This window comes from Molothrus aeneus, chromosome 2 (assembly GCF_037042795.1).
Source record: "Molothrus aeneus isolate 106 chromosome 2, BPBGC_Maene_1.0, whole genome shotgun sequence".
NCBI lineage: Eukaryota > Metazoa > Chordata > Aves > Passeriformes > Icteridae > Molothrus > Molothrus aeneus.
Genome location: NC_089647.1, coordinates 15,542,481 through 15,819,326, shown reverse-complemented (window position 1 = coordinate 15,819,326; position 276,846 = coordinate 15,542,481). Strand labels below are relative to the sequence as shown.

General features: G+C 51.7%; 7 protein-coding genes across 13 annotated transcripts; 5 read left to right on the top strand and 2 right to left on the bottom strand.

The window, feature by feature from the left end:
• Positions 1-2,963: 2,963 nt before the first annotated feature.
• On the bottom strand, positions 2,964-76,206 carry CLPB (ClpB family mitochondrial disaggregase). 2 transcript variants are annotated; one of them, XM_066568561.1, is made up of 16 exons: positions 75,492-76,206; positions 74,613-74,664; positions 60,892-60,978; positions 48,743-48,846; positions 44,520-44,648; positions 30,551-30,648; positions 24,452-24,566; positions 17,625-17,702; positions 15,469-15,524; positions 12,278-12,322; positions 10,209-10,370; positions 8,443-8,599; positions 5,500-5,573; positions 4,919-5,038; positions 4,409-4,513; positions 2,964-3,636 (listed from the first exon to the last, which is right to left on the bottom strand). In XM_066568561.1, exons 1-16 carry the CDS (start codon positions 76,204-76,206, stop codon positions 3,385-3,387), a joined length of 2,349 nt encoding a protein of 782 aa, XP_066424658.1. In that variant the 3' UTR covers positions 2,964-3,384. The 2 variants fall into 2 exon arrangements, with proteins under 2 accessions (XP_066424658.1, XP_066424660.1); XM_066568563.1 differs by lacking the exon at positions 10,209-10,370 and having other exon boundaries at positions 75,492-75,938.
• Positions 76,207-79,645: 3,439 nt separating this feature from the next.
• On the top strand, positions 79,646-86,810 carry STARD10 (StAR related lipid transfer domain containing 10). Its single transcript, XM_066571973.1, has 6 exons — positions 79,646-79,915; positions 83,829-83,976; positions 84,198-84,301; positions 84,483-84,600; positions 85,319-85,371; positions 85,445-86,810. Exons 1-6 carry the CDS (start codon positions 79,733-79,735, stop codon positions 85,670-85,672), a joined length of 834 nt encoding a protein of 277 aa, XP_066428070.1. The 5' UTR covers positions 79,646-79,732; the 3' UTR covers positions 85,673-86,810.
• A 9,001-nt stretch (positions 86,811-95,811) lies between these two features.
• On the top strand, positions 95,812-124,006 carry ARAP1 (ArfGAP with RhoGAP domain, ankyrin repeat and PH domain 1). 4 transcript variants are annotated; one of them, XM_066571971.1, is made up of 33 exons: positions 95,813-96,546; positions 102,556-102,704; positions 104,230-104,297; positions 105,537-105,640; positions 106,196-106,366; positions 107,936-108,005; positions 108,268-108,388; positions 108,506-108,711; positions 109,067-109,173; positions 109,256-109,455; positions 109,552-109,637; positions 110,766-110,948; positions 111,903-112,077; positions 113,105-113,239; positions 113,461-113,596; positions 114,086-114,188; positions 114,276-114,471; positions 114,775-114,820; positions 115,026-115,189; positions 115,480-115,692; positions 116,661-116,766; positions 116,990-117,137; positions 117,341-117,424; positions 117,578-117,646; positions 117,816-117,933; positions 118,769-118,882; positions 119,319-119,461; positions 120,868-120,950; positions 121,406-121,456; positions 121,834-121,897; positions 122,068-122,135; positions 123,144-123,181; positions 123,362-124,006. In XM_066571971.1, exons 1-32 carry the CDS (start codon positions 95,873-95,875, stop codon positions 123,172-123,174), a joined length of 4,386 nt encoding a protein of 1,461 aa, XP_066428068.1. In that variant the 5' UTR covers positions 95,813-95,872; the 3' UTR covers positions 123,175-123,181; positions 123,362-124,006. The 4 variants fall into 4 exon arrangements, with proteins under 4 accessions (XP_066428067.1, XP_066428068.1, XP_066428066.1 ...); XM_066571969.1 differs by having other exon boundaries at positions 122,068-122,223; XM_066571970.1 differs by lacking the exon at positions 121,406-121,456 and having other exon boundaries at positions 95,812-96,546; positions 122,068-122,223.
• A 13,038-nt stretch (positions 124,007-137,044) lies between these two features.
• On the top strand, positions 137,045-178,643 carry PDE2A (phosphodiesterase 2A). The gene is made up of 31 exons (XM_066571968.1): positions 137,045-137,213; positions 155,488-155,539; positions 166,330-166,419; positions 166,957-167,045; positions 167,653-167,762; positions 168,239-168,294; positions 168,370-168,429; positions 168,528-168,687; positions 168,775-168,827; positions 169,318-169,392; positions 169,503-169,544; positions 169,630-169,698; positions 169,813-169,943; positions 170,066-170,177; positions 170,264-170,303; positions 170,743-170,806; positions 170,898-170,976; positions 171,060-171,237; positions 172,202-172,314; positions 172,569-172,646; positions 172,844-172,966; positions 173,178-173,248; positions 173,591-173,713; positions 173,817-173,904; positions 174,013-174,060; positions 174,170-174,244; positions 174,400-174,499; positions 174,729-174,841; positions 175,100-175,138; positions 175,284-175,390; positions 175,599-178,643. The coding sequence occupies exons 1-31, from the start codon at positions 137,146-137,148 to the stop codon at positions 175,822-175,824; spliced, it is 2,832 nt and encodes a 943-aa protein (XP_066428065.1). The 5' UTR covers positions 137,045-137,145; the 3' UTR covers positions 175,825-178,643.
• Positions 178,644-180,371: 1,728 nt separating this feature from the next.
• ARRB1 (arrestin beta 1) lies at positions 180,372-193,875 on the top strand. 2 transcript variants are annotated; one of them, XM_066571965.1, is made up of 16 exons: positions 180,374-180,710; positions 186,108-186,138; positions 186,732-186,792; positions 187,193-187,237; positions 187,598-187,794; positions 188,358-188,417; positions 188,537-188,604; positions 189,047-189,182; positions 189,262-189,346; positions 189,437-189,509; positions 189,831-189,968; positions 190,163-190,246; positions 190,443-190,466; positions 191,322-191,392; positions 191,766-191,817; positions 192,452-193,875. In XM_066571965.1, the coding sequence occupies exons 1-16, from the start codon at positions 180,691-180,693 to the stop codon at positions 192,561-192,563; spliced, it is 1,257 nt and encodes a 418-aa protein (XP_066428062.1). In that variant the 5' UTR covers positions 180,374-180,690; the 3' UTR covers positions 192,564-193,875. The 2 variants fall into 2 exon arrangements, with proteins under 2 accessions (XP_066428063.1, XP_066428062.1); XM_066571966.1 differs by lacking the exon at positions 190,443-190,466 and having other exon boundaries at positions 180,372-180,710.
• Positions 193,876-197,437: 3,562 nt separating this feature from the next.
• Positions 197,438-203,251, bottom strand: WDR73 (WD repeat domain 73). Its single transcript, XM_066568555.1, has 8 exons — positions 203,187-203,251; positions 203,044-203,111; positions 202,588-202,676; positions 201,880-201,968; positions 200,730-200,797; positions 199,891-200,064; positions 198,425-198,799; positions 197,438-197,838 (listed from the first exon to the last, which is right to left on the bottom strand). Exons 1-8 carry the CDS (start codon positions 203,225-203,227, stop codon positions 197,600-197,602), a joined length of 1,143 nt encoding a protein of 380 aa, XP_066424652.1. The 5' UTR covers positions 203,228-203,251; the 3' UTR covers positions 197,438-197,599.
• A 53,667-nt stretch (positions 203,252-256,918) lies between these two features.
• LOC136568523 (transforming growth factor beta activator LRRC32-like) lies at positions 256,919-275,214 on the top strand. 2 transcript variants are annotated; one of them, XM_066568543.1, is made up of 3 exons: positions 256,919-256,969; positions 268,020-268,110; positions 273,274-275,214. In XM_066568543.1, exons 2-3 carry the CDS (start codon positions 268,024-268,026, stop codon positions 275,212-275,214), a joined length of 2,028 nt encoding a protein of 675 aa, XP_066424640.1. In that variant the 5' UTR covers positions 256,919-256,969; positions 268,020-268,023. The 2 variants fall into 2 exon arrangements, with proteins under 2 accessions (XP_066424640.1, XP_066424632.1); XM_066568535.1 differs by lacking the exon at positions 256,919-256,969 and adding an exon at positions 264,181-264,203.
• The last annotated feature ends 1,632 nt before the right edge of the window (positions 275,215-276,846 follow it).

Genomic DNA, 276,846 nt, shown 5'->3' with positions numbered 1-276,846 from the left:
TCTCTCCTCGGGGGGCTCTGGCCTTTGCAATCCCCCTCCCCAGTTTTCAGCCCGGATGAATTTCAAAGCACCCCATCCCCCCAGCCCCCTGCCGGGACCGAGGCAAAGGCTTTCGCCCCTTTCAGCGGCACCGGAGGGGCGTGTGGGGAGGGGGGATGCGGGAGGATTTGGCGGGATTTGGGACATTTTCAAGACAAACACTTTCACTAAAGAGGATTTAAAAGTCTAATTGTGCCCAATGAAGGGCTTTGGGTCCCCCAGGGGAGCGGGGGGGTGGGGGAAGAACGGACTCTGGCCGGGTCCTGTGGGATCGCTTCGAATCTGTCCTGCCCTGTATTCAGCCCCGCATCCTGTCCCACCTTCTCCCCTATATTCTTGTCCCATCTCCTGTCCTAACCCGTGTCCTTCCCCATTTCCTGCCGTGCATCCTGCTCTGTCTCTTGCCCTGTGTTTTGCCCCATATCCGATCTTGTGTCGTGCCCCACGTTTTGCCCCATCTCCCGCCCTGTCTCCTGGCCCGTGCCCTGCCGTCTGTCCTGGCCCATGCCCGTCCTGCGTTCTGCCCCACATCCCAAGCCACAAAGGGTCCCGCTCCCTCCTGGATTCCGTTCCCTGGGAACAGCCCCCACTTCCCCCGCGGTCCATCTCCGTCTCCGCTCCCCCGGCCGAGCCCCCGGCCCCGCTGGGTGCCGGCGGTGCCCCCCCGCGCCCTCCCCAGCTGCGCGGCCGGAGCGGGCAGGTTGCTAAACAAGTTAATTCGATCAGGGCGTGGGGCTGGCGCGGAGCGAGGCCCCACTGTCGGGCTGCTGGAGCTGTGAAAAGTTAATTCAATTAAGTTTTCCCTCTAAACTAATTAGGCAGCAATCTGCCACGCAAGGAGCTGCTGGTGCTACCCAGAGACGGGCAGAGCCGGGAGGGCGAGGAGGAGGAGGAGGGAGATGTAGGGGGAGAGCAGAGGCAGTGGAACATGGAGGGGAGTGGGATGGGGCGCAGCCGGGGGTAGAGCCCGCGGCTCCCATGGGATGGGGGGAATCCCTGCGGACTGTGGGGGATGAAGGGACATGGGTGCTGGCAGTGGCCTGGCTGTCCCCGGTGCTGCCCAATGGGGGCTGGGTAAAGGCTGACGCCCCCTGCTCCCGGAAGGGGCAGCACTGGCAGCGGGGAGGGCCGAGCACAGTGGTGGAGATGGGGACAGGCACCCCCATCCCTCCATCCCATTGTGTACTGGGAGCTGCCTGTGGGCCTGGAGATGTGTCCGTGTGCCTGGGTGGGTCAGGGTCCCTCCAGAGCTGGTTGGGGGGGCTGATGAGACCCTCTCCAATGGGATCCCTTATGATAGAACAGCTCCAAAGGGACTGTCCTGATGGGGCCCCTGTCTGGTGGGGGACTCCTTGAATGGGACTCCTTGAATGGGACCCCTCTGATGGGTGGACCCCCTCTGGTAGAACCCCTCCAATGGATCCCATGCCGATGGCACCCTCTCTGAAGGGACCCCTCTACAAGATCCCCTCTGATCACACCCCAAACTCCCCCAGCTCTAGCCCCAGCTCGGTTGCTCTAGCACCTACCTCATCATTGCCACCCACACTCTCCAGCCTTCATTGCCCCATGGAGTCCCCCAGATGTGTCGGGAGGTCCTGGTGGGTGCCCCAGCCCCACAGCTGCTCCCAGCGGTGCTGGAGGCCTCTGTTCACTGCCACTCTGTTCCTGGGGACAAGGCTGGGGTGCTCCAGTGTGTCCTGAGCCCCTCCACTAGTGGCACCCTGTGCCCTGACTGGACTGGGTGCATGAGGTTCAGATGCAGGGAACTGAATGTGTCTGGCACTGCCAAAGAAGATTCTTCTTCCAGATCCCGTGTTCCCAGGCACTCTTCCTGGCAGTGGAAGCCCATTTACTCTATTGGCACCAAGAAAACCACCTCAAAGGGCTGTGGAGGGCCCGTGTGGCTCCTGCCTGTGGGGCTACGATCCATGGGGCTGGCACAGCTTGGCATGTGGGATGTGGCATGATGGAGGGTGGCACAGTGTGTACTGGGACAGCATGGAATAGGGTGATGTGACTTGGCATGACAGAGTGTGACCTGGCACAGCATGACATGGCACAATGTGGCATGGCACAGTGTGATAGCACAGCACGGTGTGACAGGATGTGACACAGCACAGCAGGGCAGGGCACACCTGGGGGCACAGCCAGAGAACAGCCGTGCCCAGAGGTGCACACCCACGCACACGTACATGCTACACCTTTGTGCTTCCATGCACACACATGCAGAGCTCATTGCACACCTGTGTGCACCTCTGGAACTGAATCTGACTTTAGGAGGCTCCAGCAGAGCCTGGTGACACTCCCAAACCCTCCAGGGATGGGATCCTGCTCCAGCCCCTGGCATTAAGCCAGGAAAAAAGCTACTGGGATAGGAAGGGGGTTCAAGGAATCCCCCACCAACCCTCCTTGTATCCCTGGAAGACAGGAACCAGCACCAGAACCAAACCCTCCTGGGGACACCAGGGTAGGGGGTAACAGTGGGATGGGGATCCTATCTGCATCCCAAGGACAGTGGCTTGGGGCTCATTAATCCTGGGAGGGTTCGATTTCCATATATATTTCATGTTCTACTCTTCAAAACCCTGGGGTGGCCCCAGTAGTGACCATGTCTCCTGTTCCACCATGAGCAGCTCCCTGAAGAAGCCCCCATGGGACATGGGGACAACCTGGACAGCTCAGTTCCACTTGAGATAATAAATATTTCCTGGAAGAAGGTCATGAGAAAAAGATTCAGCCAGGGGTTTGCACCAGGATGTCACCTGGCTGGGCTGGGGGGATGTGACAGTGGGTCCCAGCTCCCAGTGGTATTCCCCACTCTTGGTGACATTCCTGGCTCCTGGTGATGAGCAGGAGACCCAGGAGTGCCCTGGGATGAGGGTGGTGATGTCAACAGCTGCTCCTTCTGGGGACACAAAGGGTTGGATGCACATAGCATGTTTATTGCCATAAAGAAACGGAAGTACAGAGCAAGTGCCTGGTGGCTTTTATCCTCACTCAGTTCCCATTCCTCACCTTGCCAGCCCAGCTGACCCAGCAAGCCCCCTCCCACGGGAATGCCAAGTTCCCACATGGTCCGCAGTTTGCCTCCCCCTTCCTTAAAAACCTCCACCATCCTGTGAAACCCCAGGACCATCCACTGCCCCATCCCCGAATGGCACCAGGGCCCCTTGTCACACACAGCTGCACCCCTGGAGCCCTTCGTGCCCATCCCAGGGCAGCTCCTGCCCCTATCCATGTCCATGTCCATGCCCAGCGGTGGCAGGGCTGTGGCTCTGCCCTCTCTGACACTGCTCACTCCAGCTCCTGGGGTGTTTTATTGTCACTGGGAGTGCCCAGCACTCACAAGAAGTAAGTGATGTTTTTGGGGTTCAGCGGCGCCTGGATCTCCAGTTTCCGGGCCTTGCGGTCCTTCTCCACAATCTCCAGCCGCAGGGTCGGCACCTTGGATTTCTCTGTGCTGGGGGAAGATCCCTCTGTGGTTTTCAGCAGCTGCTTGTCCGAGTCCTCCACGATGATCCTGAGGGTGCAGCCCTGTGGCAGCAGGTCCTGCTCGTAGGCAGCTGCCAGCTGGTTCACCACGCGCCGCTCCACCTGAGGGACAGACAGATTCTGTCAGGGAATCCCTGTGCAAAGTCTCCCATGGAGATGGCCAGCTCCTCCCCACACTCGGGCAGTGCAAAATCATGCAACCTTTTCTTCATCCCACTTACTCCCCGTCTCTGGAGTGTGGGTGTGCCACTTTCTCCACAAGACCACAGACTTCTCCCCAGAGATGAGGACAGTCAGACCCCCACAGCCATGAAATCACGGAAGGTTTGGGTTGAAAAGGCCTTTTTAAAGTTTGTTAACATCTCATACCCCCCTGCCATGGGCAGCAGCACCTTCCACTAGACCAGGTTGCTCCAAGCCATGTCCAACCTGGCCTTGAACACTTCAGGGATAAGGCTCCCCCAACTTCACTGGGCAATTTGTATCAGAGCCCCACCATCCTCACAGGGAAGAATTTCTTCCCAATATCCCATCTAACCCTGCCCTCTTGCAGTTCAAAGCCATTCTCCCTTAATTTATTACTCCAGGCCCTTGTCCAAAGTCCCTCTCCAGCTGTCTTGGAGCCCTTTTAGGCACTGGCAGGGTCTCTAAAGTCTCCACAGAGCCTTCTCTTGTTCAGTATGAACACCCCCAGCTCTCCCAGGCTGTCTCCAGAGCAGAGGGGCTCCAGCCCTCAGAGCATCTCCATGACATCCTCTTGATTTGCTCCATGGCTCCATCTCTCTTTTGATGCCTTTCCAATTCTGGTTTTCCCTGGGCAGTGGGGCTGGAGGTGACTTCATGAACTTCACCCCAACCTCCGTCTTGCCTTCACCTCGTGTTTGATGGAGCGGGCACCGTAGTGAAGGTTGTAGCCATCAGCCAGCACGTCCATGACCTCCCTGTCCCACTGCAGGGTGATGTTGTGCCTTGCCTTGGCCTGCCAGGGGGGAGGGAGGAAAAGGAAGAAGAATTATGGATGTTTCTCAGCAAGCCTGGCACCCTTCTCCTTGAGCAGCAAGGATGCTGCACAGGGGGGCTGAGAAGGGCTGAGCTCCACCAGGCCAGTTCTTCCACAACAAAGGAACCCCAAAATCCCTTTTAGCCCTCAGAGAGCTCAGATGTGCAAAGACCAATTAGACAAATGACATCTATGAAGGCAGCCTGGAGCTCATCCCTGCTGCGGTCCAAGAGGAACCATCTCTGCTGCTTCCAGAGGTCCCAGCTCTCCCCAGCACCCCAAGTTCAACAGCGTGTATGATGACCCCAGGGCAGGTGCTCCAGAAGTGATTTCTTCTGGAGTTATTCTGAGAAGTTTCCTCTAAAGCCACTGATGTTTTTATACCTTTTTGGCCCAAAAATTGAGCTCCTTGTTGACCAGCTGGATGAGCTCTGAGTGGCAAAAAGGAAGAAAATAGACAATTTCATTGATCCTCCCCAAGAACTCGTCCCGTCTGAAGTGAGCCTGCAAGAACAAGGGAGGAGGTCAGCAGGGAGAGGGATGGTGACCCTGATGGGAACAGCAGGGAGAGTGGCATTGCAGAGGGAGCTCCCCAGGGATCCTCCCACCTCCCACAGCTCCCAACAGCCATCCATCCCCCACGCCATGGAGCTGGACAGCATCAGAAACATCTTAAACTGGAAATCATGGGGATGTCACTGCAGTCAGGTTTCCCTGACCTTGGGAGAACAGAGAACCCCCAAATCACTGCAGCACTTCCTGTCCTGAGTCCCCTTTGCACCATGCACCGTGGCTCCACTCCAAGAGTAAAGAAGCTGTGATTTATTTCTGCTGGGCTCTGACCTCTCCAACATTTTAGTGGGGTTACATCCCTTCTCTCAAAGCTGGTAGAGAAATACAGGGAAGGAGTCTGGGACCAAAGCTCAGGACACCTGAAACTTGAGCCATGAACACACTGTCCATACCTTCAAGATGGGGCGAATAACCTTTTCCTTGAACTGCTTGGAAATGGTGATCTTGTCAGTCATTTGGACATCCTCTGCAAGAGAGGTGGAGAGGGGGTGTCAGTAGGGACAGTGGGACAGTGGCTTCATCTCTGTCTGGGTGAGCTGGAGCTGAGGGCAAGGAAGGGTCTGGGGGGTACTGCAGGACAGACCCGGGACCTCCACATGTGCCAGCAGTTTGCTTTGGCACTGTGGTGTCCCTGCACTTGGACAGCAGTTCTGGGTGCTGTGGTGCTCCAGGGGAACATCCTGTGCTGATGTGGCTCCCTTGAATGGCCAAAGAGTCCTGGCTCTGCCTCTGCTCCCTGCTCTGTACCCACACGAGTTGCTTCCAGGGGTTTTGGGAAGCTGAAGTGTCCAGTTGGGCTCCAGAGCAGCCAATGACCTGACACACAGAGCAGACTGGCCCTCTGGGGCTGTGAGAACTGGAAGAGCCTGTGGTCTCTCCAGCAAGCACCAAACTCCTGCTCAGGGTGCCTGCAGCACTGCTCAGGCTGCAGTCTACTTCCCTCTGCTGACTGCAGATGGAGCCAGGGTCTGGCTGCTCTCAAATCCTGCCTCCTAGACACTCTGGATGCTTGGCTGCGGTGTCACCCTTCTTCCTCCCAGTGTTGTCTTTCTCTTTGTCTTCATCATCCCAGTTCTTCCCACAGCTTCCCCCATTCCACCCCCATTTTCCTCCACGTGCTGTTTGACACCAGGGTGCTCACAGGGAGGAGATTCCTGTGCTCTGGATTGGATCCTGGCAGGCAGGGCAGGGCAGGGCAGGGCAGGGGACACAGGCCATGCTGGGTGCTGGGACCCTGTCTCAGCTTTGCAGCCTTGATGAAGATTGCTGCCCCTCACCAGCAGTGGCAGAAAGGGTTCTCAGGCTCCACTCAAGAGGTAGTTTAGGCTGGAAAAGCCCTCTGAGACCATTAAATCCAAGCGTTCCCGCAGCACTGCCAAGCCCACAACTAAATGTGTTCCCAAGTTCCACATCCACACATCTTTTAAATCCCTCCAGGGATGAACTCCACCACTGCTCAGGGCAGCCTGTGCCATGGCTGGACAACACTTCTGGGGAATAAATTTTCCCAATATCCAACCTAAACTTCTCCTGGCATAAATTGAGACTGTTTCCTCTTGTCCTGTCACTTGTTACCTGGAAGGATACACTGATGCCGTGGCTGCATCCTCTGTTCAGGCAGCCCTAGGGAGTGAGGAGGTTCCCCCTAATGCCCAAAGTGGTGCTCTGGAATCACCTGATCCAGTTCCAACCCCTGTCTCTTGGGCAATGATGCCAATAAGTGCCAGTGTTTTGGCAGAGGAGAGCTGGAAAGGCAGAGGAGCCAGCACTGCTACCAGCATTCCACTTCCCACATGTAATATCTGCTCCTGCCACTGGTAGATGCAGAGCCCACTGGGGAATCTGCTCCTTCCCTTTATCTTCCCATTTATCTCCCTGCCAGGCACTTTAGTGACTTCCTGCCATGGCATCTCCACACTGAGAGCTCAGAAAATGGGCAGGAGCTCCTTGAAACCCAATTGAGGGCAGCTGCTGTGCCCAAATGCCCTCCCCAGCTCCTCTCCTGCTGCAGCTGTACTGTCCCAGAAATTAAAATTCAATGCTCTCCTCATTGAGCAAGGAAGCTGTGGCATTTTCAAATGTTATTCTGGAAGGTTCAGTTGATGATGTGTTTTGTCCTTTACCTAGCCTGATTGAAGTTTAAAGATTCTGAATTAAGCCAGTGTCAACAGCCACTTCTCCAAAGTAAAAGGAAGAGACTGGGAGAAAGAAGCTGGAAAATAGATTTGATGACAAAATCCTATGTTTTTTCCTGCTCCTGTGGAGCTGATGCAGGAATGTGGTGTATCTGAGATGGTACAGGCTGCTGGATACCTTGAGAAAAATGTGGCATCCAGACAATTAAGACCATAAAAGGATCTTAAAAACCCCAAAGTAAGTTTTTTAAAAACTGATGAGAAAAGAAGGGATACAGTCACTGTCCCTGGTTTCCTGGTTATCCAGAGGCACAACAGCACCTGATGGAAACAGGCTTTTCCTCTGCTCCATGTGACAAACACTGCCTAAAAGGGACAGTCCTTGGTGTTAGCATCACCATTCATCTGTATATCCCCAGAGTTACCAGCAAAGGCACTGGATGTTGCACATCAAGTTGTTCATTTTCAATCTCAGAGGCTGCCCTTGCTCTCCTCATTCCCCTTTTATCACCTAATTCACATTTTGGGAAGTTTTTCTCCAGGAGCCTGATATGTGAGGTGAGGGCTCCCATTCCACAGGGAAGTAAAATTCACTAAGCTCAGTTCTTTTGGGAAGGACTGAGAAGAAACAAAATTTTCCTCTTTCATATGAGCACCTGGACCAGCCACAGTCTTTTGCAGGAGGCATTTGGAAGGGTCCCAAAAGAAAGTGAAGGGTGAGTTGATAAAGAGAATCATGGAATCACATAAGAGTTTGGATTGAGAGGGACCTTAAAAACCATCCAGTTTCAATCCACCTGCTCTGAAATCCTCATTATTTGACATTGTATCTTCAGAGGAAGACTGCATCTTTAAGGCTCTGTCCAACCTCTCAGCCTTTCTCATTCTGTGCTCACGTCCCTGGAAGTGTTTCAGGCTGGATGGGGCTTGGAGCAACCTGGTCTAGTGGAAGGTGTCCTGGCCAATGGCATGGAGTTGGAATGGGATGGTCTTTAAAGTCCCCTCCAACCCAAACCCTTCTGTGATTTCTTGACTTTTTGGCAGAGGAGCATTCCCAAGTCATGTGGACCAGTTGGGACCAGTGGAGAGGGGACTGAAGGGTCTGGGTGTGCCCCTGCCAAGGGATGGCTGAGCTGGTGCCAAAGTTGTATTAGGAAGCAGGGAGGTTCATTAGGGTTTTGAATATTGAAGCTCCAGTACCTAAGTTTTCTGCAATCCTTTTCTTGCTCATCTCCATGGCCTCCTGCCGGAGCTGCAGTGCGTGCTGGGCAATCTCCTCGCTGGCCACGTTGGAGGTCATGATGAAGATGGCATCCTTGCAGTCAATGGTCTTCCCCTTTCCATCTGTCAGCCTGCCCTGCAACAACAGCAAGTCGACACCAGCTGTGTCAGCAGGTGCTGGAGGACATAGCCAAAACACCAGGAAAAACAACGTGGGTCCCGTTTTCCCCCACAGTGAATTTAATTTTGAAGGGATACCCAAGGATTGAGGTGGAAGGAAGCAAGGATGAGGTTGGAGAAGTCCTTGTCTCTCCGTGAATGGCAGGAAATTCTCCTGCACATGGTCCCAGTCTGCCCCATCCAGGACAGAATGGAATTGCTGGGAGATGCCTTGCCAGGAGGAGGATTGGGCAGTCCATGTCCTTGCTCAGCCTGGAGAGAAGGAGGCACTTCCTGCTCTCTACAGCTCCCTGACAGGGATCTGCAATGGGGGTCTTGGTCTCCTTCCAGGTAACAAGGGACAGGACAAGAACAAAGGGCCTCGAGTTGCACCAGGGATGGTACAGGTTGGGTATTGGGAAATATTTCTTCCCTGAAAGTGTTGTCCAGCCTTGACACAGACTACCCAGGGCAGTGTTGGAGTCCCCATCCCTGGAGGGATGTAAAAGCTGTGTGGATGTGGCAGTGCTGAGGGAAGGGTTAGACTTGATGGTCTCAGAGGGCTTTTCCACCCTCAATGATTCCATGACTGTGTGGCTCCCCAGCCTTTGACCCTCTGCCTACCTCCCTGTGATGGTTTTAGGTCTGACACAAGCCCCAGGCTCAGCTCAGCACTAATGCTAATGCTATTCCTAACACTGCCTGTGGCTGTGGTTTGGGCTGGGCAGAGCTCACAAATAACCATGTTATGGCTGTAACAGAGTGACCTGAGTAGCAGAGCTCCTCATCCCTGTGGGACTGCCCAGCACCACACTGCTCAAGTGACATCAACCCTCAGCCCCCCAAACAAATTCAGGAACCTCCAAAACACCAGTGCTCTTGATTAATAATATAAAAAAGATAGGGAAATAAGGAAAAAAGCAGCATCTCCCCAGGCTGTTTCTTTCCTCAATCCATCTCAAACAGCAGAGATCCAGCACAATGACACAAATCCTTGTTGGGTGCTTGAGATTAACATTTGGGTTATTGCCCTGTCAAGTTCCTGGTACAGGAATTGATTTCACATTGAACTGCTACTGTGATGATCTATGCAAGAAAAATGGTGTTATTAATCCTTAAAACAAAAACAAAAAAACCCTTCAAAATCTTCCAGCATGTTGCTCTGGAGTTTGGTGGCCTCTGAGGACAGACTGGGACCTTCAAAATCAACCAGAGAGCTGGTGAGTGACTTTGGACAAGGGCCTGGAGTGACAGGACAAGGGGGAATGGCTCCATACTGCCAGAGGGCAGGGTTAGGTGGGATACTGGAAAGAAATTCTTCCCTGTGAGCGTGGCAAGGCCCTGGTACAGGTTGTCCAGAGAAGCTGGGACTGCCCCATCCCTGGAAATGTTCAAGACCAAGTTGGACATGGCTTAGAACAACCTAGTCTAGTGGAAGGTGTCTCTGCCCATGGCAGGAGGGGTGGACTAGATGTGCTTTTAAGGTACCTTCCAACCCAAACTCCTCCATCTGACATCCCTCTCACCCCTCACTGTCCCCTTCTGCATGTCCCTTGTGTTGACTCTAACCTCTGATGTGGATTTACCTCATCAAACAGCTGCAGCATGATGGTGAGCACATCAGGGTGGGCTTTGTCCACCTCATCAAAGAGTACCACAGCATTTGGGCACTGCCTCAGCTTTTTGGTGAGCTGTCCTCCCTCTTCATGGCCCACGTAGCCGGGTGGTGAGCCGATGAATTTAGCCACCTGGGAGGAAGGAACAGGAAAGGTGAAGGCTGATCCATGGACAGTGGGAATGAAGCCCTTCTGGTAGCTCATCAGGTTGCCACCACTCTTTGCTGCTGACAAAACAAATTCTATGTTCTTTGTGACACCTATCACACCCCAGGTATCCCAAAAGCAGCTCAATAAGCAACAATTAAGCAAAATAAGGATTAAGCAGTTCCCTGCCCAGAGCTCAAACCAGCAGAATCCAAGGAGCAGGCATGGCCAGGTGGGAAGGCACCAGCCCTGCTTTGCTATGCAGGGTCTGAGCAACCTGTCTGAGATGTCCAAGACCTATTTTCATCCCTTTTAGCCTTTTAAAAGCAAGAATTCAAAGGATTATAAGTGGCAGGTGGTACTGGTGCAGAATCAAAGCCACAAGTAGGCTTTGTGGGAAGAGACCACAAGTAAAATACTTCTCCTATGTCATCACTCCTTGACAGGGTGTTTTTTAAAAACATTTAGAAATTTAGAAGTTTATATAGAATAGTATTTCTGACAACAGGAAAGTTTTGGCAAAATGACAGTTTTTGACACATAGCTTGGTGCACCTTACATCTACCCAGGTCTGAGTGTTATCCAAAGTCACAGCCAAACCATGGAATGGTTTGGGTTGGAAGGGACCATGTAGTGCCAGCCCTGCTGCCATACATAGGGACACATTCCACTCCACCAGGTTGCTTCAAGCCCCATTCAATCTGACCTTGAACACTTCCAAGGATGGGGCAGCCAAAGCTTCACTAGGTAACCTGTCCCAGTGTTTTACCACTCTCATTGCTAGGACCTTGCTACTTTTTGGGGAGACAGAGCCCCCCAAAGGGAGGGCTCAGGTCCAGGGGTGACCTTGGCAAGGATCACAGAAAACTTGGCACCTTGGACCTCCTGTGGCACCAGAACTGGGCAGAAGTTGTGATGGGAGGGGTGCACTTGACACCATTGCCCTGTATTCTGCTGGATTCTCCTCCTTTCCTACATGGAAGGTAGGCTGAGGCAAAGATCCCACTCTGGACTTAGCCATGTTTTGGGGATAAGGGGTTTGGGGTAAGCTGTGCCTGCCTGGGCAATGTTAGGTGATGCACAGCATGTGGCTGAGGGTTTCAAGATGATCCTCTGGATTCCAACATCTCTTCTCAGCTGCTCTCTCCCCAAGGGCTGACCCCACCCCAAGGGAATTCACAGCACTGGACACACATGAAATTTTCCTTGCTCCTTTGTCTCTGCTCCTAATTTGCCTCAATGTCTTTGTTCCAGCCAGGACAGGGTTAATTTTTGCAGTAACCAGGAGGGGCAAGTCTTGGACCTGGAGGATATTCTATCTTACCTCATGTCATGGAGCAGAGGGAAAGGAGTCTTCTGGGGAGAATGGGTTCCTTCTGGTCAAAGAAGAGCAACAGAAGGATGTGGAATATGTGAAGTAGCTGGTTCTGAGCTGGAGGGCGTGACTGCGGCTGGGTTGGATCAGTGAGCATTTTGCATGTGAATCTCTCTCCCTCTCTCTTTTACATACTTTTGTTTTTAATATTGTTGCTTGTTTGTTTTCTTATGTCATTTCTGTTTCCAGTAAATGGTTGTTATTTCAACCCATGGTCTTTACCTTTTGAGCCTCCAGTTCTCCTCTCCAGTCCACTGCTGTGGGGAGGGACAGGGGAGGCAGGGAGTGAGTGAGAGGCTCCTGGTTTGGAGTGTCTCAGTGGGAGCACTAAATTGGGGAGTACCATGCCTAAATCACAATACTCAATTAAGGTTGCTTTCTGGCAATTTACTTGCAATTTAATGCACAACTTGTAGCAGCTCCTGTTGTTCTGCTGTGCTCCCACCCTGACATACCAAAATGCCCATTTTTTCTGGATTAAGTTTGAAGCTTCTCCCTTCAGAGCCCATTTACTGACCTCATGCCTCTCCTGGAACTCCGACATGTCCAGTCTGATGAAACCCTGCAAGAAATTTAGGATGAGATTTGATCAATCTGCTCGCTGCCAGAGCTGGAGCAGTACTGACAGGGCTGAAATTCTCCAAATAAAATAGATATTTTTGTGGTTCAGCTTTTTAGAAATCAATCACAAGAAGAATGCAACACCCCTCCACAAAAAATCCAGCAAAAATCATAAAGGTGAGGTGAACTGGGCTTGTGGGTGATCACCTAAAACAGAGAATAGTGTTAGAGAATTTATAGCATCCACCCAAGTATCCATTTTGCATCTGAAAAGCTGATGATTCACTGCAGGTACCGAATGTTGTGATCATGGAGCTGTAATCCACATCCTAGATGGGAAAGGAAAAGAAGGGAGGGAGAGGAAAGGGGAGGAAATAGGAATATTTCAGTTGAAAAGGACCTCTCATCCAGCTGACCAAGGAGAAGCCAAGCCTCAGCTTCCCAGCATCATCCTGGAATAGTCAACCAGCCATGACCCCTGTCCACGAGGGAGAACGAGACATGAGACATGTCTGGGAACACATCTCATCTGGACATGGCACACTCACAGACACCATCACACAGGGATTCCAGAATTAGAGAACAGAATCACTGAACCCTTTGGGTTGGAAAAGCCCTCTGAGACAACAGAGCCAAACTGTTCCCTCAGCACTGCCAAGCCCAGCACCAACCCATGTCCCCAAGTGCCACATCCACACATCCACATGTGGATCTCTTCAGGAATGGGGACTCCACCACTGCCCTGGTCAGCCTTTTCCAGAGCTGAGCAGAAAAAAAATTCCTTAATATCTAACCTAAACCTCCCTTGTTGCAACTTGAGGCAGTTTCCTCTAGTCCTGTCATTTGTTACCTGGGAAAATAATGGAATCAGAGAATGGTTTGGGTTGGAATGGATCTTTAGGACAATCCCATTCCAACCCCCCTGCCATGGGCTGGGACACCTTCCACTAGACCAAATGGCTCCAAGCCTCATTCAACCTGGTTTTGAACACTTTTGGGGATAGGACAGCCACAGGTGCTCTGGGCAAAATACTCCCATGCAAAAATTTCCCTGAAAATTATTAAAATATCTACAAACTGCCCAGGGCAGAGCAAGATGGAAAAAAATTACTCTGTCTTTCAAATGAAAGGGGGACAGTTTCAGGTTTTCCTTTCTTAATCCATCAGTTCCTGTGAATTGCAGCCCCTCATCAGAGCCTCATCCCTCATTAGGGGACCAATGGCTGAGTTGGTTCATTCCTAATAAATCCCAGATTCCTGCTGCTATCAAATTAACACTCAGGGTTTAACTGATTTTCCCATTGGGTGTCTGGCCATGGAGCAGTTCCACGTGTGGGATTAGGGATGAAGGTGCTCTAGATCCAGGATTTATGGCTTCTGGAAGGCATTTATAGAAGCATGAGGAAAAGAACCAGAACAGCTGTTTTTATAGCATTGGTTCCAGCTTGGTCTTTCTACATGTGTTGCTGCATTGTGTGTCCATTCACTGCTGGAGGATGTGGGGAAGAGGGATTCATCTATGCACAGCTCTGCTTGTCTTTCCTTCTTTTCCCTGGCTCCATGTGGGAGAGAGCTAAGTACCTCTTACAGGTAGGCAGAGGCTTAAATGTGAAACATGGAAGAGAATGTAACATAACAGAATGGAACGGAAGAAAATTCCATTGGAATGGAATGGAATGGAATAGAATGGAATGGAAGATTGGGATTGAATAGAATGGTATAGAATGGAACAGAATAGATTAGAATGGAAGACATTATGGAATGGAATGGATTTGACTGGAATAGAATAGAATAAAATAGAATAGAACAGAACAAAGTAGAATACATTGCAATTGAATGGATTGAAATAACTAGAATGGAATAGAATTGACAGAATGGAATAGAATAGATTGGAATAGATTGGAAAGAAACAATAGAGAACGGAACAGGTTAGAAATCAATGGAATGGAATAGAACAGGACAGGATGGAACAGAACAGGATAGAATAGAATAGAATAGAGATAATTAGAATAGAATAGAATAGAATAGAATAGAATAGAATAGAATAGAATAGAACAGAATGGAATGGAAACCCCAGACACCACTGAAGTGTTCTCCTGCAAAGCCACCACCTCCATGAAATAATTCCAACCCATCTTCTCTAAAATCTAACCACTGGGTAACAAACTAAATAATTCAAACTGCTTCTGGATACCAAACACTTCAGCGCTTAAAATTTTGAGCAGGAAATCAATGTTGCATCGCTACAGTCCACACTGGCAGGATATGACAAATGGTGGAGGTGGGGACATGGAAAACAGATTTCTGGAATTTTATCCTCCGAACAATTTACAGTGATATTAGTAGCAGAGGCAAAAAAATATGTTCACAACACAGGATGTCAAAATTCAACAGGAAGCACAAATGTTACATCAATTTAAATTTTTCCAATTCAAATATTCTGGTACAGACAGGAGCATAGACAGTGTTCTGGGCTGATCCCAGTGTGGGCAGCAGAGTGAAGTGGGGATTTTGCCCCTCTGCTCTGCTCAGGTGAGACCCCACCTGCAGAGCTGCCTCCAGCTCTGGGGTCCAACATCACAGGGATGTGGAGTTGTTGGAGACAGTCCAGAGGAGGCCACGGAGATGCTCTGAGGGCTGGAGCCCCTCTGCTCTGGAGATTGGCTGGGAGAGCTGGGGGTGTCCAGCCTGGAGAAGAGCTGGCTCCCAGAAGACCTTAGAGATCCTTCCAGGGCCTAAAAGGGCTGCAAGAGAAGGGCATGGAATGACAGGACAAGGGGGAACAGCTTGCTACTGACAGAGGGCAGGGTAAGATTGAAGAAATTCTTCCTTGTGAGGGCAGTGAGGCCCTGGCACAGGCTGCCCAGAGAAGCTGTGGCTGCCCCATCCCTGGAAGTGTTCAAGGCCCATTTGGATGTGGCTTGGAGCAACCTGGTCTAATGGAAGGTGTCCCTGCATTTGACAGGAGGGGTGGAACTGGATGAGCTTAAAACGCCCTTCCAGTCCAGACCTGTGACTCCATGACCTTGACAGGTCCCTCTCAGTGCAGAAGCCCTTTCTCAGGGCAGCACAGCCACACAATGAACCCCCTGACGACCCTCCCAGCATCCCTTTTAGTGCCAGCACAAAGCTGGGATGAGCCATTACCTTTTTGATGTCCTTATGGATGTACTTGGCTGTTTGCTTGGCCAGCTCTGTTTTACCTGTTTTGGAGAGAGAAAAATAAACTTGCATTATACCAGCTCTGTCCATCTTCTGTCTGTTCATCAGCTCTGCTAACACCAGGGCTGGAACTTCCTGCAACCAATACATGGATTTTCCTTGGGAAGTGGTACTGCTGTTTTATCTCCAGGATCACATTCAGTGGTGTCCCAGCCTGGGCAGGGTGAACAGATGCATTAGAATAGTGACATCTCTGCATTGGCTCCTTCAGCTTTAATTGACTCTCACATGATGGGAACAAAGCTCTCAATTTTTTCCACAAAAAGATGTTGATGATCAGATCAGATTTTTGCTATATTTACCCTCAATATTCCAAGTTCCTTGTGCAATGTCTTGTAATTTCCAAATAAAGAATTTCATGGAAATGGGGTGTTTTTTCTATGCTTTATATAAGATGACAGTAAAAAAAAAAATCTCAGATTAAGAACAGTCAGTAATGGAGCAAATCCACCTTGGAAGGCATTTATAGAGGCATGAGGCATTTATTGAGGGTGAACACATGTACCAGCTCATTCCAGGCCATGTCCTGTTCTCCCAGCTCATCCATCTGGGGAAAAACTTCATTGAAGAGGCAGTTTTATTCAAGTGTGGATGCCAGAAAACTTCTCTTCCCTGTTGCTAGCCCCCATCATGACACTGCTGGCTTTGTCAGGTTGATCAGGGCAAGGACTGGGCCAATTTTGGCTCCTGGGGTGACCAGCAAAGCTGAGGTGAAGCCAGTCCCCCCTCTGGAGGATGGATGCTCTGGGGGTTCACACTGGTCCCTTGCACACCTGTCAGCAGTGCACTGCACATGGATCCCTGTAGGATTTACTTGCACACTGAAAAATAAATGAGCAGGGACAGAAATAACTACTCTGAAGAAAAAACCCACGTGTTTTTAAAAAGAAATTAGGTGGAAAAGTACATTCTTACTGGAGTATTGTACATCTAACCACAGCTGCATTGCAGGGACAATAGATCTGGTGGTCAGATCAGTAAATCATCAAAAAAAGGGCTACAAATACAGGAATTCATGGGGTGTGCTCTGCTCCACCTGATAAATCTCTGCCAAAATTTTACATCTGATTTCAGTTTGAGCTTTGCTGACTTTGGATGATGCTGGATCAGAGCTCCTGATGTGTAAGGATGCAAGAAACTATGCTTCCCATAAAAAAAAAAAAACAGAGAAGAGGAAAAGAAAAGAAAAGAAAAGAAAAGAAAAGAAAAGAAAAGAAAAGAAAAGAAAAGAAAAGAAAAGAAAAGAAAAGAAAAGAAAAGAAAAGAAAAGAAAAGGCCCCATGGAAGTCCATGGAAGTGGAAGAGCCAACAATTTACATCCCTGAGTCTTTAGATATGCTCTAGCAGGACAATGAAGTATCAAAAATATTTTATCCTGATTTTATACAGCTTTATAGCAACTTATTTGGAGTTAATGCTTGGCCTGGTACTGTTCTGCAGCAGGAGCAAAATCTCACCTGTGCCCCTTTAACCCCCCCAGCAGTGGAGCATCAGCACCTTCTGGAGCCCTTTGGGAGGCAGTGGAGGCAGGAGAAGCCCTGAGGTTGTTCCAAATGTCACAGATCAGTTACTTTGAAGCTGTTTTGTTGGGGTTTTTTCCACAACTAAAAGTCATTTGGACCATTTCATGAACTGATCAGCTGTCATGTGGCATTTGATTGGGCTGGAGGACAAATCTTATCGGTGTCAATAAAACCCTGTCATTCCAAAGCAATCTGTACTCACAGGAGCAAATGAGCAGAGATTCAGTTTGCAGGCAGCAAATTTCTACTATTATCCCACCATTCCCATTGGAATAAAGGGTTTTTGACCAGAAAGTTGTTAAAGTAATACTTTTACTTTGCAAACTGCCCCTTTTTGAGACTTGGAGGGGGGCTGTCCTCTGGGATAACTCAGCATGAGGCTGGATGTGACTGTGTGTGCTGGTGTCCAGCTGGGGTCACCCTGCTGGATGATGGCTGACCCGCTGAAAGATGACAGTGTGTTTAACTGGTATTTCATTCAGACCCTGCAGCCCTGCAACAGCTTCCACCCCCTCTCCTCAGGGCTCTCCATCCCCCTCCCCACAACCCAAATGTTACCTATTCCAGATGATCCCAAGAAAAGAAACACCAGCGGGTGCTCCTCATCATACCAGCCATTTTCCTTCCTCCGAATCGCTGCATTTGAAGACAATGAAAACAAAAAAAGAGGGGGGGGGGGAAGCATATAAATCAATGCCACAAAGCAAGTGTAATTATCACTAAGTATACACTATGTTTTACTGCTCTCTACCCACTCCCAGTCCTCCCTGCCATTAGCGCTCTCTAATTTGATTAGCTAGCCAAGGCCCCAGAGACACCTAATAAGGTTAGCATGGATTTGGAAAGCTGCCCAGAGCAGATTTCGGATAAAGTTTTCCAGGATGTGCACTCAGCGTTGCCAGGGAGATGGTGGAGGGGGGGACAAGGATGGATGGATGGACAGAGGGATGGAGAGGCACTCTGCCTCGCCAGCTCCCAAGTGCAACCTTTCTGTGAGGAAAAACCATCAGATTTGAAGAGGTTTATAGGTTATTTCTGGCATGGAATGGGAAGAAAGAGGTGGCTGAAGATCACAAACACTGAATTGGTGCAAAGATTGGGAAAAGTGTGGTGATTATCTCAGTGCTTCCCTGGATAGCGGCATCCAAGTGCATCCTGGGTGTAATACCAGTGGAAAATTTTACAAAAGGCAAGAGCCCTGATTCCTTCCCAGTCTGACCAGCACAGCCCTTTCTCAGGACAGACACGATCTGCTGTGCAGAGTGGGTGGTAGCTCCTATCCCCATGGGTGCCCATGGCTCCCCAAGGTACTCTTCAGCCCCCCAGAGCAGCCTCAGGCTCTGTGAGCGTGCTCACCAAACCAGTAACATCATTGCACTGGGCTTATTTAAAGGAGGAGGAAGTGCTTTTGAGGCCAAAAGATCAAATCTCATCCTCTGCTGGCTGGATCTGGTCTCTGGAACACGGAAGTGGTTTCTCTGGATCAAACCAGCTTCCAGTTCAATGTGAGAGATTAACTGACATCCCAGCCTTTCTGCTTTATCTGCAGTATTTCAATCCAGCCTGTAAATCTTGTAAGGTGTTTTGTAAAAGAGAACATGCACTGTACAGTCTCAGGACCCCTCAGACCCAGCAAGGTCTCATGATGGGCACATGGCACCCCCAGATCCAGCTGAACCCAAAATGTGGCACATTAGGAAGCAGGGCAAGAAAATGGCAAGATGCCCAAAAATTGTAACTGACAAGGAATTTGAAAGTAGTGGGGGAAAACAGCAGCAGAGGAGGTGGGATGAGCAGAAGGAAAACACTGGGAGAGCTGTGCCTTAAAGCTCTTGGAATGCTGCTGCACACAGGCATGGCAAAGCTCGGCCTCTGCTGCCTTTCAGTGGTGTCCACAGCAAAAACAGGAATAAAGCCAAGAAAGAATAAACCCACTTCTCCTTATGACTGTCACCCTCAAAACACAGCTCCCTCATCTTCTGGCCACTACCCTGGGTCTCAGCCTCTGTCCTTGTGCCTCAGTCCTGTGTCTCCCTTGAATAAGGCACTGGCTGTCTCTGTGGGGAGCTGTGGGTTTATTTTCTTCCCTGAGCTGGCAGAAGGGCACAAGAGTGGCTTTTAAAACTGCAGAATTCTTAAATTCAATCTCAAAGTCAGTCCATAAAACCCTTTTCTTGATGGGGTGTGGTAAATAGAAGGCACCTAAAAAAAAGGGATCCTAGGCATGGCATGCCACTAGTTCTTCCTGCGCAGGAGAACAAACTGACATGGGAAATAGGTAGTGCCATTTTGCACAAAAAATATTTGCATATAAAAATATTTACAATATTTCCATTTTGCAAATAATAAGAAATGGAATGTCACAGCCTACAGCCTGACATGGAAATGCTGCCTGTGCCAGCAGGGACACACTGGGAAGATGTTAAACAGCAGCAGCTCAAGTCAGATATTCCAGCAGCTGAAGTTTATAGATGCATGGAAGGGTCTCATGGGAATTTGGAGCTGCAAGACCTGCATGAAACCGAGCTCCTCAGAGTCCATGCTTGTATTCCAGGAGACCCAGGTAGCAGGGGAGCCAGCAGATCCAGTGAGGATTAGGAAAACAAGAGCAAAGCCTCACTACAAGAACAAATCAATGAGCTGAGGTTAATGATGAGGGGTGTGAGGAGTGACCTGACCACAGTCATTAAGTATCTCCCCAAGAAGGCACTGAACTTGCTCAGCTACAGAGAAAATTAAGGTGCTCCAGGGGCTGGAGCGAGAGGATCAAACTACAAATAAAGCAGAACAGTTTTAATAACGAAGGTGATTAACCACTGCAGCCACTTAGGAGGAGAGTGGGACTGAATTCCTAATCCCTGTAAAGTCTGCAGGGAAAGTCAGAAGGGCTTCCCAAAAGCAGTGGTAGCTCAGGATGAAGATGAAGGTTTGCATCACTGTCCAAACATAAAAAAATCCCCAATTTAACTTTAAATCCAAGGCATGTAGAATCATGTAACTGTAGAAGGGTGTGGGTTGGAAGGGACCTTAAAGACCACAGTTCCAACCCCTTCAGAAATGGGACTGAGTACTGGGATTGTGCATTTAGTGGGAGCAGAACCCCAGTGCTTCAAGGACTTGCCATTCCATGCCTGGGCACAGGCAGATGCATTACCTGTCCCCCTGGCCGTGCTAATGATCCCTGACTCCTGCCAAGGCTTCATTAGCTCGGGCCAAGGCCAGATGCAGCACTGGCTGGTGCCTGGCTCCATCTCACCCTGCCTGGGCATATCAGCATGACAGACCAGCTTGGCTGCAGCCAGCAATCTGGTTCTGTTCAAAATACTGGGCAAAGACTGGTGGGAATCCCATCCTGTCCTTCAGCTGCTCCCTTGCCATGTCATCCCTGGAAACAGCCATCAAAGGAGATGAGGAGGAGAAAATGCTCTGCCACTGACAGGGTGGTGCAGGGAAGGGTCTGTGCTGCATCCCTCTGTGTGCCCTTCCCAGCACTGCACAAGTTCCTTCTCAACCCTTTACAGCAATGAACGAGAGGTCAAACACCTGGGGTGGGAAATTTCATAAAAACTGATGGGGAGTAACACAACCGCCAATAATTCCTGCAGCTATCTCAGCTAAGATAATAATGGTAATAAAAGTAATAAACTTCTGCTTTGGGGCATGGAGTGACCACTCACAGGGTCAAGCACGTTCAGGGTCCAAAGACACTGGGGTTAAGTGCTGCCTTCTTCCCCTCCCCTCTGCAGCAGGATGCCAGAGTTTATGGATAAATACTCAAAGCAACTCCAGGGATATAAAGCATCCCTTAAAAAACTACCATAAAGTCAGAGCTTAGATTCAGCATGTGATCTCTGTCAGTAGATGTGAGCATCATATTTAGGAAGAAATTCTTTCTTATGAGGCTAGTGAGGCACTGGCACAGGTTGCCAAGAGAAGTTGTGCCTGGAAGGCCAGGCTGGTACTAGGCTTAGAGCGACCTGGTTTAGTGGAAGGTGTCCCTGTCCACGTCAGGGGGTTGGAATGAGATGGGCTTTAAGGTCTTGTCTAAGCCAAACTGTTCCATGGTCACTAGTCAGCAGCATAATCAGATCAACAGAGTGTAAATGCTTTTCTACAAGCAGCCCGAAAATGATGAGCTCCTCCAGCACTCTTGAAGTTTGGAAAAACGTAAAAAATCTGGGTATCCTTAGGGATGGGACACCACTCCCTAGGTTCTACCACTGGGGCTGGAGGAGGCTCTCTCAGGCTGTCCAGTGCAGTGTTCATCTTCAGCAGTAGGAACAGAAGCCCCATCCTGGACCAAAGCAGAACATCAGTACCAGTTCCAAGGATAAAAATCCCAGCTAGGAAAGCCAAAGAAGCACTCTTCTCCTTGGAGTCTGCACTGCCAAAGCAGCTGCTGGCCATGCTGACCGCTCTTCACTGTCACCCAAGCATGAAATCTATGCTCTGCCTCTGGGAAAGCTGCCCCCTTCCTTCCTCCTGGCATAAATAAATAAATAAATAAATACCAGGAGGGAGGTCACACTGCTGTGCTGAAATCTCATTATGACATTCAGCCCCAATGTCCAAAACAAGAGCCTGATGATGATGACGCTGGGGCCTTCTTCTGCAGAGCTGTTCCTGGCATTGCTGCCGTGCTCTCGCTTTATTTCGTCCATCTGTAACAGTGTGACTGCAGCCCTGCGTCTCCAAGAGGCCCTTCAGCCCACTATTGAACTGATAAATTCACTGTATTACTTTACACAAATCAATACCCCAGCAGTTATCAGCACTTGATGTGACTGAAATTGGTTTCAGCCAATTTGTGAGTGTAATAAATGTCCATTTATCAAATCAATTCATTCTGCAGGGCTCCTCGGCCTGTCCGGGTTTGGGGTACCGCAGGGCGAAGGCTCTGGGGCCAAGCCCATCCTGGGATCACTGCTTCTATCCAGGTACTGCAGTGATGCTCCAGGGTCTGCAGCATTCCCAAAGAAGCTCTCTTTCAGCCCTGCTGCTAGTGGCTCAGGCTTATGGAACCCCAAATTAGATCAAAGCTGTGTCCTTGCAAAGTTTCACCTGACCTGCAGGCAGCAACACACATCAAAAAACAGCCCTATATTGTCCAAAATAACCCCAGTTTCCTTTGGACCAGAGCAGGATGATAGTCCTCCTCATCCATTTCCCTACACTTTTGAAACACTGACTGATTTTCAATATCATAGCTTCTAAAATTGGGAATATTATCATTAAAACATAGATTTTTCTGCACTACCCTTTCTTCAAAATCCTGAAAATTACCTGCATTACCTGAAAAATAAACAACACTTTTCCTTCCTCTCTCCTTATTCAACTTCAGGAAGAGCTGGAACAGATTGCTTCAACCCTCAAGGTTTATTCCCCCTGAAAAGGGGAAGTGGTAGGATTGAACCACGCTACTTCTAAGTGAGTATTGACCAGCAAACATGGTATATCCATATAAAAAATATATTCTTTACTTGGCATAATATTTAGGATATTAGACCAAAAAAAAATTACACACATATATACACATATATATATATATATATATATATTTCGGAAAAATGCCTCCTTTAGCTTATAACTTCAGAGAAGAGATGTTGCTGATCCCCTCTGCCTCCTCATATTCCAGTGAAAAGGCAAAGCAGCCCTAATCAGATCCAGAGCTCAACCATTTATGGAAGTGGCTGGAAACACAAGCCTAAGCCTTTTAGCTGCTCATTTGTATGTACCAGTTAGAGAATCCCAGCAGTTCCTGAGATGGCAGCAATGACCTGCCTGTTTCTGATGGCAGGAGATGGAATATTTAATGGGGATTTTGTTAAGATGAACTGAACATCTACACCCATTGAAGGGGGTGGCCAAGCTGCCTCCCACTATCAACCAGTCAGGCACCGGTAGAAACCTTTTACACTGGGAGATGCCCAGTCACCATCAGTTAACCATCATCCACCTTCTCCCAGTCCTGTCCTGCTCCACATATCAGAAAAGAGTGCTGCAGGGCTTGGGTATATCCTATGGAGGCATTGGGGGAGGATTTTCCCTCTGGCAGTGATGTCATGCTGTTGGGGCTGTGGCTGCAGTGAGCTCCCCACCAGCGTTCCCAGTGCATCCCCTTGCAGGGGGTTGCTGGGATAACAGCTGGACTTGGTGATCTTAGAGGGTTTTTCTAAATTATTCCATAATTCTGTGACTCCATTCTATCCCCATTGCTCCAGACCTTGTGTTAGTAACCCCAGATCACACGTTCCCTTTGTATTCTGGCTAAGCCCCTCTGGAGACTGTTTGGATCATGCACCGAGTGACAGATTAAATCCAATTATTCAATTAAGGCACCAGTTATAAATTAAACATATCAGGCAGGCTTGGTGGATCTGAAGATGTGGTGTGTGGCAGGTCTGCTCACCAGCAAATGGCAGTGGTGAGGGCAGAGTGGAGGGATGTAGGGTCTACAAAGCAGCAGGAAAACCAGCTGGGCACAAAATAAATAGCAAAGATAGAGAGGAAGTGCTTGAGAGAGAAAGTCCTGTCTTAAAATTCATCCTTCTGGACAGAAAACAAAAAGAAAAGAAAATGAAAAGAAAAACTGGACAGAAGGGAAAGGGGAGGGAGGAGGGGACAGAGAGTCTCCCACTACCTTTTGGTCCAATATCCTGAGGCTGTAGGGGTATCAAGCACATTCCCTATAATTCAATAAGAAAAACCTCCATAAAGGCAAGGACGTTAATGCGCAGAAACGCCACCTGTGTCAGGAACAGGCACTGCCCATTAATCACAGCTCCCCAATTAGCTGGGCTGCTGCCCCCAGGCACAGCCGTTCTCTGAACACACAGGGTGGCTGTTGTTTTTGCAGGAGCGTAGACTCCTTCCCAGCTCCTTCCCGGTTCCTCCTCAGCTCCCAGCCCACACTGGGCTCCTCTTTGTTAACTAAAAGCAAAGGGTTTGTGTTTCTGACAGCACGTTCCTTGTGATTCTGCCCTGGCCTCAACAGCTCTTATTTTACTATCCCATTTTCAGGCATTAACTGGGATGCATGGATGGGTCAGGAATTATTGACAGGATCCAGAGGCTTTGGACTGGCAAATCAAACCCAGCCCAGACTGCCAGAGCCTTGATTACATAGAAGCGCAGAATGGTTTGTGTTGGGAGGTAGCTCATCTCGTTCCAACTCTCTGCCATGGGCAGGGACACCTTCCATATTGCTCGAAGTCCCACCCAGCCTGGCTTTAAACACTTCCACGGATGGGGCATCCACTGTGAATTCCCCAGCAACCTTGCAAGGCTGCCCGGAGGCAGCCTCAGATCAAGGCTTGAGGCAACAGCTTGTCTCCCCTGTGGAGCAGGTGTGGAGGGCAAAGTTGGCAGCATGTGAAGGGTCCTACCTGCCCCCACTGTGGCTATGGCATTCTCCTGACCAATGATGTGCTCCTTTAGCCGCTGTTCCAGTGGGAATCTCCGCCGTTCCTCCACCTCTCTCCTGCGCTGCTCCTCCTGGAACTGTGGAGGGAAGAAAACATAGGGATCAGAGACTTTACACAGCAGTGGGCCACTACACAGATGTCAGAGCCCTGTATGGGGATCTCTCTGACATGGAGCCAGAGCACCCCCAGGGCAGATGTAGTTTGGTCTGGATGCACCAGCCCAAGAAAGAAGTAATTTCTGAATCTGTCATGGATGGCAGCTGGGGTGAGTGGGAATAGGGATCCTGCTCTGCTGATGGGAAACCAGACCCTGTGCTACCTCTGTACTGGTGACAGAGGGAACAATGGCACTACTCAACAGCTCTTAATCATTAGGTGCTGTTTATTTTGGGAAATAAAGTCATGACTGTTCTACCTAGTTTGTCTTCCTACCCTCCAACCATTTTCTGTTCAAAGACTCCAACCAGATCCTGAAGGGATGGCAGAGGATCACTGTGCCTTACATCTAAGAGAGCTGGAGAGGGACTTTGGGCAAGGGCATGGAGTGACAGGACAAGGGGGAATGGCTTCCTGTTGAGGGTTAGATGGGATATTGGGAAGAAATTCTTCCCTGTGAGGGTGGTAAGGCCCTGGCACAGGATGCCCAGAGCAGCTGTGGCTGCCCCATCCCAGGCAGTGTCCAAGGCAAGGCTGGATGGGGCTTGGATCAACTTGGTCTAGTGGAAGGTGTCCCTGCCCACAGCAGGGGGGTGAAATTAGGTGAGCTGTAAAGTCCCTTCCAACCCAAAGCCTGTGATTCTAAGATCTTTAGAAAGGCTGCTGAGCACTCTTCCTTCCACAAGCTGAGCTCAGACATTCCCGATTGAGACCATTGCCTTGGGAAGATTCATCCCCCAAAGCCAGACTGAAGACAGAACACAAAGAGCCCATGGGGTTTGCCAAGTGAGTAACTGCACCCACAGAACTGCACCCTGTCATTGAATCCATCTCACTAAGGGGAAACACCCTCCAGCAAAGCCAGAAGGCAGGTGCCAAAGCTGCAGCAGGATCCAGCTGCTGGAGCTGGAGTGGATAACCCCAGCCAGGCTGCTGACATCCCCTGGGCTAGCAGTGATTCTGACAGAAGTTAAAAAATAATAAATAGTGAACAATCCAATTTTGGCCAGTGCTATCAGTCTCACGTGTAACAGAGATGCCATGAGCCCTGATCCTCACACAGAGCAATAACTTCCCTGCAGATCCTAGTGGAGCAGCTCGGGGACAGACATCCTGCCTGTGCTGATCCCCCCGGCACTGGGTACGACCTCACCATATGTCTGTGTCCGTAGGATCCTGACAAATCTTTTCTCTCCCTCTCCTCTCTGGCCTTTTGGAAGATGCAGGAATGTGATCAGTGATGTTAAGACACCCAATGATTCCCATGGGTTTATGGAGAGTGGGTAAGATATGCAGGAAGAGAAGGAAGGGATACCCATCCTTTGCAATGCCCTCTCCCTCCCTCCTTGGAAAACTGACACAGTACAAGTCCTGTGCACAAGTACCATTTTCTGCTCAGGATCTGTTCTGGAGAGCCCTGCACTCAGGCCAGCTACTCAGTGGGCCAGAAGTGCTAACACAGCTCCTGCCTTAGCTTACACTGTACAGGGGACACTGGGACAAGAAATCCCTCCAAGAAAAACGTATTTTAGATCCATTGGTGACAGAACCTCCAAGAAAAAGCCCCACTAATCCTGGATTTTACATAAGACACAAACTTCCACTCCTCTCTCATCTGCTCCCCTCTCCATACACATCCAGCTGTTCCCACCTTCTCACTTTGTGGTGTGCAATGGTGTTGGTGGGGATTGTGTCCCCACCCTCTGGCAGCTGATCTTCCATTGTCCTGATGATCCTTGCCTGGCTCAGGAGCAGCACTTAAGTGGAGCACAATGGTGCTACCTGCTTGGAGAGCAATGCAGGGAGCACTGCTCTGCTCTTATGTTGGAGGCAACCAGACTTCTGCACTCAACTGGGTTAAGTAGTTCTCCTGATGCAAGGCCAAAGGCATCAGAAATATTAATTTTTAAAAAGAGAAGGACTCAGTGTGTGCTTTGGCAGGTGGTAACAGCTGTCTGCCTGTCACTGGGGTAGGCATGGCAGTCATGGAGTCACAGAAGGGTGATCTTAAGAAACCTTATAGACCATCGCATTCCAACCCCTTTGCCACAGGTAGGGACACCTTCCACTAGATCTGGTTGCTCCAAGCCCCATCCAAACTGGCCTTGAACACTTCCAGGCATGGGACAGTCACAGCTTCTCTACACAATCTGTATCAAGAGCCTCACCACCCTCACAGGGAAGAATTTCTTCCCAATATCCCATCTAACCCTGCCCTCTGGCAGTGTGAAACCATTCCCTCTTGTCCTGTTCCCCCAGGCTCCTGTCCAGAGTCCCTCTCCAGCTCTCTTGCAGCCTCTTTAGGCACTGGCAGGGGCTCTAAGCTGTCCCTGGAACCTTCCCTTCTCCAGGGTGGACACCCACAGTTCTCCCAACCTGTCTCCAGAGCAGAGGGGCTCCAGCTCTCAGAGCATCTCAGTGGCCTCCTTTGGATTTGCTCCAGCAGCTCCACATCCTTCTGATGTTGGGAGCCCCAGGGTCGGAGGCAGCTCTATAGGTGGGGTCTCACCTGAGTGGAGCAGAGGGGCAAAATCCCCACCTCACCTGCTGCCCATGCTGTGGGATCAGCCCAGGACACAGGGGGCTTCTGGACTGCCAGCACATGTTGTTTTAAGGAAGAAAAGTGGAGAATAAAATAACTGAACTCTTTAAGAGCAGGAGGGGTAGAATTATCTGCTGGGGTAAATGCTCTCTTGAGCCCAGCACCAATAAGGAAACCTGCCCTGAACAGTTTGAAACTTGCCTTGGTTTTTATGCTTAAGTAATAGTTGGAGGAGAGAAAGGAAATATATCTCTGGAGCTGTTCCTGAGGAAGATGATTGTACTTGTATATAAACCAGCAGACTGCCAAGCCAGCCTGTGATGAATATTCAGCTGGGGGGAAACTGGTGCTCCCGGGGTTTCATCCTCCCCAGCAGCCACATTCCACTGAGAGTCTTTGAGAATTTATTGCTCATTTTAATCACTGCTAGAGAATGAATAGGCAGAACTATTACGGGATGGACATATCCCATAGATTTTATTTACATATCCTTGTGACAGAATAACAAGGAGTTTTCATATGTATTTTTAATTTATTTTGATTTCCTTTATTCTTAAAAAAAAAACCAAACCAGAACTCTGTGTGTGCTTTTCCTGATCTTAGACCTGGTGTTGAGGACTCTTGAGTTGGTTTCCAGTGCTAAACAGTCTGAAGAAATTAAAATAAGCACTTCTGTATCTATGACTAAAAGGGAGGGAAAGCACTTGAAACTGCTGTCTTTCCTCTGTCACTGGAGGGATAGTGTGTCTGGACTGAGCTTGGCTCTTGCAAGTCTGTCTGCCATTCAGCTCCTCTTTGCACCCTAACAGACCTATCTGGTGACCTTCCCTGTCTTCATCAGTGTCTGATGAAGGATTTTTAAGGAATATTTCAGCTAGGAAGAGCATACAGTTGCCCTTGCCCTTCTGGAAGTAGCAGTGTGAGACCTCCTGACCAGAAGCTGGTGTCCACTTCATCCCAGTCATCCCCTTTGATAGGCCTTTCCAAGAAAACAAACCTCCAGCTGTGACTCACATGCTTCTTTTTCCATCCTGAACACCCTCAGGTTGCTGGTTTAAGCACATTTCATGAGAAAAATGTCTCTTTTGGTTATTTGAAAGCTGGCTGTTGGCTAATCTGGTCACAACCTTTTATGTGGAGTTTGGAGGAGTGAAAGCTCATTTTAACCTTTCTTTAAACCCACAAGAATTACCTCATGATTTGTTTGGCCCTTCCTATGGAAGAACCCCTCTCCAGACCTCCACAAGCTATCACAGCTTAGCTCATGTCACTGACATTGTCCGGGCTGATCAGTTTATATCCTGTTTTCCTTTAGTATTTCAAATTCTTTTTTTCTGTAAGGTGAAAGACACTGTCACTCTTTGCAGGTTTTATGACAAGGTTTGGTTCTGCTGGTGCTGTGCTCATGGACCTCTTCCCTTGGAGTGTTTTCTCATAAGTGCAGCCATGCTTGGGAGGGATGCTGGAGAGATAATGGATAATGAAGCTGATGAACATGGAGATACTCCAAGGCCTGGATCGCCTCTGCTCTGGAGACAGGCTGAGCTAGAGGTGTATACCCAGAGAAGGGCAGGCTCCAGGGAGACTTTACAGCCCCTGCCAGTGCCTAAAGGGCCCCAAGAGAGTTGGAGAGTGACTGAATAAGCATGTGGAGGGATAGGACAAGGTGGAATGGCTTCCCCCTGGAAGACAGAGAGCAGGATTAGATGGGATATTGGGAAGAAATTCTTCTCTGTGAGGATGGTGAGGCCCTGACACAGGTTGCCTATGGAAGCTGTGGCTGTTCCATGCCTGGAAGTGTTCAAGGCCAGGTTGGATGGGGCTTGGAGCAACCAGGTCTTGTGGAAGGTGTCCGTACCCATGGCAGTGGATTGGAATGAGATGAGCTTTAAGGTTTCTTCCTTCATGATTTTATGAAAACCTCTCAGAGCTGCCATAGTGACCACATACTGGCTACAAAAGCAGCCATCAGGACCACAGAGGACAGCCATGGCAGCATTTCCTTTGCCAGGAAGGAGTATGGAGAGCCCCAGAGGAAAGAACCCTCTGTCCCTACTAAGGACAGAGGTTTATTTAGCACTGGGGAATGTGGTTTTGAACTCCTGCCTGAGTGCTGACTTTTAAGAGGAGAGCACAGACAGTGCAGCAGTTGACACCTGGCAGGTTTGTTTCATGGTAATACCTCCTCAGTGCAGTAATTGACACAGTTTTAATTACCTTTATCCTCGACTTGTGGTAAGTTGTTAGCCTCAGGTCTATAGCATGCAAGTTTAAATTCCAAACCCATAGAACAAACACTGAGGTACACAATGTCAGAGGAACTTTGCAGCCAGGAACAAACCTGGTCCCCTTGTGCCTCAGCTCCTGCTCGTGTGGTCTGGTGACAAGGGAATGCCCCTTCTCTGGGAGTGCCCTGCCCTAGGTGATCTGTGCTGCTTGGAGAGATGATGCTCACAAGGCATCACAGAAGGGTTTGGGTTGGAAGTGATCTTAAAGCTCACCCAGTTTCAACCCCTGCCATGGGCAGAGACATCTTCCTCTAGACCAGGTTGCTCCAAACCCCATCCAGTCTGGCCTTGAACACTTCCAGGGATGAGGCATCACTTGCCACTGCTGTGATGGCCTCTCCTACCCATTGATAATTAACTGAACAAGGCCTCTGCCCAGGAATTTTAAATCCCTGAGATCTAACTGCAGATCCCTCATTATCTAGTAGCCCACTGTTCCACAAATGTACTGATTCCTGGCATTTTTATTGGAACCATGATGGCAAATGTGTTTCTTTTCCTTCTTTAAAGCAAATGGGACATGGAGGCTGAAGGGATGAGATCCCACCATGGAAATGGGTGCCTTTTACCTTAGGTTGGTGCACATGAACACCTGGATCCCAGGCCATAGCTGGACTGATTCTCAGCCCTGCTTGATTGACAGTTTCAGAAAATACAGTAAAAACAGGCTCTGGATTTTACTGCATCCAGGGGTTACAGAGCAGCATTACCGGTCCTGGGCAGGTCACTCCTGAGTGAGAAATGGTAACTTGGAAGAGGTGGGCACAGCCACAGTTAAAATACTACAGAAGTGGATGTTTTTCCTTATGCATTGTGTTCTTAATTTTTACAGACTTCTTTTGGAAAAGGATGGAACTGGAGGGGTGCTAAGGTGGCCTTCTATCGTTTGCACCCTAAAATCATAGAATGATTTAGGTTGGAAAAGAGCTTTCAGATCATCGACTTCAGCTGCTCACCCAGCACTGCCAAGGCCACTACTAACCCATGTCCCCACGTGCCACATCCATGTGACATCTTTAAAGTTGCTCCTGTAGTGAGAGAGGAAACCCAAACTGGCCAGAATCTCAGGCTCACCTTTGCCTCTGATGCTCTCAGAAGGTTCATGACCTCCCCTTCACGGGCGTAATCCAGGGGTGTGTGTCCCATTTCATTCTTCTGCAGGGGGTTGGCACCTGACAGCACAAGAAATAAGTAAGATCAGGAGCTCAGAGTTCAGTCTTGGGGCAGAAGGAGCAGGAAGCACATCCTTGCTGTGTCCCCTCCTAGCCTTTGCTCTGGAGGGTGTCTGGATCAGAAAGAGAGAATGTACAAGCACGGATCTCCAGGGAGGAAGAAAAGGGATTGTCATTGCTAACAGCTGGCTTGTCAGTGAAGAGCTGCTGTGCAGGGATGAGAGCACATGATCACCAGAAGGAAATAAAGTCTCACAAAAGCACCCACTCTCAGTCCTGTGGGTGCCACATGGGACCATTACAGCTTCAATTGGATACGCTGCCTGTGCCAGCTAGAGCTGAAGCTGGAACTGAAGCTGGAGCTGGCTGTTGCCTGTGGACCAGCTGCTCCACTGAGCCCCTGGAGCACTTCTGGGGGAAAATCCCACCCTTCCTTGCAGTATAATTAAAAAAAACCCCAAAACCAACAAACCCCAAAGACTGAGCTAGACTGAATTGGATGGGCACCCCACAGAAACACACACACATGGAGAGAGCTCTCCCTCCTAGATACACTGGATTGCAGAAGAGAATTCCATGTCAAACTGGTCCAGTTGCAGTGATGGGAAGTATACAGAGGGAAACTCAGTTATATCAGGAGACAGGGGTAATGGCAATAGCCAGAGGGGCAAACAAGGTCTTGGGATTCATCTCTGACTCTCAGTATCTCAGGAGCTGTCTCTAAGGCAGAGACTTGTCACTAACACTGGTGCACTCCATGACCCCACAGCAGCTCCTAACTACAAGAGTTTATGAGAATGAACCTTCAAATTGGTCCCAAACTCCCCAAACTGGTGCTGAAACTGACTCTCCCACTAGTTATCAAGCCTTGGAAAGCAATCTGGTGGAGGAAGACACCCATAACTGTGCTCAGCATGTCCGGGATGTCTTCTATTCCAATCCTTCCACTGCAATTCTGTGCAATGTGCTCCTGCCTGAGCAGGGGAGTTGGTCCAGGTGACTCCACTGGTGTCCCTTCCAGCCTGAATCATTCTGTGACCCTGCTGAAAACATGGGAGTGAGACAAGTACCTTGTCAGAGGCAGACCCAGCTGCTTCTGTGCCATGAGACAGCGTAAAGCACCAGGAGTGCTCGGTAAGGGCAAGCAGCAATCAGAACAGATGAATGAAGTAAGAGGAGTCTGTGGGAGCGGAGCCGCAGAGATTAGCCATTCCTAGGCACTGGCATCAAGGAACTATATTTGCTTACAGAATGAAAAATGTGCTCCATAAACATTTGACATGGACTAATTTCTATAGCAAGCCTTGTCTTCACAAATAAAGACCATGAACAAGACAGGTGAGATTACACACTGCTGGGGCTGGCTGCTCCATATCCATTAAAGAGACAGTGCTCCCATGATCCCACCCCCCCTGCCAAAACCCACCTGGGTCTGTGCAGTGACCAGTGGGGCATGTTCCTGACTTCTCCAAATGATGACATACTCGAGGCTAGGCATGCTTTCATTTCTGATGGAGGGTTTGTTTGGCTTTGCCCTGGATCTATCAATAATGGCTCTCCAATATTGGCCTAATCCCCCTGTTAATGGCTTTGACGACTTGACTAATTGCTGCAATAATTGATAGAACCCGACTCCTATAACTGGTCGATTCCAACCTCGAGTACCGGCAGCAATAAAATATTATGCTGCCATAAATAACAGTATCACTTGGCTTGCTAATAGAAGGTAAAAGTGGCCACTGGTCTGTCGGTGCCCTGGCTGACCCCACTCCACATCCCCACCTCCTCTCCTGCCCTCTCCCACCCTGTGCCACAGGCTGCAGCAGTATCCAAGGGGACGTCAACCTTCCACGACTTAATAGAAGGCAATTTGTCACCTCCCACTCGCTGTCTGTAGCTGGAGATGGACACCTGGGCAGCACCTCAGGCTGTATGAGCCCGTGGCCTCCTCCCACCCTCCATGCTCATATTAGAAGGCCCTGGCTGATAATATTTGATAAATAGCGTGGGGGTTCTCTCGCTGCACCCGCCCCGCATTGTGGCGCTGCAGCAGCTGCAGAAGGTCACTCATTGGGGAAATATGTTTCTGTCAGTGGGATCGAAAAAAGTTTAGTGGAGTGACAGGCCTCAATTTTTCAAATTTTATTAACTCCATCCTCTTAACAATTTGTCTTGAATTCCTTCAGATTCTGGATAACTGTCAATAGAGCTGGCGACGCAGTGGATACTGGTACTTAGGTCCCCCACTGCTGTCAGGATAGGGATGGGGATGGCAGGAGGAGGGAGAGATAGCAGGGGGAAAAGGAGAATGCCAAAGGGCACAGACAAAACCTGGAGAAACATCCCAGTGATGCTCCCCGTGTCCTCGGCAGCCCCAAGACCCTGCTCTTGTCACTCCATCCTGTCAGAGCAGAAGACTAGCAGGTCTGAGCCTGCTGCAGCCAGAACAAGGTTCACACTTCTAACAGACAGGACAGGGCACACAGTGGCATTGGAACCTCATATGGACAACCAGAGAATGACACTGCTCCGAAGAGTGGACAGATCACAGCTTGAGAAAGCCCTGAGTACTGAGACAAGGAAAGGACTCTTGAGGACCTTGTTTCACAGCCCAGCCAGATGGTGTGAAACCTCCTGCTCCTGGGCATACCCACAGGCAGCCTCTGGCTGAGTGTTTGGGTCCTGAGCTGTTCCCAGCAGTGGGTGTGGGGACAGAGAACTGGCATGACACAGCCCCTGTCTGATGCCACTCCAGAGGTCCTGCCTGCAAATGAGCTGGGCAGCAGCAGTGGCCCGTGGTGACCTGTGTTACGGAAAGACAAGATGCCAAAATGTTCAATGTCTCCCATCTTCCTTCTCTGGTGTCCAGAAGGTACAATATGGTGGAGGTGGAAACTGAGTGCTTGCACAAGTCTCTGGCACAGCTTCAGTCACCAAAGTCAGGGAAAGCCATTCTCCCACTATAAAGCCATTCAACAAGGACAGAATCACAGAACATTTTAGGTATGAAAAGCCTTCTGAAAGCATTGGGTCCAACCATTCCCCCAGCACAGCCAGGGCCACCACTAACCCACGTCCCCAAGTGCCACAACTACATGGCCATCCCTTTCAGGGATGGAGACTCCACCACAGCTTTGGGCAGCCTGTGCCAGGGCTGGACAACCCTTCAAGGGAAGGAATTTTCCCCATAACCAACGTAAAACTCCCCTGGCACAACTTGAAGCCATTTCCTCTTGTCTTATCTATCGCTCGTTATCTCGGAGAAGATACAAATCCCCACCTACATAATACAGCCACTGCATAAAGCCACTCTCCCCAGTATAAAACTGGGGAGAAGTTTGAAGTACTTTTCCCCACTATAAAACCATTCATAGAATCACAGAATTGCTGACTGGTTTGAGTCCAAAGGGACCATAAAGACCATTTATTTCCAATCCTCCTGCCATGAATAGGGATGCCATTCTCCCCAGTATAAAGCCATTGAATCAGTACAAAGCCATTCTCTCCAGTATAAAGGTACTCTCTCCAATATAGAACCCCAGCACCGAGTTTGTCCTGAGTGGAGGGTCTGAGCACACTTGTCCCCTGGGCAGGATAGGTACAGGCAAGGTCTGGGTAGAGGCAACAAGGATGAACCTTGAGGGCACTTCTCTCTGCTCCTCATGGCACTGCACCCAGGAGTACCTCAAGATCTTTTACCAGGCCCTGTGAGCACCCATTCTGCCTAGGTCACTGCCTTGGACCCATCCTGTGCTCCAGCACACCGAGGGGACTTGGGGAGTATCCCTTTCCCTGCAGCAGACTCTGCTGGATCAAATATCCCAGAAGTGAGTGGGAAATAAACTCTTTTTTTTCTGTTGAAGGGAACTAAATCCCAGAAAGAGGAGCCTGGAGCCTGGAAGTACCAAAGCCATGGTGGTTGGTGCTGAGGGTGCTGGAAGTGGACACACTGAATGGCCATCACCCTAGACCAGGATGTCCCCATGTGCCACATCTACACATCTGTTAAGCCCCTCTAGGGATGGGGACTCCACCACTGCCCTGGGCAGCCTATGCCAGGGCTGGACAACACTTTCAGGGAAGAAATTTCTTCTAATACTTAACCTAAACTCCCCCTGGTGCAACTTGAGGCCATTTCTTCTTGTCCTGTCACTTATTGCCTGTGAGAATCTGGCTACAACTTCCTTTTGAGTAGTAGAAGACAGTGAGAAGGTTCCACCTGAACCTCCATTTTTTCCCATGAGGGGCACAAAACCGACCCCAAGATCTGAGGTGTGACCTCACCAGTGGTACAGGGATCAGTCACTGTTCTTGTCCTGCTGGCCATGCTATTGGTGACACGAGCTAAGATCCCCTTGGTCTTATTGTCCACCTGGGCACACACATTGCACCTGCACCAGCTCCAGTTCCACCACATCAAATGCTGCCTAATGCACAGCCCTGGGCTGGCAGCAGCCCTCACAGAGCTCCAGGGAACAAGATCTGTGCTCCCTTGGTCCAGTGGCCTCACTCTCAAAGCACAAGAAGCCTTTCCAACCTAAATTTGTCCAGCCAGATTGGATGGGTCTTAGAGCAACCTGTTCTAGTGGAAGGTGTTCCTGCCCATGGCAGGGGGTTGGAACTGGATGAGCTTAACATCCCTTTCAAATCATTATGTGATTTTGTGAAGGAAGGATTTAGACTTAACTTAAGAATTAGATGTTTCTGGGGTAGAGTTTACATGGAAAAGCAGATACCCAGAGCTCTGAGATGAAGGTCAGATGCTGACAAGGGCAGGTAGCAACCAGCAAGGAGAGGTCCTCTTGGAGGTGCAGCTTAACCAGTGCTCCCAAACCTTGTGAACCAGACTGAACACAAATCTTTATGTACTTGGTCAGACACAACAGTCTCAGGACTGGGATGCATAAGCTGGAACAGAGGCAAAGGAGGAGACTGGTCGAAGCAGCATGTAAACTGGACTGCAGGAAAGGACTGAGCCCCACTGGTGGAGTGGTGAGGTCAGCTGTTAAAGACTGGAAACAAAATGAAGGTAAGAAAGGCAACTGTATGAACCAGTGACACAGGATTAGTACAGAATGAAATGCCCTGACCAAACAGGGAAAATACAGCATGAAGGTCACCCCTCTGAGACACTGAAGGGCACTGCAACACACAGAAAACTAGCTCAGGGACTGCGAGGATAAAGAGCATAACACCAATAAATTGTTAAACTGGTGGAAACCAGAGACTAAGAGCTCTGGCAGTCGGAAAGCTTCCAAGACAAGGTGCAAGTCTTAATTCAGCCTTGGACAAAGAAAAAGGCTTTCTCCAAACCTCAGCTCCTAAGTACCACACTGCAATGGGACACATGTTCATGCCAAACTTCCTCACCAGAAAATCCAGCAAAGAATCCATGGCCAAGGAGCTTTGTATCACAAGGGGAAAACATGCATCCTGCTTGAAATAAGGCAGCAGCCCACCAGCAGGTAACTGTCAGAAACGTGAATATAAAGACTGAAGATACCCATGATATTTATTAAAGTTCTTATCATAAGAAGAGTTAGGACCTCCTCCTAAAGGAAGAAACCACACCATCATCCTTCCAAACCCAGGGTGGATGAAGAAAATCCAATGAAGTGTTTGCTCTGGCAAATTAAATGTAAAAACCCACAGGTAAAAAAGGATTTAAAAGAAGCCACTTGTTTAGGAATGAAAGCTAGGAGCCTTATTAGAAGCTGGAAGTCAGCCTGAGACGGCGAGTTTCCATAAGTGATAAAGATCGAGGCCAAGTTGGAAAGGACTTGGAGCAACCTGATCTATAGAGAGGGGTCCCGTCCATGGCGAGGGTTTGTAACAAGATGAGCCTGAAGGTCGCTTCCAATCCAAAACTGTTCTCTGATTCTCCGGCAAATGGGAAAGTTCCAATAAAGAAATAGGAAAAGAATTAATAAATGTCTCAAATGCATGCACCTTTCACTCTTGCTTTATTGGAGCCTGAGTGTAATTTGGTCTATGCCTACTTGCAACTGCATGTGAAAACAATCCACCTGACTCCTGATGCTTGTTTTGTAAGGTAAGAGAGAGGAAACTACCAAATCATACTCTTCCTATATGTCCATCACCCTTTCTCCATATACCCATGTGTGCAGAGCTCTTAAGATCATTCCAAACACGTTGTCACTGTCAAGTTTGTCCCAGAAACACTTCAAGAGGGATCTGTTTACTCCCCTGTCCTAAGGGAAAACTATTCCTAAGTGCTTCAACACAGACAGAAATGCGCTGGCACTTTGGACTCTTATTGCTCTCACCACCGTGGGATGCTGGATGCCTCGATGCTGGGATATGATTGGTTTCTAAATCCCAGTTTCATAGGATTTTAATTACTGGTCTGGCATGGTAGGGAGTGGAACTGGCTGCGGTCAGACGAAGGATCGATACGCCGGCCCAGAACATATTGAGCCTCGGCACTCGCAGATGCTATTGCACTATTTAATCATCTTTTGCAAAATTTACAGTGCAACAGAAGGAATCAATACGGAATTTATCCGATTCCCTTGTAAATATGAGCATGGAGAGGGAGAGGGATGTCAGGCACTCTGGCATGACAGCTGGTCAGGGCAGCAAACCTCCACAACAGACCACCCAGGACAGCTACCATGCCTGTGACTCACCAAAAAGGGCCCAGCCAGCCACTGGGACTTGCATTCCTGGGGACAGCTGCACCCACAGTGGCTGCATTTGTATGCTCTGACCTGCTTGTAAGCTAAACCTTGTTCCAGCCACTCTAAAGGAAAAATGGGAGGAAATCACACAGGTTGTGCAGAGCCTTACCCTGCACAGCGTGGTTTACAGAGTCTGTTATAGAGTCATAGAATAGTTTCATGGAATTTTCTGGGTTAGAAAAGCCTTGCCAGACCATCAAGTTCAACTATTCCCTCAGCACTAACCCATGTCCCCAAGTGCCACACCCACAAGGCTTTTAAATCCCCCAGTGGGGACTCCACCACTGCCCTGGGCAGCCTGTGCCAAGCCTGAACAACCCGTCTGGGGAAGAAATTTTCCCCATATCCAAACTAAACCTCCCCTGGCACACCTCAAGGCAGTTTCCTCTAATCCTGTTGCTTGTTACCTGGGAGAAGAGCCTGACCCCCACCTGACTCCACCTTCCTTTCAGGGAGTTGTAGAGAGGGAGGAGTCCTGCCCTGAGCTCTTTCTTATTGTGGTAACTGCCGACTGCAGCAAAACCTCAATATTACTTTCTCCGGATGCGTTAAAACCAAAGCTCTCTCCTCTCTGGAAGTGGCTGCTGGGGACCTGAGAGCCTACTCTCTAGGGATATCCTTTACTCTCCCTCTGGAAGAATGGACCCTTTTAATCTGGGATGCAACAGAAAACACTCCAAGATATATTAAGTAGTAGTTAATAAGAAATTAATTGGGTTAGAAAAACCCAATTAATTAGAACCTGATTTTTCCAGAGAATACCATAAGCACTTTTGCTTTCTGATGTCCAAAGCCCATCCCTTGCAATGCTGGCTCCATAATCTGTTTACCCATCACTCACCCTACTCACAAGATCTGCAATTACATTGGACTGAGGAGATGAGTGCACAACATTATGGACAAATGCACTGGGCTAAATTTACTAGCAAATCGAGTTCAGCAGACCAGGTTATTGTAGCTTCAGCTAAAATGTTTTCACAAATGTGTGTTCATTTCTTCCTCTCTCTCTTTCACATCTAATTAGAGATGAGAGACTCCAAGATTGCTGAAGAGGACTTTTGGACAAGGGCAAGGAGTGACAGGACAAGGGGGAATGGCTTCCCAGTGACAGAGGACAGGGTTAGATTGGGTATTAGGAAGAAATTCTTCCATGTGAGGGTGGTGAGGCCCTGGCACAGGTTGCCCAGGGAAGCTGTGGCTGCTCCATCCCTGGAAATGTTGAAGGCCAGGTTGGATGGGGTTGGAGCAATCTAAATTAATGGAAGGTGTCCCTGCCCATGGCAGTGGGGTGGAATGAAAAGACCTTTAAGGTCCCTTACAACCCAAACCATTTTGTGCTCATGTGATCCCCCTGCAGATGTATTGCAGTAGGCATTTCCAATGCAGTAACAGCCTAGTCAGCCTGTGTGCTGGCTCTAGGAGGAGCTGAGAGCAGAGGGGATGATTCCTGAAGATGGGAAATAGAAAGCAGGGCAGTCAGGATTGAGGAGAGCACTGGGGAGAATGGGGGACAAATGGAGCCTGCTCAGGTTTGACAGGAGGGCAGGTGTTGGTTTCTGCAGTGGGGATAGAGAGAGGGGAAGTCCCAGGAACTGGCATGGGACAATCTCTGAAGGAAGGAACTGCTCTGTTTTTAGGCAAGGGTAGGAAATACAAGCCCCTACCCACATACATGCAGCAGCAGAGTGGTGCACTGCCACACAACCGTGTAGAAACAACATTTCCACATGTCAGCAGATGACAGTTCAGACAACCCCTTGCTACATGGACACACAGACACACACAGACCAAACACAACTTGGAAAAGCTCTTGGAAATTAATTTTGAGATCCTAGAAAAATGGCAGCTGAGCTGCTACACACCAGGGGAACCTTGCTTCTATGCTTCTTCCTGTGCCTAGTTTCTCAGGTGTATACATAAGCAAGTGCTAACGATATTCTGATTTTGCATTTTTTTTAAGCTCCAACCAAAGACAGCTCCTGCAGCATCTTCTTCTGTGCTCTGTCTAGTGTAACTTTAATTTACTGAAAGGTTACCACAGCTATGACAACTCTTCCCAGTACAAGGCTGTGAAAAGGGAACGGTTTCTCATGCTGGGAGAAGGGCCATTTACCTGCAGGGCAAATCCCTGAGCAGCAGCAGTGCTGTCCCTAGCTCTGAATCACAGAATCCAAGATTGTTTGAGCTGAACAGACCTTAAAGCCCACATCATCCCACTCCCCTGCCATGGGCAGAGACACCGTTCCACAAGACCTGGTTGCTCCCGGACCTATCCAACCTGGCCTGGAACACTACCAGGGATGGGGCAGTCACAGCTGCTCTGGGCAACCTGTGCCAGGGCCTAACCACCCTCACAGGGAAGAATTTCTTCCCAATTTCCCGTCTAATCCTGCCCTCTGTCAGTGGGGAGCCCTGACTTGTCCTGTGACTCCATGCACTTATCCAGAGTCCCTCTCCAGCTATCTTGGAGCCTCTTTAGGCACTGGCAGGTGCTCTCATGTCTCCCTGGAGCCTTCTGTTCTCCAAGGTGAACAACCCCAGCTCTCCCAGACTGTCTCCAGAGCAGAAGGGCTCCGGCCCTTGAACAAACTCCATGACTCTGGCACATGCAGTGCCTCCCTGCATTTCAGCAACAGATTCTGGAGCAGAACCGTTTGTGGAAGGGAGGTTGATGTTGGCTATGCTCCATGGCAGGGTTACACCATTGCCAGAAAGCTGCACCTTTTAATACTGGCTATTTCACTTAAATACTGACATAATAGTAAAAGCTCCCTCTAAAACAAGGGGATTTCTGTTACCAGCAAGCAGGTGACCCTGCCTGCCTTCCTCTGAGCCAAACACAAAGTCCCTGGAATCAATTGTGCCTGCAGTAGCAACTGGTGCACTGTGCGGATGCGAGCGCTCACCCACCCCTTCCCCAAACACCGACATTTATGGTGTTGCCTCAGGTCAGGGGACTGTGAAATGTCACCAACAACTGCCCGAAAGGACAACAGAGCTGCCACTTCATCTCGCGGTCTGCTGGGCACACACATGCTGACCAAAGGGCTATAAGGTCCTGGAGGGGTCAAGCGAGTCACTGAATGGGCCACAAAAGGCCAGGGATGTGGGGTGAGGGGCAAGTGCAGGGAGCTTCCCTTAAAAACAACAGGGGGGTCAGGAAGTGGCTGGAGCAGAGAGGGGCTGGGCAGTTAATGGCTTTGGCCCGAGGGCAGAGCACCAGCCAGAGAAGTTAGAGGGAGAGTAAATGGAGAGTTAGTAAAAGGCAGGTGTAGGGAGAGATCAAGGGGAGCCTGTTCCATGTCAGCAACCGGGAGCCACCCTGTGTGCGATGTCAATGGCAGCACAGGGGCATTACCCTCACAAAGGGCTGAACGGGGTTCGATCTCCACACCAAGACCCTTGGCCATGTATTCATCCCAGATTACACTGACCAGGAGGCAGGGATCCCCTGCTTTGGGAGGAGGGGAACGCCTCCAGTGAATGCCCTGAAATCCTCCTATCATGTGCCCATCAGGAAATCCAATTCCAGCACCCAAAATTGGCTGAAAGGGCAGGGGAGGGTCTGCTGTCACCCCAACAGTGCAGAGTCCACCTGACAGAAAGGTGAAGTTTATTACATTTAGCAAATAATCCTCATAAATCTGCATCCTAAACCATGACTGCAAAAGGTAAGTGGGTACTGTGGACGGTGATCTGAGGAACACTGTGAACTCAACCTTGGGAGGGGCTCCAATGGCAATTTCACACCATTGCCAAATGGAGATTCCCACCAGTGGGTTGCTGTCTCCAGGATCTGAGCACTGGGACATGCTCTACAAGACAAGGATTTCCGCTTGGAAATGAACTCTGAGGCTCTTGAGCAGGATCCAGAAGGATTTCTGTGGGGCTGGACTAAGAATGGAACAGTGATGAGTGAGCATCACATCCTCTGGCTAACTTCTGAATTTTTACTTTGATTTCACACAATCCTTCCATTTGTACCCAAACAAACACAGTCCCACAGATTGTTAAATGCTTTTTTTTCCTGAGATCCAAGGGAGTTCTTTCAAGCTGAGACACTTTGCTACTAACAAAGAACTCTCTGTGGGCACCAGGCAGAGAAAGGGCCATTCACAGGGATGGCAGTGGCTCCAGGACAGACACAGAAATATCTCTGGAACAAAAAGAACAGTTGCCTCTGTGAAGTGAGGCCTAGATTGGAAGAGTACTTGGAGAGCTAAGTAGGGCACAACTGGAGAAATAAGGTGGACTTACTCCTTACAATGATTTATTCAGGACAGAAAAATTCTTTAGTACCAACTTCAGTTATTTGCACCCATCTTTTACCTGTACTTAGGGTAACCAAGGAGCTGCCCTGGTACTTTCAATCAACTGATAATATGTGTCATGCAAGGAGGGCTTCCAAGGCAGAAATGAGAAGCAGGTATCTTTGTAGAAAATGCTATTCCAGGTGATTCTGCGCCACTCCAGTGAGACCCCACCTGCAGTGCTGCCTCCAGCTCTGGGGTCCAACAACAGAAGGTTCTAGAAATGCTGGAGTGAGTCCAGAGGAGGCCAGAGAGGTGCTTTGAGGGCTGAGCCCCTCTGCTCTGGAGACAGACTGGGAGAGCTGGGAGTGGTCAGTCCAAACCATTCTGTGATTCTATGATTCACACCATGACATATGTCAAACACTCTCCAGCCTCCAGTACAGACTCCCTGCACAGATCTGTTCCCAATACTGCTATGACAAGGACCTTTCCAGCCCTTCTACCCCACTGCCACTCTCTGTAACACTCCAGAGCCCCTTGCACTCTTCCACAAAGCCCTTCCAGGTCTGTGCATTCACAACCCGTTGCTCAAGCAGGTAAAGCCTGCTCCACTCTACTCCTCCTGTGGGCATCCCTGCCACGACTGTGGGATCCCAGAGGTCTTGTTGGAGACCTTGTGACTGTCAGTGCCCATGGCCAAGTGACTGCTGAGCAGGTGCTGTTGGCCCATGCAACAGCCATGCAGTAAGTCATATGCTCTGGGACTGTGCCAGGTTCTGTGTTCCTGCAATGCCCATTCATGCTGCAAACATGGAGGGGGGCTTCTATGTCAGAAAAATGCAGTGGACCCCACTTGGGGGGGGGCAGTATTTTTGTCTGAAGACTTCCCAGTCACAATGTCCACACAGTCCCTTGGCTTCCTGAGCAGCTGCCTGCTTTTTCAGCTCTCTTCCCTGCAAGGAGCCCTGCCTTTGCAACAGAATTTCTTTCATTGGTTCCTTTGGTTTTGGGTTAATTTATGGCCAGGAGCTGGGGCTCTGGTATCTGTAAGGCTCCCAGAGAAACCCTGACCTGGAGTTCAGTGCTACAGAATCTCACCCCTACACTCTTATATTTCTATTTGTGAAAGATAATAAGCACATAATACAGATGAGTATCAAGGTTCAATGTTGCCACAATTAATTTTCCTCATCCCATCTGGGGACATTTAGCCATCACAGATGCTACATTCTATTTTCTTTTTATCTGCTTTCTTAAAGAATGAGCCTTATGAGACCACATCATACCATTACATACTTGTGTGCTTCCCTAGAATTAACTTCTGAGATGCCCACACCACAAAGACTACAACACTCCTCAAATCTTTGCAAAATTCAGCATCTGGTCAACCAGACCCTAGTGAGCCTGTCTCTGGTAGGGCCAGGCTGTGACCACTTTATGTTCCACCTGGCTGCTGACAGCATACACCTGAGGCAGGGACAGGATTGCTGGCTCATCTCCAGGTGACCTTGGGGACATTGTAGGAGGAGAGCTGCTGAAATTGCTGGAGGAGAAGGAATGCTGGGGACAAAGGACATCACATCTGGAGGAAAGCAGAATTATAGACCAGTTTGGTGGTCTGGCACACTGTGCATGTGCAGGTACACACTAAGCAGATGCCAGCTCTGGAGAACAGCACAAGAGTCACAAATATAATCCCAGAAGGAACAGCAGGAGGGTACATATAAAAACCATTGCCAGGGCAGCACATTCCTGTTCTGTTTGCTAAATGCATCTTCTCATTCTACTCCACTAGTGCTTATAAGCTTTTTCCCCACGAAGACAGCTAAACACTGAACAGGTTGCCCAGGTGAGTATACAAAAGAAGACTGTGAGGAAAAGGGCCCTGTGATTTAACCAGGAGGGCCAGTAACTGCATAAGCTAATTCTGACCAATTCTCACAAGAGCTGCATAGTCCCAGTGCCAACAGTGCTTGAGTGTCCCCCATTTCATCTGGGTACCAGCACCTATCCTGTGCCCTGCCTACAGAGCAGATCCATTCCTGCTATAGCAGGGACCCTTCCATTCCACAAAGGGACATGAGGGATATGACAGATGGCCTGAGTAAGTACTGCAGGTGGGAAATGAAAAAATACTAAGCAGAGACCAGTGAGGGCATGTGGGGCACCCAGTCCAGCTCTGGGGCTCCCAAGATTAGAAGGGTGTGGAGCTGCTGGAGTGAGGACAAAGGAGGTCACAGAAGATCTCCAAGGGCTCCCTGGAGACAGGCTGAGAGAGTGGGGGGTGTTTAGCCTGGAGAAGGGAAGGCTCCAGGGAGACCTTAGAGCACCTGCCAGTGCCTAAAAAGGATCCAAAGGAGCTGGAGAGTGCTCCAAGAGCCTGGAGTGACAAGACAAGGGGGAGTGGCTTCCCATTGACAGAGGGCAGGGTTAGATGGGATATTGGGAAGAAATTCTGCCCTGTGAGGGTGCCAAGGCCCTGGCACAGGTTGCCCAGAGAGGTTTTGACTGCCCATCCCTGGAAGTGACCCAGGCCAGGCTGGATGCAGCTTGGCACAACCAGGTCTAGTGGAAGGTGTCTCTGCCCATGGCAGAGGGTTAGAATTGGATATTTTTGAGGTTCCTTCCAACCCAAACTATTCCAAGATTCTATGATTCCCTGGATGTTTAACTGCAGGAGGAAAGGGGAAACTCAATGACTAAGGTGAGAAGAGCCACCAAAAGCACATGGAGAAAAACCACTGGAAATGAACAGGAACACAGAAACTAAAAAGTAAAGAGATGAAAGCAAACAGCAAATCACACCAAACTGTGACAGTGACAGAGTGTGGCCTGTGTCTGAACCTGACAGTTTTGTAGGATGGGCTGACTCAGAAGTGCTCCTGGCCCAGGAGCTGGGTGGAAGTACAGAACTCACCTGCATCCAGCAGCAGTTTGACTGTCAGGTAGTCATCAGCCAGGACTGCGTAGTGCAGAGCTGTGCAGCCCTTGAAGTTGGCTCGGACGTTGAGACGGTTGTTGAAGTCATCCTCCCGGGTGACAAGGACTGCAGGGGACAAAGAGTGAAAGCTCAGCTCACTGAGATAACTGCAGAACTGCTCATCTGGATGTGCAGCAGCAGCATGGACCCACCACCCTTCACCAGGCAGGAAGCTTCTTAAGGGCTTTGTGACCTTTTCTGGGACCACCAGGACCCCAGTGGGTATTTCTGGTGGCCATTGCCCCCACTCCACTGAGCAGCAGTACACATAAGGACAACATGGTTTCCATGTATCCCAGTGACTGCCTACACAGTGCCCAGGCAGGGGAGGAGGTCGGTGGAGAAGACCTCAGCATTTTCCCAGCCATTTATTGTAGGGTAACAGGATGGCTTGACTTGGAATAAACCTTAAACCTCATCTGGTTCTACCCCCATGCCATAGGCAGGGAAACCTTCCACAAGACCAGGCTGCTCCAAGCTCTGTCCAACCTGGTCTTGAACACTTGCAGGGATGGGGCAGTCACAGGTTCTCTGGGCAACCTGTGCCAGGGCATTGCCACCCTCACAGGGCAGAATTTCTTACCAATATCTAATCTAAATAACGTTTTTAGCAAACAGAAGGGAAGCTGTGACAGGAATGAATGCTGCCACACTATGGCTTGACCTTTAAGCAAATTCTTGATTTTGGGAGTTTCCAGCACATAAGTCCATGTGTCTCAGCAGGGCATGGCTCTGAAGGAAGGGTCTGCAGCACCCCTGCTCTCCTGTAGCTGGTTTAAGGATCAGGCTTTAGAAAACCTGGATTTTAAACTCTTTGCTTTAGTCATCAGCAAAAAAAATAAGAGAGAGTGACTTTTTACAGGGGCAGATAGTGACAGGACCAGTAGGAATGTCTTCAAACTGACAGTGGGCAGTGTAAGATTGAATATTGGGAAGAAATTCTTCCCTGTGAGAGTGGTGAGACAATGACAGAGATTGTCCAGAGGAAGCCCCTTAAATACCTGTCCCATCATGGAGCATGAGTGACGGTGGAATTGGCGTATGCTGTCTCCATTCAAATAAACACCACCCACCTGGTGGGCCAAATTCTGCTCCTGGAGGTGTGTCCAGCTCCTTGGTGAAAGGGTCTGTACCCAAAACTCATTAGACCCAGATCCAGGGGCAGGGAGAGCTCCCAAGTGCTCTGAGCACCTTATACTGTGCTATGGCAAAGCAAGCAGAGCTGGAAAACGGATGGGCTGCAGGGACTTCTTCATAGTCCCTCCTAAGAGCCATCAAAAGATTTCTAGGAGATTCGAAAAGTTCCAAAGAGAGAAACACTGTGATGAATACCTGACGCTGTCCGAGCCCAGCATCTCCACTAATGAACCACAGTCCCTCCAGGAAGATCAATTAATGCCCTGGCTCCTTTCCTTCCCTGGGTCCTTTCTCCAAGCACACAGGGTGAGTATGTATATTTATTTGTCGTCATTTCCTACCCAGGGAGGAGCAGGATAATGAACTGCGTGCGTCAGGGAAGATGAATCTGAGATACTAGGGAGCAGCGCAGTAAAGAGATTAAAGTGTTATTATTGTTGGTTTTTTTCCCCCATGGTCCGTTGTGACAGCTCGGCCGTCATCTGTAAAAAATGTCTCTGAGAAAGATAATCATCGGAAACTCAATAAAGCGTCAGGGGAAGCCTCGTCCACCATCCATCACTGGGTGCCTGGAAATTTTCAGCCCTCTGTCTCCCTTCCTGCCATCCATATAAATGTCTGTAATATATTTTGTGCAGTGGTTGTGGAGCACACCCTCTCGATTTGGATGTTTTTATGAAAAAATATTTATACACGAAATATGTAAATGTCTAAAAAAAAAAGAAAAAACAAAGGCAGTTTCTCTCTCTCTTTTTAAAAACGCAACTGAATTTATTCTTTTTAATAAAACATGTCAACCAAAGAATTAATGCAACTTCTCATGGAGTGGCCTTATCTTTTCTTCACCCCAAAATATATAACATTAGAGAGGGATGAATGCAGACAAAAACAATTAACTTTCTTGGTTGATACACTTTATCTTAAATAAAGTCTATGTACATGCATTATGTATTGGCATTCTATTGCTCATTTTTTAATGCAGTTTCATACATTTTACATTCCCTGCTATAGGGATATGATCTATGTATACTCTCTCTCCTATCAAGAAGTAGGTCTGCTGCACGGGTGGGTCACAGTGAGGGATGAGAGCACGGAGCTTTTAAAAATACAGAATAATGCCCTGTCAAAGCTGTCGCCTCACTGCTCCATCTTCTTAACTCAACCTGTGCTTTATGAGAGGCTCAAATATTACACCTTCATTAGGCTTTCACAGAGCTTAGCACCGAGCCAAAAGCACAGACAGGCCCGTGGATAATGTCCCTGTGCTTCAGCAGCACCCATGGTGTGGCTGCCTGACCAGGGAAGTGCTGTGTGCTGGGTGCTCTGAGGCCACACCTGGGCTCAGCTCTGGACCCCTCACTCCAAGAAGGACCTGGTGCATGTCCAGAGAAGGGCAATAGAGCTGTGGAATGGTGTGGAGCACAAGTCTGGTGAGGAGTGGCTGAGGGAGCTGAGGAGGATCAGCCTGGAGAAAAGGAAGCTCAGGAGGGACTTTCTCACTCTCTACAGCTCCCTGACAGGAGAGTTGAGCCAGGTGGGGGTCAGGCTCTGCTCCTAAGGAACAAGGGACAGGACAAGAGGAAATGTCCTCAAGCTATGCCAGGGGAGATTCAGGATGGTAATTGGGAAAAATTTCTTCATGGAAAGAGTTGTTAAGCTCTGGCACTGTCTGCCCATCCATGGAGGGCTTTAAAAGTCATGTGGATGTGGCACTTGCAGACATGGTTTAGTGGTGGCCTCAGCAGTGCTGGGAGAATGGCTGGACTCTATGGTCTGGAAGGGCTTTTCCAACCGAAATAATTCCATGATTCTATTCTATGACTCTATGACTCAGTCTCTGCAAACCATGCTGTACAGACTGAGGCTCTGGACAAACTGTGTGACTTCCTCCCATTTTCCACCCAGAGCAGCTGGAACGAGGTTTAACTTCCAAACAAGTCAGAGCACACAAAAGTAGCCACTGTGGATGCAGGGGTACCTGGGAATGCAAGTGCCAGTGGCTGGCTGGGCTCTGGCAGGGCAAGGGAAACATCCCATGGTCTGCCAGCTCAGAGGTGAGGTTGGCAGGCCAGCACAGTGCCTGGATAGAGAAAAGGCTTCTGGGATGGGGAAGGAAAGACAGGGACATTTTAGGGAGGTTGAGTTCTACTATATCATTCCTGCCAGCATGAGGAAAAGCAGAATCTCTGAACATGCAGCTGGCTGCTCCAAAGCACAGCTGGGCACCTAGAATCCAGGCATATCCTGATAATCATAAAACCAAGAAAATTTTACCACTATTTATTGTCATGAAAAGTGGAAACCGTCTGGGAAATTTAAATAGGTCTGAATAAACAAAGCAGGTGTCTGAGAAACCTGGTGGGAGGTATCCATGCCATGGCAGGGCTGGATGGGCTTTAAAGGTCCTTTCCCACCCAAACCATCCCATGATTCTATGATTCTGAGTCTGCATCAACTAGTGATGAGGATAATGAAGGGATGAGCATGGAAACTGAGATCTGCCAAGAATATCCATAATGAGATGACATGACTCTGCAGAAAATGACCTTGTTTTCATGGAAAGTCATCTAGGGCTGAGAGCTGATATTGATGCCTGCCCAAACCCAACAGTAGTCACTTGCATCATTCAGCTTTATTTCAATTGGCCAAGTCTGTCTGCATTTCACAGCTCCTGATAAAAGGCGGGATTAAGGCTGCTGGTGGAATACACTGCCCTGAACCCTTCCCCAAGACGTGGCTGCATGTGAGTCAATGGAATGACATTCCTATCTATGACTTTGTATTTTGCTCTGGCTATATAAAACCAGTTTATCTCTGGTAAATTGAAGGATTGCTCCTATATAATATCTATGTAATGTTTCTTTCCTCTTCAGACACACATTCACCCAAGTACCATCAATTACTTTGCATTTAAAAAGGAAGAAGATGAAACAAGCTCTAAAAAACCCCATGAGGTCAGATCAGGAAACAAAATTTTGGGACCTGAAAAGCAAATGTCAGTAGCTACACACAAGGCATCTTACCTTCCAAGGAATGGAGGCCTTTTTCTTTGGCAATCTCATACACATTGCTGAAATCATCCCCAAGGTTTGGATCTGCATTAGCTGTGAGCAGAGCCTTTACCACACTGTCACAAAACAGAAGGAAAGTAAGGTAGAAGTAGTAGATGAGGAATTGAAGCCCTTCAGAGACTGAGAAGTGCTCAGAAAGCCCTCTTCAAATATTCCTGGGAATGTTAACATTCCAGGGAAGTTAACCCACAACCATAACTGAACATTTCATCAAACAGAGCTCCACCAGCATAGGTTAAAATGAATTATATGGGGGAGGGACTGGAGGAAGGGGTGACACTGTAGAGATACGCAATCCTTCTGAGGTGACATGTGCAGAACCTGCTTCTAGCACAAGGCATATTCCTAGACACAGACCTTGGCTCCAAGGCCACCCCTGTCCCTGCAGAAAGGAAGATTACTGTAACACTCTGCAGATTAAGGGAAGCAAAACTACACTGCTTTTGGGAGGCAATTGTACAGCAACTGCACCTCTGATACTAAAGGTGCCATCCTGACACAGCAAGTGCAAACAACTCCCACAGCAAGCAGTTCAGAGGAGGCTCTGAAAATAATCAGAGGGCTGGAGCACCTCTGCTCTAGAAGACAGGCTGAGAGAATTGGGGGTGTTCAGCCTGGAGAAGAGAAGGTTCTAGGGAGACCTTAGAGCCCCTTAGGGCCTAAAGCAGCTCCAAAAGTCCTGGAAAGGGACTTTGGACAAGGGAGTGACTTTGGACTTTGGAGTGACAGGACAATGGGAATGGCTTCCCACTGACAGAGGATAGACTGGATAGCAGGAAGAAATTCTTGTCTGTGAGGGTGGTGATGCTCTGGCACAGGTTGCCCAGAGAAGCCATGGCTGTCCCACCCCTGAGAGTGTTCCAGGCCAGACTGAGGCTTGGAGCAAGCTGATCTAGTGGCAGGTGTCCCTGCCCATGGCAGGGGGTGGAATGACATGGGCTTTAAGACCCATTCAGCCCAAACAATCCTGTGATTCTATGACTTGAACGTTACAGCCCTTTTAGACACTGGAGGGGGCCCCAAGGTGTCCCTGAAACCTTCCCTTCTCCAGGTTGAACAACCCCAGCTCTCCCAGCCTGTCTCCAGAGCAGAGGTGGTCCAGAGCTTGGAGCACCTCCTTGGCATATCCAAGCAGCTTCACTCACTTCACCTTGTCACTCCAGCAGCTTCCCATACTTCTGAGGCTGGACCCCAGAGCCAGATGCAGCTCTGCAGGTGGGGTCTCATCAGAGTGGAGCAGAAGGTCAGAAGCTTCTCCCTTGCCCTGCTGCCCCATAGAGCTGGGGATCAGTCCAGGACATGCTGGATTTTGAGCTGCCAGCAAATGTTGCACATTATGAACATGCTGCAGTGGGACATGGGACACACTGCCCAGGCCATTTTGGTGTGGAAGTCCTCACTCTCTGCTTCTGAATCCAAACAATCATCAGGTCAGAATTAAATTTCTCACTCCTTCTGAAAGCAGCTTAAAGCCAGTTAATTCTTAATTTCTTTTTCAGCATGCAAGCTTCCCATGACAACTAGACAGTAACTGATTTGTTAGCATTCATCACCAGTGACATGGCTCACAGGCTGACAACGATGTGTGCCACAGCTTGACATGTACCTGCAGGCTGTGGCTTGTCAAGTCACATCTGGAATTTAACTTAAGCTCCTCTTCCATTTACCCTATAAATGCATTAGCAGAATCAAGGGTGGTTATCTTATTATTTCAGCATGGTATAGCAGAGGCCAGCTCTTTACTAGCAGTGGTGTGCTCCTCACCATGTATAAAATCACCTCAAGTGAGCACAGCACCAAGACTGGGGGCAGGAGATAGAATCATGGAATTGTTTAGGTTGGAAAAGCCCTCTAAGACCATTGAGTCCAACTGTTCCCCCAGCACTGTCACTCACTGATACCTGGAAAATGTAATAGATCTTTCCAACAATGTTAAAGTGAATATAAAAGCAAATCTTTACTTGAAAGCTTTCAGGTACACAATGTGGTGAAAACTGCATGTGGTATATTAATTCTACGATTTTTATAAAGTTAGTTGATTAGTGTGCTTATCATATACTGTCCAATTAAAAGATGAATTGGTTAAGCAATAAGTGCTGGGGTCTTGCTCCACTGGAAGCAGTCCAGGGGGTTCTTTTGCCCCACTTCTGTTATATCTGGTCCAGATTCTGATTGGAAAAGAGAATGTCCTTGTAGCTGGTTCTCTTCTTGGAATAGGACTAAACAGTACTTAGGAATGTGTTTATAAGGTTAGCTTATCATTCCTAAATGTATGGAGGAAAGATAGGAAAAACACTAGAAGCTATAGCTATGCTTTAGCAATCTACAAAGCTACAAATATATAAAATATATAAAAAGCTAAAAATCTTAGGCATCATTCCCCCCTATACCACATCCCTATCTCAAACATCCAAATGTTTTTAAACCCTTCAAGAATGGGAACTCCACCACTCCCCAGGGCAGACTGTACCAGAGCTGGACAACCTTTTTGGGGAAGATATTTTCCCAATATCCAACCTAAACTTCCCTTGGTGCAACTTGAGGCTGTTTCCCTTGTCCTGTCACTTGTTACCTGGGAGAAGAGACTGACCCCCACCTGGCTCCACTCTCCTTTCAGGCAATCCTTGTGAGCATACAGAGCTCATTTACATCTGCACTCCATTAATATCCATATTTCATTTATATCCATATTTAGATAATATAGTTTGTTCTATAATATTTAGGTTGAGAGGTTCTGGTTCTCATTCTGCAAACAGCAATTTCCAATTATGACCCTTCCCCTTTTCAGCCATCAGAAGCTGAATGCACAGGTTCTTGAGTGGATTGAGTTGTACAGCCATGATCATACCTGATGGCTTAGAAGAGGCACTAAGGATGGGCATCATGAAAACCTGGAATGCCTTGGGTTAGACAGGGACCTTAAAGCTCATCTAATTTCAGCCCCCTGCCATGGGAAGGGACACCTTTCACTAGACCAGGTTGTGACCAATTAAGCCACACTTCTAGGCATGGGGCAGTCACAGCTTCTCTGGGCAACCTGTGCCAGGGCCTTAGCATACTCACAAGGATTAATTTCTTCCCAATATCCCATCTAACCCTGCCCTCTATCAATGGGAAGCCACTCCCCCTTGTCCTGTCACTCCAGGCCCTTGTCCAAAGTCCCTTTACAGGTCTCTTGGAGCCTCTTTAGACACTGGCAGGGGCTCTAAGGTCTCCCTGGAGCCTTCTCTTCTGAACAGCCCCACCTCTCTCAGCCTCTCTCCAGTCCCTGGAGCATCTCCATGGCCTCCTGTGTACTTGTTCCAACAGGTTGACATCTTGATGGTGGATCACCTCACCTACTTTCAGACATCAGCAGTGGAAGCCACAGAGCCCAGAGCAGCGTTTCATCACAGATGTGCTCACTCTCTACCACACAAATATCTTCAATGAGCCTGAGTTTTCTCTAAGTTCACTAAGTAGTTTTGATTTTTGTTTGAAGGGTCAGCATGGAAGATAACCCACAATCTTCAGTACAGTTCCAGTGAGACAACCTCACTGTGTCATCCTCAGGCCTCCATGGTAGTGCACCCCCTGCCCTGCCCCCAGGCCACACTATGATCTGAGAACAGACAATGTGATGCCAGGGAAAAGACACTGATCCAAATATCTGCTCCATGTACAGAAGAGACATGTCTACACTGTCTTGCTACACTGCTCCTTAAGGCCCCATCAGTGAGGACATCCCATGTAGAAGTGCTGCAACAAGCTTATAGATCTTTCTGGACTACCTTAGGAGCATTGATAAGGAACAGGGCACAAAATGTATCTTGAAATTCCTTCAGCAGCTCTAGGAAGGGCTGCTCAGCATGCCTAGCTCCACTCTCACCTCTGCTTCAGAACCTGGACCTTTACCACTGCCCTCTCTGGCTGCAGCAAAATGCAAAGCAAGGAAATGGTCTGGCTGCAAGAAAAGCCCTGTGAGGCCAAGTGCATGGCCTGGGACACCCAGAATAGATGTGGCCACAGGCCACCCACCCAGGCTCTCCCACCTCTGGTCATTAGGTAGGACAGACCCACCCCTAGTATCTGTCTGGCACTGTGCCATCTGTCAAAGACTGTGGAACAGAGGGAGATGCACCACATCCAGTCCTTCTGTTGGGAAAGCTCTAGCACAGGTCACTATCTGTGCAAAGTTCTTCTGGAAGATCCAGCGCTGGATTCCTCTGAAAACATCCTGCATCTCCAGTACTTGGTGCTACTGTGGTCAATCCTGTCATCAAGAGAACTGCACCAAAGACCTTGAAGAGGAGGTCCCCATGAAAGCAGGAGGTGCAGGATGGAAGATGGTGGGGCAGGTTATGTCCTGCTGTTTTATGGGACCTTTTATTGACAACCTCCGTGCTGCTAGAGATGGATATCTACCTACTGAACAGAAAACATCATAGAATCATGGAATCATGGCTTTTAAATCCCTCCAGGGATGGGGACTTCACCACTGCCCTTGGCAACCACTGCCTTGGCAGTAACAGGACTGGACAACTCCTTCAGGCAATAAATTATATGCTTCAATGAAGCCTTTGATGATCTTGCCCTAGCAGCTGGCTTACTGTGATTCTTGCAATCAGGGTTTCCAGCATCCCACCAGGCAGCTAAGCCTCACGGATCACTCAAGTCTTTGGAAGCACAGGTTCTGATATGGCCAAACCACCCTTCTTGGACCCCATTCTCATGGCTATTACCACCAAAGAGATCCTTCTACTTCAATTTTAGCTCACAGGCTGTGATACACCTTCAGGTCCCTGAGGTCTGCCTCATTTTAAGGGAAATGATCCCAAGTCCCAGTGTAGGACTTTAATCCACAACATTGTGGCCCATGAGCTACAGGTACTGAATGAATCATATGGTAAAACAGGATTTTTCATTTTGTTCATAACTCCATCCATTTACCTTTCGTGCCCTCAGTGACTACACTGAAATGAGAGTTCTTCTTCCCAGGCACTCCATCAGATACTACCTCCATGTGCTCTCAGATACTCAGGAACCCTGTCCTTTTCATCCACTGCCTACATGTTCAGCATTCTTCTCTGGGAAGTGACCTTCTGTGAGAAGTTGAACAGAGGACAACTGCTAGATGCAAGGTGGTCTGAGAGTGGTGTAGCAGGTGATGGTGGCAGAACTGCTCTGCTCTCCCTGTGAATTACCCTCTGCACCATATTCCCTGTGGTAACAAACATTTCCATAGCTCTTACAGTGGCTGGGAGGCTCAAGTTTAATAATAAGCACTGATATCATCACTTCCTGGCAAAATCTTCTGTGCCAAAATACTGGCACTAGTCTAATAACAACACATCACACATCCAGCCTTCCTTTCCAATCATCTTTCAATTGCATCTCCTGCTTTTGGGATGTGCTGACCCCTCCAAGCACTTGTCCATCAGCTAGACTCCTGGAATCACAGCTATTAATTGCACCTATCCAATTTGCAGCTAATGGGACATTCAAGCAAATTACCCTGTAGGAAAGGGTACAGCCCCATGAAAATGCAAAGGAACTGTACTCAGCAATGCAAAGCATGTGAATGTTCCTGGAAAAAAGGAAGGGACTTGCAAAATCAGGCGATTAAAGAGGCTCCAAGGGAGCTGGAGAGAGACTTTGGAAAGGGCCTGGAGTGACAGGACAAGGGGGAATGACTTCAAAGTGACATAGGACAGGGTTAGATGGGATATCAGGAAGAAATTCTTCCCTGTGAGGGTAGCAAGGCCCTGGCACAGGTTGCCTACAGAGGCTGTGACTGCCCCATCCCTGGGAGTGTTTGAGGCCTGGTTGGATGGATCTTGGAGCAACCAGGTCTAGTGGAAGGTGTCCCTGCCCATGGCAGTGGGATTGGAATGAGATGAGCTTTAAGGCCCTTCCAAACCCAAACCATCCCATGATGAGTGAGTTTCAAATGAGGGATTCTCTGGCCCAGACACTTTTTGTGTTTTGCCTCTTGCTGTGAGGCACTGGGGCAGAACAACACCCTACACCAGATCCTAGAAGGAGTGGGACGACACTGTCCAGCTGGGCTGTTCCCGCTCCCTCCATAACTCACCTGGGTTCAACAGCCTCAACAAGCTGAGTTTTAATTTGCTGATCAAGTTTTGATTGGATTAGAGGCAGAGCCTATTCATCAGCATGAATATAAATCTAAATTGACCCTGGTGATGACTCAGAGGGCAATGCTGAGCTAGAGCTGGCTGGGCAGTTCGATCGATTGGGGAAAGTGCTTTCTGCTTGTAATGGCTGGACTAACATATTGTTCAATAAATAAATACATAAATACAATACAGGGGGTGGGGAAATCAATGCTGAGATGGTGGGAGGTGACTGGGGCTGCGTCAAGAGAGATGTTATGCCTGGACCACCGCCGGCAGCTGGGGTTGGTGAACCAAGAAGCCTGGTGATCCCCATGACCGAGTGTTATCAGCACAATGCAAACGCCCGGCTGGGTTTTGATAGGCGGCTGCCCTGAGCTCTGGCAGGAGCCACATGTCCTGCCTGGACACAAAGATCCTTGCCTGGTTATATCTTAACTGTGTAAAACTCAGCACAGCAGGAGGGCTGGGAGGAACTGTTTCTCAGATGAAGCTAAATGTGGGTGTGTGCCTTCCCAGGAGCATGTTTACATCTACCCATGGCACAGAAAGCCAGGCAGCCGCAGCAACCCCTTGTGCTGTGATGTGTTATTATTAACTCAGATGAAAATGATTGACTCCTTAAAAAGGAATTAAAAGGGACTATGGAATCCAAAAAAAGGGGAAAAATCTTGAAGGTTGCTAATTGTTATATTCTTCAGTTTTCTTTAAGAGTGTGACATGGGTGAATCATGTTTCAGAGGCATGGGGAAGGCACACAAGGGAGTTGAGGAGTGTTAGCAGCCCTGCTCCCTGCCTGGAGCAGGAAGAAAATGTGAAGAGAAGCCATTTCTGTGGCTTGGAGAGGTGCAGGAATCTGCTAAACTGACAGTATCACATTGTGCCTGAGTTGCAAGACATCACAGGGTGTTCATCCCTGAAAACAGGGATGCTCATGCCCCAGGGTCTGAGATGGGAGCACTGCCAAGGCAGAGGTGTGAGTAACAGCTGCAGGAACAGCCAAGTGGTCACTGTTCATCAAAAACACCCAGAAAGGCAGTGGCTGAAAGTCAATGTCCCAATTTGTAGGATCAGACCCTCCAAACGTTCTGTCACCACAGCTGAAACCCACACCCAACTCCTCAGCTCTCTGACAGGTGACACATTGGGCCCTATCTTCTTTCAAAGGTACTCAGATATTTCTCCAGCTCCACTGCAGACAGCTCTGAATGACTTGCCTAAAGTGAAAGGAGTGAAGAAACCCCCATGGAACAGATGTATGTACCTAATATAGACAACAAGACTGCACCAGTTCATCATGTCACTGCCTGTAGACAGGGAACAGCTCCAGATCAGTCACCCTTCACCAATCTCAGAACAAACCCACTAGAATATCACAGTGCATGAGGAATTGTCATTACCAATATAAAACAGCCACACAGCATCTTCAATGCACATGTAGATGAGGCACAGCTCCCAGCAATGTACATGGAGGCAAGGAACAAACTCCTTCCTGACTCCTCTCCCTAAGGAGGGCTGGAGGAAGGTGAGGGATGGGACAAGGCCATGCTGGCCCAAGCCCTGCTGGTTCTGGTTCCATGGAAGAACCTTTGACCCACATCTCCTTTGATCTTCACAGAAAGGCAGAGAAGGAAAAGGAGAGCCAATACTCAGGGAGGAGTCACTTGGCATTGGTCATTCCCAGAAAAAAGATGTTGAGAAGCAAAGGTGAAGAAATGCAAAGAGATGCAGACGTGAAGAGGAAGGCAGAAGAAGAAAGGGTGTGCAGGAAGTAAAAACTGCAAAAAAAAAGTAGAAGATGAGTAGATGATGTGGGAAAGAGTCAAGGGGAATTTGGAGGCTAAAGCCCCCAGTGAAACAGGAAGGCAGAGCTCAGCATGTCCTGACAGTGCACTGTCAGAAACCCATGCCCTGGGCTGATCCCACAGCATGGACAGCAGAGGAGGGGGTAATTCTGACCCTCTGCTCCTCTCAGGTGAGACCCCACATGCAGTGCTGCCTCCATCTCTGGACCACCCAAAATCAGAAGGATGTGAAGCTGCTGGAGTGAGTCTAGAGGGGAACAAAATGATGTTCTGAGGGCTGGAGCACTTCTGTCCAATTAAAACATGGGCATTGCTGCTGCTGCTACTGTAAAAGCCTTTATGGAGCCTTGCACAAGCTTCAACTGCACTTGAACTGCATTCTGAGAAAGGAATGCCTGTGAGTGCACCCAGGTGCTCCTCCCCACCACCAGAAAACTTTGGAAGCCATGCAGAAAACTTTGGAAGCCCTAAAATCATAGAATTACAGTATCATTTAGGTTGGAAAACCCCTTTGAGATTATTGAGTGCAACTGTTCCTCCAGCACTACCAAGGCCACCACTAAACTTTGTCCCCAGGTGCCACTTCCATAGGATTTTTAATTCCCTCCAGGGATGGTGACCCCACCACTGCCCTGGGCAGTCTCTTCCAGGGCTTGACAACATTTTCAGGCTTGGAATTTTCCTTAATAGCCAACCTCAAGCTCCCATGACACAATTTGAGGCTGTTTTCTTTTTTCCCCTGTCCCTTGTTACCTGGAAGAAGAGAGTGACCCCCACCTGGCTCCACCCACCTCTCAGGGAGTTTTACAGAGTGAGAAGGTCGCTCCTGAGCCTCCTTTTCTCCAGGCTGAGACCCCCAGCTCCCTCAGCCACTTCTCATCAGACTTGTGCTCATGCTCCAGCCTTCAGAACTGCTGCCCAGGGGCTGTGCCAATGTGGTTGAATGGGAGCAGAAGCAGGTTCCAGTGTTTTTTAGAGCTACTCAAACTTATTCCACTGGGACTCAGACTTTCCATGCTGCTCTGTGCCCTAGTCTCCCCTACCACACAAGTAGTTCTCTGCCTCAGAGGAGGCAGAGGAGGCTGAGAAGATGACTTGATATTTCACTGTCACTTTATTTCTGTGGAAATGATAAAAACGGGAGGAGTAGCTGATAACGAGATATAGAAAAGGTCACTATTCTACAGACATACAGCTAAAGTCCTACCTGCTTTGGGGTTTCATTTATGATAGCTTTATTGCTTATTTTAACAAATGCACAAACCCCACAAAGCTCTGAGTATGCATTTAATTAAAGCTTAAATACTAAAAATATGACAATGCTATGGCAATTCCCACAGCAATGGGAATTACAGCATAAAACCTTCCTTTGCTGCTGTAAACATCACAGCTGATGTGTCTTTAGCCCACGACCCAGTTACAACATGTATCATCATGGAGCCAAATAATTTGGACACTGACTCTGTCTCATGTAAAAAAGAAACCCTAAAAATCTGTCTCCACTAGATCCATTACTATATCTCCGCTCCCAGGCAGACACCAGTCTCCTCCTGGAGACCTATCCATGGCAATATTGCAGAATGCTTCTTAATGCCTCCCCACATTTTGGACACAAGACATTTCCAAGAGGAAGAAGATGATCATTGTTCTGCTGTAAAAAGAAAAGATGGACCCCAAACTTGCCTTCCAGCAGGCTGGATTTCATCTTGTAGCTGATGGCAACTGACAGAAATCATTAAAGCAGTGCCTCTGGAATTAAATTAAACAGATGGACTGGGGCTGTCTAATTGGAAGAGTGAGGGCTGTGGAAATTGGGAAACATGACAAAGCTAAAGGACAGGTCACAGAAATCTCCAGCACACAGTGGAGACTGAAAACATCGTTCCTCTCTGAAAAACAACTTTAGAAAGGCGTTGAGGATGAAGGCTTCCTTTTTATTAGCTGAAAACACTCATCTCAGTCCCCAGCATCCCAGCCCTTCAAAACTATGCTGAGGAACCTGTGGAGGTATCGTTAGCCATAAAATAGGAAGTGGTGAGAGAGTCACTAAGTTAAACATTGGAATGACCTTTATCTTTTTGCAGACAAGCAGTACCTGTAGGTCCTGTTCAGCTAGCTGCACCTCAGCCATCTCTGAGCCAGGGACAGCCCAGCTCACCTCTCCAGAGGCACTGGCCCGAAGGGTGAAGGACCAAAAGTCATAAAAACTTCAAATCCATCACATCAGGTGGATTACACAGGCAATTGGACATGGGAGGATGGCTTCACACTGCCAGAGGATAGGGCTAGATTGAATATAGGGAAGCAATTCTACCTTGAGAGAGTGGTGAGACTCAGGCACAGGTTGCCCAGAGAAGCTGTGGCAGCCCCATCCCTGAAAGCATTCAAGACCAGGTTGGACTGGGCTTGGAGCAACCTGGTCTAGTGGAAGGTGCTCCTGCTCACAGGAGAAGGGTGGATGATCTTCAAGGTCCCTTCCAACCCGTGATTCTGATTCTGAGATCAGTTGCTGTGGCTGAAGAAAGCAGATTTAGAGCATAACCTTTTACAGAGGGACCACACTCTATAAACAAAACCATCCTGCATCCTTGTGCCTCTGACTCCTCCCTTCCCCATTACACCCTGGCCACAACATCCAGCTTCAGTTACACAGTTCACCTGTGGACTAGGTCCATTAGCAAACCATTTGTAAGGAATTTCAAACTCTCTGTGGGTCATGCTCAAGCTCAATGCATTTCCCACCCTGCACTGTGGACATTACAAGTCTAGAAACAGGACTGAGGGCCAAAACCTTGTCTGGCACAATGCCAGAGCTGTTACATATGGAATAAGCTTGCATTTATGTTTGCCTCCAGAAAGGATAGAATCAGAATCACAAAGGTGGGAAAAGACCTTTAAGATCAGCAAGTCCAATAGTATTTAATTACTCTTCTGCTATCTGGAGAAAAGTTATACTGAGTTTCAGGTATTTTCACTTTAAGTCAGTATTCATCTAAAATGTGGGAAAAATAAACAGAATTTGCCCAACACAGCCAAACCCTTTTTCTTTTGGCCAGGTACACAACAAAGACAGACATGGCGATGACTCTGCCCTCTCAGAAGGGACCAGCCTGGACTCCACACATTTTTTACTGTCAAGATGTTTTCATTAGCATTTCCACTTGATTTTAGGCCTGATTTTAGGTAATTATTGTCCCATGAACAGCCTTTCTCCCTGTCTCCCCTTAGCCTTTGCAATTCGGGAAGTCCTGTTCTGCTTCACCAGTCACTTGGAATGGTCAACAGTCGTCACACTCTGCTGCTGACCATTGTCCACTGGGAAAGGTGGGAGGCTCCCAAGCCCATCCCTTCATGGACAGGCAAATAACAGAGCCCGTTGCTGCTCGGACATCAAAGTTAAACAAACATTCACAAGCCCCCACCTCTGGGCCTGTTTTAAGGAGCTCCCTGAGGAGGTCACGACTTTCAGCTTGTCATAGCACACATCAAAGTTTGCACCACACACGAACTCAGCACATGGATTGGGATAGTGTCACCCGAGAGCGGATATTCAGCCTTTGTGCACTGCTTTAATCCTGTGTTTTCCCAAGTAATTAAGCTTTTTTGCTTATGAACTTGTGACTAAGTAAAGCATCCCTGAGAGGTTGTAACATCAAAGCTCATTCTCCCGTCTGTCCCACATTTTCCAAAATTGGATTTCTTTTTCTCTTTTTTTCCTTAAATAAAAAAACCTAATTGAATTTAGTTGTAGACTGAATATATTTAGGAGTGTCTTTAAAAGGTTACAAGAAGCCAGAGTGATCATCATGGGAACTGTGGAGCAAGGGCACAGCATTCAGCCCCAGTGACACCATCACCAGTGAGAAGATATGGGACAGGAGTGATTTTGGCTGGTGGAGTGGGTACTCACTGCAACAACATCCCACAGGTATGGGCTCATCCATGGCCAAAACCTGAGAGCTGGTGTAGAATGGCACCATCAGTTCAGCTGTCACATCTGTGGGATGGGGGAGCAGCCTGCCCTGATCTGTCACACCACATACTGGGCATAAAGAGAGTGACAAGCTCCCTTGGGTTAAGCTTCACAACACATCCCAAACTTTATGAGGACCCTCTACAGAGCTCAGTGTGAGTTTAGGAAAAGGTTGAAGTGAGTAATCATGATGTGAGATGCACATACCTGGAGTGCCTGCTGATGGCTGCCACCATGAGAGCCGTCCAGCCAAGCTTGTGCCTTGCATTCACATCTGTGCCTTCTTCCAACAACCTGGAAACGGGAGAGATATGGTCAGGAAACAGATATGAAGAAAGCACCTCAGGCATTCTGGAGCTAATGAGGGAAAGCAGAATATTTTACTGTGCAGGCACCTGCTCCAGCACAGCCCAGAAGACCCAACATGAAGTTGATTCAATACAGTTCTCAAAGGTGACCCAAGTTAAACAAACATTCAGGTGATGGCAATCCCACTCCTTTCAAAGAGTGCAATGCCAACATCTTGCTTTCTGTATTGTTTGTACATTTGTTTATTTATTCTGTTCAGTCTAATTTCCGAAGAACCAATCAGTAGCAAAACTGATAAAGCCACATTCCAATGACATTTGAATCCTTTGGCTGCAAAGCACCCATTAGGCTTCAGAAGCAGCTCAGTGGAACTCTAAAGCCCATGCCACCTGCAGACACTTCACAGTTTTCTTGTACACCATAAGAACAAATAAGACAACCCCCAAACATATTAGGAACCAAACTATCCTCATGTCTCCAAAATTTTCTCAGCTTTTGCAAGATAATGGCAAGGGACAGGTTTTGCAGCAGGTACTTTAGCTCAACCTAAAACACGTGCTGAACCCAGACAGTATGAAATGACAGTTCTCTCTGCACACCACAAGGAAGAAAGGAAGTTCAGAATTGAGACACAAATTTTACAGTGCTCAAGTTAAATGAGACAAACTCTAAACCTTGCATGTTCAAGTCATAGAATCATAGAATGATTTACAGAAGGGTTTGTGCTAGAAGGCACCTTGAAGGCCATCTTGTTCCATCACTTCTGCCATAGGCATGGACACCTTCCATTAGACCAGGTTGCTCAAAGACCTGTCCAGCCTGGCCTTGGACACTTCCAGGGATGGGGCAGCCGCAGCTCCTCTGGGCAATCTGTGCCAGGGCCTCACCACCCTCTCAAGGAAGAACTTCTTTGCCATTCCTAATCTACATCTCCCCTCTGTCAGTTTGAAGCCATTTCCCCTTGTCCTGCCACTTTCTGCCTGTGTAAAAGGTTCCTCTACACAACCAAATCCATGATTACAAACCCATTTTCCTTGCAGGAGCAAAGAACCAGTACCAAGACAGGGAAGTCATGGGTCAGGCTTTAGAAAGCAGGGTGGACCATGCAAAAGTCAGCAGTTCTCTGCCCCTTGGTTTATCCCTCTCACTTTTCGCATATTAAGGCTTTTCCATCTTTGTTTCTGGGTGAGGCTGTCCCTGCAGAGTGCATCCTCCACACAGGTATAACAGGGAAGAGCTGTCATTAAACTCCCCGCTGGGAGAGACACAAGTGAACACAGCAGCCATGTTCCACCTGTGCAAGCACCACACTTGAAGTCTTAAAATTCTGCCCAGAATCCCAGGCAAGGAAGTCAAGGTCAGGTGTGAGTGCCTGCATGCACTGAACAAGTCAGATCACCTCTTTAAGGACCTAGAGAGGTACACATCAGAACTCAGACAGCCTTTCCAAATTCCTCATCCTTGGGCTGCTCTCGTGGCAGTGCTCTCACTGGTTAAGAGTGCTGGGATGGAATGAGTGAAAAGGAGGTAAATGAACCATATTCCTCTTCCTGCAGTTGGAAAAAAAAAAGGAAAGCAGGAATGCTGATCCAGGGAACACTCACAGATATAGCCAGGGTGTCTTGCCAACCTTCCTCCACCTCACTGGAAACCTCCACAGTAGTTTCACCAGAAACTTATCCCAAGGAACAAATACATTCATATACAGAGACACCTGCTGAGTTTAACCTGAATAAGAGAAGGCTCCAGGGAGAACTTAGAGCCTCTGCCAGTGCCTAAAGGGGCTCCAAAAGACCTGGAGAGGACTTTGGACAAGGGCCTGGAGTGACAGATCAAGAGGGAGTGGCTTCCCATTGACAGAGGGCAGGGTTAGATGGGATATCAGGAAAAAATTCTTGGATGTGACGGTGGTGAGACCCTGGCACAGGCTGCCCCAAAGAAGTTGCGGCTGTCTTATCCCTGGGAGTGTCCAATACCAGGCTGGACAGGGCTTCTGGCACCCTGGCCTAGTGGAAGGCCCATGGCAGAAGGGTTGGAACTAGATAGTCTTGAAGCTCTCTCCCAGTCAAACCCTCCAGTGCTATGATATATTGGTATGATAATCCTAAAGTTATTTCCAAGTAGCAATGCCTGAACTTTGGCTGGTATCTGGAACACAGCTGAACACAGTTCACCCCACTGACTGGACAAACCAGGCAGATAAACATCATGTGAATAAAAAGCCTGTATTCCTCTCCAGTTGAACTACTTGCCTTATTTGACAGAGACTGGGCCTTGAGAGCCAACAGGCAGATGGCTTCAGCCAAGCCCTACACAGAAGCACATAGGTGAACTCTTCTGACTGGAGTGGTGGTATGATACACAGGGAATGGGTCTGGGTGGACAATTTGACCACCCTTTTTTTGACAGAAGGAGTAGCCAGTGCTAGTGCTGTGGTTCTGGATGCTCTGAACTGTTCATCTCACACTTGGACAGAAACCTAATAGCTGAAATACTAGAATTATAATTGGCAGCCTCCATTTGTAGCTCCCAACTGTGATTCAGGAGGCTGTGACCAGTGTAAATTATCATAGCACCAACAGAAGCTTTATGCTGTCTTTACCAGGGTTACAATTTAAAGTTCAATAGTAATGAACTATCTGGCAGTCAACAACAGGACCTTGGTCCAAAGAAGTCTGATACTTGAAGAACAAATTTTCACACAGAATCCACTCCAGATCAAATTTTTATTTCCTTTTCCTATGTGGTTTAATACCTGAAGAACCACCCAGCAGCGTGATGGAGGGCAGGGATAATTCACCTACAGCCTTATGGGGGTTTGGATCTACAGAGCCCTGCATATGGCTAACAATGGTCAAGCTGCAGCTCCAGCATTATCCAGGGACCCAGTAAACTCATCTGGAGAGTTGCACAAGAGCAGCCTTGGCTCCCCAGAGGGTATGGCATAGAATTATGGAATCACCTGCATTGGAAAAGCCCCTCTGAGACCATTGAATCCAACCATTCTCCCAGCATGGCCAAACTCACCACTAACCTATGTCCCCAAGTGCTGCATCCACACATCTATTACATCCCTCCAGGGATGGGGATTCCACCACTGCCCCAGGCAGCCTGTGAAGAATTTGTGAAATATCCTTATGCTTTCTCCTTCTGCCAGCACCACATCCCTGCAAGTGAATGCCAAGAGTGTGCTGCCAGTTCTGCTGCCTGAAGAGCACTCTCAGACAACAGAATGCTGAGAGAAGAAATATCCCTGTGCAGCCACAAAGCTTTCTGTCCTGGTGAGGCAGGATGTGCTCAGACACACAGGGGATAGCAGATTGCTATCTGCACAGATCAGCTCCCTTTGCAACTCTGCTTACAGAGGTGTTTGCACTCACAACAGAGATAAAGTAGCCTGACTCAGACCCACGGCCACTGCTGGTCACACCATCACCTGCTCCAGCTGGAAGGACACTGCCTGCAGCAGAAATCCACACCACAGCTCCATCTGTGCCGCCATGTGTGCCGTGTCCTCTGCGCAGGCACAGGGAGCTGCTCCCTCAGCTGGAAAACTGCTCGCTCGCTGTCACTGCAGGAACAAACTCCACATCCAGCTCCCCCAGGCCCCAAGGAGCCATTCCCACCAGCACCAGAGCTCAGGATGCTGCAATGGCAGACATCTTACTGTCTCCCCTGACTCACCCTAACTGCTTCCAGAAATCCTTTCCCAGACATTGTGATGCCCAATCCCCTTCCACTTGTCTCAGAGAGGTATGGACCAACATGTTTAAGTTATTTCTGAATTTCATTGTATTTACTTGTCCATTTGGAAATCATTTGAAAGCAGTAAAATTCACATCACCCCCTTCCTACAATGTGTCACGGTGACAGCCTAATAGCCACTGAAAATCCAGGAAATAAAGGCATCTTGATGACAAGGGAGAGGGAGCCTGAAGAAAGAACCCAGAAGGGGCATGGTAACCCCAACACCAAACTGCAGGTAAGAAGGCATCAGCTATGCCAGGATGGAGGCACACAAACCCCTTCAGGCTGGGAACTTTTGCCTGGCAATAAAAGCCTTAAAGCCCAACACCAACCACTGATTAACATCCTCAGTAGAGTTTAATTGATGTAATTTTGCAAAGTATCAGGCCCATTTGCACTTGACCATGGTGTTTATATGATTTTACATTAAAGGGGCAGAGAGACCATCCTGGTCACCTTCTGCCAGCCACTGGGTTGCTCTGCTGCAAAGAGTCAGTCTTAATTTTGCCTCTCATGAGTTTTAACATTTCATGGGAGGGTTTGGGCTGGAAATGACCTTGAAGATCATCCAATTCCAATACCACTGTCACAGCCAGGGACACCTTCCCCTAGACCAGTTTGCTCCAAGCCCCATTCAATCTATCCTTGAGCATTTCCGGGGATGGGGTAGTCATGTGAATGGATATTTCTTCCCAATATACAATCTAAGCCTGCATTATGTCAGTGTGAAGTCAACCCCCTTCTCCTGTTACATTTGTTTTCTCATATATGGGACCTGCAGTGTAACTCTTCAGTATCTCCCTTTGAGACAAAGGACAGGACATCAGCCCTTATTTAAAATAAAAAGATGATGTTTTAAACTAAAAGATGAGAGATTTACATTAGATATTGGGAAGAAGTTCTTCCCTGTGAAATTGGTGAGGGTCTGGCACAGGTTGCCCAGAGAAGCTGTGGCTGCCCCATCCCTGGAAGTGTCCAAGGCCAGGTTGGACAGGGCTTTGAGCAACCTGGTTTAGTGGGAGGTGTCCTTGTCCATGGCAAAGGGGTTGGGACTAGATCATCTTCAAGTCCCTTCCAACCAAAGCCATTCTATCATCCTGTGATTTTAGAATTCTCAAGGCAATTTGGAGCCACTGAAAAATACCTGTGAGTACTGAAAGGCTTTTTTCTCTACAGACACACCAGAAGGACATACTGAATAATGAATTATCTTCACTCTTTAAAAAAAAAATAATGAAAAAGATCCTAGTCTGGCAGTCAAACCTGTTTAATCATCGTGCATTCAACAGGAAGGATGCTGGACCCTCTCCTATGGGATTAGGTTACAGGCTTGGAGCAAAGGTATGAGGATCAGTCAAGTAGTTTTCTGTTCAGGAATCTAGATCATCACAAGCATCTGGAATGCCCCATCACTGAGCCCAGTGAGGGAATTACTTGTATCATACCATCTACCATAATATGCATTGACATTTCATTTAGGAGCTGGATTGCTTTTTTTTTTTTTTTTTTTGGTTAAATCATTGCAAGATGCTCAGCAACTTAACAGATTTTCAGACAACTGAACTTTATGTTCAGGGTCTTCAGGCCCACCATTTATTTTTTTCTCCGCCTGATTTAATGATATGACAATCGATAAAGCCAAGACCACTGCTCAGATCCCAGACAGCCAAATGTATTTACCAGCAGGAGTATTTTATTTTAATTAAATAAAATCCTCTGATCAATGTTTAGGATGTTTATCCACATTTTAACCAAGTAAGATCCAGGACACTCCCCTCCTAAGGAGTTTCTCACATGGATACAGCTCTATTAGCGCCATTTCCAGTGTTTCTCAAATGACAAACTGTTCTTTGACTGCAGTGGTGCCACCAAGATGTCCCTTCCCCTGGCAGGAGTTGGACTGGATGACCTTTAAATGTCTCTTCCAACATAAACTCTTCTGAGATTCTGCAATTCAAGACCCGGTCAGGGGAAGAGCCCCGAACCAGAGCTGGCGCTGTTTCTGATTGGGGAAGTACTCATATTTAAGGGATTTCAATAAAACTTTTCTTTCCTTTTTTTGGTAATGGTTTTAGGGCAGAAAGCTGACAGATGGCAGGGTTAGATTGAATATTAGAGAGAATTTTTTCCCTATGAGAGTGGTAAGGCCCTGGCACAGGCTGCCCAGGGAAGCCATGTCTGCCTCATCCCTTTAAGTGTTCAAGGACAAGCTGGATGGGGCTTGAAGCAACCTGGTCTAGTGGAAAGTGTCCCTGCCCATGGCAGAGGGTTGGAACTGGGTGAGCTTTAAGGTTGTTTCCAACCCAAACCACTCTGTGATTCTATGAACATCACTGTCTGCTCTGGAATTTGCTGAAGGAATCTGGGCAGAGCAGCACCTACTGCTTTGTGCATATGCCCTATTTTACCCCAAGCCAGCAGCTCCCAAAGCTTTAGCACTTTGATCCCCGCAGAAGAGATAAAGAGCCCACATGGGCAGCGATGAGCCTTCTCCCCCCACTGCCCCCGGACAGATGTGCCTTCTATTCACCCGTCACTGGGGTTCTGGGTGACTGACTCGGTGACACTGCTGAGCCCAGAGGGCATGTTTGAGTTTGTGCTCAGTGCTGGGAGCATGCCCAGCACTCCATCCTGACAGGTGGAGGAAGAGGAAGCTGGAAACTTGAACTTTTGCAACAACAATAGCTTCTGTTTCTGTCAGCCTCTTAGACATTTCCCCCAGCCCTGTTCCAATATGTCACTGTTTAACTGCAGAGTGTGGGACACCCTCAGATGTGCTCACCCTCTTGGGAACTGCTCTCTGCTTTGCAGAAGAAGGGGGGAAGAAAAACATCCCAACCGAACAATATCTTGGAACATGAAAGCACAACCCCTGCTAGATTTTCCTGCCAGGGAAAGGATCTGCTTGGACAGGAGGACACAGAGAGCTGCTTGAAACCCTTTGATGAGGCTGCTGTATTCTTGGAGAGAGCTCACTGCTGTCTCTCACCCCTCACCACCTTTGCAGGGCCAGTAACACACCATGGTGCTCTGTGAAAACATATGGAGCAGCACGTTGTGGGAAAGGGAAGGGAGGGGGAAGGGGAAGGGGAAGGGAGAGAGGAACAGCATTTCCCTGCAGCTCTCAAGGCAGGAAAGCTGCTCCCAGGACACGGGGGATCCTGGAGGAATCCTGGTAAGCCTAGCCCTGACAGCACAAACAGGCCAGTGGCCAAGGAGAAACTCCTGGAAAGAAATTTTCAAAATCAAAGGGAACCTCTTATAATCCAAGTTTGAGGAGGTGAAGCCAACTCAAAGAGGAGAGCAGGTCTGGAGGCACAGAGGGTGGGCAAAACCACCATGGGTGAAGCACATGGAGTGGGAAAAGTCAAAGAGGTACAACCCAAGCGTGAAAAGGTTAATACAGACATGCGAGTAGCTGGAGCTGCCCTGTGCCTCTAAATGTTCAAGACCAAGATGGACAGGGCTTGGAGCAACTTGGATTAGTGGAAGATGTCTCCGTCCATGGCAGGGGGCTGGAACTGGACGAATTTCAAAGTCCCCTCCAACCCAAATCCTGTGATTCGACAGTTGGCATCACCAGATTTGGAAGAGAATGTGAAACCTTAAATGGAGTAGCCCCAACTCAGTCACTCCAATGCAACAGAGCTGTGTGCCAGAAAAATACCCTACCAGCCTGCAGCCTGCTCTGGCAGAGGCAGCAGTGTGAGTGGGAAATGAGCCATCACTGTTTGCAGAGGAATTTGAGCATAATACACTAACTTCTGACAATCCATTCCTACTGAGGTGGCATGTGTTACCTGCTTGACTTACTCTGTGCAGGTCTGAACTCAAGTGTCAGACTCCCTCACACACACCAACATTCACATTTATGTGCTGTGTAAGAAAGCACACAACATGCTTTTAACCTGCTACCTCACATCTTCCAAGGTGTCCCTTAACTCCTGAGCTGTGAGGGAAGTGGAATAATTGCTCCCCTGGTTGTACAGGCCACATCCATGCTGGTGGACTGCTGCTCCTCCAAACCCAGAGCTGCTCAGGAGGCTTTCCTGCACTCAGCCCTGCTGATAAACATCTCCACTAACTGGAATTAACCCTGTGACGGTTCCCAGGCGTATTCCAGGTGTGTTGGTGTCTGCTTCCAGAGAGAGGGATCTGGGATTTATGGGCTTTAAAGCAGCTGTTTTGGAAAGAAGAATGAGATCTCCTGTGGTGTGGCACCGACTGCAGAGACACTGCTCTGTGACTCAGTGTACAAACTCAAACAATCCTGGGAGGCCAAAATACACCAAGAAGCAGATCAAAAGGGGCAGTTTTCCAGCTATCTAGAACAGGAAAGCACAGCACACATTTGTCTCCCCCAATACTTCATCACCAACATGATAAATTTGGGCTATTGTATGTGCTCTGAATTCCTGCAGCCACAGGCCAATTCAAACTCAATAATCAGTAATAAAACTTTCACTGAAACATAGTCCTGGAAAACGTGGTCATTTAGGAGAAAAGATTAAAGGGGACATTTACATGATAAACATATTTTTATCCTAAAAAACCTAGGTGTCTGTAACTCAGATACACACAGACATATGCAGGCTCAACATCATATATAAGCATGGAGCAACAGAAATAAATATAATTATAAATCATATCCCAATCCTGCCACCAACCTGCTCCCACTACCACTGCTGAAGAGGTGTCACAGCTGTTCAGGACTGAGATAAGGTACATGATGGCTAGTGGCCAGGAGCCAATGACATGACTCTTCTGCTCACCCTACAAAGCATTCAGGCATCCCTCGAGCCTCAGTCATGACACTCACAACTACTCTGTGAGAGAAGATGCTTCAACAGGTACAACGTGGCTCCCATAAAGGCTCACCTCCTCCACACAGTGCCTTTCAATTATCTGATGTCCCAGGGAAGCAAAGCCTGACACACTGCAGAGGGATTTTTTACCCAGTCTCTGAATTCTTGTAACGAACACTTGAGCCAGGAAGCAAACAAAAGACTGGGGGACTGTACCCCCAGTCCACCCCCTAAACTGGAGAGAACTGAAAGGATTACAGCTGGGAGAGACCTTAAAACTCATCTTGTTCCTACTCCCTCCCATGGGCAGGAACACCTTCCACTGCCCTGTCCACCCTGGCCTTGAACACTTCCAGGGACAGTGATGGGGGAAATTTTGCTCAATGAGCTGTGCTGCTTACAAACAAGGGAGAAGAGACAAACACAGTCTGGAGGAGGCAGAACTGCCATGAGTCAGAGCCAAGATGAGTGGTACTGCTTGAAAATTAAGAGATCACTGTTTGGGGCAATCAAGCCTGACTTAGCTGTTTCTGCATCTCCTCTAACTAAAAAATCAGCTTGGAGAGAGCAGACTCAGCTAAAGCAACTGACATGGAGCTTCCTGCCCCACTGCCACATCCGTCTGGATCCCTGTGAGATCAGGAGAGCACCTGGTCAGCTCCAGATCTCATTACCAGACAGATTTGAGTGGCTGCCTGCTGTTAGGAATGAGGCTGATAACAGCCATCTGACACATGCTCTGTGTCTCCATGATTCACAGCTGCACAGGGCTGAGGAAAACACTGCTCCATCATGCTTATCTGGTGAGAAAACTGCTGAAAGCCTGTGCTCTTGGGGTGGCTTACTAAGAAACAAAGCTGGAACACAAAGAATCAATATTAATACTGAATATCAACACAAGTAGGAGTGAGGTGGGCATTTTTTATGCCTTTGCTTCTCGCTTTCCCTCCAAATGCACAGAACAACCGAGGCTGAGGGAAATTAAACTATCTACATCAATTAGGTATTATATTTTGTGCTGGCTAACAGCATGAAGGGCTTGGAGGGAAGAGCTGGTTTGCCACATGTTCCAAAGGGAATGCTCTCAGAAGTTAGCACGTTCTCTCAGCTCAGTGAAGAATTCAGCCTGGTTCCCTGCATTCAACAAGTAGTTAGAGATGAGAAAACTTGTCTGGAAGCTCAGAGGAGCCAGAGATGGAAGAGGCAAGCTTACAGCAGAGGGGCTGGATTCAGCCTGTGGATATGCATTCTTCCTGGAGCAATACAAACGTGTATTCCAGTGAGGTCTGTCTGTTATGCCTCAAAGGCCTGTTCATTTTCAGAGTTAAAAATCACTGCTTGAAATAATCACAGAATTATGGAATGGTTTGGGTTGGGAGAAACCTTAAAATTCAGCTAGTTCTAACCCCCTCTGCCATGGGAAGGGATGCCTTCCACTTGACCTGGTTGCTCCAAGACCCATCCAACCTGGCCTTGATCACTTCCAGGGATGGGGCAGCCACAGTTTCTCTGGCCAGCCTGTGCCAGGGACTCACAACCCTCACAGGGGAGAATTTCTTCCCTATATCTCATCTAACTCTGCCCTCCATCAGTTTGAAGCCATCCTCCCTTGCCCTGTCACTCCATGCCCTTGGAGTCCCTCTTCAGCTGCCATGAAGCCCCTTTAGGCACTGGCAGGGGCTTCCAGCTCTCTCAGGAGCCTTAAACACCCCAGCACTCCCAGCCTGTCTCCAGAACAGAGGGGCTCCAACCCTTGGAGCATCTCCATGGCCTCTTCTGGGCTCATTCCAGCAGCTCCACACCCTTTTCGTGATGAGGGCCCCAGAGCTAGAATCAGTAGTTTAGGTGGGATCTCATGATCTTCTTGGTACCTCCCACCTCTCTCACATAGCCATTTTCCACACTTTAGACTAAGACTGTATTTCCTAGTAACTGTATTCTGATGTTTTTAATGTGCAGAGGGCCATGACAGCTGTCAGCTGAAGGCACTTGGAAAAGATCAGCATCCCACTTCAAACAAGCTTGAAGCTGGATAAGAAACACCACCCCAGGGGACAGTGCAGGCAGGGGACAGCAGTGTGGCAGGAGGACAAGTAATGTTCCATGGATGGCTGCCCAGATGGATTGTCACACTCCCACCCTGTCAAAGCTCAGTTTGGACTTTACCCCTTGCAGGTGGAGAGAGCATTGAAGGCAAGACTGTTTGTGTCTCCTCTGTCAGCTCTGCAGCAGGTCTGGCAATCTTGGGCTGTGGAAGCTTGTTGTAAAGAGATTTATGGAATCAGACAGTGGTTGGGGTGGGAAGCAACTTCTGGAGATCACTGTGTCCAACCTTCTCCTTGAGCAGGTTCACCCAGAGCAGGCTGCAAAGGATTGTGTCCAAGTGGGGTTTGAATATCCCCGAGGAAAAAGATTCCACAGGCTCTCTGGGCAGGCTGTTCCAGTGCTCTCTCACACTCACAGTACAAAGTTCTTTCTCATATTGAGATGGAACTTCCTGTGCACCAGTTTCTCCTGATGCCTCTTGTCCCATTGCTGGGCCCTATGGAGCAGAACTGGTCAATCCTCTAACAACCTCCCTGTAGACATTGACAAACAAAGATGAGTTCCCCTCTCAAGTTGTGTCTTCTTGAGGCTGAACAGTCCCATCTCCCTCAGCCTATCCTTGTAAGAGGGATGCTCCAGTCTCTTCATCATGTTTGAGGCTGAAACTGCCTGCAGCAGGGCAAGCCAGTAGTTTTCACCATTCATGCTTCTCACACAAGCAAAAAGGAGAGTTAGGCACAGCTTCAAACAGTGGGAGGGCTGCCAGCCCCACAGGGAACAGGATGGGAAGGAAGGCCCTGGAGAGCCTTTGCAGAGGGATTTGGACAGGCTGCCTCGATGGGTTGAGGCCACTGTATGAGGTTCAATAAGGTCAAGTGCTGGGTCCTGCACCTGGGTCACCACAACCCTGTGCAGATATACAAGCTGAGAACAGAGTGGCTGAAAAGTGCACAGCAGGAAAGGCCCTGGGGGTGCTGGTTGACAGTGGATGAACATAAACCAGATGTGGCAAGAATGCAAATGGTACCCTAAATGGTATCAGCTACAGTGTGGCCAGCAAGCCCAAGGCAGATCCTTGTTCCTTTGCACTGGGCAAGGTACCTCAAATCCCGTGTGCAGTGTGAGGCTCCTCATGACCAGAAAGACTTTGAGGTGCTGGAGTGGGTCCAGAGAAGGACAGTGAAGCTGCTCAAGGGTCTGGACCAAAGGGGCTGATGAGGAGTGGCTGAGGGAGTTGGGGGGACAGCCTGGAGAAAAGGAGGCTCAGAGGGACCTTCTCACTCTGTACAGCTCTCTGGAAGGAGGGTGTAGCCAGGTGGGGCCAGGCTATTCTCACAGGTAACAAATGACTGCATGAGAGGAAACAGCCTCAAGTTGTGCTGTGGGAGGTTTAGGTTGTATGCTTGGGAAAATTTCTTCATGGAAAAGGTCATCAAGCCCTGGCACAGGCTGCTCAGGGCAGTGGTGGAGTCCCCATCCCTGGAGGGGTTTAACAGACATGTGGATGTGGCACTTGGGGACACAGTTGAGTGGTGAGCTTGGCAGTGCTGGGGGAATGGTTGGACTCAATGATCTCAGAGGGCTTTTCCAACCCAAATGATTCTGTGATTCTGTGACAGAGCACAGAAGCAAAGGGAGAAGCTGTAGACGTGCAGCCCAGCAGGATGGTGTACAGACACCAGCCCTGCCCTGACCAGCTGGAGCACAGAGCATCCCTCTTGCTGATCTGCCTGACCAGGCTCACAAATCACCCAGACATCCCTAAACAGCAGCTTCCTGCAATTACAAGCAGCAGAACACATGTGCCAATTAGCTGCACACCAATATCCTCTTTGGCCCTTGATCTAGGCCAGATCTCAGCCCTGGGGTGCAGCAGAGCCAGGTGCTTCATCCAAGATCCTGGAAACTGGATGGAACATCCCCTGGATGCAGGCCAAGAGGGCTCTCCTCTCCCTGTCCTCTTCTGCACCCATCCTCTGCTTCTACACAGGGATGGCAGTTCCTACCTCCCCAGGTGCCTGTGTTGGGTGGGAGATCTCAGCCAGAGACAGGAACACACGTGTGGGGTACACAGGAGAGCAGCAATGTCTCTTCCCATCCTACACAAGCTGCCAGGCTGCCAAAAAGTCTGAATTCTATACTGGCTGAGGGCAGCACTTGAGAAACCTCTGGCATTATGAGACAGACCAGGTAGGAGTACCAGGATCTGTTCAAGAAGCAGCTCCAAGGTTCTCACACTTCTCTTCCCACTTTAGGGGAGACTTGCTTTCCTCCCACAGTCCCAGAGCTTGTCCCCAGCACTGGGTGGAGCTGTCACTGGAGCATGTCAGTGACATGGCACTGCTGCTCACAAACCATCCTGAGAACCTTTGAGTCCCTCCCTGGAGGTTTGGCTGCAGAAAGAACATGCCTCCTGGGGACTAGTCACATGCTGAGCCTGAGACAAACTGGCCCTTTGCTACCATCTCAGGGAATGTAAGGCTGCCAGATGCACCTGAAAGGTGCCATGGCACCACCCCAATGAGGCAGGCACACCCAACTGGGACAAAAAGCCTGCTGCCATGGGACAGGAGCTCTGGAGATGCTCCACTCCCTAACAGCTATGTCTTTGGTCACCCAACCACTCACTTCCCTGACTTCTGTGGCTGGGTGGAGCTCTCTCCTCTGCTCCTTGTGGGACAAAAGGGCCCTGGAGAACTGCTGGCTCAGGATGAGGAACCCACAAGAGCTGTTTGTTCAGAGACAGACCCCAAGAGATGAGCTTCTGCAGTGTGTACGCCCACATCTCCACAGTACGGCCTCACACTGTCCTCTCTCAGCACAGGGATCTGCAATCCACCTCCTACCCAACAAGTAAGGGTGTTCCCCATCTCTCCCCACCTACTCTGGATCTGAGAGGGTGAGGGGAGCACCCTATGGGGGCTGGGAGCAGCCAGCCCCTTCCTTCCCCATGTGCTGACAGGGTTTTCCTGCCTTCCCAGCCCTTGGGACACTGCTCTCATGTCTCAGAACCCCACTCACCTCTTGACTTCTGAAACGTTGTTAATCCTTGCAGCTTCCAGAAGAGCATCCTCTGAAATGCAGAAAGAAGGGAGGAGGGAGTTAGCATGGAGAACACACATGGACACCCTAACCTGGAATGTGCAGGGGCTGCTGCTGCTCAGAGCTCTCACTGACCACCCCAGTGAGCAAGAGCCCATTCCTGTGAGCGGGTTATCTAAAAACTCCTCACTGTCTTGGTGACTGACTCCAGCCCCCATCACACACCCTGAGAACAGCAGCAGGCATCCCAGGGCAGTGGACACTGTCAGCCCACAGTGTCAGCCTCAGCTAGAGGCTTCCAGACACCACAGAAGTGTTCCTACCACAGAGTCAGAATGACACCCCCTGGTTAGAGAAGGGAAGAGCAGCACCCAGCTCTGGGAGATGGGATAAGCGATAGGCTGGGTTGGGAGGGACCTAAAAGCTTATCTCATTCCACCTCTCTACCATGAGAAGGAACTCTTTCTATCGGACCACACTGCTCCCAGCCTTGTCCAAGGGATAGGACAGCCACAGCTTCTCTGGGAAACCTGTGCCAGGGCCTCACCAAACCTCACAGGCAAGAATTTCTTCCCAATATTCCATCTAAGCCTGCCCTCAGGGTTAGAAGAAGCCAGTCAGTGGGAAACCATTCCTCCTTATCCTGTCTCTCCAGATCCATGGCCAAAGTCTCTCTCTAGCTCTCTTGGAGCCCCTTTATGCACTAAAGCGTTAAGGATAACCCTTCCCAGGTTACAGCCAGCAGGCAAGGTTCCATCCCCAAGGAGGGACCCCACATCCCCTCCCAAAGGGCACAGGATTCTCTGTGCTGCATCCCACGCCTCCCGCCCTGGGGCCGGCCCCAGCAGCGATAGTCACCCTTGGACAGGCGGTCCCGCAGGTAGCAGTAAGCCAGCGCAGCGACGAGGGCAGGCAGCCCTGCTCCCGGGGAGTAGCTCCCAGCTCCACTCTGATGCCCGCCGGGGTCTCCCGCATGACAGCAGCGCTGCTCTGCACCCGAGGGCCACGGCGTCGGCTCTCTGAGGGATGCCATACGGCTGGACGATGTTGCAGGCACAAGGCAGCCACTGCTGGCCGGGCCGGTGGCAGGTGGCCGGGGTGTCTGCAGTGCGGCCAGGCCTGGAACAGGCAGCCCTGGCCTCTCCGCTGCGGTGGTGCCCTTTAGGCCTGGCCCATTACCCAAGGGAGAGCGCCCTGGGCCTGGCCCCATTGGCAAAGTGGGGCCTGGCGGGACAGCCAGCGGAGAGCCCCCGGGCACCGGCCCCATTGGCAAAGCGGGGCGAGAGCCCCCGGGCACCGGCCCCGCTACCGGGGGTTCGCCCCCGGGGCCCCCCTGTCGCCCCCTGCAGGCAGCGGTCCGCCATGACAGCCTCGCACCTGGCGTCGGCGCGAGCCCACGGCGCCCCCTGGCGGCCAATACCGGGAGCAGCCGCAGCCGGGCGGCCCCGGCCCCCTCAGCCACAGCCGCCGCCGCAGTCCCGTAGGTCGCACGTGACGGCGACCACCATGGCCGCGCTCGGAGGAGCCGCGCCAGCCCCTGCGGCAGCGGCCGGAACGCCAGAGACGCCAGCATAGCTCCTTCGCTCCTCCCGCTGCCCCGCTCGCACCTTACCCCCCCCCGTCGCTGAGGCCGGTGGACAAGATGGCGGCTTGCCGGCCGGCGGAGCTTGATGAAGAGACCGCGCAAGGCGTGCCGGGAGATGTAGTCCCCACCACGCCCTGCTGTGCGCTTCTTCGCCGTGGTGCACTACGACCCCCAGGAGGCGCCGCGGCGCGGCGTTCCCGCGGCATGCCGGGAAACCGGCGCCGGCTGCGGGACATGCAGGGGCGTAGTGGCGGGCGGGCTCCGGCAGGGGGCGCAGCGCGGGCGGGGGGCAGGGGCAGAGCTCCAGGGCGCGCGCGTGTGTGACGCAGAGGGGTCGCGCGCGCAGGCGGGCACGCACGGACAGACAGACACCAAACACACATATGGGCGCACACATAGACACTCGTGCACACGCGTTTATTCACACACGGGGCGCACACAAACACGTGTGTACTGGCGCACACGCACAGGGGCGTTTCTGCATTCACGCGTGCAGTGCCACACCTGTGCACACCTGCAGGCACGCGTGCTCTCCTGTGTACGCATCCCCCGGGCAGCTGTGCACACACGTGTGCAGTGCTTGCACCCAGGCAGGACTTCATGTGGTGCTATGAATCCTGAGCATCTGCTGCAGGCTGGGCTCAGAGTTCATGCCTTTGAGCACATGTGTGAGCATGCATGTGTGCGTGAGTGCCTTCCCGCCCAGGATTTCCCAGCATCAATTCCCATTCTACCCACTTCCTCCTGTTTCACCCCAATTCTCTCCATTTCCCAGTATCTCAGCAGCTGTTTGCGCAGTTCGCTGTCCCACCATCACTTCAGTGTTTTCACAGGGTCCGACAAACTCCTGGATTAAACAGAGCTGCTAAGAAGATGCATTTCAGGGATTTGATTAATTTTTCTTTTTTTTTGAGACTTGGTTTTATTGCCTGAATTACTGATTCCTGCATTTTGCTCTGCACACTGCTGGCTGTTACTTGGGAAGCTCTTCAGAGAAGGGTTAATTGTAATACTTTAGTGCATAAAGGGGCTCCAAGAGAGCTAGGGAGAGACTTTGGACATGGGTCTGGAGAGACAGGATAAGGGGGAATGGTTTCCCATTGATGGCTTCTTCTAACCCTGAGGGCAGGCTTAGATGGAATATTGGGAAGAAATTCTTGCCTGTGAGGTTTGGTGAGGCCCTGGCACAGGTTTCCCAGAGAAGCTGTGGCTGTCCTATCCCTTGGAAGTGTTCATGGACAAGGCTGGGAGCAGCATGGTCCGATAGAAAGAGTTCCTTCTCGTGGTAGAGAGGTGGAATGAGATAAGCTTTTAGGTCCCTTCCAACCCAGCCTATCGCTTATCCCATCTCCCAGAGCTGGGTGCTGCTCTTCCCTTCTCTAGATGTGGGATGGTGGAGCAGGAATAAGGATTGGGACCCAGGGAGCTGGGAAAGAACCAGGAGTGTGGGAAAGGAAGGTGTCAGAAATGTGCATTTCTGCACCTAGACCGGCGCCAGCAGGACTGGGAGTTGTTACAGAAAGCCCAGTGCTCCCAGTTCCCCAGTCCACTTCTCCTAGCTCCATCAGCTCAGGGCTCCCACTTCCCCAGCCCAGCTCACCCAGCTCCATCAGCTCAGGGCTCCCAGTTTCCCAGCCCAGTTTCCCCATTCCCTTAGCCCAGTGCTTGTAGTTCCCCAGCCTAGTTCTTCCAGCCAGATCAGCCACTGCTCCCCGTTCTGCAGCCCAGTTTCCCCAGACTGAGTGTTTGCTGCCCTTGCTCAGTTGCTCAGTCCAGTTCTTCCAGCTCTGATAGCCCAGTTCCCCTGGGTACCCAGCCCAGTCTCTCCAGCTCCCCAGCTCCTCCCACCATGCTCTCCAGCTCAGCTCAACAGCTTCTCCAGCCCAGCTCCCCCACTTCTCCCTGCTGTAACAGCCCAGTTCCCCAGCATAGTTTCCCCTGCTCCCAACCCAGCTCCCTGGCTCCTCCAGCCCAGACAGCCCATTCCCCCAGCTTGTCTTCCCTATGCCATGACTCCCATGCCATCTGTGTTCCAGATTAGGAATGGCATGCAGTGCCACATGGCTGGACTTGCTGGGAATGTGGGTGCTCCTGCTTCCCAGGACTGCTGGGGGCTGGGAAGGGCTGTAGTGTGATGGCTTTCACCTTTCTGCTTCCCTGGACACAGGGTGGGAACACCCAGGATTTCACAGCAGAGCTGGCAGAAAGGGCAAGGAGAGAAGGATGAGGGGAGAGGGTCCCCCTGCACCAACCACAGCACCCTGTCCCCAGCCATCCACTGCAGATGTCCACTTCCAGTGGGACAGGATGCCAGAGATTCCCTTGGCTCCTTTTCCCAGGTGAGCACTGGGAGCAGTGGTGTGGCATGGTGAGCCCTGTGGTGCCAGGTACCTGTCTCCTCACAGGTGCTGAGCATGGTGACATCCATCCTTGTGCTCTCCTATCCCTCCGGCTATGGCATCCCTGGGAAGGGCCTCATCCTGGATAAGGAACTTGGTCCCACATTCCTGGCTTTGCTTTGCCAGTCTAGGTACATGCCACTGCTCTGTCATCATGTACACAGTTATTCACGGGAGCTGGAAGAGGGTTCCTCGGTGCTCCCAAGTGGAAAGAAATAAATCCTGAGTCGGCAGCATTTTCAGAGCTGGATGGGAGCCAGAGCCTGAGCTTTTCCGAAAATAACACATCCCAGTCAGCACTGCCAATGGCAGCATGCCCACCTGCTCCTGGCCACGGCACCGTGGGGATGCCACGGCAAGGCCCAGCACTGGCACAAAGGATGGATAATGCATGGGCACAGGGCACGGGCTCACAGCTGAGTGTCACATCAGGGTGACACACAGCCTGGAGAGAGGCTCTGGGTCTCTGTCCTGCACTCGTGTCCCCTCCTACCCCGACTGCAATCATGGAATCGTTTGGGTTGGAAAAGCTCGCTGAGACCATTGAGTCCAACCACTCCCCCTGTACTGGCAAGGGCACTACTAACGTATGTCCTCACATGTGTCACATCTGTCTTTTTAAACCCCTCCGGAGATGGGGACTCCACCAGTGCCAGGGCTGGACAATCAGTGAAGGAATTTTCCCAAAATCCAACCTAAACCTTCCCTGGCACACAGTGCAGGTGTCTCTGCAAGTGCCACAACTCCCTGCACGCGTGTCCTCCAGCAGCTCTCGGTATCCCGCCAGTCCGGGCTGCTCCCCTCTCCCACAGCCTGCCCTTCCTCCCAGCGCTCCCCTTCCCGCCTGCTCTTCCCGGTTTCAGCTCCGACCTTCCCGTTTTTCCCCGGCTCCTCCCCGCTGCTTCTCCCGGTAACCCCGCCCCACACCGAGATCCCTCCCGGTACTCCCGTTCCCCCCGTTTTCCCTCAGGTCTCCCCCCGCGCCCGCCCCCGGCGCTTCCCGGCCCGGCCCCGCCCCGGGCCCGCCCCTGCCGGTCCCATCGCGCCCCGCGCCCCGCAATGCCGCCCTAGGGGCTGGCGGCACCGGCACCGGCGGGCTGCGGCGCTCCGGGGCCATGTCGGGTCACGACGGCGGCATGTCGAGTCGCGACAGCGTGCAGATCCCCGACGACCGGGACTTCGGGGCGTTCCGGGCGCAGTGCGAGTCGGAGCGCGGCTGGAACCTCACCTACAGCAAGGGCGGGGTGGGCGTCTGGGTGCAGCTGCTGGAGCCCGAGCGCGCCCTCCACAAGATCAAGGTGAGATCTCCCGCCCGGCACATCCTGGTGCACGGTGAGACATCCCCATCCACCCTAGGCACCCCCAATCCACGGTGAGACCCCCCCACCGGCCGGGCATCCCCCCGGGACCGGGGTACCCAGCAGCGAGGGGCGGGCGCGGGGACCCTGCGGGGACCTGAGGGCAGGAGGGACCCTGGGGCGATGCTGCACCCTGGGCTTGGGGGGAGGGAATGGGCACCCCACAGTGAACGGGGACTGAGTAGGAACTCGGGGGTTTAACCACCACGCAGGGGTGAGGGGGAATCCTAGGGAATAGTGGCGTCCCTCAGGTGATGCAGCGCCTTGGGGCGAGGGGGGACTAGGCCGAGCTGGGCCCCGATGGCAGCAGGGACGCCGGGACAGGTGGGGTTAACTGGCACAGCAGGACAAACGGGCAGTCTGGGGACGCCAGGACAAACACAACTCCAGCAGGGCCGAGCCAGGGACAAGTAGGCACCAGTGAGGGCTGTGCAGGGACACTGGGGGCTCAGCCAGGGAGAGACGGGAATCCCCAGGGTGTGTGGGGCCGTGGGGCCTGGGTGCTGCTTTCTCCCCACTTCACCCATTCGGAATGTCCCTGCCATGCTTGCTGCACACCGGGACTAGGCTTGGGGACTCCTTGGAGCCTGCAGCCTGCTATCACTGGGGTTGTCCCCCTCGGCCAGAGCTCCCTATGTCCCCACTGCATTTCCCCGTGGGTCCCTTCCTTCTTGGTGCCAGTGTGCTGGCACAGGCATGTGCACTTTTATCCTGGCCCTTCCCTCTGGCAAAGTAGGGACACCGGGAATCAAGAGACAACTTGAGACAGGAGCAGCGTACAGATGGGGTTACACTGGAGTCTCTGGCAGGTGTCCCTGTCCCTGGTGGCACCTCCATTAAGCTGTCCTGGTATAGCGGGTGGCATCATCCTTGCCGTGGTGTCGAGCCCGAGTGGTGGTGGTGATGGCGGTGGCAGCAGTGACGACACGGCCTGCTCACACTGCTCTGCAGCAGCTGGCAGTGGCCCTGCTGGGGAAACCTGTCCCTGGGCCACTGGCAGTGGCTGTGCCCGGCTCCTGCCATGGAACCACTGGGTTGCTTCCACTGTAGCACTCCCCATGGAGGCGTTTGGGCTGCTGTGACCCAGGAACGGGTCCCTGTTGTGCCCTGGTGGCACCAGTGAACCCTGGGAGGGGGGATGGTGGCCTCTGGGGTGTAGGGGGTAACTGGTGCCACCTGCACCCTGCCCCATCCCCACAGAGGTGGGGACCCGTGGTGGGTGGGATGCAGAGTGTCCATCACTGTGCCATCCAGGCATGATGGCACGGGCATGGCTCTGTGTGACAGTGCATCCTGACCCCCCCCCCCGCCCCCCCAAGCTCCTCGTGTCCCCCAGCCCTGCTGCTTGCTCTTGGGGGGCTGCATCCCAAAACATGCCCTGGATTGAGGTGGCGCCTGGGTGCGTCCCCTGCCTGTCCCACAATCCCAGTGTGCCACGTTGGCGTGGCAGGGACCCAGCCCACTCCAGGATGTCCTGGAACAGCTGCTCCCGCCACCGCCACCGCACCTGGAGCTGTCTTTTGCCTGCGGGGGTCCCTGAGCCAGGTCCTGCCTCTTTCCACACCCTCCTCGACAAATCCTGCTTGGAAAGGTCCTGCTGGGTGTTCATGTGTTGATTCCATGCGTGTGCCACTGGGTATTGGAGACCCTGTGGGGTAACAGTCCTTGTCCCCACCTCGTGGCCCCCAGCAGCACCCAGGCCCACCATCCCACCCAGGATGAAACGCTCCTGCTGGATTTTGAAGGGAGGGACACATGTGGCATTCACGGCAAGGTGCAGCCCAGGGGTTTGCCCTCCTGCTGGGGGTCTCTGCGTGGGTGCTGGGCATTCTCTGCAGCTTCCCAAGAGCTGTTTTCCCCCTGAATTCATCCTGGATTCCTCCTGGATTCCTTTCCTAATTAAGTGGAACCTGAAGGTCTCGCCCTGCTTTGAGGCTGCCGCCCCCTCCTCCCCGCCCCCCTCCATTAGGGATGCAGCTCCCGTCTAACCTGTTTTCTGGAGTCTGGGAACAAGCTGGTGCCATGGCTGATTTCTCAGTGGGACATTTGGTGGCCTTGGGACTGGCTACGGGTTGGGGGAACCCAGCCAGGACACCCCATCCTACCCGGTGGGGCAGTGAGTTGGTACCTGGGCATCTGAGATCTCCCAGGGATGATGGGTTTCCCTCTAAATGGGCTGTTCCCAAAGGATGGCCAGGAGCCATCCTGTAGGATGCAGCAGAGGGATCTGGGGTGTTGGTAAAGCTGCCAGTGAGGATGAGCTTGGGGACTCCCTTGGTGGCTGCAGGCAGGGGTGGTGGGTTTCCCTTTGGATCTGCTCCTGTCCCACAGTCTGGCACCCATTCTGTGTTCCCTCAGGCACAGCATAACCCCAGCCCTGGGGACTTCATCTCTTTCTCCTCCACCTCCTCTTCCTCCTCCTCCTCACCCAATTAGTCAATATTGACTCAGGGTTGGGGCATGTGTTTCCAGGCACTTCCCAGGTGGCACCATCCCCTCTCCTGCTGCGACCCCCCTGGCACCCCCCCAGGATGTGAGTCACCTGCAGGGCACGTCCTGCACTACTGGCCTGACTAGCCTTGCTGCTCTGGGAATAATGCACCTGAGCACCTGAGCATGGTGCTGGGCTGGCCTGGCTGCAGCGGGGAGCGGGGCTTCTTCAAGGAAGTTATCCAGGCAGGCTCTCCCCAAACCTGCCCTGCAGCAGTGGGTGTTCCCAGACAAGTTTTTGGGTGAATGGAGGAGCTGGAGATGTGCTCTGTGGAACAGGGATGGGTCTCTGAGATTGAGGATGAGCAGGGTGGGGTTGAGGGCAGACTCCATGGGGCAGGGATGGATCTGTGGGGTTGAGGATGAGCACTGTGGGGGTGAGACTGGTCTCTATGGGACAAGGATAGGATTGAGGATGGGTGCTGTGGGGGAACGGGCCCCATGGCTGTGTCCCACTAAGGGGCTATGTGAGGCTGTGCCCCATTGTGGGCGCTTCTGTGCCCCTTCCCAGGGCTGGGGGGGTCTCTAGTACCGTGTGCTGGGGTGACAGGGCCAGGCCTAAATCCTGAAGCACAGGGTCTGGGGGCCAGAGGAGCTGATGCCATCCCTGGGGATAAACAGGAGCCATCAGGGCATTCCCAGGGACAGGATGGTCTCCCTGCCCCACGCTTGGCTCCAGCACCCTTGACCTCAGCAGATGGCATCCCCTCCCTTCACCTTCTCCGTTGTCCTTGTCTCCTCGCCTTCCCTGGATCTGGCTGCCGTAGTTATGGAGCAGCTGCCCACTCTGCAGCCCCCAACCCCTTCTCTGTGATCCATGCTGCCCCAAGGCATCAGGCACAGGCTACTCTTGGCTCCCCTGTGCAGGGATGCCACTTTGGGGGGAGCACATCCACACTGATGGGGTGGCAGGTGGGAAGCAGGGTCTCATAGCACCCAGGATTCAGCTCCACACTGCCTTGAGGCCCTGTGTGCCTGTGCTACAGGGATGGCTGGGATCCAGGCTGGGATCCAGGTCTTCTTGGAGGAGGTTGCATTGATTTTTTTTAAAAAACAAATAAGAGGAGACACCTCCCCCCCCCCCCGCCACTTGCTAGGGCTTCCCACAGCTGCCTTCCCACTTCGGGGTCCCCATGGCCTCCTTCTCTCCCAGGGGTCCCCACAGCAACTCTCACACTTTGGGATCCCCACTGCCTCCCCACTGCTGTCCTCTTACACGTTCCCCACAGTCACCTTCCCACCTGGGGGTCCCAATGGCCATCCTCCCACCACGAGGTCCCTGCTGCCATCCTGTTGGGGGTCCCCACAGCCCCCTTCCCACCTGGGGGCCCCTGGTAGGTGTCTGATGCCCCCTGCCTTGCAGTGCAGGATGGAGTGCAGGGACGTGCCGGCGGAGACGCTCTACGACGTGCTCCATGACATCGAGTACCGCAAGAAGTGGGACACCAACGTCATCGAGACCTTTGACATCGGGAGGCTGACGGCCAACTCCGATGTGGGATACTACGCCTGTGAGGAGGGGCCTGGGGGATCTGGGTGCTCCTGGGGGAGGGCTGAATCCCTGGGCTGCTACCACTCCACCCTGGGCTTGGCATCTGGGGGATCCATGGTGTGTGGCGTTGAAGGGAGGAGCCTGTACACCAGTTGCAAGGGGATTTGGAGGGCAGAAGAGGACCCCATTCTTGAAGGTGGGTGTCTCACTCTGGAACATCCCACCCGGTGCTGTCCCTAGGGAGGTGTCCCAAGCCCCTGAAGAACCGGGACGTGGTCACGCTCCGCTCCTGGCTGCCCATGGGCTCTGACTACATCATCATGAACTACTCTGTCAAGCATCCTGTGAGTTTAGTGGGGCACTGGGGCTGCTGTGGTGCTGGGCTGGGGCTGGGGCTCACTCAGAGCTTGGGGAGATAGGTTGGAGAGTTGAGGGGGTTGTGACAACCCTGCTTGTGGCTGGTGCCTGCTGTACCCCACCTGCCCTGCCAGTGACTCGTGTTCCCTCCCTGTTGGCCCCCCACAGAAGTATCCCCCCCGCAAGGACATGGTGCGGGCTGTCTCCATTCAGACAGGCTACCTGATCGAGGGCACGGGAGCCAAGAGCTGCACCATCACCTACCTGGCACAGGTGGACCCCAAAGGTGAGAGAGGGACCCCCAGCTCTGTGCCCTGGGGCTCAGCACCCTCAAGTCCTCCCTCGTGTCAGTGTGTGCTTGGGGGGGGGGCAGTGGGGTCCTAGTGGAACTCAGGGGGGGCTTAGTGGGGGGCTCATTGGGAGTTCAGGGACTTAATCGGGGCTTTGGGCTCAGTGGGGTCTCAAGAGTAGCTTGGGGGGCTCAGGGTGGGCTGGGGGAAGGTGAATGGGCACTCACTTGGACTTAATGGGGGCTCAGTGGGAGCTCAGGTTGGGCTGGGGGCAGCTCAGTGTGGATTCCTTTGGGGCTCTGGCACTTCAGGGCAGGGTCAGTAGGGCTTCAGGAAGTCTCGGGTTGAGCTCAGTGGGACTCGGGGTGGGTTCAGGAGGACCTGTGGATATGCTCAAGGTGGGCTTGGAAGGGCTCATCAGCAGGAGCATCTTGGGATGGAGCATGGAGCAATGTCAGGAGAAAACATCTTGGGCCTGTTCTCTTGAAATCTTTCATTTTTGGGGGTTGAAGAGGGACCCAAAATGCTGAAATCACTGTTTTTGACCTCTGCAAGAGCAAAGAGCAGTGTGGATTGAACCCTTTTCCTTCCCTCTCTCTAGCCACATGTGCCCACTGAGAGTGCTCTGGGGGTCACACGTGTGGGGGTCCTGGTTGTTAGGCACCTGGGGGATGCTGGGGGTCCCACTCCCAGCTGCCCCTCCCTTCTCTCCAGGTTCCTTACCGAAGTGGGTGGTGAACAAATCCTCCCAGTTCCTGGCCCCCAAGGTGAGTCTGTGGCACAGGGGTGGGGCTGGTGTGGGGTGAGGGGTCTCTGTGCCCATCTCACTCTTCCTCCCAGGCGATGAAGAAGATGTACAAGGCATGCCTCAAGTACCCTGAGTGGAAGCAGAAGCATGACCCTCACTTCAAGCCCTGGCTGTTCCCGGAGCAGAGCCGGCTCCCAGCCCTGGCCCTCTCCGAGCTCTCCCTCCAGCATGCGGATTCCCTGGAAAACATTGACGAGAGCTCCCTGGCCGAGAGCAAGGAGGACCGTGGCGAGGGCAGCGACGAGGACAGCCTGACCTGATTCCCCTGGGAGCTCCTCTCCTCGTTCCCCTGGCTAGGACAGCCTGACATAACCCCCCGCCCCGGGGGCTCCTCTCCCTATCCCCCCACTTCCAACATGGTTTGTGTCTCTATCTCACACACCTGTACACATGCACCCCCACTTTGGGTTTCAGGGGGACCCCCCTCATTGTTGTACCCCTGTCTGGGGACAGCAGGGACATAGTGGGTCCCCCAGGGTGAGAAGTTGGGGGTTGTCTGGTTGCTGAGCCCTTGTGGGACACTAGAGTTGTCCCTATAGGTGGCAAACCCAAAGTGACCTTCAGCTTTTGGGGGGGGCAGAGGAAAAGGGGGGGCCCCGTGCCCGCTCCTCAGTCTTGGAGACCCTTACACTGCACTCCCCCTCTGCCCCCCATTCCTGCTCCCCATCTCTCTGTTATGGTCCAACAGAATTGCCTTCATCCCATGGGATCCCCACCCCCAGCAGACCAGCACCAGGGGGTGCTTGGGCATCTGCCTGCACCTCTGGGTGTGCAGAGGGGTTTGGGGAGCTTCTGGCACCTCCTGGCATGCTGGGTAGGAGGGCCTTTGGGGTTTTTTGGCATCTCCAAGCATGTAGAGGGGAAGCTTCTAGGCTCCTGGCACCTCCAGCATGTTGGAGGGGATGTTGGGGTCTTACCTTCAGGCATGTAGGAGGAGTTGAGGGGCTCATGGCACCTCCAGATGTGTTGTGGGCATTTTGGGGGCTCCTGGGATCTCCATTCATGTTGGGGGGTATTCTTATGGAGTCTCAGCATCTTCAGGTTTGTTTGGGGGAAGTTTTGGGGTAAGTTCACACCTCCAGGTGTGCCCAGTGTCTCTGGGGGCTCCCAGCATCTTCAGGCGCATTGAGAGGACTTGGTGGGACTCCTGGCACCTCCCGGTGTTCTGTGGGTCTCTGAAGGCTCCTGTCCTGTCCCCTGCCTTTCTAGGATGGGGACCCTTTCCAAGCTGGGTGCCTGGACCCTTCCTCCACTGGAATTTGAGGCCTTGACTGGGGGTTTGGAGCTGGTCTTTGGCCATGCTCCTGCCCCCTCCTTTTCTGGGGGTGCACAGGGACATGGGAGATTTTGTACCTTGTACCAGAGTTGATTATTTAGGAATAAAATAATTGAATCTGGCATGGGAGGGACTCGGCCTCTGTCCCACCTTGGTCCTTTGGTAGCCATCCCTGTTCCCATAGTGCACTCAGGCAGGGGGTCCCTGCTCATGGTGGTTGCTGAGGGGACCCTCACCTCCACGGGGGCTCTGGGTGATGGTGATGCCACCAGAGGGTGGCAGAGAAACCCCTAAAATGAATTTGCACTGGACACTGATTAGGCATGAGGCTACACACCCCTTGTAGTTTGTTTGCCCACAGCCCCAGCCAAGCCAGTACCACCAGTACATTTACCCCCAAAACCTCCTCTGGGAGAGGAGACGTGGGGGGCTGAACTTTGGGGGCACTCTGGGGGGATACACCCTGGCTTCTCCAGGAGGAGAATACTGGGGAACAGAGCTGGAACTCCCTTGCTTGTGGGCCCTTTGTGGAACCCTGGGACTCTTGTCTCCTCCTGGGGTGCACCCAAGGGCAAAGCTGCTTGTGCACCCCACTTCTGCCCTCCTAGTGCTGTGGCACCCCAACACCTCAGCAGGCCCCAGCCCTTCTGTGTGCCCCAGCAGGGTGGTCTTGGTGGGTGGCATTGTCCAGCATGTGCCATCCTCTGTGCCTGTGTCTGTCACCTGTGGGGCTGGGGTGGGCACTAGGGACTCGCTTCCCATTTCTCCTGTTAATTTCCACCCCCTCCCACCCTCCTGCACTGCTCCCAATTAAAAATAGAACCCAATTAAAAAGCAACCCGCCTGGCAGGTTGGAAATGGAGCTGAACTGGATACAGGACATGCTGCAGCAGCTCTGGAGCCAGGGGGACACTGAGCAGGGCAGGTGACGGGGTAAAGCCCCTTGTGGGGAGGGTTTAGCTCTGTCAGCTCTGGGAAGTACAGCTGGAGACCCAGAGCTGCAGGACCAGAGAGAAGATGGCTCCAAAGGGAAATGGAATATGCTCTGGAACATGTCTGGTGCCAGGGGGGCTGAGAAGAGCTGGGGCACAGGTAGGATATGTGGAGGGAGGCAGTGATCTAAGGGCTGTCCTGGGGACATCCTCAGGTGCTGACATGGGTCATCCCTGAAATGCTCCTGGGAAGGGGTACAAGGTTTCAGCCCTCAAGGGATCAGGCATTGCCGCTGGCACCTGGGGTCTCAGACAGGACTTTGTTGTGTGACACCCCCCAAACTGGGTAAGGCCATGGCACTCTTATCCTCTGCCAAAGGCTCTGGGAGGGTATCCCCCCAGATGGATCCAAAGGCCCGGGATAGGAGAGCAGGGACATGTGATTGGGTCTGGGGAGCAGGAGGGGATAACGTGGGGGATGTGATGGCTCTGGGGACTGGGGCAGGGAGGGGGGGGGGGTGTGGTGGGCTGGTGTAGGGGGGATGCAGGCAGTAAAGGAGCTTTTTGGGGTATTTCACGCTGGCCCCCTGGCCGAGCCCCCCTGAGCAGCAGCAGCAGCAGCATGGCCGGGCTGTGAGGCTGAGCCTGCCCCTCCTGCCCTGAGCAGCAGCAGCAGCATGGCCGGGCTGTGGGGCTGAGCCTGCCCCTCCTGCCCTGAGCAGCAGCAGCAGCATGGCCGGGCTGTGGGGCTGAGCCTGCCCCTCCTGCCCTGGCCTCGCGTGGGCGAGGGGCCGAGCAGGGGGGGCTTCCACCCCCGGAGCCGGCAGCCAGCGTGTCCCGGTCCCTGAGCGCCGGATGAAAGGACCATTGTCCCAGGCTGGGCAGCCGTGAAGGCTGGCCATGGACACCCCACATCCCCTCGGTGTCCCCCAGCCCTCCCACTCTCCTTCTTACCCCCCACTAAGACCTTGGGAATTGTTTGGGGAGGCAAGAACCCCACGCGCAACCCGTTCATTATTTTTTTGGGGAAAGTCCTGGCAGCTTTCCCCTTGAATCCTGTTTCCATGAGGCAGCCAAAGCTCCGTGCGGGAACAAGCCCGGGCCTGGCAAGGGGGGCCCGGAGTGCCCCCGCCCCGGGAAGCGCCCCGGCATCCTCTGGGAGCCGCCGCTGCCACCGGACAGAGGTACCGGGTGCTCCGGGGGGCTGCAGGGGCACCCCCAGCTCGGGTGGGGACAGGGGAGGGGGGACACTGTGCCTTTTCTGCGCGGTTTTTCTCCTGGGGGAGGTCGTGTTTCTTTCCACGTGTTTCTGTGGGCACACGGGGGGGCACTGGGGATACTGGGAGCTGCTGGGGCGGTGGGGAGAGTATGGATTGTTCCCCGGCTCAGTGCAGCAGTGGTGTGCCCTCCCCAACCCCCCCGACTGGGGTACTCATGCCGCAGATTGCCCCAGCTCAGCCCCGATACTCCCCAGCCACATTCCAGTACGCCCCAGCTCACTCTCAGCACACCTTAGCTCAGCCACAATATGCTCCAGTTCACCCCCAGAACCCCCACCACAATCCCAGCACATCCCAGCTCAACCCTGGTTCAATTCCAGTATGCTCCAGGTGCCCCCCAGGAGACCCCAGCTCACCCTGAGCACACCCGAGCTCAATCCCAGCTCAACCCCAGCACGCTCCAGCTGAACCCTGCTACTCCCCAGGTGCCCCCCAGCTGCCCCAAGCAGACCCCAACTCATTCCCAGTGCACCCCCACTAAATCTCAGTACACCCCAGTTCAACTCAGCACATCCCAGCTCAAAGCCAGTTCATCCCAGTTTAATCCCAGTATTCCCCAGCACGTCCCAGCTTCTCCTCAGTATATTCCAATTCATCCCAACACTTCCCAGCTCAATACCAGCACATCTCAGCTTAACCCCAGGTCAACCCCAGCCTTCCCAGTTCACTTCGAGCATATCCCAACTCCCCTGAGCAGACCCCAGCTCAGCCCCAGTCTCCAGGGAGCCCTGGCATTGCTGATAGCCCCCATTCCTGTGCCACTGCAGGGGTCCTATTGCCTGGTTGGGCTGAGTGACATGTTGGGGGACACTGGATGGTTGTGCTGCCCATGCCAGGGGTGAAGCTGGGAGCAGGGGACCCCGAGGGCCCAGCTGGCAGATTTGTTTTCTGCTGGGGATCTGGCATGTCCCTGTTCATAGCCAAAAACCAGCGTCAGCTGCTGGCCCCCTGCCAGCAATGCCTGTGCCACACTAACACCACCAACAGCACCCAGGTGCCAGGGTTGCTGGTAGTGGGCTTCCCTTGCTTTCCTCCTCCTCTTCCTCACTGCTTTCCAATCTGCCTGGTGAAGCCTGGAGCTTTGGCAGTGCTGTGCAGCTGGAACTGGGATGGTGGTTGCTTTGTCCTGCAGAAATGGCAAGCTGGTTCCACAGGACACCTTCACACTGATGGGGCCATCAGCTTGGTGTTTATGGTGCCCACAAGATCCACCTGCACGGGCGGTTCCTAGGTCCTGCCCCACTGCAATTTTAATTTGTGGGTTCAGCCTCAAAAGCCAATTTTTGGAGGCACTGAGCTGAGTGCTAGGGGTGGGTGGCTACTCTGGGGTGCTGGGAGAAAGGTAGCAAGGAAAGCTCCTCCAAGAGCTTATGGTGGCTTTCTGGGGGTGCTCCAGCAGCCACTGGGGATGTGTTTTTATGGGCCACAGCCAGGACATCAGGGATAGGGATATTTAGAGCAATATTGAGGATGTGTTTGCTGCTAGAACTTAGCTTCAGAACAAGGTGGGCCTTGAGATTTTGGGGGTGTCTTGTGGGAGGCAGGGAGTGATGCAGCTCCGGTGGCAGGACTCTGTGGGGGGTTTGATTCTTGGGGACACTTTGCAGATGGGTCCCCCAAATCTACAGGTGAGGGAGAGCCTGGCTGTGTAGAAAGTCCTTTACAAAGTGGGGGTGGGTGCATGGGGCTGGCGATCCCTGTGCTTCTGTCTCTGCTGCAGCATCTCCTGGCTTGGCTTATCTGCAGTGCTGTAGTGGCCAGGGGGATCCAGGGGATGGCTCTGGCATGGTGTGACCCTGCTGTGGGGGACAGGCCTGTGCACCCCAATGAGCATGAAGAGGAGGCTGGAGGGCATCAGGGCTGGAAAAGGGTGCACCCCATCCACAGCTGGAGGGGTCACCCCGTCCCACGATACTTTCAGTTCCCACTTACGGGAAAGTGAAAGCGGGACCTGCATGGTTTTAGTGCTGGGAATGGGGCTGATTTCTCATGGAGGAAGGAGGTGCCCTGCTTCCCAGGGGGACCCATCAGCGACAGGGACCCATCCTCTGCAGCCAGGCTGTTGGCACAGCCCCCCCTCAGCATCACCAGACCCTGGGACACTGGGGCTCCTCTGGGGTGGCTGTGCACGTGGGGTTTGGCTTCCTGACCTAGTTTGCTGGCGGCTTCCATAAAGTGTGTCAGGAGCTGAGAGCATTCCAGTGGAACTCAGTGGGTAGCGACAGCATTGCCAGATGTATTTACCCCTTTTCTGGCTGGATTTCCTCATTTCTGGTTGGATTTACCACTTTTTTGACTGGATTTGCTCATTTCTGGCTGTATTTGCCTGTTTTCTGGCTAGATTTGTGAGGCAGGCAGCAACACCTTGGAAGGGAATGCTGTTTGCTGATGCAAACTCATCTGTTTGTTGGTGCCACAGCCTGGGACATGTTTACCTTCCTAGGTTTTGCTTCCATGGGGGAAGGGGAATGTAGGTGGGACCTTGGGGAAATGAGGAACCCTCAGTTTTCCTGCCTCCTTGTTCCTAACTTCTCACCCACCTCATCACTGCCCACCTCCCACCTCTATGCACACCCTCCACCTGCACACAGAGCTGCCTTGGGGCAGCTCCCCTGTCAGGGCACACCCTGGTGTGTGTGTGAGCCCTCTGGCTTCTTCTCATGAACCACCTGGAAATGGCAACTCATGACAGAGGGAGGAGGCTCCAGAGAAGCAATTCTACCACCTCTGGATGGTGATTCCACAAGCCTGAACTTGATCCCTGAACAGTGCCCGGGGGGTTTGAATATCATTTGCAATTTCTTTGGCTGAGAAGATCTTGAAAATGAAAAAGCCTCACCTTCCCAGGAAATACCTTGGGTGCTGCTGAGCAGGTGGGCACCCACTGAGGTGGAGTTTGGAGGGTTTGGGTGGGAAGGGGTCTGTGGAGTTTGGGGTAATCACTGCTTGCTGAGGATTCTGCTTGGGCAGTTTCAGAGTGAGGATGTGGTGCTTTTGATTCCCAGCTGGGTGGGGAATCTGCAGTGGCCCTGGGAGGTCTGTTGGGGTCATCACATTCACCCCCTGGATCCAGCAGGGACACTGGTGACATTGGCCTCATTCTGGCTGGCCGTGGCCCCTTGTCTGAGGATCTCTCCTTAATTTAGGCAGGAAAGGGTAAAAATTACTGTGGTGTGAGTCTGGTTGCCCAGTGCTACTGGAGCTTGGTGGCTGAAGAAGCCCCTTCCCCCTGTTCCCACAGGTCCTTCTGCCACTCAGCTTTACCCTGGTGGGTTACAGCTTACTGCCCTCTCTGGGAATCCACAGGGGTCCTGGTGTGTTGGGACATGGCAGCCACCTGCCTGCTTGTCCCTTTCTGCCCAGTGGCCAGAGCTTGGCTTGTCCTGCTGCCCCACAACTCCCTGTCCTTGGTACCTGGTTCCTGCTGCAGCAGTGCTGAGCTCTCACTTCCCAGAGATCACCCTGCCTGGCTCTTCCTTCCTCTCCTGCTGAAAGCCCTGCCCCGTCCTTCTGTCACCCAGGGCTCATACCACCTCAGATCCAGCCTTCTCATGGCAGCTGTGGTCAGTGCCTCACCACACTGAGGCCTCACAGCTCTGCTTGGGGCTCTTGCACCACATCCTAGCTCAGAGCTCTGCTCGGCTTTCCGGAAAGTTCCCATCGCTGAGGTGGCGTTTGAGGAAGTACCAGAGCGGGCAGAGACCCCTTGGCAAACCTCCACTGCTCCAGCTGGACCACGGGCAGGCTGGCCACCTCCTGCTGCTGCTGAGCCCAGGGACCTGTGCTGGTAACGAGCTTTCCTTGATTAATGAGCCCACAGAGCTGGGCAAGGGGAACATGGGGCGCAGGCAGGGTTTGCCTACATTGGAGGAGGAATTGCAGTGGGAACCAGATCAATCAAGCGGGTACCAGACACCCAGCAGGGCTCCTGTGCTGGATTTTCCTGGCTCATGGCCACTATTCTGTGGCAGGGAAGAGCTGTGGGGTGGCCACCACTTTATTACCTGGTGCCTGGGTGCTGAGTGCAGCTCTGTCAGTGACATCCTGATGGCCCTGGTCACACTAGTGAATTCCTGGCACGTCATTAGAGGTAACAGGGATTACCCAGGGGAAGCTGGAGCCACTGAAGGGAGCATGCTCGCCTGTCACTTCAGTCAGAGCCCATAGCTTCCATGGCATGCACAGCTCCTTAATTGAACAATTGTGCAGCTGGAACTGGGATGGTGGTTGCTTTGTCCTGCAATAATAGCAAGCTGGTTCCACGGGACACCTTCACGCTGCTGGGGCCATCAGGTTGGTGTTTGGGGTGCCCACAGGCTGCACCTGCACAGGGGGTTCCTAGATCCAGCCCTCATTAGTGCCCTACCTGAGGGTTGGGAAGCCCATGGCCCTGAGAGAGTGGTGGGGTGCAGTGGGAGAAGGGTGGGCACACCCCTGCATCACAGGGGGCTACTCCCTGGGTCAGGATGCTCAGCTCTGCTGGGGGAAGAGATGCATCCCAAATGTTCTCTTGAGTTGGGGGCATCTGGTGGGCTGGGGTAGCTGCAGAAGCCCCTAGAAAAGCAGCCAACACCCAAGTTTGGGGAGAGAGGGGCTTGCTGAGCCCCTTGGTCCAGAAAAAGGGAACCAGCACCAGGCACCCCCAGATCCTTCATCCCCAGCACTGGGAGAGTGAGGGCTCTGTGGGTTTGGGATGGGGCTGAGGGGTATTTTGGCATCCTGACTTATCCCCCCAGAGCACCAGCCACAGTGCCAGGGTGCTGGCAGTCTTTGCCATTCCCTCCTCACACCATTTGTCCGGCCTTTAAGTCTCTTACAAAACAGCCCCTGTGGTGTTGCCTAATCCCAGAGAGGAATGCAGTGGGTCAGCACTGGGAGGATTTGTGCTTGGCAGGGGCCACAGCCAGGGTGACCCCCCAAACCCCAGCAGCCAGCTGGGTTACAGCATCTCCCTATCTTGGTTTTGCTTCTGGAATATCCTCATCTTGTTTAGCACAGAGGTTAAATGATTAATGATTGGAGGAGGGAACCTAGCAAAGGCCTGATGAATTATTTACTTGGTGAGGGCAAAGGGCCCGACAGCAATGGGAGCTGTCAGCCTGGCACACCGGGGACTTCCCTTGCTGGAGTTGTGTCCCCATCCCTGTCCCTGGTGAGCAGCAAGGAGGGCCCTCAGCCACCCCAGATAGTGCTGGGACAGCGCCAGTGGTGAGTGCTGGTGCAGCTGTCCCTTCCTGCCAGGTCTGTCCGACCACTGCATCGATGTCCTGGCACAGCAGGGGATGTTGGCACTGGTGTCAGTGGGTGACACTGGTGGCAATTCCTTGGCTCTGGCCAGGATGGGGGACATTTGTGGGAGCCCCATCGTGGTGTCACTGTGTTTCCCTCTGCTCCTCCACAGCCGGTGCCCAGCTGGGGTGGAGCCTGCCTGTGCTGGTGTCACTGGGATGTGGTGACAGCCATGTCACCCAGCACCATCACTTATCCATTTTCAGTAATAGATGAGGGCTTTCTAGGTGTGGAGGTGGAAGAGAGAATTTTATTCTGATTCAGGGATTTTTGTGGTGCTGGGACCAGTGGAAAGGTCCTGGGTGCTGCTGATTTCTCTGGTGCTGCCAGCAAGGAGCCACAGGGGTCAGCCAGCCCCGTGTCCCGGTTGCTCCTTCCTTGGACACTTGATCCTGGGAGCCTGAAGCAAAGCCAAACTGTACCAGGAAGTGCCAGGGAAGTGGCACTGTGGCCACATCCTAGCAGCACCACTGAGATGCTGGTGTCTCCAGGTGTAGGAGTCACTGGCTGTGGGGACCCCATGGTGCCTCAGGCTCGGCAGTGTCCAGTTCGTGCCGGGTTGAGAGCGAGCTTTGCTCAGCTGTGCACTTTGCACCGAAACCGCAAGTGCTGCTGAGGGGCCTGCCTGAGTCACAGAAAATGTGACTCTGACAGCAGATCAGACTGGCCTATTTACAGCTCCAGGAAATCCTCTGGCTCCTTCTTAGCAGGTCTAGAGAAACCTCCAGCAAACACAAAATAAGATGGTGCTGGGGTCACAAGCAATGCTGTGTGTGCTGGCGTGACGGGATCTGCCTCCTGCCTGGAACCTGCTGAGGCTGTGATGCTGGTGGGTGGGAAGGGCAGGCATCCCATCTGCTGCTTGTGGGATAACAGGGATTTGCCCTGCCAACAGCTACGGTGTGGGACGGGTGTTCTGCTGCAGGAGCTGGGACATCAATGAGCCCCATGTCCCATGCTCTGGATGCCACAAGGGCACTCTGCTAGGTGTGTGCACCAAGGGTGCTGTACAGGTGCTCCAGGGTGTGGTGCCATGCCAGAGCAGTGCCAGGGACAGACAGGGCTCTGGAGCTGGGAGCAATGCCATAGTGGGCATATGGTCTGTGAGGAGGGGTTTGGTGTGGTTTGGGTCGGGGGCTCCAGTGACAGCACCTTGCCACTGGCTGTGATAGGGACAGTCTGGGAGAGGGGACAGCCTTCTGGATCCACCTGTCCATGTCACCCTATCCTGGCTTGCTGCTGTAAACCAGGAGCTGCATCCTGGAGGGTGACAGCCCTGAGGTGCAGCCAACAGCTCCCCTGCCCTTGAATCATGCATATTCAGGTATATTCCCTGATTATCCACAATGTGCCACAGCCCAAATGCCACCCCCTGGGACCAAGCTGGGGTCCCATGGTGCCTTCATCCCTAAAGGGATGGCCTCTATGTTTCAATGCCTAAACTGGGACCCTCCAGCATTTCCACACCCCTGCATCCCCCCAGTTCAGGACTGGGTGATCCTGGGGACACAGCATGGTTGGAGGCTGGGAATATTGGTTTTGGGACTCCAACTTCACCTGGTGTGTGTTTTGAGACCGATCCTGATGCTGTTGTCTCCATTCCCAGGTCCTGATGTCATCCTGAGCATTGCTGGCAACAGAAGATGCACTGAGTGGTGCAGGTTTCTGTGGCCAGCCCCTGCCATGGAGGAGGAGGGATCTCTGCCGGTGGCCGCCTGGCTGTCTGCCGTCCACCTCGACCAGTATGTGGAGAGCTTCCAGCAAAGCGGGCTGTGGTCGGTGTGGGACTGCCGGGCTCTGACGGACGAGGGGCTCACCCGCCTTGGGGTGCTGCTGCCCGGCCACCGCCGCCGCATCCTCCTGGGCTTGCAGAAAGCCTTCGCCGAGGCGCCGCCGCCCGCCGGGACTCAGCAGCCCCCTGGCAGCAAACCTGTCCCCATGAAGCGCCACATCTTCCGTCCGAGCGCTGCAGCAGCGCCGGAGCAGCCGGAGCCCCGGTGCCCGCCGGTGCCCGCTGGGACACCCCCGCTGGAGCCAGAGAGGGGGGCAGGCTTCACCCAGCTGCCCCCACCCATCCCACCGAGGGTGGGCTGCCGCCCTCCCCTCAAATTCTCGCCATCGCTATCGGGGGACAGCCCCGAGCCCCCCCCTGTGTCCTGCAGCCATCTCCCAGCCCTGGAGGACCCCTCTCCAGCAGCCCTCGGGGAGAAGCCCTCCGCCGACAGCAGGGCCAGACTCCCGCTGCCACCACTGCCGGCCAAGCGACACCAGGTGGAAACCAAGTGCCAGAGCCTGAAGGGCCCCCCAGTGCCTGACCGCCCCCCCGTGCTGCCCCCCAGGGCTGTGTCCCACAGGAGGTAAGGGGGGGTGGCAGGGGCATGCCCTGGGGACGCCCCAAGATGGCTGGGTCTGTGTAGGGGCTACTGGGATGGGGGTGGGACCCTCATGGGTTACCCTGGAGTACCTGTGCTCTCCTCAGACCTTAGCACATCTCCTGGGGGTACCCCCAGCCCCAGCCCATCCCATGGGGGTACTAACCCTTCCCCCAACCCCAGCACAACCCCTGGGGGTACCCCTGCCCCAGGCCACAGCACATTTCCCTGGGCTACCAGCACCGGGGCGAGGGGTGCTGAAATACTTATTTTGGCTCTAGCTGCATGTATCCACCCTGCTCATGCTAGTCACCCAGGTAATCCCAGCCTGGCATGGACTGGGTGCCATCCCCACAGCAATGTAGAGCCCTGCCCTCCCCCTACCTGCAGTGTAGGCAGTGCTGAAGCCTGAGGATCTCTTGACACCAGTGGGTGCAAGACAGTGAACTACCATGCACAGGGAGCACAGGGCAAAGCTGCTGCCAGCTCCTGTGGCCAGGTGACAGGGGAGCAGGCTGGAATTTCGGGACAGCAGCACCTGCAGCCCCTCCTTTGATGTCCCAACCACCCAGTGCACTCCCGAATCCTGCAGAGCACAAGCAGATGTGGGGGTGAGGACTGGGAGTGCAGTTTGGAGGGGGCAGACAAGCTCCTGGGTGCCAGCACCCTCCCAGGGTGAGGTGGGGGAATGTCACCAAGCTTGTGTGGCCCCCCTGCCCCAGGAGTCCTTTCCTGCAACCTCCCCAGGACCCACAGACTCTAAGGGATATGCTCCTGGAGCTGGGGTGTTGGGTGCCAGCTGTGCCGTGGGTTTAGTGCAGTCTGTGCTGGGTGTTGGATGCCAGCTGTGCCATGCTGGTTTGGTGCTGGATGTGCCATGGGTTTAGTGCTATCCATGCTGGTATGGTGCCAGCTGTGCCATGGGTTTAGTGCTGTCCATGCTGGGTGTTGGATGCCAGCTGTGCCATGGGTTTATTTAGTGCCATCCATGCTGGGTGTTGGATGCCACCTGTGCCAGTGTTCTGGTTCTTGGCATGCTGGTTTGGTGCTGGATGTGCCATTGGTTTAGTGCCATCCATGCTGGGTGTTGGATGCCAGCTGTGCCAGCGTTCTGGTACTTGCCATGCTGGTTTGGTGCCAGCTATGCTGTGGGTTTAGTGCTGTCCATGCTGGGTGTTGGATGCCAGCCGTGCCAGCATTCTGGTGCTGGCTGTGCCGTGGGTTCTTTCTGGCCACTCTGAGGATTTGGTGCTAGCCATGCCTCTGCCTCGGCCAGCTCAGGAAGTTTTGCTGTTTTTAGCCTGCAGGAAGTGCCGGGGTGAGAAGCTGCGCTCCCCGCCGGCCTCCCCCGGCCCTCCCCGCTTACCGATCGCTCTCACCGCGGTTCCTGTCACCTGCCCAGGTAGGGGGGCATGGCTGGCACGGTGCCGGGCGTGCCGCGCAGGAGCGGCCGCCGCGGCCCGGGGCGGAGGGATTTTTGGGATAGGATCGAGCGCTGCCGGCGCTACCGGGTGCGCCTCTCGCCGTGCCGGCTGTTTCCTGCCCCGGCCTGTGAGCCACAGGCACTGCTGGTTCCTGCTGCCCCGGGACTCCAGGGCGTCCTGCTGCGGAACAGACGCTGCCCATCCTGGCACGGCACCCCCAAGGCTGCGCACTCCGGGGCCGGGATTCCCCCCTGGGGCCGCCCCGCGGGATCTGGGGGTGCATAAGGGTCCCTTGGGAGATGCATCAGGACCGTGAGACTCAGGACGGGATGGGCCAGGCGGCGGTGGCTGAACGGCACCCCCGGACACAAGGGTGCTCCCGTGGCTCGGGGGACTCTGGGGACACAGTGGCAGAGCCCCGGGGGCTGTGCCGCTGTGGGACAGCTGGGTGGCCACAGGGCCCTGGCACCTGGTGTGCCGTCATGCACTCATAACATAGATTACACCTCGAGGTATGTGTTGATGCTTGGTAGCAACAAAAGAAAATATATATGGGGTGTGTGTGTGTGTATAGTTGTGTGTATGTATATATTTCTGACATAGATCTTGATGCTGTAGTCAATATATCCAGGAGCCTATCTGTGCACCCTTATGTATGTTACATGTGTATTATGTGGATATATTGGGGAGTTCAAAACTAACCAGCCGAACCCCAAAACTCTGATTTCCAAAATCACTTTAATTGTATGACCAGGAATATATTTGCTATAGGTGGGTTCTTGTTTTGAGAACATTTTAAAAATAAAGAGCTATCATTTCCTAAGAAATTCTTCTCTCTGAGGGTGGTGAGGCCCTGGCACAGGCTGCCTGAGAAGTTGGAGCTGCCCAATCCCTGGAAGTGTTCAAAGCTGGGTTGGGTGGGGCTTGGAGTAACCCGGGGTTGTAGGTGTCCCTGCCCATGGCATGAGATAAGCTTTAAAGTCTTTTCCCAACCAGACCATTCCATAGTTCTGTGGCTCATTGGCCAGTGCTGGTGCCTGGCCATGCCCTGGCTGGAGGAGGTGCTGTGGTGCAGGACAGCTGGCACGGACAAGGGGGGGCATTCAGGAGGGTGAAGGTATGAGTCACCCTATGGTGGGTGTTGGGTCCCAGCTCTGTGTGTGGGGCAGCATCTGCTGGGAGCTTGGGAAGCTATCCACACTGGGGCTCCCTGCAGTGATGGGTGACTGGTCACAGTGCTTGGTCTGAGGGAGCTCCACAGCCCTGGGGTGCTGCTGTTGGCCCCAAACCCATCTCCTGCCCCCTGGGGGCACCTGACTCTGGTGCCTGCAGCCAGTGAACATGAAAGGCCTGGGGTTGGGGGGATACTGCTGGGCTGTCCAAGGACCAACTACAGTGGAGGATGCTTGCCCATGTTGGGGCTGATGGTTGCTCATGTCTGGATGTTCCTTGCCCATGCTGAGCTGATGCCTACATCAGGGTGATGCTTGCCCAGGTCTGGATGGTACCTGCCCACATCAGGGTGATGCTTGCCCAGGTCTGCATGGTACCTGCCCACATCAGGGTGATGCTTGCCCAGGTTTGCATGGTACCTGCCCACATCAGGGTGATGCTCACTGCATCCAGGCTGGGACTGGGGCTCTTGGCCAGCAGCTGTGAGGCAGCTGCATTGGTCTGGCCCTGTCTCTGGGCAGGAATGAGACCCCACCATAACCCCTTGTGGATGCGGAGGTGCTCACAGGGGAGGGATCTCTGAGAATGAGGGCTGAGGAAGAGCTGAAGCACCCCTGTGTATGCAAACATCCTGGGAGCAGAGCAAGTGACCTGGGCATTTCTGGGGTGACACCATCCACCCATCTCCCCTCACTTCCGGCTTGCTGCCGTGGTCCCTGGCGCTTCCTCCTAGCTGCTTGCAGAGCCATATTGTGGTTTCCTCCAGGCCATGCTCAACTCTGAGTTCTTACCATCCCCCCAAACCCTGGGCCACCCCAAGCATTTCTGTGCTAGGAGGTGACAGGATCATCCCAACCCTGCTGGGTGTGAGATGTCTGAGATACCACCTGCCACGGGTTGATGGCAGCAACTGTGTCCAACACTGGGAGCTCTCTCTCACCACTTCTGCACTTCATGCCACCCTCCCAGTGCCAGCAGCGGGGCTGTGAGCCCCCCAGTTTTGGCCACTGGTGGCTCAGACCTAGACACCCCACAGAGGATCCCATGAGCATGTCTGCATCCTGATTGTGGGATGAGGCTGTCAGTGAGGGGGGGCACACCCTCTCCATGCCCAGGAGATGGTCTAGGGATTAGAGAAGCCCCCTGAGCAGCTGGTGGTGGGAGAGTGTTGTACAAAGTGATGTCCAAGGAAGTGATGACAGAAGACTCCTTTTTGGAGGGCTGGGTGAGCTGGGCAGAGGTGGTGGCCTGGGCAGAGGTTTGGCTTTGGGGTGGTGGCTGTGGGAGAGCCGCCCTCTCTGCCCCCCCTTAGAAGAGAGGCCTAGATAAAGGGTATGAAAGGGTAGATAAAGGGTAAATAGATAAAGGGTAGCATTCAAGGTGCTGCTTAGATAAGGGACAGCACATAATGCACTGGTTTGCCACTTCTCTAATGGCAGAGGTGGCACCAGTCAGACCCTGCCTGGAGCAGGACTGGCATCCTTTGGGCATGGCTGCAGAGGGGTCCAGGAAGTGCAGGGGGTGATAGGGCACCCAATATACCCCAGGGAGCCATGGGGAGACATGAAACCCAGGGATGCCACAGCAGCAGATGGTGACAGGTGGAGCAGGCAGAGCAGTGGGGAGGGTGTTTTGGGAAACTGGGGTGTTATTTGTGCCTGAGCTCTGTGGGTGCCCATCCTGCTGGTCCCTGAGATGGTGGGGCTAGGGGCTGGACAGGACTGGGTGGGGCTGAGCCAGAAACCCTCCTGAGCAGTCCCCTTCCAGGAGATGGGGGTTGTCCTGGCCTGAGGCTTGTCATCTCACTGCTGGCCATGGGGCTTGTGTTGCAGCCCCCCAGCCACACCCCTGATGGGGGCAAACACCATCCTGGGTGGCTGCACAGATGCAGAGCCCAGCCAGGCTCTTGCTGGAGGCTCTGTGGCTTGTGCACTGTCACCTCTATGTCTCTGGGTCTCTGCACACCTGGGTGCTCCGGCACCTCCTGCCTGGTGGTGTTGGGAGCAGTGCTGCTCCACTGCCCATGCTCCCCTCCTTCCCTGCCAGCATTCCCTAATGTATGGATGGTTGTGGCTGGTTCCCATGGAAATGGCTGCTGAGAAATGAGGTCAGGCTGACCCAGGGAGAGCCAGCACTCCCGTCCTCCCCTGCTTCCTGCTCCAGCCAGGGAGGAGTTTCTTCTCCAGCTCACCCCAAGCTAAGGGAAAGCTCTTGGTGCTGGGAGGCACATCCCCAGAAGCCATGGCATAATGATGGCATCCTTGGCCATGGAATCATGGGATCGCAGAGTGGTTTGGATTGGATGGGACCTTAAAGCTCCTTTAGTTCCACCCCACTTGCCAAGGGCAGGGACACCTCCCACTAGACCAGGTTGCTCCAAGCCCCATCCAGCCTGGACTTGAACATTTGCAGGCATGGGGCAGTCACAGCATCTCTAGGCAACCTGTGCCTAGAGGGCCTCACCACCCTCAGAGGGGAGAACTTCTTCCCAATATCCAGTCTAACCAGCTGTTCCTTTTTGTGGTGCAGTGGGAGGTAGCTGGGGCAAGGATGGGGATAGTGCCAGCATGCAGCTCCCCTGGGGCTCACTTGCCTGGGGCTTGGGGTGGAAATTCTGCCCACTGCTTCTGTCCTCTCCTGGATTCAGGGATGCTTCAAAGGTACCTTGTATTTTTATACCCTGGAGAAACTTAATTTCCTGCCCTTGAAAACACCATTACCCCAGAGGTTTCTGTTGATTGCCTGTCACCTTTCAGTCTCAGGAAGGCAGGAAGCAAGGAACAGGAGGTAGGAGTGGCTGAGCCCAGCTGCTGTGGAGAGGAGGACAGTTCCAATGGTTCCTTTCTCCACTGGTCAAGGTTTTGGGGCTGGGGGCATTCCTCACTGAGCCAGGAGAAGCTCCATTTCCAGGATTTCTTGCTGCCATAGCAGCCACCCTGGATCTCCAGTGTCCACTCCACCATAAGGAAGCTTGTGGCACAGAGCATCCCTAGGACCCCCATCCTGCTCAGGGAACTTTGTGGCCACTTGCAAACCAGCTAAGGAAGCAACTCTGCCATTGTTTAGACTGGAGGAAAGAAAACAACCTGCTCTGGGATGTGGCTTCAAGGCTGTGGGCGGCTTTAGGTGTCCCAGAGTCAGATAAGGATCCTGGGCCGTGAAGCACACACAGGGGAGTGAGGCTGGATGCCAGGAAAACGTTTCCAGGCTACAAAAGTAGTCATATAACCCAAGCACAGCTTTACCTTGGGGTCTTAGGAATTGCTTTGTGGGTCTGGGTCTGCTGGGGTTTGGTCTCTTTTGGGGGTTCTCTGTGACCCCCCTGCAGGTGTATCAGGGTTGGGAAGCAAGGCAGGAGGGGCTGGCATAAGGCAGTGCTTGCTCCTCTCCCCCACAGCATCCCTGTGAAGGAGGAGGTGCCCATCACTGAGAGAGCAGCTGGTGTCACCCTGTCCTCCCCGCTGCCCCCGCCCCGCTCCAAGGCGCCAGCACCGACGCCACCTGCGCTGCCCTCCAAGGCCAGCCTTCCCTTCGTGCCAGAGTTTGGTGAGTACCAGGGGAGCCTCTCCACTCTTCCCCCGTCACAAATCTTGCCTTGGGATATTTGGCTGCCAATCCATCAGCATCCATCCCATGGGTGCTGTGCCTGCCTTCTTGGCAGTTTGTTCCTCTGTCCTTGCTGTGGTCTTTTTCTTCTCTATCCCCTTTCTTGCCTTCTGGGCTGGGGGAGTCAGGGGTGCAAGGCCTGGGCTGGGGGATTTAGGGTGTGTGAGGTCTGAGCTGGGCACTTCAGGGAAGGGGTGTAAGACCTGGGTTGGTAGTTTCAAGGGATGCAAGATGTGGACTGGGGGTTTGGGTGCAGCCTCTCCTATGGCAGAGCAAAGGTTTCTGTGGGTGCTGGAAGCACACACACTCACAGAGGAAAAGTGAACCTATTAGGGGGGTGAAATGCAGATGTCTCTGATTCTGGGATCCCAGGATGCCTTTGCATCCCCCAGCCCCATCCTCAGGGTGTCCCTGGGGCTCAGCCAACTGCAGGGAGCAGTGCTGAGCTGGGGACCCCATGGAGAGGTGAAGGTTTGGCCTCAGGGTGCAGCCCTGGTTGGACTGCACTTCAGCTGGAACAGCTCTGCTGGAAGGAAGAGGAAGGGCTGAGTTGTGTGGGGTGCTGGGTGCCTCTCAAGGGCAGCAGCCCTTCAGGAAGCAGCACTGGCTTAACTGGGATCTGGGGTGTGTTTCAGAAGCTGGGAGAAGCTGTGGACAGGTTATCAGGACAGAGCTTATCTGTTTGTTGGGGGTGCATGGAGGAAAGCTGCTCCCACCCTGATGGGCTTGGGATGCAGAGTTTGCAGGGGGTTTCTGTGGTGCCAAGGTGAGCACCTACCTGCACCCCTCAACCCACTGCAGCCTGAGAGCATCCTTGCCTGCTGCCAGGGCCCAAACACCATCATCTGGGTTGTGGTTTTGGGAGGAATCTGATCCAGATTCTCAGTGGGATTTGGGAGTGGGTGTCTGCCAGGGCCAGGTGCTCTGGGGCCACTTGTTCCCTGTGGGGTTACAATCCTGACCAGGATTCCTGCTGATGTGGGTGCTGGGTGAGGAGGAACCATCTCTCACTCCCATCATCATCTGGGATCTCATTTCCACGGTGCACAAGCTCGGGAGCTGATAAGGAATGGGAGAGGAGGAAGGGGAATTCACCCTGGCAAACCAGCTGTGGAAAAATCCCCTGGGAACCCCCAGCAGCAGGAGCTCCCAGGCAGAGACACGAGAGCCTGGATGGAGCCATGGTGCTGGGGCTAGTGTCACCAAGTCCCCTTCTGGCGAGGCCAGGAGTGTCAGGACAGTGCTGGGAGGTGCCACTAGTGGGACTTTGCCCTTTCCCAGCTCTTCCCCAAACTCCTTGATAAAACCTTTGTTGACACAAGAATGGGTTGTTATTTGCCAAGGGCAAAGCAAAGGGAAGCCAGCCATGCCTGCATCCTCTTCACAGGCTCCAGGATAGCAGGGGGAACTGGGACCCCTTGCTCCACCCCAGCTGATTCCCAGTATCTTCCCTCTCCTTTGTCAGATGACTCAGACTACGAGGACTCGGCGTGGGAGGAGGAATTAGCCAGACCGGCGGGGGAGATGGCCAAGGTTGGTCCCACTGTGGGGCTGGAGGTGGGCAGGAGCTAGCAGGGTGACTGGCCCTAAGGACAGGTACCAGCCTTGGGATGATCCAGAGATACTGGTTAGGGCTGGAGGAGCATGTTGGCAGTGGCTAGAGAGGGGTTCTGTCTCCCTGAGCACCCACTGGGTCTCCCATGGGGGATGGAACCCCAGAGATGGAACTCGGCTCTTCAATGTCCTTGGGAAGTATCTATCAGGTCTCTCAGTGGTGCTGGGACTCGAGGGTCCCTGGGGAGCACGCACCAGGTCTCACCCACGTGTCCCCAGGAAGCACTCACTGTTCCTCTGGGGTCTCTGGGGAGCACCCCCAGCTGTGCAGCACACCACACTGGCATGCCCAGAGTGTGTGCTAGTAGACATCTCCAGCACTGCATCTTGAATGTAATCCCTGGACTGTGAATTTCTGCCTGCCTCCCTCGCTCTCTGGGGTGGGAACAGATGGATTTGAGGAGTCCCAGAAGCTGGAGAGGTCCCTGAACACCTGAAGCCCCATCTACCTTGGCTTGGGAACACCAGGGCCAAGGAGGCAATGCCAGATTTCTCATGAAGCTCCAACATGTTAAGCTGCTATAAAGAACCATCCTGGTGTTCAGCTCCTCCCTTGGCTACACTTTTCTCTCTCTGTGAGCCTCAGCATGCCTCTTCCTGGGCACCCTGGCACTGTGGGCACCCACTGAGCTGGGGATGGGCTGGTGACATGGCATCGTGTCCCCTCTCCTTCCATCCAGCCTGCACCCTTCACGGTGTGGTAGTGGCACCAAGGAGACCCCAGGTGTCATGGACATATTTTATGAAAAATCCTTTTGCTAGGATTTTTTCTTCTGAGAAGCTGAGAGGCCTCAGAAATGAAATGTAAACAATAATTATCTGCTGCTGTGGAATGCAACAGGTGCATCTTTGATTGGTCTCATGTGGTTGTTTTTAATTAATGGCCAATCACAGTCCAGCTGACTTGGACCCTCTGGTCAGTCACAAGATTTTATTATCATTCCATTCCTTTCTATTCCTTTCAAGCCTTCTGATGAAATCCTTTCTTCTATTCTTTTAGTATAGTTTTAATATATAATTTTCTTTTAATATAATATATATCATAAAATACTAAATCACCCTTCTGAAACATGGAGTCAAGATTCTCATCTCTTCCCTCATCCTGGGACCCCTGTGAACACCCCCACACCCAGGTGTCACCTGTGTGTGTCTCTGCAGGAGGATGCTGAGCCTAGGATGGGGCGACCACGCTCTGTGCGTTTCAACAGCCTCTTCAGTGAAGATGAGTTTGGTGAGGACCAGCCCAGTGCATCCCCTGCCAGGTACGAGCTTGGCTGCCGTGTTCTGTGCAGGGCACATGTGTGTGATGCTGCTGACGTGCTGTGTGTGTGTATAGGCAAAAAATATCTGTACCAGGGGCTGGTTTATTTTTTTTGTGTGTGTGGGGTGTGAGCACAGGCAGAGAGCTCCTGTGTATGGCAGGGCAGGTGAGTGTGCCAGGTCAGGGCTTCTTGTGCATGCACAGCTCCACAGCGTGCACACAGAGGGGCACACACAGGACCTGTGAATGGGAGTACGTGTGGGTGTGTGCGAGCAGAGAGCAGCTCTGCACATCACTGGGTTGGGGCTGCAGTCTTGGGGGTGCCCCTGTCGCCCCTCCCAGAGCTGGGACTCAGGCCTGGGCTGTCCCTGGGACTGGGGGGCACACCAGGACTCCACCGAGGGGACTGTCCCCAGTGTCCCCGCTTGCATACAGCTGGCCTGCATTGCCTGTGCCTCAGGGAAGGTCACAGGGAGGCTGAAGCATGCCGGGGAAACCTCAGCCCCTCCCGGGACCTGCCAGCTCTTAACCCCCTCCCTCGGCTCCTCATCCCCAGTGGTGGCAGCAGCTGGAGTGACAGGGAGCCCAGCCTGCACCTGCCTGCCCCCAACGCCTTCCCTAGCAGCAGCCCCGGCACACTCAGTGACAGCATGGAGGGCACCAGTGCCACCAGCCTGCTGTCACCCACCATCAGAGAAGGGTGGCTGGACAAGAACCCGCCACAGGGGTGAGTGATGTACTGGGGGTCCCTGTGTGACATAGAAGCGTAATTGTCCCCTCCTTTTCTCACCTGTCATTCCTGCTCATGGGGGTGTGCTTTTGCTTTGGTGAAAATCCATTGCTAGGGGTTCCTTCCACTCCCTTCTAACCTGTGATTTAGGCTAGAAACACTCATTTTTTGTGAGAGAGCCTTCTCTCACCAGTTGTTGTACAGACTTTGCTGAGAAGGGGAGGCTGCAGCTCGACCTTCCTCTCAGACCCTGCATCACTAGGAAAAGAGCTGCTTTTCCTCTGGGGGAGCCCTGGAATAGTAGTGACCACAAGAGAAGCTGTCAGGGATGAGGTGGGGTGTCTGGACTGAGCTGTGCATTTGGGATTGCTGGGTTTGCTGCAGGAGGAGGTGGTGATAGCCCCTATCCCATGGGGTAGCAGCCCCAAATCCTGGGCTCATGGGGGATAGTCAGAGCAGTGCAACAGTAAAACAGGGGAAGTGCTGGGCTTGTGTCTGTGTGCTCCAGGGTGAGTGAGCCAGGGAGTCATGGGGAACCAGTGATCCCCAGGGAGTCTAGTGGACCCAGTGAGCACAGCCAGCACAGTGTGCACAGGGAGCCCACTCAAAGAGCCCCTGCACTAGCTGGGAAGCAACAATCAAGCAGGAGATGAGACAGGAGCTTCTTAATCTGGGCTCCGAGTAAGCCCCGAGGCAGCAGTTCCACCGTGGAGGAGGAAGCTCAGCTGTTTGCAATAGAGTAGCCCTGCTGCTGGGGAAGTGAGAGCAGCTGGAAGGTCCCTGGGAAACCCCTGCTCCAGCAAACCTTTCCTGAGTAAACAAGCCCTTCAGCAACCGTGTTCCTGCTGCCACAGCCCCACCAGCATGGGGGGACCTGGATGTTCAGTGCTGGTAGGGGGCTGCATGGCAGGGCTTGCTGTAGCTGTGTTGGAAAGGGCTTGGCTCCTCCTGCAGCCCTAATCCTAAAGCTATGGGCTGAAGAGTGTTCTGCCTTTTCCTGTGGTGCGTGGTTGGTGTGCATTCTCAGCTGGGGAGGGCAAAGGGGTCTCTGGTGGGCTGTCTTCCAGACATCTGTCACCTGTATCCTCATCCTGACAGAGATGCATGGCTTCTCCCTCTGCTCTGGTGCCACTGACCCCTCCTGGATTGAATCCTGCCAAGCTGTTAGGGGCAGCCCTTGTTCTCAGCTCCATGTTTTAATTGGTGCCTGGAGGAAAGCGTAAAGTCCCCATTGCTATCCCCAACAGCAACATGAGGGCACAGGGAGAGGGCACAGGATCAAGGGCTGGGGACTTCAAGGGCTGGCTGAGACAGGCCTCTTATCCCTGTGCAGGATAGAGGACTGGGGATATAGCATCAGACCAATGGTTGGGGACACAAGGCAGAATGGAGGGGTGGGGACATGGCATATGATGGGGGGTTGGGGACATCGAGGGCTGGGGACACAGGGCAGGATCAATGCTGAGGTGGCCCCAGGCTTTTGGCAATTGGGGCGTGAACACGCAAGCAGAATCATCCTGAGTTCAAGGGCATCCCCTCCAATGGGTCCCTCCCATCCCCTCCCAGGTCCTACATCTACCAGAGGCGCTGGGTGAAGCTTGACACTGACTACCTCCGCTATTTTGACAGTGAAAAGGTGGGTGAAGAAGATGGATCTGGGGGTTTGGGATGAGAAGGTGGCAGAGGAGCTGCCCCAGCAGGGCCACCTCCCTCTGGCCATCCCAGCTCAGAGACATGGCTGTACCAAGGGTCAGTATCCCAGGGAGCAGCCATGGCTGGGTGCTAGGGATGAGGCTCAGAGTCTCCTGGACACTGGAGCTGGAGCATTGGGAGCCTGGGGCACTAACAGCCCCGTTTGACACAGACATGAGCAGCGTGTCTCCCACTCCCTGACTCAGGATACCTACTCCAAGCGGCTCATCCCCGTCTCCTCCATCTCCCGCGTCTCCAGTGTTGGGGACCAGAAATTTGAGGTTGTCACCAACAACCGCAACTTTGTGTTCCGGGCTGAGAATGATGGTGAGTGACAGTGACAGTGACAGGGGTTCCTGTTCCCCAGCTCCTCTCCCTTCACAGCCCAAGGGATGGCTCCTGGGCTCAGGCTGATCCTGACCCGTCTCGCCTTTGGCCCCACAGCAGACCGCAATGAGTGGATACGGACCCTGCAGCAGATTGCGGAGGAGCGGAAGGGCAAAGCTGCAGTGAGGACATCGATGTCCTTAGCCACTGACAGTGCCACTGAGCTAGCTGATAAGAGTGGCTTCCTGGAGCTGCGGGGCTTTAAGCACAAGCTCTTTGTGGTGGTGGCTGGGGACAAAGTGTTCCTTTACAAGAATGCGGAGGTGGGTTGCTGGGGGGACTGTGGCACTATGGGGAACCCTGATGCCCCTTCCCTTTGCACCCCCAGCCTGAGCAGAGCAGCTGTGAGCCAGGGCACCCAGGCCTGCCACCATCCCTCAAATAGGGACAGCACAGAAGCCACAGGGTGCTTCCCTCTGAGACCCCCTCTCTGCTGGCTCTGAGACTTGGGATCTCCCAGAAGCATGATACCCACTGTAGCTGCTTCCAGAGTCTCTGGTGGCCTAGGTACACCCAGGATGAGAGCGGGGCAGTGAAGGGACAGAGTTATCCCAGCTCACAGGCATTGGATCCCATCATCCATCCCCCCCTCATCCCTTGCCCACGCTCCCCCACCAGGACTATCGGCTGGGGATTGGCATCACCTACATTGAGATGAATGTGGGGAACGTCAAGGAGGTGGATCGCCGGGGCTTTGACCTCACCACACCATACAGGATCTTTAGGTGAGCCCAGGGTGGGGAGGGGGTGCTGAGGCTGCTGCCCACCCTGAGCCATGGTATAGCTCACCCCCATCCCTCCTGGCAGCTTCTCTGCTGACTCGGAGCAGGAGAAGGAGGAATGGGTGGAGGCCATGCAGCAATCCATCACTGAGGCACTCTCCAACTCGGAGGTGGCTGAGAGGATCTGGGCAGTGGAGTCCAACCGCTTCTGTGCCGACTGCGGCTCCCCCAAACCCGACTGGGCCTCCATCAACCTCTGTGTCGTCATCTGCAAGAGATGTGCAGGTACCCATATCCAGAGGGGCACAAATGGGGATCCCTGGGGACCCCCAGACCTTTCCCACCCCAAAATGGGTCCCTAATGGCTCATCTCACTGGCAGGGGAACACCGGGGATTGGGCCCTGGCATCACCAAAGTCCGGAGCTTGAAGATGGACAGGAAGGTGTGGACTGAGGAGCTGATCGAGGTAGTGGCACAGACGAGTCCCAAAAAGCCCTTTTGGGAGGCAATCCCTCTGCATTATGGCGCTGTGGGCTGGGGGGTGCTGGAGCACGGCAGGGTTCTTCCAGGCTGATTCCAGGCCCTTGAGGGGACACCTTGGTGTGCCTTGGCTAGGGAGAGGAACCCCAGCAGCCTTTCATTCTGTCCCTGTGGACTCCTGGCAGCCAGTTCAGCATGCCGGTAGGGACAAGCGGCACTTGTGTGCCAGAGACAGACAGACAGACAGACGGTGTCTCTTTGTCCGTGGGGCCGTGGCTGTGGGACGGGAGTAGGCCCAGGGGCAGAGCATTCCCCCGAAGCGCTATGGCCGCCGGCGCGGAGGAATGTGCCGGCGCGGCCAGGGCCGGGAATGGGTGGGCGGGCGCAGCTGGGATTCGTTTCAAGACCTAACCCAGCAGCCATTTCCCGCCGGCAGAGCCTGCCTGGCTCCGTTCTTCCCATCCATCCTGCTCAGATCCTGCATTCCTGCTCGGCGTCCCACCCGCGCAGCCCCCGCCTCCAGCACTGCCTGCTCCCCGAGCTCCCAAACGCTTCCAGCTGCTCCTGCGGCTGCTCCCTTTGCCCTCCCCTCTCTGGGAAGCCTGCCCGAAACCACCCCAGCATCCCCAGGGCTCTGGCTCGCACCGCCCCTTCTCCGCTCTCGCATGCACCCGTTCCAGCCCTGAGAGCTGCTGGCGGTGCCCGTGGGTGTTGAGGAGAGGTGTATCTCCCTGATGACTCTCCGAACGGCATTGCTCAGCTGCGGGTAGCGGGATGGCAAGGGGCCACCAAAAGCGCTTTGAATCTGCCCCCGTGGGTACCGAGCACCACCCCACCTCCCACAGCTGGGCGCTGCTTTCCAGATGTGCTTTTCCGGGGCAGGAAGGGGAGCTGGCGGCTGTGGGGGCTGTCGGATGCTGCGTGCCTGCAGTGGGTGGGTTGGGTGGGTGGCTGCACCTGCACCCTGCCCACCCCCGCTGCCCACTCCCCTACACCACCCATGCTCTTCCTGCACCCCACTGTTCCTCCGGGCAGCACCCTGCCCCGCAGCAAAGCTCCCCACATGCCCCAGCAGTGTGGTCGCATTGGCGTCTCCTTGTCATTGTTTCCACAGCTCTTCCAGCGGTTTGGCAACATAATGGCCAACCAGTTTTGGGCTGCAAATGTGCCTCCCAGTGAGGCCATCAGCCCTACCAGCGGCAGCCAGGAGAGGAAGCGCTTCCTCATCGCCAAATACCGGGAGGGCAAGTACCGTCACTACCACCCGCTCTTCGGCAACCAGGAAGAGCTTGACAGGGTCAGTTCCCCCAGGGATGGGCACCCACGTCGGGGTTCTGCCTGAGCTGGGGTCCTGAGGCTCTTTGGGGAGTGAAGTCGGTGTCCAAGCAGACTGCCCACCACACCTCCCTGCCTGTATCCCCCCAGCCCCCATTGCTCACCCTTTGTCCTCACTGTGCACGCCAAGCCAAAGTCTGGAGTCTCAGGAAGGATGAGCCAGCTGTGGGGACAGGGTAACATCTCTGCCGTGGGGTGTAGCCAGCTTCATGTCCAGGCTGGAGAGCCTTGTCCGAGATGGGATCTCCCTACCACAGCCAGGCAGCCCCAAGGTTTACCTCTCCCTGGCTTGGGCATTGTTTTGGGTTCAAGCTCTGGGCTGGATGGGGCTTAGGGGAGCTGGTGCTGGGGGCACACCCCAGCTGAGGCAGCTTGACATCCCTCCCCAGGAGTACCTGGCCAGCACTCCTAATCACCGCCCGCGGCACTCATTCCCAGTGCTGGCTGTTGGCAGGGTGCCAGACTACAGCGGTCACACAAGGAATATGACACATGGAATGCCATCCTGGCACTCTGGCTGCTGACCTTCGCCTCCTGCTCTGCCATGGCTTTGCCCCTGCCGTGGCTTCTGCAGTGTTTTTACAAGCGGTGGGGGTACATGGGGGGCCCAGTCAGCGGAGGGAATTCGCATGTGGGCTTGTTTGTTTTCCTACTCTGCCTTGGCCGGCCCGCCCCGCTGCCGTATGACTTCACCCCGGCTCCTTAAGGGAGGGATTCGCTGCCGGCTCCAAACTTTTTCTCCCAGTTTGAGCCTCCTTTGTTCTGACCAGGCGGCGGGGAGGCGGCCGGGAGGCGGCCGGGGGTCCGGCAGCTCACTGAACTCTCCCGGCTCCTTTTGCCGGGGGTCTCGTCCTCCTCCTCCTCCTCCTCGGTGGGAGCCATCAGCTTCACCACGGGCCTCCTGGCTCTGCTGCAGGCTCTGTGTGCGGCCGTCACCACCAGTGACCTGGCAGAGACGCAGGCTCTGCTCTTCTGTGGGGCATCGGTGACCTGTGACACCGGGGACCCCCAGTGCCCAACGCCCCTGGCCCTGGCTGAGCGGAGTGGGCAGCGGCTGCAGATGGAGTTCCTGCTGCACAACAAAACCTCAGGTAAGGGCTGACCCCCTTGAAGCTCCACCATGAGCTCACACCCACTGACAACATTCCTGGAGTTGCTGCTGGGCTGTTCTTGGGGACACAGCTGTGCTTTGAGCTGGTCCCAGCTCTGTGTCCTGCCCAGCAGCTTCCTGGCGGGAGGCTCTCCATCTGCTGGCACTGTCGAGGGTCTGTGTACCCTGTGAGAGGGAAGAGAGGCTTTGGGGAACCCCTGCACCCCTGGGGACTCAATCCCAGCTGGGAACACGGGTCTGGAGCCCAGCTGGTGATGGCAGGCTGGCGTTCCAGGTACCAGAAGGGCTAGGAGAGAGTATTCCCACACCATCCTGGCATGCTGTGGGCATTCCAGGCAAGGGACATTCCTCTGTCAGATGGGCAGCCCCCCCTCCAACATGTCCCTAGGGCAGGAGGGCTGACCCCCTAATGACCAGTCCCATTCTGCTGGCTGTGCACCCCGGCCCCTGAACTTGACTCCAGGAGGGCTGACAGCTCCCATGGATCTGCACCCTAATACAGTTGTTGGGCAAGTGGGCAGGAACACTTGGGTAGGTGGAGCAGAGGTGTGGGGGGCTGACCAGCACCTGCCAGAGCTGTCACCTCCCTCCTCGCGTCGGCAGCCAAGTCTGTCCTGCGTTCCTGCGGAAGTTGGAATTTGCCCAGGTCTGGGGCTGGCCCCGCTCTTCCTGATGCGTCAGCACTAAAGGTGTCTGGGAGAGCTGTGAGGCCTCCCAGGCCACCCCAGAGCCAGAGAAATCCAGAGCTTGGGCTCACATTGTTCCCATCCAGTCCCAGCTCAATGCTTAGGGAGCGGCTTTGGGGAGGACTCAGGATGTGGAATGACTCCAGGCAGCCCTGGATTTGGATACCAGCGCTGTTCCTTGCACCCCAGCTGTGCTGTGGTGGGAGCTCGGGGTGCAGCCTGTGAGATGCTCCTTGTGCTGAGATGGGGCAAACCCAGCTGTCTTGTGGGGCTGGGGGAGGAGGGCAGCTCCCCATGACAGACTGATCTCGCTGCTTGCAGAGCCGCCACGCCTGGAGATGGTGTGCAGTGAGGAGAAGCCCTACTCTGTACACCTGCCCTCCATCACCCACAATGGCTTCCTCTACAAGACCCCCTCCATGGTCAAGCCCATCAGTGAGCGCAAAGGCCTAGAAGGTACATGTGTGAGGCAGGGAAAAGGGAGCCGGGAGGTTGCACCCTCCCCTGTTCTCTCAGGCATTGAAAAGGTGGTGGGGAGGTGCAGCACTACTTGGTAGCCTGGTTTGATGGATGGTCACATCAGATGGGCCCCCAGCGGTGCTCAGGCTGATTTGGTGGGTGCCATGGGGTGGGCCAGAGCTCAGGGAGGCTGCTCAGAGCTCTCCTGTGTTGTGCAGAGTTCAGCAGGCGGTGGTGCACGCTGCAGGATGGCGTGCTCAGCTACTACGAGAACGACCGTAACACTGTGCCCAATGGCGAGATCAGGGTGGAGGAAATTGTCTGCCTGGTGAACAACCCACTCCATGCCCATGGGTAAGGCTGCACTCCCTGGAGCACCCCAACAGCCCCTCTGTTCCTGCATGGCCTGGCACAGCTGCAGTGGCCCCCATGACAGGTGTCACCAGGGGGCTGCAGTCCCCAACCCCACCAGTGGCCCCTGAACCGATGGCTTTGCAAGGATTCTGTGTAAATAGTTTGCAGCCCCTTTGGAGCATCTTTCCAATACTTTTGTAACCCTTTTGCAGCTGCTTTGTAATCCCTTTGGAACCCCAGTCCAACTCCTTTGTAACCATTTTGTGGCCCCTGTGCAGTCCCTATGTCTTCTGTTGGAATGTGTCTGGCAGCACAGGGATGCTGGACTGCCCAGGCCATAGTGGGGGGATCCCACGTTAGATCAGCCATTGTCAGAGCCATCAGCAGCCATGCAGCAGGATGCTCCCACCCCTGGAACACCCCTATCGCCCACCCAGCTCTATCCCACCCCTGTGGGTACCCAGGCTCTGCTTTTCCTCTCTCCTGAAGGATCGAGAGCACGTTTGAGGTGTACACTGAGGCAGATCGACTCTACCTCTTTGGGCTGGAGAACCCTGCCTCTGCTCGAGAATGGCTCAAGTCTATTGCCAAGGTGGGATGCAGGGGCCTGGGGTGGCCCTGGGTGCTGGTGGCAACTGGACACAGTGGTGCTGATGGATTCCTCTCCTCTCTGGCTCAGTCCTTTGTCCACCCCTGTGCCGAGGAGCTGCTGGCACTAGACTTTGAGCGGCTTGGCCGTCTGCATTACAAAGGGGGTCTCACCCTGGAGCGTGCCCAGGAGGGCTGGTTTGCCCTGGTTGGCTCCACTCTCCACGTCTGCTCTGAGGATGGCCGTCGGCAGGAGCCTCTCCAGCTGCGCAAGCTGCAGGAGCTCTGTGAGTACCCCAGCCCTGCTGGCAGGACCCCCCTGGCTGGGGGCAGGGCATGTCCCCCAAATCCTGCTCTAGGGTACTCCTAGCTTTTGGTGGGAGGCTGGTGGATATTGCTCCTGTGGAGCTCAGAGTCCCTTGAAAGAGAGGGAATGCAGCTGCTCTTTTTCCTCTCCGTCCTCTCCCCCCTCTCCATCCTCTTCCCCATCTCTGCTTGTCCCATTTGGACTGGAGCCAAACCTGTGGGTCTAGGGGAGCTGTGGCACCCCATGTTCCTGTAGGTGATGGGCTCCCTGCCTTCCTTTCCAGCCATCCAGGGGGACCATGAGGTTCTGGTGCTGGTGGAGAGGCGGAGGTAAGAAGGTGGGGGAAAAGCCCCCCTCCCCCCAGCCAAATACCCCTCCTTGTTCTGGAGTGTCTTTACCCTTCCTGCCATGACTATGGACCCCCAAAACTGAGTTGTGCTCACCTGCAGGCCCTCAGGGCCAGCCTTCCTGGGGGTTGCAGATGTGCAGTGGGGTGTGGGGGGAGCCCCCTGCTGAGCCTAGGCATGCTGGCAGGACACTGTACATCCAAGGGGAGCGGAAGCTAGATTTCCTGGGCTGGGTCCATGCCATCCAGAAGGCTGCGAGCAGCTCGGGAGACACCTTGTCGGAGCAGCAGCTGACGGAGTCGGATGTCCCACTGCTGGTGGACCGCTGCATCGACTACATCACTCAGTGTGGTATGGATCAAGGCCTGGCATGCGGGCAGGGACCAGAGCATGGCATTCAGGTCACCCCACTGGTGTGGTGTGGCAGGCTGAGAACCCTACATGCTTGTGATGCATGGTTCCCTCCCTCCCTGAACATCCAGCTCTGTGGGAGGGCTCCATCTCTAGCAGGGCTTTGTCTCCAGTCACTGGAGCACCTGCAGGATGGGATACTCTGTGGCACCCGGCAGTGTTTGATGGTGGGCCGGGAGTGGGGTCTGTCTCCTGCAGAGGGGGTCTCATTCCCACTGGCTCCATCACAGGGCTGACATCTGAGGGAATCTACCGCAAGAGCGGGCAGAACTCCAAGACCACCAGCCTCCTAGAGGTGCTGCAGCGGGATGCGCGCTGTGTCCGCCTGAAGGAGGGAGAGCACCACGTGGATGATGTTGCCAACACCCTCAAACGCTTCTTCCGTGACCTTGGGGATGGGCTCTTCACTCGGCGGTGGGCCCCAAACTGGCTGTGGGCAACAGGTGAGCCCTGGGGGCTGCTTGGGGGTGGCAGAGGAGGGGTGTGGGCCACCCAGTTCTGTGCAGCCAATTTGTCCCCTTCATGGGTTGGAGAAGCATGTCTGGGCTCCACGTGTTCACCTGTGCTGGGGTCTCAAGTGGTGGGTGGGGAGTGGAGTGTGTTCATGTTGCCCCTGTACAGACTCATGCTCTGGCAAAGGCAGGGCTGAGCCAGGGGAGACAGCCAGATCCCTCTTCCCTTCTGGATCTGCTCACTGGACACTTGGGATAGATGCACCCAGCAGAAAAACGGACACAAGCTGTGGTGCCATGGAGCTGGGATGCTCTGGCTTCAGAGAGCCGGGATGCTCCAGCCTTGTGATGCTCCAGCTCTGTGGAGCTGGGATGCTCTGGCCCCATGGTGCTGGGATGCTCCAGTCCCATTATGCTGGGATGCTCTGTTCCCCTGAATCTGGGGTCATCTAGCCCTGCAGAGCTGGGATGCTGTAGTCGCATGGAGCTGGGGTGCCCTGGCCTCACAGGTCTGGGACGATTCAGCCCCATAAAGCAGGTGTGCTATCACCCCATGGACCTGGGATTCTCCAGGCCTAAGATGCTCTGGCACCTTGGAACTGGCAGGTTCCAGCCCCATGGAGCTGAGATGCTCCTTCCCCATTCAGCTAGGGTGCTCCAGCCCCATGGAGTTGGGACAGTCTGGCCACATGGAACTGGAGTGCAGTGGCTCCATGATGCTGGGGTGCTCCAGCCCCATGATGCTGAGTTATTCTGGTCCCATAATTCTGGGATGCTTCAGCTCTGGCATGCTCTGGCTCTGCAGACCTGGGATGTTCTCTGGCCTCATGGATTTGGGATGCTTCATCCCCACGTTGGGACAGGAGAAGGGAAGTGAAGTGCGTAGAGGGGGGATGGTGTGGCCCTGAGCCCTAATCTGCACTTTTTGCTCCTCCATGTTCATTCTCTCCCTCTGGCAGCTCTGGAGGATGAGGAGGCAAAGGTTGGCGAGTACCGGCAGCTCTTGGCTGCCCTCCCTCCAGTGAACCGGGCCACGCTGAAGGCGCTCATCAATCACCTCTTCCGGTATGGCATCGACCCCCTGGGCATCAGCCTCTCCACTGTGGGGTCCTTGGTGGCTCTGGGGTGTGGGAGAGCCCTTGTTCTTTCGCTCATGTCCCCAGCAAGGAAAGGAGAGGAGTTTGGGGCCAAGCTGTGCCTGATGCCAAGCATTGTGTCCTGCAGGGGGGTTGAAGAGAGGGGTCCGGGGAGGGCTCTGGGGCAGGAATCCTGACAGAGTTTCTCACAGGGTCCAGTGCTTCTCTGGGGAGAACCAGATGAACACACACAACCTGGCCATTGTCTTTGGGCCCACACTCTTCCAGACGGATGGGAAGGACTACAAGGCAGGACGAGTGGTGGAGGACCTCATCAGTCACTACGTGGAGATCTTTAACGTAGGTTCACCCCTGGGTCCCAGTGTGTGGGCATTCACAGGGAATGGAGAGGTGGAAGGAAAAGGAAGTCAGGTCTGCTCTGTCTGTAGACATCTTGCTTTGGAGACAAGGGGAGAGAGGAACATGTCTTTTCAAACCTTGGAAAACAGAAGCCTGGAGCCAGAATGGTCTGGTCAGCCCTGATGGCTTCTCTTCCCTGCCAGGTCAATGACCAAGAGATGAAGAAGCAGCAGGATGAAATCACAGCCATCATGAAGATGCGGGAGGCATCATCCAGCGGAACACAGGTGGGTCCTGGACATGGGGACGTCTTCTCCTGAGGCCCTCAGTGTCTACTGTAGCATGGACATGCCCTGGGCAACGGATGCCCACACTGGTGGGGGGGATTTCACTCACACATGGGAAGCTGCAGGTTGAAACTCTTTACTGTTGTCCTCCAGCAAGCTGGGGACTTCATCTGTACTGTCTACCTGGAGGAGAAGAAGACAGAGACAGAGCAGCATGTCAAGGTGAGTGGTGGGGCAGAGGGTGCAGAGGGTGAAGAGGGGACAGGGGTCCCCTTGTTGTATGCCCAAGCCTCTGTGGTGGCACGGGGACTCACACTGAGCTGGATGTCTGTGGTGTGGGGATGGAAGGGCCCTGGGCACTGACTGATGGAGACTTGCCCCTCCCTCTCAGATCCCAGCCACGATGACGGCTGAGGAGCTCACCTTTGAGATCCTGGACCGGCGGAAAATTGTCATGAAGGAGAAGGACTACTGGAGCTGCTTCGAAGTGAATGAGAGGGAAGAGGCAGGTTGGTGCAGGGGCATGAGGGTGGTGATGAGGAGTAGAGAGATGGAGATGGAGGTGGGGATGATGTTAGAGGTGGAGATGGGGATGCAGATGGGGATCAAGTGGGGATGAGGATGGAAAAGATGATGGACATGGTGGTGCAGATGGAGTAAGGATGGGTATGGAGATAGAGATGCAGATGGAGATGGGAATGGATATAGGGATGGGTATGAAAAATCTCCCCTTGTGATTGCACCATGGAGCAATCTGGGATGGGCTCCAGGTGCTCAGGGGAGGACAGTTGCTTACCTCATACAGCTTGCACATGGCTGAGAACTGCAGATGGGCTGAAGTTTAGGCCAGGGTATCTGTCAGGATCCTTAGGAGTTCAAGTGCCTTTGAAGCTTTGATGGGGGTAGGTGTCCAGCTTCTCTGGCCACCAAAGTGAGCAGCCTTATGCTGGCCATAGACAGCAGCAAGGGAGAGATCAACAGAAACAGGATGAGAGCCTGGTCCTGTCTGCTGGTGCCTTGAGCTCCTTCTGCCAGTGGGTGGGGGTCAGTCTTTTCTAGGTAACAAGTGACAAGAGGAAATGGCCTCAAGTTATGCCAGGGGAGTTGAGGCTGGATATTTGAGAAAATTCCTTCAACTAAAGAGTTGTCCAGCCCTGGCACAGGCTGCCCAGGGCAGTGGTGGAATGTCCTTGGAGAAATTGACAAGACCTGTGAGTGTGGCACTTGGGGACATAGTTTAGTGGCAAGGCCATGTCAGATCCTCAGGATACAAGTGTGACACTCTCTGGATGGGAGCTGGCCCTGGGTGCACTTCCTGAGACCTGACTGTCCCCTGACTTACAGAGCGGCCCTTGCATTACTCGGAGAAAGTCCTGCCCATCTTGCACTGCCTGGGCACAGAGAGTTACCTGGTGGTGAAGAAGCAGATGTCCATGGAGAACATGCTCATCTACCTTGGTGAGAGGAGCCATGGTCTGGGCAGGGAGAGAAGGAAGCGGATGGGATGGGATGGGATGGGATGGGATGGGATGGGATGGGATGGGATGGGATGGGATGGGATGAGGATTGAACACTGATGGGGATGCAGAGTGGAGGGGAGAGGATGGAGAAGGGGTTGGGAATGGGGAAGAGGATGGTATGAGATCCAAGTAGGCACCAGCTCAGTTAGCATGTGACTTGGAGTGCCCTGATATGGTGTCATGGCCAAATGCTGTGCCAGAGGAGTAGGGAAGCTGGTCCTGCCTCCCCTGCCTGGCCCAGGAGTTGAGGGGCAATGCCAGGACTCTACAGCAGCTGGAGGGCTGCTGTTACAGGGGGCGAGGGTCTGGCTGTGCCCTCCTTGGGGGACCTGTCACCCCTGGGAGACTGGAGCCGCTCAGGCATGTGCCTCCAGCCAGCAGAGTGGGTGACTGCAAGCATGGCATGATGAAATTCCGGGAGGAGAGGAACCTGCTGGGGCTTGGGCTGAGCACTGGCTTCCATGATCGCTACTTCATCCTCAACCACTCCTGGCTGCGCCTCTACAAAGAAGTGCGGGTGAGCCCTGCCTCCTCCTCCTCCTCCTCCTCCTCCTTCCCCTTCCCCTTCCCCTTCTTCCTCTTCTCTTTCCCCTTCTCCTTCCCTTGCCTTTCCCTTCCCTGGCCCTTCCCCACCCTGCCCTGCCCTGTCCTGCTGCACTGTGACTTTGTGGGGATTCCCTGAGGACAGGGGACTCATGTGGGCTGACATTGCTCAGGCAGTGCAGGCTGCAATGGGGTTGCCATGGCACAGGCAGCTCAAGCAGCCAAGGGCAGTGTGGGCAGTACCAGAGCTGGCCCCTGAAGTGCTGTCACCCAGACCTGGAGCAGATCCTGGAGCTCCTGGTCAGTGCCAGGGCTGAGGGGGGACATGCTGGCATACTGGCTGTGCAGTGACAGCCCCTCTGTGCCCCCAGTTCCTGGTTGCCCTGATGTGACACTCCATTACCACTCCATTACCACTTCATTCCTATGCCCTCCCGTGGGCACAGGGGGGCTGCAGGGAGGGGTCCCCCACCTCTGTTAACCCTTCTCCTCTGTTGAACAGAGCCTGAGGCAGCGGAGCCCCCCCTTGGAGAGCGTGAGTAGGGAGGGGAGCAGGGGGCTCAGCTGGGTGCAGGGGCTCCCATGCCCTCTGCCCTTACAAGTCTGCCCAGGGTTGACCTCAGATCCAGTCCAGGGTCAGTCCCAAATCCAATCCTGCAGCACACATGTGCCAATCACTGGAACTGTCCCTGGTGCTACCAGCTCTCCCCATTGAGCCCTTCTGGCTTGTGGGTCCCGCTGTCCTTCACTCCAGGCAGCCAGAGCTGGGTCTGGGGAAGGGACCAGAGAGGATAGGGATGGGCTGAGCTGCTTCCCCATCCCGCAGGCATTGGATCGGGCTCTTGTAAGTCAACACTGCTTGCATGTGAACATGGATGGAGGGTCCCCAGTGTGGTACCTGCTTCTGGGTCATGGCAAGGCACAGCCAGCACTGGAAGGGTCTTCATGCTGTGCCATGATGGCAGTGGGACACTTAGGAATGTGCTCTGGGCAGAGTGGGTCCAGATCCACCACTGCCATGGCTGTGGCCATGATGCTGAGGAGGGGTATGAGGTGGGATCCCATGGGAAGTGTCTATTGCCAGACTCTCATTGACACCCTGTCACAATATGCAAGTGCTGGTTCCAGCTCAGAAGGCAACTGGCACTGGCTGGAGGGGACAGGCCACCTGTGTCCCTTTCCTGCTACCTGTGGCCCTTGCCATGGGTGGCAGACACATGCTCTGCTCCATGCTGGGCTTCACCCTCCTCCCTGTCACCGCATCACTGTAGCTTTTCCTCCCTGCTGGGGGTGGACCCCATCCCAGCACCGGTGGGGACTGTGGTGGGTGGGGATAGGTCTGGCAGCCACCAACACTGTGCTGGTGCCCTGTTCCCCCAGAGTCACAAGCCAGAGAAGGAGTGGCCTGTCCGAAACCTGAAGGTCTACCTGGGCGTTAAAAAGAAGCTTCGACCCCCAACGTGGTGAGCAGCAAAGGGCTGGCCTGTGGTGCCGAAGGATGAGGATAGCAGTGGAGATGGGGACAGGGAAAAGGACAGGGACAGTTTTGACTGCTGGACCCGTCCCCTGCTGGCCAGGCCTCCTGCCACCAGGTGTCAGAGCAGCCCTGTAGCTCGCTTCTGCAGCCCGGTCCAACCAGCGGGGACTGTGCTGTCCCCGGCACTGTCCCCAACCCTGTCCCTGCCCTGTCTTTCTCCCGAGCCCTGTTCCTGGCACTGTCCCGGGGTGTGTTTGTGCGGCTGAGGGGATTTGCAGAACTGGGGGAGGGTTTGTGGGGCTGGAGTGGGCAGTTGCAGGGACAGTGGGGGGTTTGCAGGGATGGGGATGGAAGGGATGAGAGGGGTTTGCTGGGGTACTTGGCCAGCAGAGGACAGCTGCGTGGGCTGTTGGGATTCATGTTATCACTCCTCTCTTCCAGCTGGGGTTTTACAGTATTCTATGAAAACGAGAAGCACGAGAAGCAGCAATGGTGAGGGAAGGTGACATGGGATACTAAAGTTCTCCCTGGGACAGACAGACACATGGCAGCTCTCTAGAGGCTTTGCCATGGCAGGGGGAGATGGGGAATCACAGAAATCATGAAACAATTTGGGTGGGAAATGATCTTGAAGATCATGCAGTGGCACCCTCCTGACCTTGTCAGGGACATTAGATGTGTGGAGACAGCCTGGCTGAGCACTCCTGGCCCCATACAGGTTCCCCCTGAGGAACCCCTGCAGCTGTCCCCTTCAATCCCCTGGGGTCTCATGCAGAGCAGCAGCTGAGGTCTCTGGAGCAGGCAGGTGACCCTGGCGTGGGCAGAGGGGACATCCTACTTGCCTCTGGCTGCTGACACTGTTTCCACAGGTACCTGTGCTGTGACACCCAGGCTGACCTGCGGGAGTGGTTTGCCACCTTCCTTCAGGTGCAGGTAGGGAGTGGGCTGGATGATCCCTCCCTGTAAAAGCGGGGCACCCCATGGGGGACAGCAGAAACCCTTTGGGGTATCCAAGCATCCCTAAACACCAGCACCCCAGGGCAGAAGAGAGCTCCTGGGGTGGGTGAGTGTCTGTTGTCGCTGACTGTCCCCTCTGCCTGCAGAACGGGGGTGCCCTGTGGCCCTCGGAGCGTCCCAGGGCGCGGGTGGCGCGGCCGCAGCAGGATGCCAGGTTGGGTAACATCTCCCTCATCCCGCTGCGGGGCAATGAGAGCGAGATGAGGAACAGTGTGGCTGCTTTTGCTACTGACCCCCTAACTGTGAGTGATCTGGGGGCACTGGATGCTCCTCTGTGCAGGGCTGCATCCACCCTGCATCACATGATGGGCGGGTCCTGGTCTCCAAACCTGGGTGGGGGATGTCCTGGCTCCCACTCCTGCTCCCATTCCTTATGTACTGCATCATCTCCAGTGATGGAGCTGGGGGGCAAGCTGATCTTTTGGGGACTGGTGGAGTCCAGGGGGTCCCAAACCATGTGATGCAAAAAGAAAGGATGTGGCCATGCTCCTGATTTTTCCTCTAACAGGGTTGGGTTTTCTGTCCTGGTCACAGATCACCTCCCCATCCTGCTGTCTTGTCTGTCTGCAACAGCTGTCCTGCCTGGGGGCTGTCACCCATCGAGTGTCCCTCAACCATGTGGGTGCTGGTGCTGGACTCTTGCCCAGCCACGAGGCTGGTGGTGGGACAGAAATGATCCCACTGCCTCCAAGCTGATGGCTTGGGCCCTCATTGCTGTTATAAACCAGGGGACAGGGCTGTGCCAGGGAAATCCCCCACCAGCATCAGTTGGGCATCACCCAATGAGTGCTCAGGGATGCCCCAAGGGCAGAGGGCAGCATCTTTGCTGCCCTGGAACTCCTGCACAGGCTCAGGTTTATAACAGAGGGCAGTGGGGAAGGCTCCAGGGGCTTTGCTGTGGGCTGTGCTTCACAGTGTGCTTGTGGTGGGGTGGTCTGGTACAGGGGACCAGCACACCAGGGTTCCCAGGGGACAGTGGGTGAGTGTCCCCCACCACGAGGCCAGCATGGGAAGAGGTTCTGGGACTGCAGTGGGGCGACCATGGTTTCTCTTGCTGGGCATTTTCCCTGTGTCCCCTGGGTGCCATGCTGCCAGTGATGTGCAGACACGGAGGAGGAGGAGGCTGAGGATGAAAGGTGATCTGTCTGCCCTTTGTCCCCAGCTTCTGCGGAACGTCTGAGCTGGAAAACTGACATGCCAGTGAGTTTCCCTCTGCCTGCCTGCCCTGTCCTGATCTGATGACAGTGGGAGCCAATGGCTCTGTCTGTCCTATTGCCATCCTGGCTTGGGGACATGGCATGTGTCCCCAAAGGTGAAAAGGGGTTGGAAGTGCCTGCTCTGTCCCCTTTGCTAACACTTTGCTCTCCACTTGTGCCACAGGTTCATCTCCAAGTGGGGCCACCCTCGGGGTCTCGTGCCAGCCCCGTACTCCGGCACCTGCCAGGGTCCTGTTGCCTCCAGAGCCTCCACTGGGCCTTCTCACCTTCCACTGTGGGGACCACAGGCTGCCAGGAGGGCAGATGGCAGCAAGGCCACCCCCACCCCAGCAGAGCTGGGCTTGGGAGCCATTGCCAGACAGCCCACAGGATGTCAGCCCCTGACTCTGTGCCCCAGCTGCCTTTGGCCACCGCTTCTTTTCCCAGCTCCGGGAGGAGAAGCAGAGCCTGGCTGGGAGCTGCAGTCGAGGGCATTTACGTTTCCTCTTCCATCCCCTGTTTTTAAGTCTTTCTTCTCTGAAGTGATAAGGCAGGTGGGAGCTGCCCTTCCTGTGGGATGCTGCACTAGCTTTTCTCATGGGATGCATGCCTGGCCCCAGGCGTTGCCATCATCCTACTCCCATCGCTCCTGGGGAAGGGTCCCCTCTGTGCTGGGTAGGGCAGGATGACAAGAGCCTCAGTATTCACCCAGCACTTGGAAGGGGATGCCCCTGGTCTCTGTCCTCCATCCATCACGATGGAGGTGGCAGGAGCAGCCCCTGTGTCCCACTGCCACCTCTTGATGATATTAAAGGTCTTAAGAAACGAAGTGGGAGTGTTCAGGTCTCTGCCAGCCAAACAGGGCAGGGGGGGGACACTAAGAGCTGGAAGTGCAGAGGGACAGTCCTGGATGCACCTGCTGGGTGGTTGCCAGAGAATGGGTGCCATGGGGAAGGCAGGCAGTGAGCTGCCTTTTTGGGGACAGAGCAGTGGCACCCCAGTCCAACAATCCTCTGCTGTGACTGCTGAGCCTTGCCAGTGCCAGAGTTGGTGTCTGTGCTGGACTGCCACTGTAGATCACCAGGAGTGGGTGGGAGCTGCCAAGAAACACGTGTGCAGGTGTGTTTCAGGGCCTGAGCCCTTGCAGCGTGACACACAATGGGCATTTCAAAGCCAGAGGCTGGGAGCTGTCTCTTGCGGTCATGGCAGCCATAGGAACTCCTCCCCATAGCCCATGGCTGATCCTGTGTGCTGCTGCTGCCTGCCAGTGCTTGTGACCTTGGAATTTGCCATGGAAACCTTTTGAGCTTCATCTCACAGCCATCGTGGTGGGGAACATCACTGGAGCTCGGCCTGAGTGGCAGAAGGTAGCTGGGACTCTGCTTTCCCTGGTTTCCAGGGATGTGGGGATGCAGGGCTGATGGGAGGCAGGGGTGCTGGTCCCCAGGGATGGAGGGATGCAGGGGGCTGGGTGCAATGCAGGGCTGGGAGCATCACTCCCTGCTGAGTTGTCTGTGGCAGCCCTGGGTGGGGGTGTCCCGCCGCCCCCTCCTCACGCTGAGCCACCACAGGGGCTGTGGGTGAGTCATGCGTGGGAGCAGGAGGGCTGTCAATCACCTGCAGGCGCTGCCAGGCTGCAGGGTGGTGGCAGCGGGGCTGGCAGTGTCACCTGCACTGCTGCAGGAGCCACTAAGAGGGAGACAGGGAGGGCACCTGTGTCCCCCACGCCCCCCTGAAAACAGCACCACACAACTCAGTTACAGCAGTGTGTGGCTCAGGCCCCTCGTTGTTGTGGCAGGGTGAAGACCCAGGTGTTGGGGAGGGCAGGAGAGCCTTCACCACCCCTGGTTTCAGGACCTCTCTCCCATTCTGCTGTGCCAGGTTGCTCCATGGGGCTTCTAGTGCTCGGGACTCTGTGGGCTGGGAGCAGATGCCTGGCACCAAACCCCAGGGATGTGCCAAGAAATACCATTAGTGCTCAACATTGTTAGATATCCACTCACTCACTCACTCACTCACTCACTCACCCATCCATCCATCCATCCATCCATCCATCCATCCATCCATCCATCCATCCATCCATCCATCCATCCATCCATCCATCCATCCATCCCTCCCTCCCTCCTTCCCCACCTCTATCTCTCCCCTGACCCACCACCATTCCCTCAATCCACTCCCTCCTTCAGCAGCCTACCTGTCTCTCTGGCCATCCAACTGTCCCTCTTACCCTCCTTCCCAGTCTTTCACCACTAGGATGTCCAACCTCTTCATCTTGCCCTGCTCCAGGAGCTGAACAGACTCTGCAGCTCCCAACCAGCCAAGCTTCCAGCCAAGGCTGGGTCTGTCCTCCCTGCACCCCTCAACAGACCAGGGGCAGAGTGTGGGGGCAGCAGGGGGATGCTGGGGGCACTTCTGGATCCCATGAGCATGAGATTTGGGGTTCCCTTCATCTCTAACCACATTTTTTTGGGGAAGGGATCAATAGGGAGCTGCTGGTGGCCCACTTGAGGGAAACTGGGAGCGGGCAGGAGGGATGCAATTGTGGTGCTAGGAACCCCTGGGTGCCATAAGCATGAGGTTTGGGGTTCCCCTCACCTTCATACTGTTTTCTGGGGGAAGAGATGGGCAGTGAGCTCCTGAGAGCCCATCTGAGGGCAGCCAGGCTGCAGTGATGATCACTGGGGACCTCCTGCCCTAATGTCCTTGAGCCCAGCCAAGACAGGAGGGGCCAGGACACTGTGCCCTGAGCTGGTGCAGCATTGCCTTGTGGAGAGGTGGATCCATCCAGGAGCAGCATGGATCAGGCCTCTCTCCAGCTCTCACTATTCATAGTACTGCGGAGGCAGTGCCATGTGACACCGCACATCGGCAAGTGATTAATTGCAGAGACATTTACAAACAACTTAATAAACTGACACTGGGGGGGTTGGGCGTGTGAGGGTGTCTGCTGGCTTCTCCACGAGCACAGGCTGGGACCTGGCTGAGACCCACAGCCTGTTCCTGGAGTGCCGGAGCCCTTGGCACTGTCCCTGTCCTTGCCCGTGGTCTGCTGGTGCGGTGGCATCAGTGACCTTGTGTGCCAGACATGTAGATTAGATGAATGCCAGACTTGAGTCACGGTCACGGTGCCACCAAGGACAATGCTGCCATTCCTGAGGTGCTGCCTGCCCTGAGTGCTGCCATTCCTGGCTATTGTGTCTTGTGCTGGAGACACCCCACATTCACTGTCCTCATCTCCTGAGGAGGAGCCAGGAGGTGGCTGGACAGCCTGGCATAAGGCCACAATCACCCCATGGCAGCAGTACAGATTGTCCCCAGGGGTTCTGCTCTGCATCCCACACCCACAGCAGCTCTGTGTCCCACTGAATGGCTCCTACCCCTGCACTCCCCCTCCCCCCTCAGTAATGAACTCAGCAGATTATCAGGTCCTGGGTTATTGCAGAGCAGCCACACTCCAGCAGACTCTAAACTAGTCATTATTTCATCAACAGCCCCATTAAACTGTCACTGGCTTTTTCCAGCCTTTTCCCCATAATTTTCCCCTTTTCCTTGCCTCCTGCCTTTTCTCCATCTATGCTTTTTTTGTCAGAGCGTGTGGCTGCCAACACACTCAGGATGCTCCCAGGGGGTTCACCTCACCCCTCAGCTATCAGTTTACCCACCCAGAAAATGGGATCAGGCTGGGGAAGGATTTGAGGAAATCTACCACTGTCCAGACTGACACAGGAACTCCCCTCCCCCTGCTCCATTCCACTTTCAGCCTGGGCCAGTGATGGAAAAGCTCTCTGGATGTTGGGGAAGGGAGAGAAGAGCCCATGGGAGGGTTTTAAAAGCAGAAAGTGAAGGGGCAGAGAAAAGGCCCAGCTTGCTTGAAGCTTTTTATCCTTCACAGTGCTCTCTCCCCTCCCCGTGCTCTGTCCACTCCCAGCTTCCCCCCTGGCAGTTGCCCTCTCACTTTAATAAGAAAAATGAAGGAAATTTAAATAGCCAGGTAAATGTTGGGCTGGTATGGGGGGGAGGAAAGGCTGCAGAGGTGGGTTGTGCCTAGGAGGGTCCCATGGGATGGGGGATCTGCCTCTCCCAACTCCAATGGGGTGCTGGCAGTGCCAGGCACTCAATGCCACATTGCAGGTGATAGGTGTTGGGAGCTCGGTGTCTTGGGAGAATGGGGAAGGTGTTTAGGAAAGGATGTTTGCCCTTGGCTTTGGATGGCCAGGGCGGGTCAAGGAGACATGACTAAAGCAAGATGGTGATGGGTGGCAGAGATCAGAGCCAGACTGGGCTTTTCCCTGCCAGGGGGACCCTCCCAGTGGGACCAGTGAGCACAGCCAGCTGCCAGCCTTCTTCCCAGCAGAGGCCAGTGGTGCCATTGCATCCCAGAGCATGTGGGTCTGGCATGTGAACAAGGATGCTCTGGCTGATGGCTGTTTATCCATCACTGTCACAGACTGGCTCAGATGAGGATCTGGGTTTGTCTTTCTCCATTAAGTAGATGTTAATTTGCATTTATTTAAAAATAACAGAGCTTTCAATCTCTTTATTAACATCGCAGCAGCAATGCTTCTGGGTTGTCAGCCCAGAGATATTCCTGATGCATCCCTGCCCAGGGCTGGGCACAGAGCCCAGCTAGGATCCCCTGGAGCCAGGATCCCCAGGGAGATGTGTGCAATGTGGGACAAGCAGATACATATAATTGCTGAGTTATCAGCATCCTGGCTGCTGCGTGTCCCCTGGGTGACAGCCCTACTCCCCTCGGTGCTCCAACACTTCTAGGGGTGGGGAGAAACAGGGATGAGCTTTTCAGGGATGGTGGGGGGACTCAGTGTCCCTGGGGGCTGTAGGAGGGTCACAGAAGGGATCTGAAGCATCTCTGGAGCCTCCCTGGGGCATCCTTCCCCAGGCAAAGGCTCAGAGCTGCTCTCTGAGCTACAGACAAGACCCCAGCAGGTTCTGCAGGTGAAGGCAGTGAAATCCCTATGGAATCAATCTTTAGGAGCCCTGTGGCTGATGACCACAGTGCTCCAGGCAGTTTCATGGATGTGCCACATGTCCTGCAGGCTGGGCATCCATCCCCTACCCAGCCCTGCACCCGGGTGCATCAGACATGGGTGCAGCTGCAGAGGAGCAGGCACAGCTCTGCCCATCCACGAGTAGATGGCACCTGTCTGGTTCACCAGGACTCCAAAATCTCAGTTTGCCCAAGTTCCACCTGCTGGGAGATTCCCAAGGAGCCCATTTTGGGCTGTGACTCCAGATGTGTGTATGAGCATGCTGTATGCTCTCAGTGACATGGCGTGCCTGGATCTGCAATTCCATGCGTGACCATGCCTCCAAGCACACTCATACATGCTCAGCTGCACACACGTGTATTTATCCCACCTAAATACCTACCCAGGTGAGCAGCAGCTCCATGCACATGGCCTGAATGATGTCATCCCACTTCCATGTGGGCTGCCACTGAAATAGCAATGAGCTTTGGCTTATTGAAGGCAAGGGAGATGGCAAACCTCATTGTCTTGAGTGTTCATGGAGGCCAGGCATTGAATCAAAGGAAAAAGATATTAAAGAAAAAATAACAGCAGCAACAACAACAAAAAACAAAAAAACCCAAAACAAAACAAAAATCAACAAAAAATAAAACAAAAAAAAACAACAAAAAAATCCCCCAAAACCCCAAACCAAACCAAAACAAATGACAAAATAAAGAAAAATAATAAAATAAAGGAAAACAATAAAATAAGCAAGAGTAAATCTAAAAAAATCCCTGAGACTTTATATATAAAAAATAAATACAGGGGAAAAAAAGCTCTTTGAGGAGAATCACTTCAAATTGGCTATTTATCGGCGCAGCATCCCGCCGGGAGGTTTCCATGGCTACCTGGCAGCCAGAGCCGGGCCAGCAGCGTGCCAGCCCCATGTGCCTCCCTCCCAGCGTGTCCCCGCCGTGCCCCCGGGCACCAGCCTTGGCGCTGCCCGATGCTGCTGCTGCCGAGCCAACACCATCGGCCTCAGCCCCGCCCTGAGGTGCTGCCCTGGAGGCCAGACCCCGAGGATTGGTTCCCACCTGGTGGGATGCTCAGGGGACTGGAGGCTGACATTGGAGGCACGGTGGGAATGGGGTGTCCCTGCAGAACCCCCTGTGCAGGTCGGGAGCAGGGCTGAGCCCCCATCTGGGCGGGGATGGATGCCTCAAGGCACTTCTGCTCCCCAGAGGAGCACTGAGTTCCCCCTTTACCTCTGGAAGCCTCATCACTGCTTCTGCCCACCCCAAGAAGCCCTGGAGCATGATGGGGAGTGCAGAGGACATGCTGTCAGCACCTGCAGGAGCTGAGCCCTTCCCTCTCACCAGCCATGGTTTGAGACATGGGGTAGGGAAACCTTTGGGAAGAGGCTTTTGCTATCCCTTGGGGGGGATGCTGCTAGATTTGAAGGGATAATGTGCTAGAGAGCTCCCATGACGGCCATTGCTCGCATGGATCCCTTCCATGACCCTGAAGGACCATCCCAAAGGCAGCCTCTCTCCATGGGGCCCCTTCTGGGTGCACCCATGGGCCATGACGAGGGGACACTGATTGACCCTGACCCCTGCTGAAGGTGCAGGGAAACTTCTCATCTGCCCCAGCGCTGTTGGAAGGCAGAACACTGGGCCACCTCTTCCCCAGAACAAGGAGCTCCTTCCTGCTCTTCCTGTGTCACCAAGGCTGCCTGGTTCCTGCCCTGTCCCCTGTCTCCCACTTCATCTGCCACCCACCCTGGGGGCATGGGAGTGTTGGGTGCAAAGGAAAATCCCCTCCACTCCTCCTATCAGGGGTAGGCCCCTGCCTCTGGGTGATGGCAAGGGGGAGGAGGGATTTGGGACTTCTGGGACTTCTGGGACTTCTGGGCCACCCTGGGGCTGGGTGCCTTGGTGCCCCCATGCCTGCTTCCACAGGCAGCAATGGGAGGGCTGGGAAGGGCTCAGGGGTGGCAATAAGGATCTCCAAAACCTTGAGCATTTTTGGAGTGAGGAATCAGTGGAGGGGGTCAGGTCTGGGTCCTTGGTATGGGGGAGGACTTACAGGGATGGTACCTGGGCTGTGGTACCCTGGAAGCATCCTTATGACTCCTGACAGTTCCCAGGGTCTGATCCTGCAGCCCTGCTTCAATCCCTGTTTCCCACTGCCTGTGTGCCGAATGTCCCCCCTGGCATAGCCCAGGTAAGGAAGCTGCCACCTGGAGAATGGCACTGCAGGGATATTTTCCCATAGTTTGGGCTCTGCAGGGACACATCATACTATGGGAAGATGGAAAAAATTGAGGTGCAATGAAGAGTGAGGTTGGAAAGTGGGGGCAGAGTGTCCCCCTGTGCCCCTTGGTGTCCATGAGGACCTCATTCTCCTGGCTCAGCACTGGGGAAGGTCACCTGCATGGTGTCCTGAGTGGGACAGAGCCAGCGGGTGCCTGTCCCCTCCCGCAGCCAGCTGACAGCTGTGACAGGCAGGGGACACTGGCAGAGGCTGGAGGGCATGTTCACTGGCAGGTGCTGGATGGGGCTGCAGGGGCTGGCCCCAGCCGCCCTCCCACTGTCCTGCCAATCCCAGGGGCTGGGGGGCTGCTGAGACCAGCTTATGACGGTGTGAAACAGCCCTGGAGAAGGTGGCTGACTCAGATCTCTTCCTTCTCCCTTTTCCCTTCCCCTTCCCTTTTCCCTTCTTTTTCCTCTTTCCTCTTTCTCTTTCCTTTTCCCTTCCCCCTGTCCCCTTTACCTTCTTTCCCCTTTGTTGCCTTTTTTCCCCCCTTCTCCCTCCCTTGTTTCCCTTTTTCCTTCCCCCTCCCCTTCTTTTCCCTTCACCATCCTTCCTTTTCCTCTTCTTTCCCTTTCCTTCTCCAAATCCCATTTCCAAAGCCAAGGAAAGCCCTTGCCTCCCCAAGGAGGCTACTCAAGGAGCTCCTCAAGGAGTTACCCAAGCTCCTTCCTGTGGTGTTCAGAAGCTCCATCCCAGCTCCATCCAGCACCTTCCTAGCCAGTAGCACCAAACCTGGATGGCTCCAGCATGGGATGGGCTGGCATTGGTGACAGCATTGCCCCAGTGTGGGATGTAGTGGCCCCAAACAGCTCCTGGGACACCCATCCCCACCCCAAAATACACATAGGGTGTATCTCTCTGTTCTGCCTCAATCACAGGTGAGCTGTTGGACCTCTGGACACAGGGAATGATTTTCTGGTTCACTGTGAATTTATTTCCTTTTGGTTTTTTTTATTGAGAACATCTTGTACCGACGTTGCAATAAAAACAAGGCTCCAGGTTCCTCTGTGTGGTTTTTTTCTGTTCTTTATCTGTTCCCAGGATAAATGTCAATGGAAATGGAAAAGCTTTTCTCTGTTTTGCTGTTTTCTTCTCTCCCTGAAAGACTACTCAGGTTTATGAGGGAAAATGGTGGAAAAATCAGAAAGGGGAAAAAAAATCCCCAAAAGTTGCTGAAATTGAACTTTCTCAGGGATATGCCTCTGTACATGGCAGGACCTGGAGGGATTAAACAGATATGTAGACGTGGCACTTGTGGATGTATTTTAGTGGTGGGTTTGGCAGTGATGGGGAGCTGTTGGACTTGGTGGTCTTTGAGGGCTTTTCCAACCTTAATTATTCTGTGATTCCATGATTCAAAGTAGGAAAGTCTACCATGGCTCAGACCATTCCAGGAAGCCGGACTGGGTGTCTTCAGAGGAAGAGAAGTATCTCCCTGCATGCACAGCAAGAGAGCTCACAGCTCTGGTGTGATGTAGAGCCCATTTCTAGGGAAGGTATTCAAGGTGCAAATTGCTTTGTATCAGCAAATACATCTCCATTAGCACTGGAATTGGTATCCTGCACAATACGTGCTCGAGGACAAAGCCTGCCTATTCAGAGCCCACAGAATTCAATCATCTTGCTGAGGAGTATCAGCAGAAAGCAAAGCAAGGCTCGTTTCGCATTCACGCCACAAATATCGGCATGAGCCCACGGAGATGGAACGCTGCCTACGGAACCCTGGCACTGCTTCGCTTTCCCAGCAGTAAATAAAGACATGCAGCCCATGCTGGTGCCCAGTGCAGGATCCCCAGCAGCTCCATCAAGGAGAAACAAGAGAGATTTGTAGGAGATAAGGTGATATTTGTAGGAGACATTGTGTCAGGACTTCTGACTGTTGTCACGTCTCCCAGGACCCTCTCCTTGCAGCAGGAGGTCAGGCTAAGCTGCCCCTCTCAGGTGCACCTGGAGAAGGTTTCTGGGAGGATCTCCCTGGCCATCACTGGGGCCTCACTCCTGTGAGATGGATCAATGAAGCCCTGGTTTGAGCAGCTTTGTGCAGGAGATTGTACCAGGAATGTCCATGCTCTGTAGCAGCCTCTCGGGTTCTCTAGCTGGTCACAGTGACCCCGAGATGCATTACAAAGTCTCTTTTCCCAGCCCAGCGCTCAAAGAAGCAGTCAGAACTCTTCATTTCTTGGTCTCAAGGTTGTTTATTGTTTCTTATCTATAAAATTCTTTCTCCTGGCCTGCTGAGGTCAACCCAGCAAGACAGACAGAGGCATTCTGCCTGCCCCTGGGGTGGTGTTATCTTTTTATACTAAGAACTACGTGTACAATATTTACAATTACTTTCCAATACCTATCACCTATGTTAGACAGTGAGCTTCTACTCTAAACCAACCTAAAAGTGCCAACATTACAGCAGAAGATGGAGGCCAAGAAGAAGAAGAAGAAAGGCTGGACTCACCCATATTCCTCCATCTTGCCCCCTGAACCCCCATTTTAAAAACCCCAAATAATCTACTTTTCACCCCATGATAAATTCACTATCATTCTACTTATACTGTAGTCACTTGTAATTCTTCATATAAGGTTGGTAATTGTTTTTTCCAAGGGCTAATTCAAAGGCACAGGGTCTTGGGCTCTGTGCCAAGGTCTCTGAGCCCCCTGGGCTGGGGCTCGAGCCCTCCAGGGCAGCCAGAGGAATTTCCTGGGTTCCAACACATCCAGTGATGTCCACCCAGCAATATCCTGGCAGCAATCCCCACCCAGAAATGCCTTGTGTGCTTCCAAGGAAGAATTAGCAGGATTTATTAAAAAAAAACCCAAAAAAACAACAAAACAAAAACCAGCCTCAAACTGAGCATTTTTAATCAAACACACCAAAACATTCCAGGAGGGTTTTTCTGATTCTTAGCCTCCATGACACCCCTGGGACTTCACACACTGTGCTGCCATTTGCAGGAGGACTCAAAGAAGCTTCTTGGATATGGGGCAGAGTTTTCTCTTGAGGAGAAAATAGTACAGACAGATGTGGAGCTGAGAAAACCACGTCTCTTAAATACCAGGAATGACATTTGGAGAGGGGAATGAGAAGGGAGAGAGCTAGGCATCACACTGGAGGGAGTCGTGGAGGGAGTTGTGGAGGGAGTCCCAGGGCTTTGGAGCATGTGGGACAGTGGGGATCCATGTGGATGTGGCACTTGGGTCCATAGTGTACTGGAGGGCTTGTCAGTGGTGGGGAATGGCTGGACTTGATGGTCCCAAATGGCTTTTCCCACACAAATTCCATGATTCCATGGTAATATGCAGATGTGATGGTTCTTGCCCAGCATCTGGACATGGATGGTTCCTTCTGGTGGTCTTTGCACCCAAATCTGCTCTGATCTTCTCAGCTGCTTCTGCCTGGGGACCACTGCAAGACAAAAACATCTCTTGGGGAATAAGAGAGGCTGGGATGAACAAGCATGGGAACCAGCTTTTCTGGAAAGGAGGGGACTCCTTGTAGATTACAAGGTGGTGGGGGTTAGCAGGGTGTGGGATGGCCCATACATGGCAGGCACCCTACTCCCAGCATCCACTACTGCCTCTGCAGAGTGTTGGGAACAACTTGGCCACCTAGGTGGGAGGAGATGGATGAGTGCTGGAATGGCTCCCAGTCCTCAGGGCACCCCATGGTGCCCCACAGCAGGTTCTCCCCCTAAAGGAGTGCAGGATATGATGAAAACCTAAGTCATTAAATCTGAGGCTCAGGGTGGAAACAGGGATTAGATTAAAGTGATGGTCCTTAAAATAATCTCCAATTAGTCCCAGCTCTGCTCTCAGCTCTTAGGGGAAAAATTGGGAAAGTAATTGCAGGTCTGGGCCTCAGTTTCCCCTTGCAGATAACAAAGTCAGAGGATCTTGTGTAACTGATACACTGCCTATATCTGTAGGCCATGGGGATATTAATTCTGGTGAATTTGACAGGAACTGATGTGATTTGAGTGCTAATCCCTTAATATCTATTGCTGCTCTGACGTCCCAGCTGGTGGATCCACAACGACTTTAAAGCACATTCCTCCCTTCTCCCCACAGGCAAATGATGCTGGAGAGGTGAAGGTCTGCAAGGATAGTGAAGAGCAACCTAAATAGCTTTTTTTGGTGCAAAATCTTGATGCACTAAGCCAAGTTCCCAGTTTGGGAGTGTGGTTTGGGCCTGTGGTGCAGCACACAGCATGGGGAGCGAGTGCAGAGGATGCAGAGGGGTGCAGTGGAGCCTGCAGACCCCAGATATGCTCCTAGATTAACCTGTGTGGCTGTGCTGGCTGAGAACAAAGGTCCATGGCTCCGTGCTGCCAGTGGCCCAGAGATGCTGAGAGTGAGGGAAAGGGCAGAGCAAAGAGCAGGGCAAAGACATGGATCTTTGTTAGTGGCACAGGCAGTGGGATCCAGGGTACCCCTGGCATGTTTACACCAAGCTCTGCGGTGTGGTCACCATGCTGGAGGGAAGGGATGGAATTGAGGGGGACCTGGACAGGCTGGAGAGGGGAGACTGTGCCAGCCTCATGAAATTCAACAAGGTTAAGTCAAGGTCTTGCACCTGGGCTGGAGTATTCCCAAGAACAAACACAGAATGGCTGGAGAACGGATCAAGAGCAGCCCTGGGGAGAAAGACTTGAGAGTTGAAAAGCTCAGGATGCCCTGGCCATGTGCACTGACAGCCCAGATACCCCTTGTGTCCTGGGCTGGCCCCAGGAGCATGGGCAGCAGGTAAGGAAGGGATTCTTCTGCTCTGCTCTGGTGGGACCTGTCCTGCAGTGCTGCTTCCAGCTCTGGGGCCCCAGCATCAGAAGGACATGAAGCTGATGGAGGGAGTCCAGAGGATGCTGTGGAGATGCTCTGAGGACTGGAACACATCTGCTGTGGGCATCCCTCCTACGGCTGAGAGAGTTGGGAGTGTTAAGCCTGAAGAAGAGAAGGTTCTGGGGAAACATTGGAGCCCCTTCCATTGTGCCAGGGGAGCTGAAGAGGGATGTTGGACAATGGCCTGAAGTGACAGGACAATGGGGATGGCTTTAGTCTGTAGACAGACAGTAGGGTTAGATAGGATATTTGGGAAGAAATTCTTGGCTGTGAGGGTGGTGAGACCCTGGCACAGGCTGCCCAGAAAAGCAGTGGCTGCCCCATCCCTGGAAGCATTCAAGGCCAGACTCGATGGGGCTTGCAGAAACTTGGTCTAGTGGAAAATGTCCCTGCCCATGGCAGCAGAGTGGAACTGGAGGAGCTTCAGATGTCCATTCCAACCCAAACCATTCAGTGGTTCTATGATCCTGAGTCAAGACCTTCATCAGCTGGATGATCTCTTCACAGTCTTTGTCCAGGACCTGGTCCCTAGGAGCTTCCCTTTTTGTCTCTAGTGCTTGCACTGGAGGAAGCTGAAATGCTTAAATATCTTGGAAAGCTCAGGTTACTGTTGGTCCTTTTTGATTCCCTCCCCTTGTGACAGGAGGTGTGAGGTTTCACAGAAAACTCTGACCTGAATTCAGTGTAGGATGGGTGTCCTTTCCCAGGGTCCCTCTTGGGAGTGTAGCTCCCATGCATGGGGTCATTGCCTGGAGAGCACAGGCAGTGCTGGCACTGTAGTGACTTTTACCCTTCTCCAGGCACCCTCTGACTCTGTCCCACCCTGCTGACCCCTCTGACACTGCCCCACCCTGCTGACCCCTCACACTGCCAGACCTCAGCCCATGGGGCCCAGGACAGGAGAGCAGCAGGTTCAAGCTGGGGACCACCCATGTGGCTGGGACTGTTTGCAGGGTGTCCACTCTCTGGCAGGGACCTGTTTGTGGTCCAGTGCTGCCCTATATGATAGAATCACAGAATCATTATTTGGAAAAGCCCTCTGAGACCTCTGAATCCAACTATTTCCCAGCACTGCCAAGCCCACCACTAAACCATGTCCTCAAGGATCACATTTACATGGCTTTTAAATCCCCACAGGCATGGTGCCTGCAGTGTTTGACAACAGCATTGGGGAAGAAATTGTCCTGTATACCAAATCCAAACCTCTCCTGAAAAGCTTGAGGCCATATCCCCTACAAAAGAGGAAATATATTGCTCAGTGCTGCTTAGTGCCCTCGGGAAAGCAATCCACCTGTGGTCCAAGTGTTGCCTAGTGCAGCTCATTGCCCCTGGGACAGGAACCTGTGGGACAAGTGCTGCTCAGTACCTCTGGGACAGGGTTAGGTGGGAACAGATCTGCCCAGTGGTGCTTTTTGCTGCCGATGCCACCGGGGCAGTAACAGCGCACGGCAAACCGGCCTTGCGGTCCCAGCAGGCCCAGAGGGGAGAGCGGGGAGGGCAGGTCCCGCGGGCACTCCGAGACAAAGGCGGGCGCTCCCCGGCGCGGCGCGGCGCACGGGCGAGGCCGGGCGCGGCGCGGGGTGGGCGGCGGCGGGCGGCAGGTGCGGCCCCTCCGGCCCCTCCGGGCCCTCCGCCGAGCGGCGCGGCCCCCGCCCAGCCCCGCGGAGCCGCAGCAGCGCCGTCAATCAGCGTCGCCCCCGCTCCGTCCTCCCCTCCCGCACGCCTCGGCGCGCTGCATCGGGCTCGGTGACAGCAGCGAGCTGAGCGCGGCGGGAGGCTCCGCTCCCAGCCGGCACCGAGGAGCGGGCGCGGCGGCGGCGGGGCTGGGAGGGCTGCCGAAGCATGCGGAGCCATGGGCCAGGGCTGCGGACACTCCATTCTCTGCCGGAGCCAGCCGTACCAGGCGGCCGCATCTGACATGTGAGTTCCCTCCCGCAGGCATCGGGAATGGGGGACCACGCCAAGAGGGAGGGATGCTCTGGGAGTAATGCCGGGCAGAGGAGCGAAGGAGACGTCAGGGACGCAGGAAAAAGTTCCTCTTGCCTGACAGCTGTCAGGGAGGGGGTGGCAAGGAAATGACAAGAGGCTGCGACCCCTCCCTGTTCCCCAGTCTCCACCTATGTTAGCCCCGGGGCAGGTCATCGCTGGTGTTTCTGTGCCAGAGGGCTGGTGTGAACTGAATCTCCCTGTCTCCCCATCACCCCCATCCCATAATGATCTCCTGCAAGGGTAGAAGGCTCCTGGCCCAGTGGTGGGCCGCAGGGGGGCCCGGGTGACTTTGTGAAATTCAGGTCAGGCTTCTGAATTATGGTTTTGGCAGCTTCACACAGGGCAAGAGAAGCCAGCCCCTGCACAGCCACCCGCTCACCAAGCAGATTTGGGGGTCCCTGTGTCACAGTGCCTGTCTGTGTATGGCCAGGTGGGGATCGGGCTCCAGGGGTCATGGTGGTCTCCTGCTGCAGCAGGCACAACGGGCTTTGTGTGACAGCCTGGGTGACCTTGCTGAGGGATGACAGTGCTCCCTGGAAGCAGGGAAGGGTCATGCTCTGGAGAGCCCACGTGGCAAGAGGGGAAGCTTGCAGTGTGTGGATTCCCAGTGCCCAGAGGCTTGGCTGGGCTGGCAGAGCCCCCCGTGTCTGTGCACACGCGTGTGCAGCGCTGGCGAGGCGCCGCAGCTGCTGGGAAGCAGGATGTGCACGGATGGTTCACAGCGCGTGCTCTGGGCACCAAGGATCTGGGGTGCTCCCAATCCCTCCTCCCCCTACTCCAGGGGGAGCATATCCCACATTTTGAAAAGCCCTCTGGGAGGGTGAGGTGAACCACAGGAAAAAAATGCAGGTCTAGGGCAAAAGGGAGGAAGGCTTCTCAGTGCTTGGATTCCTTTGTCTGACAGTGCCAGCTCCACATGCTCGGGCTCTGGCCGAACTGCCTGGCTCAGCTGCTCACACCAGGACCACCAGAACCAGGAGGCACATTGCTGCACTGGAATGTGCCCAGGAGCAGCCTGGGGTCTCCTGGAGCAGGTGCTTTAGGTGATGACAGGATTGTTGGGGTGCAGGGAAGCTTCCATCCACTCCTGCCCCAGCTCTACACATTTCCCTCACCGAATTTTCACACCTTCATGAGTTGACCTTTGGGTGAGAACCTTCTCCCTCTCCATAGAAAACATCCTCCAGCATCTCTCTTGCCTACATGCAATGTGTGCCTTGGATCTGTTTTCTCAAGGCCCCAATAGGTGCTGATCCTCCTACGCTTCTGTGGGTGCTGGGTCTGTCTCTGCAGGCAGCATCCTTCCCTGAGCTCTCCTGGCTCACTCCCTGGTGCTGTGTGTGCTTTGTTCCCTGCAGAGATCCTTCTCTGGTGCTGCCTGAACACGTGCACGTGTCCTTTTCTTTCAGCAAAACACACAAAGGTCTTGAAATGCCATGCGAGCCCCATGTTCCCTCCTGCCTCTGCTGCTGCTGTTTAAAGGCTTTTTAAAAAAAGTAAATGACAGAAAAGCTTGGTGTAGCTGGGCTGGCTGTGCCCAGGTAGGAATTGGCAGGCGAGGTAGGAATGGTGAGTCCAGCTGCTTTACCCTTTTACCCGGGATATGTCCTTCATAGACATCTGTCCCTGCTCCTGTAAACCCCACGGGGTATAGAGAGGTGGAAAAGCTTCCCAGGAGTTGCCAGAGGATGATGCCCTTGGCCCTGCAGTGCTCCCTGGAGGGGCTGCAGTGGTGAGGCTGGCACTGTGGGGAGGGGTGCTGCCTGCTCCCTGCCTCCCCTCCAGCCCTGCCCTGTTCCTTGCTGGCTGGCAGTGCTGCTGGGGCTGGCATCCAGAGGTGGCCCAGCTCTCCCATGTGCATGGTGCATTTTTTTGCAAGGGGATGCAGGTGCAGCATTATCCAGGTCACGTTTTAACCCATTTCCTCCCTTTCTCCTGCTGGGAAGTGTGCTCCCAGGTGGGTGGACACTGACCTGGTTAGAGGTGGGTGGGGTGTCAGGGTGCCTGGAGCTGCTGCTTTCACAGCATCTGACAGCAGCCGGGGCTGGGGAAGCAGCTACTGAGCTCTGCAGATGGAAAACACAGAGGAGGAGATGCAGCTCTGAGCATCCCTGCGGGAAGGATCCAGCTCAGCAGAGGCTGGGAGGGGTCAGGGCTTCCTTCAGGGCACGGCACTGTCTGGGACACAGGGAGCATGGGCTGGGCTCAGCCACACTTTGGGAGCCTTGGGGCACCTGCAAACCCCCTGGAGAACCCCCCAGACCCTTCATGGTTATTGCTGTTCCCTGGACTGCATGTGCAAAATGCCATGGAAAATACTCACTCCATCACTCCATTGTCCTGGCAGTCTGGCCCGGATGGCTCTGCTCCCCCTCCAGCAGGGAAAGGGGTTCAGTGGAAGGAGGTTAACCTGGTCTCCCATTGTTGGGGTTCTTAGGTGGTGCTCTCCAGGTTTTTGAAAGCCTCAGGCTCTTCCTGCACTTGTAACTGGGGCTCTTCAGGATCACCCACCTGCCTGTGCACCCAGCCCTGGAGCCTGGCAGGGAAAATAGAGGGAAAACTCCTGGTTGCAAGCTCCCTGCATTCTGCATATGCCAGGAGCTTCCCAGCACCCTGCACCTGTCCATGGAAAGTCTCCAGGGTGAGCGAGGAATTTCCCCTCCATCACCCCAGGCCATCTCCCTGAGAAGCATCTCCAGCTTCAGAATGGCCAGTGGTTTGGAAGAGTTGGGAATTGGGCCAGATTCTGGCTCTGTTAGTGAGGACCCACACCAAGTGTGCCCTGGCCAGCATCTACAGCAGAGCCCTGCTCATCCCCTGTGAGCTGTGCTGCTCTGGGAGGCTGAGCATCCATCTAGGGCTGAATATAGGATTCCCTGGGGGCAACGGTGGATGTGGCAGCAGTTTCTGGGAATCCGTATTTGCTTCTGCTGCCCTCTGACCCTGGTCCTTGCTTTTGCTTTTGTCTCATTCCCAGCTCCCACGTGGCTCAGCAGGAGCTGTCCTGGGCTCAGAAATGCCAGCAGGGCCCAGAGCTTCCTGGGACTTTCTGCCTGTCCAGCTTGTCCTCCTGAATGGATGGGCCTGTCTGGAGGGGGGAGTGAGCTGGATAGTGAGTGTTGGGAGAGGCTTTGTTTGCTGCCATGGCTCCATCTGCACAGCAGCAGCAGCAGCAGCAGCAGCAGCAGGGGGGTCAGGCAGTGCAGAGGCTGCTGAGTGGGCAGCAGGCAGCCTGGAGCTTGGCTTCCCCCAGCCCAGGTGTCAGGGCTGGGTGGGGGGTCTCACCTGCCTTAGCAATGGGAGATGACAGCAAGGTTTGATGTGGCAGGAGTTGGAACCTGAATTGTGGGATGATTGGTTTGGGTTGGAAAGAACCTTAAAGCTCATCCAGTTCCTATGTCCCTGCCGTGGGTAGGGACACCTTTCAGTACACCAGGTCCTTCCTCATCCAATCTGGCCTTGTAGAAATGTGTAGGAAGGTGTTTGGAAGCACCTTGTAGGAAGCTGTCCCCAAACCTTGTCATCCACAGAGGATCCCCTGTGGGGAATGGACCGGTATGGCAGCCTCAGGGACTTGCTGGGTGCCAGCTCAGGAATGTCCCTCAGGCTGGTTATTTGGCAGCAGGAGCTCTTGCTCCACTCCTGTCCCCAAATCCTTCTCCCAGCAGCAAATCCTGCTCCTGGACCCATGTTCTGAGCCCTGCCTGCATCACTGGCGTGTGGAGTCAGAGGAGAGGAAGGACATAGGAGAATCTTGGGTGGGTTCAAGCCTTTTGGGCCTTTATCAGTTTGCATATTCAAATAGAACAAAGAGAGGGATTTGGAAGTGGGACGAGGTGCATTTCCCACTGAAAATATGAAACCCTGACTTTTTTTGGCTGGGGCTGGGGCTGGGTTGGGGCTTAGCCTGAGCATTGCATCCATCGAGGACAGCCTCACTGTGTGTTGCAGCATCCCCAGAGCCCTCTGCTCTCCACCCAAAGAGGGAGAAGCAGACAGCAGTGCTGCCAGTGCAGCTCTGGGACAAAGTGCTGACTTAGCCAGAAGCCTCCTCTGCCTTCCAGTTGCTTCCCAGCCCCTTCCCAGGCTGTTAATAACTTGCACGTTTCAGCTGGGTGACTCAGAAGACGGTGAGCAGATATTTATAAGGAGCATTTGAAAGGCAGAGACTGGTGCAGGGTTTTCTTCCCCCTTCTCTTCTCTTGAGCTGGTGCCAGCTGAACGTGCCTGTGCTTTGCTTGGCTATGGGGTGAGGTCTGGAGGGTGACCTGCCCATGTCCCCTGAAGTTCAGGGTCTGTTTCCTATGGCATGAGGATGCTGATGCTCCAGTGAAAACCTCCATGCACACTTAATCTCACCCCATGGCAGCAGAGCCCTAATGCTACTGTCTGTGAGGGCAAAAGCTGGCAGGGCAGCCAGAATTTGGGAATGCAGGGATTTGCAGCCCCTGCTTGGTCTGATGGTCCCCAGCCTGGCTCTGAGGCTTGGAGCCCTGCCAAGCAGTGGCATGGATCAGCCTGGTGAGGATGTTGCTGCTTGGTGCTGATGCTGTGGGATGTCTGTGCAGCTTCTTGGTGGTTTGGGGTTTATCCTCACACCAGAGCTGCCCTGTGTACTTACGTCTGCAGCGAGGATGTCTCCACAGCCCTGTCCTCAAGCCAGCACTTGGCTTGAGCCTGGCTGGAAGGACACAAGCTGTGGGTGTTGCTGTGTTTTCCCTTGCTCTCCCCAAAATGGGGTCTTTCCTCATGCGTTTTACTAGTGTGATCACAGACAGGTGGATGGCAGCATCCTTCCTGCATGGAAAAAGCAGGTAGAAGCCATGAAGGCTTTAAGTAAGAAATTGGGGTCAAGGAAGATGGTGCTAGTGATGGGGAACAGTGCCAGAATCCCCAGCCTCTTGATGACAATTTTCAAGAATTTGGTTGTCAACTGCTCAAGCCAGGAACTCCTGCAATGGGATGGGACTCCTGCAATGGGATGGGACTCCTGCAATGGGATGGAACTCCTGCTCCCCTCCTGAGAGGAGGGTGTTGGATCCTGAGCATGAACATCCTCAGGAGCTGCAGGATGCAGGGACCCCCTCGGTCCTTCTGCAGCACCTCAGGGGCAGAGATTGGCCTCCCTTTGGCTGCTGAGGGGCTGAAGCTGGGCCTGAGGTTAGGATTAGGGTCAGGGTCAGAGCTAAGGGTAGGGATAGATCTAAGATTAGAGTTAGAGTTAGGGTCAGAGCTACTGCTAAAGTTGGACTAAATTTACGTCTGGATTTAGGACTATGGTCAAGTTTAGGGCTCGTTCAGATTAGGGTTTAAGGTTAAGGCTAAAGCTAAGTTTAGCTTTAAGGTTAGGTCTAGAGCTAAGATAAAAGATTTAGGATCTGGTTAGATCTAAGAGTAGTGTTAGAGTTTGAGTTAAGTCTAGGGCTGGTGTTTGGCCCATGGCTACATTTAAGGTTCAGATTAGTGTTAGGAGTAGTACTAATTTTAGGTTTATGCTTAGGTTTAGATTTAAGCTTAGGTTTGGGGTTATTGTTAGCCTTGGATTAGATTTAGGGCTAGGGTTAGAATTATGTTTCAAGTTAGTTTAGTGTCTGTGTTAGAGCTAGATTTAAGGCTTAGTTTAGTGTTAGGGTCATAGTTAGGTTTAGATTTAGAGCTAGGCTGGGTCTAAGTTTATGGTTACAGCTATGCCAAGGTGTAGGTTTATGGTTAGGTCTATGAGCAGTGTTGTGGTTAGTGCTTGACTAGAGTTAGTGTCAGGTCTGCCAGGACAAAGGCTGCAGTGCTCCATTCTCCCTCAGCAGAATATGCTCCACTTTCCCCACCAGCACAGCCTTGGGGCCTTCCCATCCATGTTTTTCCCCCTTTGGCTGAGCCAAAGGCTCTCTGGGACCTGTCGTGGTTTTGTCTTGCACCTGTCCTGGCCTCACTGGGGAGTGGGACAGATGCTGAGTCAGCAACGCTGCTGGATGAAACCCCCAAAACTGGGGTGTTTTGCTAAAGCTCAAATGAGGAAAAGCAGTGCTGGCTGTGGACAAAGCAGGTCTTGAGGCATGAGGAGCGTCCCTGTGGAAATGGCAGCAAACCTTCCGAGGGATTCCCCAGAATCAGCCCAAGGGAGGGCTCTAAGGCACCAAGGTGCCCTTTGGGTGCTGCTTTCCTTTGTTCAGACCCAGGTGCAGGTGGATGCAGCAGCAGAGCCAGGTGAGCTCTTGCTGCAGAGGGTGCCACAGGAAACAAGCTGCTCACGGTGGGAGCTGGCTATGATGAACCCTGTGAGGAAGAGGCTGAGGGGGCCTGCTGTTGGGTGTGGCTGTCTCCAGGGAAATGATGATCCTGAGAATGGCTGTGGGTCCCAGTCAGGCATCTGTGGCGGGTCCTGTGCCTACCAGATCAACAGGACACAGCTGGAGCTGCCTGGGGCAGGATTTGTGCTGTGGCGTGCCATGCTGCTGGCTGGGCAGAGGGGCCACCAGTGCCAGTAGCTCCCATGGTTTGGGAACCCTGAGGTCTGTCCTTGGGGCCCCCCATGTCCAGTTGGGACCATCTCCCTTACTTCAAGGAGATGAAGCAACCTGTCCCACTGTGCAGGGATGGAAAGAAGGTCTCCTTCCCCCAGGAGCAACGTGGGAGCTGGCTCCTGGCTGTGTGGGTGTGCTGTGTTGGTGAAGATGGAGGCTCTGCGAAGGTGGGGAGCTGCTGGAGAAGCCCCTCTCCCCCGCGGCGCGGGCAGGGACAGGGACAGCAGGGACAGGGACAGCAGGTCCGTGGGCTGGTGAGAATGCAGCGTCAGGCACGGTGTGTGTTGCTGTGCACAGAGCCTGCAGCGAGCTCCACGTGCCAGCTGACAGTGCAGAGAGCTGCAGCATGGCCGGGGGGACCCCAGCTATATCACCTCCCTCCTGCAGCCCCCAGTCTGCAGGCACAGCAGAGAACCCCTGTGCTCCCAGGAGGGACCAGGGGGTACTCTGGGAACCCTGTAGCTCAGTTGGATCCCAGCTCCTGAAGCAGCCCTGTCATGGGCACTGTGACACAGGGAAGGGGACGAGGCTGGGGACCGTTTCCAGGTGGCACCTGGCTGCCAGTCATCCTGCCAGGGCTCTGTCCAGGCACAGTGTGGCAGGGGAGCTGGAGCCAGCAGTTCAACCACAGAAAAGCCATTAATTAATGGAAAGCATGGTCGAGGAATAAAAGCCTGACTGCTCCGGCACTGGTCCCAGTACCAGTGGGATCTTGGCTGTGCCAGGGACCAGCCCAGAAGGGTGCACCAGAGGAGATTTAATTTGGATATTAGGGAAAATTCCTTCCCTGCAGGGGTGCAGCACAGGCTGCCCAGAACAGTGATGGGGTCCCCATCCCTGGAGGGATTTAAAAGTTCTGTGGATGTGGCATTTGGGGATATGGGTTAGTGGCAGGCTTGGCACTGCTGGGGGAATGGTTGCACTTGATGGTCTCAGAGGGCTTTTACAACCTCAGTAATTCTGTTTCCATATTCCATATGGCATCTCCATGCCTGTCCCAGGGCTGAGCTGAATCTCTCTGCCCGTTCCATCTCTCCCCCAGTATCCACACCAGCCCCACCACTGGCAGTCCATACAGCCAATCCCCACCCCCAGTTTCCCCCTTCCCTCCTCTCAGGGAAAGCTGAGGCTTTGGAAGCGAAAAGCTCAACTCAGCTCTGGCAAATGGGTTGAAAGTATCAGACAGAGCCACTCTTGCCCTGATAAGCTTCCAAGGCATGAGTCGCTTTGAGCTGTGCCATGTCTTGTCCCTCCACAGATGGTCCCCACTCCCTAACTCTGGCTCATGGGAATATTTGGATCATTTGAGAAGAAGTCTTGGCCCAGTGAGTGGCTCCCACTTGTGCCATGTTCACAGATGGAGGATCCAGTTAGAAATCTGTGGTGTTCCTTGGGAGACGATCCCTGCTCCTAGGGTGCTGTTGTTCATGGAAAGCATGGGGCATGGAAAGCACAGGCAAGATCCTGGCTCCTGCTCTATTCCCACTATTTTTAAAGGAAAACAATGCTGGAAGGAAAAAAAAAGCGAAGGCTAGATGATGAACACATGCTGAACCACGATCAACTGCAGCTTTCTTTCCCCCTCTAGTTATCAACCAAATGGACTAATTGAAAGACGAGTTGGCAGCATCTGTAGGGTTGCATTTATCCAAGGACAATTCCCCAGGGATTCAGGGTAACTGTGTGTTTTCTCTCTCACCTGGCTATGCTCCTGCCTAGTTTGGCTCCCTTGGGGTGCTGGTGGCTTTGCTTGGAGGTCCCCATGATGGTGGGATTTGCAAGGATGCCATGCAACAGGGATGAAGATTTGCAGGGCTGCCATGCAGTAGGGACAGGGATTTGCAGCCTTGCAGGGCTGCCAGGCTTTCCAGCCCTGTCACTGAGACCAGCTGCATTCCTGTGGCTCCTGGCACTCCTAGGGGTTTGCAGGGATGCCGTGGAGTGGGGATAGGGATTCGCAGGGATGCTGTACAACAGGAATGGATTTACAGGAACGCCATACAACGGGGATTTGCAGGGTTGCCGTGCAATGTGGACAGGGATTTGCAGCCTTGCAGGGCTGCCAAGCTTTCTAGCCCCACCACGAGGGCCAGCTGCATTCCTGTGGCTCCAGGCAGCCCTGGGAGCTGCTCTCCCAGCCTGGCAGTGGGGGCAGCTGCTTGCATAGGACCTGATGCTCCAGGGCGGAGCACCCGGAGCAGTGTGTTTGCCGAGCAAACAGGGCTCAGCCTTCTGCAGCCGGATCAGCAGCCTCCCCTCGTTTGCTCAGCAAACAAATCCCACCCGGCAAAGCTTCGGTGCCAGCGCTGCCCTTCCCGCAGCTCCTGCCAGCTGCTCTGGCACTGCCATGCAGCACCTGTCCATTATTGTGCAGGTCTGGAATTGTGCAGGGCTCCTGAAGGCTTCAAATGGAACATGGCAGCTCAGCAGCCCTCCCTGACTTTCCTGCCTGCAGATGCCAGGGTGTTGCTGAACCGTGTGTGCCCGTGCAGGGATCTGTCCTGGGGATGTGCAGGGTGAAATCCTTCGGCTCCAGTGAAATGGTTTTGCTCTGGACTGAGCAATTGCAGGAATTTCTGTCACTGCTGGAGGCTGGGGGAGATGGAAACTGCATTGGCAGGTGCTGGCCTGGGAGGCTGGCTGCTCTGGTGATGGAGGAAAGGTGTCTGGGTGTGTGGGGATCCTGGAGCACCACGCCATGCCATTGCTGCTTCTCTTGCTCCAGGCTCTCCATAGCCCCAGACCAGGTTCCCTCTGGGGTCCTTATCCCCCCATAACACACTGCCCACAACCAGGGTTCTACTGACATGGGGACAGATGCCACCTCCCCCCCTCCCTTTGCCTGGAGACTGTGGGATGTATCCCAGCCATTTCATGGGCTGGTTGCTTGCTGCTCCAGCTGACATCTTTTCTCTGCTTCCCCTTTATTTCCCCCTCACAGACACACTCTTTAGCCCCTGCTGCCTGCAGAGACAGAAAAACTCCCTTTGCCCAGGCACTGTTGGCTACCTCAGGGACCCATTTTCTTCTTGTTCCCTCTTCCCTGAGGTGCTGGAGGCATATTCTTCTTTTTATCTTCTCTCCCAGAGCAGCAGGACTGTGGCTTGGTCAGGATGTGACTGTGGGTACTGAGCCTCCCATCTCGCTGCACCATCCCTGGCAGAGTGGCCAGGCACTGGGGTCACCACTGTCACCCCATGGGGACACTGCTGCTTTCCCTCCCACAGAGCTCTCTGGAGCTGGGACCAAGCCACCCTCCAGCCTTCCAGCTTCTCTAAAGTCACCAGAGTCACTTGTGCACTTATAGGCCACTAAGTGCTGTAATTACAGATATGCTTTAATTAACATAATTGTGTTTCTACGCAAATAAAACATTTGGCACAGTTAATTCCAAGGCTGCAGCTCCAAACACAAGGCTTCCTGGCCCCCCTGTGGAGGTGGCAGGGGGGCTGGCAGAGAGTGGGGCTCTCACCTCCCTGCCAGAAGATCATCCCAGTCCCAGCCAGGGCCTGAGCCAGAGCCCCCCCTTCCCCACTGGAGTGTCCTGCCCTGCTTTGGTGGAGACAGCTGTGCTGGCAGACACTTGGATTGCTGGGAGATGGCACTGGGCTTGCTGGAACACTCTGTTGGGCTCAGTGGAACAGAGCGCTGGGATTTCTGGGATGCAGCAAACCCAGTGGTTTGCTGGGACACAGAACTGGACTTGCTGGGATGCAGCCCCAGGATTGCTGAGACACAGCCCTGGGTTTGCTGGGACACGGCTGGAGCCCAGCAGTGCCCTTGCAGCAGTGCCAGGGGTGTTCACCCTGGCTGGGCAATGGGCACAAAGGGTGGATCCAGCCCCTCCATCCATCCCAGAGCCTCCCACTGAGCTGCCTCCAGGGTGTTTTGCCCTCCCTGCACCCAGAGAGCTCTCACTCCCCATTCCCTCTTTAGCAGACCCCAGAGCTCCCCATGCTCTTAGGAGTCTTTGGATGAAGGCTGGAGCTGGGGGCAGCATGCCAGCCCTCTGCCAGGAAGATGCCAGGAAGAACTGGGAAAATGGCTGATGCTTATGTGCTAAAATGCCCTTTCCATTTGAAAAAACAGAAGAAAAGGGGAAAAAACATATTCCATTTTTCTCCAGCTGAAAATGAAAGTGATTATGTAACGAGCAATAAATTACAGAAAGGAATGAGTCATTGGAGCAAATCCCAAGAAAGGCACAGTATTTTTAGCTCCAACACCCTGTGCTGTACTGTGCATTAACCCTTGCAGGACTTGGGCCCCCACTGCAACCTGCCCCTAGGGTGACCCCCCCCAGAGGCATCATATTGATTTCTGTGAGGATTTTGTCCCTGTGACATTCCCAAGGGAAGATGGAAATGATGTAAGCTGTGGGCCCCTCATCCCATGGTCCTCCTTTGTATGGGATGCTTATGGGTGGTCCAGGGAACACTGCTCACCCCAGATCCATGTCCCCATCATGGGCTAAGCCCCCGCTTCTCTTCCCCTCTGCTCATTCCCACTGGGATAATTAATCCTGATCCCTTCCTGAGACCCTGGGCACCACTGTTGTTTCCTTGCCAAAGAGCCTGAAGAATTAATTAGGAAATAAAAGCGAGGAACAAATTAATTGGAAGAGAACTAGCGAGGGAGCAAGTGAGCAATGCTGCTTTAATCCAGGTTAAATTGGGGAGTGATTGCTTTGCTAGCAGAAGAGATGATGAGGGAGCATTGGAGCAGGCAGGTGCCAGGTGAGACAATGGCAACAAGCATCCAGGTGCCAAGGGATGCCCATGGAGAGCTGTGCTGAGGGGGGAGGAAAATCCTGAAGATGCCAGTAGGAAGCTGGAAGAGGAATCTGGAAGAGAGGCTCAGAGCATCTTGGGCTCAGGGCTCAGAGTGTCCCAGGATCACCACTCAGACCATCCTGGGGAGCCCAGAGCTTGGAGCACCCCTAGGAAGAGGGCTCAGAACATTCTTAGGATTGAGGCATGGAGGACCCCTGGGATCAGGGCTCAGAGCACACCTGGGATTTGGGCTTGGAGCACCCATTGGAACAGGGCTTAGAGCATCCCTGGAGTCAGGGCTTGGAACATCCCTTTCTTAGTGACACTGTCATCCTGTGGAATCAGGTACCAGCACAGGGACAGGGACCCTATTCCTTGTGTGCCACATTTCTTTGGGGTCTCCAGGCTGGTTGGAACCAGGCCTGCTTCTCTGTCTCTGAACAGATCCCTGGGTGCTCATGGTAGCACCACACTCCATTGTCACCTGGCAGCAACCCCACCCCTAAATAAGGGGCCAAGGAGAGTGGCAGGGACCAGTGAGAGCTGGTGGCCAAATCCTCGTGGCCTGCAGCTGGAGTGGGGTCAGCTCAGAGTGACACAGCCAGTGCCAGTGGATGTCATCTCCTCATCTTTTATTTAATCTGGCAGTAAATTCCTGTCTTCCATATGCTTGGGCTGGGCTGGGATCTTCCTTATTGCTGCTGGGCCCCCTGGAAGAGGGGCGTGGCACTGCATGTCCAGGGGCTGCTGTACCCCCAGTACACGCTGTCCCTTCTCCTGCTGCACACTCTCATTCTGGCACATAATTCCCCAAAATCCATGTGACCCACCAGACACATCCTATTCCTCCAGGCAAGCCCTGTCCTTATGGACATGTGCTGTCCCTTGTCAAACATGCTGTCCCTCTGCAAACGTGCTGTCCTCTCAGGCACCTGCTCTCCCTCGAGACACGTGCTGTCCCCAGGTGTGCCGTGTCCTTCCAGACACAGGGTGTCCCCCAGGATGTCACCTGTGCCTCTGGACGTGTGCTGGTCCCATGAATGCATGCTGTCACCCTGGAAGCAGGTTGTCCCTCTGGACACACGCTGTGCTTCTGGGTCCAGGCTGTCACCCACGGACACGTGCTGTCCTCCGGGATTCAGGCTGTTTCCATGGACACACTTGTCCCTGTGGATGCATGCTGTCCCCATGGATACACAGTGTCCTGATGGATACACGCTGTCCCTTTGGATACACGCTGTCCCTTTGGACACATGCTGTCCCTCTGGGTGCACGCTCTCACCATGGCATGTGCTAATCCCTATCCATAGGCTGTCCCTATGGATACCCCCTCTCCCTCACCCCTCTGAGGGCACAGTGGGGCTGTGTTCTGTCCCTGTCCACACAGGACAATCTCATGGGACAGGCTGTGTGCAGCTCAGGAGAGGAAATCCCACCAGCCGGGCTGAAGATGCTGGTGGCCACCCTGCCCAGAGCTTGGTGGCCCATGAGGACTGTCTGAGCCAGCTGGGAAAGCAGCCAAAGAATGGGGAGAGAGGTGTGGGAGCAGAGCCAAGAGCTGTCTCAGCCCCACAGGGACCTGACCACCATCATGGGGCCAGCAGGGCTCTGCCATCCCATTGTCCCCCTCATTAGCCCTGTCATGTCTGGGGGCTTCTGGTGGCCCCCAGCCCCAGCCCTGCTCTGAAATGTCTCCACAGAGACCCTCCAAGGGCTCCATCACTTACTCATCAGTGGTATCACTTAATCAGCCTGGCCCTTCCTCGTCCCTTTGTCACCCCTCCACAGAATCCGCTCAGTTGGAAGGAACTCATAAGGAGCATCAAATGCAGCTCCTGGCCCTGCACAGCACCATTCCCAAGAGTCACATCACATGCCCAAAAGTACTGTCCAAATGCTGCTTGAACTCTCTCAGGCTTGGTACTGCTCTGGGGAGGCTGTTCCAGTGTCCAGTCACCCTCTGGGTGAAGAATCTTTTCCTAATATCCAACCTAAACCTCCGCTGACACAACTTCAGACCATTCCCTTGGGAGTGTCACTGGTCACCAGACAGCAGAGGTCAGTGCCTGCCCCTCTTGTTCCCCTGACAAGGAATTTGTAACTGCGGTGGGGTCTCCCCTCAGTCTCCTCCTGTCCAGGCTGAACAGCCCAAGTGACCTCAGCTGTTCCTCATACAGCTTCACCTCAAGGCCCTTCACCACCCTCACGGTGTTTCTTTAGACTCTCTCTAGTGGCTTTAATGTCTTTGTTACTTTGTGATGCCCAAAACTGCCCCCAGCACTCGAGGTGAGTGAGAGCTCCCAGTGCAGAGCAGAGCAGGACAATTCCCTCCCTTGCTCCACTGGTGATGCTGGGCCTGGTGCTGCCCAGGACACGGGTGTGACAAGGTGACTCATGTCCAACTTGCTGTTGTCATGGAAAGGTCCCTTTCCACGACACTGCTTTCCAGCAAATCATTTCCCAGTCTGTGTGTACACCAGGGTTGCCCCATCCCAGATCCAGAATCCTTGTTGAACTTCACACACTCGGCAATTGTCCAATCTCCAATTTGTCAGCAGCCCCTCCCAGTTTTTTATTGTCTGTGAACTTGCTTAGTCTGAACTTCCAGTCCTGCGTCCAAGTAATTTATAAAGACGTTGAAAGGCTCAGGACTTCCTCATCCCTTCCTCATCCCTTTCTTATCCTGCTTTGAATCCAATGACAGCCCAAGCCCCAGAGCTGATGCAACCAGGTCTCTGCAGCTGGCACCTCTGGGGGCCATCCCCACTGGGGAGCTGATGCCAGGACACCCCCTCCCTGCCCAGCCTGAGGTCATTCAGCTCTTCCTTGTGTCCACACATTCCCAACTCTCCTGCTGCTCCCAGCAGGTCCATGCAGTGAACTCACCTGATGCCATGGAACCTTCTAGCACCCCCAGCCTGTGCCCATTGCTCGGGTGAGGGATGCCACAGCATTCCCTGTCCCACAGCATTCCCTGCCTTGCCATATTCCCTGCCCCACTCGGGCACTGCAGCTGCATCCTGGGCTCTGAGTGGGATGTATCCATGGGGAAACCACAGAGCAGTAAATAGGATATCGATTGGGTGCCATTGTGGGGATTAGTGCAGAGAGGAAGAGCAGATGGATTGATTTCTGGTGGGGTTTAGAGCTGCCAGTGTACCTTGTGCCAGCAGCTCCAGACAATAACACCCCAATTCATTCACAGATCCAGCAGCTCTGTTCGTGGCCGTGTCCCCCAGGCTCAGCTGAGTCTCAGTCATCTCTGTTCAAAGGGCAGGACCCCAGCCCTATGTGCCACCTGCACTCCCCATGGCCACTGTGTCCCCTCCTTCCCCAGAGGACAGGGATGCTCCAGAGGGCAGCACAGTGCTGTGCCTCCCCAGATCCAGCATCCAGCCCTGGGTCTGTACTGGTGCCACAGTTTAGTGGAGCACTGCTGATCCTACATGGCTCACAGCAGTCCTGGCCCAGCTGGGAACAGCCAGCCATGCTGCCCTCCTGCCCTGCTCTCCCATCCCAGTGCTCCCAGGATATCCCACACTCTCAGTGTGCCCACAGATGATTCACAGATGGGGAGAAATGGGATCTCAGGGTTACACAGGGTGTGAAGGCTCATCTTGGTGCCTTAACCCCCCAAAATCTTCAACTTTGGGAGTTTGGTACCATTTGCTGCCAGCACCTCCCAGAGAAAAGCTAGAGTGGGGTTTATGTGAGTGTCTTTGGTGTGGAATATTCCATTACCATGGAATAAAAAAGGTTAATATTTACTTGCCTGCATGAACTTTATTCCCACTGATGCCATCAGACGCCCTCCAGATGGGATGCGGCGTGGCTACTCCCCAGTTCCTAGGAAGAGACAGGAGGCACAGTACTTGATGGATCCACTTCAGGCCAGGAACAAGGGAAAACTGCAGGATGGATGGAAATGTGGGAAGCCCAGCTGGGAAGCCCACACTGCTGCCTCTCCTCAGCACCTACAGATATTCCCCAGCAGCTCCAGGGCTGGGTTCTGAGGTGTGTGTGTCCATCTGACTGCTGTGATGTTCCCATCCAAGGAATGCCATTCCTGGGGCACACAGAAAAGCCAGGGATCAGCTCATAATTACCCTGGGACTGACTGGGAGATGAGCAATGATGTATGAATGAAACGGTGGTGCTGGAGCACAAGTCCCTGCACCCTTGCATCCCTGCACCCATGTCCTATTCCCCTGTTCCCAGATGCCCCTGTGTCCCTCCACTGCCATGTCCCTGTGTCCCATTTCCCTGTGTCCCTGTACCTGTGTGTCCCTCTCTGTCCCCAGGCCTTTGTGCCCTGTGTCCCACCACTTGTCCCCCAGCCCCTCCCCCGATGTCCCTGCTCCCCTTTGTCCCTGCACCCCTGTGTCCCACCCCCTGTGTCCCTGCAGCTCCTGTGTCCCAGGCACCTGTGGGCGAGCCCGAGGGACAGCTCCGTGCTGTGTCCTTGTGCCCAGCAATGCCTCTGTGTTCCCTGGGCAGCTGTGCTGGCTGCGAGCTGCTGTGGGTGGCTCTGGTGACAGGGTTGTGCCAGGTGGCAGGACATGGATCCTGCCAGCACCCAGCTCCTTGGGGTGTTCCCACTGTTGGCCCCACAGGGAACCTGCTATTCCCACCTCCTTTATTCATGGATTCCTGGACCCACATCCGTGCCAGCAGGACCTGTCCAGGCTGGGGTGACACTTGGTCACACCTGCAGCAGGGTCACCCCAGAACAGGGGGATTCCACACCCTGATCTTGGGGACCTGGCGGCTCTGGTGGTGTCCTAGCCGGAAAGATGGGCGCTGTGAGACGCTGCTCTGAGGGGTATCCATGATCCTGTGCCACTCCCGGCGAGGGACGCCCTGGCCCTGTGTCACCCGCAGGGCAGGACCAGCGGGCGGCCGGGGCTGCTGCGGCAGGGTCGGGGATCGGCCGGGAGCTCCTGGTGGCTCTGGCCGCTAGATGGCCCCGCGGCTCCACGGGCCACCCTGAGCCTCCCCCGGGCTCCCCAGCCCACCCTGAGCCTCCCCCGGGCTCCACGGCCCATCCTGAGCCCCCCCAGGCTCGGCTCCCCGGCCCACCCTGAGCCTCCTCCGGGCTCCCCGGCCCACCCTGAGCCTCCTCCGGGCTCCCCGGCCCACCCTGAGCCTCCCCCGGGCTCCACGGCCCACCCTGAGCCCCCCCAGGCTCGGCTCCCCGGCCCACCCTGAGCCTCCTCCGGGCTCCACGGCCCACCCTGAGCCTCCCCCGGGCTCCACGGCCCATCCTGAGCCCCCCCCAGGCTCGGCTCCCCGGCCCATCCTGAGCCTCCTCCGGGCTCCACGGCCCACCCTGAGCCTCCACCCGGCTCCCCGGCCCGGCGTCCCGGGGGTCTGGGAACAGGGAGCGAGATGGAGGGTGCAGCATGCAGGGTGTCCCTAACCCTACCCTGCTTGGCCCCTGCCTCGAGGTGGCATTTCCTTATCACGACTTGTCCTAGCGAGGGTTGAGAGACCATGCGAGGAGTCCTTTGCAAACCCCCAGGCAAGCTTCAGAGCACCCTGTCCCTGAAGAGCACCCTGGGGACAGCGACACAGAGGTGCAGGAACACAGGAGTGCCTGGGTAGGGAGGGGGACACAGGACTGCAGGGACACAGGAACATGGAGGGGCAAGGATACAGGGATGCAGGGACATGGGAGTGCCTGGGGGGACGGGAGTCCCAGGATCTGGGAAGAGGCCCATCCTCCCCCAGACCAGAACCTTCTCTTCTGCCCAGAGGAGAAGGAGGAGGAGGAGGAGGAGGAGGAGGAGGAGGGGGAGGGATGGAGGTTGTCGCACTGCCGATATCCCTCTCACCGTGTGGCATGTGGCCGTCGTGTGACGGCTTGAGCACGTCCACCCTCCGTGCAGATTCCCTGGGTCCATTGGGGTAGGGGCAGCATCCCGAAATCCTTGTACTATCTCGGGCCGGGGGGCCGTGGGGCCGGGAGGAGGTGTCACTCCTCACTGAAGGCAGTGGGGGGATTAATATAGGAGGGTGGGGGCGAACAGACCCTATAAGGGGTCCCCAAGATGAGGGTCCCTCCCTATCCAAGAGAGGGGCGCTGGATATACACCCCTGCAGTATCCTATAGGATGGGGGGCAGGGAAGACTTTCTCTACTGAGCCCTGCATCAGAGTTACCCCAGGGCGAGGGATGGGATGAGATTTCAGCCCCTCCGTCAGGGAGGATGAGGGGAAGACCATCCCAACCCAAACGTGAGGCGTAGCCTTTAAGGGGGTAGGAGTCTCTTTATTGGGAGGTGAAACGTGCCCCAGAAGGGAGAAGGGGCAAGGGGGAAACTTCTGGCCCGACCCCCAGGAGGGGAGGGTTTAACGGAGGGAGGTTGTTGCCCTCCCAGATACCAGACCCGTGACGGCACCCCCGGCACCTGCCCCGCAAAGAAAGCACTGCCAGCCCCGTGCTCCAGAGCGGAGCTACCCGAACTGGGGAGCGATGCCCTCATCCTCTCCCCACACGGGCTCCCCTGCCCCACTCCTGACCCCCTTCACCTCACCACCCCACACCGGGACTCCCACTCCTGACCCCCTCCCAATACCGGGGAGTGACATCCCGACCGAATTCCCACATCGGGACCACCCTCCCGACCCCCGCCCCATCCCGGGAACCCCCACCCCCGGTTGGAGAGCGATGTCCGATCCCCTGGCCACCCCACAGTCCCCACCCATCCTCGCTTCCCGGAGCCCCGCGGAGCCGCTGCCCCGCAGAGCAGGTGCGGGGCGTGTCGCGATCGGACGTATCGTGACGGGGCGTGTCGCGGCGGGGGCGTGCCCGCAGCCCGCGGGCGGTGCGGGGGTGCGCGGGACCGGGATGGTGCCGGGATGGTGCCGGGATGGTGCCGCGGCTCCTCATCGCGCTCCTTCGCTTTTTCAGCCGCGGGTTCCTGCGGGCGGGGGACGCCGCTCCCGGCCCCGAGGCGCTACAGGTAGGGACGTCGGGACCTCCACCCCGAGGGGTCCCCGCACCTCCTTCCCTCTCGGGACCCTCCTCTTCTCAACCTGGATTTCCATCCCCAGCCGCACCCCCTCCCATTCGGGACCCCAATCCCAGCTATCACCCGTTCCACCTGGGACCCTCAACCCCCCCCCCCCCCCCCCCCACTCCCCCGCCCCGTCCCATCCGGGCACTCAGACTCCCCTCCGCTCCTACCCGGGACCCCCACCCACGTCCCCCGACACCTGGGACACCCGATTCACCTGCCCCGTTACTGGGACCCCCACCCCAAGCCCTCTCCTCCCACCGGGGACCCCCATTCCCACGGTCTCCCTTCCCGCTGGGTCCCGGAGGCGGGGGGGATCCCCGTGTTCATGCTGTGGGGCGGGGTTGGGAGTCGGGGCTCCCGATTCGCCGTGCTCGGACTCCCCATCCCTTCCCAAGGGCGCAGGGGGCTTTCCCGAGCGCCTCTGCACCCGCTTGTCTCCCCCTTTTCGGTGGGGGGCTCTGAACCCCACGGGGAGAGCTTGACAGGGAAACTGAGGCACACATGGGGCTCCCGAGGCGGGGGTGACGGTGCCGTTTTGTGTCGTCGTCCCTTCCCCCCCAGCCCCGACCGCATCCGAGGTTCGAGGACACGCAGGGAGGAGGCAGCGGGCTGGGGGGTGCGGATCCCGGCGGGATCCCGGGAGGAAATGGGCTGGACTGGCAGGGAAGGGGGGACGGCTCGGTCCCGGGGGGACCCTCACGCCCTCCGGCAGCCGCGCCAGGAGCCGGGCCGCGCCATGGGGACTCTCCAGGACACTGTGAGCGACCCTGGGGAAAGGGATACCCTGGGGGTCCCGGGGGAGCTGTGGCCTCGGGCTGGGGGTCCGTCCTGTCCTGGGGCGTTTGGGGTGCGATGTGCTTGGGAGTGCCTGGGGGTCTCGGTTTCCTGGGGGGTTGGAGTCCCCCCTTCCCTGTGTCCCCTTGTCCCCCTGGCAGTGGGAGCCTCAAGAGCTCGGCTGCGAATTCCATCCTGCCGCCAGACCTCGGGGTGGGTGTGCTGGGAAGGACGGAGCCCCTTCAGCACCCCCAGCAGGACCCAGCCCTGAGCTCCCCACCCTCCTTACACCAGCGGCACATTTTGTAGAGATGGAGGCTGCATCCCAATATGTGGGTGGGAAAACACTTGGTCCCTCCTGCCTGCTCCTGTGCCTTCGAGCACGCCAAAATTTGGGGAGGGGGTGACTTGAGGGGGGGTTCTTCCCCTCTGTTCACCTGGATGGATCCCTGCCCTGTGTGCTGATGGTTTTGGGTTTGGGAACCGTGGCCTTGGTCCTCCTGGGGGTAGAGCTGCTTGGGGGGCTCCAGGGGGCTGCAGGTCCAAGACAGGAGCGAGGACCTGGAGATTCAAGCTGGGAAACGAAGGGAAGGAAACGCTCTCTGGGAAATTGCCGAAAGCTGCTGACGGAGAGAAAGAAGCTGATCAGGGCCAGTGTGCCCCGGGCCGGGGGGAAATGAGCCCCCCCTCCCCCTCCGGATGGGAAGGTGGCGGCTTGAGGACATCTGAAGTGTCGCTCAGCACGACGGTGGGGTGTGACACTGCTCACCGCCCAGCGCAGTGACACGGGGGTCCCTGTGATCCCTGTCGGTCCCGGCCCTCCAGAACCCAACCGGGCCGGACCCAGGAGGGTGCTGGCAGCTGGGCAGGCTCTGAACCCCGGACACAATCCCCCAGGGGGATCTGGGGATGGGGGAGTCAGGGAGCCACAACTCCCAGCCTGGGGGGGACAAAATGCACCCATATGGGGGGGGGGGGGGCAGGCTGGTTTTAACCCAGTGCTAGTGTGGCAACGAGGAGGAGGAGGAGGAGGAGTGGATCACATGGTGAGGCAGAGATGCAGCCCCAGTGTGTGAGGCCACAGTGGCAATGGGGTGTGACCCAGGATGTATGAGGAGTGAGTGGTGGGGATGGATCCTGCCCCTTCTCCATCACATCCCAGCCCAGGGTGGATGAGGAACAGCTCATCCCCCACAAAATACCACAGGACCCCTGTCCCCATTGGTGTCCTGGGTACTGACTGCATCTGGAACTCCCATTCCTGAGCTTGGGGGGGCATATAGGGGGGTATATAGGGCTTGGGGCATTATTCCCCTCCAACACCCTGCAGTGGGGTGAGGCTGAGAATGTCTGTTCCTCCTCTCCCTCCCTGCCACGAGCTGCAATGCAATTACTTGCAGACTGGATCATGAATCAAACGGTAATTGATACATGTTCACAGCCTGGAGAAACAGGAGGGGCTGAGGGGGACAGTCAGGCACCTTTACTGACCTGCCAGGGGCTGGGGGGCTCAGCCAGCACCACGGGGCTGCCCCTGCCTCAGTTTCCCCCCGTGTGGGGCCAGCCACATTCAGTGGGCCCAGGGCCTGCTGAGGCCAGTGAGGGGACATGCATACGCGGGCGTTTGTCCTTGCGTTTCCTCTGGCAGACACAAACACATCAGCAGGGCAATAAAGGGGAGGAAAGGGCCGTGGCGGCTTCTTTCCATGACATGCAGCAGGGCTGGCTTCCTCCCACGCTCAGCAGGGTCAGGGGTAGAGCTGGATCCCCAAACTGGCATGGCTGGGTGCAACTTGGCGTTTCCCAGCCAGGCCTGGGATCCCCACAGATCAGAGATCAAGGAGTGATCAAGGCTTGCAGTGTGGAGTCAGCCTGTGCTGGCACTGCAGTGCCCTGCTGCTGGTTTTTGAGGGGCAGTGGGGTTTGAGATATGGGTTGCAGTGCTCTCATGCCTCGTGACATCACCTGGGAAGGGAGGTCTGGAGTGGGAGTGCCCTGCTGGATCCCGGGCAGGGGAGCTGGGATGGGGATGTTCCTGCTGCACCCCAAGCAGAAGGAGTTGGAGGGGATTAGTCCTGCTGCATCCTGGGCAGTGAGAGCTGGGACAGAATGCTCCTGTTGCAGGATGACATGGTGGCATCTTCCCCCTGAATGGGATAGGCCCTGTGGGCTGACCTTGGCTTTTTGGAGTCAAGCTGTGACATTTGGCAGGGAGGTGGTAGGCTGGGATCCCCTGCAAGCCTGGCTCTGGAGGGTGCTCCTCTGGGAGCTGAGTCCATGGATTTGGGGACTGGCCTGGCACCTTTGCAGCTGAATCCTGCTGCATACTCACCCTGGCCACTCCATGGACGTGGGGGAGAGGATGGTGGAGACCTGCCTGAGAGAGCCATGGGGTGGAAAATGCCTGGGAATCTCCCTCCTCTTGGTGCAGGAGAGAGCACTGCTCCTGGCCTGGCTCTGGCAGATGCAGTGTGTCTGGCACCTTTGGATGCTCTGGCCACAGCTTTGGAACCCCCCACACATAAGGGTGGCTGGAGGCCAGACCCCTGGCTGGGTGCTGACCCATTAAACACCAGCCCTGTGATCCTTTCTGCTATGTAATGGGCTTTGGTCTTCTCCTGGCCGTGCCTCAATTTCCCCATCTGAGCGGTGAGACCACCCCAATTCCTAGACCCCCTTCACAGCAATTAAGAGCTGCATCCCACCATCAAACCCTCTCAGGCATAGAAAATAAGAGCAGTCCCTGTACAGACAGAGTGGAATCCCCTGGGGGGGCAGCTCTGGCAGCCCCCAGCCCCCCACACCCTGCTCCGGAGCACTGCCCAAATCGAATTCCTCCCCAGCTGCAGATGGCCAGGAATTCAATTTTCCCAGATCCCATCAGAGTCTGATAAATGAGGTCCCTAATCACTGTGCAGATCCCATTAGCACCAGCCATGCCAGGAGGGGCTGCACGGATGGATGTGGGAATGCTGCATCCCCCTTCCCACCCCACTGATTCCTATCCCCCCAAGGGACTTACAGGTCCCCTGAGCCCTTTCTGGCTGCATCCCCAGAGCTTTGCCATGATGGCCCCAAGCAGAGCCAGGCACAGAGACCCCTGCATGGCTAATCCATCAGAAAACATCTAGGAAAGTCCTGGAAACCCAGCCAGCATGGATGGGAAGGGGACTGTGTGCCAGGGAAGTTTTTCCAGCCATGCCATGTCCCAGGAATGCCCATCATGCCACCTCTCTCCCAGCACTGCCAGCACCCCAAGCTTGGTGCCAGGATGTCTCTGTCCTTTGGGGTGAAGGCACCTGCATAGCAGGGATTCTCCTAACCATGGAGCAGCTTCCCTGCAGCTGCTGCAGGAGGGTCCATGTGCCCCTCCCTGACATGAGTTAGGGACAAGTGACATGGGGCTGGGGGGGCTCCCTTTCCCCCTCTCTGACGTGGCTTAGAGACAAGTGACAGTGAGACCCCCAGCCCTCACCACCTTCTTTCTTAGAATAGTGAACTAATTAGTGACAAACTAGTGACAGATCATTAGGCTGGTGGCCGAGCCTGCTGTTCCAAGAAGGCCACGATGTTCTGGGGACGGAAATCCTTGAGGAGTGTGGCTGCTGTCCCGATTTGTCCCGCCCGACAAAGGGACATCAACAGGAAGCAACCTTGACTCCAGCCCAGTTGTCTTGGCCCCGGGAGGCCAGGCCAGGATGTGGGGGGACAGACTAGCAGCACCCCAAGGGCTTGTGAGCTGCCAGAGGTTAGGAAATTTGCTTGGTTCAGCAAACATCCCACTCAGAATGTATGGGGTCCTCAGGGAATGGCATCTGTCTGGTTCCAGGCTGTAGAAACTCCATGTGCAAATGGTCTGTGCAAATGTCCTGTGCAGTGTGAGCATGCCAGGCTCCAGTCAGGCTGATGTATGGGTGAGGAGGAGGAGGATGGGGTAAGGGATGCACTGAGCTCCAGGGAGACACTGGGCTCAGCACAGCTCATTCTACCTGAACCAAACTCTAGTGCCAATCTAAGCAGGTCTTGCATGGCCATCACCCTTTGCAGGTGGGGAAACTGAGGTAGGAAACCTCCACAGAAAGGGAAATAGAGGTAGGCACAGGCATGCAGGGCTATTGTGTGGTTTTTTGGGATGGCTGATTGCACAGATTTATGTCCTCCAGCCCTTGGAAGCCTCAGCCTGGATCACTGGGTGCCAGGGTAGCTCCATGACAGGGTCCTGCACCTCAGCCCTTGCTTCCCATCCATACATTGCAACAGGCAAATGACCATGAGGAGACAAGAGATATCCCAGAAGTGTTTCCTTCCTGTTTGCCCTCATTATCCCCCTGGAAAAGATGAGGTAATTAAGGAGCTACCGTGTTGCAGGTTGTTGCTGCCTGATTAGATTAAAGCAATGTAATTTGGGACTAAGAGCAGTGCTGGGAGGAAATGGATGGATGGCTTCCCAACTGGAGTTGGGCAGAGCTGCCAGCTCTACCTTTCATCCATCCCTCCATCCTCTGCTGCCCTGGACCTTGCTCCAGGGACACTGCTGGAGGGTTATCAAGGGTGCTGCTTTGGTGCACTAGGGATACCACTGTTTTCTCACCCCTACAGAGAGGATTTCCTGGGGAATTGGGACTGTGGGGCAGAGGAAAGGAGCCTGGAGCAGTGTGGGGGGTGACAAAGACAGGGTGACAGGGTGTTAGCAATGTAACAGCCTGTTGCAGAGCTGAAGGGTATCAGGGCTGCTGCCTCTGTTTCCCCAGCTCTGTGGGGAGGATTCCCTGGGAAATCGTGGCTTTGGGCCTGGGGGAAGGAGCAGTGCGGGGAACAGGGACAGGGTGACAGGGTTTGAGCAATGTCGCTCTGCCCACAGCACAGCTGGTGACCTGCTGCCTTCAGGAGCTGCTTCCCTGCTCCTTAGCTCAGTTTCCCCACCCATGCCCAGTGTCAGAGCTGTGCTCTCCTGCTTGGCCCTGCCCCCTGGTTGTTAGCCCGGCGTTGCCACAGAGCTGGGCTATATTTAACCACCATGGCCAGAGCAGCCAGGGGAGAGCAGCCCCCCAGGGCTGGAGGGAGCTGGGGCGGCTCAGCGTTGCTGGAGGTGGGAGAGGAGAATGAATCATGGCTCAGGGATATTTTGGGATATTTTTAATGCCGCCAGATTGCTCGGCAAATGCTTGGGCAGGGCGGCGCGGGCGCGGGCTGGGTGTTTGCTGGCAGCTGTGGCTCAGCTTGGAGGCCCAGGGGGATCAGCTGCTCCCCGTGGTGCTGTCACTCTGCAGCCGTGCATTGGAGAGGTGACAAAGGCAGGGACATCTGTCCCCATGCACTTGGAAACAACTCGGGGTGTGATGGGTGGGGACAAAAGGGGATCCTGGAGCAGCATCTTCCTCCTTGAAGGGGAGGCAGGAGGGGAAAATGTTTCCCCATAACTTTCCCTGGAAAGGGGAAAGGGCTGGGAAAAGGCAGAGAGAGGGTGGGTGTCTCTGCCTGCAGGGCTGTGGTGGATAGGGAGCCCTTGGACAGGGACAGGTATCCAGGCTCCCTGTGGGTGGGACACAGGGAGTGGTGAGGGGCTCTGCAGGCGGAGGTAGGCTGCCTCCCAGGAATCCAAACGGGATTTTGCTTTTTACCTGCCAAATGTAACAAGATCCAGAGGCTGGTGGCTAAAAATGCATCCTATCTGAAGAGACCACAGTGGGAAGGAGCCCTAAGCCCCCAACACTGGCTCTCAGCCTTGCAAGAGGTGACCACATGGCCACCCTCCTCATCCAGGGCTCTCCTGGGAAGGGAATTCCCTGGGGAGCAGCTCCTCTGTCCTTGAAATCTGCAAACCCTCTGTGAGAGACACTGGGGCTGGTGAGACAGGCAGCAGGGGGGTCCTTTGCTGTGCCCCAGACCCCTCCTTGCTGTGTTCTGCACTCCCAAGCATCCCAATCCCTTTGCAACCTGAACCTGTAAAATCCATTGAGAAGCATCTGGATGGGATGTGGGTACTGGGATGTGCTGCCCACTCAGCATCTTGGAAGCTCTAATTTGATTTGGGGCCCACAATTGGGGGTGAAGTTGTCCAGACAGAGCGATGTCCAGCTCCATCCCAAAGGTCATTGCTCAGGCAGGGGCTAATAGACTAATCCACTGCCAAAATTAACTGGGCTCATTTTCCTTGTGCTCACAGATGGATAAGGTCCCATTGGAGGGCAGGAGCTGAGTGAGCTCTGAGGGCTCACTGAGCCATGGATGCCTCAAGCTCAAGCAGTCACCTCTGGCAGATCATTTACTTGGAATTCTTACAGCAAAGCTGGGCTGGAAGCTCGGCAGGGAGATGATTCATTTCCTCGAGGTTCTTTGGGGAGGGTTGTGGCAGGAGTCTGCCACTGAAGCCTGGGCTGCTGCCAGCATCCCCCTGTAGAATAAGCACCCATGGGTGCTCTGGCAGCGATGGCAGGATCCATCTGGGGCCTCCCCAGCCCAGCACCCCCTGGCAAGGCAGGGTGGGGGTGCTGCAGCCCTGCTCAGCACTCCTCTGGGAGCAGGATGCTCACAGGCACCTGGAATTGCTGCCTGGCTCTCCGGGTCTGTTTTCCCATGGTGAAAGAGGAATCCAGTGGGTGGCAGGTCCCAGTTCTGAGCTCTGCTTCATGCAAACTCTACTCACCGAGTGCTCAGGTGTGTCCCTCCTCAGAGAGAGACCCCAAGGTGCAGGTACCCTCAGGGGGGCTGAACATCCCAGTGGGTGCCTCACTGCACTGGATCCAGCCTCTGCCTGCTGCCGGGGGCTTCCTCCTCACCCTTGGGGGGCCTCCATTCATCTCCCAGGAGCAAGGCCAGGAGAAGGGGTGCAAGCTCAGGGACCTGAGACCCTGTGACATCAGTGTCCTCCTCCTGCAGGCCCCCACCCTCCTCATGGCAGGTGTGAAATGAACCTTTCTAGAGAGAAAGCTGGCCAGGATGGGATTTCTCTATGTCATAAACATCCAGAGAAGCTGGGGGTGCCAGGGAGGACAAACCAAGCTTCCACAGCTGGTGGGGTTGGGGGTGGGGTTGTCAGGGGACAGACGTTGCTGATCCTCTTGCAAAAAGTCATGTTTTCACTCCTGGTGAATTCCCTCTGATAAAAAAAGCTGGTTTTAAATCCCAGCAGGATCTATGGAAGCCTGGGATGGGGGCTCGGGAGCCTGTTTTCGAGGAGGACAGGATGCATGGGGACAAGATGCTTCTGCAGCTATCCAAAGGGAAAAAGAGGGGCAAAAACAGCAGGGGAGAAAAAGGGCCATTTTCCATGAGGGAGAGAGCAGGAGTTTGGCCTGTGGCGGGATTTGGCTTTTCTAGAGTGGGGGGTTCCATGCTGGAGCAGAGACAAATCCTTACTCCAAGGAGATGAATGGTGTCATTAATCTTCCACTGGCTCCAGTGGGAATACTGAGGCAGACATGGCTCTGGTGCTGCACCCACCACGGGATGCTGGCCAAGGAGAGCTGGCAAAATTCCTGCCAGCACTGAGGTCCCGTGGGTCACCCTGTGAGCTCAAGGGGTCTGGCAAGGTGACATCAATATCCTTGTCCTCTCAGGCCAGAGGAAAGGTGACAACAGTCCCTGGGTGGGGGCTTCACAGGGCCATGTGTGCGCACCATGGGGACAGGACAGGGACAGGGTGCTGTTCACCTGCTCTGCAGGAGCAGCATCCTCAGCTCCTGGGGCTGTCAGTGATGCCATGCTGTGTCCCCTTCCCATACCCTGTCCTTGGATCTGTTCCCAAAGCCCTCTCTCCATGCCCATTTCCAGACAGCATTTCCCTCCAGAGTAGCTGGGTGTGCAGCAGTTGGGATGAGGGTGTTGGACTCCGCTCCAGCAGCTAGGAATTGCAATCCCTCCATGCTTTCTCCTGTTTTAGTGATGTTAATTAACCCCCTGTGCCCACTTGGGAAGTGTTACCATCGCTCTGCCCTCTGTGCAGATGGGATGCAGAGCAGGTGCTGGGAGATCTCCCTGGGAGTGCTCTGGTCCCCACTGGGTGCAGGTACAGGGCTCTGTGGGTCCTAGTGACATTCCTGGTGACAGGCATGGGCTGGCTGATGGTTTCATCTCTCCCCTGGGGCTGGGGATGTGTGTGCCAATGCAGCCTCATCCAAAGACCCTGACCGTTGTGGGGTAGTGCTGGATCTGAAGGAGCCCCCACCCAAACTGGAGTAGTGCCTGGAGGGTGGGGATTGCTGGGAGTAGGACACAGGGGGCTCCTCAGGAAAGGGAAAGGCTGTTTATGGCAATAACTGGGATGTGGCTCTGGTAGTGGCTCTGGCTGTACTGGCTCTGGGCCCAGGCTCTGTCCTGGCAGAGCCCCCAGAGTGGGTCTGCAGCACCTTCTGGGCTGCAGAGGGGGAGGATGTTGGGGTAAACCTCTGCTCTGGGCTGGAGGATGTGGACTGGGAGTGGGATGAGTGGGACAAATGAAATTAATGGGATGAACAAGTGGGATATGCAGGATGAGTGGGGCAAGTGGAAGGAGTGGGATGAGCCATTGAATGGGATGAGCCATTGAGTGGGATGAGTGGGTTGAGCTGGATGAAAGGAACAAGCCATTGAGTGGGATGAGTGGGATGGGCAGGACAAGTGGGACAAGCAGTTGAGTGGGATGAGCCATCAAATGCGATGAGTTGGATGAACTGGATCAATATAGTGAATAGGCTGGGTGAAATGAGCAGGATGAGTGGGAGAAGCACTTTAGCAGGATGAGTGGGATAAGTGGAATGAGTGTGATGTCCTTCCTAGCCCACCCTCACTCTCTCTACCTTTTTGCTAGGCTGCAAACCCTCCTGCCAGCATCTGCTGCTGTCTCTTTGTCTTGGGAATATCTTCTTTTAGCTCCTGCAGCTTTCCCCTCACTGTTTCAGGGATGGACCTGTATTCCCAGCCCTAATAAAGCCACCACCCATGTCCAGCTGCCACCTGTCTATCCCCACACCAAGAATGCCACTGGCATTTGATGCCCCAAGCAGACCCAAGGGACCCACTCAGGCTCTGCCTCATCTTCTCCCACCCCAGGGGGCCACTGTGGAGGATCTGGGACAGAGGGACAGAGGGACAGTGGGACAGCAGGGGACAGAGGGACAGTGGGACAGAGGGACAGCAGGACAGCTACCTGGCTGAGGCCTGGCTGTATTCTACAGTGCATGTGTCTCCAGTGTGAGTAAGTGACTGGAGATGCGGCCCTGTTGGAATAACATCCAGTGCCCATGTCTTCAGCTGGAAGCACCTTCACCACCAGCCACACTCCCAGTGCCACGTGGATCTGGCCCCGTGGCCAAGGATGCTCCCAGGGTGGGTGTGTGGCATGGCCCTGCAAGGGGCTGCTGTCCTGGATGGGGTCACTGGGGGCATGACAGTCCCCAGGTCTGGTTATCGGGAATGGAGCTTGGAGCCACCTGGCAAAGCTGGGACCAGAGGAAGAGCAAATCCCAAACGCCATTATCCAGAGTCTAATTCCAAGCACCTACTGTTTCCATCATAACATCATCCTTATCCCAGTCTCCCAGACAAGGCTGGAGGCAGGAGCAGAGCTGGGAGGGTCGCACCACAGAGCCCCCTGTGCCCCCCAGCTTTTCCATGTGTCCATCCTAACACCTCTGCCCTCCATGGGGTTGTAATCCCCAGATGAGCTTTAATCCATCTCCTTGCCCCATTTCTCTTCTCACTGGTGCTTTATGGCATGGCTAGCACTGAGGGCAGTGTGGCTCAGTGCCAAAGCCTCCTCTCCCTTTTTGGGGACCTCCCACCTCCCTACATGATGGACATTGACTAACACAGGAGGGTTTGGCTCCAAAAAAGGCACCAGGCAGACTGGAGACCACTGCAAGGGGTCTGGGAGCAGAAGGACCTGTGCCATGGCAGGGGTCAGAGAGGGTGGGTGCTGCAGTGCCCATCTCCATGGAATCAACCCCCAGTGAGCCCCTGCTCTGCTCTTGTCTCTGCAGGATGCTCTGCTGAGCCTGGGGGCTGCGCTTGATGCCACCTCCCTGCGCGATGCCCTCCGCCATGCCCTTGTCACCCTGCTGCCTGCCGTGGTAGGTGGGGGATGCATCTGCATCCCCTGGGGGCTGGGAGGAATGTGGAGCAGAGCATCCTCCTCGGGTGGGTGGGGATTATGGGGGTGCTGAGACTCCCTGGGTTGGGGGAAGCCCTGGAGGGAGCAGAGAGTGGATTATCTGCTGGTTGATGCTGGGGTTCAGCCTGGGGTGGTGTCTCTAGTGCAGAGTTCTCCCCCTATATGGGCTACGTGTCACCACTAGGGTGCTGCTGGTGGCCTTGGTGCTCATGGTGGGTTCAGGGTGCTGGTGACCCTGGGGGTGCTGTTGGCCCTGATCCTGGTGACCCCGATGCTGGTGGGCATTGTTCCACTGACATTCCATGGGGCCCCCCAGCAATGGGTGGTGTGAATGGTGCACAGGTACCTGTGCGCACCTGAGCAGGGCTCTGTGCGTGGGCAGGGCTGGGTTTGTGAATGTGTGCATGTGCCACTGCAGCTGTGCACACGTGTTTGTGCACACATGTGGCTGTGCTCATGTGTATGCACACACGTGTGTGCTGCCCCTGTCCCCCAGGAGCATGTCTACATCTACTTGCTGGATGGGGACTCACGGCTGCTCTGCGACGACCCCCCCCACGAGCTGCCGCCCAACGGGAAGCTCAGGTGAGCTCAGCCACCTGCCCAGCCTGGGGCATGGATGGGCACACAGGGGTGGCCCAGCTGGACTGCATGAATAGGTGTCTGTATGGAAGGCAGGAGGGTTTCCATCCCTGTCCCCATCTCCATCCTCTTTCCATCTCCATACTTGTGGCTATCCGCTGTCCCTTCCCATCCTCTTCTTCATCCTGGACGTGCACACATGCACAGGGGCTATGTGTATGTGCAGGGACACACGTGTTGGCACAGGGGCTGTGTGTGTGCAGGAGCACACATATTTGTGTCCAGGGGCTGTGCATGCCTGCAGGGACAGGTCAGGGACCCCAGCCAGGCAGCACTGCCCCCTCATCCCCACTCATGCAGTGAAAGCAGGGGGAGGGTTTAGCTCAGAGTCCCAGCTGGAAGTCTGGGGGACACAGAGGGACAGGGGCAGTGTGGGGAATATGCATGTATGAGCCGTGCACATATGTGCAGCAGTGCAGCTGCACATATGCACATGTGTTGCACAATCCTTGAGCCTGTCCCTATCCCATGCATGTCTCTGCCCAGGGAGTTGCCCCTTCCTGGGGGTTGACCTTCCCAAGGGGTGCTCAAAGTATCCCTGCCCCCACAGAGATGCTGTGCAGAAGCAGAAGCGGCTGGAATGTGGGGGGCTGCTCCCTGCCGAGCTCCCTGGCCGGCACCTGGGACCCCTGGCAGCACCCCTGGCCCCTGGCACACAAGGTGGGAGCTGTGGGAAGGGTGCTCTTGGTGGACCACCCATGTATGGGGGTGTGGGTGTAGGGCTGGGTGGTGGGACAGGGAGGGGGATTGAGGTGTGAGTGGATGGATGGATGGATGGATGCATGGATGCATGGATGGATGGATGGATGGTCCATGGGTGGTCAGAGGCAGTGGCTGAGACAGCAGTGTGTGGGTGAGTGATGGATGCATAGACAGGTGGGTAGAAACAGGATGGAGGCATGTGGGACAGGTGGGCACTGGGACTGAGGGGTGTTCTCAGGGACAAGGAAGCAGAGAGGAGGGCAGATGGATCATGGATGGGTGGGAAGATGGAGAGATGGCTGGCTGGCTGACTGGCTAGCTGGGTGGGTCACGACACATCAGGATGTAATGGGGTCATGCACCCCAAGAGCTGAGTTCCACAGCTCCGGGCTGTCCCTGGGGCCCACCTGGGACCAACCCTCTCTTGCTTGCAGTGCTCATCATCCCGCTGGTGGACAAGAACAGTGGGGCTGTGGTTTGTGTCATCCTGGTGAGTGCAGGGACATGGGCAGGGCTCTGGGGACAGGGCCTGGCCATCAGGGTCCTGACACCACTCCTGCTCCAGGTACACTGTGGCCAGCTGAGTGACTCAGACGAGCAGAACCTGCGTGCGCTAGAGAGACACGTGAGTGACTCCTTCTCAACTGTGGACCTGCCACCTGGGGACCTGCCAGCCTTTTCCCCAGCCCTGCTGCTCCTTGTCCCCTCTGCCCAACCTTGCAGGCCCTGGTGGCAGTCCGGCGCCTGCAAGCCCTGCAGAAGCTGCAGCCCTGGCCCCAGGTCAGCCTCTCCACCAGCTCCTCCCAGACCTCTCTGGCCAAGCCTGAGAAGGCACCTGACAGCAGCTATAGTGACCTGGACTGCAAGATCCTACAGCTCTGTGGTACGAGGGGGGACACTGGGAAGGGTGGGGTGTGTGGGCAGAGTGAAGCCATGCTCAGCCCCTCACAGCACTGTGATCCTCACACAGGTGAGCTGTATGACCTGGATGCCGCCTCGCTGCAGCTCAAGGTCATCAACTACGTGAGTAGCTGCTCCACCAGCCCCCTGTCCCCATCCGCCCCCAGCCCCAGGACACACCAGGGAGCCCTGTTTTATTTCAAAACAAGAAAATTCCCCAAAGCCAAGAAAAGCCTCAAGCATCAGCTGTGGAGTCATCAGTAGTGACCAGAGTGAGCAGCCTTGTAACAACCATCAATAGTCTCCAGAGTAAACAGTGCCACTCTCACGCCAAAAACTCCTTGAGAGAACATACAGGTTCCTCTCCTGCTCTCTATCATTCTGTACCTCAGTATGACCCTCAGTAGTGTCCAGAGTGAACAGCCTTCCCCTTGCCATCAGTAGCCTCCAGAGGGAACCTGCTGTGTCATGGGGAGGAGGTTCTGGGGAGGGGCACGTAGTTCTCTGTGGCATGTGTGGGAGCCTTGGGCACAGGGAGGCACAGGAGGGGCTGGATTCTGTCTGGGGAGAGCTCGGGGCAGGCTGGGGTGCTGACCCTCCCCTTACTCCCCAGCTGAAGCAGGAGACCCAGTCTCTGTGCTGCTGCCTCCTGCTCGTCTCTGAGGACAACCACCAGCTCTTCTGCCAGGTAGGTGCCACTGGGCCAGCCCCCAAGCCTGACCCCCACAGAGGACTACAGGACATCCCCTGGGAATGGTGTCTTCCTCATGGGCAACCCCTCCTTCCCATCTTTTCCAGGTGGTGGGGGACCGTGTCCTGGATGAGGAGATCAGCTTTTCAGTGAGCAAGGGGAGGTGGTGAGGGGTTGGGAGGTCAGGGGGTGGGCAATGGGTACTGTGTGCTAAGGTGTTCCCTTTCCCCACAGCTCACCTTTGGGCGCCTGGGGCAGGTGGTGGAGGACAAGAAGCCCATCACCCTGAAGGACATCAGTGAGGTGGGTACCAGCTCTGTGCCTTCCACACCTGGGGACGTGGGTGTCACCCCAGTGTCCCATGGGGCTTCCTGGAGTGGGCCAGGCGTTCCAGCCCCATCTTGCCTCTCCCTGCAGGAGGAGCACAAGCAGCTGAGCAGCATGCTGGGCTGCGAGGTCACCTCCATGCTTTGTGTCCCTGTCATTAGCCGGGCCACCTCCCAGGTGGTGGCACTGGCCTGCGCCTTCAACAAACTGAGTGGGGAGAGGTGAGCAGCGTTTTGGCTCTCTGTGGGGCTGCACCCCCTCCCTTTTGGGGTGCTGGAGCATTGTCCCCGTGGAGAAGGGGAGGGGCCAATGGGGACAGACAACTGAGGTGTGCCCCCGCCAGCTTCACAGACACGGACGAGCACAAGATCCAGCACTGCTTCTGCTACACCTCCACAGTGCTCACGAGCACCCTGGCCTTCCAGAAGGAGCAGAAGCTCAAGTGTGAGTGCCAGGTGAGCATGTGCAGGGCTGTGCCACGTGCGTGTGTGTGTGCCCCATCTTGCACTGGTCACTAATGGCATTCTCTCTGTCCCCTCAGGCCCTGCTGCAGGTGGCCAAGAACCTCTTCACCCACCTGGGTAGGTGCACTGGAGAGCACCCATGGTGAGGGAGTGGAATGGGGAATGGATGATCACTCCCCAGTCCTGGAGGGTGGTAGCAATGGGGTCTCTGTCCACAGCCAGGGAAAACCTTGTCCCCTTGTTGGGGAATGGTAACAGAAGGGTGATATGAGCTGGCACAGAACCTGACACGCACTGATGCTGCATGGCTGCATGCATGCATGTAGCATGACCACAGAGCTCTTAGAAACACGTGTGCACATGTACAGCTGCACTGCTGCACACGTGCACGGCTCATACATGCACATTCCCCACACTGCCCCTGTCCCTCTGTGTCCCCCAGACTTCCAGCTGGGACTCTGAGCTAAACCCTCCCCCTGTTTTCACTGCATGAGTGGGGATGAGGGGGCAGTGCTGCCTGGCTGGGGTCCCTGACCCTTCACTGCTACCCCTGCAGATGATGTCTCCGTCCTGCTGCAGGAGATCATTACGGAGGCCCGGAACCTCAGCAATGCTGAGATGTGAGTGGTGGTGGTGGGGCACGTGGGTGAGGGGACACAGGGGGGACACCGAGCTCCCCTGTGGTGAGAATGGCAGCGGGGTGTCTTGCAGATGCTCTGTATTCCTGCTGGACCGGCTCAGTCACGAGCTGGTGGCCAAGGTGTTTGATGGTGGAGTGGTGGATGACGAGGTGAGCACAGCATGGAGCTGGGGGGCCTGGGGTTGTGTCCCTCCCCACAGGCCTTGCTGGTGATCCCCTTCCCCTGCCCACAGAGCTACGAGATCCGCATCCCAGCAGACCAGGGCATCGCTGGGCACGTGGCCACCACTGGCAAGATCCTGAACATCAAGGATGCCTACTCACACCCGCTCTTCTACCGCGGGGTAGATGACAGCACCGGCTTCCGCACCCGCAACATCCTCTGCTTCCCCATCAAGAATGAGAGCCAGGGTGAGCGAGGGATGGGGGCACACTAGGAAGAGGGGGGCACAGGTCGGGCCCAGCAGGTGTCTTAGTCAGCACATGGTGGTTTGGTCACCCGTCATGTGGACATGACACTGTCCCCAGCATGCAGGCACGGGTGCAGCATTATCCCTGGCCTGTGGGCATGAATCCTGTTCAAGCACAGGGGCACAATCCTGGCTCAGTACTGTCCCCAGCATGTGAACACCCTTCTGTCCCCAGCCCATGGGCACTATTCTGCCCCCGGCCTGTACGTAGAGCACTGCCCCAGCACATGGGCATGACCCTGTCCCAGTCGCATGGTCACAGTCCTGTCCCCAGCATCAGGGCAGCATTCTGTCCCATGAATGTGGGCATGGTCCTGTCCTGACCCTTGGGCTCAGTGCTGTCTCCTGGCACAAGGGCACAGTTCCTGGGTGTGATCCTGTCCCCCCACAGATAAACACAGCACTGACCCCAGCACACGGACATCATCTTGTCCTACTCCATGAGCTCAGTGTGGTCCCTGGACATGATCCTGTCCCCCTACAGACACCCAGCACTGTTCCCCAGCCCATGATTCTGTCCCAGCCCATGGGCACAGCACTGTCGTTGAGCACATGGGCATGATCATGTACCCTGCATATGGGCACGATCCTGTCCAACACATGAGCACAGTACAGTCCCTGGGCATGAGCCTGTCCCAGCCCCTGGGCACAGCACTGTCCCCAGCCCACCGGCACAGCACTGTTCCCAGAATGTGAGTGCTATGCTGTCCCCAGCCCACAGGCACAGCACTGTCCCCAGAATGTGGGTGCTATGCTGTCCCCAGCCCACAGGCTCAGCACTGTCCCTGCTACTTGGGCACAACCCTGCCCTAAGCCCACAGACACGGTGCTGTCCCCAGCATACAGGCATGACCCTGTTCCCAGCACAAGGGTCTGATACCCCTGCTGTCCCCCCTCTGCTCCAGAGGTCATTGGGGTGGCAGAGCTGGTCAACAAGATCAATGGCCCTTGGTTCAGCAAGTTCGACGAGGACCTGGCCACTGCCTTCTCCATCTACTGCGGCATCAGCATCGCCCATGTATGTGCTGGGGGTCCTCCACTTGGAGGGGGTCATACACAACGTGGGCTCCCAGCTCTGCCACAGCACGGGGATGGGGATGGGGGGATGTGTGTGTGTGTGTGGTCCCCATTCCTTGGAGACAAGTGGTGGTGGCCACGGGATGGGAGGGAATTAATGGGCACAAAGATGTGCTGTGGTGCCAGGGTGGGCTGGCGGGTGCTGGAGGTGTCTGCCCACCCCCAGCACTCCCATCCCCTGATCCTGCCCCACAGTCCCTGCTGTACAAGAAGGTGAATGAGGCACAGTACCGAAGCCACCTGGCCAATGAGATGATGATGTACCACATGAAGGTGAGGTAGCATGAGGACAGGGACGGGGATGGGGATCCCCGCTGCCAGCATGGTGCCCCCACACTTTATCCCAAGGTGGTCACACAGCTGGGTGGTGGTGATACCCCAGGGCTCTCTGCTCTCCCTGTGGTTCATGTGGCCTTTGGGACACCTGGTGACCTGGCCACAGTGTGGGTCACTGGCTGTGGCTCCTGCAGGTGTCTGATGATGAGTACACCAAACTGCTGAGCGAGGGCATCCAGCCTGTGTCCACCATTGACCCCAACTTTGCCAGCTTCACCTACACACCACGCTCACTGCCTGAGGACGACACCTCCATGGTGAGGACCATGGGGACAACTCTCAGGGGCCACCATCCCCTGCCTGGCCTCGGTCAGGTCAAATACCCAACCCTGGGGTGCTGGGGTTCTGGGGTGAAGGGATGTGGTTGCACCCCTGAGCATCTTCCTGCTGAGCAGGGGCAGGGGTGGCTCACGGGGGACCTTGCTGGGCATTGTCATTCCTTGCCACCCACCCTGCCCCCTCTGCCAGGCCATCCTGAGCATGCTGCAAGACATGAATTTCATCAACAACTACAAGATGGACCGTCAGACGCTCACCAGGTGAGTCCTTATCCCTGTCCACCTTCCCTGTCTCCATCCTCATTTCCATCCCCATCCACCTATCTCATCCCCTCCGTCTCCTTCCCTGTCCCTGTCCCCATCCATATTCCCCTCCCTGTCCACCTTCTCTGTCCCCTGTCCATATCCTCATCCCTATCCCTATGCCCATCCCCATGCAGATAACTGTCTACCTTCCCTGTGCCTATCCCCCTCCCATCACCCCTCCCCAACCCTTCCCCATCCCATCCTCATCCCCATGCCCGTGCCTGCCTGGTGGGCACCTGGCAAGGTGGAGATCCCTGTGGGGTGAGACCCACCCCGCATGGCTCTGCCCCTCTCCAGGTTCTGCCTGATGGTAAAGAAGGGGTACCGTGACCCCCCCTACCACAACTGGATGCACGCCTTCTCCGTCTCCCACTTCTGCTACCTGCTCTACAAGAACCTGGAGCTCGTTAACTACCTGGAGTAAGGCCAGGTGCTATCCCTGCCCCTGTTCTCCAGCCCCTGGCCTGGCTGGGGTGCTCCCTGCTCTCCTGCCTGCCTCAGTTTCCCTCCTCCCCCTCCCCAGAGACATCGAGATCTTTGCCCTCTTCATCTCCTGCATGTGCCACGACCTGGACCACAGAGGAACAAATAACTCCTTCCAGGTGGCCTCGGTGAGCCGAGCCCAGAGCTGGGATGGGCGAGGGGGAAGGAGAGGTATGGGGAGAGCTGTGGGGGTCTTCACCCCCATAGTTCTTCATTCTGGCTGCTCTACCTTGCAGAAATCAGTCCTGGCCGCGCTCTACAGTTCAGAGGGCTCTGTCATGGAGGTGAGATCCCCCACAAATCTCTCATTGCCCATCTCTCCTGGGTTCTGGCTGCATGGCAGCATCCTTGCCTGCTCCCTACCTGCTTTCACGGTCCTGCCTTCTCCCACAGAGGCATCACTTTGCGCAAGCCATTGCTATCCTCAACAGCCAAGGCTGCAACATCTTTGACCACTTCTCCAGAAAGGTGAGCCCCCCACCCAAACACCTCTCTCCTGCCACCCCTGCCCATGCTGAGCCCCTGCATCCTCTCCAGATCTCCTGCTCCCCATCCCTGGATCCCAGGAGGTGTGGGAGCTGGGAGGGGCAGAGAGCTGGTCACGGCAGCTGCCTTGCCCACAGGACTACCAGCGCATGCTGGACTTGATGCGGGACATCATCCTGGCCACTGACCTGGCCCACCACCTCCGCATCTTCAAGGATCTCCAGAAAATGGCAGAAGGTGAAGATCCTTGATGGAGATTGGGATTGGGATTTGAGGGGTGGTAGGAACTCATCCCACCAAGGCTGGGAGATGGCACAGGAGGTTCTTATGTCAGGGGTCATAAAGGCTGGGACACGACACAGAAGGTTCTGGCTGTCCCTAAAGTGCTCACATATGGTATGATGGGGGCTTTGGAGCTCTGTCCTGAGCCCCCCATCCCAAACCCTGCCCCACACTCTGCCCACAGTGGGATATGACCCCAAGAACAAGCAGCACCGCAGCCTGCTGCTCTGCCTGCTCATGACCTCCTGTGACCTATCTGACCAGACCAAGGGCTGGAAGACTACCAGGAAGATCGCAGTGAGTGCCACACCACGGAGCTAAACCCCTGAATGCCACCTCAGAACCCACCTAGGCCACCTGCATGTCCCCAGGCACACAACTGCCCCTTGTGGAGTGGGCTCCTCCCTGCAGGACTCTGGGCCATGCAGAACCCAGTCCCTCCAAGCAAGACTGTATCCCTGCTTGATTCAGAGCTGTGGGGAGGCGTCTGGAGGGCAATGGGGATGGGGGATCATTTCAGGCTGCACCCCCTGTGCTGACACCTGTCTCTTGCAGGAGCTGATCTACAAGGAGTTCTTCTCCCAGGGTGACCTGGTAGGTACCAGCTGGCAGGGTTGGGCTTGGCCAATGCTCCTAGACAGCACCAATGGGATGGGGGATGTGGGCAGTGGGCAGAGAGGTCTTGCCTGGGAATGGGGGAAAGCACCACTGGCACTGACCCTCCTCACCACCCATGCAGGAGAAAGCCATGGGGAACAGCCCGCTGGAGATGATGGACCGGGAAAAAGCCTACATCCCTGAGCTGCAGATCAGCTTCATGGAGCACATTGCCATGCCCATCTACAAGTGAGCCCCAGTGCTGGAGCTGGGATGGGGAGGACCCCCTGACACCCCCACCTCCCTCAGGGGGGGATCGGGTGCTGTGTGTGCCAAGTCTTGCAGATGTTGGGGGGTGTTCCAGGCTGTGGGATGGGGGTTGCACTCAGCCAAGGAGGTTGCATTGAAGTAAGGGGGTGCAGCCCTGTGCTGATGGAATGCATCCCCCACTCCCCAGATTGCTGCAGGATCTCTTCCCCAAGGCAGCGGAGCTCTACGAGCGGGTGGCCAGCAACCGGGAGCAGTGGACCAAGGTCTCCCACAAATTCACCATCCGGGGGTTGCCCAGTAACAACTCCCTGGACTTTCTGGATGAGGAATATGACCCACAGGTCCCTGACCCCCAGCTCAATGGCTGCCTGGAACCTGAGGTGGGGCAGCCCACCGAGGCTGGGGCTGAGTGAAGAAGGCGGCGGGGGGGCCACAGCCATGGCTGGGCTGGGAGCATCCCCAAGCCTCATCCCCCAGCTTATGGGGAGGAGGTTTGGGGGAATATCAGTGAATCTGGACTACCACAGCAAGGGCTGTGTGCTGCCAGCAGCCGCCACTGGTCCTTCCCCACCACTGAGTGACTATCTCCTCCCTCTGGGGCGGGTGTTCAGGTGTCCTGTCCACCCGGTAGTCCATGGGACACTGCCTTGGTGGCTGGGAGCACCGAGGGACACGGTGGGGCTAGGGGATGGATGTGCTTTAAGCTGCCTTAAGACTGCAGGTCCTGTCCCCATGGGGTGACAATAAGAATGATGTCCTTGGTGGAAGCACTCATAGAGGGCTCGGTCACCATGACATGGGTGTGCATGGGTCAGGCAGGACAGAGGGGGATGATGTGGGGCAGGGTGGTGAGGGGCAGTGGGAGAGCTGTGGGGTGGCTGTACAGCATATGGGGGATGTTATGGGGATCTATGGGGACCATAGATCAGGTCCACGGAAGAAGGTTGGCTCCAGCTGGAGGAGGGAAGAGACACCAGAGTGGGATGGCCATGGCCATGGGGATGTGCCTGCATCCCCTGCTGGGATCCACACTAGAGAACTAGCTGCAGCCTCTCCCTAGCAGCTGCTGAGCATCCTTTGGCTGAAAGCCCCACCCCTCCAGGACCCCTGAACCCACTCACCCATGGAAGGGCTCATATCTCTCACAAAGCCCAGTCCCACACAACCACACAACCACATCCCCTACAAGGGCTACACACTTGCCAAGGCTGGGGGTCCTGCTGCTGGTTTGCATGCACAGGGGAGGGAGGCTGTGCTCCACAGGGGGTCCATCTGGTCCCACACATCACCTTCACCTTCTGGTCCCATACGTGTCCCTGCCATAGGTAGAGGAACATGGGTGTTCCTCTGAGGTGTCCACCCGGGAGCCTCCTCACTGCAAGCAGCTTCTCTGCTTGGTGACCATGTTGTGAGCATCCCTAGCTCACAGTGGCTTCACAACTCCTGCCATACCAACCTCTGTGCACGGATCCTGCCAGCATTTTGGGATCCTTCTGGTCTTGCAGACCACTGGACATGACCCTCAGTGGTCTCCTGTGGTCCCTCTGGTCCTGCAGACCACCATGCATCGACCCTGCTATTTTCCTGTGGTCCTTCCAGTCCTGTGTGGCACCATGCATGGATGCTGTTGGTCTACCATGGTTGATCTGGTCATGCATGGACCCTGGTGTTTTCCTACGACTCCCTCCTTGTCCTGACTGCCATGCATGCACCCCACCAATCTCCTGTGGTTTTTCTGGTCCTGCGGACCACCGTGCATGGACCCCAGTGCTCTCTGTGTCTTACAGACCACTGTGCGTGGACCCTGCTGCCCTCCTGTGGTCTCCCCAGTCCCACGACCCAACTCATATGGACCCTCTCAGTCCCAGGGGCTCCGCCAGCCCCCAGGGTCCGAGCAGCTGTATGTGATCCTGGGCTCCATCACCCCAGCCAAGGCCATCTGAAACACCCATGAGCAGGGGAACTGCTGGGGCAGAGCTGAAGAGGGGGCTGGGGCTGAGTGGGTGTGCTCAGCACTGGGGGATTAGGGTGCACTGAGCCCTCAGGCTGCATCATCCAGCTTGTGGGGGCTGGATGAGTCCACCACCAAAGCAGGGAAAGGCGATGGGAGCAGCAGGGTAAAATTCCGGCACTGCTGGCATTGGTGTTGGTTCTTTTGGGATCAAGAGTGCACGTGGGGCCCTTTGCCACCCCATCCCCACTGCTCTGCAGTAACCCATGGCACCATCCCCAGTGGTGCCACAGCGGGTCCCTCCTGGATTTGGGCTGCACAGTGGCTGCTTCTCTCCTTGGCTTGTCTGTGAGCGATGACTTGCCTGTGTTCTCGGGATACCTGGAGCGTGTGTCTGCAGGAGCAATGGGAGACCTCAACGCTGAGCTGCTCCACGTGGCTGAAGTGGCCTGAATTCCTTTTGCCTTACCTACTCGGAGATGCCTTTAGTGAGATGCTTTGCCCGAACCCTGGTGGGGCCCACCTGGTGACTGAGTCTGTCTGCTGGCCCATGACCCCCTTAAGCCCTTCCCCCCCTCCCCACACTGCCATAGGGGGTGGGGAAGGTCCCAGAAGGCAGCAAACCCCCAAGCTGCAAGAGGAGGACAGCAGCTCCATCCCTGTCGTGACGTTGGCACAGCCTTGGTACCAAGGTGCCAGTAGGTACAACTGTTCAAAGACAGTCCCTGCATCCCAGTGCCGCCCAGGGATGCCTGACAATGCACAGATCTCTCCATCCAACAGATGTAGGTGTGTCCTGTACTTGGGTTCTGCATCCCGGGTACCACACCGTGGTGGGGGCATGCAGGGATGCCCTTTTCCCAGCCGTATCCCACTTTTCCAGCCCCTGCTGCTGGTGTGTGTAGGTAGTCAATGCTTTCCCAGCTCCTGCCCCTGTATATACCCCTCTGGATACTGAGGAGTGCAGCTCACAGCCAGCCCAGCTCACCCAGGAGTGTGCACAGGCGTGTGTGGGTGTGCAAAACTCCTCCAGCTTTTCTGTCCTTCTGTCTTGCGGCACTGGTTGTTCTGGACTCCAATGGAGCCTAAGGAGGAGATGACTTCTCTTTCTTCCTCTCCTCCTTCTTTTCTTATTCTCCTTCTTTTCTTCCTCCTCCTTCTCCTCTTCCTCCTCCTCCCACTACTGTTTCTCCTCCTCCTGCTCCTTCTTTATTATTATTTCTCTTTTTTTGGTGGGTTTTGGTTTTCCTAAATAAATTTCATATGTCAACCTTCCCGTGACAGGTTGGTGGGTGGCCTTGTTGGGGTCTGGGGAGCTCCAATTGAAACTCATGAGCACCAAGATCACCTTCAGGGGGAGAATCCAGCTTGGGCCGTGTAGCTCTGACTCCCCAGGAAGCTCCAGCCTGTCCTTGGATGTTCCACTCTCATGGAATGATCCAATGCTGGGCCCCATCCAGCCCGGCAGCAGGGGGAGCTGGGCCTGGGGCAGGATCCAGCCTGGGCTGGGATGCAGCATGAGGCCTGTGTAGGGACTCCTCTGAGCCTGGGGAGGGACTGGGGCAGAATCCAGCTGTTCCTCTGGCTCCTGCAGCCATCCTTGCACAGCCCCAGAGGAGACCCCCTAGTCTGCCCATCATCCATCAGGGCTGTAGCTTTCATTCCTGCCATACAGCTAAGGAGCGATTTATTATCCAAAATCAATGCACCACTTTCATCCCAGCCCAGTCTGACAGCTTTTGGGCATTTTATACCCAGAGGAAAAGTCCCTGGAGGCTTTGGTTCTGGCATGCTCTGGCACTCCATGAGCTGCCAAAATGGGGGTGAAAACCGTGAAAAACTGCCCAAACTACCAAATGCCTCCATCCTGCTCCAAGCGCCGATTCAAATCGTGGGATTAAATCCTTTAATCCTCCGAAGTAGTCCCAGAGCAGGGTTTATGGTTCCTAGCCAGGAGCTGCCCCACTTCTGACTGCAACCGACGGCTCTATGCCCTTAGGTGACATTCCTGCCTGGATCCGTCAGGTACCACGGCCTTCCTTCCAGACCCTCACCGCAGCCTCGGCCCGTCATTGCTTCCTGTCCTTTTGTCCTGGCTGATCCCTACGGTGGGGAGCAGGTTTCCCCAGGGATGGGGTAAAGCTGCCCCGTGGGTGGGATGCAGGTGTCCCCACAGTGGGCACAGGAGACACCGCATGTCCTTCCTCGGTCCCCTCCATCCACGACGGCCGCGGGGGCAGGATAGGAAGGGGATGCTCCAGCTGGGGATGCACGTAGCACTGGAATCACCTGAAGCCCGTTCCCCGCGGGCTGCTCCGCGACAGGAGGCGGGCGGGGACGGACGTGTTCCTTCCTGCAGGGAAGGCGGATTCCATTGGAGAGGGGAAGGATACCTAGGGGGCGGGGAGTTCGCAAGTGCGTGTGTGTGCGTGCGCCCGTGTGCACGCTCTGTTTTGTGTACACGTGTGTGTGCGCGCACATGTGCATGCATGTATGTGCACATGTGCGTGCGTGAGTTCACGCGTGTGTGTGTGCATGGCGCCTGTATGCAGATGTGTGCGCGTGTACGTGCAAGTTACGTCCCTCTGCCCACAGACACTTTGTACTGACACTCCCGCGTCTGTGCTCACGTACGTGTCTCTGTGTGCTTTCAGACGTGTCTCGGCTGACACGCAGGTCCCCGTTCCCCCACGCGTGTCCCCAGATCACACGCGGGATTCCCCCCGCTGTGCCCACGCGGAGCCGCTGGGGGGCGCCCCGAGCCGCGCGAGTACTCCCGCCGCTCCGTGTGTGTGTGCGCGCGCACTGCCCCACACTCTCCTACCCCCTCACCGCCTTCCCGCCCACCCCGTGTCAGCCCGGTGCCCTCCCCCCCGCCTCCCCGTATCCTCTCCCCGTATCCTCTCCCCGCCCGTGCGGCCCTTGCGCGCCGCCGCCCCCGGCCCCGGGGCCGCGCCGCTCAGGGGCGGGCGGAGGCGGCGGCGGCGGCAGCGTCCGCACCGGAACCGGGACGGGCCGAGCCCTGCCGAGCGGCTCCGAGCGTGTCCGAGCGGCTCCGAGCGGTTCCGAGCGGCTCCGAGCAGTTCCGAACCTGCCCGAGCGGTTCCGGGCGGCCCCGAACCGGCCGGCGTGGCGTCCGTCCGGGCCGAGCCGAGCGGTTCCGAGTGTTTCCGAGCGTGCTCGAGCGTTTCGAGCGGTTCCGAGCGGGCCCGAGCAGGGCCGCACCGGGCCCCGCGCCCGCCCCGCCGCCGCTCCCTCCACCATCCAGCCAGTAATTTTCCAAGCCCAGCCGGCGCTTCTCGGCTGAGCCCGCAGGATCGGCGGGGCCATGGGAGACAAAGGCACCCGGTGAGTGAGGACCGGGACAGAGCGGAGCATCCCGGGGGGACATGACCGGCAGTGGCGGGGGAGGGGTGGGACAGGCGCTGCCTGTGCCCTGCGCTGGAGCTGGTGGTCCCCTGAGGTGGCCCCGCTGCTGGGATATGGCGCTCCCCGAGCAGTAGTGAGAGCACCTGGAGACCGGGGGCGTCACTGCTCCCTCCCCATCAGATTTGGAGCCTGGATGGATTTGGGATGGGGGAGGCTGTTGTCATCGCGGTGACGCCGGGGGACCCAGGCCCTGATGTCACTCCCGGCATGCGGCACAGCTGGGGGTGTCAGGGAGCACGTGCCGGCCCTGGAACACAGGGACACGAGGGCCTGCGACGCCTTCATCCCATGGGAATGCTGCCATGGGGATGCTGTCTTTTAGGGGTCCCTGTGCAGAGATGGATGGGGACACCCCTCTGTGCTCCCCAGGGCTCCAGGTGCAGACGGTGGCAGGACCTGCTGCACATCCTGCAGGGGGCTGTTGGGATTTGAGGGAGAGCTGCAGGGCCCGCGGGGCTGCACATCCTGCAGGGAACTGTTGGGATTTGAGGGAGAGCTGCAGGGCCCGCGGGGCTGCACATCCTGCAGGGAACTGTTGGGATTTGAGGGAGAGCTGCAGGGCCCGCGGGGCTGCACATCCTGCAGGGAACTGTTGGGATGTGAGGGGAGCTGCAGGACCTGCAGGACTGCATATCCTGCAGGGAACTGTTGGGATTTGAGGGGAGCTGCAGGACCTGCGGGGCTGCATATCCTGCAGGGAACTGTTGGGATTTGAGGGGAGCTGCAGGACCTGCGGGGCTGCATATCCTGCAGGGAACTGTTGGGATGTGAGGGGACAGCCTGATGACCCCTGCCAGCCCTTGCAGGGAGGCCTGGGGGTGTGACATCCGCTCACAGGTGTGACATCCTGTGACATCCGCTCACCAGCTGGCCCTGGCAGAGTGGTCAAGGAGTTGACACTCCCATTCCTTGCCCCAGTCCCTTTCTGCCCCCTTAGCCATTAATCATGGGGGAGCAGGGATTTCAGGGTGCTCCTGCTCACCCCTCAACACCATGGCCCTGACTTTGCTCATTCCCATGTCCCCTTGGCAGCAGGATCAGGGGCTTCGGTGCAGCCTCTGCTCCCCCCCATCATGGCCACGGCATGAGAGAAGGATGAGGGGGTCTGGACTGCCTGGGCAGAACCTTCCAGAAACATTGCAGTGTTTTGGAGTGGCAGGATGGGAGCTGTGGGTGCCTGTTGAACTCATCCAGCATTCTGGGAAGTGGCTGTTGCTGCTGCTGGCCTGCTGCTGGGTGTTGGTGCCCCAGCCATGGCTGACAGCATCCGCTTCCTCCTTGCTCAGTATCCTGAATTCTTGAGAATTTGTATTGCGCTCCTGGAGCTGGCGAGCAGCCCCACAGATCAGGGGGCTGGAGCAGCCACTGGGTTCCCCCCAGTGTCTGGGTGCAAACCCCAGGATGCAGCCAGATTGGCCTGCAGGGTTTTTCAGGTGCCAGGGGGAGCTTGGTGAGCAGCATTCCCATCAGCAGGCGTGCCGGCAGGAGAGGCATGAGCTGATCTTCTCCCTGCCTACGCAGCGTGTACAGTGGGAGCTGGGGGAGGGTGAGGGGGGAAGAATTAGGCTGACAAATCCCTCTTCTTTTCCAGTTTGGATCTTCAAACCCAAATCCACTGGGTTTGATCAGGAGGTTCAGCTGTGGGAGCTGATTTACTATCTGATTTCCCCAAAAGCCCATTTTTGCTGATTCCTGCTGTGGCACCCCACTTTTCTTGGGAGTCACCAGTGGGAAGAGCTGGAGGAAACAGCTGAATTGGTGGCTGTTGGCATCATTGATCACCTTTCCCTGCTTTTCCCACTCAGCACCCAGCCGGGGCAGCTGCAACCCCACACAGGATGTGCAGCTACTGGAATTCCTGGCTACTGGGATTCCAAGCTTGAGGGTGTGGCTTGAGGGTGGCTTCCTGGTGGCTGGGAAGTGCTGCAGTGGTTCTGGTACACCAGAGCCCACCTTGGCTGGTATTAAGCACCCCTTGCACCTTTCCTCTGGCCCAGCAGTACCATCCAGCCCCTCTGCAGCATTCCACCACAGCACTTTGCTGCTAGGGGGGTGACCCTCACCCACCACCAGACCTGCTGCTCAGTCCCTCCACCACCCCATTTATCCCCCTAGATGAAGCCATAGGGTGTGGGAGCCAGACAGGGATCTCCACTGGGAAGAGAAAGAGCCCTAGAGGGTGGCCCAGGACTCCTGCTTCCTGGATGTTGTTTGGAGAGCAAACTCTGGTAATAACAGCAGGATCCAGACACATCCCGGATCCCACAGCTGAGGCGTTTCCTTGCCAGGGAAGTTGGTGGAGCTCTGACCCAGCTGGGAGATGCTGCTGCTGACCCTGGGAGGGGATAGATAGATAGATAGATAGATAGATAGATAGATAGATAGATAGATAGATAGATAGATAGATAGATAGATAGATAGATGCAGCAGAGATGCAAAATGTAGCATTGGGCCTGTGGCATGCTCTTGCTTTGGGATTGGCTGGCATGGTTCTCCAGGCTTATCCAGGCACAGCTGGCATTGAGCTTCTGGCCGCCACCATGGGGTTGTGCCGGTGTGTATGATGTGGTTGCTGGTGGTTCCATTATCCCTGGAGGTCCCTTCTAACGTGGCTCTAGCTAATTAGATCTGCCAGCCAACCTTGTTAGCATGAGGGCTGGCAAAACCCCTGAATTCTCTGCCCTGGGTTCAAAGGCAATCAATGGTGTTGCCATCAGATCCTGTTCCGATGCCTAGGGGAATTAAATCCTCATAAATCTTCCAATCAAGATCCAACAGACCCCACTAATAATAGCCCTGGCTGGGTGCCTAACAAGCTCATTAAGGGATGGGATCCATGGCAGGGAGAGGGCAGGCGGGATGGGATGTGGCTGTGTGGCAGCGTGACAGGCTCAGGGGGCACTGGGACTGCCAGCCCATGGCATGAGGCCCCGAGCCTCTGATGGGCAGCAGGGAGGCCACTTCCTGCCTCATGTCTCCAGGATTTCGACACCAGGAAGGGCTGGAGGGGGAGGGAAGGCTTCACACTTCCTCCTTTCCTCCCTCTAGATCCGGAGGCGGGTGAGGGTCACCCCGTTGGCAGCAACAGGCCAGCATGTCCCCATGTGCCCCTTCCCTTCTGTCGCTGGTGCTGCAGGGGAGGTGTGAGCTCCTGCAGCCGTGCTGTGGGGCCAGGCAGGGCTGCTGCACCCACAGGATGAGGGCACAGCACGCTGGTGTACCCACAGTGGGGAGCCAGCCTGGCTCCTGCATGCACAATGTGCAGCTGTGCAGCTCTTGCCTTCTGTGGAGCTTCTGCACCCATACCTGGGGCTTCTGCACCTGCAGTGTGTGGCTCAGCAAGTCTCTGGCTCCAGTGTGGTGCCAGCACGAGTATGTGCCAGGCAGGGTGGTGAGGAATGGCTTCCTGCAGCACCTGCTGTCAATCTCACTCGCACTGGGTTCATTAGCAGCTCCGTTAGTGCCTCCAGGGCTGGCTGGGAGCATCACCCATGTCTCAGGGGCTGGCAGTGGCACCCACTGAGCCTCCAGCCCTGGCTGCCTTTTCTGGGGCTTCTCAGCACACCTCAGGTTGTGATCCAGCATGCTGGACCCTCTTTGGGGTTTCCCCTGGGAGCTGGTCTGTGGGGTGTGGGGTGACAGGCTGTCAGGGGATGCTCCTTATCCTGCTCTGAAGTAATGCCTCATTAATTACCCATGAAAATTCTGCTGTTAGCTGCTCTGGGCTCTCAGGAGGATGCATTCATTGCCCCTCCATCCCTGACTCTGGAGGCTGATCCCCCCATGGCTTTCAAATCCCAGAAACTGTGGGGTGCTGATGCCCTTCCATGGCAAGTTGAGGCCTTTATCTCCCCAAGTTACTTAATTGGAGCAGCATTCCCATTAATTCCATCTTTCTTTACACCAGCACAGAATCACACCTTCATCAGCAAACCCTCATGACAAACATCCTACTGTGGAAATGCTTTCCCATTTCGGCTGGGAAAAGTCAATCTCCCAACCCCCACAGGGAAAAGACATCCAGGAAGAGCCAGCAGGATGTTCCTGATGCTCCCAGTGGCTTGGGACAGCCAGAAGGATGTCCCCAGTATTTTATGTGTGTGGCAGAGGGTTCCTGTGGCTTATCTGGGGACAAGGGAATGAGGGCCCCCAGCCCCCACACTCCCTTATCCAGACCAGATCCTGCTTCCTGGGCAGAGCCTGGCAGGCTGTGCTGGTCCCCATGGCTCTCAAGAGAGAGGGATGTGGAGACTTGGGCGTGCAGGAGTGCACAGACACACATATATGCAGGGACACAGGGAGGTGGGGACAGAGCATTTCAGGGATATGGGAGTGAGGGGTGTGCCCACACATCTCCTGATGCATCCTACCCCATCGCTGGGGTGGTGGTCACCCCCAGGCTGGAACCCAGCAGCTGCTACCTTCCCTGCCTGCGCCTTGGCTTGGTGTGGGCAGCTGCAGGCACTGGGGTGGCTGAGGGTTCATCATCCACTAGCAGCCTTTGACATTTTGGCAGAGCCAAGCAGCTGCCCTGGGAAATTGGTTTTTTTCCAGCCTAAAACCACTACTAATCTTCCCGGATGGTTTTAATGGAATTTAAAGGCGAGGAAGGATTATCTGAGGAGAACCCATTATGGGTGGCTTTGTGCCAGGGCAGGCTCCAAAAAATCTGGCAGCACCAGGCACCCTACCTGCCTCTGCCCACTTCCTGCCTGCAGCAGGCAGGCTGGGAATGCTCTGGCATTCCCCAGCAGTGGCATATTGGATCCTTTCTCCCATATCTCTGTGGGGTGTTCCAGAAGGATTTTGGGAGTTGAGAGGGGTGTCTGGGGGCTAGTTCCATGGTTTGGAATGGGAATAAAAAGCCTTGGGGACAGGAGCACCCAGACTTTTCTTGCTTCTCCAGTGGCTTTGGGATGCATCCATGTGAGGTAATGGTGAGATGGGTTCATCCCATGGGATGCTCCCATCCTATGCATGCCTTGACCCCATGGTCCCACACGCTGTGCCCAGGGCCAGGTGGATGCTGGGGTGCTGCTGCCTTTCACAGTGGTCTCTGGGCACCATCCTCAGGTGAAGGGGTGGTCTGGGGTCCTGATGCCTCCATTATCCAAAGCTGAGTCCTGGCAGTAGGTGCTGAGGGTTGGATGCACCTGGCACCATGGGACTGTGCCAGTGGATGCTTCTTCCCCCAGGGACCCTTCCTGAAGGGGAGAGCTGGACAGCTCCATGGGCAGGGAGCCAGGCGCAGAGGGGGGGTTCAGGGGTGGAGGATAGCCCTTGCTCCAGCACTCACCCCCCTTTGCTGTTTTGCAGGGTGTTTAAGAAAGCCAGTCCTAACGGGAAGGTAAGGGGGACGTGGTGGGGGAAACCATGGAGTCACAAACATGGCTGGGAGTGGGGGTGGGCATGTCACTGAACCCTGTCTGCCTCAGCAGAAGGCAGGGAACTTCCCTGCCCTTCAGGAAAGGAAACTGAGGCACAGTGGGGCTGGTGGGTGGCTTTCCCAAGGTCAGGGGTCAAGCAGACAGGTTTTGGAGTGCTGGGGTGCAGATGACTCTGCCTGTGGGGGTTTTGGGTCGGACAGCAGGAGCTGATGCAGAAAACCTTCAGCCTGGCAGCTGCCTGCCCTGAGCCTCAGTGTCCCATCAGGAGAAAGGTGAGAGGGTGACAATGGGGGGCTCATCCCTGCCTGACAGTGGAGTACAAACCCCTGGGGTGCAACCCAAGAGTCCCCAGATGCAAAGTGCCTCCAGCTCTGGGGACATCTGGAAAGGTTTCAGGCTTTCACTGGAATGGGGTGGGATTGGCTTTTGGCTACTACAGGGACAGGGTGACACTGGGGATAATGAACAATATGGACCCCAGTGGGTGGTGACAACATGGGGGGCTCTGGGGGGTCTGCTCTGTGCACCCCTGACACCCTGTTCTCCCCTGCAGCTCACTGTCTACCTTGGGAAGAGGGATTTCGTGGACCACATCGACGTGGTGGACCCCGTGGGTATGTGGTGGCAGGAAGGGGACCTCAGTTGTAGGGAAATGCATGCCAGGGTGGGCTGGGCTGTCTGTGAAGGATTTTGGGGAGCAGAAAACAGTTGATTTGGGATAATATTCATGTCCTGCTGTGGCTTTGCATATGCCCTGGGTGTGGTAGGTGCAGACTGTCCCTGCTAGCAATGTGTTCCCCCAGGCCCCAGCTGGCAGCTTGGAGGTGATGACTCTCTGTGTAAAGGGGGTGTCATGTTCCCCCTTAACTGTGCTGGTGTCCCCTCAAGCCTGCCTGTACATTCCTCTCTAACCCTACCAGCATGTCCTCTGACCCTGCCATTGCATTCCCTGACCCTGCCAGTGTGTCCCCCCCGTCCTTGTGGTGCATTTCTGATCTGGCTGTTCCATTGCAGATGGAGTAGTGCTGGTGGATCCTGAATACCTGAAGGAGAGAAAAGGTAATGTCTACCACTGGGGCCACAGAAGTGGCACTGCCCCAGAGTGATGCTAGCATCCCCATGCAATCCTACCCAGGCACTGGCATCTCTGGGCTCTTTGGTGACAATTTCTAGCCCCTGTCCCCACGACAGATTCCCTGTCCTGTGGAGAATGGGGGTGCTGTGGTGGGCATCCGAAGGCACAGCTGGCTGCTGAATCCTCATCTTCTCAACATGGCATGTCCTCAAGCCACCACTACTTCCCAGTGCTGGTGGCACTGGCATGAGCCATGATGCCACCTTGCCTTGGTGCCCCCATGCCATGATGGTTCCTCCATGACGCACACCCTGCTACCAACCTCCCCTTGTCACCCTCTCCAGTCTTTGTGACGTTGACTTGCGCCTTCCGCTATGGCCGAGAGGACCTGGATGTGCTGGGGCTGACCTTCCGCAAGGACCTGTTCGTGGCCAACTCCCAGGCCTTCCCCCCGGTCCCCGAGGACAAGAAGCCCCTGACACGGCTGCAGGAGCGGCTCATCAAGAAGCTGGGCGAGCACGCCTACCCCTTCACCTTCGAGGTACCGTGCTCTGGGGTGCTTGAAGGGACGGTGAACCCTTTGGTGGGGACATCAGGGTCTCATCTGGCCCTGTGGGGTTGTGCTTGGGGTTTATCTGTGATCAAGACACAGCTTTTGGTGGTGGATCTTCAAACTTGTGAGCAGAAAGTAGCCAGCAGTAGGGAAACTGCCAGTCTGCGTCAGCACCAGGGGGTCCATGGTAACACTGGGAATCCATGCCAGCACTGGACAGCTCTGGCAGGGAATGGGGTGGGGGTATACCCCCTGCTCCTCTGATTTCCCCAGCACAGCTTTGGCAATGCTGGCCAGCCCCTCTGGAGCTCTGTGACATTTTATGGTGCTCAATCCTATGGCCTCAAAAATGTCCCTGATGCCCTGATTTCTCAAAATCCCCAATTAATTAAAACCCTCTAAAATAATGTATTTTTATAACACTTTGGGATTTGGGAAATGCAATAGTAAAATGAGGAAATCCTTCCTGAATTTCCCTCTTTCCAATATGGATAGGATAGGGAAGTACTGGTAGCCCCCCAAAAAGCTTCTCACCCTCCTTTCCCTTCCAGATCCCCCCCAACCTGCCTTGCTCCGTCACACTGCAGCCAGGCCCAGAGGACACGGGGAAGGTAAGGTCCCCCATGTTCCCATGCCACTAGGCTGTGGTGAGTGGCCACTGCTGGGGTCACCTCTTTGGGGAGTCCAAAGGGGTTTCTCTGCCTCCTTCTCCCCCCTTCCTGGTTTTCAGGCCTGTGGAGTGGACTACGAGGTTAAAGCTTTCTGTGCCGAGAACCTGGAGGAGAAGATCCACAAGAGGTAAGCAGAGAGGATCCATCCCGCCTGGATGGAAGCAGCATCCTCCTGGTACTGGCAGCGGGAAAGGGGCACCGCAATTTGTTACCCACCTTGGGTGAAATGTTTTCCAGAATGGGATAGAGTTGTCTTCCAGGAGGGGGCTTGGATTGAGATGTTTTCCACGATGGGGCTGGGATGGAGGTGTTCTCCAGGATAGGGATGGATCAGAGAATATCTTGGGGCTGGGATATCCATCACTGTGCAAGGAGCCCAACACTTGCTGTGGGCAACCTGGCCTGGCCGTAGGGCTTTCCCCTTGTAGCTCTGGTGGGCATCCAGACAAGAGCTTCCATGGCATCCTTCTGTGCCAGCAGGCCAGAAGAAAAGAGGGATTTGACCCAGAATGGGCCAAGAGAGAAGGTAGCCTGCGGGCAGCCTGAGTTCTCCTCTTGTCTTCCCCCAGGAACTCGGTGCGCCTGGTGATCCGTAAGGTCCAGTATGCACCTGAGAGACCCGGCCCCCAGCCCATGGCAGAGACCACCCGGCAGTTCCTCATGTCAGACAAGCCGCTGCACCTTGAGGCATCCCTGGACAAGGAGGTGGGCAGGGACTGGGGAGTATACACTGGTGGGGTGACCCTGGGGACCTCACCATCCTCTCTGTTCTGCTCTCCTACAGATATACTACCACGGGGAGCCCATCAGTGTCAACGTGCATGTCACCAACAACACCAACAAGACCGTGAAGAAAATCAAGATCTCAGGTGAAGAGTAGGGCCCTGCCCCACTGGTGTCCTTGTTCCCATCCCTGTGGGGGCCTACCCTGATCCCCATCTCGCTGTGTCTCTCCCCAGTGCGTCAGTATGCTGACATCTGCCTCTTCAACACTGCCCAGTACAAGTGCCCAGTGGCTGTGGAGGATGCTGAGTGAGTACTGGCTCCTTGGAGCCCTGCAGACCTCAGGGGGGTCTTGGAGGAGCATTGGAGGTCTCCTGCCCCAGTGCAGCCCCACTGGGATGTTGCACTTGGAAAGCAGGAACCAGTGGGAGGAACGGGGAGATGGAGACCTTTTTTCTGATAGCATCTTGGGGACATCACCCTCTGTGTCCTCCAGGAAGGAGATGTTCATCAGGCTGTGGCAGGGATGGGAATATGTGGAGTTCACCAGGCTAAGATGGAGATGTCTGGGGTGGCCTGTGGGAGCTCTGGGTGTCTGGGGCCCTGGCTGACCTTGGAAATCATCTCCAGTGATATGGTGGCCCCGAGCTCGACGTTCTGCAAAGTCTACACCCTGACCCCCTTCCTTGCCAACAACCGGGAGAAGCGGGGCCTGGCACTGGATGGGAAGCTCAAGCATGAGGACACCAACCTGGCCTCCAGCACACTGTGAGCTCCTCTACCCCCCAGGGCTCCTGTCTCCCCTGCAGTGTGGGGGCAGGACCTGGCCCTGGTGGGCATCCAGCCCCTGCTCCAGGGGTGATGCTTGGGGTGGAGGAGATCCCACGGAGGGACCTCCAGGAGGACAGGGGGCTGGTCCCATGGATGTTCCCTCACTGATGCCCCCCTGCCTCTTCCTCCAGATTAAGAGATGGAGCCAACAAGGAGATCCTGGGCATCATTGTCTCCTACAAGGTGAAGGTGAAGCTGGTGGTGTCACGAGGAGGGTGAGTGTTGGGCACCCCCCCACCGTGCTGCATCTCCTCTCTAACCTTGGGACTGGTTTGTGCTGCAGGTGGGGCCCCATCATCCTTAAAGCTCCCCTGGGACTAAGCAGCATGGGTGGGACAAAAGGTGTGTGGGGGTTGTGTGTCCTTGGGAGGGCACAGTGACTAATGTGTTGTATCCTTTGACTCATGCCAGCCTGCTGGGAGACCTCGCCTCCAGGTAACACCGCACTCCCCCCAGTGCCCCCCAATCCTCACTGCACCCCCTCAGCCCCTCAGGGTGCTACCTGATCCCTTGCCTGTCCTGGGAATTCCACTGTGTTGGGGATGCTGTCTCACCTAAAGCAAAAAGCCTGGCAGAGGTGGGGCTGGGGTGATGTGGCTGGGAATGCTGGCAGGGTTTGAATTCTGCATCCTCGTACTTGTACTGGAGTGAGAGGCCTGTGGGTGCTGCTGGGGAGAGGGAGCAGGGCACAGAGGTGGCTCCGTAGGGCTGAGCATCTCTGGATGTGGGGAGGCAAATCTCTGGGGCTTCCTAGGTCTTCATCCTCACATCACTTCCCTCCCACAGGGAGGTCCCTACATGGACCGTGTGACTACTCGTCCTCTTTTGGGACACTTCTGTCTGAGCCTTGTCCTACCTGCCCCTGGGGCAGCTTGTGGCTGTGCTTAGGCTGTCATGCCCTGATGCCACCATGCCCACTGAGCACTGGGAAAACTTGGTGCACCTCCTGCCATTCACATGGCACTGCTGGCTGCAGCCTAAGCTCAAGGGATTTTGGATACCCCCCCCCCCAGCTGCTAAAGACAGATTTTTGTCATCCTGCTGTCCCTCCTGATGCCCCTCTGCTTCCCAGGGGGCCTGTGCTGATCCCCCACCCTGGAGTCCAAGCTCAGCCAAGAGGCATGAGAGCTGCTGAGCAGCTCCATGGAGATTGACACAGGGGTTTGCCCAGCTTTGTGGTCTCTACAGCAGCTGTAATGGGGGTGCTGTTCTGCTCCCCCTCTGCAAACTTGCCTCGCTCTACATGTAAAGTGCAGGCAGGCCTGTGCTTTACCCTGGTGTCTCTTCCAGCGACGTTGCAGTGGAGCTGCCCTTCACGCTGATGCATCCCAAACCCAGGGAGGAACCAGTACACCGGGACAGTGAGTGTCTGTCCCTGAGTGACAGGGGCAGTGTCCCTGGGGGTGGGTGGGGGCAAAGGGAGCCAGGGAGGCTGCATGGAGGGAGATCTTGGCTCCTGGTGACCCTATTCACAGGGCCTCATTGTTAAAATCATGGGGGTGCTGCCATCACTCCAGTGTAGCCAAACTCCAGGGCGGGTTGTATCCACACACTGGAAGTGGTGATGACCCTAGGCGAATCTCAGCCACCCCAGTGGGATGGCAATGATGGCAGCAGGGGGGGTCTCGCCCACCCTGGTAGGAGGGCAGAGATAATCCTGGGGAAGGTGTCACCCACCTCGGTGGGATGGCGGTCACCACCCTGTGACTAATCCTGTGTCATCCCTTTGTTCAGTTCCAGAGAATGAAGCGCCCATAGATACAAATCTGATAGAGCTTGATACAAAGTAAGAGACTAAAATACACCCCTCCCCCAATTCCCACATGTCCTGTGGGAATGTGACACATGGCGGTTGCATGGCACCCCCCCAGTCCTCTAACACCTGCTGTGCCATGGGATTGGCACCTGTGATTAACCCCACGCATGTCACCTGTAATGCATGACGCGTGCTGTTCCCCTCTCTCTTCTCTCCTCCTTCGCCCTTCCCTGCATGGCTTTCCAAAAAACAGGAGAAATTGCAGTAAGAGGCCGCCGGGATCGTGTTGGGGGTGCGGGAGGTTGTTGCCACAGCGTTCCCTGGGCTGGTGATATGTTTGGGAGGTTTTAGGGTACTTAACCCACCCAGCTACTTTCTGCTGGTCTGCAGTTCCCCCAGAGTGGGACAAATGCCCATGGCCCTGGTAAAGCTGCACCTGCTGGAGAGCTTGGGGGCTCTTTTTGGGGTGCATTGGGCAAGTATTAATAAGGCTTTGAAAACCAAGGCTGTTTGCTAGGGATGGGGAGATTTGGGGCCCCCTGAGCTGCTGTAACATGGTGGCGGTGAAGGTTGAGCTCACTGGGCAAGATGGGACAGGTTTGCGGGACAGGAGGTGTTTCACCTTGCACCCCACCTAAACCCGCTTCCCTTGTGTCCCCACTAGCGATGATGACATTGTGTTTGAAGACTTCGCCCGCCAGCGACTGAAAGGCATGAAGGATGACAAGGAGGATGAGGAGGAGCGGACAAATTCCCCACAGCTCAACGACAGATAAGCGAGCTCCCTCCAGCTCGCCACCCTGCCCCAGGGACACCCCTACATTAGGCTGCTTCTCTTTTCTATAATTAATTAATTTTGTTTTCTACCTGTACTGGGAGCCTACCAATTGCCCGATGGCCACAGGACCTATACCCGTCCAGCTGTGCCGTGTTGTCTCTTCATCCAGCTGCCAGAGCTGCTGTTTCCCGTGCAGGGCACGGCCAGGGAGGTGCTGGAGGCAGTGGGGCTCACTATAACTCCGTCCCTGTCCGGCCTCCTGCCACTTACTAGAGCCCTTTACTATGAGATGCCCCTTTTATGAGTTTTATATAAGCCCAGTCTCAACACCAGTTTGCTACAGGGAGGGGGGTTGCAGCAGAATTGTGGGGCGGTGTTTTTTTTAGGCAGCCTTCTTATGGGAAAAGGCACCTGTGCACTTTGGTGTCCCTTCCTTTCACCCATGACCAATGCCCCTCTGTCCGGCCCTGCTGCATGTGTTCCCTCCCTGGGATGCACGAGCCTGGCTTCGACTTTGGCCCCTGCCCCAGCTGCTCCAAACAAAGGGGGTGGGTAGCACCTGCCCTTTTCTTCCCCCAAGTCTCCCCAAAGTGGCCAAGCCCAGGGGTCCTCTCAGCTGCATCTGTTTTCACACCAGTATAATCTCCCTGGAGGAAACCAGCTCAGAGCTGGGAGCTGCTGGTGCCAGGTTAAGGCAGCAGAGGGGACCCTGTGGGTCTGTGCCATCCGCCACACGCTGCTTGCTCTGGGAGAGGCATCAAATGCCTCTTCACAGCCATGGCAGTGTTGTGGCAGGACAGCCTTGTCCCCCAGCAGGATGTTGCCAGGGATACTTTTGTCCTGCCAAGCTGCAAAGCCCCCCTGGTTGATGTTTCGCTCTGCCTGCATGGGATCCAGCACCTATTTGGGGGTAGGGGAGAATCAGGGCTTTTGCCACCCTAATCAGTGTTTTAACAGATGCTTGTACCTCCTGGATTGGTGGTGCCTCGACCTCCCCCCTCCAAGGGTCCCTGGTCTCCCACCACTCACTGAGAGGCCATTCCCACTATTTATTGTGCTGTTGCAGTCAGCGTTGTCATCTGAGAGCATTTTGTAGGGATAGCTCCATCCCCCCCACCCTGTTTGTGGGGTGCTGAGCTGAGCCCACCCCCCTCCCCCCGTAATTTTTGGGTAAAGCTGATGGGCAGCGTGGTACTTCTTTTTGTAAAGTGGTTCCTTTGTACTGATCATTGATACCTGCTGCTTTGGTTTCTCCACCCTGTCTGTGATGTTTCTGTGTTCTGTCAAATAAATTATTCTAGTTTATTAAACTCAGAAAAAAAAAAAAAAAAGAAAAAAAGAAAAAACAGTAAAATACAGTCCCAATACCTGGACACTTTTGTTGGCTAAGGATGGGGGGAACTGGCACAGGCAGCAAGTCACAGAACCATAGAATGGTTTAAGTTGGGAGGGAAGCTTATCCAGTTCTATCCTCCCTGCCACGGGCAGGGACACCTTCCACTGGACCAGGTTGCTGAAAGATCCATCAAACCTGGCCTTGAATACTTCTAGGGATGGGGCAGCTTCTCTGGGCAACCTGTGCCAGGGCCTCACCACCTTCACAGGGCAATTTTTTCCCTCCTGCGCAAGGACCAGGGAGCAGCAGCTACCTGCCCTGCTCATGCCACCCCACCCCTCCACTGATGACAGCCTCCCTGGTGTGCAGAGACATGCAGAGGAGCCAAGGAGGAGATGAAGGATTCTGTATCCCACAGCAGGGACTGGGCATTATTTTGGATATGAAATGCATGGTCATGCAGTACTTGATGAGCACAGGGCACTAACCACCTGCTTGTTAAACAAGCCATGTCCAGTCTCTGTCCTGCTGAGGAACTGCTCAGAGCTGATTGTTTTAATGATCACAGAATCATGGAGGTTGGAAAAGCCATCTAAGATCATAGAGTCCAGTGGTTCCCAGCCCTGCCAAGGCTGGGATCATATCTCCATAGACCACATTAAAACCACTGACCACATAAACCATATCTCCAAGAGACACATCCAAACATCTGTTAATGGTGCAAGGAGCTTCTTGAGCTTCTCATCCCCTCTGAGAGCAGCAGGAGCCAGTACTGGGGAAATGAGCTAAGTGACACCTCCATTTATGGACCTGAATTTGGAGACAGTCCCTCATGGAAGGGCTGTGGTTTGTCCCCTCACAGTCAAGGAAGAAGAAGCCCTGCTTCAAGTTGTGCCAGAGGAGGTTTAGATTGGATATTAGGGAAAATTCCTTCCCTGAAAGGATTGTTCAGCCTTGGCAAAGGCTGCCCAGGGCAGTGGTGGAGTCCCCATCCCTGAAGGGATTTAACAGATGTGTAGATGTGGCAATTGAAGACTTACATAGTTTAGTGATAGACTTGGCTGTGTGAGGGTAAAGATTGGACTCCATGAACTTAAAGAGCTTTTCCAACATGAATGATTCCATGATTCTGTGTTACCTTACCCAGGGGTTAAAACTCTGTGGCCTCAGTGAAGACAGGCCTTCTGGAGGACCTTTCCATGGTCCCAGGGAGAGCAGGGGTTGGACACATTCATGTCCCAAGTAGCTTGATCTGCCCTTGCCATGCTGATGCTATGGGGAGGGAGAGACTGTCCCTAAGTTGGTTCACTTCATGGGTGTTGGCATTTGTGCCAGAGGCTGTCCCAACCTTCCCTGCCAAAGACAAATCTGGCTCCAGCAAAGCCAAAGTCTCCACAGTCACACAACCAGACTCTTATTGCACATGGACATTGCCAGAGACTCCATGTGGTGCATTCCTGAGAGCAATGTCCCTACTGCCCAGCACAACTCTCCACATCCCTCCTATGTGCATAATCCCTTCCCACAGCATCTGTGAGTACTTAATATTTTTTATATCTCCAGTCCTCTGTCAAATCTGGTTCAAGCTGGACAAGAAGGCTTAAGTTATTTTAGGAAAAAAAGGGAAGTTTAGATGGGTACAAACTGAGCTATTGCTTAAGCCCCATTTTGAAAGCCAAGCAAATTCAGTTCCCTGTCCTCACTGCACTATCTGCATCACTGTGATGAGAGAGGGGTCAGCCCCTCCACATGTCCCAGCAAAGGAGGCAGTCAGCAAGAGGTAGCTGGGGTACTGGGAAGGCTCCAATGGTCTTCTCTCTGCCTCAGAGCTCACCTCTCCAAGGTGAGACCCTCCCTCTGTGTTTCCCCCAGGAAGGAGGAACTGCACTATCTGAGTGCGCCTCTGCCAAATTGCCTGCTCCCAGGGGTGCCTGAGGAAAACCCATTGAGCTCCAAGATCCCTCTCTGGGAGCCCTTCATGTCTGTGTACTACACACTGCCCTCCCTGGGGCTGCTACAGGTCCCAGTCATGGGGCAGAAAGGCCACCTGCTAAACACAGGACCCTGCAGGGGAAGGGCATGCTCGGCTCTACCAGAGCTGGAAGGAACTGACTCAAGAAAGAGCAGATGGAGAGACTAGAGAGCCAGGAGAGCCTCCCTGCTGCCCACACTGGGGCAGAAATGCTCCCAGGCTCTTGTTCAGAACCCATTTCCCCCAGTTCAGCTCTAGCTCAGCTGGATTGGTTTTGTTGTGGACCCCTGGAAGCACAAAGGATGCTCAGGCACTCCTGCAGGACAGCTCAGCTCCTCTAGGACTCAAACGGGCTTTTCCTTTTGTTGATTGCGGGTGACACAGATCCATGCCTTTAGTAACTGACAAAACATTACCATCTCCAGCCTTGGGCAGGACACGTTGCCCCTGCTTCACATGTGGCCAGGTGGAGTTTTGGGACGAGCAGAAATGCTCACATGGCTTGTTCTGGGAGAAGAATGAGGCCGGTTCTAGGCTCAGCTACCAGGCAGACAACTGTTGTCATGGCACAGAATGAGTCAGTACAGCACATTCCCAGTGTAAGGTTTCCCCGGGTGCTCTTGAAGTAGAGATTTCAACCCCATCTCACCTGTCTTCAACCCCTCCTCACCTCAGCCAACACCCAAGCAGAAGGGAGCCTTTATGCAGGCAGGTTGTTCCTCCCAATTAACACCTTGGTAGAAGTGTGAGTGTTGCACGAGCTGCAACACAGCTCAGGAAATCACATCAGTTTGATCAAATCTAAACATGCAGCTGGTGGGAAAAGAGCCAAAGGACACCAATGCCTCATCTCAGACCAGGTGCTTTCAGGATCTAGAGGGGGAGGGGCAGAGTTAGGAGTAGGCTGTGGCTGGAAAGGTAGTTCCTGTTCCTTTTGCAGGCTGCAAGCAGGAACACAAGTGGTCACACTGAAACTTCCTGAGCGGAGGTCACTGCTCGTGAAATACGAGCACGTGATAAATGTCAACACCCCTCGGGGGTGCAGCTTCCACTTGGTGCTCTGGGCCTGGAATACAGTGGGTAAATATCCCACAGAAGAGCCTGTTTCCTCAAATTCCTGGGTTTTTTTTTCATGAAATTGGAGAATAGTTTGGTTTGGAAGGGCCCTCAAAGCTCATCCAGTTCCAACTCCCTGCCACGGGCAGGGACACCTTCCAATAGACCAGGTTGCTGAAAGATCCATCCAGCCTGGCCTTGGGCATATCCTGGGATAAGGCAGCAGCAGCTTCTCTGAGCAACCTGTGCCAGGGCCTCCCCACCCTCACAGGGAAGAATTTCTTCCCAATAGCCCATCTGACCTGCCCTCTGGCAGTGTGAAGCCATTCTCCCTTTTCCAGTCACTCCAGGCCCATGTCAAGTCTCTCCTTTTTGCTCGTCTCCCTTGCTGCAGACATGACATAAGCCTATGATCAAACAAGAGAAGGATGTTTTCTGCCAGCAGCAGAAACACAGGCAGAACCACAAGCACAGCTCTCATCTGAAGGCTGGTACACAGGAGAACAAGTAACACAGGCAAAAATTTTTACTATTATTAAAATAGAAATTTTACAGTTGTTCTGCTCACTGCAACAGTCTCCAAACAGTATCTGCAGGCAAACACACACACACTGCAGCCCACGCAAACTACAGCAGAGGCAGGAAATGCCCCATCTCACCAAAACACCACCTACCCACACTTCCCACAGGGCTGAACCCAGTCCCAGACGTGCAAGGAACCATCACTCGCTGCTGACAACAAAGTTCTGGGTTTCTGCAGATGCCATGTGTGCACAGTGACCAGGGGAGGGTCCCTGCTGCCACCTGCTCCACCAAATATGTGGCCTTTGTGAACGAAGATGGGCTCTGCTTCCTTGCCGGAGCTGTCCCAGCTCTGTGTGTCATACACATGCACGGTGCCATCAAAACCTTGGATAAAAGGGAATTAAAAGGATAAGGAAGGAATACAGAGTGCAGAAATTAACTGCTTTGGTCTAGTCCAGCTGGGCTCAGGATCACCTCCCAGCAGGAACAAGGAAAAATGGCCCAGACTAGAAACCTGTGAGAAGAGAGCAGCTCTGCCTCTGAGAAGAGTATCTCAAAGAAACAGCTGCTGCGGAGAGCCCAGACCAGATCCCCAAAGTTTGTGGACTCATGGGTGTGAACATGCAAGGCTCTGGTCAAGAGGCAGCCTTGCTGCCCAGCTGGCATTATCAACACTGTAGCCTGCAGCCAGGCTGTGACTGGCACTATCAGGCAGTGCTTGTGATCAGCTTGGGGCCTTTGATCTCACAGAAGGGCAGCAGGCATCTTCCAGAACCCACCCAGGCCCCTTCCGGAGTTGTTGGAAAGAGGCAGCTGCAGAGGACAATTAGCTGGCATCTCTGCTGGCTCCAGGGGCAGCACTAAAAAACCACCATGTCACTGGGGGGTTTTAGGTGGAGTGAACTATCCTTCACAAAAACATAAATCAACAAAGCACCCAGAAAAGGAGATCTCTGCCCTAAGCACCTACCTGAAACGGCAAGGTAGCCTTCCAGAGCAGGAGCCCAGGAGACGCACAGGAACTCCGCACCTGAGCCGGGAGAGGGGACTCTGGCCTTTGCCAAAGCCAAGAACTCCGAGGTTTTCCTGAGGTCTGTCAGGGCCAGGAGCCCCCTGCTTGAGAGGCGAGCCACGGGCTGGGAGCTGGGCTCGGAGCCCTGAGCTGCATGCCGGGTGCCCATGCACCAGTGCTCGCTGCACGGCGCTGAGGGCGCTGGCACGGCCTCCACGAGGCTCTGCGGCTGTCGGGTGTCGACCAGGCACAGCCGGCCCGTGGCACAGCACAGGAGCAGCAGGTTGCAGTCCAGGAAGGCCAGGCTGCCGAGCTCCTCGCTGCCTCGGGAAGCTGCAAAACAGAGGCAAGTCTCAGGTCCAGTGAGGAGCACTTTCAGGATTTCTGTGCTGCAGTATTGCCTGAGAAAGAAAGCAGGATGGATGCTCAGGAGTAACGTGTCCAGCTCCAGGGCCTCCAGCATCAGAAAGAGTGGAGCTGCTGGAATGAGTCCAGAGGAGGCCATGGAGAGGCTCTGAGGGCTACAGCCCATCTGTCCTGGTGACAGGCTGGGAGAGCTTGGAGTGTTCAGCCTGGAGAAGAGAAGGAGCCCCTGCCAGTGCCTACAGAGCTCCAAGAGAGCTGGAGAGGGACTCTAGACAAGGGCCTGGAGTGACAGTGGGGGTATGGCTTCCCACTGACAGGGGGCAGGGTTAAATGGGATACTGGGCAGAAATTCTTGTCTGTGAGGGTGGTGAGGCCCTAACAAGGCTGTCCAGAGAAGCTGTGGCTGCCTCATGCTTGCAAGATGGTCGGGGCTTGGAGCTACCTCATCTAGTGGAAGATGTCTCTGGTTATGGCAGGGAGTTGGAATGAGATGTGCTTTAAATGTCTCTTCCAAGCCAAACCACTCCAAGATTCCGTGAGTCCCTCTGGCACAGGGACAGTGACAAACAGACCTTCTTTTTCCTCAGTGCTTTGATACTGCCACTGGACACACACATGCCCTCTTCCCTCCCCAGCGATGAGCTCTGTGGGGACTGAGTCTCACTGCACAGGTGAAGGCAGAGTCCCCAGATCCCCAAGGAAACCAGACCTGCACCCACCACCTGTTGTAACCAGGCTGTCACCTCCCCTGTTTGGGACAGCACACACAGCACCCCTCTGTGAACCTAGTTCTCCACACTGAAACTATCTGCAGGACTCAGGTGGTGCCCAGATTTGGAGCAGAAATGTGAGAAATCAGTGTAATGCGAGTAGTAAGCAGCTGGAGATGGACCTGACCATTGTCACCTCTTTCCTCAAGACAATCAACTTGTACCAAATATCTTTATAACTACTTGCACATGTCCAAAAGTACCTGCTCAGTGAAATGTTTGCTACTCAAGCAATTAGCATTGCTTTACCCAAACTCCACCTTTCCAAAAGTAAGACATTAGACTTGCCTTGAATAGCTGCTGTGTAGACATTTTTCCTTGATTCGACCTCTGTAATTTGGACTCTGTCAAGTCTTGAACCATGAAGGACCCATGGGGCTCTGGCTGAAATGGTGGCAATTTTAGCCCAGGACTGCCCAGTGCCATTTTCTGTTGCTATGGTGCTTACAGATTTAATAACATCTATTAGGAAGAGATAGAAAGAGATGTAAAACACATTGAGAATCAAGTCATCCATCCAATTAAGCTGCTTCACAACAATAGCTCACAAAGGTAAAACTGACCTACAAAACCAGTAAGAAATCTAATTATGCCTAACCCCTTCTTCAGGGTAAAACCCTTTTCCAACTCATCCAGCAAGGACTGACAAAATGCTGAGCAAAATGAATGAAAATTTGTGAATCAAGATGTTTATGATCAATGAAGAAGTTTTCTCCTTCTTTTGCACCTCCTTTCTGGTGGTTCACAAGTATTTCCCAGTAGCAGCCTCTCTCTTTTTGAGAGAAGGTGGATCACAGTCTATCCCAAAAGGCTGGATGGAGCTGCATTTCTAACCATTGGGGTTATAAGGGGACAGCATGCCAGCTACATGCAGTACAAGCCTACTGGGATAGGCCTAAACATACTGATTCTCTGATGAGGTTTGTGCTGTTAACTCCAAACCACCAAAACTGGTGTAGATCCTCATCTTGTACCCTTCTCCAGCCTGTGCCACACAAGTGTGGTCACTCAGGACAGGAAGTGGCACTCCTCTCCTCATTTTTGACACACAGGAAGAAGGGGAAGCTAGAGATGTGAGATGCAACAACAACTGCATTGGGAAACTACTTGAGCTCAGAAATCCTTACCAGAGTCCTCTGCTGACACCTGCCAGACCTGGAGGGAGCTGTCGGGTGGGCCACTCGTCACCAGCAAGCTGAGGAAACAGAAGAATCTCACAAAAGAGTCTCCTCAGGAGCAGAGAACAGCCTTGTTTTCCCCAGCCTGAGACAAATTGGTCTGCTGCTCCTGTCAGCAGGAACTCCTGCCTCTGCTTGGAGCAAAGTGGTGGCTGGAAGGACCATAATCCCAGAACTCCTCATGCAGGGATGCTCCACACAGCCCATGCAAACACAGTCCCAGGCAAGAGCATTTATGAGGATGCTTTATGAGGATCTGCTGAGTAGTGGCTGAGGGAGCTGGGGGTAGGGGGGTTCTCAGCCTGAAGAAAAGAAGGCTCAGGGGTCATCTTTTTGCTCTCTACAACTCCCTGACAGGAGGGTGCAGCCAGGAGGGAACTTGGGTGCTCCCAAGGAACAAGGGACAGGACAAGAGGAAATGGCCTCGAGTTGCACCGGGGGATGTTTAGGTTGGATATTGGGAAAATTCCTTCCCTGAAAGTGTTGTCCAGCCTTGGCACAGGCTGCCCAGGGCAGGGGTGGAGTTGCCATCCCTCGAGGGATTAGAAGTTGTGTGTGGCACTTGGGGACATGTGTTAGTGGTGGGCTTGGCAGTGATAGGGGAATGCTTGGAACCAATGGTCTCAGAGGGCTTTTCCCACCTAAATGATTCCGTGATTTAATTATCACATTTTCCAGAAGGACTAGACTGAGAATGATCCAGACAGCCCCAAAGTAGTCAGTGGGGATTTGTGTAGGAAGAAATGCTGAACAAGAGATCAGCCAGCAGTATTTGTTTGGTCTAAATCCAGAGCAGGAAAAAAGCTCCTGAACCTGCACACACAGGGTCTTGCAGAGCAGTGGCACCAGCCACCAGTGTCCTACTCTGCTGCTGAGCAGCTCCAAACAGTGTCAAATGCCAAAGGAAGCGAAGGTAGAGCAGGAAAACTCTACAGGCCCCAGCTGCTTAGAAGTGGGGTAGGGAGCAGTAACATCAGCAGTTCTTGGTATGTAATTGGCCCAGACTCACACTGGTCTTAGAGCAGGCAGGATTGACCAGCTGGGTTGGGAAGCAGGCATGGAAAAGGAGCTTGCTCTGGGAAGGACCTGGTGGTCATACCTGGTGTCTGGCACGTATTTCAGGCTGCACACTGGGCGCTCTGAAAATCCACCACATTCTACCTTGAAATCTCTCTCTGGACACAGGCCCTAGAAATCAAAGGCAAAGCCATTTCTTCACACAGTGGTGCACAACTTGTGCTCAGTTATCACAAAAAATGACAGAGACACAAGGCAAACTCTTGCTTGGTATAGCTCTTCTCTGTCCAGTGCTGGCTTTCTCAACAGGTGATATAGGACTGAAGGATCCCAAAATAGTCAGAGAGAACAGAAATCTGGAGAAAGCTGCTGCCAAGAGCTCTGCCTGTGTTGCCATCTGTGCACATCCAGCTCAGGAGCTTTCTACTTACCCAGTGAGGGGTAAGTAGAATATGTCCAGGCAGGTCCCCCAGGCCTGAGCTGCTCAGCAAGGCCCTTCTTCAGCTGGCTTACTGTCCTCATCTGTTCTCTTTCCTCATGAAATGCTTTCATTCACATACCTGGAGATGAAGTGTCCACAACCAAGCTGCCTGCAGAGCAGCTGCAGGATAACATGACTGGACGACAAACAGGTGACTTATGTGCTTTTCCTTTCAACCAAAGCTGCTCAATCCCTGGCCATGCCCTTGTCACAGCAACAGGTACCAGCTCATGAAGGCCACCAAGCCCTGGCTTGGTCTCTGAAAACATCAGGCCAAGGAGGTCAGAGAGGTCTGGCTGCAACACTCACCTGGGTCTCCTTTGTCAGCAGCGTTGGCGGTGGGATCAGCTGCAGGATCTCGTTCCCATCACACTGTCCATACCCGGCTACACAGACACCTTGGTGGGGTGGGCATGAAGAGCCAGGAACACGGTGAGGGCTGCCCCCCTGCCCAGCCCACCCTCCCTGAGACAAACCCGAGTTACCGCACAGTCCATGGACCGCCAGGCCCTGAGCTGGAGCCCAGGCTGAGCCCGGAGCAGCTCCAGCCACTCAGCCCCACTTCTGGGCTCCTGCACCTTGGCCGCCCTTCGGGACCCCAGACTGGCCCAAGCCCAGAGCCTCCTTTCCCCCTTCTCCCGCCACACGGGCCCCGGCCCGGCCCCTGGGCCTCCTCCTTTCCTCCGGCTAGCCACGGGCCCCGCACCCCGCCAGCCTCCAGCCTGGCCCCTCTCCTCCCCTCAGCGCTCCCCGCCTCGCACTCACGGTTCCCGCGGGCCCATTCGATGAGGCGGGTGGGCGCCTGGAGCTCGAAGGTGTGCAGGTCGCTGTACCTGCGGGGAAAGGGCGGCTGTGAGGCCGGCGGTGCCCCGCTCGGGGCCGGGGGGCGGGGGCCGGGGGTCCCTCACAGTCGCAGCGACTGCAGCAGCCACTCGTCCGCCGCCTCCATGGCAACGCCCGCCAGCACGGCGCGCCCATGACGTCACCTGCCGACGCGCGGCAGTGACGTCATGGAGGCTGAGGGCGGCATATGGCGGTGCGGTAGCCGCAGGAGGTGGGGATGTCAAGGCTTATCTGGCTCCCTTCCTCTGGCATGGGCAGGGACACCTTCCACTAGACCAAATTGCTCCAAGCCCCATCCAGCCTGGCCTTGAACACTTCCAGGGACGGGGCAGCCACAGCTTCTCTGGGCAACCTGTGCCAGGGCCTCACCACCCTCACAGCCAAGAATTGCTGCCCAATATCCCATCTAATCCTGTCCCCTGACAGTGGGACGTGTGAAAAATGCGTATTTTATGATGGGCTTTTCGCAACTATTAAAATGAATATTATATGTGTTATGTTAGAAAGTTATGTTGTATTAATTCTCTTAAGTAGTATGTTAAATATAGTTTTAGGTTATAACATAATGTTAAAATAGAAAATATGCTATGTAGGATACTTTTTTTCTAAAGAAAGGACTCGCACCAGATAGCACTCACAGGACACCTAAATCTTTCAGAGAAAGAGAATTTATTGCTCCATTATCAGGAGAAATGAACTTCTTCCTGCCTCGCTCAGCCCTGAAGGCGCCGTCGGGATTCAGAGGAAGAATTTGACACTGACCAGACAGAATCCTGTGTTTGAATGGAATTTATGCATCATGTATGAGGTGTATGAATATGCAAAGGGCTGTTGTTTTTAAGGGTTAATCCTCTGTTAATGTGTGTCCTTTTTTGGGCTTATGCTGCCCAGAAAAAGGTACCTGGACGTCTGTAACTCTTGTTTCTATTATCATAATCCAAATTGTCCAATTTTTTTATTACTCTAACTATATTGCTATTTTTATAATCATGTTATTACTACTAAACTTTTAAATTTTTAAAAACAAGTGATTGGCATTTTTCACACCTTGAAGCATCTCCATGGCTTTCCTGGGCTTGCCACACCAGCTGCATGTCCTCTTGTTTGGGGTCCCAGAACTGGATGTTTTACTCCTAAACATAAAACCTGTTTTCCCCCTTGTTCTATTGCTCCAGGCTCTCTCCATTTTGTTCCTCTTCTTTTTGGTCTGTTTTCTTTTGCAGACATGACACAAGCCTATAATCAAACAACTGCAGGATGTTCTCTGTCAGCAGCCCCAGCCAGAAACACGGGTACAGTCACATCTCTCATTTGCCAGGTCATATCCAGCTCTCCATCTAGTGGAATCTTCAATGCTTCATGTATGAAATTCCTTGCCCCTTCCATAGCAGGGGTTTGGAACAAGATAAACTCTAAGGTCCCTTTCAACCCAAACCATTTGATAGTTCTGTGTGCCAATGGCATCTTTCAAAAAACAAGCATTAGGTACCTTCAACTGAATGCAGATGAGTCACCTGTTCTCTGATGTAAATATGTAAAATTACAAGAAAATTACAAAGAAATTTGAAGTGAGTTAAATTCTGTCTCTTAGTTGAGATCCCATGGATCACTGTGTTAAGGGGAAAGCAGGATTTTATCTGTTCTGAAGACTATCACATAGGATAAAGAGATATAAACTGGAGAGAGAAATATTCAGAAAGAGCAGGACAAAAGGCACAGACTACCCAGAGGAGCTGTGGCTGCCCCATCCCTGAAAGCAGCTTGGAGTAGCCTGGTCTAGGGGAAGGGGGCTTGGAATGAGATGTCCTTGCAGGGAATAGGATGAGCCATCTGCAAATAGAACTGTGCCTGGGTAATGGGTGGGAAGATCAGTTAAATCAGTCTCGGGGTTATTTGAAATGTGCATCCCTTGTTCACACTGGAATGTTCTCCATCACCAGGTAGAGGTAATGGGCTCGCTGGATTTAGGGTTATGCATCTTCTTAAATCATCTTATGCTTGTTCTGGTGTTAGAGTTGCTGTGCTGACACCAACTTAATGCAGTCTGGTACTCCCGCTGCACCTGGGTCCAGGTGTGGCCAGCTCTTCTCTGTCTCTCCATTCTTGGCTGCTTTAGTTAGAAACTTAGGCAATTCCCCCAACCTTGGAATCCACAGTCAACAAAACACCACATCTCTGATAAAACCTCGTACCTGCTTTTTGTGACCAGACATGGGAGCTCAATTATTGCCTCTATTCTTTCTGGATTTATCATTTGTTGCCTCTTCCCCAAAATAAAGCCTAAATATTTCACCTTGCTTTGGCACAGCTGAGGTTTGGATGGACATAGTGCCACCCTTTTGCTAGAACAAAACCTAATGTACAGTGTCTGCTACACAAGCAGAGTAATTTTATCCCTTAATTGCAGTGCATTAAGTACTAGAATTCTCTGCAGATACAACAGGGCTGTGAGATGGATAGGGAATGGGTTGCATGGTCACATCCAGAGGGTGCTGATCAGTGACCAGTGGTGTCCCTCAGGGGCCTGTACTGGGACCAGAGTTATTTCATATCTTCATTAATGACACAGACGAAGGGATCGATTGCACCCTTGGCCAGTTGGCAATGACACCAAGCTGAGTGGTGCAGGTGAAAGGGGGGATGTCAGTCAGAGGGACCTGGACATCTCGAGAACTGGCTCATGGGAATCTCATGAGGTTTAACAAGACCAAGTGCAAGGTGCTGCATCTGAGTCGAGTCCAAGCACAACTCCAGGGAGGAGGAATGGTTTTGAGAGCAGCCCTGCTGAGAAGGACTTGGGGTGGTGGGTGAGAGGCCCTGGCTGTGTGCACTGGGAGGGAGCCCAGAAAATTCTGTGTGCTGGGCTGCATCCAAAGCCCTGTGGGCAGTAAGGAAGGGGGGAATTCTGCCCCTCTACACCACTCAGGTGAGACTCACCTGCAGAGCTTCATCCAGCTCTGGGGTCCCAGCACAGGAAGGACATGGACCTGATGGAGCAAGTCTAGAGGAGGTCATGGAGATGATTAGAGGGTTGGAGCACCTCTGCTGTGAGTAAAGGCTGAAGGAATTTGGAGTGTTCAGCCTGGAGATGAGAAGGCTCCAGGGAAACCTTAGGGCCCCTTTCAGTACCTAGAGGGAGCCTACAGGAAAGATGGAGAGAGACTATTTACAAGGTCACGTAGTGACAGGATAAGGGGTAACAGCTTCACATTACCAGGGAGCAGGGTTAGATGGGATCTCGGGAAGAAATTCTTGGCTGTGAGGGTGGCGAGGCCCTGGCACAGGTTGCCTGGAGAAGCTGTGGCTGCCCCATCCCTAGAAGTGTTCAAGGCCAGGGTGGATGGGGTTGGAGCAACCTGGTCTAGTGGAAGGTGTCCCTGCCCATGGCAGGGAATTTGGAATGAGATGATCTTTGAGGTCTGTTCCAAGCCAAACCATCTTGTGATTCTGTGATTCTACTTCCTGAAGACCACAGAACCTTAAAGCATTTTCTCATTTACTTTTTTTTTTTTTTTTTAATAGCTGAAGTTTTTTCCATCCTATGTGTAATAGTCTGGTCTTTGGAGTCATTGTATCCCGATGTGTCTCTGAGTGGCTGCTCACTGGCCTCTGGCCTCACTTCTGAGGCCTTTTCCTGCCATTTCTCACCATGCAGAACTCTACCTGCAGCTTGCACATTGAGCTACCTGTTCTAAATATATTCCTTAACAGTTCATTTCCTAGTCTGGGATTTTGAACATTCTTCTGGTCTACAGCCACATTTCCATATTCTTTCAGTTAAGCTTATAAACCCATTTGACCTGCAAAAAATGCATAAAACGATAAGAGGATAAGAGAGAATTTATCCTTCACACACTATTTTAAAGTTTTTTTTTTCAACATTTGTTTACATTTTTCAGTGAGTGATAGAGTGGAAATCAAAGGAATGCCACTTGGATTCCCTCCCAAGGGAACAGAGAGGTGAAATGTCACCATGGGTTGATAATTGAAGAATGATTGATTTGATCTACAAACCTGTTACCTGCCCAAAACAGTTGTCATTCTGCAGTGCCATGGGGCCTCTTCCTGCCTGAGCAAGTAAACTGCAGAAAGGTCTAAAAGCTCTTTGTCAGTAGACAAATAAGCAGAGGGTTGAGGAAGAGGTGGAAGGATGTCAGCTGTTGTGTGCAATGGGTTTGTGGAGCACTGCTGAGTGACTTAAAACACCTAATGTATAGGAAGGCAGCAGAATATCTCTGTATGTCCTGTTCTCTCAGGATTGGAGCTCAGCTGCATATCCATGTAAAGAGAAGAAGAGGATTTTCCCAAGAGGGTTTTGATGAATTCAGAACAATGCCTCATAAACCTTCTTAATTAACTATTTGCTAACTGCTTGGCCTCTGTGCTTAATTGAATTGATCTGCTGCTGGGAGAGCAGTCTGATAGTCAGGCAAGAAAGGCACAACTGGAATGATATAAAAGGGAAGAGAAGAGCAAATACAGGTCTCACAGCAGCCTCCCCGCTATCAAACCTGACATGGCCAAAAGCAAGGGACAAAGAGATACCTGAATAAAGCCTAAAGTGGTCCAGAAGTATAGATGGGGAACTTGTTGGAAAAATGAAGCTGAGGCAGGCAGCATGATGAGCAGAGAGGTCCCACCAAATTGTGCTGACTCTGCAAAGGAGGAGATGCTCCACTGTCAGCACTGCCTTCAAACTCTTCCAGCCTGTGGTCTAGAGGGGCCCATCCAAAATCACAGTGACAATCCTTTTGGTCACACACCTAAAAGAAAACATGTCCTTTATAGGGTAAAAAATAAATCCTGACGTGGGCTTGTGTTTGTCTGGGGAATAATAGCACAACAGAGAGAGGCTGGGTGAAATCCATCTCCTAAGATAAATTTGTTACTTTACTTTAGCTGCCACTCTAGTAATGTTCAACCTGTTGGGTGCAAAGGTGACAGTCTGATGGCCCTGGTCACCAGCTGCCGTGGGCTGTGGCTTGTACTGATCTGTTGGTGTTTGCTATCTTGGCAGTGGGAATTCCCAATTTATCACTGAGGTCATGGTCATGTTAGAAAGTGCTACAAAGGCAGCAGGGAAGAGAGGACAGCACATAGAAGGTGAAATATGGTTGTAGTTGTTTTTTTGCAGCTTAAAAGGAGTGCTTTTTGCATTTCTCAAGCCATTTTCACCTCAAAGCTGGAAAACACTTTTATACTCTTTATTAACTGCAGAGCAACTGTGCTCTTGTAAACGTTCTGTTTCTATTGTGACAAAATTCACAAGTATGTTCAAAATGAAATTGTCACCTTCAGTTTCAAAATTACAGGTTTTCCTGCAAGATAAGCTCATGACTCCCTCAGTTACACATTTATTTTCCCTGTCCAGGCTGGACTATTCAGCTCCTGCGTTCCTTGTTTCTCATTCATGGTCTGTAACAGCTAAAAACTTCTCACGAGGTGCAGTGAGGGTGTGGCCCATAAAACCACTCTGTCACTCCCCTCCCCAGCAGGGCAGGGCAGAGAAAAATCTACCAGAAGTCTGATGGGTCAAGATAAGGGCAGAGAGAGATCACTCAGTCATTACCGTTTCAGGCAAAACAGACTTGATTCGGGGAAATTGGATTAATTTATTATCAATCAAATCAGAGTAGGATAATGAGGAAAAAACCCCAAATCTTAAAACACTTTCCCTGTATTCCTGTCTTCTTCCACTCTTCCTGAGTTCAGTCAAGGCTCAGTTTGACTGGCATGGAGTCCTGCAGCTGCTGCAGGTGGATCTCTGCTCTCCCATGCCCTCCATGAGCTGCAGGGCACAGCTGCCTCCCCATGGGCTGAACTATCAGCTGCCGGGGAATCTCAGCTCTGGCACCTCCTGCCCCTCCTTCTGCACTGATCTTGGACACTGCATGCTGTTGCACTCACATATTCTCACTCTGTCCAGCTGAAGTTGCCCAGTATTCTTTACTTTCCTGAATGCTTTGTCTGAGAGGTGCTCCCAGTGTGGCTGATGGGCTCGGCCTTGGCCAGCAATGGATCTTCCTTGGAGCTGCCTGTCATTGGCTCTGCCAGACATGGAGGAAGTTTCTGGCATCTTTTCACAGAAGCCACCCCTGTAGCCTCCCTGCTATCAAAACCTGGCCACACAAACCCAATACAGAGGAGTTGTCAAAGAGCCTGAATATCCCCAGAGCAGAGGGAAGACTTCCCCCAGGAGAGCTGCCCTGATTTTGGGTCGTGCTGCTTGCGGGTGTGCACTCAGCCTGTGCCTCTGGCGTGCCTTGAGGTGCTGCAGAAGTGAGCCTGACTCTTGTTGCATGTTAGTTTGGGGTTAGAACCCTTCTCTCCAGGAGAGAGCAAAAAGAGCTAGCATTGCTCCAATGACCTTGAGAACACTGATGCCAAGAACATAACATTTGTTGACCAAGAAGAAGGAAAGCTGACCTCAGATCCTTCCAATTACAGCTTGACAGACTAACAGTAACTTTTCTTACTGGCCCTCAGCAATAATAAAGGACAGATGGTAGCCAATCTTCCCACTATTCTGCTGCAGCATTCACACTAACACCCACATAGATCTGGTCATCTACAATAATACTTGTCTGGGAGGGGGCAGGTACCTTGGAAGTGATGTCAGAAAAAAAGATCCACCTGTGAAAAAGTTTTGCCAATGTTAATGTCTGAAAAGTAGCGTTTATATAAGACTAAGTGCAGCCTGTGTGGTACAAAATGTGCCATTTCCTTTGCATTTGTAATGAAAACAGAGTGACAGAGCTGAGCATGCCTTTTTAATATACACCTAATTTAAATTCAGTACTAATGATGGATGCAAGGAAGGATGAAGTGTTGTGTTGTGGAAGTTGGTTTTCACAGTATTTGAGGGAACAAGGAAGAAAAATGGTACAAGTGAGCAACAAACACTGCTGTGAAGAGCTGAGGGTAGCCAGAGCAGGATCTGTGAAGACAGTCATGGGTGAAAACCAAGATAATCTCTGTACTGCTGACCCAGGAATGGTGCTTGACTTCTGAGACTGCTTTTGAGGGACAAATTGACACTTTGTTCGCTCTCCCAGGCAAAGGATACTTAGGTGTTTTTGACTCAGCCCTTTGCCATCGAGCTTTTTTCTCACTACAGTTGTTCATAAGAACTGCCCTGACATACGTCCTATTCCTACAAATCTGCAGAAAGAGGCAGATTTATATTAATGAAATGATTCCATGACAGATGCTATGAAAGGACATTGACTGCATACAAGTAGTGTGAAACAGCGGGCTGAGTCTCTTCAGTCATTCATTCAATTATTTAATTTTATCCAAGAATTTTCTTTCTCCAAACAAGCACGTCTTGATTTGAAAGACAGGTGTCTGCCAAGGGAGAAAAATTCTGATTGCAAAGTAGATAACATTTATATTATCATTTTAAGCTATTGTTATGTCTTGGCTTGAAAGACAGGTGTCTGCCAAGGGAGGTGGGAACTTCCCTTGAAATGGAGAATATGACACCCTTCCCTCTGAAGGGAAATTAAGGGGCTTTCAGGCAAAGATATAGGAAAAGGAATAACAGTTCTTTACTAGTATGTATAACAGGCAAACAGCGAAAACAGCAATCAACAACAACAAAAGCAGAGACCCAGCAGCAGCGTTCTCTCGGCTGCGGCACTTTCCACTTCGGTGCAGTTCTGGTCTGTCCTAGGGTGACGTTATGATGCTTGTATCCCCATTTGTGTGTTCTGTTTATGCTGGATATTATGTTCTGTGCTTTCAAGACTGGCTCTGAAGAGTGAAAGTTTTGTTTTGGTTTTGCTATCAGCCTGCTCCCCCACAGCTGGCAGGATGCACAGATCGGGCAGTACATAGTGCTGCTTTTGCTTTTTGCTTTGCTTTTCGCTTTGCTCTTGTTCTTGCTTCTGCTTTGCTCTCGCTTTTTTGCTTCTGCTCGTTAGTTACTAGCTAAGCAGTCCAAATTTTTTCCTGGTCTGTTTCTCCTTTCCCTTTTTTTTGACCTACTCGAACCTGCTCCAGACTGGGACGTGGGAAACACCGAGAGTTTGCACCTTGTGGCCTGCAGCAGACTGATAACAGAGCGACCACCCTCAAGAGAGACTTTCTGAAGTTGTCATCTTTTTCAGAGCGGTGACCGAGTGGTGCCATCCGGTATTGTTCATTTTGAGCGCTGGGGGGTGCTTTGCCTGTTAAATAAACAGGTTCTTTCCACTTCTCTCCGAGGAATCCTTCCCGAACCGGTTGGTGGGGCGGTGCCGTGTGGGTTTGCTTTCTGGAGGGGCCCCCTTTTGGAGGTTTTCTCCCAAATTTGCCCTAAACAAGGACAGGGTCCCAGCCGGGCGGGGCAGTGCAGTGACTCCCCCTGGCTGCAGGGGGCGCTGCGGCGCGGGCTGGGCCGTGTCGGCAGGAGGGGATGGAGACGGAGCTTCCCTCACGAACCCCCAGGCACAGCTGATCCGCTGCCCCCTCTGGATGGCGAAAGGAGCTGTGGCAGGAACCTGGAAAGCAGCAGGCTGGAATGGCAGGGTGGGCTTAGCCGGGGCAGCGAGCAAGAGGCAGCAGAAACTCTGCAGCTGTGGCTGGGAGCTCCCAGCAGGCAGGGGGTGCAGGGCCTCAGCGCAGCAAAAACCCACAGCGGGTGCTGGGCAGCGGCGGCTCGGCTCTCGAACACGGCAGGGAGAAGCTCCCTGGAGGGAGAAAGGGCTCGGCATCCCGGGTTTTTCCCTGAGCCACCTCAGCAGGTGGTGAAAGTGCTTTTTTGGTGAGGTAGGGTGTTAATGAGGTCCCAGTGCAATGGCGCTCGCCCACGGCAGCAGGTGACCAACCGGGCAGGGCTGGGCCAATTCCGCCCCCTTCGTTCCCCCAAGCAGCGCCCGACCGCCCTTCTCTCAAGCCGGGAGAGCAAGGAGAGCCAGCAGCTGCCCCAGCCCCCCCTTTTCCCCGCCCGATTCTCGAGGTATCTCTGCTCCTCCGAGAAAAACCCTCACATAAGAGAGCAGCCAGCCGCACTGTTCCCGGGGCAACTTCTTTTGTCTCTCCTGGGTACCCGGTCTTTTTTGTCTCTTAGCAACAAAATGGGATGTGAAAAACGCCAATCACTTGTTTTTAAAATTTTAAAAGTTTAATAGTAATAAAAGGTTATAAAAATAGTAATACTATTAGAGTAATAATAATTTGAACAGTTTGGATTAGTACAATACGAGACAATAAGAACAAAGAGTTACAGACAGTCCGGGTACCGTTTTCTGGGCAACATAAGCCCCAAAAAGGACACCCGTTAACAGAGGATTAACCCTTAAAAACAACAGCCTGTTGTGTATTCCTACACCTCATACATGATGCATAAATTCCATTCAAACAAAGGATTCTGCCTGGTCACTGTCATCTTCTTCCTCATAATCCTGATGGCATCATCCTGCCCAACCGAGGTGGGAAGAAGTTCGTTTCTCCTGATAAGGAAGCAATAAATTCTTTTTCTCTGAAAGATTTAGGTGTCCTGTGGCTGCTATCTCTCTGCGAGTCCTTTCTTTAGAAAAAAAGTATCTTACATAGCATAGTTTCTATTTTAACCTTATGTTATAACCTAAAACTATATTTAACCCACTACTTAAGAGAACTAATACAGCATAACTTTCTAACACAACACATATAATATTCATTTTAATATTTATTTATTTAATATTAATATTTATTTATTATTTAATATTTCATTTAATATTTGCGAAAAGCCAATCATAAAATACGCATTTTTCACAGGGAGAAACTTTCCTAAGAGAAAGAAAACAAAAGGAAAAAACTCTAACCTCCAACTAGCATAAAAATAATGGTCTTATATTCCAGGTTCAAGACAAGCCAAAGGGGAGACTGAACAGGTTACAAGATGCATAGAAAACACTTCTCCATTAGGAACTGAGTGATTAGGAGTTGAGAATAATTGAAGGTAGTGTCAGTCTGGGTAGAAAGTACCCTATATTCCTAGTCTATTCATATTCTTCTTGAGATACCTGCCTGAGACTGGTGGGGGACTGGGGCTGGGTGGACTCGTGGACTGACCCTGCACAACTATTCTGAACTGGTACAGAAATGTCACACCATTTCCCCAGCTCCTACGAGTCAGAAACTCTGTTATTGTCCTGCCCAGATCACAATGTGGACAAGACCTTGGAAGAATAGATATTTGATGTGTGCAGTGAATAACTTGGGGTCTGGGAGACCCAAATACATCTCCTCTGTGCTGCAGGAGAGTGAAGGAAAGAGATTTTCAAGCTTTTGCCATGCAAATTAGTTATTTTTTGGAATTAATGTTTCTATTTGGTGCTCTGAAATCCATGTCTCCTGAAAGGAGAACTCTACTAAAACCACTACTGATCAACTCCTTCCCTTCTGGTGGAACTCAGCACCTCTGTTTTCCTTAGGAATCTTTTCCCTGCTGTATACAAGCAGGAAAGTCATCCTTAAGTAGGTCACTGGCTTGTCTGGAATTTGGTCTTCTGTGAGGGTTAAAGGGAAGAAGTTAGTCTTATTCCTGAGACTACACCTCAAATTTGTTTGAATGTACAACAAATAAACTCCAGCTTTGGTTGGTTGCCTCAAAAGAAGAGCACAGACCTTTTCTTTTCCCTTCTAATGGTAAAAAAATTAGCAGCAGGAATATTTAAACATTAAAGAAATGCAGAACAACTTTGCCTTAATAATGTTAAGCCTCACCTAAATTACAGCTGTAAAGAAGGGGTTTGGGTAACAAGGAGATCCTTTCCTGGCAAAAAATCCAACCATCATTCATTTCTCCTCTGGGAGTAGCCAGGCAGGTACTCACAGGCCAAGTGTGCAAGCAATGCATCCTGCTAGCTATCACAGGCCTCTTCTCTGCTTAAAAGAGAAGGATGTCCTTATAGGATATTCAGTAAAATATAATTACTCAAAATTCTTTCAAAAAAGATTTTGCTATCCAAAAAACAGAATTATTCAAAAGTTTTTTTTAGATTTGACAAAATAATACATTGAATTTGAAAAAATAAATGTTCAATATTTCTGAGTTATTTTACTATGCAGAAAGTTTCCTTCCCCCAAAATGAAGGAAAAAGGAACAGAAAAAAACCCATCCCAAACCAGAAACATGCTCTTAGGTCCTAAAAAAGGAAGTGAGTGAAATAACTGATTGAACAAAGGATCATGGAAGGGCTAAGGTTGGAAGGCACCTTAAAGATCATCTCATTCCATCCCTGCTGCCATGGGCAGGGACCCCTTCCATTAGCCTAGATTGCTGCAAGCCCTGTCCAACCCGGCCTCATCCTATCACAAAGGTTTAACTGAAATCTCAAGTTGTGAACCATATATATAAATTATTATATCTTAAAAACAAACAAACAAACAACCTCAGTGGCTTGTATATATGAAACTGAATAAAGTTAAAAATGAGATGGAAATTATTCCATTACAGACAGCTGTATCAAAATCAGAAATGAGCTGTGCCCTCTGTGTGTGTTCATGAGTTGAAAAATACAAGAGAGGACTCTGAAAGGGAAAATTGAATTCTTGTAACAATTTACATGACAAATATGTGCTGATTAGTACATGGACTCATTAAACGGTTACATTTTTTCCCTCACATAAGATATTACTGGGACAAAAGACTTATCAGCATATACATGTAAGAACTAATGAAAGAAGCAGATGAAAATATTCTTGCTCTATGCTGAGAGGAATAGCAAATTTGTCTTTACAAACAAGCTGTGGGTCTGCTGGTAGGTAAAACTAGCACTGGTAGATAAAAGAAACAATGGGAAGGATTCCACTGATTGATGAATGGAAAAAGATATTTGCTTTAACAAATAAACTTTAGGTTTGCTGATAAATGAAATTAGACATTGAAAGATGAAAGAAACAATGGGAAAGAAAACCCCTAAATTCCATAAGAATTAAAAATTAAAAGGGAGGGTTATACATTAGAGGGAAATCTTCACTATCAGGTGTATCAGGAAGTCTGTACCTCTCAAGTACCTCAGCCAGTGGGGAAAGAGAGAAGGGAAATGTTCCCAGGAAATTGGGATAAAAAGGAGGCTGCATCCTTCAAAAATTTGAGAGATCCCAGAGAAATGCCCCATGGCCTCTCCCTTTATTCGAATAAAGCCAGAGAGCATTCCTCTGTCTCCTTTTTGGACATAAACCTCTGTTGTTTTTGGATTAATCTTCCTAGCAGTCACAATTAATGTGACTGACAGCATTCTGGCACCTGGCAGCCAAGGCCTGCAGTGCTGTGGGTTCAGAGTGCTGCAACCTTCCTGAAGAGGAGTCTTGGAAAAGATCACCTCGGGGGGCACAGATGTGTCTGTGCTCATGCTGGGTTAGCTCAGTTCTTCTGCGATCCAGGTGATGCAGAAGAAGAGATGGGGTCTTTGTGTGAGGTCCCAAGGAGAGCCTTTATTGAGCTTCTTCCTTTCAGGGATCCAGGGAGAAAAGAACTGCTCAGGTAGGGGAAGCAGGGCTTTATAGAGGGATCTTGAGGGGTGGGACAGAACACAGGAGTGAATGGGATGAGGGCACAGAGGCAGAGCAAAGGGGAAGGGCCAATGGGGTAGAGGAAATCAACACACACTTATACAAACGTAGAGAGCATTTTGAGCAGGCACCGGGTAGAAGCAAGCTGCGCAGCCCTGCATATGTGCCTGATAGCAGAGACATGCTGCCCTTGAGCAAACAATATAACGAAGTTTGCCAAGATGTACCCAAGGAAAAGGGATGTGAAGCAGCATGTTTTGAAGACATGAAGATATGGGGCAAGATGTTCTGTTGACACTTTTGCCAAGCTGTGCTACGTGGCTGTTAGCTTTTTGTCTTATACATAGTACTTTGTAGCCAATCAAATGTGTTCTCACGTCGCTGAACCCTGCATTGTATGCATAAATGTACCCTCAGATTTGCAATAAATTGAGCATTGATCATTACCTCCATGAGGATTGATCTCTGACTCCAGGGGCTCCTCTCTATCCCTCTGTTTCTCCCCCTCACTCCCTCTCCCTTATATTCTCTCTTTATACAAAGGACTCTGGAGGCAATTCTCTTGCTCTCCCTGAGTGCTTTAGGGTTATAGCTCAGGGATTGTCCCTCCAGGGGAGTGCCGCAGGCTTTCCCTTTGCCACTTCTCTGGCCCCCACATGTAGAGTCCAGGCCAGGGGGGAGTGCACTACACCTGCCCTGTCCCAGTCCTTGTCTTGATGTGCTGACCGTGGTCTGCAGCCTCATGCACTTGCACACCTGGAAGACCCCAGCTTGCAGAGCTGCCTCCAGCTCCAGGGCCCCCAGCACAAGAAGGACAGGGGGCTGCTGGAATGAATCCAGAGGCCAGAGGATGGTCAGAGGGCTGGAGTCCCTCTGCTCTGGAACCAGGCAAGAAGAGCTGGGGGTGTTCAGCCTGGAGAAGAGAAGGCTCCAGGGGGACCTTAGAGCCCCTGCCAGTGCCTAAAGGGGCTGCAAGCGAGCTGGAGAGAGACTTTGGACATGGGCATGGAGTGACAGGACAAGGGGGAATGGCTTCACACTGCCAGAGGGAAGGGTTAGATGGGATACTGGGCAGAAATTTTTCCCTGTGAGGGTGATGAAGCCCTGGCACAGGTTGCCCAAAGAAGCTGTGACTGCCCCATGCCTGGAAGTGTTCAAGGCCAGATTGGTCAGGGCTTGGAGCAGCCTGGTCTAGTGGGAGGTGTCCCTACCTGTGGCAGGGGGAATGGAACTAGATAAGCTTTGAGGTCCCTTCCAAACCAAACCCTTCTGTTATTCTATGATTTTATGAAGACAGTGAGAGCTGGCATCCCTGGCAGCCCTTGGGGTGTGCAGAGACCCTGGGCTCCATGCTTAGCCCTGCTTTGTTCATGCAAGAAACGGCTTCTTGCTTAAGCTGAAAGAGCTGGGCATGCCATTTATTTTCATGCTTTCCAGTAATTTGAGCTTTCTGTGTCAGTCATTTTTGAGTACTTTGTGGCTGATGCACCAGCACCTTATTGGTGCATTTACCCAGAAACAGCAGAAGATGGAAAGTCATGTGGTGCTTTGGAGGACTCAGGGCAAGAGGGAGGTGGAGACAAATCAGTCTCAATTAGCTACCAGGAAGCAATTAGGAACAATAATGTGTATTCCCAAGCAAGTGTTTTAGAGGTGTAGTGTCAAAATTACCTTTACGCTTACTTCAGTTATATTTGAAGCAATTGAACTGTTGAAGTGTGTGAAAAATGCATATTTTATGATTGGCTTTTCACAAACATTAAAATGAGTATTATATATGTTATGTTAGAAAGTTATGTTGTATTAATTCTTTTTAGTAGTGTGTTAAATATAGTTTGAAGTTATAACATAATGTCAAATTGAAACTATGCCATGTGAGATACTTTTTTTAAAGAGGGGATTTGCACTGAGATGGCATCCACAGGACACCTAAATCTTTCAGAGAAAGAGAATTTATTGCTCCATTCTCAGAAGAAACGAACTTCTTCCCGCCTCGCTCAGCCATGAAGAAGGCGTCAGGATTCAGAGGAAGAAGCTGACACTGACCAGACAGAATCCTGAGTTTGAATGGAATTTATGCATCATGTATGAGGTGTATGAATATGCAACAGGCTATTGTTTTTAAGGGTTAATCCTCTGTTAATGGGTGTCCTTTTTTGGGCTTATTTTGCTCAGAAAAAGGTACTCGGACTGTCCGTAACTCTTTGTTTTTATTGTCTCATGCTGTCCTAAATCCTAATTGTCAGAATCTTTATTGCTCTATTTATATTGCTATTTTTATAGCCATTTCATTACTATTAAACTTTTACAATTTAAAAAAAAAGTGATTGGCGTGTTTCACAAGTGGATGCTATAGCATTGAGGAACACATTGGTTCCTGGTGAAGTGACTTCAATCAGGCACAGACCATTCCTCCTTTTCCCATGGCAATGGTTTGGACAACCAGCCAGTGGTACAGAATGGTGATTTTTATTACCACATCATTAAAACTCTGTGTTCAGGAGTTTTTTTATGGACATGAACTGATGTAGCATCATGGTTTTGTTGCAGGTATTAGCTTTAAAATGAAAGGGGATAGGGCTACATTAGGATAGTGTCCGGTGGGCACAGGCAGGATCTGGAGATCAGAAACCTCCTGGAAGTGAACAAATGACTCTGCAGCTATTGACGTAGGTTCAGGAGCTTTAAAGCTTACACCACATTGCAAAAGCCCAAAGTAGCGTTACTCAAACTAATCCAGGATTTCCCTTAAGTACAAGAACACAGAGCAATTATGCATTAGAGAAGGATTAATGAGTATAATGGGTAATCAGCATGGAAACAGAGACAGAGCACAGTTGTAGATGGAGTTTTCTTGGCAGCTGGGGGATTACCTGGCACTTCCCATGCTAAATCAGCTCACTGCTGCAGGCTCTTGCATGTGCTTAGACCATTTTTTAGTCATTACATTTGACACCACAAAAACTTTGTCAAAGGGAGAATTGAGTGGAGCCAGGTATTTCTTGTTTGTGTCCTTTGCAGATTTATCTGCCCATGGGCAGCTCCAGGGTTAAAATTTGCTCTTAAGTGTGACAGGCCTGGGCTGAGTAGAGCTGATTGACTTCTACAGTTTGTACATCCAGCATGTTAATTGCTGGTAGCAATTGGATAATGGGTAATCTGAGGAGTGTATTCCTGAAGTCACAGGATCACTGAAGAGTTTGGGCTGGAAGGAACCTTTAAAAGGTCATCCAGTCCAACATCCCTGCCATGGTGTCTCAGGTTAGAGACAAATTTTAGGAGAAAAACACCCTGGAATGAGCATTCCATCCAAAGAGAAGGGCTTCAATAATCCCTATTTGCTGATGAGAGGACTGAATACCTGTGGGTGAAAGTGAAAAATAAAGTAAACTGTTTATTAACAAAGAAAAATACCCACAAAGCACAGGGGGAAAAACGCACCTCACTGCATGGCCAGGATGCAAAGATGGCAGCTCCCCTCCTTTGTCTCAGGGAAAGGAGGAGGAAAAAGAGTTTGTGCAGCAGCTGGGAACCTGCTGGATTTCTGGTGTGGGTCTTCTCCTCACAACAGGCAAAGCTGGTGAAGTTGAATGTCCCTTCTTTCACTGTCTCAGTCTTTCCCAGGATTTGGACTGTCTGTGGCTGCCCCCTGAGGCTCCTCGGATCGAAGAAAAACAACAAACTGAGACAGTTCAAGGAAATAAAAACTGAAAGGATTTGTGAGAGCCTGAATGAGAGATGTGGGACTCCAGGCGACTCTTCAAAATGCAGTTTATTACATCCAATACATTACAGCAGTCCAGGGTCGTGGGTGACAGAGCCTGTGCATGCAGCTGTCAGCTCCAGCTGCAGGCAGGCCTGGACACCCTTTGGTTTTGGTTACAATGCATTAGATACTTTTCTTTGCTGAGCATCTTAATACAGAAGAACCAATCTATACCTTAACTTTTACCTATAGCCTATCATAACTACTGTAATTACCATATTCATGTTACTATTCTCCAGTCACTAAAAGTTAGTACATTACAGTTTAAGCTAGAAGTTGTGTTTCAGTTTTCTTGCAGTGGAGAATTCTGAGACCTTTTTTCTACTTGCAGCATTGGCATGCTTGTTTGCCTGTGCTTTCTGCTTGGTAAAAACATCTTGTTTGAGGTGGGTTTATCCTTTGCTCTACGTCAGAAAACCCCCTTCTAACTAACATACCCTTGGCCTTCTTGGTTATCCACTAAGACTGGCTCAGCAATTCTCTTCTTCTATATCAAAACTTGCTTCCATCTCTATTCTTTCATCAGACTCTACATTTAAAAATCTTTCTGCCATGCATACATATCTGTGAGACTTTCTTGTCAAACTTTCATCCTTCCCAACAAGGATTTGCCAGTGAAAAGCCTCCAGGACAGGGGAAGGAAAAAGCCAAAATACCAGAACTTTCTTGCCTAAATTGGTGAAATTGATCTAGCAAAGGCAGCAAAGTAACAATCCATGTAGACACCGACCATGCCAGAGAGAGTGATTGAACAGAGCCTGTGCCTGCGGTTCCTGGGCTCCAGCCCTGCCCCCTGGTTCATCTAAAATATACAGCAGCCATTTCTGGGCATAAAGCAGGTGATTAGGGAATAAAGTATCATCATAAAATCACCCCAAGACACATGGGCAGAGACACCCTCCACTAGACCAGGTTGCTCCAAGAGATATCCAGCCTTGAACACTTCCAGGGATGGGACAGCCACAGCTGCTATGGACAACCTGTTCCAGTGCCTCTCCACCATCAAAGGGAAGAAATACTGCCCAGTATCCCAATATCTAACCCTGCCCTCTGGCAGTGTGAAGCCATTCCCCCTTGTCCTGTCACTCCAGGCCCTTGCCCAAAGTCCCTCTCCCTTATTCATGAATCCTTCTCTTAGCCCACTTAGGGCCCTGGCAGGGGCTCTGAGGTCTCCCAGGAGCCTTCTCTTCTCCAGGCTGAATGCCCCCAGCTCTTCTTGCCTGGTTCCAGAGCAGAGGGATTCCAGCCCTCAGACCATCTCTCTGGACTCACTCCAGCAGCTCCATGTCCATCTTGTGTTGGGGGCCCGGGAGCTGGAGGCATTCTTTTCCTCCCAGCGTGGTGCTAGTCAGTGGCAGCATTGTCCCCTCTCTGACGAGGTGAGTGTGCACGAACACTGTCCAGGTGGCATTCCTGAACTGCAGATTTGGCACAAGCTGGGAGATGGAAATGAGGAAGACATGTTAGCATTCCCCTTGAATAATTCCTAGGTGCTTTGGTGGTAGAAAAGAGGAGGAGGGTTTGCTCTCTCTCAGAAAGACAACTTTCTAAATGCTTTGGTTTTTGCATGGCTAAAAAGATGCTATTGATAAAAGTCATTTTAAGCATGGGGACCCAGCTATCTCTTGAAAAAATAGCTTATTATTATTATTATTATTATTATTATTATTATTATTATTATTATTATTATTATTATTATTATTATTATTATTATTGTTATAAATTGTCCTCTTGCCCTGGTAGGTTCTCAGTAAATTCCATGAAACTGCAGCAATTTATAAAACTGTGTGAGTGCTGATAAGTAATTTTTTTTCATCTGAATGCTTCATACTGTTATCAGGAGGCAGCATCTCTGAATGTCACTCCTTATTTTGTTCACCTAATGCAATCACAGTGCACTGGCATAGGCCAGGCTGTTGCTATAAATATTCCACACTGAAAGGTACAAAAATAACATTTTATCTCAGCTCTGTTGAAAGCAGGAACAGCAATGACAAAATCCTCACTAACTTCAAAAGCATTCATATAAATCAAAGCAAATATACTATTTTTTTAACTAAGGTGTTTCTTAAATCAACCTTTTCAGTCATATCCAATATCAAATGATATCAGAGCAAACTCATTTCCTTTGAAAACATGGAAACTGAGTTTCTCAACAGAAAAGAAGCAGCAGAGATATGCATTTTGGCATTGCTAAAGCATTTTTCTTTTTGGTATGTTATTTAAGCAAACTGTGGTAGTAGAATTTAGATTTGCCATAGAATTTAGATTCACTATAAGGTGAATACTAAAAAGAGACAGAGAGAGCAGTTGTTGATCTTTATTGCAAGATGCAAAGATGCATTAAATGAAGTGCTTTGTTTGCTTCCCAGAGCTGGTGGTAGCCCTGCTCCATTTCAGGAGCAGTTAATAGTGGTGGGCAGATGTTTTCAGAGAGCTCCCATGCCTTTTCCCAAGCATTAACACCAAATTTCCAACTCGGTAGTGCATGCCCTGTGTAAATAAAAGACAGCACCCAACTGCTCTACAGTACAGGATCACAGCAGCTCTTCCCACATCAATTTTGTTACCCTTCATATTTGTGTCATGGGAAATTTCCCCCCTTTTCCCTTTTCCTTCTTTGCCAGAAGCATGACAAACTGCATGGATTCAAAACAGACCCCAGCTGTCTTCCATTTACCTTCTATCCTTGTGAACAATGTCTCTATTAACCAGGTGCAGAGAGGAGACCTTTTTTTAACCCGAGGTAGTTTTGTTCCTTTTTGGTTATTTTTTTGTGTTGCTAAGAGTCAGAAAGTGAGGATTATTCATGGAGGAATTGCATACAGAGATGTCTGAAGTGGATGGAGTAAAGTTGACAGGCTTCTGTATACTCTCTGTCTTGGTTTAAAAGACAGGCGTCTGCCAAGGAAGGTGGGAACCTTCTTGGGATGGAAAATACAACCCCTTATCTCCAAATTATTATAACTTTGAAATTATGGGGCTTTTGGGCAAAGATATGGGAAAAGGAATAACAGTTCTTTACTAGAATGTATACATACATATGCATATATATATATATATATATATATATATATATATATATATATATGAGAGAAGGCAAGCAAACGACAAACTTGGGCAATGCTGGGAGGAGAGTGAAGGTGGAGCAGGGAGAGGGATGTGTTTTGGTTTTTTTTTTTAAATTTTCTCTGTCTTTCTTGTGTCCCTTGTGACATCCTGGTGATGGCATCAGAAACTGGGCTCCTGCAAGCACCCTGGAATGCTTCCTCTGGAGAGAGGGAGGAGCTAGGTGGTCCTGGGTTTCCCATGAGGCACCCAAGCAGATGGTAAGGGTCCCTCCCAAGACCCTTGAAATGTTCAAAGTCCCAGTTCAAGGGCCACTCTGGTGAGCAGAGGCTCACCCACAGTGAGGAGAAGCAGTGAAGGACAAAAGCCTCCACAGCAGCAGTGAATCCTCTCTGCAGCAGCAGTCCAAAACCACAACTGTCTCACCTCCAGTCCCAGAGAGAGAGCTGAGCCCAGTCCCTTTACCCCCAGCCAAGTCTTGGTTAATGCCCCTCCCCAACCTCTTGTGGTATCTCTGCAGTTTCCAAGAGAAAAGCCCCCAGCCAGTGAGCTCACTCCCCAGCTAAGAGACTGCAGCAACTGCTCCCCTTCCCAGCTCCCCCCCATCCTTTCTACATATTTTTTCTTTTCAGTACTGTCATTCACAATCTCTTAGGCAACAAATGGGAGAAAAATTCCCCAAGAGAAAGAAAAAAAAAAAAAAGAAAGAAATTAACTCTCAACACCCTCCTAATAGAAACTCTATATAATTTGAAAAGCATAACAGCCCAATGTAGATAGGAGCTAGCCTGGGGAGATGGACCAAGGTGAATGGTCTCAGCAGCAAGAGGGAGGAAGGAAGTGCTCTGTTGATCAGGTCAGGTTGAAGAGGAGCTGTCTCATCTCAGACACAGCATCATCCCTGCCCTAGAAAGTCAGGTCACCCTCCCCAAATATGGGAGAGGTGACATTTCAAATCAGAGGTATGCAGGGAAGAGCAATGATTTCATGACCTGGAAGGTCTGAACTGAAGGGCTGACACTGAGACACCCTGTGAGATGCCCAGCTCTCCCAAGGCATTGCACAGATCTCTGAGGAAGAAGTGGGGAAGAAAGCCACTAAGGCAGGAAGCTGCAGTAAAGCCTGGTTTGGGAATGGCTTCCCAGTTGTTCATGGGCTCTCTGGGGTTCAAATAATAATGCTTTTCTTCTCTGTAAAAGAAAAAAGCCTTGCCCTCACTTCTCAGCTGTTTTCAGGCTCTCATGGTGTGGTAAATGCACAGCAAAGGTCACAGAGCTCCCTGGGAGTGGAGGGAGGCAGACAACAGCAGAAGAATATATGCTGATAGCACAGGGTTAAAGACAGATCTCTGTGTCACCAAGTGCTGCACTGTTGATGTAAATGGATGAAAAATGGTGTTAAACCACCAAGAGAATGATGAATTCCTTCTCCATACTCTGGAAGCTCTGCTATGGCACATCCCAGTGCAGAAGCTGTGTAACGAGGGCTCTGCTTGCAGGTATGCTCATTTCACAACCTGCAGTTTTACTTTTTTATATTTAAAACCTCAATAAATCAAAATGTGTATCCCTCTACTGCAGATGTTATGACATTTCCAGCCCAGATTTCCATTGCTCCTAAATTTAGAAACATCCCTGGAAACCTTTCTGTTTCCCTGCTGTGATGATTCAGCATCACTGTATGAACTTAAGAGGACTGATCTGCCTTAAGGAGGGAGGTCTCCAGCCCACTCATCCTGGTGACTCCAAACATTTCCAGGTGCAGACCCTCCTGCATGGAGAAATACAAGATGACTTAGCCTTGTGGATGGCTCTTTTTTCTCTTGTTGACTATGGAGGAGCTCAGCTGGAGAGGTTGGCTCTGAGGGATGAGAAAGGGAGACATCAAATGAGGGAGATGTTGCTTCTGGCACTTTTCACAGACTTTTGAATGACCCCAGTGAGAATTTTGTCTTTTTTGGAGGGAAGGAGGTACCCTTGGGTGCATTCGCCATGGCATGTGGTGGTAGGTGAGGGAAGCTTTTAACTCTTGCCTAGCAAAACCAAACAAAACCAGCAAAATAAAAGTGTTTTGAAGTTCTTGTGTTCAGTTGTGAGCCTGAAGGAGTCATGGAAAAAAGATTATCTGCTTTTACAAGAAATTAATGCAGAAAAATTCTGATTGCAAAGTAGATTACATTAATATTATCATTTTAAGCTATTATTATGTCTTGGCTTGAAAGACCGGTGTCTGCCAAGGGAGGTGGGAACCTCCCATGGAATGGAAAATATGACCCCCTTCCCTCTGAATTATCACAACAGTGGCAGCAAATCCTCAGGGCAGCAATGGTCCAGCACCAAACCCCACCTGTGTCTGCCCCAATCCTGAGAGAGAGAGAGAGAGAGAGGGAGGGAGGGACTGGAGGCAAGCCCAGTCTTTCACCCTCCAACCAAAATCTCCAGGTGTGAAAAACGCTAATTACTTGTTTTTAAAGTTTTTAAAGTTTAATAGTAATAAAATGGCTATAAAAATAGCAATATAATTAGAGTAATAAAAATTTGAACAATTGAGATTGAGGACAATATGAGACAATAGAAACAAAGAGTTACAGACAGTCCAGGTACCATTTTCTGGGCAGCATAAGCCCAAAAAAGGACACCCATTAACAGACCCTTAAAAACCCTTGAATATGCCTGTTGCATATTCATACACCTCATACATGATGCATAAATTCCATTCAAACAAAAGATTCTGTATGGTCAGTGTCAAATTCTTCCTCTGAATCCTGACAGTGTCTTCGGGGCTCAGGAGGTGGGAAGAAGTTCGTTTCTCCTCATAATGGAGCAATAAATTCTCTTTCTCTGAAAGATTTAGGTGCTTGTGGCTGCTATCTCAGTGCAAGTCTATTCTTTAGAAAAAAAGCGTCCTACATAGCATATTTTCTATTTTAACATTTTGTTATAACCTAAAACTATATTTAACATGCTACTTAAGAAAATTAATACAGCAGAACTTTCTAACACAACACATATAATATCCATTTTAATATTTGCGAAAAGCCAATCATAAAATACACATTTATCACAGTCCATCCCCCTGCCATGGGCAGGAACACCTTCTACCACCCCACGCTGCTCCAAGAGCTGTCCAGCCTGGCCTTAAACACTTCCAGGGGAGGGGCTGACTCGCTCCAATGCTGAGCTAAAAGTCACCTCAGAGACTGATTCAGTGAGGTGGTGTGCTGGTGTTCACAGGGGTCCCAGGACGAGGGAAGAGATGAGAATCTTGACTCCATGTTTCAGAAGGCTGATTTATTATTCTATGATATATATTATCTTAAAAGAAAATGATATACTAAAACTATACTAAAAGAATAGAAGAAAGGATTTCATCAGAAGGCTAGCAAGGAATAGAAAAAAATGGAATGATAATAAAATCTTGTGACTGACCAGAGGGTCCAAGACAGCTGGACTGTGGTTGGCCATTATTTAAAAACAACCACATGAGACCAATCAAAGATGCACCTGTTGCATTCCACAGCAGCAGATAATTATTGTTTACATTTCGTTTCTGAGGCCTCTCAGCTTCTCAGGAGAAAAAATCCTAGCAAAAGGATTTTTCATAAAATATGTCCGTGACAAGGTGGATATTTGCTTTATTCAGTGCCGGGTACATGGGGATCACTCCTGCTAACATGCACACCCAGCACTTTTACACTGTACAATATATGGTTAAATTTCATGCATATGCATGACATTCCTTGGGATAGGCGTGGTTATACAAATTACTTCTGGGAAATCATTAATATAATTAGCATATGTGACGAACTGGTGCAGTGTTCTTTGGTGGTCCCACTGAGGAAGGCTCCGAGTCTTCCTCAGCGGTTGTTCCACTGAAGGCCAGCAGTCTTCCTCACTTTGCACTTTTCACCTTTATTTCTGAGGCATGTGCAGTCCTTCACTGGCTGGTTTAATGTTTTCTGCTGACAATAGGTTTTGTTCCTCTTACCTTGGCAGGGTGCATTCTGTTTCTCTTACCTTGACAAAGCTAAGGTGCTTCTTAGACTTGTGATTAGTATTTGCTGACTCTTAATAATTAACTCATGCTTACATGAGTTAACTATTGATCAACTCCTTTCAGGGCAGCCACACCTTCTTTGGGCAACTTGTGCCAGGTCTTTGCCACCATCAAAGGGAAGAATTCCCTCCCAATATCACAGCTAACCCCACCCTCTGGCAGTGTGAAGCCATTCTCCCTTGTTCTGTCACGCCAATGCCCTGTGAATTGTCTCTCTTCATCTTTTTGTAGGCTCCATTGAAGAAGCCTGAGCTTCTGGAATGGGGAGGGGCTGCAGAACGGTAGAGTAAAACAGGGCAACCCCGATGATGGGGAGAAATGACACATCTGACTCCACTGATATCAGAAGGCCAATTAATTACTTTCTTATACTATATTATTCTATACTATATTACACTATATTACATTACATCTAAACTGAATCTGCCCAAGCACTCAACTCAACAGAATCTTGTGACTGTCAGCTGACAGTCCTGACACACACACTTGGATTCAACTGGTCAATGAATCAAAACACAGAATCCAATTACCAATTCCCTTCAGGTAAACAATCTTGTACAATGCATTCTACTTGTTTTAAAACATAAGAGCAGTAAATGAGATAAGAATAGTTTTTTCTTTTTCTGAGGTTCGGAGCTGCGATTCCCAGAAATATCCTTGGAAAGCTGTGCCTTGCTTTTCTCTGTGGAGAGAAGTGCGGCTACAGAAGTGGGGCTGACATCCCCAATGATGAGGTAGAGTAATTTAAGTGCAAAAAGGAGTAATAGGTAAGAAAATTTGCTGCTTGGATAGAGAATAAGGTATTTTGCAGTGCTGTTCTGGCTAACACAATATTAGGGTATTGTAAGTATTTGGAGGTTTGTATTCATCAGCAGAGTGCCTCTCGTGGTTCAGTTATGTCTGGAAAAACCGACACTCAAAGCCTGCAGCTTCTTCTGCTTGTTGTAATTCTTATTTTTTGTTTCATGAGTAACTGAGATGAAGGTGTGGAACAGAAAATGCATTATGGGAATGCAATGTTTTGTACAAGGCAGCTGAGTGACCCTGTGGATATTAAGACAATGCTATTGCTGCAGATAACAAATTATATTAGTTGGAAATGATTTCTACCTGCTAGGCAAAGTTATTATATTGTCAGATGTAATGATGCTAAAAGTATTTAGCATCCCATCTTGGGAGTTGTATTCTGTGATGGTATTCTTCATTGGCTGTGGGCTTCTCAGCCCTCCCTGCTCTGACCTTCCCCCTTGACACAGGTGTTTAGGAGCCAGCTGAGGTATTTGCTTCCCTTTGAAGAGCCAACAGCACTTCCAGGTGAAAAAGTCCAGTTCCTCAATGTGGAACCTCAGTTCCCTCAATGAGGGAACAACTCAAACTGCAAAAGGGGAAAACTGTTTCAAAACTATGTAAAATCCTCTGGGTGGATTTTCTTCTTTTACAAAATGTGGTGGTTTAAAACCAGCTGGGCATTAAACTCCAAATAAGCTGTTCCTCCTCTCCCCTGCCCCCCTCCAGTTAGAGAGGGGCAAAGGCAGAGACTATGGGTTGAGATAACAATTTACTGGAAGCAAACAGCAATAGGATGAACAGTGTGAACAATAACAGTAATATTAATAACATGAGTATGTATACAAGAGAGAAGCTGCTTTACATACGAAGATGTTCATTGCCTTGGCTCAGTTCATGTGGTGGCCAGGACAAAGAAAAGGTAGTGGGTGGGTGTTTCCACAGGCTGGCAGGGACACGCGGGTTTTCCTGAGACAAAGGCAAGAATATTGTGTGCAGTTTTGGGCACTACAATACAAGGAAGGCATTACTGATTAGAGAGAGTCCAAAGGAAGGTAACAAGATGGTGAAGGGCCTTGAGGGGAAGCTGTATGAGGAGTGGCTGAGGTCACTTGGTCTGTTCGGCCTGGAGCAGAGGAGACTGAGGGGAGAGACCTCATTGCCTTACAACTTCCTTGTGAGGGGAACAGGAGGGGCAGCTCTCTGATTTCTGCTCTCTGGTGACCAGTGACACGCCCGAGGGAATGGTCTGACGTTGTTTCAGGGGAAGATTAGATTCAATATTAGAAAAGATTCTTCACCTGGAGGTGGCTGGTCACTGGAACAGGTTCCCCAGGGCAGTGGTCACAGCCCCAAGGCTGCCAGGGCTCAAGAAGTGTTTGGACAATGCTCTCAGGCACAGGGTGTCACTCTTGGGGGTGATGCTTTGCAGGGCCAGGAGTCAGATTCGATAATCCTTATGGAATTCCTTCCAACTCAGAATCTGTTTTGTGATTCTATGAAGATGGCAGCTGTTTCTGCAGGCAGCGTTCCCCTTCCCCAAGGACAAACCCCCCAAACCATCTTGTCCAGGCTGTGCTGCTCTGACTGCTCCCCTGGGCTTGGCTGTGTCTGGCAGCATTCAGCTGAGCCTGGCTCACCTTGGCTCAGCTCCCTGTGGCTGCTTCCAGAACTGGTGCCCGTGGCGTAGGCACTCTGCTGGACCTGGCTGTGTTTGCTGCTTGGACGTGTATTCTCCTGAGGGATGAGAAGCGACAGGCAGCAGTGGGAGAAGGGCAGAGTCCCCAATGGCAACTGTGGCAACTTCTTGAAGAAGAAAATGGCACCACTTCTGGTGTGTGTTCACCTTTGCCTTCCCCGCAAAGCTGCACCCCGGTGATGATTTGAGTGATATAGAATAGCAACCTTGCTATTTTATAGCAACCATGCCCACACGGCTCTAGGTTTTGCCCATTCTCCATACCTGTGAGAAAAACTAGGACATTATCTCCCCCTGATTCTGTACCATCTACCCATGCCCAGATCCTACACCTTTCAAGACATATAACTATACACAAGTACAGATATAATTTCTGTAGTCATGGCCATCCCTCCCAGATATCTGCTGAGTTCATTTGGTCCATGACTGTGGGTTCTGTCCCTCCTTGATGTCTTCCCGGGCATGAGGGCTGGTGTGCTGTTGGCTGGTTGCTGCATCAGGAGCTCCTGGCTGGTGTATCTGGAGCAATCCATCACTGGACATGGTAGTTGTGACATACAGTATCATTCAACAACCAATATTATAGAATTCAACATTACAGAATGTTCTGAAAAACCAGATTCCCATCTAGGTACACATTGTGTTTCCCCATCCCCCTGCATTACCCACCAAGTACACCCAGGCCCTTGAGCAAAAACAATCCCAAGAATGTGTTTGCCTTTACCTGAGGCAGGATTGATCCAAACTGTCTTCCCCAACACATTTCTCAGATGTACCAATAGGACTTTATCCCTTTCTGTGGTTCGTGGAGGTTTTGATTGGCCAGGACCAGCTCAATTGGTGGAGCCTCAGTTGTTAGCTAACCACATGGCCTTCTCTAAATATAGATCCCAGTGTTTGAAGGTCCAACTACCCATTGCTTTCAATGTGCTTTTTAACAGTCCATTGTTCCACTCAATTTTCCCAGAGACGAGTGCATGGCAGGGAATGTGATACACCCACTCAGTTCCTTGGTCTCTGGCTCAGGTCTCTACAAGGCTGTTTTTGGAATGAGTCCTGTTGCCTGACTCAGTTCCTTCTGGGGTGCCACGTCTTGCTTTCCAAGGCCCAGGATGGTGTTCTGGGCAGTGCTGTCATGTTAGAACCCAGGACATTCCTCTGACTGTCCTGGAGGACTCGAGACCCTGGCAGGGGGCTCAGAGACCTTGGCACAAAGTCAAAAACACCTGTGCCTTCGATTTTAACCCATGGAAACAATTACCAACTTTGTGCAAAGAGTTACAAGCCACAAGGGTTTGAATAGAATGATAGGGAATTTATCACAGGGTGAAAAGGTAGAATTTTGGGGATTTAGAATGGGGGTTCAAGAGGCAAGATGGAGGAATCTGGGCGTGTCCTATCCTTCTTCTTGTCCTCCATCTTCTGCTGTGATGGTGGCACTTTTGGATTGGTTTAGGGTAGAGACAGACTGTCTAACATAGATGATAGGTATTGGGAAATTATTGTAAATAAAGTACATGTAGTTTTTAGTACAGTTCTGAGCCTTCCCCCAAGACCACCATCTTTTTAGTATAAAAAGCTAACACCACCCCAAGGGCGGTCAGAGTGCCACAAACCGACCTGCCAGACAGACCTCTAATACATTCTCAAAAGAGAATGTATTAGATAAGAGAAAATAACCTTGAAAACCAGAGCTGAGAAATCCCAACTTCTTCCTTGATCATGGGGCTGGGAAAAAAGACTCTGTAATACCTCGGGAGCCATTTCAGCAACAACAAACCTGATAGCATCAGGCACAGGGTATGTCTGCAGCCATCCATCCAGTGGTTGCTTCTAAAACTCTAAGCACCAGAAGCCCCTTCCTTGGTGGATTTGTGTGAGTGTGATGTAACCAATCTACCACATAGTCATGCTGGCAATGAGGGACTGCACCTGGGCCCTCCCCTTCACTTTAGGGTCCTCTCCTTCTCAGGAAGTACCAGAAAGGTCTCCTCCTTCTCGAGGCTAAGTCCCAGTGACACTGCAATGTGCAAGGGGGGACAGAAGTTCAAGCCATGGCTTTCTGTTAATAATTTCAAGAGACAGACTGGAATGATGCCTTCCAGTGTGGCTGCTGCAGACAGCTCCTGTGAGGCACACAGAGGGGATGCCTGGGGTTTGGGGGAGGTTTATTCTCTTATAATAATAGAATCACAGAATCCTTAAGGTTGGAAAAGCTCTCTGAGAGACCATTGAATCTGACTGTTCCCTCAATACTGCCAAGCCACCCACTTATCCCATGTCCCCAAGTGCCACATCCACATGGCTTTTAAAATCCTCTGGGGATGGGGACTCCACCACTGCCCTAGGCAGCCTTCTAAGATGTGCTGTGTCAATGTTCTTTTTCTTTCTCCTCCCATCCTATTTTGCCCATGGGTGTTGGAAGGAGAGGAGTGGTTCTGTTAAGGTGTCTTAGCATTTCACTCCTGTGGCTTCAGTGGCTGATTCCCCATTTTGCTTCGTGGTTCTGAGCCTTCCCCCAAGACCACTATGGGATTTTTATGGCAGCTGGTATCATCCTCCCTGCTGGCACTGGAGAAACCCAAATGTGTCCTTCCTCCTTGATTTGGTTTTACTTTCCTGGTGATTGGCTGTGGGAAGAGCACAGAACTCCCCATTTACTCACAGGCCATGTTCTCTCTCCCTCTGGATTACAATAAGTTTTTAATCCTTTTCCATCATCCCATCCTAGAGTTTTGGGAGGAGTTTGCTAGCTGTGGGTGAAAAATGCATGCAAGCAAGATTGGGTACTAGGGAAAATTCCTTTCCTTGAAAGGGTTGTTGGGTCCCAGGACAGGCTGCCTGGGGCAGTGGTGAAGTTCCTATCCCTGAAGGGATTTAATGGATGTGTGGATGTGACACTTGGGAATAAGGTTTAGAGGTGGCTTGGCAGTGCTGGGGGAATGGTTGGACTCAGTGGTCTCAGGGGGTTTTTCAACCTGAGTGCTAAGAACCTATGCCCTTATGGCTTGGGAGACACCCCTCTGGGATAAGCACCTCCACAGTGCCGGACTTTGCACAGCTCCCTGTTTGATCTGCTGTCTGTTTCCCATCCTTGGGGCACTTATAAACAACCATGCAATAAAAGAGTAGCTGAAATGCATATATATAGGGCTTTTTCCTCAGGAACATTTCTCTCTGAGAAATGACTTGTTGAGAAGAGTCAAACTATCCTGTATGTATCAGGAGGGAAATGCTGGAACCTTACTCACCGTGCTGGGGAAGGATAATCTCTGTTTTATGATGCTGCAGCAAATACAGGATTATTATACTGAGTTTTTATGGATATTCTTTAACAAGGATGTTAAAACATAAAGAGGGTTGGAAGAAAAATCCAGAGAACTGTTAAAAGTTTGGAAAGTGTGTCTTACAGTCTGGGCCTCTGGGCACTCATTTCATATGGAAGAGTTGGATCATCATGTGTGAGTTTACATGGGCCACAGGGATCTGGTGTCAGACAAAAAATAAAAGAAGGGTCTTGTGATGGGAAATTATTTACAAAGGGGGAATAAGGCTTAAGTTTTTAACAGTGAGAGTAAAACAAAAAGAACATTTTGCTAGTCATTATGAACCGTTCTTCACTGTTAAACACTTTGTTGGGGGAAGGATTTCAACTGAAAACTGAAAAGAATTGAAGCAGATCAAACTATATTGTTGTGCTGCAAGGAGATGTCAGCTCTTCTGGACACAAAGGTCATAGTATGCAAAAGCTGGGACCAAGGGTGAATTTATGATACATGGCACCTCTAACTCAGGCTAATCCTGCAAATCCTCAAAGCTCATTGGAGACCTCCTTGTCCCATGAAAGCCCTTCAGGCACCTCAATGTGGTGTGCTGCTAGTGTGCCAGCAAGGGCCCTGGTGGTTGTCTCTCCTTTGACATTTCTGTAGGTCTCCTCTCTTGCAAATGGGGGATCGGTGCTGATTTTTATGTGCTAACTGATACATGGGCGTCTGATGTTCCCTGGCTGGATCCCATGGTGCCTCTTCATGTGGAAGAAGGGCATGGTTGCCACTTTTAGACAACCAAGATGATGCCATGCCATGGCCTGTGGTGGCTCTTACACAGCTCCTGCTCACATGCTTGCAGTAGAGAGGATGCTCTCTACACTGGGGACTCAACAGGAAACAGTGAAAGTCTGTGGAGATTTAAAACCAACGTCTTCCACCCAAATCAACCACTCTGTTCAGATTAATTATTTCCCATCACTTTTTTCAATGAATTCCCATCTATGTCTACATTTTTGGTAGTGGACAGTGCAGGAAAGTCCATGTCATAGCACATCTGGCTGTTCTCTCTGGATGTGCAGGATGTCATAGCACATCTGGCTGTCCTCTTCTCCAGTACCCTTGGCTGCAGGCCCATTGCTTGGAGGCAGGCAAGAGATTGATCACAGGAGGGTGATATCACTGCATGGGGGAACAGAGACCCTTCTAAGCTTACAGGGACTGGTGAAGCAATGGGTTGAATCTGGACTGAATCATCATCTCAAGTTAAAAATATCAATGAATGAGCAAGGAGATAGCACAAGGCTACTCCCATATCTCTGTTGCACACCCCAACACCTTTCAGGAGCCTTGAAAGGTTCTGTTAAACAGATACCGTGGGAAAGACATAAATTTCAGTCTGCTAATCTCAGAAAAATCCAGGTATGCCTCAAAAGGGCAGAGATTTGCACTAGACTAATGGCCTGCTCTGGAGAAAAAGGAACTGAATAAACTCTAGATGAACAATCCCACTTTCTGATGCTTGATAGCGTTGACAATTGGTGGTTCATGGTGGTTTATTGTCTGTTGCTTCATGTTGGCTTCCCTAGTGCAGGAGCCTGTGAGTCAGGCTATTGGATGTAAGGAGTGGTTGATAGCACTGTATTGCACACAGACATGGTTTCATCCAGCTGTGCCTGCTCTCTTTTTTATCATCTTTTACTTTCTCCACAGCTCTGCAGTCCTGTGAAGTGATTTTTAAAGTTTCCTTACCTGGGAAGAATGAAGTCCAGGGTCACCTCTGTCACTTGTAGGGAAAATAACTTCTGTCACCCTGGAAAGTATTAAAAAGTATTAAATAGAGGAATTGAAAGAATGCATCCTTCATGGTGGAGAAAAATGTAAAGAAACATGGTAATGCTCTAGTTCAGCTTTATTTAGTGCATTAATGGCTTTATTTAGTGCATTGGTGATTTAGTCACTGAAGGATAGAGAACAAACTAGAAAATTATAAATATTATAGCAGGTTGATTAAAAGAATCATGGAAATAGGCTGAAATATATTTATATTACCAGCATGTGCCCTCGTCTGGGCAAACCACACAGAACGCCTAAGGCAATGATGTCTTAACTAACCAGAGGATTGAAGTAATAAATAAAATAAAGGTTTCATTCCTCCTTTGGAGTTGATCTGTAGTATTGAGGGCATGACATGGATAAATGACAGTGTGATGAGGCCAAAGGGATGACCAACACTGTCACAGCAACAGGGAACTCCAGTGTCTGGAAATGGGCACTGAAGTCCGAGCATGTGGATTGTCCAGCTGCCAGGTGGTCACAAAGGCAGTGGTGATCCATGTTTTTGTGTCTGTGAGCTAGTGAAGGGGTCAGTGTGATGATGGGCCCAGGTGTTGGCAGTGCAGGTATCCAGGTGCTCACTGCTAGCTGGATGCTCACTCTTCTTGTCACCTTGGCTGGGTAGCAGGGGTGGTTGCAGGTGGCAGGTATTGGACATAAGCCTTCCAGCGCTCTGAGAGTGCTGGAAAGGGACTTTGGACAAGGGCCTGGAGTGTCAGGACAAGGGGAATGGCTTCATGCTGGCAAAGGGCAGGTTTAGATTGAATACTGCAAAGAAATTGTTTCCTGTGGGGTGGTGAGGCCCTGGCACATCTTGCCCAGAGCAGCTGTGGCTGTCCTATCCCTGGAAGTGTTCAAGGACAGGTTGGATGGGTCTTGGAGCAACTTAGTCGAGTGGACAGTGTTCCTGTCCATGGCAGTGGTGTGGAATTGGATGATCTTAAACCTCCCTCACAAACCAAATCATTCTGTGATTCAGTGATGATTCCATAAAACAGGCTGATGTTCAAGATATTTCCCTAAGGAAATTTGCAAAGCTTCTGTGAAGAAAACTCTTATTGGACCAAGGCTTGTAGAGCTGAGCACTTTGCAAGATACAGCTTAGCCCCTCTTGTCTCTATCTCATAATTAAGATGAGTTGGATTTTCTGTTGGAGATGTGGAGTTTGTCTATAGATAGAATGTTCTTCAGCCTTGGGCACAAAAGAAAGTCACAAAAGAAAGTCAAGGTCAAACACACCTTGCTTTGGGTGTTCTCCATTCAGAGGCTCCCCATATGGACTGGTCATTTGGGATCCTTTTCTGGTCTGTGGGGAAAAGGCACATTTGGGGCCATGCAGGTCCTTTGCCCCATTCTGCACTGAGGAGGAGTTGAGCCATGTTATGGAAATGCACATTTCTCTAAGGGAATTCAGGGAATTGGCTCAGGAGCAGTCCATCAGCCTCCTTTTTTTGCTAGATTACAATCTTTGCTACCCAAAGTCCTCCTCACTGTTTTTCATACTCCAGCTGCCGCTGGTTGGATACTTGCAGCATTTTCCATGACCATTGCAGTTGTGTTCTGCTGTTGTTGCTGAACTTCAGAGGAAAATCTAGAATTTCTTTTGACTTCCATGTTGTTTCCTGGTACATAAAATACTAACGATAATAATTTGCACTGTAATTCTTTTAGCTGATGGAGGCCATCATCATGTTCTTTACCACAGTAAGAAATGTTTCATGGCATTCAAAGACAGAGTAACAAAAAAGTCAGAATGAGCTAGTGACTTCAGCTGACATGAGGGGGACGCACCCTGGCAGTTAACAGCCCTTACACATCTTTATTTTACATCATGTAACTCTACAGTTGTATTATTCATATAAACTTATGATGCTTTTTGGACTTGTCCAGGAAGTTAAGACAGTGTATGCAACTCTTTCCCATTTATTTAAAAATTAAAATTCTCGAGGTACAAAGATTTTCTTCCTTCTCAACAGAAATACTTTGTTGTTCATAAAGATTTAATGCAGAAAAAGGACTATTCTCCCAAAACCTATGGTATATGATCTTATTTGCTGCAGAAAAATAGCATTTTGGAAACTTCCAACAACTTTGATTCAAGCCACAAATGAGCTGCTGAAATAGCACAAATGTGCTATTTCATAGGCACAAATTCCTTGTGAATTTATCTCTTTTCTCTAACAGTGTGTAAATCATAACCAAGACAATGCTTGCAAGAAAAAAAAATACCCTTGTATTTGTTAAGTTTAAGTTAAAGAAAAGGAGAAATCAGGCTTAATTAAGTTTTTATGCCATTCCTTGGTTTCCTTATCCCAGTTTAAGAGAGGGGAAATAAAGCTCACTTGGAAATGTTTTGTGCATGGCCATGAGTAGTTTAGAGTAATGGTTGATCTCATACAATTTCCGAACTTTATTAAATCTCTGGTAATTTTTAGATAGTTTTACCTTTCAACTAGAGACTCATCTCCATAACCATATAGGAGGGATCAATTTAATATTACAAATAATTAGATTTTCTGCCACTCCAAGATTTAAATACAATTGATATTTTGTTTACTGTCTACCTCTCACCTAATCTGACCTTCTCCACTTCTCATCCTTTTTTTTTTTCCAAACTGGTAAACTTTGAGGATGTAATTTATACAAAAAATTCTGTGCTATTAAAGAACCCAAGATAGCTTATTGTACCTAAATAAAATTCCCAGCATGTGAAGTCCTTAAAATTAGCATTGATTTGAAGTCATTTTCAGACATATTAGATCAAATTCTCATCCCTTGGAGCCTCTTGACAAGGATTACAATCATATTTTTCCATCCTGGTCCCCAACAGAAAAAAGTAAATCAAAATGAAACACTTAATTAGTCTGAAACATATTTTCCTATTAACTGAATAGTTGCAGCAATAACTCACTGGTACTTTGGAGTTAACATGGTTTTCCCCTTCCTTAGTGTTATCCTTAGTGGGAAGTGCATAACTCCTGCAATAAATCAACGAGCACAGCTACTGCTGATGCTGATCTCGTTTGAGCATGCTGCCTTGCCCTCCAGAGATGCCCTCCAGGAGGTTTCCTTGGCTTGAGCCCACACATTTATTTAACCCACATGTTGTTTTCCCAAAGGAGCATCTCAACAGCTTTGAGCCCCCCTCCCAGCAGATGGAGACGGTACAACCATAAACTCCAGAGCAGCAAAAGAGGAATTTCCACTACCCAGCATTTGTCATGCGGTGGAAGTGGGCCGTTGTGTCAAGGCCAATGGGAATCTCTGAAGGAAGATTGGTTGTTTCTTCCCAGGTGGTATCTTTGATGTAAACCTGCCCTCTCACAGTGGGAAGCCTTTACCCCTTGTCCTGTAACTCCAGGCCCTTGTCCAAAATCCTTCTCCAGCTCTTTTGGAGCTCCTTTAGGCACTGGCAGGGGCTCTAAGGTCTCTCTGAAACCTTCTCTTCTCCAGGCTTAACACCTCCAGCTCTCCCAACCTGTCTCAGGAGTAGAGGAAAGAATATCAGCCCTCAGAATATCTTTGTGACATCCTCTAGCCCTGATCCAATAGGTCCATGATGTTGTAGCCAGGTGGGGATCAGTCTTTTCTCCCAAGTAACAAGCAACAGGACAAGAGGAAAGAGCGTCAAGGCTCTTTGTGCCAAGGCTTGAGTTGGATATTGGGGAAAATTTCTTCTTGGAAAGGGCTTTTCAGCCCTAGCACAGTCTGCCCAGAGTCCTGGTTGAGTCCCCACCCCCAGATGGATTTAAAAGCCACATAGATGAGGCATTTGGGGACATGGGTTTCTGGTGGGTTTAGCAGTGCTGGGGGAACAGTTGGATTTGATGATCTCAGAGGGCTTTTCCAACCCAAATAATTCTGTGATTTTATATCCTGTGATTGTCAGAGCAATTTCCCACTTGGATTTCTGATTGCATAAAAGCAGAGATGGTGTTCCTCATGGTGGAGTCCCTGGACACTCATATTAAAAGTCTTTCCTGTAAACATTTGGGAGAAGTTGTACTTGCAAACGGGGTTGGTTTGAAATACTAATTCTTACACTTGGGGGGCAATGCCAGTAAAACCAGTGCAAATTGGTCTCTCAGTGACTAGGAGATCTTTGGAGTTTTAGAAATGCTTTTCACAATAATTAATATCCAGGGACAAACACAATCAAGGCTTGCACAGATAGGGCTGGAGCATGCTGAAGCCTCAGGCAGCCTGAGCATCAGATGGCCTGGGTCCTAGAGAGCCTGCAGTGGGACTTCTAATGAGATTAAATCCTTTCAACTCTATTTTATTTTGCAACTCTGCCCCATGAAGGGTCTCTGGGGGACTTGGGCTGTAGAGGAAGGTTGCACTTCAGGCTGCTTTGCAGATGTAGGGCATCATCCTAGAGCCATTTTTTTTGTCCAGCTGTAAGTAAACTCATGAACACCACTGTGTTCTGTGGATGTCCCAGGGTACATCAAGGGTTTTAATTCTCCTAATTATGACTTGCTGGGAAATACTTCATTTTCACATAGATCCTGGAGTTAAAGAGAAAAGATTCAGTGAAGCATTAATTTATGTTTAAAATTTCTTACATTGAGGCTATCTGAGTTAACTTTTACTCTCTTTATTTAGTTTTTTCTTAAAATTAAATTAACATGTCTGCATGTCTTTTTTTAATTATTCATAGAATCACAGAATCACAAAAACATAGTATCACAGACTGGTCTGGGTTAGAAGGGGCTGTTAAATGTCATCTAGTCCAACCGGCTGCCATAAGCAGGGACATCTTCCACTAGACCAGTTGCTCAGAGCCCTGTTTTCTCCTTCAGTAGATTCCTTTACTGGTTTTGTAAAGCATCCCCTTCTCCAACCTTGGGGGGAGGGGGTGGGGGGTTCAAATTCCCCAATTTGAACATTTATGGAGTTCAAATGTCAGCTCTGCATTCACCTTATCTTCTTCCCCTTCACCCTGCTCCCTGCTAGAGCTGAGCATGATCCCATACAGGACCAAACAAATACCTCAGGAATAATGATCCCAGCTTGCTCCAGTTTAAAAAATGTACTTACCCTACCATTGATTTGGAATTTCAAAAGTTCTGGGTAGGAAAGTGCTGATTTCTTTTTATGGAGATAAAGCACTTGGTGTTACTCTTTAGCTCCCCAAGCTCCCCACTCTTCAGTTTTACCAAGTGTGCGCAATCAGTTCTTAATAAAATAGTGGAGTAAGGGCAGATTAATAAATGGATATGCTGTGAATATGGTGAGTGACATGGCTGGATCTAATCTGTATTTGGATGCCATAAAAATGCATTTCCCTGCAGCATGTGAATTTTATACAAATCACCCACAGAGCCCAAATTGGAAGAACAAGAACTGAGAGAGGCACAGGGTCAGGGGGACAATGACACCCTCCTTCCCCCATTGTCTTTGTGTTTTTCCTGAGCACCAAGCATGTGCCATCCTGTTACAAAGGGGTGAAGAACTTGGTGTGATTCCCAAAAGCACAGTCAGTCTTGTGCAGCTCATGCCACACAGCCTCCAGGGTGCTGGTCAGATGTGAGTTTTCTGGGGAATGGGTTGAGAGGGGGTTTGATTTATGGGGTAACATGAACAACTCAGACTGGACAGATGGGGAAACTGAGGCTAGTGAAAAGCCACAGGACCCTCTCAAGGTGCAGATGTGGGCAATCCCAGCTCATACAAACCCGTGAGCAGTGGGAGCCCAGAGCTGGCTGTTTCGTTTTTCATTTTGCTTAGCAAAAAAAATTCAGTTAAAGTAATTATTTTTAATTTTCTCGCTTTGCCCAGAGATATGCATAGAAATGAAACTAATCTGGAGGCCCAGGACTCTCTGGTGAGCTGCTGGGCTGCAGGATACAGGATGTTCACCTCTTCAGGCATTCCAGCTCTGGGACTTCACAGGCTCCCGACTGGCATGGAGGAGTCTCCTCGTTCTGTGCTCTAACACTGCCACCCCCTGGCACATCACACTTCCAGGGATGGGGAAGCCACAGCTTCGCTGGGCAACTGTGCTGGTGCTTCACCACCCTCACAGGGGAGAATTTCTTCCCAATATTTAATGTAAATCAGAGAATTACAGCATGGTTAGGGTTGGGAAGGGCTTTTAAAGCTCATCTCATTCCAAGACCCCTGCCATGAGCATGAACACTTTCAATAGACAGGGACACCTTCCACTAGACCAAGGTGCTCCAAGTCTTGTGCAAACTGGCCTTGAATATTTCCAGGGATGGGGTATCTACTGCCTCTCTGGGCAACCTAAATTCCTGAATTTTGCACTGTGACTCCAGGTGCATCCAATGAAGCCACCAGTGCATGCATCAAAACATGTGTTTTTAAGGGCTTGTTTTACTTCTCATTATCCTGCTCTGATTTTGTTAGCAATAAATTCATGTTATATCTCAAAGCTGAGCCTGTTTTGCCCTTGATGGTATTTAGTGAGCAATCTCTCCTAGTCCTCATCTCAATTTACAGACCCTTCATTAAATTCTCTCTCCACTGTTCAGCTGCAGCAGGGAAGTGAGTGAGTGAGTGAGTGGCTTTTTTTGAGCTCCTGGCATCTGGCCAGTGTCAACCCATGACATGTGGAATATCACTCTGGCCAGTTTGGGTCAGCTGTCCCAGCCATGCTCCCTCCCTCCCTCCTTGTGTAGCCCCTCATTGGCACAGCATGGGACAAGGAGAAGTCCTTGATTTAGAGTAAGCACTACTGAGCAAAAATGTCAATGTGTTCTCAACCTCATTCTTGTACTAAATCCAAACCCCAGCACGTTGCCAGGTACTGGGAAGAAAATTAACTCTATCCCAGCTGAATCCAGGACAATGGAAAATGCTGGCAGCACAGGAAAGCATGGGGGCTGCCAGGAGAGGAGTGGAGGGGCTGCACAAATCCTTGACCACCTGAGCATCAGAGAGAAGAGAATATGAGGAGGCTGAACTGGGAGGGATAACATGATGTTGATGGAAAAACAAAGGCTGCTGTGTGTAGGGGAACCACAGGCAGATTGAAGGGTGGTAGATAAAGAAGAGCTTCATTCACTGCTCAGCAGGAAAGAAGAACAGACAGAGGAGGATGCAGGGAATGCAGAGGAGTTTAGTAATTTCTTTTTTTTGGCTTTAATCTTCATAAAAATGCAGATAATGAAAGAGGAGGTGAGAAAACAGGTCACAACAGGAGAGGTAGGATAAAGGAGAATGTAGATGTGTACCATGTATTCAGTGTAGGGTGTCTGGGAGAGATTGTGAATATGCTGGAGACAACAGGAAGAGGAACAAGCCCAACCAGAAAAAGAGAGTTTACCAACCCATCTTCAGGGGATACTGAATAACTGTTCACTGGATACTTTTGTGTTTGAGACCATTTGTGCCACAGGAGATGATCTCAGGAGGTTTTTGGCTTATGGCATGTCTGGGTGTCCCTGTCAGATGAAAATCCAGAACCCCAACAGAACTATTGCTAAAACCCAGACAGAAAAGAGATCCTAGAGGAGTGCATGTACAGCAACCACTGCATTACTGTGATTGGTGCATGGACTCTGGCTACTTGGGCTTGTGCCACGTCCCCAGCCCTAGGGCCTCAACACTCCCTCCAAGGACCAAATCTCCAGTGGCTCCTGAAGAGGATGATCAACTGGAGGCCAGGTTTTGGGGCATCTTGCAGGAGTTTGCTGAACCAGGGGGCTGGGTTAAATCACAGTGCTGAAACTGTGGACAGTTACCTTCAGGAGCCAGCTCCATGCATGCAGGATTTCAGATGGCTTCATGGAAGGGGTAATTTTTCAAGGCTAAGGAAGTGCAACTACAGAATGAAAATCTACAGTTATTCCCTTAGTGGAGCCAAAATAGGGTATCATTCCCCACTGCAGCCCACAGCATCAGCCAGGAAGACTTTCTCTCCTCATCTTTAGACTTATTTTCAAGTCAGTCCCAGAGAGAAGTTGGGAGATTGGGCTCAGTCCAGTGATTAGGCAGGTTCCATGAAAATGAGGGGCTGCAGGGCCTAGCAAGAGTGCTCAAGGTGGCCAGACTGGACGTGTGAACTGATGTGAGTTGGTCATGGCAGGCACCTTGAATGGTCCATGGGGAGAAGCAGGAGCTTCCCTGAGCTCATTCAGTCAAAGCAGATACAGGGCCAGGGACTAATTCTGACATATTATATCCACATAGGCCTGATGGCCAAATGAAGGCCACAATACAATGCTTGAAATTCCAGTTGGTCTTCAATATTTATTAAGGATTAAAGCTTTTTTTGGCTATTGTTCAAATTTGCTAAAACTGTGGATGTTCTGCAGTTTTCAAGTGGAAAATGATCTGGTCTTCACAGTTTGTTTGCCAGACACCTCAGCTGCCTGCCCTCTGGGCTATCACAGTCACTGATTCCAAAGCAACCCTGGAGACAGTTTGCTGAGATCCAACCTCCACATCTGATTTCCTCCTTTATTTGTTTTTTTGTTCAAAAAGCTTGAACTGAAATAACATTTCAAAATCTCGAAATGCTTCAGGAAACCAACTAAATTTTCTCCACTCCAGTCAGAAAACTGTGGGCAGGAAGAGAATGCAGCAAACTGACTCTGCAGGGCTGAAGCTCCAGCCTTGAGGCCTTCACTCACCAGGAGCAATGTCTGAGCATTGCAGAATAATACCTGATTGCAGATGTAGTGAAATTAACATCTTTAATAACCATGGTTCATTGAATATTTCTTCTGCTGTAGTACCAGATGACTTAAACCATGGACTATGAGTCTGTGCTGTAAATCATAGAATCACAGAATATCCTCAGTTGGAAGGGACCTACTCAAGTCCAATTCCCAGCCCTGCACAGGACACCCCAAAAATCCCACCATGTGCCTGAGAGTGTTGTCCAAACATCCTTGAGCTCTGTCAGTGTTGGGGCCATGACCATTCCCTAGGGAGCCTGTTCATTGTCTGACCACCCTGAGTGAAAAAACTTTTTCCTGATACCCAAACTAAACCTCCCATGACTCAGCTTCAGGCCATTGCCCTGAGTCCTGTCACTGGTTACGAGAGGGAGGAGATTGACACCTGTCCCTCTGCTCCCCTGCATGACGATGCTGAAGATTGTAATGAGGTTTCTCCTCAATCTCCTCCAGGCTGAACAGAAGAACAGACCTCAGCCATTCCTCATATGGAGCCTTAAGGCCCTTCACCATCCTTGTTGTTCTTCAGATTCTCTCTAATGACAATGTCTTTTTTAATTCATTGTGCCCAGAGCTGCCCCAGCACTCGAGGTGAGGCTGCCCCAGTGCAGAGCAGAGCAGGACAATGTCCCCTCCTGCCTGGCTGGCCATGCTGTCCCTGATGCCCCCAGGTCATGGATGTCCCTCCTGGCTGCCAGGGCACTGCTGACTCCTGTTCACCTGGCCAAGGACCCGGAGCCCCAGGTCCCTTTCTACAGCTGCTCTCCAGCCTCCTGTTCCCCAGCCCATGCACACAGCCCTGTCCCAGCTGCAGAATTTACTTGTACACAGAATCACAGAATGGGCTAGGTTGAAAGGCACCACAGTGGGTCATCTGGTCCAGCCTTTCTCCTCAAGCAGGGTCATCTCAGAGCACGTGGCGTTGGGTTGTGTCCAGACAATTCTGGATCTCAAGTAAGGGAGACTCCACACCCTTTCTGGATGATCTGTTCCAGTGCCTGGTCACTGCACAGGGAAGAAGTTCTTCATGTTCAGGTGGAACTTCCTGTGCATCTGTTTCTGCCTGTGGCCTCTTGTCCCATTGCTGGGCAGCACTGAGCAGAGCCTGGTCCCTGCTCTGACCCCTCCCTGCAGGCACTGACAGACACTGATGAGGTCCCCTGCCTGTCATCTCCTCTTGAGGCTGAACAGCCCCAGATCCCTCAGCCTTTCCCATAAGAGATGCTCTGGTCCCCTCATCATCTCTGCAGCCACTGCTGGACCTGCTCTGGGACCTCTATGTCTCTGTTGTCCAGAGGAGCCCAAAACTGGACACAGCACTCCAGTGGTGCCTCACCAGAGCTGAGCAGAGGGGCAGGATCAGCTCTCTTGACCTGCTGCCAAGGCTTTCTCTTCCTAAAGCCCACAGGGATTGCCCCATTGGCCAGTGCACCCAGGCTGGGAAGCACCTGGGGGGAAGGAACCAGCATCAGCTTTCATGCTGTCATCTCCATTGCACAGTCACAGAATCACAGAATGAACTAGGTTGGAAAAGACCTTTGAGATCAGCAAGTCCAACCTGTGACCTGTGCACCCCTTGGTGCACAGGTGGCCTCCTTGGTCCCCAGGGCACTGCTGGCTCAGAACACCATGTTGTCCACCAGGACCTTGAGGTCCTTCTCCACAGAGCTATACTCCCTTGCATGTGAACTCTGCTTTGGTACATTATTGCTTTAAAGAAAAAACCTGAAAACTGTTAATGTAAAGAGTTCTGATTTTAAAGGAAGCTCAGGCTTGGCTCTGAACATGCATTTTGTGACTTATGGCTGTTTGCAAAAAGAAGCATCACAGGAGCACAGGACTCCTTGCCAATCCTTGTTTTGAGCTCTTTGTGAAATCTTGCACCATGTCCCAAGAGCACTGTATGGAAATAAAGCTTTTGTTTAACCTACTTATGTGGGCTCACCTCCCATGGAAGAGATTGTCTGCCTGGTGAAATCTGTAACTCTGGCTGCCTGAACACCATCATCACAGAAAGAAAGTGCTGGGGGGAATAACTGCAGATTATTATCCAAATAAGGTGCCAGAGTTTATTCATGGAGAGATGCCATTGAAGATGCTCTGATTGACTGCAACACAGCCAGGAGAAGAGGGAAATATGACTCCCTACTCATGGTAGGTTCAAGCCTCGGGTCCTGTTCGTAGGCTGACCCCAGGAACTCCATTTCTCACACAAGGGAGGGGAGGAATCAGCCTGAAAACCTTCTCCTCTTTACTGCTGCTGCTGTAGCTTTGTCCTTGTGGCTGATTATTATGAAGACTGCAGATTGTGCACACTGATGTTTGTGGGTGTGGAGAGGAACAGGAAACATGAGAATAATGTCCTGACCAGGTGAGGTTAGAAGACAAAAACATTTTCATTTCATTAGGATGAACCTGCCTTGGTTGCCCACCCAGGCACTGTTGTCCACATGTGCCCAGCCAGCAGAGAATGGGCAGGTGGAAAGAAAATGGGTGAAGAATCTCTCCAGACAGGAAATCCTCCAGCTGTAATGAGACAGGAGGTTTCACGTCCTGAGAGGTCTCTAGCAGATCATTCCCCGTATCTGGAACAACAGGAGGCCCTAAGCAATGAGAGGAACAAGCCTTGCATGTTGCTTCTGGGGACTCAGAAAAGGTAAGGCACAAATGGATGCTCCTCAGAAAGCACTGGAGATGCCTTTGTGATTAAATGGCATCTGCTTGGTACCTTTCCCTGGCCAGCTAATAAACTGCCTTCCCCTTCCAAACACCCAAACTCCATGTTTGGAATATCCATGGCCCCAGATGTGCCCCAAGGTTGTTTAGGGTGGTGCTTGTTGGGCTAGGGACCAACTGCTCATATTTTATGGACAGTTTTATGAAAAATCCTTTTGCTAGGATTTTTTCTCCTGAGAAGCTGAGAGGCCTCAGAAACAAAATGTAAACAATGATTATCTGCTGCTGTGGAATGCAACAGGTGCATCTTTGGTCTGATGTGGTTGTTTTTGATTAGTGGCCAATCACAGTCTGGCTGTCTTGGACTCTCTGGTCAGTCACAAGATTTTATTATCATTCCATTCCTTTCTATTCCTTTCAAGCCTTCTGATGAAATCCTTTCTTCTATTCTTTTAGTATATCTTTAATATATAATTTTCTTTTAATATAATATATATCATAAAATACTAAATCACCCTTCTGAAACATGGAGTCAAGATTCTCATCTCTTCTTTCATCCTGGCACCCCTGTGAACACCCACACAGTTACCACAGAAAAGGCAAAAAGTACTGCCCAGTCACTGGACAATGTGCAATAAATGGTGGGTTTGGACAATATGGAATCATAGATTAGAATCACAGAATATCCTGAGTTGGAAGGGACCCACATGGATCATCAAGTCCTTCACCTAGCCCTGCACCAGGACCAACCCAAGCACTCCACCATGTGCCTGAGAGTGCCATCCAAACACTTCTCCAACTCTGGCAGGCTTTGTGTTGTTACTGTGTCCCTGGGGAGCTTGGGACTTTGGACATAATCTCCATGTTGCCTAAGGCTATGAAAGTCCAGAGACATAGTGTGTTGCTCCCTGTACATGGCTTTGAAACAAAATCTCAAGTAAATACGTAGTCAGAATGATAATCAATTCACTGAGTGGTGAATCAAGGCGTCGTTGAGAAGTTACTCTTGTTCACTTTCCTCTGGATATAGACAAGGTCCATCAATATGAACTGTAATCACTGTAATAGTTATCTGAAGAGAAAAGGCTGAACACCACGTTTAGGCAATACCTCTGATATTTATGTAAGTGACAGGAGATGCAGTGTTGAACACATTTACCCTCAGTACCTGACACCCAGTGCTGGACACATTTCTAGGAGGTGTGACAAGCTACATGGCTGCTCTTTGCAGCTACAAGGGAAAATGAGTTTAAAATGACTTGGAAATAAACTGCACCAAAGGTGGAAGAATATATCTTCTCCAAACTTTCCCCTTCTGAGCCCCTCTGCTATCCCACACTGGCATTATGTAGGAAAGGGCATGTCCATGCTGTGGCAGTTGTTATTATGCTGCCCTGTATTTGCCATAAGAACTGCTCCTAGAAAAACATTTTGCTCTCGATTTTGTACATCTCACCCAGTTTTAGCAGAGTTTATAGAGAAGAAAGGAACACATGGAGGCCTCCCTGGTCTCTCCAAGCTGGAAAAAAATTCCATTATAGTCCTATTATTTTCATGCTGAAATATTTTATCTGAACTAAATTGTAACCAATCACAGGAAAATCTTCATCATTAAAAAGACCAGCTATTGCCAATGGAACAATCAACTACTGCTCACTTCTGTAACATCAAACACAAGGTACAAATCTGAATAAAGTGTCTTCTGCTGTACATGTCACTGCACACATATATATGTACATATACATTCACATGTGTATATAGAAATAGATATGCATGCATACACTTAATCAGCACCCATTCACCACGAGAGGGCAGGCAAAGAATATGAAAATCAGTTGTCCTGTGTGTTCTCTGCAAATGCCAATGAGCAAATAATTCAGTGGCCAGAACATATCACCACTGTTTTCTTTAATCATCTCAAATGACTTTCTTATTATAGAATCATAGTATAGTTTGGTTTGAAAGGCACTAAAGTCATCTAGTTCACTCCCCCTGAAATAAGCAGGGACATCTTCAACTAGACCAGGTTGCTCAGAGCCTTGTCCAGCCTGGCCTTGAACACTTCCAGGGATGTGACAACCACAGCTTCTGAGGGCAACCTGTGCCAGTGTTTCACCACCTTTATCAAAAATGTTTTCTTAACATCTAAACGAAATCATCCATCTTTTAACTTAAAACCATTACCCCTTGTTCTAGTGCAACAGGCCCCTCTAAAAAGTCTTTATCCTGAATCTCAAACCTTACAACAACCTCATAGAGCACAGTTTGATGGCTATTTTTTGTTTTGTTTACTTGTTTTGAAAGTCTCTGCATTTTTCAAGGATGAAATGGTCTGAGCTAAGAGTAGCTCATCATGGGTTAATCCCAAGAAATGTCACAAGTGAAAGATGAGAAACTTCCTCAGTGCTGTGGCTAAAACCTCTTTCCTGGTTTGCATGGGTGTTGGCGTGTGTGTGTGTGTGTGTGTGTGTGTGTGTGGAGAAAGGGAGAGGTCAGGAGGAGCTGTATCTCTACTCACTTTTCATTGGGCATAAGTGGATTTTCACTTATGCGTGGTAAAAGGACTGGAATGTCTTACCTGAGAGCTGAAATGACTGAGATCCAAACCTAGCATGGATAGGTTTGTCCATCCTCATAGTCCTGAGTCCTGAGAACAGCTGATTTCATCCATTAAGTTGTGAAGTGTTCTATCAGCAAGAGGAACATTTTGAAAATGTCCAGTGAGAAAAGAAGAGCTTATCTTCTTTTCACTCATGATATGGAGAGAATAAAAATACAGTAATCTTGATGCCAGAGATCAAATCCAAAGAAGCACACCCCTTCATCCAGGAGATGCTTATAATATGGCATGGACAGACCTTCCAGATGGGCCATGAGATCTGTAAGGATCACTGTCTAAAACACAGTGCCTTTGACCTGAGGAGGAAAAGGGGTGTACAATCCAACCCCAGAAGCTGCATCCCAATTTCTTAACAAAGATCTTTACATTTTTATATGACGACATGCTTTATAGGGGTACTGAGGCTCTTCATGGAGGAATTCTGTTCAGGGCTTTGCTCGGTGGGATGATGGATGTCAGACCTTCAAAGCAACAACAGAATGCCAGAATCACTTATAACATTTGTAACACATCCAGAGATACCATCATCAACTGGCTTCTCTCAAGGAAACCTGGGAATTATCTTAAGGAATTGATATATACAACCTGGGCTGAAAAACTGGGATTTACACCAGCAAGAGGTACATCCACAACCAGCAAAAAAAAAAAAAAAAAATCTCCAAATTCTCTGTTTCCTGACTACAAGAGGGACTAATTTCCCTTAATTTTGAATCTATGTCTGTGTTAGTCATTCACCACTCCCTTGTTCACAGGAGAAAGTTGGAGCTCCTTGCGGGTGATTAATCTGCTGGAGAATGAGATGAATCACAAGCAAGAAGAGCTTCTATTTCCGTCCATAAGCTGTGGAGGTTATCAGAACCAGTGTCCTTTGATACTAACCTTGTACATGTCTATATTTGATCAGAGATATCACATCTTTTTCACCTATGACATCATTCTGGGGTTACAATTTTTTATGAGAAAAAGGAGACCAGGAGTTTACTCAGCTCTTCAAACTTGCTGCCATCACTTCTAACTGTCAGGGAGCTGGTGATACACATGTGAGCATAATTATCTATGCTTCTGTGTTGCCCATATTTCACCATTCCAGTGCACTAAACTTCCTAGTGGTAAAAGTTGCCTGTGCCCCGGCTCTGAAGTTTTTGCTGAGGGCATCCCATCTCTGAAATCAAGATGTTCAGCAGCAAATTACGTTTCAATGTTTGGAAAAATCAAATAGATAAGCAAGATTGTTTCCTTCAGTTTGTTGCCCTATGTCTGCTTTCCCAGTCCACTGAACTAACTCCAACATTCCCCTATATCTCCCAGTGCATCTTCAGCTTCTTTCTTTGGTCCAAATGGGTTGTTATGATGCCTTAGGATTTTGGCCTTTATATTTTTCAAATCCTGTACTGCATTAGTGCATAGCTCTGAACTCCATATAAAGTGTTAGTTAACTGTCTTCACATTTTAGTCAGACAAAACCATCCCTCTAGGCCTGAAATTCAAGGAACAGCCTACAGCCTCAGGCCTCGAAAAGTACAAACAAAATTGAGTTAGGGACGGAAGCAAACTCAGGGAATATGACTTCTTTACCTGAAGCTGTAACTGGAGGATTAACCCCTGATATGTAAATGGACCAAACTTATAATTGTGTGAAAAACTTGTGACCCTGGTCCATCTGGGTGTGGCCTCTCTCAGAGGCTTTCCACTACCAAAGATGTACCTGTTTACACCCAGAGGTGTGCCTTTAATAAACACCTACTTTTCATTCTCCTAATCTTGTCTAGCCTCTGTTCTAGGTAGTTGTTTTCTGTTCTTTCCCTGTTATCTATGGAATTTTGTTCCCATGGAGTTGCCAATAAGCACTGATGGGGGGAGGGGGAACTCCTTTGGTTTTTTTGGGAGTTTCTCTGGGGGTGGAGAGGGAGGAGATACTGTGAGAATGGGGGCAGGTAAAAAAGGAGACAGGGTTGGGGGTGTTATATATGGATAATGGGATGATTGGCTCTCGCAATTTAGGGATGAATATTGTGTGTATATTAAGAGAAGCTTTATTGATGTATAGTTATGTTATTGTAGTTTGTTGTTTAGATGTCCTCTGTTCTCCCCACAGTTCCCTTTCCCCCCCCCTCTGTGTTGTTGCCATCAGACAGCCTCGGTTATCCAGGACAGGTAGAAAGAAGAGGTGTACAAAAGCTTGTTGCTGGGGGGGTGTGGCATGACAACACCTGACCTCCAATCAAGTTACAAGAAAGCAGTCTCCACTGATAAATGGCAAAGAAGATCTGAGTGACAGACTGCAGGAGAAGCCAGGGCTGGCTGATGCACACCCCCAACGCCCGGTGAAGCATCCATCTTGAAGATGCACCACGTGGTAGTCAGCCATGAGGGAGGCTCCCAGGCCTGTTTCTCCTTATTTAGTCCTTTTGATGTAATTTTTATTAAGGTTTTAATAAACCTTTTAAAGCTTTGAGAAGTGAGCGGTTGTTTCTGTGAAAAATGTGTATTTTATGATTGGCTTTTTGCAAATATTAAAACGAATATTATATGTGTTGTGTTAGAAAGTTATGCTGTATTAATTCTCTTAAGTAATGTGTTAAATATAGTTTTAGGTTATAACATAAGGTTAAAATAGAAACTATGCTATGTAAGATACTTTTTTAAAGAAAGGATTTGCACTGAGATAGCAGCCACAGCACACCTAAATCTTTCAGAGAAAGAGAATTTATTGCTCAATTATCAGAATAAACGAACTTCTTTCCGCCTTGCTCAGTCCTGAAGATGTCGTTAGGATTAAGAAGAAGAAGTTGACACTGACCAGACAGAATCCTGTGTCTGAATGGAATTTATGCATCATATATGGGGTGTATGAATATGCAACAGGCTGTTGCTTTTAAGGGTTAATCCTCTGTTAACAGGTGTCCTTTTTCGGGCTTATTTTGCCCAGAAAGACAAAGTACCTGGACTGTCCATAACTCTTTGTTTCCATTGTCTTGTATTGTCCTAAATCCTAATTGTCCAAATTATTATTACCCTAATTATATTACTATTTTTATAACCATTTTATTACTGTTAAGCTTTTAAAATTTTAAAAACAAGTGATTGGTGTTTTTCACATTTCTCACAGGGGCAGGGCTCACTCACTTTCCGGCATCAGAGAAGGACAGCCAGGCTGTCGCTTACTGCGGGGAGAATTCACCAGCACTGCTGGAGCTCAGCCCTGAGACACCTACCTCTATCTGCTCGTGTGCCTAGCAGACACCTGTCTGGTAAACCAAGACAGACAGTAGCCCCTCCAAGACATCAGCTAGATGGTGCAGATATTTTTCTCCTCCTGCAGTATGTTCTACCCGAAGCAGTACACACAGGGACTGGCATGACAGACTGTCTGCACAGCAAGGACCATGTTCAGAGTTCAAGTCAGGATTTCAATCATCTTCCGTCACGGAAAAAAAACCCCCTCCAAAATATGTCATTGGGGATGGAAGTTATATTATTCAAGTGAAGCTAACACACTGTGCAGGAAGCAGAGGCGTTTTGGAAATAACACACCTGTAAGCTATTTTTAAAAAAAATGACATAGTGATGGAACAAGGGCTTGTTATGGGGAGGATCAAAGGGTTTAAGGAACATGACAAAAATAGAGCATTTCTAAGCAATTTCTTCTCTCCCTAGGATTATGACTGCAAATTTCTTTTCTCTTCAGTTCTTGCCTAAAAAAACTGACATAAAAGGAGCAAAATCACACTCTCAGCTAACTGTGGTGAAATCCTTTTCTGCATGATCTGTGTCATCATCAGCTTCAAGGCCTTGCACACAGAATGACAGTAATCCTTTTACTAGCTTCCCTACAGTAAGACATCAAATAGTCAAAATAAAGAGGTGGAAAGGAGGGGCAACAAAAAGGGAAATTTGATTATTTCAATGGTGTTTGATAGTTTAAACTGATTTTCATAAGGTATTAATCAATAGCAGGGACTGAAAATGCCAGACATGAATGACATTCATTCCCCCATCCAAAAGGAAACCAAGAGAAGGAAGAATGGGTGACATTTCACACTTTAAATGGAGCAGGAGGTTTAGAGTGAAACATGATCTTTAACCCCATTAGCACAGACAACAGAGGACACTGTTCTGCTGCTTGTTTGGCACCACCTGATTCATAGATCCTCCTGCTATTGCAGTGGTAGAGTTATGATAAATATTTGCAATAGAAACCACATCAGTCTCAGTAGTGGGCTATTCAAGATAAACCAGATTTGTCCCATGGAGCGCAGTTTCTCAAACCTGCTGATTAAGCTTTGGGATGTTCGAACACAGGCAAGAAGATGTCCTTGGAGATAACAGTGGGTGGAAAAAGTGGTGGATATACAGTAGTGGACAGAAACACCTGAAATCTGGGTTGGATGCAAGATGCTTCCAACCATCTGAGTTGGCAGGCAAGTGCAAGAAAGGCAGGAGCTCTCTGTCCTTATTGCCATCTTGAGACATTCACCTGGCAACTCTGCTTGCAAGCTGTACATCAAAGTCTTGCTGGGCAGTGGTGTATGTCAGAGGTCCACAGAGGATGGAAAATAAAACCAGAGGGCCCTGGAGACCCCGGAGTTTTGTCCCCTCATGCAAATTCCATTTGCCCCATTTCAACCCTCCAAAAATTATGAGACTGAAACTCCCGTGATGTGGGTTTACTTGTCTGGAAGTTTTGCCCGTGTCTTTTTCCTCTCCCTTTTCCCTTACTGCCTCACTGCTGCATGCCCCAGCAACCCTCACATCTGGGAAGATGTTTCCATCACAACTTACTTGTATTATCTTCTGTGGTCTCTCAGTCTGCAGAAGACCTTTATCACCAAAGCCATGTCATCTTTATCCTGCAGTAGTACCTTCTTACACCAGGAGTTTCCACAATATCTGCCACTCCAAGTGATGTACAACATTCCAAAGCACTCCACAAATGTCTTGAGCACTGTGAACTTTTCATTCATTCTTGCTCAATTTTTTTGTCATTGGCTGCCAGGGCATCAAGCAGTGCCTGGGGACCCTGTCACCCAAGAGTGACAAGGTGAGCCAGGACTATGCCCAGGCCTGTGCTCATCCTTCCAATCACTGATCCATAATATGGGTGCAACTGACTGCTTCACAGCTGGTCATATCTGGCTGGGAGGCTGGCCCCAGGAGAACTGGACATGTGTCTTTTACCCTGCTTTTGGGATGAATTTCACAGCTATTTGGGTCACTGGTAGCTGATTTGGAGCTAGTTAAGGTGTGTTTCTTTTGCAGCTGTTTCTGAAGCTGTCTGCATCTTGCAACACCAATGTCTTCAAGGCCCAAGGTGAGGTGGGCCTGAGGAAGATTTTGGCTGGGACCACAGGGGACTGAGCCAAGCCTAGTCTAGGGAGATGCCAAGAGCAGCTTCTTCTTCTTTGAGTTCAGCTGAAGACACAGTACCTGAGAGCTGTGGGCAAAATATGATGAGAATGATATGGGACAGGAATCACACCTGACCCATACAACTTCCCTTTTCTGCTCACCACCAGCATCAGCACCAAGACAAGCCAAAATCCCAGCATGTGAAACATCATCATATTCCCAGCATCAAACTTCCCTCAATACCGAAGGAATAGAAAATGGGGCCAGAGCAAACCTCTTGGACCTCTTGTTCCTCATGTTTGTTTTTTTTTAAAGAACAAGCTATAATCGGAGCAGGAGGAAATCGAGCATAAATATTAAACTTTGTTTAGTCTTGGGAAATATAATTTATACTTAGAGTTGGGCATCCTGTTGACATGATAGGACCTATTTTAAGTGTGAGGTGAGCACATGGTCAACCTGTAATCTTTTGCAATTGTATAAAAACTGCCAGTTCTCAGTTCTTGTCTTCTTTATTTTGTCTTATTTTTCTTCCTTTTTTTTTTCCTTTTAAATGTAATTTCTAGAAAGCAACTGGGCTAACATCAGTTCAAGATTATGATACTTATAGAGGCAGTGATGTCTTGGAGCATCTCAGCATCTGGAAATTTTGCTTTATGTTCATGCATTTCTGCTTGTCTTCATGCCAGCCCCACCAACCAAGCCTGTTCACCTCTACTATGGAAGAATGGGAATCCCATGAGACTTGGAGGGGAGAGGATATGGTGAAGATTGACTTTGTGTGACCAGCACTGACCTGTGGGCTCTTTGTTTTGAAGTGCAATTTGCCAATTGCCACCTCCTGCAGCCCTAGTACAGAAGAATGTAGGATTTGTGCATGGCAGGTACCAGCAGAAATTATTGTAGGACTGAGGGTTCCAAGCATTTTTGGAGGCAAGATCCTACAAGTCTGCAGGGTGTGGTGTCTCTCCTAAAGTGCTCAGGTTCTTTTGTGGGGTGTACATCAATGCTGTCAGATAACCCAGCTCCTCACATCAATCCTATTGAGGGTTAGCTCTCTTCTGGTCACCCTTCCCCACCAAACCAGATTGTTCCTTCCAAGCTGGGTGTAGTCCTTGGGTTTTCTTCAGGGCCTGGATCAGGTTGGCTGCTTCTGTTCTGCACAGTCCTTCTGCACTGTTCTAGGACAGCTTTGCACGCTGTCCCCACCTTACTCAGGGCCCTCTAAAAGAGAGTGAAACAACTGTCTCAGGGTAGTGGGATCACCTTCCAGAGGTAGATAACTGAGTGTTATGCACCTGGACATGTCCAATCCACTAGAAAAGGGTGAGGTTTGTGTGGATTAGGCCAGGGATATCACTCCCTGGGAGAGATATCTTTAGTGGGAGAGATAACTGGAAAAGCCATCTGCACTTAGGTGTCACTGGGAATAAACCATTTGCTGACCCAAGTTTCTGCTGCCCACACACCAGAGATGGGGTCTAACAACAGCAAGATCTGTAGGAATTATTCCTGCTGCTTCCATGTAGTCTGAAATTTCATGTTGGGAGACTTCCTATTCTTTCTGTGATGGACTATTTTCCTATTAGCTAGCCATGCACCACCTGGGAAATACAATTGGCTCTCCACCCCTGAGCAGCAGGTCCACCGTGATCCTCCAGGCTTGGCTACTGTGACATCAAGTTGGCCATCAGGTTGTCCTGCTCTGGTGATAGGAGGGGATAAAATAGATGCCTGTTCCTTGGTGAATTCATAAGCATAACAGCTTCCAAATAAGCTACTGTGGGCTATGAGGTGAGTTTTGGTCCATAATAATAATTGTAACAACAACAACAATGCATATACAGCTACATCTGTACATAGGCAATAATGGAGACAGTAAAAAAAATTATTGTTTTCTTTGTTATCATTATGTACATGTTGCTATTTAATTGATTAGTCTTATTACAATCTTATTGCAACAACATGAGCAAAGTGTATTTACTGAGATATTTATCAAACCACATTTTTCACATCCGTAGTTGTTTTCATCTTGAATCTCCCAGTATGCTGCAGTTCTGAAGTAACTCTGACTCAGAGGAGCTGGTGTGTTACAGAGAGCAAACCTGTTGCAGAGAAGCAAAAGCTGGAGCCTGCAAATGTTTAGCAGAATTCATGAATTCTTTTATACCATGTTTCGCACATGGTATAAAAGGACGTTGCTTTCCGCTGATTTTAATAAGCAGATCCGGGAGAGAGGGACAGAATTGATGCTGTCTGGGAGAAGGGAGTCAGCACTTCATTTTTTTGGGGGTGAAAATTCTTGGCCATTGCTTCATATCTTAAAAAAAAACCAGTTGATAAAACACATGATGCAGAAGGAAAACCTCTCCTCTGAGGGAGATCAGATGTTAAAAGGTTTTTTAAACCTTAACAAAAAATACAACAAAGGACTGAATAAGGAAAAAATACAGCACTGGGAGCCCCTATGACTATCAGCCATGTGCTCCTCTACCAAATGGATGCTCTGCCTTTTATATCCTAAGCCCTTCCCAAAGTTTTGTCAGTCAGCCCCTTCTCTGCCATGCATTGGTGGAGATTACCTGCTTACATCTTGGTTGGAGGTCAGGTGTTGGTACACTGCACCTCTTGGTAATAAGCCAGCCTTCTCTAAATGTCCTGACTACTGAGGCTATTGCCAGGGGGAGGGGAAAGAGGAGGGGGGGGACATTACAATAACATCACTATACATTTTAACATCTACATAATATCTATCTCTTAATTGTGAGAGCCAACTATTACATTACATGTCCATAACAACACCCAAAGTAAAGAAAGCAAAATTCATCCCACAGCCCTTCTTAGAAGGTATTTACATTATTACCCATTCAAGCATTAAATTTAATTTATCCTTTCCCCCAAGGCTGTGTTTGGCCATCCCACTGCTGTGCCATGAAGACACAAATGACCTATTGGGACACCAAACATCATGTGCTCGCCCTACGCCCATATACCCTTTTCCTACACACCCCATCCTGCATGGACTTGAAATGTAAGGCTTGCAGCCAGCTCAGTGGCCCTGATTTACCCCAACCCCTGAGAATCTCCAGGCTGACAGCTGTGGAACAGGCATGGATGACTTCAGAGGCAAGCACGTGTCCCAAAGCCTGTGGAGGGGATTTTTTGTGGTATTCACAGACTGTTTCTGTGTCAATACAAGAGGAGCGTAATTACCAGCTGAGAAACTGCAGGAAATAAGCCAAGGCTGAATGAACAAAATGGAGAATAAAGAGAAGAGCAGAGGACACACATATCTTAAAAGCATGACGGATGTATGTATTTACGTAGTCTGGGGAGCCTGGAAATATATAAGAGCTTATGACTGCAAAGGAATGAATTCAAGGACTAGTCTATGGGGAGTATTTTTTTTTCCCTGTGACTTCAAACTTCTCTCAGCGCTTGCAGAGTTTTAGTCAGCTGGCATGCAACAGAGGTACGACTTCCCCAAGGAAACTCTTCCTTGGCTTGAGCTGGAAAGGCTGCTGGGAGAGCCGGGGGAAAAAAAGGCTGCAAGCAGAGACGAAACCTTCTCCTCCTCCAGCCACAGAGCAGGTATGTGGAGATGTGTGTGAGCCCGGGAGCCTGCTGGAAAGTTGCACTTTCAACTGTGGGAGAGATGAGGGCTCTGGTGACTTTGAGCTGCAGCCTTTGAAAGTAACACAGATGAGGAAGGTACTGTATAAATAAAATGTTCTGTGTTTATGAATAGGCTGAGGAACTGGCTAAGCATGCTGTGTAGATGGCTCTATCCACCCAGTTTTATATTTAATCCATCAGGGACTTGCACTGTGTGAGTTAGATCATTTATATTTAGGAGGCACCACTTTTTAGTTTATAACAGTACAGTTGTCATACATAGTATTTGTTATTTTACTTCATGTTTGCAGGAATAGATAACGGGGAGATGTTTGGTTTTTTTTTTTCTTCACAGGACTTCAGTCTATTTATGGTACTACTGCATTATAGCCTTCTGAACTAGGAGTGCTGCAGAGATCAGCACTGTACACTAATTAAATGCCACTCAACCAGCTCTCCAACACTGAATCCTAATATAGCCTTGGGCAAATCACACAGTCCCTGGGTGAAATAGGCAAAATGCTGTTTGGCTGGTCTGCTCTTCTTCCTGTCAGTGTTGTTATTGAGTTCTCCCAGTTGCAGCACGAGGTGTGAGATGGCAGGGTTATTTTGCTGCTTTTAAGTTCCGATTATCTTGATTGTCACCTTTGGGTGAACGATGATTTACTGAGACAGGTTTGCTGGATTTGGACTGTTATCATAAGAATGAATGTTTAGGCAATATTTGGAAGTAGTAAAGTTTTAGAAAATCATAGTTTACATAAAAATCACAGTATTTCTAAGGCTAAGCCCAGCTGTAATTTAGATAAAAGAATTTTTGATAAAAGACAAATATGCTTCCCTTAAATAGAAGCAATAATTTGGCTTTGTACAGCAGCGATAATTTGTTTTTTTTACTAAGATGTATTAATTGATACTCTAAAATAAACATATTACTCTAAAATGCTGAAATCCTCTAGTTTTCAAGAACAAAAATTTACAACCTGTCATCTCTTTTTTAAGCAGATGGTTACATCTTAGTGACTGTATCAGTGCTTGGCCTTTTACTAGTAAAATGATGGGCAGATTCAAGCATGGATATCAGTATTATGTAAATCAAATCTATAAGAAATATTTTTCTTCACCTCATTTTATTTCCTATTGGATTTTATAAAGTCAGTACACATTTTCCCAAATAGTGACTGTCTTTAAAAAATCATATTGCTGAATTAAAAGCGTACTTTATAGACTGGTAAGAAAATATTCTGGTTTGGCTCCTGAATCTGAATTTTGTTCTCCAGGGAGAGTATTTCATGCTTAGTTTAGTTTAATCTGCAAATGCCAGTACATGTCACTTTTTGCTGATGTAAGAGTTTTCATTTTCCCATCTCCCTCTGTCCCTTTGGCCATCACTCACAAATTCTCCAGGCTTGTGGGTTTCATTCAGTTCTTGTTCATTTACATTTTCTTTCTTGAAGAGAGTAGAAGGAAAAAGGGTGAATAAAATAGGGAACCTGGCTAAAACTTCAATAATTGGAAGTGTTAATTTTTGGTGGGGAAATGCTGTTGGCTGAACATCTGAAGAAGATGCACATGGAGAGAGGGCAGAAACAGAGGGAAGGAAGGCAGCAGCTTCAAAAGACAGGAGAAAAGGCTTGTTAGCTTTACAGGAGACAAAGAAGTCTCTATTTTGATCTGTGGACTCGACACCAGGAAGAATAGGGGTTGCATCTGCCTGTGAGATGCCAAGCACAGTGTAGCTTGCAGGAACAAAATAAACCAGGAGAATCAGCTTCTGGAGATTCTGGAGTTGTAGAGTGTCAGAAGCTGGAGCTGTGCCTCCTTCTCAAAGTCTGTGGCTCAGAATGGCATTGGGTATTCTTTTTAATAGGGTTAATATTGATGTTGTCTCCATCTCCCCTGTGGGACGAATTACCAGGGAGCTATTCCAGCCAAAAAGGAGCAAGACTTGTCCCACTCCTGTGTTTACAATTCAGACCTACTTTCTAAGGCAGGAACTTGTTTTATTTACTTCTCTAGAGAGTTTGATTCATAGCGCTTGACACAGGACTCAAACAAAAGTAGTGCCTTAGAAAGCAGCAGCATTATGAATGGACAGACTCCAAAAAGTCTGGAGACTCAAGACACAAAATCGTCAAGGCATTTTCTTGTTCCTCTGAAACCCTTGGGAACCTGCAGCAGTTCACAGACTGACTGGTAAGAGCCAGCAGCTAGGATTGGCTTTTCCTTCTTGCTCTGAGCCATGGTGGGGAAAGGGTTTGGAGGAGAGGTCTGATAAGGTGTCCCTCACTGTGGGTGGCAGAGGATGAAATTCAACTGACATTGACAGAAACTGAGTAGGAAGTGACTGCTGAGACACCACTGGAAAATAAGGATTTCACAGAGTTTGCAGGTGCAAACCGTTTGTGGTGGGTTTCAGTGCTGGCCAAATGCCAGTGCACTCACTAGAATATACTTACTCATTTCCTGCTGTGAGATAGGATTAGGAGGAAGGCAAAGTAGGCTCAAAAGTTAAAAGGATATAAATAAAACTTTATTAACAGTAACTAAGAAAAAAAAGCATAATAAGAATCAGAATAAAACTTTTAGAACACATCTCCTGCCCCTACAATCTTTTATTTCTCACTCACAACACACAGAAATAATTCAGTCAGTTTATCACTTCTAGAATAGTTTTTCTTCAGTTTACTTAGGGAGAGGAGTCCCTCTAGTAAATTTATGGAGACTTTTCTACAAGAAAACAGTTCTCTCATAGCTTCTAATTTTCATGAGTAGCAGCTGCCCAGAAAAAATAAATCTGCAATTGTCAAGTCCCTCCCATTTTTCACAGCTTTCCCCACAGCTGTGTTTATGGGCCATGTTAAGTTATGGGATACTATTTTAAGGATGAGCTGTTCAAAAGCAAAGGTTCTCTTTATTTATTTCTGAGATCATCTTTATCTCTGAGAATGGAGGTCTTTTTCTTCTCTCCCTGGGGGCATAGGGTCTTTATCACTCTCCTCTCTCTCTGTTCAAGCTTTTTATTAAATTCACAGCTATTTCAACATTTGCCTGCTTTAACACAGGTTTGAACAATCCATCCCCCCATAATTCTTCAATGTGTTATAAGGAAAAAAAACTTGGACGGATCAATTAAATTTTTCTCTATAGCTTTTCAAGAGGATTTCAGTCCTAAGATGAAGGCATCTCCTTCTCCCTCCCATCTGGGACTTGACTTCTTTTTCACTGACCTTGGTCTCTTTATGTTGCTTCTCTACATGCCTGCACTTTGTCCTTTTCTCTCACTCGAGGGAGGATTGAAGCACTGAAAGAGTTGATATCTTGCCCAGGGCTTGTAGACGCTCAGGTGGCCCCCGCCATGCTCAGCAGCTTGCGGTGGGAGCTGTGCGGGCTGGGCTGGGGCGGTGCCTGGGATCTCAGCGGCCAGGCCAGAGCTCAGCAGCCAGAGGTCAGCAGCCGGACCAGGGCTCAGCAGCCAGAGCTCAGCAGCCGGACCAGGGCTCAGCAGCCAGAGCTCAGCAGCCGGGCCAGAGCTCAGCAGCCAGGCCAGAGCTCAGCAGCCAGACCAGGCCTCAGCAGCCAGGCCAGGGCTCAGCAGCCAGAGCTCAGCAGCCAGAGCTCAGCAGCCAGGGCTCACCACCAGGCCAGGGCTCAGCAGCCAGACCAGGGCTCAGCAGCCAGCCCCTGGGTAGGGGGACTGATGGCTTCTCCTCCCCTGCCTGGTGGCTGTGGGCGAACCCCAATGGCAGCAGAATCTTGGCCGAGCTGGCCGGGTCCTGTCTGCTCCTGGGGCCCGTTGGAGCCCGGCTCAGCGGCGGGCAGGGCTCAGCAGCAGCAGCAGCCCGGGGTCAGCAGCCACGGCACAGCCCGGCCTTGGTCCTGCGGCCTCCCCTGCCCTGCCCACCAGCCCATGGGCACAGCCTGCCCGGGCCGAGCCGGCCCAGCCGAGACAGCAGGGCCGGGCGGCTGAGTTATGTTCTAGGTGGATAATGAGATGATTTGGTCCCACAATTAAAAGATAACTATTGTGTGAATATTAAGAAAAGCTTTAGTGATGTATAGTTATGTTATTGCAGTTTAGATGTCCTCTGTTCTCCCCACAGTTCCCTTTCCCCCCTGTGTTGCTGCCATCAGACAGCCTGGGCTGTCTAGGACAGGTACAAAGAAGGCTGCACATGTGTCCCTGGCATGGGGCAGTGGGGAATGGAAAAGCTCAGGGGGTTGCTCAGGGGGTGCAGCACGGCAACACCTGACCCCCAATCAAGTCACAAGAAAGCAATCTCCACTGATAAATGGCAAAGAAGAGCTGACTGACAGACTCTGGGAGGGCTGGGCTGGCTGATGCAACCCCCAGGGGTATGAAAGACTGAGAATCCATCCTGAAGATGAACTGGCCATGTGGTATCCACAAGGGGCAGTTCCCAGCACTGCAGCTTTTTCCTTTTATAGTCCTTTGTTGTATTTTTATTAAGGTTTAATAAGCCTTTTTAAATTTTCAAAGTGAGCAGTTGTTTCTCACAGTTACCTGCTCTCAGGCAGGAAAAGGCAAGGCTGAATTCCTGGGATTTTTCATTTTTAACATAGGAGTTCACAGAGGTGTATCAGCTTTCTCAGTGGTTTAACAGATTGTCAATTCTCAAAGGTAATCACTGATTGGTTTTTTTGTCAGACATGGAGGAAACTGCTAGCAGCTTCTCTTAGAACATCACTTCTGTGATGCAAAACCAGCACACCCTTTGGCATTGTTGGGATGGGACAGCCCTTGCTATTTTGTGGGCAAAAAAGGCTTGATTCTCCAATCTGTGTGATGGAGATGATAATGACTGGGGCATTGAGCATCGTGGTCTAATGGAATGAGTCCCTGCTGATGGCAGGGGGGTTGGATTATCTACGAGGTCCCTTTCAAATTGGGCCATTCTCTGATTCTCTGACCCAGTCTCTGACTGATGCAGGTGACACTTGCCCTGCAGACGTATCTTTCCAAGCCCATACCATGCTAAAGTTTCAACACTACTTTATAGTGTAAACTGCTGGGTAGCCCAAAGCCAAAAATATTGAAAATTTGGGAAATCAGCCAAATGCTTCGGAGTCTTTGAAGCTGTTTGCTGCCAGATCCCCTTTGGGAAGGACAAAGATGGCAAGGACAGCACTGATCTTTCCCACTGCAGCTGGTGTCCTCTGAAAGTGTGGTTTTATTGAAACAAAGCCCTGAGCAGTAGAATCAGTGCATGCCCTTCCCTCCTGCTTTGGCATTTGTTTCTGTCCAGGCTCTTCTTTACAGTTCAGCTGGCACAGCTACCTGGTTACTCAATAAAACAGCTTGAGGAGCAGAGCTGGCTTTTTGAAAAGCACAAAATCTTTGCTATTTTTATCCCTGTAAATCCAAACTTCCTAAAGTGCTCTGAACATCCAGGTGTAGAAGCTGCCACCATCCTGGCCACCTGCTGCTCTTAATTAGAGGCATGATATTTGTAGTTACAATCAGATCAAAATATTCTACTAAAAAAAAAAGGATTTATTTTCCTTGGAGGCCTCAAATAAATATTTGAGGTTTGCCTTACAAGGTGTCTGTGCTTTTCAAGTGCTATTGCACACTGCTGACAAGGCAAGCTCTAAACCCTGAGCATCCAAAAGGCATTTAAATCTCTGAATAGCACAGTGATCCCCAGTTTCAACATGAGTTTCCTGCTTACCCTATGGAGATTGCAGATGGAGAGCTTGACTCCAGGGAGTGTGCCAAAGGGATGAAGTGAAAAACAGCACTGCAAAGTGAAGCTCAAGGCATGACATGCTTGGGGAAGGTGATCAAAATTAACCTGATAAGAGCCCAGTCAAGGGAAACTTTTCTGAGATTGTGATAATCTCACTGGTGGACAGTTCTCCTGAGAGCTTAACAAGTATTTTTCTCTCCATTGCACCCAATCATGCCCTCCCCTGTCACCTTGTCATAGTATTTTTATTGCTAGACATGCAACCTGGTCCTGTGAAAGGTGTCCCTGCCCGTGGCAGGGGGGCTGGAACTAGATGAACTTTAAGGTCCTTTCCAGTCCAAGCCATTCTGAGATTCCATAAATCTGTGATTTATACCTCTCATTTCAGGGTGCATTACCAAGCAAACTAAGAGCCCAGCTCTTTGGTGTAGTATTTCAGCCATGGGAAAACTGTGTTGTGGCAGTTCAGACTTGTGTCTCTGGGAGAAAACAGCAGGGAAATCTGTGTAGAAGTAGGTTTTCCTGAAGCAGGACTTAATTAGCAAAAGGAAATGAGGAAACCAGCTGCTCCAGCTCTAGAGGGCAGCACAAAATAATAAATAAAAAGCTGAACTTGGGCAATTTGAAATAATCTTCTGCATGACAAAAGCACCCCTTTGCAGTGGGAATTCTTCCCACTGGATCCAGTATATTCAGCACTGTCTACTTACAGCCAAAAATTCAGCAGCTCATCTGAAAATGCCTTTATGGAGGCTTTTAGCCCTAATTCCTGCCTCATGCCATGAAAATCCATCAAGGGTGTTGTAGCCAACAATGGACCCCCTCCTGCCGGCAGACTGCAATCACACTCTCATTAGTGGGATGACTGCAAAAAGAAAAGTTATTTCTTCCAGAACAGGTTTCCAGATTGTGGGGTTTATAGTTATCAGCCACGAATTTTAAATATTTAATCTGCAAGCACTGTTTCCTTAAAGATGCAGAGAGGGATTTTGGTGCAGGAGCCTACAACCCTCCAGGAATGTAACTTGCAGACACACCCAAAATAAACACACTGTCATGCCCCACGCACAACAGCCAAACAATGGCATTGCCAATAAGTTACTTTTTCTCTGGAGAAAACCCACAGCCTGATCCTGACAGTTCCTCTGGCAAAAATCCCCCTGTCTCTCAATGCCTGCCCCAAGGAAGGGCTGCAGGATGTCACACAGTAGCTGACTCCGTCCCGAGCACAGCGGTGGCTAGGATCCAGCACAAGCCCGGGGAGGAGAGGAAGACAAGCAACATAATTTAAAGCAGACACTGTCCCAAATAAGGTTATTTCCCTGAAAAGGCCTTCATTCTGAAGTTATGAGTGAACCTCTAGGTGTTCTGAATGGGTGAACATGAACCCGAAGAATGATTGCATCGATACCGGGATTGAAGCGATTTTGAAGAGCTGGACATGCTTTTTAAAGAGATGATAAGCAGTGTTTGGGGATGCAAGAAACCCTTGAAACAAGGTAAATGTGAAATAGCCACTCTTTTTACCCCTGAAGGCTCTAACTTAACAGGAAAGAGTTGTGTGGAAAAGGATCAGACCCTGGGGAGTGTGGTTTTTGTTCTGTGTGTTCTCTTGTATTTAACTTTCCTTGGCACAGGAGAGCATCTCCGTTAATTGTCTAAGCAATAACAAAAATTACGTTTGGGGAAATCTGGAAAGTGTTGCTTTTATTAAGCAAACAACATCTGTGAAGTAGTTTCAGGATTAATATTTTGATAGAGATGGAGGCAAACATTGTTCTGAAGTGGAAACTGGGAATGAATTGTTATTATTCCATAGTTTGAAATGTGTATTGGGGCAAATTACTGGTCTTTGCCTTCTCTGCCTTTCCTACTTTTAAAGTGGGTATGCTGACATGGTTAGGGTATGCTTTTTCTAGAATTATTTGACTGACTTATTAATACTCCTTGGGGATGATATTGACTTAAACCACCTTTATTTTTCAGCTGGGGTTGACACTGCATGATTTTGAAGTGCTGTGATGGAAAGCTGTGGATTTAAATAGGGTTCAGAGCTCAGTCCTCTGAGTTATGCTGGGGTTTCTATCACAGCTTCCAGTGGGAGCAAACTGGCACTGATCATGAAGCTACTTCAGCTCTGGGAAAGCCTCAAAGCAATTAAAGCTCCTTTAAGTTGACTTGTTGCTGCTGCTGCTCCCAAACTGTTTTTGTAAGCTGTGGGTGGAGAGATCAATGCCAACAGGAAAGGTTTAGCATCAGTAGACGTCCTCTTGCACACCAAGGGAATGGGGGTCCTGTAACCCTGAGCTTGGCACTGGGAGAGCGTGGGGGGATGCTGAGACCTGCCCAGAGGGTAGAAAAGAGGGAGATGCACTGATGTGTCACACTAGAGGTTGCTGAGAAGGATCTAAAGGTTGTTCAGAGAAAAGCTACACAGGAAAAGCTCCTCCCCTGGACAGCTGAACTGAAAACTACCCTAGGAAGGGAATCTCCTTGAGCAAGGAGGTTGGGCTGTACCATGACAGGTCAAGAGGAAGTAGCTTCAGGTTGTGCCAGGGGAGGTTCAGTTTGGATATTAGGAAAAATTTCTTCACCACAATGGTTGTTAAGCACTGGCACAGGCTGCCAGAGACCCCATCCCTGTAGGGATTTAACAGATGTGTGGATGTGGCACTTGGGAACATGGGGTAGTGATGGCCTTGGCACTGCTGGGAGAGCAGTTGGAGTTGGTGGTCTTAGAGGGCTTTTCCAAACTAAATGGTTCTGTGAAGACAGAGTCTATGTTGCTTTATGCTGGAAGAGGCCACCACATCCTTGATGAGCTTCAGTATGTGACAGCCACCTTAGAAACACCTTGAGGGACAACTTCTTTGCTTATTACAGATTTGCCTTACACAGCAAACCATTACATCATTTTTTTGTGTGTTCAAATACATAAATTTCCCAGCTGCTTTATAAACCTAAAATTTAAGAGGTTACAAAGTGTGTTAAGACTCTGGATTGTGTCAGGTTTATTATTTAAGAGGCAAAGAGACCTTTTTTTGCACTGACAGTGTGATAAGGGAAAATATTACAGAGCACATGGGCCACATACTCAGGGCGGTGCCCTGTTGTGGCTAATATCCTCAACTTAATTCATTTTGTCTGAACAGAAAGGATTTCCTTTTGAGGGCTTGGAGAAAAGCCATGTAATCATTGGTGTGTTCATCTTCTATCACCACCTCAGCAAACCAATACTCAAATGTTATAAATAGATTTCTCCTCCTTAAAGGAGGTTCCAGCTGCTCTAAGCATGGGGAAGGAAGAACAGAGGGGGAAAACAGAAACATTCTAGATGGTGATATTGGCAATTCCTCCTTCCCATCAGATGATTTCAGTATATTTTGCAAACATGGATTCAGTGGTAGAGAATTAACATCCTTGATTTGCTTTTAACAGGGAGGAACACACTTCTGATCCTATTGCTGAGACCCGTTCTTTCACCTTGGGGTCACAGGTCACCACCCATCACTGGGGTTTTCTTGTGAAATGGAAGGAACACACAAACTGTACAGAGAGTAGCTGTGGTCTAATACTTCCCAGTTTCTCTATTCCTAGTACACAGCTCTGTTCTCTGGTTCAGGAGGGTAGAAATGGGGAGATTCCCATCAGGAACTTGTTGGCATTGCTGTTCAGTGACTGTCAGTGCTGTAAGGGGCCATCAGCTGCATCCATCAAAGTGACCTGAGAATGATCCAATCTTTTTTGTTTCCAGCTATTCAATGCTCTGTGGGTGGAAGCCACTGAGCAACAATACATTGATGGCAGTGGCTTGTGCATGGGATTGGGGTTGCATTTGGAGCTGTTTGAAGCAGGAATGCTTGCCTTTGGCTTTGGTTCTGTTTTTCCCATTGTTCAGTGACAGGCCTCCCAGAGGTGTTTGCTTCTTTTGCAGTTCTGTGCTCTTTTGCTGGAGTGCTTTCCAAACAGTTAAACTCTGATGAGTTCTCTGTTTCACACAAATCCATTATATCTGTCTCTTTGTAAGGCTGATGATCTGTCCTTGTCCATGGCAGGGGGATTGCACCAGATAGCATTTAAAGGTCCCTTCCAACCCAAGCCTGAGAGAGTTCAAGAAGCATTTGGACAACACTCTTGGACACAGGGTTTGACTCTTGGGGATGGTGCTGTACAGGACCAGGGATTGGACCCAATTATTTTTGTAGGTTCATACCAGTTTTACGTATTTTGTGATTCTGTGGAACATACGGTTCTATGATCTCCTGTCAAATGTATTTATAACCCTGTCCATGCCTGCAGTGTGTAAAATGAAAAATCTCAGTCCACTCCTGTTCTGGTTTGAAAGCAAAACCAGTAAGAGACTCCAATTCAGAAATACAATTTATTAAGAAAAGGAAAAAAACCCAAAATAAATGCAACAATACAAAAGAAAAACCACTGACAGAGCCAGAATACAACGTGACACCCTGCTAGTTAGGGTGGTGGTAGCAGTCCAGATGAAATGGTCTTACTGAAGTGGTGATGGTGTAGACAAGGTCTGGTAGCTCTTGTCCTCTGGGAACCAGTGGGTAGGGGCAGCTTGTTCTGTCCCAAACCCCAGATTATATCCAGGTGGGGATGCTTAGCTCCTTGCCCCAGGCGGAGCATCTCGCAATGGGCTGATATCGTTCTGTGAGTCATGTGATGGGTGGGTCCACTAAACGGAAATGGCTCCCAGAATGAGTTATATCTGAGCCATGGTCTCAGAGCTCTTTCAGCAGCTCTTGAGGATGGGAGTAGAATACATCTTTATTTTCTAACCTAGGACAACTCCTTAAGCTGTTGGCATTGACTCAGCAAGGATACACATGGAAAAGCTCTTTGATGCTCTGGGATAAGAGGAGTAGAAAGTGTTTGGATGGAAATGACAACTGTTCCCACTTCTGGTTGTTACTGAGTGGCATGTATTGGCTTTGATCAGGACATGGCACCCAAAATTTATGCCCAGTTGAAAGCACTGGTGCTGTGTCTATGGGGTATGTGAAGATAAGTCAGTCTTCAGTAGTTTTTTTTTCTCCATGATGCCAGACACCCTGCCCAGCTTGAACATCTGGACTTCATTGAGTGTCCTGGATATCATTTAGGCAGCAGCTAAAATCACAATGGGGAAAACCCATTAAATGCCTTGGACCTTCCTTTCAAGTCCTCAGAGATGGCTTAATTTATTGCACAGCTTGTGTCCTTCTCCATGTTAGGTGATGACCTGGTGCCAACTTTTGCATGTGTTGACCACTGTGTCCCATATGAGATCTAACTGTAATTATTTTTACCTACAGAGCCATGAAACTGTACATCATCTTCTTCCTGGCAGTGGTGAACAAAGAAACCTCTAACTACCAATTACCTGACAGGACATCCTGTGAAATGGTAAAGCTGTCTCTCTACTTAGGTCCCTTGAGATCCTGAGTGAGGTTGGGACTCCCTAGTTACAGGCACTGCACAAGCAGCTACAGTCTCTGAGAAGGGAAACCCCCCAGGACCAGGCTTCCTGAGATGGCAGAGGTGGGATTTGCAGGTTTAGGGGACCAGGCTTCCTGAGATGGCAGAGGTGGGATTTGCAGGTTTAGGGGACCAGGCTTCCTGAGATGGCAGAGGTGGGATTTGCAGGTTTAGGGGACCAGGCTTCCTGAGATGGCAGAGGTGGGATTTGCAGGTTTAAGGGATGCTTGGCAGTTTGTCCTCAGGCTGTGTCCTTGTTGTAGTGACAGCATACAAAGGGGAGGGGGGGCAAAGAAGAGTCACTGTCTCGGCTTTTTTCCTAAGAAGGAGCTGGTTTAAAGAAATTTGACTTGATTTCCCTAAGACTGTAGAGGGTTTCTGTGGCTAAGACGAGAAAGAACTTAGACTTAAAATCAACTTCTTTATATCAGTTGTTCTTTGTACTTTCATTAAAACATCTTCTGTGAAATACTTCTATTCCAGCTCTTTTGTAATAACAAGTAGACTGACCTCCTCTGCCCTGACATAGCATTTCTGCCAGGGAAGTTGTACCTGACTTCTGCTGGAGTGAAGAGAAATGATGAAGACTCTTGCTCCAGTACAAAATCTGCTCCTTGAATTTTTGCAAGTAGCTGGTACAATATTATAAATGTTATTTGCAACTGAGCTTTCTCCTTTCCCTCTCCGAGTGCTTCTGACTGTACCAGGATGTTTAAAAATACTTGTTTTTTCCCCCCCCTTGAACACTGAAGCTGTTCAGCACAAATCCTCAAGAATTTCCAAAATAGGGAAAAAATAATTTGCTAGCTGTACACATCTCCCTTGTGGGACTCATTCCATTCCTGCCCACCCTGCCATATTGCTGCACTTCCTGAATTCCAGAGAAATTAAGACCTAGAGTATATATAAAAAGATCTTGGGAAGGTGACTGGGTGGCTGAGCTCCTTGGCTGGAGAGGGAACACTGATGCAGCCACTGTAAACAGGACAGCCTGGGCCCCATGTCATAGTCACATGAAGGCTGGATGAGCCACGCAATAATCCAAGCAATTTCATCCCATTTCTTGATGGCTCACAGACCAGGCTGATTGCTGAGAAGTGAACACATGCTTCCATCAAGCCAACAACACAGCTATGCTGGGATAAAATGAGCCCTGACAGAAAACACACTGCTGTCAGGGGCCAGGATGCTCATATGATGTAAATCACCGGCTCAGCGTTGCTAATGTCCATGCTGATTGCCTTCCTTCACTGGCATTTGGTGTGGCTCTAAACACACTCAAAGAAAGAAGGAGCTGCTGGATTGGCTGGTCAGCTGTCATTGACAGTCCTGCATTGCATCACAGCCTCACTGTTTTATATGGTACTTTCCCTGTGGTGACACCTTTAGAATAGCAAAGGCTCAGAAATGGAAACTTTAATCTCAAATATCACGGAAGAGACATGAGTCAGAAACCTGTGCTACTTTCTGAGTCACCACTGGTGGTTCTGTTGCTGAACTAAACTCTCTTGCTAGAGGTTTTAGGAAGTAAACAGTCCCTACCAGACCCCTGACATGGGGGTGAACTGCACTGATTATACCAGTTACACCACATCTATCAGTTTGTGAGACAATAAGGAACAGATCAAATGTCAGGACATTCTTCCTAACTCACATTATTTTCCAAGGATAGGCAAAGCTTCAACTCTATCATATTTTACCTCCCAAAGAAAGATGATCTTGCTAATTCCTGTTAGTTGGCAAAGGAGGAAATTTCAAATAATTCATAGAAGGGAAGGGATTTTAGAAAATTTTATTTTATCTTGGTTTGAGGTGATGCAAGGACAGATGTGTAACCAGATGTCATAGATCATCTGATGTGTGGTACCTGGGCAAAATGCTAAGGTTTGATTGTTTAGCTGTGCCTCTACCTGAGCAGCTCTTCTAAGAATGGTCAGGGACACCATACAAGCACAGGTCAGTGCCAAGTGGTTCCAGCCCAGATTCTTGGCTCAAGTGTTCATGAATTGATAAAGGAGAACTCAAGGGCAGTCTTGAGTCCAACTCCTTTTTGTAGGGCTCTTACTGAGGTGGCTGACAACTTCCACCCAGTGCTGAGCAGTGAAGAACTGGAGTCAGAAACCAAATGATGCCCAGCTTTTGAACTGTTGGGTATTTTTTTTGTTTTTTGCCAGCATCTTGATGGGACCAAGTGATCCTCACCCTCCAGTACTTCTTAACAATGGACTTGAAACGAACTGAAGGCAGCACTGGCAGAGGTGATGAAGTCAGGACATGAGATTGACAAAAGTCTCTTTTCCAGTCTCAGGTTACCAGCCCATTGGACTAAGGGGTGAGAGGCAAGGAGACAAACCAAACAGATGCTGTTTGCTCCATCCCACAGAGAAATGCTTCATCTTTTTTTTCCTGCTACTGATGACAATAAAATTCATGCAGTTTGAGCCTTGGGGGAGAAAATATGGTGCAGAAGAGACAAGATAAGAAATTTAGTGAGGATCAAAATAGTCAGTGTAAAGGAAGGAGAGTTTAAAAAGAAAAATGAGAGGCGAAATGTTATAGGAACAAGTGGCAGACAGTGTGAGGTGTAGATTTTATTACTCCCTTTTATCACTGGGAGGGTTCCATAGATGCAGATTAAAAAACAAATCATGCAAGATACATGGTGAACAGTGGCTGACCTCTCCCCCATCAACTTCAATGAAAAGCAGATTTCTGGCATTGGCAGGAGTTGCATCAGGACTTTGGTAAGATTCTAGCTGCCCAGGGGAATGGAGGGTGCTCAGCACTTGCTGGGATCTGGCTGAAAGTGTGAGAAGAAACCTGGCATCTGCCTTAGGATGCAAAGCAGTTTCTGCTTTTTCACTCTGGATTTTTGTATCCTCCTGGCTTCTTCCTCCTCCATAAATGAGTAAGAAGAGGTTTCTTGCCCTGTTATTCGTGTCTAGGAAATAAGGCCAACTCTGGGCATAATTTAACTCAAAATGAGGAATTGCACAGTGACTTTCAGGAAAGAAATATTTTCAGGGAGAAGTCAGAAAATTTCCTTCTTTTTTTTTATTTCTAATTTTTTTAGCTGAGGGAGATTTGAGTGAGTTGGAGGGAAAAGACGAAGAGGTTTGAGTTTTAATAGTCAATTTACTTGGGATCATTGGGAAAAATGTGTCATGGGAGCAGCTTGTGTGCATCTAGAGTTTGAATGAGCACTTGCACTTCTCTGGGCCATTCTTGTATGGTCTCCAGAACTAAGATGATGCAAAAGAGATTCACAAAATGCTGACTAGTGCCCCACTTCTGCTAAACAGATCTGCCACTTCATTCACCTCCAAGTTCATATAAAACAGATGGGATTTAATATCTTTGACTTTTAATATTTGCTTGATTTCTGAAAAGCTTCATGTCATGGAATCTGGATCCTGCTTCTTCATAGAAGTTAAGATTCAACAGACCATTTTTTCTTTCTCTTTTCCCTTTCCTTTCCTTTCCTTTCCTTTCCTTTCCTTTCCTTTCCTTTCCTTTCCTTTCCTTTCCTTTCCTTTCCTTTCCTTTCCTTTCCTTTCCTTTCCTTTCCTTTCCTTTCCTTTCCTTTCCTTTCCTTTCCTTTCCTTTCCTTTCCTTTCCTTTCCTTTCCTTTCCTTTCCTTTCCTTTCCTTTCCTTTCCTTTCCTTTCCTTTCCTTCCCTTCCCTTCCCTTCCCTTCCCTTCCCTTCCCTTCCCTTCCCTTCCCTTCCCTTCCCTTCCCTTCCCTTCCCTTCCCTTCCCTTCCCTTCCCTTCCCTTCCCTTCCCTTCCCTTCCCTTCCCTTCCCTTCCCTTCCCTTCCCTTCCCTTCCCTTCCCTTCCCTTCCCTTCCCTTCCCTTCCCTTCCCTTCCCTTCCCTTCCCTTCCCTTCCCTTCCCTTCCCTTCCCTTCCCTTCCCTTCCCTTCCCTTCCCTTCCCCTTCCCCTTCCCCTTCCCCTTCCCCTTCCCCTTCCCCTTCCCCTTCCCCTTTCCCCTTCCCCTTCCCCTTCCCCTTCCCCTTCCCCTTCCCCTTCCCCTTCCCCTTTCCCCTTCCCCTTTCCCTTCCCAGAACTTCCCTTTCCCCAGATCCCCAAATACGTTAATAACAAAACTTTTTCTCCAGTAAATTAAATGCTGCTTAAGCCTTTCACATTCAATTTCCTCCTGCTGCTGTATGTTCTTCCTAACAGCAAAATAGAACTTGATGGTTATGTAAGGATGGTTGTGTTCATGTTTCCAATGTTCCCCATGAACACACACATAAATTTTGCTCTTCTGCTGAGAATTGGCCTGAAAAGGGCTGACCCTAACTGCACATCCCATCTTTTCCCCTCTCAAACACTGAATTTACATAATTTGTGTTTTCAGTGTTGTATCACAGTGTCTTGTGTGGGTGGCTTCATAAGGTGTGCTCCCCATGCAAATGGAAGGGAACTGTTGCCTTAGGAAAAGGATAAACATGGAAGATAAAAGTGGAATGAGTTTGGAGATTGGTGTCAGAAATGTCTCAGTTGTTGAATGACCCTATTTGATTAAAGCTGCCTTCCTTAACTGAGCCATGGCTAAGGGAAGGCATATTTGAACATATGACTGTGAAGGAGACACAGGGTTTGTGCTATAGGATCCTTATAGGGTTTTATACCTCCTTGCTCTGGAACCCATGTTGCCAACAGAGTGAAGCTCTTCCAAGTACTGCTTACTACTGCAAGTAGAGTCTGCAAAATCTAACACAGTGATGAAAGTGAGAAAATTAAACATCAGCACGAAAATGAGGAAAAGGTGCTTGTTTGCAGAGAAACTCTGTTTTTGGGACTGTTCAAATGAGTCCAGGAGAAAGGTACAAAGAGGAGACCTTTTAGTAGGTATCACCTGCAGATTAAACTCTACTATTCAAAGTCAGAAGTCTCTTTAAAATAAAATGTTAGCTGCAAAGGAGCTGATTGGGACTGTTGCTCTTGCTGTCTGAATGCTCAGAAAAAGTGGTCAGTGTTTCAGAAGCAGCATCTGCCTTGGATGCTGAATGTTATTTTTCTTATATTTAATGCAAAGACATTTTTCATTTGTCGTGTAACATGTCCTTTTCTCTTTTTCTGGCAGGCAAACTCTCAGGCATTTTGCCACAACAAAGACCTCCACCAAATCCCTCATGACCTCTATCCAAATGTAAACAAAATAGATCTGTCCGGAAATCGGATTCAAAGCATTCCTGAAATGTCACCATCATTTTACACTTCCCTTCAGTGCCTGGATTTAAGCTCTAACCAGATAAGTTTCATCACGCCTGGAGTCTTTGCACACATGAAGAGTTTGCTGGAAATAAATTTAGCCAACAATCACTTATATGAGCTTGCTCAAAATGGCACAGAGGGGATTGGACTCTTACCCAAGGTGGAAGTACTGGACTTGTCCCACAACAGTCTGTACAATGGGATGGCTGAGCATTTCATTAAAGAAGCTCCAGCACTGCGGTATCTTTCCTTGGCAGACAACAGTATTATAATGGTATCACAAAAGATGTTTCAGGGATCTCCCAATCTTGTGGAGATAGATCTTCAGAGCAACATCATCATGGAAATAGAAGAAGGTGCTTTTGAGACTCTAGTGAGCCTGTCCAAACTCAATCTCTCAAGGAATTCAATTACTTGCATCTCTGATTTTAACCTCAGGCAGCTGGAGATACTTGACCTTAGCAGGAACAGCATTGAGACCTTCCACACCACAAAATCAGATGATGAATATAGCTTAAGGTGTTTGGATCTGAGTGAAAACAAACTGTTTCATTTCCCAGTGTTCCCTCAGGTAAATAAGCTGGTAACTCTGAATTTATCAAAGAATTTAATCCAGCTCACTGCTGAATCCCCTCATAATAAAATGGACTATGTGAAAAATGAATGGCTAAATGCTTCTGTCCATTTTCTTGACCAGAAGCAAAGTAGAAACAAAAGTTCTCTTAATTTATCACAGCTTGTATATTTAGACTTAAGTTATAATGAAATCAAATCCATTCCAGATGGGTTCTTTGAGTCAATGTTGTCCCTTCACACCCTTAATCTCAGTAAAAACTGTCTTCAGGCATTTGCAGTAACTTATGACAGTGCACTGATCTCTTTAACTGTCCTTGACTTGAGCTACAATGCTTTGCAAAACCTTCTCCTTGATGCTGGTACCTTGTCAAATTTGAAGGATCTCTACATTCAAAACAACTACCTTCAAACATTGCAGTTTGACATCTTCTCAAATCTTCCTAGCCTTAGACTGCTTAATCTACAAAGCAATAATATCAGCCTTTGCAGCATGTACTCAGGATTGGCTAAGCAAAGACTTGCTGGAGAGGAAAGTGGTTGTGTGTCATTTGTGAATTCTCCCACTCTTCAGTACTTGTACCTAGCTGACAACATGCTGAATGTCCTGCCAGCATACAGCTTCTACAAGACTCCTCTGGTTGTCTTGGACCTCTCCATGAACCCTGGACTGAAAATAGAACTTAAAGCATTATCAGGTCTGGAAAAGTCTCTGGAATGTTTGTATTTATATGGTAATAGCCTGGTAGATTTAAATATTGACTTGCCTTGTTTTAGTCACCTTAAACATTTAAACCTCTCTGAAAATCAGCTGAACTGGCTGCCTAAGTGGGGTAGTGACTCTCCACTAGAAGTTCTGGACCTACGGAACAACAGGTTCAGTACATTGCAGAACAGCAATATTTTAGCATTAGAAAATTCACTTAAAAACTTGTATCTCACCGGGAACCCACTCAGCTGCTGTGGAAACATCTGGCTTTCATCCATGATCCAGAACAAAAATGTCCAGATCCCCAACGTGGAGCATTTAACGTGCCAGCACACTCAGAATTTTGGGTACCAGGATGAAATGCACATTAAGAACATTAGACCAGAAGACTGTGAAAAAGAGGATCTGAAGAAAATCAACTTCCTTACTATATTAACATTTGTGTTGGTTTTATCTGTGATCATCGTTGGTGTGGGTTCATTTTTTTGCTTCCGCAGGCAAAACTTTACCCATCAGTTTAAAGCATAGTATCACAAAATATCTTGAAAACTGAAGAAATCAGGTGCTACACTGACAGTGTGTAGAAATAAAGGGTCAAATTCTCATCTTTGAGTTTCAGCTGTGGATTTTAAATGCTTTTGAAGTGCCCCTGAATTACACCACTGGTATGGGTTGCTGGGTTTTGAAGGAGAATTTGCTATGTTTTGCAGATCCATGGTTTAACTCAAAGAGGAGAAAATTGGCCCTTGTGTGCAATATATATTTAACTGAGTTTAATGTGAAGAAAGTCATCTCTGGGATGAAGTGTTTTAAAAAAAATCCTGGAGCATGAATTTCAACCAGCTAACATTGAACTGAAATGTTTATATTTCTAAGAAAAACTGTTGTAAAATCACTGCATATGAATGCATTTCAAGGCAGAAAAATAGTATATCTACTTTTAAAGGCTATGGCAGGTTAGACGGCAAAAAAGTGTTTTGAAGATACCAGTGTGAAATAATGTATAGGGAACACAATCCTGGGCCATTATTCAGAACTGTCTTTCTGCTGACTTTCCCCAGAAATATATTATTGTCTAGAGGATGTGCTGCACGAAAAGCTCTGTAGGTCCTCATTCTGTGATGTGTTTAACATGGCCAGCCTGGTGCATTGCTAAAAGTTGAATACTGACAGATATTATATCCCAAACTCTCACAGAAAATTCACATGACAGTGAGTGGGAGCCTGACCTGCTAACAGGGTTCAGTGGCTTTGAAAAGGAACTACATCAGGTCTTCTGTTAATGCCAGGAACTGTCCATTCAGGCACATAGAAGTGGTGGTCAAACTGAAACCTGTCTAGGTAAATAACTCAGAGTCCAATTGCTGCTCCATTTCTGTTTCTTACAGCTAGTGAATGTCAAAACTAGCACACTACAAAATGGTGTATAATTATATTTTTTAAGCAATTGTGTATGAAACTGGCTGGTGGTTTTCATTGTGGAATTTTGTACAATAAAAACAACTTTGAATTTTGTAAAAAGCACAAGGCAGTGGATATATTAAAGCACTAGCTTGGAATACTCCACAGATGAAAAGAAATGTCTTCCTATTTTTCTTTGGTTTTTGGACTCCACCTTAGACCTCTACCTTCTGGTGCTGAAGCAGAGACAGCTGCTTCATATTATAGAGCACAACCAGTGGAGAATAAGGAGATGTACTGGAGATGTAGGCAAGAATTTGGGACAGGTTGCCCAGATGTCTGCCCCATCCCTGGATGTATTCAAGGCCACATTGGATGGGGTTTGGAGCAATCTGGCCTAGCAGAAGGTGTCCCTACTCTGGGCAGGGGATTGGAACAAGATGATGTTTAAGTTCCCTTCCAAACCAAACCATTTTGTGATTTCGGTGATCCTGTGATTTTGAACAAACCATCAGCAGCAATAGGGCCTGATCTAACATTTACGGAAGCCAATGGCTCAAGCACTTATCTTGTAGAAGGCTTGCACAAGCAGCAATCCCAGGGATTAGCTGGAAGCTCAAAGGCAAGCCAAGCTCCAAGCTGTGCGCTCAGATGCTGATTTGCCACAGGCTGAGTTCATGGCTTTTGTGTCAAGCATGGCAAGACTATTTCTCCTACTGTGAGAGCCACTGTTAGCTTGGCTGCTGTGACTAGAATCAG

Excerpts from the sequence above, each read along its gene's own strand:
- CLPB (XM_066568561.1), bottom strand. The coding sequence starts at position 76,206 with ATGCTGGCGTCTCTGGCGTTCCGGCCGCTGCCGCAGGGGCTGGCGCGG. Across the intron at positions 10,371-12,277 it reads AGTTCCAGGAGAGGCATGAG|GTGGCTAAATTCATCGGCTC; the intron begins GTCAGTAAATGG and ends CCTTCCTCCCAG. Across the intron at positions 8,600-10,208 it reads TGCTGCAGCTGTTTGATGAG|GGCAGGCTGACAGATGGAAA; the intron begins GTAAATCCACAT and ends CTGTTGTTGCAG.
- STARD10 (XM_066571973.1), top strand. The coding sequence starts at position 79,733 with ATGTCGGGTCACGACGGCGGCATGTCGAGTCGCGACAGCGTGCAGATC. Across the intron at positions 83,977-84,197 it reads CGATGTGGGATACTACGCCT|GGAGGTGTCCCAAGCCCCTG; the intron begins GTGAGGAGGGGC and ends TGCTGTCCCTAG. Across the intron at positions 85,372-85,444 it reads CCCAGTTCCTGGCCCCCAAG|GCGATGAAGAAGATGTACAA; the intron begins GTGAGTCTGTGG and ends TCTTCCTCCCAG.
- ARAP1 (XM_066571969.1), top strand. The coding sequence starts at position 95,873 with ATGGAGGAGGAGGGATCTCTGCCGGTGGCCGCCTGGCTGTCTGCCGTC. Across the intron at positions 112,078-113,104 it reads GCTGCACAACAAAACCTCAG|AGCCGCCACGCCTGGAGATG; the intron begins GTAAGGGCTGAC and ends CGCTGCTTGCAG. Across the intron at positions 114,472-114,774 it reads GCGCAAGCTGCAGGAGCTCT|CCATCCAGGGGGACCATGAG; the intron begins GTGAGTACCCCA and ends CTTCCTTTCCAG.
- PDE2A (XM_066571968.1), top strand. The coding sequence starts at position 137,146 with ATGGGCCAGGGCTGCGGACACTCCATTCTCTGCCGGAGCCAGCCGTAC. Across the intron at positions 174,500-174,728 it reads TCTCCAGAAAATGGCAGAAG|TGGGATATGACCCCAAGAAC; the intron begins GTGAAGATCCTT and ends CTCTGCCCACAG. Across the intron at positions 175,139-175,283 it reads TCTTCTCCCAGGGTGACCTG|GAGAAAGCCATGGGGAACAG; the intron begins GTAGGTACCAGC and ends CCACCCATGCAG.
- ARRB1 (XM_066571965.1), top strand. The coding sequence starts at position 180,691 with ATGGGAGACAAAGGCACCCG. Across the intron at positions 187,238-187,597 it reads ATACCTGAAGGAGAGAAAAG|TCTTTGTGACGTTGACTTGC; the intron begins GTAATGTCTACC and ends CACCCTCTCCAG. Across the intron at positions 191,393-191,765 it reads GGAACCAGTACACCGGGACA|TTCCAGAGAATGAAGCGCCC; the intron begins GTGAGTGTCTGT and ends CCCTTTGTTCAG.
- WDR73 (XM_066568555.1), bottom strand. The coding sequence starts at position 203,227 with ATGGAGGCGGCGGACGAGTGGCTGCTGCAGTCGCTGCGACT. Across the intron at positions 201,969-202,587 it reads TGCTGACAAAGGAGACCCAG|GGCCTGTGTCCAGAGAGAGA; the intron begins GTGAGTGTTGCA and ends TTTGATTTCTAG. Across the intron at positions 200,798-201,879 it reads AAATACGTGCCAGACACCAG|CTTGCTGGTGACGAGTGGCC; the intron begins GTATGACCACCA and ends CTGTTTCCTCAG.
- LOC136568523 (XM_066568535.1), top strand. The coding sequence starts at position 264,181 with ATGCAAGAAACCCTTGAAACAAG. Across the intron at positions 264,204-268,019 it reads CAAGAAACCCTTGAAACAAG|AGCCATGAAACTGTACATCA; the intron begins GTAAATGTGAAA and ends TTTTACCTACAG. Across the intron at positions 268,111-273,273 it reads ACAGGACATCCTGTGAAATG|GCAAACTCTCAGGCATTTTG; the intron begins GTAAAGCTGTCT and ends TTTTTCTGGCAG.